This window comes from Schistocerca nitens, chromosome 11 (genome assembly GCF_023898315.1).
Source record: "Schistocerca nitens isolate TAMUIC-IGC-003100 chromosome 11, iqSchNite1.1, whole genome shotgun sequence".
In the NCBI taxonomy this organism is placed as follows: Eukaryota; Metazoa; Arthropoda; class Insecta; order Orthoptera; family Acrididae; genus Schistocerca; species Schistocerca nitens.
Genome location: NC_064624.1, coordinates 102,288,604 through 102,576,961, shown reverse-complemented (window position 1 = coordinate 102,576,961; position 288,358 = coordinate 102,288,604). Strand labels below are relative to the sequence as shown.

Genomic DNA, 288,358 nt, shown 5'->3' with positions numbered 1-288,358 from the left:
CAACCCACCCTTCATTTTGCACGACAAAGCACGGTGTATACAGTGCAGGCTATGGCAGCTCCGTTCGGTCGATGGGACCATCCACCGTGTACCATCCACCGTACTCCACAGACTTAAGTCCTCGTAACTTTGATTTGATTCCGAAGATGAAGGAACCACATCATGGCATTCGCTTCAGAACTGTTCCAGAGATTCGACAGGCAGTAGACCGCTCCATTTGCACCATCAACAGAACGGGCTCTGCTAACGGTATCCTACTCCTTCCACATTGCTGGCAATGGGTTCTACACAGTGCTGGTGACTACATGTGCAAACATGTAACTCTTCTGTATCGGTTGCGAATAAATATTTGCCGCTATTTAAGTTCCAACCCTTGTACAAGCCACCCATCCTTCCACAATAGGTGAGTGGTTGTGTTTCCTTTATTTTATATGTATATTGTTCCATCCAGGAATTTTACATTTATATGTGAATATGTTACGGAATGTTCTGGGAGAATGTAAATAATTTGGGACTAAAGGTGACAACTCATCAAATACTAAAGTCGTAGACATGCAGTTAAACAAGACTGGAAACTGCTAGCTTTTGAACAAATCATTTGAGCAAGAGTGCTCAGTGATGTAGGTACAACAACAATGTGCCAGGATAGGGGGGGGGGGAGAAATTTTGTTGTATTATACTTCTTTACTTACACAATAATAGTGCAATGCTAATTTTTAAATAGCAGTAATACCAGAGAAGGAAAGTTGCTACTCACCATATAGCAGAGATGCCAAGTCGCGATAGGCACAACAAAAAGATTCGCACGATTATAGCTTTTGGCCATTAAGGACTTTGTCAGCAATAGACACACACACGTGCAAACGCTACTTGCCCACTCACCTGCAGCCTCAGAGAAAACACCCCCCCCCCCCCCCCCCCCCCCTTGAGGTTTTTCTGTATCCGCCACTAACCACTATCAAACTGGAGTCTTAAGTTTTGGAAACAGATGGCACCAAGTTGGGACTGTATGGAGGATATTGATGACAATGAAACTGAGACATCAGATTGTACATTACACACTACCTTGATACACACTACAATTTGGAGCCCCCTTCTAACTTGCATCAGCAAAGCGGGAAAGTCGACCGAGTAATACTGTGTGACTTGCCTTAACACGTAATGTGTTCTATAAGTCTGAGTAATGCACTACAACTCTCAAAAAACCCTGGGATCGGTCAACCTCTCAATCATATGGAATGGAGAAAATGCGAATAGTTTAGGAAAAAAGACCATAAATAATATAACCAATTTGTTGTACCTACACTTTCTAAACATATTGAAATTTAGTTTTAGTACTGTGTTAATCCAAAATAAAAAAGAAACCTTCTTTTCATTCTAATTTGTAATGTATACTTACTACTTACTCCTTGGCGGTACAGCCCATGTAGGGCGTCGGCCTCTCTGATGATCACAGCCCAATCCTGACAATTTTCTGCTAGTTTCCTCCATCTCCCGACTCCAATCTTTCTCAAATCATTTTCCACATTCTCCAGCCACCGTTTCCGGCATATCCCTTTACTCCTTTTGCCGCACGGATTTCCTGTGTGAATCTTTTTGACAGCTCGATCCTCCGACAGTCGCTCTGCGTGGCCCAGGACATCTCAATCTGTTACAATTAATTTCAGTCACCAAGTCTGGATTTCCATACAGCTCTTCCAATTCCTTGTTTCTCCATTACCCCGCCTCATACACGGCTCCAAAAATATTTCTTAATATTGTCCTCTCCCATTTTCTCAAGAGCTCATCTTCTGCTACAGTCATTGTCCATGTTTCTGAGCCATACATTACCACCGGTCTTATGACTGTTCACCTTCGATTTTCTGCTCAAGCTATGTGACTAAAGGATCTCGATCAGGGCCCAGTAAGCTCCATTTCCTGCAGCAGTCCTAGGTTTTATTTCTTTTATTCTGCGATCCTCTTAACAAGCACTCCCAGGTATTGGAACTTCTCACATCTCTCATAATTGCCTCTGTTCAACTTAAATAATTTCTCTTTAACAACAGCATTTTTCCTGTAAGCAAAGAGATACTGTGTTTTTGTTTTGTTTACTCTAAGTCCCAACTGTTCTGCCTCCTTTTCCAGTCTGGCAAATCTTCTTCCATTTGTTTCAAACTTCTAGACAGCATACACACATCATCGGCATAAGCTAGATTTTGGTGCATACGGTTAAACAGATTGCCACCTCGGTTATCATTCTCCACCCTTCGCCTCACTCTCTCCAACACTATGTTGAAGTGTGGTGCAGATAATACATCACCCTGTCTTAACCCTCGGTTGACCTCAAATTCTTTAGAAGGTTTTCCTTCTACTGTTACCCGACATTTTGTGCTGGTTAGGGTCATTAGTACCAGTCTGATAAGCTTACTTGCGAATTCCATCTCCATTAAGGTGTCATAGCTTTTTCCTTTTAACACTATCATAGGCCTGTTTAAAGCCTACAAAAAGCTGGTGTACATCCGCATTATATTCATAACACTTTTCCATTATTTGCCTTATAATGGAGATCTGATCAGTTGTTGATCTACCCCGTAGAAAACCACACTGGTAGTCCCCAAGTATTTCTTCTGTAATTGGTACAAGTATCATAGCAATGACTTTGGCTAATACTTTGTACACCACACTGACTAAAGCAATAATGTGATAATTTTCACAGTTTGCTTTGTCCTTTTTATGAATCAGGCATACAATGGCCATCTTCCACTGGTCTGGCATCTTTTCCTTTTCCCATATTTCCACTATCACCTGATGTACCAATGTTGTTGGATGTTCACCTTCACCCTTGATCATCTCTGCTGAAATGTTGTCATTTTACCTAGAGCCTTATTATTCCTTAGGCTTTTAATTGCCTTCCTAACTTCCTCTATTGTTGGTATAGGTACAGGTCTTTCATCCTGACTTACATTCTGCCACGGTTGGTTACCCTCTGTTTCATTTTCTTCCAGAACTTTTTTTTCTGCAGTAACATTCAGCAGCTTACTGAAATATTTGGCCCATCAGTCTAGAACCTGTTCTTCTCTTCCTATAAAATTTCCTTCTTTATCTCTGCAGAATACTGTACAGTTCATAAACTGTCTTGTAGGAGTTTCTGACTTCTTGATCGGTATACTCTTCTTCTGTCTCCATAATCTACCTCCTCTCTAATTCTCATTTCTGTATTCTGAAAATCCTATCTGCCTCTTTCCTTTTCTTCACGAATTCTTCTGTATTAGATCTTGTTGTCCAGTTTATCATTTTCTTCCTTGCCTCATTTCTCTCTTCCGCTGCTAAACAATCTTCATTGTACCGTCCTGTCCTTTTCACCCTTTCTTCTAAACCTAAAACTTCTTCTGCAGTTTCTTGTAGAGCCTCTTTAATAATACTCCACTTTCCCTTCTATGCTTTCCAGAGCTTGGCTTTGTTTAGCCTCACATTTCTTCTGCAGTTCTGTTTCATACTTTTCGGATATTACCTTCTCTTTCAATTTTGAAACACTGTATCTTTGCGTAGCTTTTCTCTTCCCTCTGGATCTGTAGATGGCTATGCATTGTCTGTATTTCACTCTTACCATATAATGATCCAAATTGCAATCAGCGCCCCCCCCCCCCCCCAAACGAACTTTTGAGAGGACTCTGGCCCAGTCAGGCCCTATGGAGTTGGCGCCTGTGCTAATACTACGCCTGATTCTTCCTTTATCGACCTCATCGATGTTATGTCCTTGGTCGCCATGTCTCTTGCTTTAGCAGTCCATAGGAGTTGCCTGCTATCCGGTCTTCTTTCCAGCTCTTCATACACCTCTTCCATTGCCTCAGCCTTTCATTTTGCCACTGGTCTTTTTGCATTCTGTTTTGCAGTCCTGTAGGCTTCCCTGTCCTCCTGTCTTCTTGTTAAGTCCCATTTTTTGCATCTTTCTACACTTCTGTCGCTTTCTGAACCTCCTCATTCCACCACCATGCCACCTTATCTTCTGGTGGTTCCTTTCCTGTGGTTACACCAAGAACATCTTTTTCAGCTCTTGTAATTTCATTGCTATTATAACTCCACCACTCCTGTACATCCTCTGGTAATTTCACTTCTCTTAATACTGCTTCCTTGAATTTTTCTCGCAACACCTCTTCTTTCAGTTTCCACTACTTTATTCTTTGTTCTCCTCACTTTATACATTTATATCTTTTCCCACTACCACAATCGGCCACTATGAGTTTGTGTTGTGCAGCCACACTTTCACAATGAGGAAACAATAAATAATTTAAATCTTTCTAACAAGGAAACTGAAATAAATATTAATATTGGTGATAGTTGTTTTCGCCACTCTATATGACTTATGATGTTATTCACACTGATGGAACTGATTTTCCTGCATATGATAGCAAATAAAAAAATTAAAATAATTGATAATTATGTTTCAAAATTGTTTGGTTATTGGTAATAAAGGAAATTGTTTAATTTCTACTCTTTCGAATGAATTAAATATGGAAGGACATATTCTTAACAAAGGAAAAATTAAAACTAAACAAAATGAAATACGTTATCCATTAGAATTTTTTGGCGGATTTTTTGAAGATCATAAAGAAATTATGTTTGAAGGTGATTTAACTGTGATTTATACTTGGAGTGCGAGAAAACATCAAGAAGATCCTATTCTTCATTGGACTATTAATAATTGTACACTTTCAAAAGAAAGTAAAATTGTTGCTAAAAGTGTGGAAATTTGGGTGCCTGTTGTTAAATATGAACAAGAATATTCTCTTCAATTGGAACAAGAAAGACTTAAACATCCAAAAATTCCAAGTTCTTTCTTCGAACTTCAAATGATTGAATTTGCTGGTTTACAGGGAAAAAGAAATTTTGAACTAGATATTACAAATTATTATAATTCTACAGAATTGGACGTGCCTCACTTTATTTTCGTTGTTTTCCAAACTAATCAAAAGAATAATCAGTTACTTGACTCTTCTTTATTCGATCATGTTAAGTAATGAAATATCTGATTTAAAAATGGAATGTAAGTTTTTCCACAACAATTGTGGAATATTGATCCACCAAATAACTTCTTAAAAGCTTATGATTCTTTTAGAGATTTTAAAAGAATAACTCAATTAAATAATGATGTAAATGTTAAGTCCATTCACTTTTAATCAAAATTATCCAATCTATGTAATTAATATGATTAGGAGAGAATATTCCATATGATACAGTTGCTTACGTTATTAGGTGTGGTAAAAAGAATTTAACTTAAGACTCCTAACACATAATGCTTATTGAAAATTTTTAATTAAGTAAATGAATCAAAAATTTGAAAAAATTAAAGATCTTTTAACTTCTGGTTTTCATTTCCTTTTGAAATATTTTCGTTAAACTAGAGAAGACAAAAACTGAAAAACTAAATTTTTCAAATATTTAAATGTTTTAAGAGAGAATGGTAGCACCGAAAATCAATTAACTGAACTTGACAATTATAGTAATGGTTGTTAAGAAGTGTTCACTAAATTATCAGAACTTAAAAAAATAAATATTATGTAATTTCAAAAGCTCAACTTTTACCAACTAAATTTCGAGATAAAATTTTATTACTTTTAAATGAAAAATATAGAATTACTCTTCCAGATTGTTATACTAAAATCTTGGAAACGGTAATGATAAATTAGGAAAACTTGTAATTTTACGTTTTGTTTATTGAGGTAAGAAAGCACATAAAGATCGTCCAATTCATTTTGTTGAGTTTGAATAAATTTTAAAAATTTTGATTTTTCTTTTATTAATATTTCGTTTGCCATAATTTTCTAAGTTTTTTAAATAGTTCAACTTTGTTTGTCATTTTTGTTTCTATTGTATTTAGGTAGAATTTAATTTTTTTGAGTGGGGAAATGAAATTTTTTGGTTTGCGGGAATTGGGAAATTATATATTCGGTCGGCATCCTGGAAATTTGACTCTCAAATGCTCATTGCGCTCAAATCGTCATAGACATACTACTGTACTTCATTATAGATAACTGCATGGCCTGCAAAAGGTCTGAGATTACTGTTAATCAGGGGTGTGCCTAGGGGTTGGCAGGAGTGGCCCCCGCCAGGGGCGCAAGAGCGAGGGGGGCGCAAATTCCAAAGGCCGCCGAATGACGTGACAGAGCGCCGCGCTGCCCTCTGAAAAAATAACGCTCCGCCGCAGCCAGTCTGGCACGAGAAATTGTGGAAAAATTTACTACAGAACAGAGAAGAGATAGTAAAGGAAGACGCTTTGATAACGAGAATCCTCTTCGCTTTACTGGGAGGCACTTTCCTCATGTCACTCCAAGTGACCAGCCCAAGAAATGTGGACTATGGCGTAGATGTGCAGTCTGCTCGAAACAGAATGTGCACCGCAGCCGGTATTATCTTTTTAGATAAACTTTTGAACAATACTACTACTACTACTACTAATAATAATAATAATTTATTCTTGATTTTTTGGCAATGCTCAGCTAATATATATTACCCAATCTGAATCTCTTTACTTCATGAACTTTTATATCAGAGCACGAGAGCACATAACATTGCAAACCAGTTTTGGCATCTTCATCCTCCTGCGAATGCATAAAGTGTGATTGTGGTCAGATCCAGTTGACATATTTAATTGGGCAAGTAAGCGTATACTCTATATTCACGGTAAGTAAATATTATTTACTTGTTATATTAGCTTATGGCAACAGTTGCAAAATATTACCTTCACAAAATACCCAGAAAATCATATTAGACCTATTTAATAACAATTATCACATACACTAATAAACAAGTTTCGTTGTTAATATTACTGGTCTTATTAATTTTGCTATGGTAATTTCCATATCAAATCTTTTTACCTTATTCTTTTATCTCCGCTGAGTCGACAGTTTATTAGCAGATTCGAGGTTTTGAAGGAACTTAGATCCTTTTGGCTTAATTGTATTCTCGCCAGGTCAGAGCAATTATGACTTGTCCAAACATTTGGGGGTGAGGATTTTGAAGCACGAGGCCTTACGAGAGCGACATAGAACAAGTCATGCTAAACGCACCGTGTACACTTTCGGCATTACCTGGTTATCATACTGAGCAATACTTTAGCTGTTAAAAGTTATTGGCAGTGACGTCTCGCCTACCTCCCCATCCTGGTCGGCTTTCCCAATCAGGGTTCAAAATCACTACCCACCTTCGTACTGGTAGGAGTTTGTGTTAGCTGGCGAGCGGAAGTAACCCAGACTGGGCACAAACACCCGTGTTGTCTGTCGCTAATTCGCAGAAGGACCTCGGTGCCGACACTAATCCTGTCGACCGTGAGGCTGACTGCCCCCCTCGGAGACTCGCTGAAACTGTGTTCACAGTTACACGGGCCTGCAAAACTCAACAGTTACCAGTTCATCTGTGGCTGTGTAGCAAGAGGAAGTGCCCGGTCGTACATCAAGGAAGGTGAGTCATGTGTTCTGTAATAGCGATGTTTCCTGTGCTCGTGCTCATGGTTCATAAGCAGCTACGATTCATTCATCTTTGGATGAAACTCTTGTTTTTTCAGGCAGTTAAACATTTTCCCCCATTTTTCTCGCAGTAGAATCGCATTATTTATGATTTGACACTTCTTACGTATATCTGCTTAATTTATGGACTGGTTCTTTTTTTAGCAGTCAATGTTTTGATTTGAAATTAGTAGCAGTTGGTAAAACTACACTATAACAATATGTTCATATCAAAATCTGTGGAACGTCATGCATATGTCACTATAAGTTTCAATCGACATAGGTGTTACCAAAAGCGTCCTTAGGGAAGATACTAAAATTATCAGCCTTGTTGTTAACAAGTACATAAAAAGCCAGAGCTTAATTTTTGGTTATTCAAAATAATATGAACTCATTCATCTACAATGCCAGTCATACAATTTTTCTTTCTCACAACTACATTTCATTTACTAAAATTAATAAATATGAACAAACTGGTGTTTGATAATTGTAGCACCTTTATTGTTTATTTCAGTAACATTTGATATGCTATCTAAGGAGATTTGGCTGTTTGCCATATTGTTTATAACAGACGTACAAGTTAAAATTACACACAATATTTAAAAGAATTGGAGATGAAATCAGTTGTTTTATCCTAAATGTCATCATGTTCGATAAATATCAAAGTGACGCTAATTTCATTATAATCTCAGATGAATGTTTTTGATAAAAGCAAGCGGTGTTGAAGAAGCAACTTTAATGTACGTGCCAAGTAGAAGCGAGGTATTGATAGTATCTCTGAATTTTTTCCACTGTACTACTATCTGCTGTTTTGACACATGAGGCACGATGTGTCCCTTCGTGCATTGCACTGAGACACTCCGGGTTAATGAAATCCAGCAAAATTTTGTTGCATTTCTCAAAGCGTTTGTATGGGATACAGAATACAGAACGACAACAATAACTTTCTTTTAAAACGGAAATAAAGCCGGACGTGTGAAAAATGCTAGACGTTTATTTCTCTTTCTTACAGTTTTCCTTTTTTTTTTCTGCAGACATCGATGATCCCTTCACAATTTGTTATATACGTAAAGCTGGTATTATCAGGCGTGAACCAAAGTTTCTGGTCCATTCCCATAGGCAACAATGAATCATCCAGATCTAACTCTAAATTCTCTAGCTCTTACATCGTTAGTATTATTTACTCAAAGCAACACCGTGTGCGCAGTTTGGTTTCCGTGGCAATAAAATTTGTTTGAATTCAAAGAGATATTAAAAAGTCACGCATTTATTGTCACCGTTATTTCTAATATACTTCTACATTGTTTTGCTGCTTTGTTTTTTTGTTCCTTCATATTTGACATTCAGACCAAATCAAAGAGTCGATGGATAAGCTGTCTCTATAGCTTATTCCTATTCTCTTCAGAATTTCGAACATCTTACACCATTTTACACTGTCGAATGCTTTTTCTAGGCCGACAAATCCTATGAAAGTGTCTTGATTTTTCTTCGTTCTTGCATCCATTATCAGTCGCAGTGTCGTGACTGCCTCTCTGGTGCCTTTACCTTCCTTAAAGCCAAACTGATCGTCACCTGACAGATCCTCAATTTTCTTTTCCATTCTTATACAGCGTGCTACAAAAAGGTACGGCCAAACTTTCAGGAAACATTCCTCGCACACAAAGAAAGAAAATATGTTATGTGGACATGTGTCCAGAAACGCTTACTTTCCATGTTAGAGCTAATTTTATTAATTCCCTTCAAATCACATTAATCGTGGAGTGGGAACACACAGCAACAGAACGTACCAGCGTGACTTCAAACACTTTGTTACAGGAAATGTTCAAAATGTCCTCAGTTAGCGAGGACACGTGCATCCACCCTCTGTCGCATGGAATCCCTGATGCGGCCCTGGAGAATGGCGTATTGTATCACAGCCGTCCACAATACGAGCACGAAGAGTCTCTACATTTGGTACCGGGGTTGCATAGACGAGAGCTTTCGAATGCCCCCATAAATGAAAGTCAAGAGGGTTGAGGTCAGGAGAGCGTGGAGGCCATGGAATTGGTCCGCCTCTACCAATCCGTCGGTCACCGTATCTGTTGTTGAGAAGCGTACGAACACTTCGACTGAAATGTGCAGGAGCTCCATCGTGCGTGAACCACATGTTGTGTCGTACTTGTAAAGGCACATGTTCTAGCAGCACAGGTAGGGTATCCCGTGTGAAATCATGATAACGTGCTCCATTGAGCGTAGGTGGAAGAAACTAAAATGAGCTCTAACATGGAAATTAAGCGTTTCTGGACACATGTCCACATAACATCTTTTCTTTATTTGTGTGTGAGGAATGTTTCCTGAAAGTCTGGCTGTACCTTTTTGTAACACCCTGTATATATTATTCTCGACTGTATCTTCGATGCATGAGATGTTAATCTGATTGTTCGGTAGTTCTCACATCTGTCTGCCTTTGCTGTCTTCGGAATTGTGTGCATGATAGTTTTACAAAAGTCTGATGGTACGCCGCCAGTCTCATAGATTCTACTCACATAGTAGAACAGTCGTTTGGTTGCTACTTCTCCAAACGACTTCAGAATTTCCAATGGAATATTACCTATCCTCTCAGCATTATTTTATTTCAAGTCCTCCAAAGCCCTCTTAAATTCTGCCTCTAATACTGGATCCCCTATGTCTTCCATGTCAACACTCGTCTCTTCTTCTAGCACTCCATCTGACACGTCTTCCCCCTAGTAGAGTACTTCAATGTATTCTTCCCATCTATCCGCCCTCTCCTTTGCGCTCAGCAGTGGAATTCCCACTGCACTCTTAATGTTACCACCGTTTTTTTAACCCGGCAGTGCACGCGCCTGGAAACGGGACGCACTGAAGTCAAACATGTAGCTGTTCTTTCAGACCCTTACAGATTACATTGATTTTTAACTACCATCAGACGGCTCTTATTGTTATTTTTAATATGTGCCGACAAGATGGCTTCTTTTAACCAATTTTCAGACATTGTATTAATGTGAAGATTACTCTGTGGTCTGACAGACCAGCTTACTGCTTGGTTAATTCCCCCGAATGTTGTTTTCACTTTTCTATATGCTGAGTCAGTCTTACCGACGATCATTTCATTTTCAATTTCTTCACATTTTTCCTGCAGCCATTTTGCCTTAGCTTCCCTGCATTTCCTATTTATTTCATTCGTAAGTGACGTGTATTTCTGTATTCCTGAATTTCCCTGAACATTTTAATACATCCTTCTTTCATCGATCAGATGAAGTATTTCCTCTGTTGCCCATGGGTTCTTTGTATTTACCTTCCTTGTTCCTATGTTTATCATCCCAACATCTGTGATTGCTGTTTTTAGAGATGTCCACTCTTCTTCACTTGAACTTCCTACTCTGGTATTCACGACTGCAGTATCCATAGCCTTCGTGATCTTCAAACGCGTCTCATCGTTCCTCAGAGCTTTGGTATCCCATTTAATTCCCGACTGGTTCTTTCGGACGGTTCTTTTAAACGTAAGCCTGTTCTTCATCATTACTAAATTGTGATCTGAGTCTATATCAGCTCCTGGGTATGCTCTACAATCTAATATCTGATTTGCGGCTATCTTTTGCATGCACACACATTTGCACAGATATCTGTGCAGACAAATCATAACGTGTGGATCGGCCTTTCCTTGTAAGTGCCAGCACACTAAATAAATGATTTCGTAATTTCTTTTAGGTAACTTCCATTGTGTCTCAGCAGCTGAAATTTGGCATGTCGGTTTAAGTGACGTCAACTACAAGTGGCAGAAATCAAGGCAAGTTTCGACATGAGAAGTCTGATTATCTCGTCTAGATTCGGCCTGACCTGGGGAGTGTACTTGAGCCAATTGGTGGTACTTGAGCCCAGAGGGTTCTTTTGTGTGTGGCCCATCATAAATTATTCATGTGTTATTGTTATTATCATGTATATAGGTTCATTTAATTTTCATTTATATTTCATTCCAGGTTAAAACATTTCCTTTCATACAACAAAGAGATGGGACCTAGAAAACTATCTGCAAGTGCATTTAAAAAACTAAGAAAAGAAAAGGAAAGAACTGCAGTTCTCCTTTCAGGATACTTGAAAAATTGGCTAAAATCCAACAAGGAGTTGGACAGACGTAACACTGCAACAGATCAAGATGAGAGTAATGCCGATTTTGAAGCTGACGATACGGAAACACATCCACATAAAAATGATGACAACCAACCACAACCATCAAGTTCCCATCACATAGCCCCACCAGTTTCAGAAAACAACTGTGAAGAGTACGAATCTTCCACACACAGTTCTTTAGATGAGGAAGGATCAGCAGTTGATTGTCATGATTTACCTCTACTAGAAGAAGACAGTTCACCAGAAATAGGTAAAATAGTTTTTAATGATCCAAAAAAATGGCCTAGCTACCCACTGATCCCGTGTTGGATGGAGATAGACGTTTCGATGGCAAGTGGTTTTACAAAAAGCTCACAAATGGTTACTTTATAGTCAGTCGGAAGATTCTCTATTTTGTTTTCCCTCTCTCCTCTTTGGGAACGATTATCGTGGAAAGTCATCTTAATTTTCAGATTTTAATAAAGGGTTCAATGACTGGAAACACTTAAACCCTGTTGTTTACAATCACGAAAACGCGTCCAGCCACAGGTTCTGTTGCATGCAGTGGAAAGATCTGCAAAACCGACTAAAACAAAAGAAAACTGGAGATGATGAAATTCAAGACAGTATTCAGAAGGAGGTATAGGAGTGGAGGAACATACTGAAAGTAGTCATAGATGTAACTATATTTTGTGCTAAGAATAATCTACCACTTCAAGGAATGGCAAAGAAAGAAATCATTGGCGAGCCAAGTAGTGGAGCTTTTTTAAGCACATTAGAACTAATAAGTCACTATCATCCTAAACCAGCAGAACATATGGCATACGTTAAATCAAATAAAATGGCACTCAGTTACTTTTCCCCTAAAGTCCAAAATGAGCTCATAACTTTAATTGGAAGTAATGTGAGGCAGAAAATCTTGAATCAAATAAAAAATGGAAAATACTTTTGTATCATCTTTGACCGCACAGACAGTGCTCATATTGAGCAAATGAGCCAAGTTATTAGATTTGTTGGCGTGCCAGTGTCAAGTTAAAGAAAGTTTCATTGACTTTATCAACACCAATGAAAAAAACAGGTGAAGGCATTTCAGTGGACATTCCTAAAAAGCTTAAAGAAGATGGGCGAAGTATTGATAATTACAGAGGTCAGGATTATGATAATGGCAGCAATATGGCTGGAAAATATATCGGTGTGAAAGCTTAGATCCTCAAACAAAATGATCGTGCTCGGTTTGTACCATGTGCTGCACATAGTTTAAACCTTGTCTGATCGCATGCTGCCGCTGTTTCGCTTCTAATGACTACTTTTTTTTGGAGCATTTCAAAAGATATTTACTTTCTTCAGTGGAACTACAGGGAGGTGGCATTACGTTGAAGGGTAATTATGACACTAGGTGGTCAACCAAACGAAGAGCAGTCACCGCTTTAAAAAGAAGACTGAACGAACAGTATGCAAGTCTGGAGGAAATGGCTCATATTAACCAAGACAAATGGAACCTGGAAACGTCGGTGGGGGCTGAAGGACTTATCAAGCAAATCGACTTCAAATTCCTATGTCTTTTGCATCTGTGGGAAAGGATTCTATTCTCGATTGATAAAATCAGCAAGTCACTTCAGAAAGAGACTTGCAGTCGACAAGGCTAGCAAAATGATAAACGGATTGTCAAAGACGATTCAGGAAATCGGCCGGCCGGAGTGGCCGAGCGGTTCTAAGCGCTACAGTCTGAAACCGCGCGACCGCTACGGTCGCAGGTTTGAATCCTGCCTCGGGCATCGATGTGTGTGATGTCCTTAGGTTAGTTAGGTTTAAGTAGTTCTAAGTCCTAGGGGACTGATGACCTCAGACGTTAAGTCCCATAGTGCTAAGAGCCATTTGAACCATTCAGGAAATCTGAGGAAGGTATTGGTCCAGCAATCGACTATCCAACAAAGCAAGCGCAAGAAATTGGTATCGATGATAATTTTGCTGAAAAAAGGCGGAAGATCATAAGCCAACGTCTTTCAGATTCAAACAAACAAATGCATGATGACTATCTCGGCTCAAAACAGGAGTTTCAGAAGGAAATAAATTTGGTTTACGATCAAGTCCTGACAGATCTCACTAAGAGGTATGAGGCAATGGCTTCAATATCTTCAGAATTTTACTTTCTAATGGGAGAAGCTCTAAAAAAGAGCCAGTTGATGTTCTTCTTAAACATGCTGCAGATTTTGGGATTAAATATTCACCTGATATAGATGTAGTTGAGCTGTCACAAGAATTGGAAATTTTTCGAATGCAAGCTAAAGAACGCATTAACGATATTACAATGTTGAAAAAGCAACACCACTTGACATTCTTAAAAAGATTCAAGAGCTTTCTTTAGAAGACATATATCCGAATATCTAAATAGCTCTTAGAATTTACTTAACACTTCCTATTACGGTGGCCTCTTGTGAGCGAAGCTCCAGTAAAATAAAGCTCATCTAGAATTATTTAAGATTATCCATGGGACAGGAACGTTTGTCAAATTTAACCATTTTATCGATTGAACATGAAGAGGTAGCGAAACTTAACTTAGAGGAATTAATTGATAATTTTGCGAAAATCAAAGCCAGGAAAGTAGCATTGAAGTAGATTAACTGAGCGTAATAATAGTGTTAAGTTAAATTTGATATAGGTAGTCCTAGCAACTCAATGTATTTTGAAATAGACTTTGTAAAATATAACGAGTTTTTGTATTTAAATGTGTGTTTCTATTTCTTAAGCTTTCATAACACCTTTGATTCTGGGCTGTAAATTAGTTTCGTTCTGTCTTAAATTTCTGTACATTAACAATATTGCATATATATATTTGCCAAGAAACACCTTCACATTTTCTTTGGACAAGGGAAAATATCAATCTCTCTGTATTGACAAGGGGGTGCATTCTTTGCTTCCTGGGGGTTCTTTAGTGGGCGCCATTTTAAATTATTGCCAGGGGCGCCACATACCTAAGGTACACCACTGCTGTTAATATTGTATGCTAGGTCACTAATATACGACATAATCAGCCAGTGTCCCGACACACTAGCTTGGGGCACACCTGAATTTACTTCTACATCTCACAATGAATCTCCATCCAAGGTAACATACCGCCTCCTCCCTACCAAAATTTCCTCAATCCAGTCGCAAATACCACCTCATACCCCATATGATCGCTCTTTTGACAATAAGCGTGGGTGTGGTATTGAGTCAAATGCTTTTTAGGAAGCAAGGAATACTGCATCTACCAGACTGCCTTCATCCAAAGCATTCAGTATGTCATGTGAGAAAAATGCAACTTGGGTTTCACATGATCGATGTTTTCGGAATCCATGCTGGCTGGCATTGAGGAGGTAATTATGTTCAAGATACCTCATTACGTTTGAGCTCAGAATATGTTCTAAGAGTCTGCAACAAATCGATGTCAACAATATTGGAAGGTGGTTTTGTATATCATTCATCTTTTCAATGGTACGATGATTAGCTTGTCGCAATTCTCTTGGCTTTTCCTTTGTAAGGGAACATTTGAAAATGTAGTTAAGCATTTTAGCTTTTGCGTTGCTATACTCCATTTCAGTTCCCGTCACATTCACTTTGGTGCCACTAATAGCCCTTTACATAGGACCAGACTTTCTTTGGGCTGTAATCCCTAATTTAATGTGCAATATATTGAATCGTGTATAGTGACTGGGGGAGGAAATTCACACATCATTCTTTCTCTTCGTTCGAATGATTTGCAACTTCGGCACAAGGCGGGATAAAAGTGTGTCCCGAGTCCATTCACCTCGGATTCTGGACAGTACTTCTAATTCTGAGACAAACCCATCGAAAACTGGATTGATGGTAAGAAACATAAAAAAAAAAAAAAACTGCTACTTATGACAGTTTCGGATCTGTCACGTATTACTTACACAACTGTGCGAAAGTAACCTGTTAAAAAAAAAAAAAAAAAAAAAAGAAGGAGAAGAAGAAGTTAATGTCTCCTCTTAACCAACATTCAGTCCTTGCCATTTAATTTCTGTAACGTTTCATGCAAAACAACATTTTGTATGCACATTGTACCTAGTGTTCGGAGCTGAGATTATTTATGATATTGCAGAAACAGCTATAAAATACCGAGAAATTACGAAATCGTCGACAGGACTACTATTCCTATTACATATTTTATTGGCTTATTTCAGTTGCTAGTTTCTTGTAATTATAGAGTAAAAGCAAATAAACAAATGAGAGATTAGATTAGATTAGATTAGATTAATACTAGTTCCATGGATCATGAATACGATATTTCGTAATGATGTGGAACGAGTCGAATTTTCCAATACATGACATAATTAGGTTAATTTAACAACATACTTAAGTTAATATAACAACTTTATTTTATTGTGTTTTTTTGTTTTTCTTTATTTTTTTATTTTTATTTTTTTTATTTTATTTTTTTTTTAATTTTTTTTCCTTAATTTATATCTAAAAATTCCTCTATGGAGTAGAAGGAGTTGTCATTCAGAAATTCTTTTAATTTCTTCTTAAATACTTGTTGGTTATCTGTCAGACTTTTGATACTATTTGGTAAGTGACCAAAGACTTTAGTGCCAGTATAATTCACCCCTTTCTGTGCCAAAGTTAGATTTAATCTTGAATAGTGAAGATCATCCTTTCTCCTAGTATTGTAGTTATGCACACTGCTATTACTTTTGAATTGGGTTTGGTTGTTAATAACAAATTTCATAAGAGAGTATATATACTGAGAAGCTACTGTGAATATCCCTAGATCCTTAAATAAATGTCTGCAGGATGATCTTGGGTGGACTCCAGCTATTATTCTGATTACACGCTTTTGTGCAATAAATACTTTATTCCTCAGTGATGAATTACCCCAAAATATGATGCCATATGAAAGCAATGAGTGAAAATAGGCGTAGTAAGCTAATTTACTAAGATGTTGATCACCAAAATTTGCAATGACCCTTATTGCATAAGTAGCTGAACTCAAACGTTTCAGCAGATCATCAACGTGTTTCTTCCAATTTAATCTCTCATCAATGGACACACCTAAAAATTTGCAATATTCTACCTTAGCTATATGTTTCTGATTAAGGTCTATATTTATTAATGGCGTCATTCACTGTACGGAACTGTATGTACTGTGTCTTATCAAAATTCAGTGAGAGTCCGTTTACAAGGAACCACTTAGTAATTTTCTGAAAGACAGTATTGACAATTTCATCAGTTAATTCTTGTTTGTCAGGTGTGATTACAATACTTGTATCATCAGCAAAGAGAACTAACTTTGCCTCTTCATGAATATAGAAAGGCAAGTCATTAATATATAATAAGAACAACAAAGGACCCAAGACTGACCCTTGTGGAACCCCATTCTTGATAGTTCCCCAGTTTGAGGAATGTGCTGATCTTTGCATGTTACGAGAACTACTTATTTCAACTTTCTGCACTCTTCCAGTTAGGTACGAATTAAACCATTTGTGCACTGTCCCACTCATGCCACAATACTTGAGCTTGTCTAGCAGAATTTCATGATTTACACTATCAAAAGCCTTTGAGAGATCACAAAAAATCCCAATGGGTGGTGTTCGGTTATTCAGATCATTCAAAATTTGACTGGTGAAAGCATATATGGCATTTTCTGTTGAAAAACCTTTCTGGAAACCAAACTGACGTTTTGTTAGTACTTCATTTTTACAGATATGTGAAGCTACTCTTGAATACATTACTTTCTCAAAAATTTTGGATAAAGCTGTTAGAAGGGAGATTGGACGGTAATTGTTGACATCAGATCTATCCCCCTTTTTATGCAAAGGTATAACAATAGCATATTTCAGTCTATCAGGGAAAATGCCCTGTTCCAGAGAGCTATTACACAGGTGGCTGAGAATCTTACTTATCTGTTGAGAACAAGCTTTTAGTATTTTGCTGGAAATGCCATCAATTCCATGTGAGTTTTTGCTTTTAAGCAAGTTTATTATTTTCCTAATTTCAGAGGGAGAAGTGGGTGAGATTTCAATTGTATCAAATTGCATAGGTATGGCCTCTTCCATTAACAGCCTAGCATCTTCTAATGAACACCTGGATCCTACTATATCCACAACATTTAGAAAATGATTATTAAAAATATTTTCAACTTCTGACTTTTTGTTCGTAAAGTTTTCATTCAATTTGATGGTAATACTGTCTTCCTCTGCTCTTGGTTGACCTGTTTCTCTTTTAATAATATTCCAAATTGTTTTAATTTTATTATCAGAGTTGCTGATTTCAGACATGATACACATACTCCTGGATTTTTTAATAACTTTTCTTAATATAACACAGTAGTTTTTATAATTTTTGATAGTTTCTGGGTCACTACTCTTTCTTGCTGTCAGATACATTTCCCTTTTCCGGTTACAAGATATTTTTATACCCTTAGTAAGCCATGGTATGTTACAAGGTTTCTTACGAGTATATTTAACTATTTTCTTGGGGAAGCAGTTTTCAAATGCATTTACAAAAATGTCATGAAATAAATTATATTTTAAATTGGCATCAGGATCACGGTACACCTCATCCCAGTCTAACTGCTGTAGGCTTTCCCTGAAATTTGCAATTGTTAAATCGTTGACTGGACGTACTACTTTGGAGGACTGTTTAGTATTGCTGAATGGAGCTATGTCATATATTGTAACTAGCTGTGCACCATGATCAGAAAGACCATTCTCAACAGGCTGAGCATTTATCTGGTTAAACTTATCTTGGTCTATAAAGAAGTTATCTATCAGTGAGCTGCTATCCTTTACCACCCGAGTAGGAAAATCAATAACGGGTGTCAAATTGAAAGAACCGAGTAATACTTCAAGGTCATTTTTCCTATTACCCTCTTTCAGAGAATCTACATTGAAGTCCCCACAAATAATAATTTGCTTCCCCCTGTCTGACAGATAGCACAACAAGGAGTCCAAATTTTTCAGAAATAGATGAAAATTTCCTGATGGGGACCTATATACAGTTACAATTATAAATGTGCCTCTATTTAATTTAAGCTCACAGGCACATGCTTCTATATGTTTCTCTACACAAAACTTTTTTGTTTCTATACTTTTTGCACAATGATAACTTTTGACATATATGGCAACTCCTCCTTTCTCCATATTTTCTCTCATTACATGTGCAGAGAGCTTATATCCACTTACATTTACCTTATCCATATCAGTAACAATGTGATGCCCAGACAGGCATAGTATATCTATTTCATTCTCAGCTTCTAAATCTTCTAAACAAACCAGAAGCTCATCTACTTTATTCTTTAAACTCCCAATATTTTGATGAAATATACTTACATTATTTTTAATTATACTTTTATGAGAACCTTTCCTTATTCTAGCATTTGCTGTACTCTCCTGTCTGAGTTTCTCATTGTGCTTATGCCTAGTTCCTATACCAGTGGTCACACGGTGTTCAGAGAGGCAGATTATGTCAACTGGGTTGGGTGACTTTAATTCATCAATGCAATTACCTAGGACTGAGATACAACTTGGTGGAGATAAAATTTCTGGTGATTGGTGAAAATTTATAATTGATAGCTGTGATTGGTGATCCAATGTGCTAGAATTGTGCTGTTTAATTTCTTTCCTAGACTGAAGATTTGTTTCAATCCTGACCTCTCGTAGAACTTGACATCTTTCTGTCTTACCTATCCTAAAAAAGGTGCTGCTCCAACACCTGTAACCACTGGTATTTTACCATTCATGGCAGTGCCTCCCCCCCTCAAATTTCCTGCTATTACCCCAGCCAGTTTCCCCTTCCCTTTCCTGTTGAGATGTAGGCCGTGCCTGGTATAGTCCCACCTACTGAGATAATCAACAGGAACCACACCAATATGAGCCCCCGCACCCGACCCAAGCAGCCGTTCCAACTCCAAATTAACTCTCCCAACAGAAGAGTTCAAATGAGGCCGGTCATGGCGTCTCAGGACAGATACAAATTCAACATTGGTGTGTCTCGATGCCGACGCAATCTTTACCAGGTCACACTCTATACTGTACCCAGGATCTCTGTCGATGCTGTTCCCTGGCCCTCCCACAATAACCACGGTGTCTTCCCTGGTAAATCCTTTACAGAGTGAACCTAAATCCTCTGTCACCTGATCCAGACTAGCACTTGGTTTGAAAAAATTTGTGACCTGGTATTCTGGTCCTAATTCCTCCTGCAGAAGTTGGCCTACACCTCTGGCACGAGAACTGCCTAACAACAAAACTTTCTTCCTTTTCGATGACTTTCCTACATTATTTTTCAATTTCCTATTGAAAGTTTGTTGTGTCCTGTCTACACCTACCTCTGCTTGAGGCTCATCAGTTTCTAACTGAAGCAACAGGTCAAACTTATTTTTGACATTCACCACAAAACTGTCAGACTTAGTTCTAGGCCTGTTCCTTCTGCTACCTGTTGCCACTTCCCACCTCTCTTTGCCCTTCTCCCTCCTTAACCTGTCCAGATCTTCCCTAGCCTGATCTAGCTCAGCCTGAAGGGCAGCAATTTTCCCCTCCTGTTCCACTATCTTCCTATCTCTGCTGCAAATCCTACATAACCACTGATGAGCCTGATCCACTTTCCCAACACCCACGCCACTGCAATCCCCCCAGCATGCTTCTGGAATTGTACACTATAATCTGTTCATCATAAGAATAAACCTAATGTGAACATTACGCCATGTATTCTTCCACGTTTGCTTTAATCTCATTGGATTTCGTTTCACGGGGAGCGGAAGCTAAGCTGTGACCGGTACAGTCAAGTGAGATCATAAGGATACGTTTCACGCTGTGTTGCACGCACACAGACTAAGCGATAATGCGGGACAACAGCTTTACTGGCGCATTAACCTTTTGACAGCAATGGCCAGCCAGCGGTCCAACTAACCTGCAATGATATGAGCAGCTGCAGTTCAGATGTAAAGAGAGACGAGCAAACAAACAATATAGCTTCGAATGTCATTTAATTTTTAAAGAGAATGAAAAGATATTCGGAGAAACTCCAGCACTAGCGCGCGCTTTTTAGTTGACCAGACGGAAAGCATAAAATGCACCCGTTCTCACCTGACATTGTATTCTAATTAAAAACGAGAGTAATGAAAATTTCTAACTTAAACATAGCGTAATTTTTCTGAGCGAGCTGTGTATGATGCAAAAGCATAGTGCAGGGATTTCCCTGTATTGCTGAATACTGAAGCCACTGAAGATATTAATTACAGTCAGTCGTCTGATAATCCCTTAGCTCCTTCCTTATCCGAATCCGAGAAATACATTCCAGTTCTGGAAGTGTCACCTGCTACGTTCATAACAAGCCTATCAATAACAGAATCCACGAAGACAAACAGGTGCCTCATTTTGTCCTCTTCTTTTATGACGAGCTGTTCTGTATCCCGCCAGCGTTCGCCAGTGACGTGTGAAAAAACTCCGTGCGTTAGTTCCAGTACGTCTGACAGCTTAACAGTCTTGTTACTTCTCGGGCCAAATCCCGCAACTTGGCTCCAGATCAGTTCTGTTGGGTTCATATTGTACTGGTACAGCAAATGTAAAAAATGCAGCATTTGTATGGTGTGCTCGATGCTGTGAAAATGATTGTTTTTCATGTTTCTACGATACTTATCTACCTCTGTGGCATAAAACGATGGAAATAGTGAAAATAAAGAGGATTTGGGTTTCCATTTTTGCCTTAAAAAATTAAGTTGTTATGTTTTCTTAATTTAAGCAACTGTTATGAACAAACTTTCATAAAACATCCATAATTAATAATGTGAGTTGGAAATGAAAACAGGAATTTCACGTCCAATATGTAATTAGAAACCATAAGAAGTGCATTATTCGTAAAAAGTGATGGCGAGTTTTATAATTACGAGATTTTATTCGTAAAAAGTGATGGTGAGTTTTATAATTACGAGATTTAGGAGTTTAAAATTGAACGAGAAAAGACAGGATACTGGAGAGATTTGAACCAACGGGTCATTAACTGTAGCCGGTATAAGCTCCGTTACGCTACAGACTGTTTTTTAAATCTCATTTTGTTCGATATTTTTCGTTGCAATTCCTATGTCACCCGTTCAAGTTCACTGTTAATCCTTTCAATCAGTTTTTATTACAGACGCAGCTAACCCTCTGACCGAACACGCTGAGCTACCGTGCCGGCTCGACTGAGCTACACACGATTCAAGTTAACAGTCGCTGTAAATTTATGAAAAAACATTAAGAACATCCTATTTCTCAGCACTTTTTAACCGTGTTCCACACGCGTGTTTCACTGCGGAACAGGAAGCAGCCTCAACCATTTTCATACTGCGCGTTAACAGCGCGACAATCAGAGCACAACAATGCAGAGGCTGTGGCTGTACACGATGTTTGAAATGAAAACTACGTGGCTAAAGCGTGATTAAGAATAACGTTGACGGCTGTTAATGCATTTGAATATCTTTTAACCCTTCACTGCGTTGCTTTGCATATGTGCAAAGCAAAATTTCAACTCTCTTTTCGCCGTTGTTCGTGAAGTTTAACGCTTGAAACTGCTTTGCTGATGTGCTATGTTGTATTATGACGGTAACTGATAAGATTCTGACACTAGAATGCGCTACTGAGTGTATGACGCGACAATGTGTGTTGCTGTGAGTAGCATTGTAAGTCAGGCTGACACTGCTCTCTTTCGGCGGTGATTGTTAGTAGTTGAATGGAAGAACACGGGAATGCAAAAAATTGTAGTGCTTCTACAACCTTTGGAGAGTATTCTGCTCCGTTCATCTTGTATTTCTGCTAATAAATATGCGAGTAGTATAGAAATCAATTTCGTTTGCATATGTGCACTAGTACGTAATAATACTTCTATCCACAAACGAACGATGAGAAAGTAGTGTTTCCTTCTTTCTGCTTTTTTCTAGTTTATCGTGATAGTTCCAGTGCTATAATGGAGTCATTCTCGTATTTCGACAATGGACGACGCAAAGTGATGACGTATGAAGAATTCATGGCCCTAGAATGCCCTTCTGGCAGTGAAGATGAGTTAGATTTTGACGATTCAGATGAAGACCCGACAATAAACGTAAATTATCTGAATCTGCAGATAGTGATAGCGAGCCTGAGGCTACTGTAGTTAATACACATAATTCAAATAATTATTGCTGTTGATATACTATCCGGGATGTGAGGTCGTGGTCCAAGAACTTTTCTGCTCCTTACGTTTCGTCCAGGACTGCGCTGGACTTCCTCAGAGGCGCTGCTCCGCTGAGTCTTGCCGACTGAAAAGTCCTCACTGCCACAGTCAGTGCTAGAGTTGTCCACGCCATATCAGTTTTTTAAATATTTTTTTAATGATGAATTAATGGCAAAAATTGTTGATGAAACTAATCTTTACAGCACACAAAAAAAACAAACAAACCATTTAATTGCAATGTTCATGACATTCATAAACTTATAGGCATATGTATTATTAGTTCTTTGGCTCCATCTACTGCTGTTCATGATCTCTGGAATGATGTTATTGGTGTTGAGGTAGTAAAACAGACAATGTCTCAGAGATACTTTGAGAGTCTGATGGCCACTTTGCATTTCAGTGAGAATACAAAGCGGCCAGACCCTGAGAGTCAAGATCATGACAAATTGTACAAAATCAGACCTATAATTGATCAAGTGAATGAAAAATGTCTTTTAATTCCAATGAGTCAGCGTTTGTCAGTTGATGAACAAATCTGCACAATTAAAGCAAGGCACATCATGAAGGTTTATATGAAAGACAAACCACATAAATGGGGGTATAAATTATTTGTTTTGTGTGGGGATATGGGGTTTGCACACAAAATTGAAATCTACAGTGGGCAAGAAAATAATCCCAAATTCAGGTTAGATAATGAAACAGATATTGGAGTATCTGGAAACGTTGTGATTCGCCTCATAAGGGAAGTTCCAAGGTATCAGAATTACAAGATCTACTTTGACAGATATTATACCTCTATGGATGTAGTTGTATATCTTTTCAAACTTGGGATCCAGAGTGTAGGAACAACATAAAGGAATAGGATACCAAATTGCAAATTTCAAAGTGAAAAGGAACTGAAAAAAGAAGTATGTGGCTATTCTGAGGAATACATCACTATTGTTGACAATGTGGACATTTCCTCTGTTTTTTATAAAGATAATAATATTGTCTGTTTCCTGTTTACATTTGTTGGTGAGCTTCCAACATCTGGAGTGACAAGATTTGACAGAAAGAAGAGAGAGCACAGAATGGAGAAGTATCCAGCTGTTGTTTCTGTTTACAACTCACATATGGGAAATGTAGGTTTGTTGGATAGCAACACTGGAAGATGCCATATAAAGATTAAATCCAAACGCTGGTATTTACGTATGTTTTTTTCAGCTGATTGATATAATTGTAATAAATTCGTGGATTCTGAAGGGTACTAATGGAAAAAACAGCAGGAAACATGCCAATGAATCAGAAGAAATTTAGAACTGATTTGGCTCAAACTCTTTGTCAGATTGGTCCTGAAGCATAAAAACGAGGTAGACCAGCTAGCACAGGTCAAATAGAGATAAACAGGATGAGATATAAGGGATCATCAAATGGTTCAAATGGCTCTGAGCACTATGGGACTCAATTGCTGTGGTCATAAGTCCCCTAGAACTTAGAACTACTTAAACCTAACTAACCTAAGGACAGCACACAACACCCAGCCATCACGAGGCAGAGAAAATCCCTGACCCCGCCGGGAATCGAACCCGGGCGTGGGAAGCGAGAACGCTACCGCACGACCACGAGATGCGGGCTAAGGGATCATCATTACCTCCAAAGGAAGTAAGGTTAGATCCTTATGATCACTGGCCAGTGTGGAATAAGAAGAGAACAACATGCAAACGCCCTAAGTGCAGAGGCTATACCTTTATCATGTGTGAAAAGTGCAAAGTGAATTTATGTTTAAATAAAGACAAAAACTGCTTTCTTGCATTCCATAGTGTTTAAGACATGTGTCTTTCATTAATTTTCGAATATGTCATTAATTCTTTCATATATGTTGTTAATTTGACATGAAACAAAATATTTTTTACAGTTAATAACCTTTTTGTGTGAAAACCTTCACATGGTTTTGCATATGTGTAAAGTGTCACTTATGAGTATATATGATAAGTTTCCCACATTTTTGCAAAATGCAAACTGAATAAAAATAATTTTTTTCTGAATTAAAACGTCTTATTTTTTTCAACGTTTTTCCTGACATCCTTGAAAAATTTGAAATACAAAAAAAATAAAATAAAATAAAATAAAATAAAATAAAATTTAACTTCTAAAAAAAAAAAGTGTGTAATGAAGGGTTAAGTTTCATGTAACGTAACTTAGTAATGATATACAGTATGTAATACTTAAGTAGGACCTACTTCCAAGGGCGTAACATCACCTGTGTACATGTTGACCAATCACCGCGTTTATGTATGCTTACATCAGGTTTATTCTTATGATGAACGGGTTATAGAAACTGAAATGTTAATCTATTTCGTTAGTTCGGTTACAGATAACTTTTTTTCAACTAAATATCGATACATCTCTAATGTAGCCTGAACATTACACAACAATTCTCATCACAAACTTGTGTAAGTGAAAATACTGCAGGTCTTTGCTATGAGATGATACAATCGTCGGTGAATCATAACTCACAACTTGCGTTAACACACGAAAGTTGTATTTGCTGCACACAGTCGACTTTCACTTGTGAGCTGCCAGTTCGCTCTCCGTGGTTTTCATCAGCCACATTTTTCTTCTTGCTGCAACATCCCTTCAAAACGATGCCAATAAACTTTCCCGCTCTCCTGGAGTGGAAAACTACAGCCGAAAACACGGCACTGCTTCACTACTCACCTCTTAATTTGCGAAAATACATAAAACTTCCTATTTTCAAACAAGCAACAGTATTGTATATGACCAGGGTGGCTGAAAATATCTAACTCGCTTTCAGCCAATGACAAACTGCAGACGGCGTAAGAGGATCGCCATATTTTGCATGGCAGCGTGTCGAGCTGACATCTGTCGACAACGCCAAGCAACAGTGCTGCACACATGAGCGGTTTATTTGTTTCGCAATAAGAAGTTTAACTGGAAAACACTGGAAGGAGAAAATGTGTCCTTTGCTACGTTGGTTATTTACTTCTAGTTTGTAAACAAAATTTGCCACCCGCACATGTCTATTGACTGAGAAGTCAATACTTTATACTCGGCAACATTCTTGATAAATTGTTCTATATCAAAACACCGTTACACGCTAGGCAATAAGCAAATAAGCGCCCCTGCAAAGAAAAGAATTTTTGTAGTGGTGTGAAGTTATTCGCGCCGCATAATTCGTAAAGATCATAATATCAGCTTCGGTAAACGTGTATGACATTCATAGGAAAGTATCTTTCGTGATTATGTTTATCTTCATTTCCCGTTGGTATGAAGGTAATGTTCTCACTATGAAGTCAATTCACGTCGTTACAAACGTCATGCCTCTAATTCATTATTTTCTTCCCAGCTGCATTTAAAGTCCACCAGCATTATATCGTTGCTAAAAGTCAACAAAACTACTAATTGCAGTATTTGTAAACTTCCCCTTTCGAACAAACCAGACACTTAGTTTCTGAAGCCCAAACGAGTTTACTTCTTTCCCTGCCCATCTAATCATCATCTTCAGTTACCGTAGACATAGAAACTCATACTTAGCTTCTACAAATCTTATCAGTTATTTGCTTGTGCATTTTTTTTAGTCTTGTAACAGAACTTCAACCATAGTCTCAGACGTACCGGTAATATCTTAGGTTGTTACCTCAATTACCACCGTTTTTGTGCACCAGCCGCGAACAGCACCATACCGTCAAAAGGCATAATTATTGGAAGTCGGGATTGAGTTCGCGCTAACCTGGTGAATGAAAAAAAAAAAAATAATAATAAAAAGGGAGCTGTTTCACATAGAATTATTTGACATGTTGCGTCTCAACCAATGAAACTCGCTATGGTATCAGCTAATGGCTTAAAATGTGAACTGCTGCTTAAAGCACGAACTCCTCTTTTCGTACGAAACGATTCAGGGTCAGTCTTTCCTCGCTCCAGTAATGTCATTCTGTCTGACCGTACCGTTCAGCATCCCAAAGCAACAAATAGAACTTTGAAATGATCACAGAATATCTATCAGTGAATAAGCTTACAGTGAATAAGGACAAGACTGTAGTAATAAAATTCTTGCTACATTTTAATAATACTCATACTCAATCACTTTCTACAGTTGAAACATCTGACAAACATAAGTTTTTAGGCATATTGATTGATGAACATCTCACTTGGAATAGAGCATATCGGCTCCATCTGTAAAAAGGTTTCTAGTAATATTTACTTACTAAATTTCTTGCAAATATAATAGCTCCCCTTGTCCTTAAACAAGTGTATTATGGGTTAATACACTCACATCTGCAATATGGGATCGAGGTCTGAGGTGGGGCACCCACTGTCCATATGGATCGCATTTTCAGGCTTCAAAAGAGAGCAGTTAGGATAATTGCCAATATAAGCAAACGCCAGTCCTGTAGGGACTATTTCAAAAATTATAAATTACTGACTGTGTACTCATTGTATGTATTTAAGACCATAATGTTCGTAAAAGAGAACGAGGAAAATAGTGTAAAGAACAGTGACACCCATAATTTCAATACTCGAGCCAAAAGTGACTATCATAGGATACGGACTAACAAGAAAGCTACAGACCACAGTCCATATGTAACTGGGAGACTAGTCTATAATAAGTTGCCAAAAAATATAAAGCAACTCCAAGGCAATCTTTTCAAGGGCAAATTGAAAAATTTGTTAATAGAAAGATGTTTATACTCATTAAAAGAATTCTGAGCTGCAGTACTGTTAGTTTATTCTTCCACATACTGCAGTATATTAGTGGTGGTATTGTTATAATTGGCTAATTGATGTATACAATCGTTATATGTATGGAGTGATATTGAATGCGCTAATGTGTCTATAACATTATTGCATGGAATGATATACAATGTGCTACTTGATGTATAAATTCATTCTTGGAATGACATGATATTGATATAATTGAAAAAAAATGACGAGTCCAAGACTGTGAAGTTAACATGGACAAATAAACATTATTATTATTATTAAGTCCCAGGGCAGCAGAAGACTGCAGGTCGTGTAAAGGCGGGGAATCTGCTCAAGGCCGGCTCCACGTGGTGCAGGAGACTGAGTCCAGAGAGCAGCAGCTGTCGTCAGATGCGTGCAGCCGGCATCACGTAGTACGGACTCAAACCGACAGGGAGCGGGCGCGAGCTATTCATCATAAAGCACTGAATAAACAAAAAATCCACTTGTTTATTGTGATTTCTACCACAGTCTAACATAACAGTCGCGACACTTCGTCTCGATTTTGTTGCCTACAACGCCAGCAGCGCCCCAAGCGGCCGGTAGGTTGAACTGTGAGTTCGGCGCGATCGTGAAAGCGAATAGTGATTATTTTGATTTATACAATGGTTTTTACCATAGGGAACGTTTGTAGCGCAATAAATTGCAGCAACAACAGGAAGAAGACACCACAGCTGTCTTTTTTTAGGTTTCCTAAACATCCTGTGAGGTATATACCATCATGTTACTAAACTGTAACGTCAGGATTCACTTGCAAACTATATGTGTATAAATGATGAATGTTTCGTTTTAGGAGAAGAAAATGGCTAGTTAATAGCAGACGAGAAGACCTTATGAAGAAAGACCCAGTTTGCCTGTATAATAATATTAGGTTTTGTCCACTACATTTCGAACAAAATCAGTTCATGAACGCAGACAATAACAAACTCGTGTGGAATGCAGTACCCACACTGTTTGACATTCCCAATAAGCCACCTCAACTGACGATGAAGAGGAAACTGACACAAAGATTCGACAGTCAATCTAAAATTGTAAAACAGTCCTATGACACAGAAGCAGCCAGTTCAACTCTTCATGTATCAGTGCCAGATTCGTGTGAATTATCAACACAGACCTGCTTTGGCGATGAAGTGGTTAGATTAAGTGCAGCTGTTCGTGTCTTACAAAGCGTGTGAAGTGTCAGAATGTGCAGATCGAACGAAACTATTACGGGACAAGGAAAGTGCCTACAGATTGTTTGAAAATTATTCAAATATTTGGTTTTTCATCAAATGTAAAGTAATCAGCTCATTATAATGTTTTCAGCATATTTCTCCCACTATTTGGCAGTTGCTTGTCCCACTTAGAATAATATAAAAATGAAGGTCATACGTGTGGCAACAGGCGACAATGACACACACAGTAGGCCTACAGAACGATAAACGAGCTGTCGATCGCTTTTGCATGTAGAGGTACAAGTCTGTGTTTCTTACATGTAAGTCTGTGTATTTATATTCTTTTGATATCAACGTGGTAAGCTGCAATTCTGTCCACCGTCACAAGTGTTTCTTCACGAATGTGTTGTAGCTAGCCACTTTATTCATGGTTTTTGTCTATACTTGCGCTTATTTTAGAATCATTTTTAGAAACATATATGCCTTCTGATACTATACAAACTCTTGGATGCAAGAAAATAATCCGAATAATTCGGAAATTACGTAGGAAATGGATGCAAACAAACATTGTGCTTACGACGCGTCTGACGTTCACCTTACCTGCAGCTTGGAGAGCGCTAGTGTCGCTCCATCTGTCAAACGGCAACAACTTTTACGAGCAGTGAGTGTCGCGACTGTTATGTTACACTGTGATTTCTACTCCCCTCAAAGTGGGAGCGCTGACAGCAGATGAAAACCGCTCCTCAGCCAAAAGTTACATAGACTGTATTTAAAAGCTAGTTAAAACATATAAAAGGAATGACAACAGACGATTTTGTAATAAAAAGAATGCATTGGTGGACAATATTTATGATTTTTACATAAAAGCGAGTGTCAATAAAAGATGTTTTTGTAAAATACGCATAGATGGAAAATATTGATGGCCTTTAAAACTCGTTTGACGATTTTGTGTTAGAGTTATAACATAGTCACTGCTGAAAGTTTGGACAACATGGTTATGGAGTAACACGCGATTAGTATAGATTAACTTAGTATTAAGAAAACAGTCGTAATCGCGTTTTTTATTTATTTAGTGCCGACCGGTTTCAACCATCGCAGGGGCCATCTTCAGGGCGCACATATTGTGAAATTACAATGTATATCTTGTTTGTTGTTGTGGTCTTCAGTCCAGAGACTGGTTTGATGCAGCTGTCCATGCTACTCTATCCTGTGCAAGCTTCTTCATCTCCCAGTACTTACTGCAACCTACATCCTTCTGAATCTGCTTAGTGTATTCAGCTCTTGGTCTCCCTCTACGATTTGTACCCTCCACACTGCCCTCCAATGCTAAATATGTTATCCCCTGATGCCTCAGAACATGTCCTACCAACCGGTCTCTTCTTCTTGTCAAATTTTGCCACAAACACCTCTTCTCCCCAATTTTATTAAATACCTCCTCATTAGTTATGTGATCTACCGATCTAATCTTCAGCATTCTTCTGTAGCACCACATTTCGAAAGCTTCTATTCTCTTCTTGTCTAAACTATTTATTGTCCACGTTTCACTTCCATACATGGCTACACTCCATACAAATACTTTCAGAACAGATTTCCTGCCACTTACATCTATACTCGATGTTAACAAATTTCTCTTCTTCAGAAACCGTTTCCTTGCCATTGCTAGTCTACATTTTATACCCTCTCTACTTCGACGATCATCAGTTATTTTGCTCCCCAAATAGCAAAACTCATTTACCACTTTAAGCGTCTCATTTCCTAATCTAATTCCCTCAGCATCACCTGACTTCATTCGACTACATTCCATTATCAAATGGTTCAAATGGCTCTGAGCACTATGGGACATAACTGCTGAGGTCATCAGTCCCATAGAACTTAGAACTACTTAAACCGAACTAACCTAAGGACATCACACACATCCAAGCCCAAGGCAGGATTCGAACCTGCGACCGGAACGGTTGCGCGGCTCCAGACTGTAGCGCCTAGAACCGCTCGGCCACTCTGGCCTAACATTTCATTATCCTCGTTTTGCTTTTGTTGATGTTCATCTTATATCCTTCTTTCAAGACACTGTCCATTCCATTTAGCTGTTCTTCCAGGTCCTTTGCTGTCTTTGACAGAATTACACTGTCATCGGCAAACCTCAAAGTTTCTAGTTCCTCGCCATGGATTTTAATTCCTTCTCCAAATTTTTCTTTTGTTTCCTTTACTGCTTGCTGAATATACAGATTGAATAACATCACAACAACCTGGTCTCACAAACTTGCCATCCACTGCTTCCCTTTCATGCCCTTTGACTCTTATAACAGCTATCTAGTTTCTGTACAAATTGTAAATAGCCTTTCGCTCCCTCTATTTTACCCCTGCCACCTTCAGAATTTGAAAGAGAGTGTTCCAGTCAACATTGTCAAAAGCTTTCTCTGCGTCTACATATGATAGAAACGTAGGTTTGCCTTTCCTTAATCTATTTTCTAAGATAAGCCGTAGGGTGAGTATTGCCTTACGTGTTCCAACATTTCTATGGAATCCAAACTGACCTTCTCCGAGGTCAGCTTCTACCAGTTTTTCCATTCACTGATAAAGAATTCGTGTTAGTATTTTGCAGCTGTGGCTTATTAAAATGATAGTTTGGTAATTTTCACATCTGTCAACATCTGCTTTCTTTGGGATTAAAATTATTATATTCTTCTTGAAGTCTGAGAGTATTTCGCCTTCTCATACATCTTGCTCACCAGATGGTAGAGTTTTGTCAGCACTGGCTCTCCCAAGGCTGTCAGTAGTTCTAATGGAATGTTGTCCACTCCCAGGGTCTTGTTTCGACTTATCTTTCGGCGCTCTGTCAAACTCTTCATGCAGTATCATATCCCCCCTTTCATCTTCATCTACATCCTCTTCCATTTCCATAATATTGTCCTCAAGAACATCCCCCTTGTATAGACCCTATATACACTCCTTCCACCTTTCTGCTTTCCCTCTTTGCTTACAACTGGGTTTCCATCTGAGCTCTTGATATACATGCAAGTGGTTCTCTTTTCTCCAAAGATCTCTTTAATTTTCCTGTAGGTAATATCTATCTTACCCCTAGCGATATACGCCTCTACATCCTTACATTTGTACTCTAGCCATCCCTGCTTAGCCATTTTGCACTTCCTGTCGATCTCATTTTTGAAACGTTTGTATTCCTTTTTGCCTGCTTCATTTACTGTATTTCTTAGACTTGAGTAATGAGAACTATCTTAAAAGAGTGGATTGCATAAATATGCGATCCGAGAAGAGGATTTTTTCAAATATTCAATATATGAGTAACATATCTGATAAAGTGAATAGACTTTTTGGACACTCAGACATCACAATAGCCTTCTCCTCAAACACCCTTGGCAATAGTTTAAGACATAGTATAGAATATTCCAAAAGTGGGATACTCACCAAATCGGGAGTCGACAAATTGACATGTCAGGATTGCAAGAAATTTTTATATCGGGCAGACAGGCAGAAACTTTAAGACAAGGTTTAAAGAACATACTTTAGGATTATCACACTGTAAATCAGTTTTTGGACAGCACATAGGTACAGAAAAATACGCTGAAATAAATATTGATGAAGATTTAAAGATACTACAAGTAGTCCAAAAAGGGCCGATGATGGATATTTTAGAAAATTTGGAAATCTTCATACATCATAAAGAGGAACCAACAGCTCTACTGAATGAGCAAGTGGAGTTTTACAATGGGACATTTTTCGAGCTTTTCAAAAGTATTATTTGCATATGAAGATGATACTTTTCCTTTCTTGAAACTTTGATTTTAAATTTTAAAAAAGCCTCTTATATATACGACAATTAACAATATGTATTCCTTTGTAACTGACGTCCATAAGTTTTCTAGTTACTTGACATCTAACTATGACCTTAAGACATTTACTTTAAGTTTTACATAATTTTACGATAATCTTATGTGACATGTAGCACGACGGTGCTCTAATGATGATATCCTTACCATAAAACAGTAGTGGATGTAGCTGATATTTCTATCAGCATAATGTACAGTTTGACAACTACATAACTACTTAGAAAATATTTTCTTTTACGTAGCTAACAGCAATACGACAACCGACATCTGCCAACATAAAAATCAATACATCGTCACTCACTAAATATCGTTTATACAATCATACTAAATATAAAGGAAAAATGTTCGTATTTTTGGCGGATGTCTCTAAACACAGTATAGGCGGCCAGTATCTTCGGACTATGACGATGGATTCCCTCCAAAGTGTGTATCGATCCTATAATTGCCTAGGCGACGGACAGCAGCGTGGCAAAGTGGCAGCCATATTGCGCCGCTGCCATGACAACAGCGTCCATAGGGCCTGGACTAGGCAACAGGTAACATCGTAGCAGAGAGGGCAACCATGTTGGCCCGCTACCATGGCAACGGCGTCCATAGTACCTGGACTAGAGGGCTCTGTATATATGATTACAAATAGGCACACTTAAACTTGTTACGTAGAAATAGGATATAAATAAGCACAAAGTAAATACAATTGTTGTTATTGTGGTCTTCAGTCCTGAGACTGGTCTGATGCAGCTCTCCATGCTACTCTATCCTCTGCAAGCTTCTTCATCTCCCAGTACCTACTGCAACCTACATCCTTCTGAATCTGCTTAGTGTATTCATCTCTTGGTCTCCCCCTACGATTTTTACCCTCCACGCTGCCCTCCAATACTAAATTGGTGATCCCTTCATGCCTCAAAACATGTCCTACCAACCGATCCCTTCTTCTGGTCAAGTTGTGCCACAAACTCCTCTTCTCCCCAATCCTATTCAGTACCTCCTCATTAGTTATGTGATCTACCCATCTAATCTTCAGCATTCTTCTGTAGCACCACATTTAGAAAGCTTCTATTCTCTTCTTGTCCAAACTATTTACCGTCCGTGTTTCACTTCCATACATGGCTACACTCCATACAAATACTTTCAGAAATGACTTCCTGACACTTAAATCTATACTCGATATTAACAAATTTCTCTTCTTCAGAAACGCTTTCCTTGCCATTTCCAGTCTACATTTTATATCCTCTCTACTTCGACCATCATCAGTTATTTTGCTCCCCAAATAGCAAAACTCCTTTACTACTTTAAGTGTCTCATTTCCTAATCTAATACCCTCAACATCACCCGACTTAATTCGACTACATTCCATTATCCTCGTTTTGCTTTTGTTGATGTTCATCTTGTATCCTCCCTTCAAGACACCATCCATTCCGTTCAACTGCTCTTCCAAATCGTTTGCTGTCTCTGACAGAATTACAATGTCATCGGCAAACCTCAAAGTTTTTATTTTTTCCCCATGGATTTTAATACCTACTCCGAATTTTTCTTTTGTTTCCTTTACTGCTTGCTCAATATACAGATTGAATAATACAGACAGGAAATTGTTATCCTTCTCCCATAGTATATTACGAATGAAGATAAGGTAACTTACTAATGTTGTTTTATAAGTTTGAAAAGTTTTTCTCATACTTTTTTATGTTTATTTATCTAACAGTGTTAAAATGAACATGTTTCTTTACACTGTAATCTTAACACAAATTGTATTTACACTTCATTTCTAAGCCTAGATGTCTTACACTCACGTACTCATAGCTTCCTATATAAACCCAGACATAAGGTAAATTCCTTTCTCTATCTCCTGTACACTGCTGATATGCCCAAACCTCCCCCGCCTGTTCATCTCCCCCAATTTGCTGATGACACCACCTTCCTAGCCCTGTATCCTATCATTCAATGGTCCCAACATACCCTCCAAACCCACCTCGACCAATTCACCGCTCGGTGCAACCAATGGTTCCTCCGTGTCAATCCCTCTGAGACCCAGGCGATCATGATAGGCCGCACCACCCACTCCTTCCGCCTCCATGATTTCTACCTCACCATTTATGGCCATCCTATCCACCTCACCCCTACCCTCAAATACCTTGGCCTCACACTCGACCGCCACCTCACGTGGACTCCCCATCTCCTTACCATCCAAGACAAAGCACACAACCGCCTCCGCCTCCTGAAACTCCTGTCCGGCTGGATGTGGGGTCTGCATCCTTCCACCATCCTTCACACCTACAAATCCTTGATCTGCCCCATCCTCTGTTATGCCAGCATTACTCGGATTTCCGCCCCTCCCAGGTTCTATAAATCCCTCCAAATCCTCGAACGCCATGCACGCTGCCTCACCTTCTGCATCCGCCTTCCATCCCCCATGTGCATCCACTGACCTCATCCCCTTCCCCCACCTTTTCCTTGAACACGTCTGCACACTATATAGTGTCCACCACCTTGATCCCTCTCACCCCCTGGTGTCTCCCTTCCTCTTCACCCCCAGCCTGTTGCTGCACCTTTACCTTTGTGATCTCCATACCCTCCGCCTCCTTTCCCACCGTAACTTCCACCATCTACCTCTCCCAGATGATGAGCTTCGCCCTGACACCTACCCTTCCTACCAACTCTAACCCCATCTTCCTGCCTCCTCCTCAGGGCTCCCTCTCCTCCCTCTCCCTTCTCCTGAGCGGCTTTCCCCTCCTATTCCCCCTCCCTCTATTGTGCCCTCCTTTCAGTGTCTTTGCTCTCCCTCCTACCTTGTCTTCCCTCTTCATCTCCTGCCCCACCAGCCTCCTGTCTCTTTGTGTACCTGCTAGACGCCCCTACTCTCGTCATCCTGCCGCCTCCCCTGCTGCCCCTTGCTCTCCCCTCCTTTTCCATCCTCTCCGGCCTCTTCCTCGGCAGGTCCCATCTGGCTGTTTTATTCTTCATTGTGTGCACTCCAAGTGGGTTTTTAAGTGTGTTGTTCTGGAGTGTTTTTAATACTGTGGCCAACTTTTAACCTGTGCATGTGCCTTCAGTGTCTTCTTTGTGCTTTAAGAATCACCAACTGTGTTTTTTAACTTTATGAAGACTTTTTTAATTGTCCACCCATGAATGTCTCCATATCAGTGTATTATTACCTCCCTTATCTCCCCTTACTCTGTTTTATGTTCCCCATTTTTATCGTCTGATATGTACCATTTTATTCTTGTATTAGTTGTCATTTCACTCGGATGAAGAGCGGCAGAATGTGCTGCTCACAGCACTCCCATGACCATATGGGGCAGGGGAATGAAATCACAATAAAGGGAAAAAAGGTAAATTTCTTACCGTCTCCTGCCTCACCTTGGTAGATGTGACACCACCAGCAGTCGACCAGTGGGTAAAACATTATATTTACGTAATCCACTCTTTTAAGATAGTTATGATTAGTCTTCTCTAAAATATATACTGTAATTTCTCAGTCTGTTCGCCCTGAAGACGGCCCCTGCGATGGGCTGAAACTGATCAGCACTAAATAAATAAGAAACGCGATTAAGACAGTTTTCTTAATACTAAACTGCTGAAAGTGGTGTAATGGTGATGCTAGGTGACAAATGAAACCAATTGTCATGATGAAAGTGTGATGATGAGTATGACTTCGCGTCCTGTCGAATTGCAGGTAGTGTTAGAAATCAGCAGGGTGGATGTAGGAGAAGGAGAAAATAGGAGGACGGCATGGGGTGGAGCGTTGTGATTAGGTCTGGAAAGGGGGTATATCTCGGGATGGATTTCGTAGTTGAGGAGTGGGAGTTGGTTAAAATTCCGGCGGGAGAGGATGGATATAGCATGGCGGTGCATGTATGGTGGAAATGGATGTAGAACTGGAAAGTCGCACAGGCCACACCACTATTCAAGAAAGCCAGCAAGAGTAATCCGCTAAACGACAGGCCCATATCATTAACGTCGATACGTAGCAGAATTTGGAACATATATTGTATCTGAACATTATGAATTACCTCAAAGAGCCAATCTATTGGCCCACAGTCAACACAGATTTAGAAAACATCGTTTTTGCGAAACACAACTAGCTGCTTACTCAAACGAAATCCTGAGTGCAATTGACGACGGATTTTGAATTGTTTCCGTATTTCTAGAATTCCAGAAGGCTTTTGACGGCTTGTAGTCAAATTGCGTGCTTTTGGAATACCGTCTCATTTATGTAACTGGATTCGTGATTTTCTACCAGATAGGTCACTGTTTGTAGTAACTGTTGGAAAGTCATCGAGTAAAGCAGAAGTGATTTCTGGCGTTCCCTAAGGTAGTGTTGTAGGCCCTTTGCCGTTACATATTTATTTAAGCAATTTAGGAGGCAGTCTGAGCAGCTGCCTTAGGTCGTTTGCAGATGATGCTGTCGTTTATTGACTAGTAAAGTCATCAGAAGATCAAAAAAAAAAAAAATTGCTGTTGTTGTGGTCTTCAGTCCAGAGACTGGTTTGATGCAGCTCTCCATGCTACTCTATTCTGTGCAAGCTTCTTCATCTCCCAGTACCTACTGCAACCTACATCCTTCTGAATCTGTTTAGTGTATTCATCTCTTGGTCTCCCTCTACGATTTTTACGCTCCACGCTTCCCTCCAATACTAAACTGGTGATCTCTTGATGCCTCAGAATATGTCCTACCAACCGATCCCTTCTTCTAGTCAAGTTTTGCCACAAATTTCTCTTCTCCCCAATTCTACTCGATACCTCCTCATTAATTATGTGATCTACCACTCAAATCTTCAACATTCTTCTGTAGCACCACATTTCGAAAGCTTCTATTCTCTTCTTGTCTAAACTATTTATCGTCCACGTTTCACTTCCATACATGGCTATACTCCACACAAATACTTTCAGAAACCACTTCCTGAGACTTAAATCTATACTCGATGTTAACAGATTTCTCTTCTTCAGAAACGCTTTCCTTGCCATAGCTAGTCTACATTTTATATCCTCTCTACTTCGACCATCATCAGTTATTTTGCTCCCCAAATAGCAAAACTTATCTACTACTTTGTCTCATTTCCTAATATAATTCCCGCAGTCTCTCCTGATTTAATTCGACTACATTCCATTATCCTCGTTTTGCTTTTGTTGATGTTCATCTTATATCCTCCTTTCAGGACACTGTCCAACTGTTCAAGACACTGTTCAACTGCTCTTCCAGGTCCTTTGCTGTCTCTGACAGAATTACAATGTCATCGGCGAACCTCAAAGTTTTTATTTCCTCTCCATGGATTTTAATTCGTACTCCGAATTTTTCTTTTGTTTCCTTTACTGCTTGCTCAATATACAGATTGAATAACATTGGGGATAGGCTACAACCCTGTCTCACTCCCTTCGCAACCACTGCTTCCCTTTCATGTCTCTCGATTCTTATAACTGCGTTCTGGTTTCTGTACAAATTGTAAATATCCTTTCACTCCCTGTATTTTACCCCTGCCACCTTTAGAATTTGAAAGAGAGTATTCCAGTCAACTTTGTCAAAAGCTTTCTCTAAGTTTACAAATGCTAGAAACGTAGGTTTGCCTTTACTTAATCTATTTTCTAAGATAAGTCGTAGGGTGAATATTGCTTCACGTGTTCTGACATTTCTACGGAATCCAAACTGATCTTCCCCGAGGTCGGCTTCTACCAGTTTTTCCATTCGTCTGTAAAGAATTCGTGTTAGTATTTTGCAGCCGGCCGGGGTGGCCGAGCGGTTCTAGGCGCTACAGTCTGGAACCGCGCGACCGCTACGGTCGCAGGTTCGAATCCTGCCTCGGGCATGGATGTGAGTGATGTCCTTAGGTTAGTTAGGTTTAAGTAGTTCTAGGGGACTGATGACCTCCAGATGTTAAGTCCCATAGTGCTCAGAGCCATTTGAACCATTTTTGTCTTGCATAGAAGTCCTCTGGTATGTTGTTTTTCTTCTCATGCAGATCTTGCAGAAGCTGTTTGAAATCGGAACTAGCAGGGAGCATGAGTTCGCATCTTAGATCCTCTATCAGGAAGGTCTCCCTGATAAGCCCGTACACTAACCTCGATCTTGATTTCTGAGGCTCTCATGAAATTCCCTTGAGGTACCTACCCTTTACTCGCTCCATTTCTTCCAGCTGTTTATATGAGAGGTATAAGTCAGAAGAGGTAGTATCTTTAGCCTAAACAGGTCCATAGCTGTGCTGATCGATAGCTGTGTGATGTTTCTGATTGCATTCATGCCACTAGCGGCCTCCACTGCTCTAGATCTTACGAGGGGCATTTGAAAAGTCCGTGCAAAAATAAAAACTTCTTACCTGTTTGGAGGTAAACCTTTTTTATTTCTCGAAATAGTCTCCTTTTAGACATATACACTAAGTCCAACGCTGTTCTAGTTTGTTGATCCCTTCCGAATAACAGGAACTGTCCAAGTCTGCAAAATAGCTATTAGTTGCTGAAATCACCTCCTCGTTTAAATAAAATCTTTGTCCCGCCAGCCATTTCTTGAAATTGGGGAACAAGTAGTAGTCCGAGGGAGCCAAGTCTGGAGATTAGGAGGGGGGGGGATGTGAAACGAGTTGGAATCCTATTTCCACTAATCTTGCGACCACAGCTGGTGAGGTGTGTGCTGGTGCATTGTTGTGATGGAAAACGACTTTTTTGCGGTCCAATCGCCGGCGTTTTTCTTGAAGCTCGGTTTTCAAACGGTCCAATAACGATGAATAATATGCACCTGTAATAGTTTTACCCTTTTCCAGATAGTCGATGAGGATTACCCCTAGTGAATCCCAAAAGACAGTCGCCATAACCTTTCCGGCCGAAGGAATGGTCTTCGCCTTTTTTGGTGCAGATTCTCCCTTGGTAACCCATTGTTTAGATTGTTGTTTGGTCTCAGGAGTATAGTAATGTATCCATGTTTCATCCACAGTGACCAAACGACGCTTAAAGTCCTGCAGATTCTTCCTGAGCAGCTGCAAACCATCCTTGCAACGCTTCACACGATTCCGTTTTTAGTCAAGCGTGAGCAGTCGTGGAAACCATCTTGCGGATAGCTTTCTCATGTCCAAATGTTTATGCAAAATATTATGTACCCGTTCATTCGAGATGCCCACAGAACTAGCAATCTCACGCACCTTAACTCTTCTGTCATCCATCAACATATCATGGCTTTGATCAATGATTTCTGGAGTCGTAACCTCCACAGGGCGTCCAGAACGTTCAGCATCATTTGTGCCCATACGGCCACTCCCAAAATTTTGAAACCACTTATAAACTGTTCTCATGGAAGGCGCAGAGTCACCGCAATGTTTATCAAGCTCCTCTTTAGTCTCCTGAGGCGTTTTGCCTTTCATAAAGTAATGTTTAATCACCACAAGAAATTCTTTTTCGTCCATTTTTTGACAATCACTCGACTTTCTTGATTCACACAAATGCCAAACACAAAGAAATGGACCAATGTGGCTGAAACTTGGTGTGCATTCTTTCCAAAGATGCTATTAACTAAACATGACCTCCATACCCACCGGTGGTGCCATCTCTTGGACTTTGCATGGACCTTTCAAACACCCCTCCTATATGTAGTCTGAAACTTTTTCCAGTTGTTTGGATTGTGATGACGAGATATTTGAAATTGTTAACCCTCTTGAGTGGTTTCCCATTGCATTTGACGTTCTCTGCTTCAGTGAGTCTTCCTCCTTTCGTGAACACTACCAATTCCATCTTCTCTTTGTTTGTCTTGTAGTCGTTTCGCTCCACCCATTCGGTTAGTGTGTTTAGCACTGCTTGTAGTTTGTCGCTGCGATGGCCATGTCATCAGCATATATGTACGTGGTTTTACTGCCATTCCTTTCATGACATTGTGCGTTAAACGGGATATGACTGAGTGGATCGCCTTGGAGGTTGCTGTTCGTCTGTGGCAGCCAGTCAGATATGCCTGTTCCATCATCCTGTATGTGGTTTTCTGCCAGTATATTCGATATCAGGGTCGTTGTACTCGTTCTTCCAATTAGTTCCACCAGTTTGTCAATTCAAACCTTCCTGTTGACCAGGTCGAAGCCTTTTGAGTAGTCGACAAAAACCACATATAGTCCTTTGGGTCTTCCTATCGTCTGTTTCATTTGTTCCAGCAGGTTTTCTGCTGCCAAGGTTATAGACAGTCCCTTCCTAAAACCGAACTGCTCCTCTGGTAGAAGAGGTTCGAGCTTCTCTGCCAGCCTTTTGGCGAGGATTCCCGTTAGGAGTTTCAGTGGCATGGATTCCAACGCTATTCCTCTGTACGCATTTGGGTTTTCTGTGTCTCCTTTTCCCTTATGCAGGGTGTACGTAAAGTCCTGGAATACTTTCAGTTATTTATTGCACAAGGATGTACATTGTATTTTGAAGAGAAACTTTTTACAAACATTCGATATGCAAACCACAAGTGACTTCGCATATGTCAGTACAATAATCGAATTCTTGCCATACCCGTCCCAGCATGGCATCGTAGACTGTGGCAGTCACTTCCCGTATTCTCTCCTGGAGCTCTGCTACATCACGTGGTAGAGGCGGTACATACACCAGATCTATAATGTGTTCCCGCAGAAAAGAGTCACACGGAGTGAGATCTGGTGATGGGGGAGGCCATTTCATGAAACAGCTGTCCCCTTCTCTAGCACGGGCGATCCATCGATGTGGCAGCTCCGTGTTCAGGCAGCCACGGACTTATGAAAATGGGGTGGAGCCCCGTCCTGCTGAAAGATGAACGGAGAGTCTGATTGCATTTGAGGCATCAGCTATTGCCGCAACATGTCCGAGTAGGAATATCCGGTGACAGTACACTCGGTAAAGTAGAATGGCCGGCACAGTTTTCGACGTGACAAGGCAAAAAAAACATTTACCTTTGGGGAATCACGCTCAAATTCAATGCATTCGTGTGGATGCTTTGCACCCCAGATTGGACAATTATGCTTGTTCACTTTGCCATTAGTGTGAAAAGTGGCTTCATCGCTACAACTTAGGCGATCGACAATGCCATCCCCATCCTCATTCAATTGTTGCAACTGCGAACAAAACTCAAAACGCTTTCTTTGTCGTCATCATTGAGCTTCTGCTCTAGCTCCAATTTGAATGGTTTCATAGACAGCTTCTGTCGCAGCGCTTTCCACACTGTCATTGGAGCCATTTCGAGTTCACAGGATGCACGACGCACCGATTTCTTTGTACTCGTTACGAATGTCTCTCGTAATTTTGTGGATAACATTGGAAGTTCACTGGGGCTTTTTGCGGATGATGCTGTAGTATATCGAGAGGTTGTATCAATGGAAAATTGTACTGAAATGCAGGAGTATCTGCAACGAATTGACGCATGGTGCAAGGATTGGCAATTGAATCTCAATGTAGACAAGTGTAATGTGCTGCAAATACATAGAAACAAAGATCCTTTATCATTTAGCTACAATATAGCAGGTCAGCAAGTGGAAGCAGTTAATTCCATAAATTATTTGGGAGTAGGCATTAGGAGTGATTTAAAATGGAATGACCATATAAAATTAATCGTCGGTAAAGTAGAAGCCAGACTGAGGTAAGGAAATGCAGTCCGAAAACGAAGGAAGTAGGTTACAGTACACTTGCTTGCCCACTCCTTGAATACTGCTCACCGGTGTGGGATCCGTACCAGATAGAAGAGAAAGAGAAGATCCAACAGAGAACAGCGCGCTTTGTGACAGGATCATTTAGTAATCGCGAAAGCGTTACGGAGATGAAAGATAAATTCCAGTGGAAGACTGCAAGAGAGACGCTCAGTAGCTCGGTACGGGCTTTTATTGAAGTTTCGAGAACGTACATTCACTGAGGAGTCGAACAGTATATTGCTCCCTCCTACGTATATCTCGCGAAGAGTCCATGAGGATAAAATCAGAGAGATTAGAGCCCACACAGAGGCATATCGACAATCTTTCTTTCCACGAACAATATGAGGCTGAAATAGAAGGGAGAACCGATAGAGGTACTCAAGGTACCCTCCGCCACACACCGTCAGGTGGCTTGCGGAGTATGGATGTAGGTGTAGATGTATGCGCTCCACATTCACTTCACTCACACTAGGACATCCGCTTCTCTTTGCCGGGCACAAGCAACCCGTCCTAACGAATTTGTTATGCCAGTCGTAAATGGCCTTGTTGGTGGCATCTTACTGTACTTGGTTCTAAACATACGCTAAACAGCTGTAGCACACTTGTTTTTCTCAACTCCAACACACAGAAAGCTCTCTTCGCACCTGAACTCTCCGTGTTTGCGACTAGTGCTGACTATCGGCAAAATACGAAATTTCGATGTGGCGGTATACACGAAAAAAACTTTTAGGGTTTCTCTTCCAAATGACATTTGTATGATATCTGTACAATGTTCGGTTCTTGTGTGGTAAATAATGGAAAGTGTTCCCGGACTTTATGTACACCTTGCATAGTAGTTTGATTGTAGACTTTCTCCATTCGCCCGGCATGCCTCCAAGTTCTATATATTTATATAAAAGGGAGGTCCATATCAGCAGGTATTCTTGTGCTCTCTAATTTAAGTTTTGGTTTCTTATTCTATGTCCCCCTTATTTTCTGTATCACTCTCGCAATTTCATCTGTGGTGAGGATATCTTAAGCCTGTGGTGTTCTAGATGTCTTGATCGTGGCTCTTGTTTCTCTTGAACACATTACTTTTCTTATGTGGTCTTTCCACGTTACCATGGGGATGTTGGGCTGTATTTTCTGCCTTTTCGATCTCAGGGCTCGGTATGGGTCTTTTTCTGCCTCCCCTACTATTTTCTTTTGCTCTTGTCACAGGAGTTGCTTTTTCTTCGTTCTTATTAGGTCCTTGTATTTCTTCCGTTCTCGTTGGTATTCTGCGCCGGTTGCGCTTGTCATTTGTCCTCTTTCATGTAGTGTTTTCAGCGTCAGTTTTCTTTGCTCATAGCATTCTCTGTCGAACCATCGCCTCGCTCTCCTATTTGTGTCTTGTATGGTGGCCCTATTTATTATATTTGATTTCAGACATGTGGCAGCCTCATCGATATTTCCTGCTTGTATTGCTCTTTCAACCTTATCTTTTTCTGTCGTAACAAACTAAGGGAAATCAGATATCGCACAGAAAGATATAGGTGTCTGTTTTCTCCATGCGCTGTTTGGGATTGGAATAATAAGACAACAAACAATAAAACCTGTTATACACTCCTGGAAATGGAAAAAAGAACACATTGACACCGGTGTGTCAGACCCACCATACTTGCTCCGGACACTGCGAGAGGGCTGTACAAGCAATGATCACACGCACGGCACAGCGGACACACCAGGACCCGCGGTGTTGGCCGTCGAATGGCGCTAGCTGCGCAGCATTTGTGCACCGCCGCCGTCAGTGTCAGCCAGTTTGCCGTGGCATACGGAGCTCCATCGCAGTCTTTAACACAGGTAGCATGCCGCGACAGCGTGGACGTGAACCGTATGTGCAGTTGACGGACTTGGAGCGAGGGCGTATAGTGGGCATGCGGGAGGCCGGGTGGACGTACCGCCGAATTGCTCAACACGTGGGGCGTGAGGTCTCCACAGTACATCGATGTTGTCGCCAGTGGTCGGCGGAAGGTGCACGTGCCCGTCGACCTGGGACCGGACCGCAGCGACGCACGGATGCACGCCAAGACCGTAGGATCCTACGCAGTGCCGTAGGGGACCGCTCCGCCACTTCCCAGCAAATTAGGGACACTGTTGCTCCTGGGGTATCGGCGAGGACCATTCGCAACCGTCTCCATGAAGCTGGGCTACGGTCCCGCACACCGTTAGGCCGTCTTCCGCTCACGCCCCAACATCGTGCAGCCCGCCTCCAGTGGTGTCGCGACAGGCGTGAATGGAGGGACGAATGGAGACGTGTCATCTTCAGCGATGAGAGTCGCTTCTGCCTCGGTGCCAATGATGGTCGTATGCGTGTTTGGCGCCGTGCAGGTGAGCGCCACAATCAGGACTGCATACGACCGAGGCACACAGGGCCAACACCCGGCATCATGGTGTGGGGAGCGATCTCCTACACTGGCCGTACACCGCTGGTGGTCGTCGAGGGGACACTGAATAGTGCACGGTACATCCAAACCGTCATCGAACCCATCGTTCTACCATTCCTAGACCGGCAAGGGAACTTGCTGTTCCAACAGGACAATGCACGTCCGCATGTATCCCGTGCCACCCAACGTGCTCTAGAAGGTGTAAGTCAACTACCCTGGCCAGCAAGATCTCCGGATCTGTCCCCCATTGAGCATGTTTGGGACTGGATGAAGCGTCGTCTCACGCGGTCTGCACGTCCAGCACGAACGCTGGTCCAACTGAGGCGCCAGGTGGAAATGGCATGGCAAGCCGTTCCACAGGACTACATCCAGCATCTCTACGATCGTCTCCATGGGAGAATAGCAGCCTGCATTGCTGCGAAAGGTGGGTATACACTGTACTAGTGCCGACATTGTGCATGCTCTGTTGCCTGTGTCTATGTGCCTGTGGTTCTGTCAGTGTGATCATGTGATGTATCTGACCCCAGGAATGTGTCAATAAAGTTTCCCCTTCCTGGGACAATGAATTCACGGTGTTCTTATTTCAATTTCCAGGAGTGTATCTAAGAGTGTTGTGGTACTATAACAGGCGATTAAGAAGAAGAAGAAGACATATGGTTTATGCATAATGCAGATGCAGACGAAATGAGTTCGGAACATTCTACATAAATCACTCGTGCTATCAATTCTGTAGAATTGTTTAATGTTTGAATTCCATACAAAAAGGTGCTGGGAAGAGAGAAATGATAGTAGAATATAAATACACTCACCTGAGACTATACAGTTCTTCACTTAAGCATGCTATAATATTAAGTAGTGTAGTTTCCGATACATTAGTTACATGGAATGAAACGCTGTTAATACTGCAATGCAGGAAATATATTTGCAACACGTGGACATATATTCACCCTGAAAGTTTTCTGTCCCACATACTGTGGTGAGAAACTTTAAGAATACTACTTTTACACCAAAGGACAAATCGAGCAGTAACTCAAGACCAGCCCGCCCAGTTAGCCGAGTGGTCTAATGCACGGCTTTCCGGAGTGGGAAGGAGCGCCTGGTCCTCGGCACGAATCCACCTGGCGGACTTGTGTCCAGCTCCAGAGAGTCGGCCAGTCTGTGGATGGTTTTTAGGCGGTTTTCCATCTGCCCCGGCGAATGCAGGCTGGTTCCCCTTATTCCGCCTCAGCTACACTATGTCGGCGATTGCTGCGCAAAAAAGTTCTCCACGTACGCGTACACCACCGTTACTCTACCACACAAACATAGGGGCTACACTCGTCTGGTGTGAGACGTTCCCTGGGAGGCCCACTGGGGGCCGAACCACACAATAACCCTGGGTTCGGTGTGGGGCGGCGGAGGGGTGAAGTGGACTGCGGTAGTCATCGTGGGGTTGCAGACCACTGCAGCTGCAGCGGGGACGGAGCCTCTCCGTCGTTTACAACTCAAGAACAGGTCGCACCAGCATCCCATACGCGATATCCTTTACTGATGAACCACTCTTTCCTAAAATTCTCCCGACAAACTGAAGTAGACCATTCGCCTTCCCTGCCACAGTTCTCACATGCTCATTCCATTTCATGTCGCTTTGCAACGTTACACTCAGATATTTCAACGACTTGACTGTATCAAGCTGGACACTAGTAATACAGTATCCGAACACTACAGGTTTGTTCTTTCTACTCATCCGGATTAACTTACATTTTCCACATTTAGGGCTAGCTGTCATTCTACATCTCCATCTACATCCATACTCCGCAAGCAACCTGACGGTGTGTGGCGGAGGGTACCTTGAGTACCTCTATCGGTTCTCCCTTCTATTCCAGTCTCGTATTGTTCGTGGAAAGAAGGATTGTCGGTATGCCTCTGTGTGGGCTCTAATCTCTCTGATTTTATCCTCACGGTCTCTTCGCGAGATATACGTAGGAGGGAGCAATATACTGCTCGACTCTTCAGTGAAGGTATTTTCTCGAAACTTCAACAAAAGCCCGTACCGAGCTACTGAGCGTCTCTCCTGCAGAGTCTTCCACTGGAGTTTATCTGTCATCTCCGTAACGCTTTCGCGATTACTCAATGATCCTGTAACGAAGCGCGCTGCTCGCCATTGGATCTTCTCTATCTCTTCGATCAAACCTATCTGGAACAGATCCCACACTGCGGAGCAGTATTCAAGCAGTGGGCAAACAAGCGTACTGTAACCTACTTCCTTCGTTTTCGGATTGCATTTCCTTAGGATTCTTCCAATGAATCTCAGTCTCACATCTGCTTTACCGACGATGAACTTTATATGATCATTCCGTTTTAAATCACTCCTAATGTGTACTCCCACATAATGAAATTAACTGCTTTCAGTTGCTGACCTGCTATATTGTAGCTAAATGATACGGGATCTTTCTTTCTATGTATTCGCAGCGCATTACACTTGCCTACATTGAGATTCAATTGCCATTCCCTGCACCGTGCGTCAATTCGCTGCAGATCCTCCTGCATTTCGGTACAATTTTCCATTGTTACAACCTCTCGATATACTACAGCATCATCCGCAAAAAGCCTCAGTGAACTTCCAATGTTATCCACAAGGTCATTTACATATATTGTGAATAGCAACGGTCGCACGACACTCCCCTGCAGCACACCTGAAATCACTCTTACTTCGGAAGACTTCTCTCCGTTGAGAATGACGAGCTGCGTTCTTTTATCTAGGAACTCTTCAATCCAATCACACAATTGGTCTGATAGTCCATATGCTCTTACTTTGTTCATTAAACGACTGTGGGGAACTGTATCGAACGCCTTGCGGAAGTCGAGAAACACGGCATCTACCTGGGAACCCGTGTCTATGGCCCTCTGAGTCTCGTGGATGAATAGTGCAAGCTGGGTTTCACGCAATCGTCTTTTTCGAAACCCGTGCTGATTCCTACAGAGTAGATTTCTAGTCTCCAGAAAAGTCATTGTACTCGAACATAATACGTGTTCCAAAATTCTACAACTGATCGACGTTAGGGATATAGGCCTATAGTTCTGCACAACAATTGGAAACTTTGCCTAAGTCGTCTCGTATCTTCCAACGGTCACTCATCTTCGACACCTTACCGTACACCACAGCATCATCAGCAAACAACTACAGACTGCTGCCCACCCTGTCCGCCAAATCATTTATGTATACAGAGAACAACAGCGGTCCCATCACACTTCCCTGGGGCACTCCTGACGATACCCTGGTCTCTGATGAACACTCGCCAAGATACTGGGCTGTCATTAAGAAGTCTTCGAACCAGTCACATATCTGTGAACTTATTCCATATGCTCGTACCTTCGTTAACAGCTTACAGTGGGGTACTCTTGTCAAATGCTTTCCGGAAATCTAGAAATATGGAATCTGCCTGTTGACCTTCACCTATAGTTCACAGTATACAGGGTGTAAATTTTAAGTTGACAAACCGGAGCCGGCCGGAGTGGCCGTGCGGTTCTAGGCGCTACAGTCTGGAGCCGAGAGACCGCTGCGGTCGCAGGTTAGAATCCTGCCTCGGGCATGGATGTGTGTGATGTCCTTTGTTTAGTTAGGTTCAATTAGTTCTAAGTTCTAGGCGACTGATGACCCCAGAAGTTAAGTCGCATAGTGCTCAGAGCCATTTGAGCAAACCAGAATAACTCGAAAAATAAGCTTCACACGAGAAAATGTGTACAATCCAAAGTTGATTACTTTCGAGGGTGACATCTGCTGGTGCTAAGATTATCAGAATCAGATTCTACATAAAAAACTACGTACATTTTGTCTTCAACAATTGTTTTGATTCTTGGTAGTTGGCGCTGTAATTCAAGAAAATCCATGTTCTCATTTTTGCGTGGAAAGTGTTTACAGATAAATAAAAAATGAGTTCACTCGTTATTAAGTAGTATGTTTGGTTAGTTAGTTAGCTATTCAGATGATATACAGGGTGGTCCCGAATTCATGGTACAAACTTTAATGGTAGGTGCAGGACATTGTAACAAGGATATATTGTATAGGAATGTATAGTCCCAGGTGACGCGGTGAGGCGTAAACAGGGGAAATAACGGCCGAAAGGAAAACGAAAGATTTTATTGAAATCGTTGTTGACAAGTGTCATGTTTACAGTAAGTGTTCAAAATTGCGTCCACCATGAGCGATACATGCTTGACAGCGTCGGTGCAGCGATTGGCGTACACGTTCAAAGATGCCTGGTATTTCACGCACACCTGCAGCAGCTACAGATATGCGAGCAACGCGATCCTCATCTGAGTCAACTGGAGTCTCATAAACAAGGCTCTTAAGATGTCCCCATAAAAAGTAATCGAGGCAAGAGAAATCAGGAGATCGGGGTGGCCAAGGGACTGGTCCACCACGCCCAATCCATCTAGCACCAAACGTGGCATTCAGGTAATTCCGTACAGCAGTGCTGAAGTGTGCTGGCGCTCCATCGTGCTGAAACCACATGCGGTTACGAATGGCGAGCGGAACATCTTGCAGCAGTTCTGGTAACACTTCTTGCAGAAAAATAAGATAGCTTTCGCCACAGAGTCGCGTGGGTAGTAAGTATGGCCCAATCAAAAAGTCGTTCACAATACCAGCCCACACATTAATACCGAAACGTTGTTGATACGCATGTGGACGCGTTGCATGTGGATTATCTGTTGCCCACACATGGGAATTGTGCGCATTAAAGACACCCTCGCGTGAAAATGTCGCTTCATCTGTAAATAGCACATGACCTACGAAATCCGGCTGCAACGCACATTGCTGCAACAACCACTGGCAGAAGTTCACGCGAAGAGGATAATCTGCCGGATTCAATGCTTGTACTTTTTGAAAATGGAAGGGGTGTAAGCGATTTTCATTTAACACTCTGCATACAGTCTGATGACTCACATGTACGTCACGCGCAACAGTTCTTGTGCTTGACTCGGGTCTATCGGCGTTCTTCCAGTCTTGGAGTGCGTACAGCTCTTAATCGACCAGCGTCATGTCTGTTGACGTCGAACGTACCTGTTTCACACAGTTGACGATGTAACCGTTGAAAAAGTCTATGATCCGGCATTCGTCGATTAGGATACTCCGCGCGATACATTCGTAACGCAGCTCTGGCGTTACCATTTGCACGGCCGTACATGTAATGCATGTCTGCTTTTTCTGCATACGTAAAGTCACCCATCGTCTACGGCAGCACAATTGTGAATGGCGCTTGTCCCTACTGCGATACATCATGTTCATCTACTGCCCTCTACCGGCAGTGACACCAACCGATCACTCCATTTCTCGTTCCCCTGTTTACGCCTCACCGCGTCACCTGCGACTATACATTCCTATACAATAAATCCTTGTTACAATGTCCTGTACCTACCATTAAAGTTTGTACCATGAATTCGGGACCACCCTGTATTTGATAATTAAAAGTTGTGTGGCCTCATGACCACGAAACAAACAAAACTTATCCAAATCTGCGGAAAAATTAATATTTGGGTCAACATTTGTAAAACTCTAATTGCTCTCTCTCAAACCCCACCCTATGGGCAGAGAGGGAGAGTTTCAGTTTCAGCGAATCAAAATTTTTGAATTCAAGAAGTATTTTTTATTTATCCGTAACTATTTTCCACGCAAAAATGAGAACATGGATTTGTTTGAATTACAGCGCTAACTACCAAGAATCGAAACAAATGTTTAAGACAAAATGTACGTAGTTTTCATGTAGAATCTGATGCTGCAATAAAAAAATGGGTGTTCCCATTTGAAATTTTAAATTTGCCTCCCGCAGCATCCCCCCCCCCCCCCCCCAGGGGCTGGGGTCGCGGAATGATTTTAGCACCAGCAGATGTCCCCCTCGAAAATAATCAACTTTGGATTCTACACATTTTTTTGTGTGAAGCTTTTTTTATTTTCGAGTAATTCCGGTTTGTCAACTTAACATTTACACCCTGTATATCATGTGAGAAAAGGGCAAGCTGTTCCGTACGAGCGATGCTTTCCACAACCACGCTGATTCGTGGACATAAGCTTCTTAGCCTCAAAAAAGTTTGTTATATTTGAACTGTGCATTTGTTCAAGGATTCAGCAGCAAACAGAAGTTAGTTATATTGGTCTACAGTTTTGCGCGTACGTTCTTTTACCTGTCATATACTGGAGTCACCTTCGCTTTTTCCCAGTCGCTTGAGGCTTTGTGATGGGCGAGAGATTCACGACAAATGCGAGCTAGGTAAGAGGCCAATGTTGTAGAGAACTTACTGTAAAACCGAACTGGGATTTCATCCTGAACAGGTGATTTATTAGTTTTCAGATTTTTAAGTTGCTTTTCTACGCCAGGTATGCTTTCCTATGTCAAAAAATGGCTCTGAGCACTATGGGACTCAACTTCTGAGGTCATTAGTCCCCTAGAACTTAGAACTAGTTAAACCTAACTAACCTAAGGACATCACAAACATCCATGCCCGAGGCAGGATTCGAACCTGCGACCGTAGCGGTCTTGCGGTTCCAGACTGCAGCGCCTTTCCTATGTCGTTCAACGGTCAAGGGACGGTATGTTTGTACGGTTCACCTGGGTGAACGATGTCTTGAATGTGAAATTTAAAACTTAGGCTTTCGTTTTGCTTTCTTCAACTGCCACAGCGGGCTGGTCAACAAGGGACTGAGTGGAAGCCTTAAGCCCTCTTAGGGTTTATACGTGCGACCAGATTCTTCTCGGATTCTCTGGCAGATCTTTTGCTATGGTCTGGAAATGGAAATGAGCGTTTGGCGACATTGGCCGGGAGGTCCCTCGCAGGGCAGATCCTATTACATTCGATGCCACATTGGGTGATCTGCGCGCCAGATGGGGATAAAATGATGATGAAGACAACACAACACGCAGTGCCTGAGCGGAGAAATCTCCAACCCAGCCGGGAATTGAACCTGGGCCCGCAGGACGGCAATCCGTCACGCTGACCACGCTCGTGGCGGACGTCGCAAGACATCCGTTTCAGTTCGTTGTTGATGCATTAACTCAGTTTTTTTATTACAGAGGGCAGCTAACCCTCTCACAGAACACGCTAGGTTACCGTGCCAGCCGAGCACTCAGCCATCGGGGCTGACTTTTGCTCAGGTGTAACGGCGCTAGTTGTCTGCTTCGCGCATGTTATGAAGGATATAGTCTGTCTATGTTACTATGGATCGTTATTCCCAACGACTGTCTTCACTGAGCACACGTCGACCGACTCTCGACAAAATCCTTTTTTGTTTTGTATTGCACTGCTCTACTAAAGGAGTAGCACCATTCCTCGAATACAGAATAACAATTTATTATTCTTCATGAACATATACCTATAGAGAAAAGCAGGACTGACTAATCTCGTTCTCACACTCACCAGAAACAACTGACATTCCCGTTGACATTCTTATCAGCTCTACGCTCCGATCTTCCTTGGATGCTGTGCAAGGGTAACATTATGTAAATGATTTGTCCAATATGGTGCCTTGTAAGTCCATACTATATGCAGACGACACCACCTTTCTTACAGTAGATAGGGCCTTGGACATACTCAAGCACAAAAGTGCAGAACAACTCAGAATATTCAGTGTATGGTTCGGAGCAAATGAATTACAAATTAACCACTCTAAAACTGTAAACATCCTATTCAGCCTATGTAACAATGACAACTGTAGTTCCTCAGTTAAGCTTCTTGGCATTCATCTGGACCCAAAATTAACCTGAGGAACTCACACCAATTATGTATGCAAAAACTTATCCCGAGTCACCTATCTGCTAACTAAGCCCAAGACTTGTGTGACGGACGAGCTACTGCTAAATGCCTTTTTTCATAGCCACCTCACGTATGCAGTGCTGTTATGGGGCAACGCCTCTGGGGCAAAAAGAATTTTTCTTTGGCAGAAAAAGGCCATTAGGTGTATTGCTGGAGTGAGAAACCATGTATCATGTAGAGACTATTTCAAAGAGTTAAAAATACTGACACTTACACCACTGTTTATTTACATTTGCTTAGTCACATAAAGGAAAACCAAGAAAGCTATAAACTACCATGACACACGCCAAAGGCAGGTGATGGACATCCCAGTTACTAGCCTTAAAAAAACCCAAAACAGTTACACATACACAGGGATACAATTATTTAACATGCTACCACCTACAGCACACAGTGTATCACTGAATGTCTTCAAAAATATTACAGAAAGGTGGCTTGGACAAAAAGAATAAAAATGATCTAATCTATCAAAACTGCTGTATGACATGACCACAATATTACATGAGCACTTCTGAAAATGTTGTTGTATCATGCGGTTGTGCTTTATTAACATAATGTATTTTTACTCAATAGTTAAGTGCTGTATGACATGACCACCCTATTACATAAATTCTTCTGTAAATGTTATTGTACCATGCTGTTGTGCTCCATTTACATAATGCATTTTCCCTAATGGTTAACATGCATTAAGCCTGTCTTATTTATATTTGTTAAAATGTTTTTCTTAGTATGTGTATTGTGTTACACATACAGTATCTCCTTTTGTCATTCTGCACGATCCATTTATGTTTAATGCCTACTAAACATGTGCAGTATAAAACATATTTACTCATTCAGAAAGTTAAAAATGTATGACTTATTTTGTAATTATATAATGTATGTAAAATGACGACATCAATTACATGAAAAATGCTTAAAGATAGATCAATAATCAATTGCGATTGATTAAATCAATCAATCGCACCACTTCCCGCAATGTGATGTCATTTCGACAACACACGCAATATCGACGACTGCATGATCAGCTATCGACTTTCGTTTGCTCTCGATATGGGTCTCACAAAACTTCATGCGTGTGTACCAGAAATTCATAATTTTATTTTTACAGAAAGTTAAGAACATAGCATTCCATGCACTACTCCTACATACTAGAACTATGCAGAGTGAATAACCAGATTCCTGTTCTACTCTTATAACACATATAAATAGATAGCTATTATTTTATGATCATCCAAGGCTGATCATATAAATAAATAAATATTAAATGAGAAATAAATAAATATGGGTGGGCTTATGTGGATAATACTAATAACTGAGCTACACAACAGCTGTGATCTACAGCTGGGGAAGCATCGCCCTTTTTTCGAAAGAAAATGCCAACTATCCTCTTAATCATACTATGTTAAACTTATTCCGAGTAAGCGTAAATAGTTCATAGGCTTCAGTGAAGAATGGTAGGTGGGAGACAATGTTGTCGCTCTGAAGCATTAATAGGTCTGTGAACCCAAAATTTTTACTAAAAGGCGGAAACGTGTTCTGACACTGCTGTTGTGTTTACAGAAAGAGGAATTCCCAACAAAAACAGAGTTGAACAATATTTCCTGCTACTGATGTAATGTGTCTGAGCGAGATTGGAACACTAGTGTTTTATCAAAACGTTTTGCAACACGAAAATTCGATGTTTTGTCTAAAACAGAAAAAGCTGTTCCAACAAATAGTACACGTAACTGGTGTGGCTCTCCAATTTCGTTAAGTCTGTTATGGCACAATGTACTACCTGAAATGAACAGTCCTTTCCACTACTACTGCAGATAAGAAAGACTATTTTTGCACGAATCATCATTTTCAGGTACCTGATCAAAATAAAATAAAATAAAATAAAAACTGGCGGAACTCACTAAATACTGAAGTCAAATGCATATTACTACAAGTTAATAGCATTCTCTAAGAAAACAGAAATAGTCTCACCTGTCTGTCATATGCTCCAGTTTCTCACATACAAGATTGAAAAGACGAAGTACGATTCCTTTGATAAGCGAAATCAGGATATAAATTCGGAATTGGCATCGTCTCACATTCTTCTGCTTGCTCGTTCTCATTCTGGTGAACAGTTCATGCAAAATTTCGCCATCGGTGTCTGCATCTGTCCCTATTCTACCATTATGAAAACTTATAGCCCAAATGAAGGAGGCAAAAAGGAATACAAACGTCTCAAAAATGAGATCGACAGGAAGTGCAAAATGGCTAAGCAGGGATGGCTAGAGGACAAATGTAAGGATGTAGAGGCTTATCTAACTAGGGGTAAGATAGATACTGCCTACAGGAAAATTAAAGAGACCTTTGGAGAAAAGAGAACCACTTGTATGAATAACAAGAGCTCAGATGGAAAACCAGTTCTAAGCAAAGATGGGAAAGCAGAAAGGTGGAAGGAGTATATAGAGGGTCTATACAAGGGTGATGTACTTGAGGACAATATTATGGAAATGGAAGAGGATGTAGATGAAGATGAAATGGGAGATACGATACTATGTGAAGAGTTTGACAGAGCACTGAAAGACCTGAGTCGAAACAAGGGCCCCGGAGTAGACAACATTCCATTGGAACTACTGATGGCCTTGGGAGAGCCAGTCCTGACAAAACTCTACCATCTGGTGAGCAAGATGTATGAAACAGGCGAAATACCCTCAGACTTCAAGAAGAATATAATTCCAATCCCAAAGAAAGCAGGTGTTGACAGATGTGAAAATTACCGAACAATCAGTTTAATAAGCCACAGCTGCAAAATACTAACACGAATTCTTTACAGACGAATGGAAAAACTAGTAGAAGCCGACCTCGGGGAAGATCAGTTTGGATTCCGTAGAAATACTGGAACACGTGAGGCAATACTGACCTTACGACTTATCTTAGAAGAAAGATTAAGGAAAGGCAAACCTACATTTCTAGCATTTGTAGACTTAGAGAAAGCTTTTGACAATGTTGACTGGAATACTCTCTTTCAAATTCTAAAGGTGGCATGGGTAAAATACAGGGAGCGAAAGGCTATTTACAATTTGTACAGAAACCAGATGGCAGTTTTAAGAGTCGAGGGGTATGAAAGGGAAGCACTGGTTGGGAAGGGAGTGAGACAGGGTTGTAGCCTATCCCCGATGTTATTCAATCTGTATATTGAGCGAGCAATAAAGGAAACAAAAGAAAAGTTCGGAGTAAGTACTAAAATCCATGGAGAAGAAATAAAAACTTTGAGGTTCGCCGATGACACTGTAATTCTGTCAGAGACAGCAAAGGACTTGGAAGAGCAGTTGAACGGAATGGATGGTGTCTTGAAGGGATGATATAAGATGAACATCAACAAAAGCAAAACGAGGATAATGGAATGTAGTCGAATTAAGTCGGGTGATGTTGAGGGGATTAGATTAGGAAATGAGACACTTAAAGTAGTAAAGGAGTTTTGCTATTTTGGGAGCAAAATAACTGATGATGGTCGAAGTAGAGAGGATACAAAATGTAGACTGGCAATGGCAAGGAAAGCGTTTCTGAAGAAGAGAAATTTGTTTACATCGAGTATAGATTTAAGTGTCAGGAAGTCTTTTCTGAAAGTGTTCGTATGGAGTGTACCCATGTGTGGAAGAGAAACGTAGACAATAAATAGTCTGGGAACACTTTCAATTATTTATTACACAAGAACCGAACATTGTACAGCCATCATACATATGTAATTTTGAAGAGAAAACCTGAAAAGTTTTTTTCGTGTATACCGCCACAGCCTAGTTTGGTAATTTGCCGATAGTCAGCGCTAGCCGCAAACGTGGCGAGTTCAGGTGCGGAGAGAGCTTTCTGTGTGTTGGAGTTCGACAAAAACAAGTGTGCTACAGCTGTTCAACGTATGTTTAGAACCAAGTACCGTAAGAAGCCACCAACAAGGAAGGCCATTTACGACTGGTACAACAGATTCGTTAGGACAGATTGCTTGTGCCCAGCAAAGAGAAGTGGACGTCCCAGAGAGAGTGAAGTGAATGTGGAGCGTGTACGGGAGACATTCATAAGGTTCCAAAGAAATTGGTGCATCGTGCATCCTGTGAACTCGAAATGGCTCCAATGACTGTGGAAAGTCCTGCAACAGAAGCTGTCTACGAAACCACTCAAATTGGAGCTAGTGCAGTAGCTCAATGACGACGACAAAGACAAGCGTTTTGAGTTTTGTTCGCAGTTGCAACAATTGAATGAGGATGGGGATGGCATTGTCGATCGCTTAATTTGTAGCGACGAAGCCACTTTTCACACTAATGGGAAAGTGCACAAGCATAATTGTCCAATCTGGGGTACAAAGCATCCACACGAATGCAATGAATTTGAGCATGATTCCCCAAAGGTAAATGTTTTTTGTGCCTCACCATATCGAAAACGATGCAGGCCATTCTTCTTCGCCGAGAGCACTATCACTAGATATTCATACTTGGACATGTTGCAGCAATGGCTGATGTCTCAAATGCAATCGGACTCTCCATTTATCTTTCAGTAGGATCGCCCCCCCCCCCCCCCATTTTCATAATAAAGTTTGTGCGTACCTGAACACGGAGCAGCCGCATCCATGGACCGGCCGTGCTACAGAAGGGGACAGCTGTTTCATGAAATGGCCTTCCCCATCACCAAATCTCACTCTGAGTGACTTTTTTCTGTGGAGACACATTAAAGATCTGCTGTATGTACCGCCTCTACCACGTGATGTAGGTGAGTTCCGGGAGAGAATACAGAAGCAACTGCCACAGTCTACGATGTCATGCTGGGACGGGATGGCAAGAATTCGATTACTGTATTGACATCTGCAGGTCACTCATGGTTCGCATATCGAATGTTTGTCAAAAAAGCTTTCAGAGTTTCTCTTCCAAATTCATTATGTATGACATCTGTGCAATGTTTAGTTCATGTGGAATAAATAATGTGTTCCCAGACTTACTGTACATAGTTTACCTTGTTTCAGTCAGTAATATATGCTTTTATGTCAGTTCATTAAAATAAATAAAATACTGCCAATATAAACCACGTTAATTACTTGCAGTCATATTGACCCCAGCGGTACTCAGTAAACAAAAAAACTCTGGTAGTAAGAGGGTTAAGCGTAAAATATGCTTGTTTTAGTTCTTGCAGTGTGCCCTTTCAACGTAACAAAGCATTGACAATTTGTCACAAACACGTTATCATTCTTATTAAATGTCACTTAAGGGGGGACGTTGATGAAAAACACACACGATTTCAAAAATGCATCAAATTCACAGTTTTCGAGATATGGCAATGAAATTTTGTTCCACACTTTACATGAAAGTAGCTCATTTACGTATAAAATCCTTTGATTATATATATTCAACATTTTTTAATGAAATTTGAAGTTTTATTTTCAAAAAATAATGTATGTTCCTTTTTCTCAGAAAGTATTCTTGTAATTTCTCTGTTTCATCTCTTTATATGTTGTAAGCTTCTCTCATGGGGTTTTTGGAGTAGGTCAAATAGGAGAATTTTCATAATTTTTTAAATTATAATTCCACAAGTACAATTATAAATTCATGCCAATTCCAAGCACTTTCCTCCCTATCTCAGCTTGCAATCAAAATTTCAAAATTTGCTATTGAGACAAAGTTTATTAGGTTTACAGAAATATGTGTACAAAATTTCATAATTCTAGCGTTCATAGAATCTGAGGAAAAGGTACATAAACTTTAAGAAACAAACTTTTCAGGGAAAGCAATTTAAAAGTTCAACCTAACTTTTTCCTTATGACATGTCTTCAGAAGGCACCACATTTGTACTCTGGGTCGTCTTTCTCTTCAAGGCTTCTTTTCTGGTTTCTTGTTATCTGTCTTCTTTCCTTTACAAGATCTTCAACTGACTTTTCAGCTGCAGAAACGCGCTGTAAATCTATTTTTCTCAGGATGTCTTGAGTAAAATTTCCTATCTTGAAGCCCATTCTTTTTAATAGCTTCATCCTCTCGACGTTCATAAGTTGCAATTCTGACAACTGTAGCATATGTGTTTTTAGGGCATCGTTTCCATATGAGTTAATTTAGAGACTTCATTTGGATTTTGCGTTTTGCCATGAACACACTTTTTGATAAGTGCGGGATCGGTCAAAAATTCTGTAAGTGGGCTTGACAAGATCCAGGATACAAATTGGAAGCATGTCCTGAATGTAGGGGTTGTTATCCCTCTGAGCTTGGCGTCGCAGGGAGGTTGCGTCACGCTTTTAATTAATTTTCAGGCATTGAAACTTTGGGAACTTATTGTCCATGAGTTGTACTAACAAATAAGAAATAAATCGAAAGTTGACATTTTTGGTCAGTTTCATCAACGTCCCACCCTTAATAACTCATCAACGATATAAGCCTACAAGATGGAAGATGGTAACCAAGGCAGAAGACTAACATCGCATGATTAAGAGTTAGCATAATGGCTAATGGTGTGTTTCTGGAAAAGTTTGCATCCTGTCACATGCAAATAGTTTTTTCTTCATGTTAACGTTGTTAACACGTTCTGGGGCTTTCTTGTGAATGTAATACAAGTTTGTTCTGCAATTTTCGATGTTACTTATATACTTAGCGATTTCTGGGTGGGTGGTTAGGCAGGAACCTAAGAGCATAGCTGAAATTGCAGCGAGTGAATGGAGTAGCAACAACATTCGTATTCTTTCATGTCACAAAGTCGACAGCTATGCGGTCGTCAATGACGTCACATTTTCGGAAAGTAGTGTGAAACGAGTTTTAGGTACCTGCTCTGCACAGTGTGGGGTCTCTTTGCTGGTACTAGCCATGATGTCACCGGCAGCCATGCTGCTCTAGGCGCAGTATATAACTCAAAAGGAATACGAGAATACAACAACCGCAGACTACGAAAATGAAACAATTCTAGAAATTAAATAAAGATAATTATCACCACAAAAAGAAACACTCTTAACACTCAAATCGATCTTCCTGTTCATTTATTTGAAGCTACACAACATGGATATAAAATTAGCATGTGTAAGGGGCACTTTGTACCCTTACATCCCTAGAGTTAATTTTGTGTTAACCAAAGCAGGTGGTTATTTATTGTTTAATGAGATAATGGAATAGAGAGATGCCGTAAAATGGGGTAAACTAACACAGTAGGGTAACATGAGCCATTTTGACATCAATTGTGTTAATCGCACGCTATAGTTGCACTGGTGGTCTAGCAATACTGTTTATGTTATGAGGGTGTGGTCAGAGAAGTACTGGTTTATTTTTAAACAAAGAGTTGTTGTATTTGTTGAAGGTGAATTTGAACTTATTTTTTAATGTCAGATGTTTAAATTGCTGTTAAAATATGCCTCAATAAACTTTGATTGTCCTGAAATACCTTCATTATTGGGTCAGTATCAGGTCCGGTCCAGATCTATGGGCGGGGAAACCCGGGGTATCAGACCCGTGCGGCAATTTCAGGGGGCTCCAAATTCATATTTTCGAAGGAAAAAAATCTTGTTTTACAAAGTGTCTATCTCCAGCGCACGTTGCCTTATCGATTATTCATAAGATTTTGACATGTATGTCAGTTGCATCATTATAAGTTCATTTCTGAACGAATTGTAAGTTGATTTTTGAGTGTGTGCATAGTGTACGTGATGTCTCTTCAAGGGAACCCCATCACATCTAGAAATAAAAAACGTTCCCATGGACAAAAGGGGACGGGCTATAAGAGCTGAGCCGAATAAACCCCAATGGGTGAATGCCAATTGCTGTTCGTTTATGTGGTTGAATTGGTGAACGAATGATCAGCATTGTTGTAATTATAAGTGGAATCCATAGATTCAGATTACCAGTGTGGAAATAAACGGTTTACAGCAGTAACATGTACGAAACAACCAGTCGTACAGTCCCCGATCAGCAGCTGCTTTAAGTTCTATTCTAGGAACAGCGCAGAAAACGCATCGTACTCACGTGTAATAACGTCTAGCCAGAGAATAAACGTGGTATAACTGAACCTGTGATTCTTGCAGGGTTAGTGCAGGTAACTGGAGAATACGTTTTGACAATGGCAGGAATAACTACAGAATTGGCGATGACAAGATTGTTAGTTTGGACGAGGAAGGAGAAGAAACGGGGTCACCACACAGGTTAAATGGAAGAATGTTATGATTCCAAACTCATATAAAAATTTTATATTACTACTTTTCGATCTAATGCTTGAAAAACTGGAGCATATGAGTGAAATGTGAAACTATTTCCTAACATAAAACTTTTTGCTTGTAGTACGCCTAATAGGTGTGAATCATGTTCTGTTGTATAATTTATGTAAATGAGGTAGATAAAAATGACCATTTGTGCCAAAACAGTCTCGCTTCTTTGGCGAGTGTTACAATTGCTGCAATATTAGAAAGGCCTATTTCATTTTGTAGACGTAATCAAAATAGACGTAATCAAATCGAGAAATCACACTACTCTTAGGTACTATTCATTTTAATAGCTTTTTCAGTATTACACAACGACATTTTGATTTTTCGTGTACGGTAGCAAAATGTTTGGCCAACTTTGAAGTGATAGATCGTTTCCCAGAAAGGAAAGCATGCCGTGTAAAGCTGTAGCAAGGTTAGAGACAAGAAAATGCTGAGGCCTAAGGATTAAATATATGTGTACTGTCTTGCTCGTCTCTTATCTTTACTGGTTTTCCGTTTCCTGGTTTAATTTTATGTCACACAAAAGCGAAAGTTATTAGCGAATAGACAATAAAGAGTGAAAATTTTCTAGAACTCTTATTCCCCAGGGTCATAAATAATCCTACCAAGCATTCATTGCGAATCTATTTTAAGGGGGATACGATTTCCAACTGGCTGACTGGGATCAAGAGAGATACAACAGGACATTTCAATTTCCACTGCCTTGAATATAGACTTGATGGCTTCCATTACAAAATATACACGTTTGTATTTCACAGAGCGAAATACAGTGATGTGTGATAGAATAATGTTTTCTGAAGAGGCATAGTACTTTGACACATTTAAGACCGAATAACATGTCTTATATTTCCTCGAGCATATATGTTTTATATACATCAAACTCTTCAGAAACATATGCGCTACAAAATGAACATATTTTGAAAAATCGTGTTTCCCCAGTTCGGTAATATAGTAGCTCTGGGACTGGTCAGTATCAATACTTTCGTAACATCACCTCAAATATTGATGTCACACTGGCACCCTTGAAAGCTCAGTGCTGACAACACAAGTGACGCTGCTTACGGAAATTCTTTGAAGGAGCAATGATGGGGTAACATGGGACAGTGTCCTGTGTTACTCCCCTTGTTATTTCAGTATCCTATATCACCTCACTTGTTATTTGTAAGCGCTATTTCAACATATAGATAGCATTTTTTCTATTTTAGGAGAATCAGATATACCTAGAGATCCCAAAAGGAGGCCAGGGTCGCGTAAATATAGTGATTTTACACATAAGCAACTACATAAACCAATTGATGAAGTGGAAAATGAAAGTGTACCTCTAAGAACCTCCCCCCATGAACCATGGACCTTGCCGTTGGTGGGGAGGCTTGCGTGCCTCATCGATACAGATGGCCATACCGTAGGTGCAACCACAACGGAGGGGTATCTGGTGAGAGGCCAGACAAATGTGTGGTTCCGGAAGAGGGGCAGCAGCCTTTTCAGTAGTTGCAGGGGCAACAGTCTGGATGAGTGACTGATCTGACCTTGTAACATTAACCAAAATGGCCTTGCTGTTGTGGTACTGTGAACGGCTGAAAGCAAGGGAAACTACAGCCGTAATTTTTCCCGAGGGCATGCAGCTTTACTGTATGATTAAATGATGATGGCGTCCTCTTGGGTAAAATATTCCGGAGGTAAAATAGTCCCCCATTTGGATCTCCGGGCGGGGACTACTCAGGAGGACGTCGTTATCAGGAGAAAGAAAACTGGCGTTCTACGGATCGGAGCGTGGAATGTCAGATCCATTAATCGGGCAGGTAGGTCAGAAAATATAAAAAGGGAATTGGATAGGTTTAAGTTAGATATAGTGGGAATTGTGAAGTTCGGTGGCAGGAGGAACAAGACTTTTGGTCAGGTGAATACAGGGTTATAAATACAAAATCAAATAGGGGTAATGCAGGAGTAAGTTTAATAACGAATAGGAAAATAGGAATGAGGGTAAGCTACAACAAACAGCATAGTGAACACATTGTGGCCAAGATAGACACGAAGCCCACGCCTACCACAGTAGTACAAGTTTATATGCCAACGAGCTCTGCAGATGACGAAGAACTTGATGAAATGTATGATGAGATAAAAGAAATTATTCAGGTAGTGAAGGGAGACGAAAATTTAATAGTCATGGGTGACTGGAATTCAAGAGTAGGAAAAGAGAGAGAAGGAAACATAGTGGGTGAATATGGATTGGGGCTAAGAAATGAAAGAGGAAGCCGCCTGGTAGAATTTTGCGCAGAGCATAACTTAATCATAGCTAACAGTTGGTTTAAGAATCATGAAAGAAGGTTGTATACATGCAAGAAGCCTGGAGATACCGAAAGGTATCAGATAGATTATATAATGGTAAGACAGAGATTTAGGAACCAAGTTTTAAATTGTAAGACATTTCCAGGGGCAGATGCGGACTCTGACCACAATCTATTGGTTATTAACTGTAGACTAAAACTGAAAAAACTGCAAAAAGGTGGGAAATTAAGGAGATGGGACCTAGATAAACTGAAAGAACCAGAGGTTGTACAGAGTTTCAGGGAGAGCATAAGGGAACAATTGACAGGAATGGGGGAAAGAAATACAGTAGAAGAAGAATGGGTAGCTCTGAGGGATGAAGTAGTGAAGGCAGCAGAGGATCAAGTAGGTAAAAAGACGGGGGCTAGTAGAAATCCTTGGGTAACAGAAGAAATATTGAATTTAATTGATGAAAGGAGAAAATATAAAAATGCAGTAAATGAAGCAGGCAAAAAGGAATACAAACGTCTCAAAAATGAGATCGACAGGAAGTGCAAAATGGCTAAGCAGGGATGGCTAGAGGACAAATGTAAGGGTGTAGAGACTTATCTCACTAGGGGTAAGATAGATACTGCCTACAGGAAAATTAAAGACACCTTTGGAGAAAAGAGAACCACTTGTATGAATAACAAGAGCTTAGCTGGAAACCCAGTTATAAGAAGGGAAAGCAGAAAGGTGGAAGGAGTATATAGAGGGCCTATACAAGGGCGACGTACTTGAGGACAATCAATATTATGGAAATGGAAGATGATGTAGATGAAGATGAATTGGGAGATACACTACTGTGTGAAGAGTTTGATAGAGCACTGAAAGACCTGAGTCGACACAAGGCCCCGGGAGTGGACAACATTCCATTCGAACTACTGATGGCCTTGGGAGAGCCAGTCCTGACAAAACTCTACTATCTGGTGAGCAAGATGTACGAGACAGGCGAAATACCCTCAGACTTCAAGAAGAATATAATAATTCCAATCCCAAAGAAATCAGGTGTTGACAGATGTGAAAATTACCGAACTATCAGTTTAATAAGTCACAGCTGCAAAATACTAACGCGAATTCTTTACAGACGAATGGAAAAACTGGTAGAAGCTGACCTTGGGGAAGATCAGTTTGGATTCCGTAGAAATGTGGGAACACGTGAGGCAATACTGACCCTACGAGTTATCTTAGACGAAAGATTAAGAAAAGGCAAACCTACATTTCTAGCATTTGTAGACTTAGAGAAAGCTTTTGACAACGTTAACTGGAATACTCTCTTTCAAATTCTGGAGGTGGCAGGGGTAAAATACAAGGAGCGAAAGGCTATTTACAATTTGTACAGAAACCAGATGGCAGTTATAAGAGTCGAGGGGCATGAGAGGGAAGCAGTGGTTGGGAAGGGAGTGAGGCAGGGTTGTAGCCTCTCCCTGATGCTATTGAATCTGTATATTGAGCAAGCAGTAAAGGAAACAAAAGAAAAGTTCGGAGTAGTTATTAAAATCCATGGAGAAGAAATAAAAACTTTCAGGTTCGCTGATGACATTGTAATTCTGTCAGAGACAGCAAAGGGCTTGGAAGAGCAGTTGAATGGAATGGACAGTGTGTTGAAAGGGGGGTATAAGATGATCAATAAAAGCAAAATGAAGATAATGGAATGTAGTCGAATTAAGTCGGGTGATGCTGAGGGAATTAGATTAGGAAATAAGACACTTAAAGTAGTAAAGCAGTTCTGCTATTTGGTGAGCAAAATAACTGATGATGGTCGAAGCAGACAGGATATAAAATGTAGACTGGCAATGGCAAGGAAAGCGTTTCTGAAGAAGAGAAATTTGTTAACATCGAATATAGATTTAAGTGTCAGTAAGTCATTTCTGAAAGTATTTGTATGGAGCGTAGCCATGTATGGAAGTGAAACATGGACGATAACTAGTTTGGGCAAGAAGCGGATAGAAGCTTTCGAAATGTGGTGCTACAGAAGAATGCTGAAGATTAGATGGGTAGGTCATATAACTAATGAGGAGGTATTGAATAAGATTGGGGAGAAGAGAAGTTTGTGGCACAACTTAACTAGAAGAAGGGATCAGTTGGTAGGACATTTTCTGAGGCATCAAGGGATCACCAATTTAGTATTGGAGGGCAGCGAGGAGGGTAAAAATCATAGAGGGAGACCAAGAGATGAATACACTTAGCAGATTCAGAAGGATGTAGGTTGCAGTAGGTACTGGGAGATGAAGAAGCTTTCACAAGATAGAGTGGCGTGGAGAACTGCATCAAACCAGTCTCAGGACTGAGGACCACAACAACAACAACCTCTAAGAAGAGCTGTGTAATTATACAGGGTCACCAGAGTCACTTTAGAACGCCATACACATGCTGTAAGGACTGGAAAAGTAGGATTAGTGTGTCCTCGAGTCTTGTATAATTTCTGGAGGAGACTGGGCCTTCCATACGATACGATTAGACATTCGTGTAGTTGTGAAATCCTTCCTTGACCACAAAGGAATTACTGAGAAGAGATTCAATGACTGCTTCACAGCCTATGCCATCTGGATCCTTCCAACCAACACCAGCTTATCTGAATTGCGCAGATGGGAACCCTCCCTACAACAGATCCTACATTCCTGTAAGCCTCCTGGCCTCAACCTCATTAATCATAGTCCTTTATCAAGTACTTTATCCACCTATCCCTTTCCCTGTTCCCATTGCAGCACTACACAGCCCTCTATTCCACCAACGCACCCACAGTCTTTTTACTTCTTTCATTCCCCCCGCACCTGCACTCTGTCTGATCTCCCGACTGCACCTAGCTGTCTTTCCCTCTGCCTTTCTCGTCTCTTTATGTTACCACAAGCAGCACTTTACTATCGCCCACCTCTACTGTGTTATCCCTCGCCTTCCATATCCCAGCATCCTTCTTACCCCACCACCCACACAGCTTCTCCCATCATGTGCTCCTGCTCACAGTCAGAATTTGCCAGCCAGAGACTGTGGTGATGTGTGTGCAAGTTGTGTTGCGTGAGTGTAAGTTGTCTAATTTGATAAAAGCCTGTTTGGTTGAAAGCTATGTTTGACTGTGTGTAAGTAACTCAGCATCTCTACTACATGGTGAGTAGCAACTATCAATATTATAATATTGTCATTATTCCATCCTAGATTTTACATTGTTTAATATCTATTTAACTTATGTTTTTAGTTGTATGAGGATAAAAATAGCCAATATTCCTAGCTTTCCTTTGAACTGAGGGAGTAACAGTCTCGTATTTATCACGATTTTCTGAATTTTGTAGTTGTGACTCCTTTTCTGTCCTTAATCCATTTCATCATCACATATTTCTCCAGAGACTGATTTACAATCAGTTTATACTTTGCATATAATTCCATTATGTCCACATACTGGAACTAAATGTTGTTGTGGCCTTCAGTCCAGAGACTGGTTTGATGCAGCTCTCCATGCTACTCGATCCTGTGCAAGATTCTTCATCTCCCAGTACCTACTGCAACCTACATCCTTCTGAATCTGCTTAGTGTATTCATCTCTTGGTCTCCCTCTACGATTTTTACCCTCCACGCTGCCCTCCATTACTAAATAGGTGATCCCTTGATGCCTCAGAACATGTCCTACCAACCGATCCCTTCTTCTAGTCAAGTTGTGCCACAAACTTCTCTTCTCCCCAATCCTATTCAGTACCTCCTCATTAGTTATGTGATCTACCCATCTAATCTTCAGCATTCTTCTGTAGCACCACATTTCGAACGCTTCTATTCTCTACTTGTCCAAACTAGTTATCGTCCATGTTCCACTTCCATACATGGCTACACTGCATACAAATACTTTCAGAAACGACTTCAGACATTTAAATCTATACTCGATGTTAACAAATTTTTCTTCAGAAACGCGTTCCATGCCAATGCCAGTCTATATTTTATATCCTCTCTACCTTGACCATCATCAGTTATTTTGCTCCCCAAGTAGCAAAACTCATTTAATGCTTTACGTGTCTCATTTCGTAATCTAATTCACTCAGCATCTCCGAGTTTAATTCGACTACATTCCTCGTTTTGCTTTTGTTGGATGTTCATCTTATATCCTCCTTTCAAGACATTTTCCATTCCGTTCAACTGCATTTCCAGGTCCTTTGCTGTCTCTGACAGAATTACATCATCATCGGCAAACTTTAAAGTTTTTATTCCTCCTGGAACCAAATAATGTCCTTTAATTTTCTAAGCAAGAAGTGAACAACTGCTTATTTGCTCTTTTCAGTATAAAAACCCTACAACTTTTCTTGATGGATTAATTAATGCAAGTAACCATTGTCACTATGACATTATAATTACTAATCCCTGTATCTACACTGACACTTGATAAGGTCGGGGCTGTAGCTACAATAGGCTCAAAAGATTTCTAATATAACAATAGAGGACTCAAATTAGAAGCTGAAATGGATCCTATATAGTAGATTTGCACTAAAAGACTTGGTTTGTGCTACAACTACATACATCATTATAAAAATTCCCACAAAAAATCAAAATATCTTGCATTACTAATATTTTATTGTTGTCACATGTGAACACAGTATATCACTTTAATATAACAACATCTTTAACTAGGGTAGACAATGACTATCATTTACCTAGGTTACTTACGTCGAACTCTCCGTTGGCCTGGAAGTTTCGCTGTGGGTAATTTCTGAAAAAACCTTTTTTGCTATGTTTTCATTCTATGCATGTCATTCAGGAGTTTGATGTTATCCAACAGAATTTTTTAAGAATCAATACGTTAAGTACCATGAAAATGAGTCTTAGTTATAATTGTTTCGTTAACAGTTTTCACGCTAAACCTATTCTTTTCATCATTCCATATAGCATTTGTGATAGGAAACACTCTTTCTGCAGCATCATAAGTGAAATGTACTTCGCATTTTTCAGCTCCTCACAGATTCGATGCATTTACTATTATAGATTCACACTTTGTTCTGGAACAGGTAAATTTCGTACCGAAGAGCAGTACTGATGATGCAGTAATGCAGCCCATCAGCTGAAGGAATTGTTATGTTGATTACATGGAAAGCTAGCAAACTTTACTCAGCAGCAAGACGCTTTTCTTCATAATTTGTAAGGGCATTGTTCTCACCTTTTGTAACGAAACACACAATACTTTACTACAAAGCATTTTTTGGAACAGATAGCTTGTATTTTTTCTTCATATTAAAGTGACGCCAAACAGCAGACTCACTCCACAGTCGATTGTAGAACACAACGTGCGAGATAATTTCCCTCTTTGATGATCTAATTTCAGAAACGGAAACTCAGTTTTACTTTCTTTAGTAAATTCACATTTTTTTTTTGCATTTCTATGAGAACTTTCCAATAAATGACAAGTAAGGTAATCTGTGGCTCTAACAGTCTAAAACCATGCTTTTAAATGCGTCAACTTGAAGCAATACGCAAAGTACAAAGAAAAAAACTCACTGACATTAAACTTCGAAAAGACTCACTATATGCAATTCAGAACCTGTAAGAGGTTTCCACCAAGCATATGCATAAAGTTCGAAGAAGAGCTGACAAAAGAGGTTGACAGTCTTAAATTCCTGGGATTACAACTTGATAATAAATTCAGTTGGGAGGAGCACACCACAGAACTGCAGAAACGCCTTAACAAATCTGTATTTGCAATTCGAGTGTTAGCAGACACAGGCGACATAAAAATGAAAAAGCTTGCATACTTTCATTCCATAATGTCATGTGGTATAATATATTTGGGTAACTCTTCACGTCAAACAAAAGTTTTCAGAGTCCAAAAGCGTGTAATGCGTATTATTTGTGGAGTAAATTCACGGACGTCCTGTAGAAACCTCTTCAAAGAACTGGGTATACTAACTACTGCCTCTCAGTATATTTACTCCTTAATGAAATTCGTCCTAAATAATATATCTCTTTTTCCAACAAACAGCTCAGTTCATACATACAATACCAGGAACAAAAATGATCTGCACAAGGACTTAAAAGCACTTACTTTAGTTCAAAAAGGGGTCCACTACTCAGGAACACTCATCTTCAATTATTTGCCAGTAAACATAAAAAATTTAGTTACAAATAAAGATCAGTTTAAAAGAAGCCTGAAAGACTTACTAGTTGCCAACTCCTTCTACTCCATTGACGAATTTTTAAATAGAAACAAATGATGTATTGTATATACTCATACTATTAATATTGTTATTTCTGCTTAAAAGACGTGTTCCACATCCACGAGGATCTCCTCAGCACAGATCTATGGAACGAAAAACTAATCTAATCTAATAATCTCATCTAAAAAGCGGAAGTAACGAACTGCTCGCTATGTGAAAGCATTTTATATAGGACCAACGAAAGAACTTCAAAAATAGCATCCTCCCTAGTTTGGTTTAATCAGAGTACTTTCTTTATTCTTTAGGTATTAGTAAATTTATTCTCCATTTCATTATGCTACACATAGCTTCTGCCGTTTTTTTATCGAAGTTCGAGACTTTATTGTGAAAACCTTACAAAAAATGTACGATTAAAAGTATTGGCCGTCGCTGGCCACACTTTCTCGTAGCTTTACGGCAGCATACGAATCCTGCAGTGTATAAACTGGGCATCTTTTGAGAGGTCAAGTCCTGAATCTGACCCAGCATATCGAGGATGGGTTTGAGAGGAAAGAGATCACGGGAGTGGCATTCGTAGACCTTTCACCTGCATACGATACTGTAAAGCATCGGAGGCTCCTTAGGAAAGTATATAATGTGACAAGAGATTACCATTTAACATCACTGATAGCTACTTTCCTGCATAATAGGAGATTTTTCGTCTGTCTCCAGAGCAAGAAGCGCAGGTGGAGAAATCAGAGGAATGGCCTACTTCAGGGAAGCGTCCTCGCCCCAGTTCTGTATAATATATGTACAAATGACCAACCTGTGCCAAACATCACGCGCCAATTTATGCATGCCGATGACGCTACAGTTGCAGCCCAAGGTAACAATTTTATGGATGTAGAGGAGAAATTAAGCAGTACCTTGGAAGCTCTCTCCCAGTATTATGAGGCAAACCACCTAAGGCCGAACCCTTCCGAGACGCAGGTCTGTGCATTCCATTTAAAAAACAGGGAGGCAAATCGTGAATTAAATGTAATATGGAGAGGTGAACGTCTCGAGCATTGTAAAACGCCCAAATATCTTGGTGTCATATTGGATCGCACACTGACCTATAAACATCATTGTAATGCCACAAGGGAAAAAGTCTCAACTAGAAACATCATCAGGAAACTAACCGGCGGATCCTGGGGTGCAAACCCAAAAGTCCTGAGAACTTCAGCCCTTGCACTCAGTGTGTCAGCCGTGGAATACGCCGCTCCAGTACGGTGTGCATCAACACACGCGAAAAAAGTTGATGTCGCAGTGAATGAAATGGCACGGATTGTTACCGGATGCTTAAGGCCAACCCCAGTGCACAAGATGTACTTAATCGTGGGGATCGCACCGCCCAACATACGACGTGACATCGCTGCCGAAGCCGAAAAAACCGAGCAAGAAAAGGACATGCGTCACCCTTTATATGGACACCAGCCTGCCGACTGACGGCTTTGTTCCTGTCACGTACCCGAGCCCTGGAAGCGTCGGCTGCAGAGAATCGTTTGAAAAGGTGGGAAATCGACCTGAGAAACCCCCATGCGCAAGACAAACCTGCAGCATCGGGGTTTCTCTGTCTGTGTGGTTCCGTCCAGGATCCTCGACACCTGCTTATCTGTCCATATTTAGACCAGCCCTGCACAATGAATGACTTATGGGAGGCAAATGACAAGGCCATATTGGCTGCTGATTTTTGGAAGACTGAAGTTTAGTTCCGGATATGGAAAGTAAGTAAGTAAGTTTTAAGAGGAGCCGTGAATCGGTCCAATTTTGCACTTGTTCATATGACCGTACGTGCTAGTCAGCTAGGTCGTGTATCATCGATCGAGAAAGGTGGCAGTTAGAGGGAGAAATATCCTGAGAATGCAGCAGGTGGGGCACACTTTCCCATTTCAACGTTTCCAAGTATGTTTTGACAGGATTTTCGACTTGGGGTTGTGCACTGTCTTTCTGCAAAATCATCTTTTCATGTCTATCGCTGTATTGTGGCCGTTTGTCTTTCAGTGATCGGCTCAAACACATCAATTGCTTTCGATAACGGTCTCCTGTGATTGTTCCCGTCGCTTGCAGTACCATCGAAAGCTTTCTCTCTTTCACAACCGTGCCGGTCTTCAACGTCAAAATCACCGTTCTTGAAGCATGGAAACCATTTTCTGCAAAGTTCTGTCACTAACAGGCGTCTCATCGCAGGTCTTAACCAGATTTTTATGAGCCTCAGCCGCAGATGACGAGAATTGGGCTCATAAGTTGACATATTACACATTACAGTCATCTAGATACAATCAAAAATCGACGAATATTTTCTCAAATGCCTAAGATTACTGTGTGACACGACCTACGACTTGCACCACTACTCTCCGCTAATGGCATCTACTGCAAAATGGCAGAAGCAAAGTTGTAGACCTAATATTTCAAAATATACGAAACACTTGATGAAAAATGGGGCAATATACATCCTATACACTATCTGATCAAAAGTATCCGGACACACCCAAAAACATATGATTTTCATATTAGGTGCATTGTGCTGCCACCTACTGCCAGGTACACCGTATCAGCGACCTCAGTCGTCATTAGACTTCGAACGTAGTCAGGTGATTGGGTGTCACTTCTATCATATGTCTGTAGGCGAGATTTCCACACTCCTAAACATCCCTAGGGCCACTGTTTCTGATCTGATAGTCAAGTGGAAACGTGAAGGGACACATACAGCACAAAAGCGTACAGGTCGAACTCGTCTGTTGACTGACAGAGACTGTCGACAGTTGAAGAGGGTCATAATGTGTAATTGGCAGACATCTATCCAGACCATCACACAGGAATTCTAAACTGTATCAGAATTCACTGCAAGTACTACGCCAGTTAGGTGGGAGGCGAGAAAACTTGGATTTCATGGTCGAGCAGCTGCTCATAAGCCACACATCACGCCGGTAAATGCCAAACAATGGCTTGCTTGATGTAAGGAGCGTAAACATTGGAAAAACGTTGTGTGGAGTGACGAATCACAGTATATAATGTGATGATCCGATGGTAGGTGTGGGTATGGCGAATTCCCGGTAAACGTCATCTGCCAGCGTGTGTAATACAAACAGTAAAATTCGGAGGGGGTGGTGTTATGCTGTGGGCGTGTTGTTTTAAAAGGCACTATGACAGCACAGGCCTACATCGATGTTTTTAAGCCCCTTCTTGCTTCCCGCTGTAGACGAGTAGTTCGGGGATGACGACTGCACCTTTCAACACGATGGAGCCCCTGTTCATAATGCACGTCCTGTGCCGTAGTGGTTACACGACAATAACATCCCTGTAATAGACTGGCCTACACAGAGTACTGACCCGAATCCTACAGAACACATTTGGGATGTTAACGCTGACTTCGTGCCAGGCCTCACCGACCAACATCGACACCTCTCCTCAGTGCAGCACTCTGTGAAGACTGGGCTGCCACTCCCCAAGAAACCTTCCAGCACCTGATTGAACGTATGCCTGCGGAAGTGGAAGCTATAATCAAGGCTATGGGTGGGCCGACACCATATTGAATCACAGCATTACCAATGGAAGGCACCACAAGTACTGAAGTTAGCAAAATATAAAATTACGACATAATTCTTTTGATTAATTAATTATACAAACACTGTAGTGGCCACTGGGTCCTGTTGTTTTCATCATGGTCTGTATGACTTGTACCTGAAGAGAATCGAGTGAAAAATTTCAACCGTATGGAGTCAAGTTGTGAGCAGCAGTCTCCCTGGACCTGATTATCTTGCACCAATTTGAGAATTTACATACAATGGAAGAATAATAATTATATTTTTCTTTAAGATGTCTCGACTCCATCCCTTGCACATGATGATGTTTTTAATACAGGTTACTTGCTACTAACTTTTTAAAAATACTTACATTTTTCATTATGTAAGTGTTGAGGCAGGAATGTTAGAACTAGAATGAAAGTTACCAGAAATTATCACAGCACATATGACATGACAAATAACTTTATTGAGATATTCAGTTTTTATTAAAACAGTGAACCAAACCCAAAAATTTCATATAAAAATTAATTATACAAACAAACTTTCAGCACATTACAGGCACAGAACGCCCCACAATACAGACATCAAGCAAATTTATATTAGGAAATTGAACTATTTATTTTAACGCTTATTTGGGTACGCATTCTTAAATTTGTGGCACGGAAATCCACGTGAGCACCAAGGTGAGTGCTACACCAAAAATGGAAGCCACTTTCTGTGCAGCATTCGTGCCATCGTCTGCTCCTAATTGCTTTATTTTATCATAAAACTCTGCCTGCTCCTGGTTTTGATTCTCACTGTCTCCCTCTTCGTCATCACCAGTAAATGAAGCAGAATATTTCTCTTCACTGTGTTGTACAGCCTCTATCCTCCTCTTAACGGTAGGCCACAGGATCAGTTTACTGGTACTGACCGTGGGCTGTGAGCTCGGTTGTCCTGCAGCTGTAGGCACTGAGGTGCCTCTTTGTGTATCAACTGAAGACACTGTGATCTCTTTTTGTGGATGAGTTGTGGAAACTGAACTACTTTTTCGTGTATCGACTGTGAAAAGCGTGGTCTTTCTAGCTGTATCAACTGTGGGAAGTGCGGTCTCTTTTCGTATATGGACTGTGGGAAGTGCGGTCTCTCTTCGTGTATCGACTGTGGGAAGTGCGGTCTCTCTTCGTGTGTCGACTGTGGAAAATGCAGTCTCTCTTCGTGTGTCGACTGTGGGAAGTGCAGTCTCTTTTCGTGTGTCGACTGTGGGAAGTGCAGTCTCTTTTCGTGTGTCGACTGTGGGAAGTGCAGTCTCTTTTCGTGTGTCGACTGTGGGAAGTGCAGTCTCTTTTCGTGTGTCGACTGTGGGAAGTGCAGTCTCTTTTCGTGTGTCGACTGTGGGAAGTGCAGTCTCTTTTCGTGTGTCGACTGTGGGAAGTGCAGTCTCTTTTCGTGTGTCGACTGTGTGAAGTGCAGTCTCTTTTCTCGTGTCGACTGTGGGAAGTGTGGTCTCTTTTTGTGTATCAACTGTGGAAAGTGTGGTTTCTTTTCCCACTTCAACTGTCCCCACGGAAATTCCACTGTCTGTACGATCCGAAACATCTGCACCGTTTGCCGATCCACTGTAGCTATCGGTACGGTTTCCTGCAGTACGGCTATCATCCTTCCCCACCAGTTCAGTACTGACAAAGTCAACATCTCTTCCGTGCTGTATTCCAGCACCAGGGGTCGTCAGAAAGTCATTTTTAACTTCACGCACCTGAAATGGGAGTAACAACACAAAATTAATATTAGTTCATTTATCGTGTTCCACAGATCTCGTCAAGAAGGAGTTCTTTCAGAGACGTGGAATGTGTCACGGCGTACAGTATCTAAATACGAGCAAATCTTAGAAAACATCTGTATATTGCATTAACAGCAAACAGTCACTTTACTGCTTGAAGCTATTTGTGTGTATGGCAGTCAAGTTTGAGTAAATTAGGGAGAAACCTGCTACTAAAAAGATCTGCTGCTTCTTCACAGGTCTCACTGAAAAGCTACTGGGCTGGTTTTTTAACAGACAAACAGCGCAGGCCCGAATGTCAGACACTACACTTCCAAGTTGTGTGACATCTCCAATCTCCATTCCAATTAGCCATTCACCTGCCAACCCCTCATTCGAGCTGTGGCATCTGTATGTCAGACTGTGTATCTGCTGCCTGTCGAAAAAAATTTTGGAGGAGCTACAGATTAATGTAAAATTCTGAGTGAACTTGGAGGGATTGCCACAGAGCCTTATTCTTGATTAAAATAGGAGTAAATGATATCCCTTTCACACTCCAGTTTTTGAATGGTCTAAGTGGTTCAAAGAGGGTCGAGAAGAGATTGAAGATGAGTCACTTTTATGGTCACCTTCCAACAGCGACAATGGCTGAAAACATTGAAAAAAATTGTAAATATAATCCAAAAGACTGTCACTTGAGTATTTGTGTGGTTGCTGATATAGTAATATTTGTCAAAAAAGCAGTACATCAGATTTTACATGAACATTTTCACATCAGGAGAGTTGGTTCAAACAAAGTGCTCAAGTACCTGACACTTGTAAAGTCGTTTCAGCAAAGCATGAGATCCCTGTGTTCAGACACTTGAAACATGATGTGTAATTTTTTGGTGTGACTTCACCACATGTTATGTGTTGTCCAGTGTGCACTCAGTCTTCAAGCTACATTGCTTGAAAAAAAATGTGTTTTGAGCAAATACTGCATGAAATATACTATCATCACAGATCTAGCAGCTGGAGAGTGTATTCATTTACAAAATAATGATATATTTTAGAGAAGATTCTTCTTTGGTCAAGAAAGTTTGTACACTCTTTTGCTTTGTAAACTCTTTGGAATACTGTGGGTACCACAGAATGTAAGGAGTAGTGGGTATGCCTCTGATGGAATCAGATGTGTTTTTGATTGTGCCGCTAATAATGTAGTTTGTGGTGTGATAGAAGGGAAAATTGTAAAGTTGGTGTGATTTAGAAGAATGGGATAAAATAAAAATATATTCGTAGCAACAGGCAAATCTTCTTCAGTTATTCAGCTATCAGGAACCCACTAAGGGAAAATTTCAGCCGCAAGAATGTAACCCTAGACACTAGACTTGGGGCCAACAATGAGATAATGAAGCTAAGTAAAAAGTTTTTTTTTGTATATCTTACACCACTCGAAGCTTTCGAAAATAATGGGGAGACTAAGAGAATTTTAATAGTGATGTGTAGGAGGGTAGCATTACAAGTATGGGCATCAGACGTGATCTATTGACTGATAACAAAGTTTTGTCTGTTGCAGAAGAAGAGAGGACAATTATTTGTGTATTTTTACATAAAAATGTAAATGAACTTCAAACACGCAACAAAAGAAGATCCGAGATCTGCCCATGAAAGTCGGATCAACAGTGACAAGAATTTCATATGATATCAACAATGATGGACTGGATGAATTGAAAGAGGACTTGACAACTACGACGAAGGATATCAGAAAAGATAAGTAAAAATCATTTGTGAAATTATTATTATTATTATTATTTTGGTGGGCTTGTGTGATTGCTAGGAAAATGAATAGAGATGAGGGTAGTAGTGATGTAGATGTGAAAACTGTATAACACAGCCAAGACATGTTTAAACCAAGTGAAAGTGTAGTCAGCAAGAAACAGTTAAAACTGATATTTTGCAGTTGATTTTAGCAAAATGAAGAGGAAATGAAAACAGAACAGTCTGAAAACAATAGTAAAATGGACAGGGTACAACACCAAATACACTAAGTTAGTAATCAAGTTTCGGAGGTAAAAAATGGGCTGTCAGATGGATTAAAAAGGGTGAATGAAAAAGTCAATGTCTTAGGAAGTAAATTTATTGTTTTGGGAAATGAGTTAGTTGCACAATCTTCACAACAGGAGAAGAATGTTAATGATGTCAGAGTTCAACAGAAGTTTGTAGAATAAAAAATGGAATAGAACTTTAGTATGACTACGAAGTCTTTCACGACGGAGTCCTTGCATAAAAAGTTCTCGCTTTACTTGCCGCATCAAATTTGGATAAAATCCCGAGCTTTCGATGACTACCTCCGTCACCTTTGTCAGGGGTAAAACTGACATTCCAATCTGTCAGTTTTACCCCTGACAAAGATGACAGAGGCAATCATCAAAATTTTGATATTGCAGTAGGCTAACTCAAGTAAATGTTTTAAATCAGAAAATTTCAGTAGTTCAGGAAAACTGTCTTCATAAGAATCTTTATTCAAACAATGATATTACGTGGTCCAACATTCCAATCAAAAGTTTTCCATCAGACAATTTACATCCAGTGGATTTTTAGCACCAATGAGAGAGAGTTTTGTGTCAGACATGAGTGACAATAAAAAAAAAAAAATTAAATTCGTTAAACGATCTCCTGGATGCGGAGCTCTGTTGTGGGTAAATCTAAACTGAAGTCAGTGGAAAACATATCAAAGTTTCAAAAAAGTTTTTTAAATAAATTTTGATCGGAAGCAGATAAGGCAGAATTAAAAGTGAATTTCTGAATGGCCCAAATTATAGGAATAGGACCGGTATACTGAAAGAGTTTTGTAAGAATCAGCTTAAGAAATTAGCACATCCTGACAGGCCATTGGATGAAATGACATTGATTGGTACACTAAAAAGGAGATTACTAGAGATTGCAGTGGGATTTAGTACACAGACCTGATGATTGCCTTGAGCAATTTTTACAATATGTTGACAGTCTGGATAGGGCAGTAGAAAGAAGCATGTGCCATAACAACTGAAATGACACAGATCAAAATGGTAATAACTACAGAAATAGAGATAATGGTAATTTCTATCAGGGCCAAAATGGTAATCAAGGCAGAAATTTTGAGCATCACCAGAACAGAAACAATGGGGATAACTATGAGCAATTTAACAGGAGAAACAATCATAGAGGCAACTATTCGGGAAACAACAGTCCACCTCAATGAAGGTCCACAGTTTTGGGACGAGGAAACACAACAAGTACACGACCCCCAAGTTACACTTACATTTAGACAATAATAATAATATTAATTATGTGGCACAGGTATCTGAAGTTGAACAGAAGGAACATCAGATTTCTCATTTATGTTTTGATCAAAAGTTCTGGAATACTATGGGGTCATTCCATGTCAATTCAACCCATTTGAGAAAATGTTCCAGCTGATAGTCTCAGATTTGGCTGAAATTTAGCACACCAATGCTACCAAGTGTGGAGCACTCATGTACATAATTTTAAGTTCCCTTGCCAATTAGTTCCAGTATTGTGGCTTGTGCAAGAAGGTGGCGTGACCCGGAAATTGCAACCCGCATCTGGAAATCTATCTTCAGACCCAACTTCAGGTCTTAATAACTTTTGGAACTATTCCGCACAGTCCAGTGAAATTTTTACAATCCAGTAACATCCACGTAGAGAACACACTCCATGAATCAAAACACCAACAAAATACTTCTGAGGGAAAATAAAAAATTCCAAAATGTGATTTAAAAAATGTAATACGTTAAAAGATACATATTGTAGGTGCCCTCCACGCCAAATGTAATTCACTCAAAAAGGGTATAATTTTTTTGTGGTAAGCTTAATGTGGCCTAAACACACACAGAGGTCATCTTGCCCATATCAGTCACACAAACAGAGTTACATGCACACAGAAATACAAAAATTTGAAAAATTACCTGAAAAACATGGATTTTCTAAGTGTGCTAGCACAAAAGGGACAAGTGATATCCAAGCCAAATTTCAAACACTGCATAAGTAGACCATAATATAATATGTGGCAAAATTTCAACTTGTTATTGCAACGCATTTGTATACAATAAAAGTTGGCAGAGATGTATTTGGTTACGTTTCTTTTAACACGATTTAGCAAGTAATAATGATGATGCAGACAGCTTGTTTCGGATAAAGCTTCAGTAATTGTTGGGAACCATTAGGCAACAGAAAGTTAGACAATGGTAGTTTTCAGGGACAGGATGCGTCATTGTTAGGCAGGAACAACAAAGGAAACAAGCAACAATTACAGGTTACTCATGTTTTTAAGATTCTAGTTCAGACTAGTCAGTACTGTTGTGGAAAGTCAGTATGGAGGCAGAAGAGTGTACTAGTGGTGCTTTTGTTCAGACAAGTTGCAGTATTGGTAGAGCACAAGCATCTGAATGTCATAAAACAACATATGGGACAAAATGTGGCATTCGCTTTGTACTGTATGATCTGGATGAATCGGACCAAGATTTGTTGCTATGGAGATCCGGGATACACCCTGTGGGTGCAAGACGTACAGTTCCAGGAAACTTTAGTGTTTGTTATCATCATATGAAAGTGTTTCTGGATAAGTATTCTTTCTTACAAAGAAGTTGTACTGACCAATTTTGGATTCATAAGAAGACAGTGAAGTGTAGCCGCAGAGAAATTGATATAAAATCAGTATTGAAAGTGAATCAGTGCGTGGGACTTAACACGAAACCAGGATAAAAGTTATGTTCCAGGTGTGTTACACTGCTAAAAAATGAAGAATATCCTGATAATTTACACGACAGTGACGAAGAGTATCAGCCACCTACAACCAGAGCGGATGAGCAATTAAAAACTTCAGAGACTGCTCTTGGTTTATCTCCCATGAAGACACACAAAGTTGGGAAAAAGAGACAGGTCCAGCTATAGTAGAAGAAAACTACAAGAAGCTCAAACGGAATTAAAACACAAAATAGCTGACACACTACTGGTGGAAGAGGAAGAACTATTTGCTTCAAAGGAACAGAAATCATGCCAGAAATGCTGTGATTTGGACAAAATTGTGCATGATTTGAAAGAAAAATGTGCCATATCCACACGCCAGAAGAAAGTAGCTGTTCTTACCCTTGGACCTTCCAGATGGTCTATTGACTACAATGCAAAGGAATTCAATGTTTCTACATATATGGTAAAGCAAGCTAGGAAAATAAAAGCAACCCAAGGAGCCAAGGAGTGCTTCCACAGCTTCAGCAGGCTCAGGGTAAGCAACTGAGTTCAGAAATAAAGGTGCTAGTGTTGGAGTTTTATGAAAATAATGACTACATCCGAATAATGCCTGGAAAAAAAAAAAAAGACTATGTAACGGTGAAAATGGGAAATGTACGTGTACAGATGCAAAAAAGACTGTTGCTATGCAAAATATCAGAACTATATGTAGAATTCAAGGAAAAGTATCCCAATAACAGAGTAGGTTTATCATTTTTTTTCAATCTTCGGCCAATATGGGTTGTGCCTGTAAGTGCAAGGGGCACACGCAATGTTTGTGTATGTGAGACCCATCAAAATGCTATGCTGATGTTTGCTGCTATAAAGGATTCTGGTCTGGATTACAACGGTGCAATGAAGCTGCTAGTGTGTGACATCAGTTCCTACCAGTGCATGATACACAGGTGTGAAAAGTGTCCTGGTAAGGCAAATCTTGCAGAACACGTGAATAACAAACTGTATGGTGAACTCCTTATGGATGACAATGAACTTGTTTCTTATAAACAATCGACACACGTGGATCGCACAAGTCTTGAAACAAAGCAAAGTACAGTGGAAGATTTTGTTGAAATGTGTTGTCAAAGAAACGGACAAACTGACCCCCACACAGCTTCACAGAAACAGCACAATCAGCTTATCTCCAGTTTTGTAAGGATAATTTGAAACAAGATGAAATTATAGTAATACTAGACTTTTCTGAAAATTATGCATTTATAGTTCAAGATGCCATCCAAGAATATCATTGGGACAACAGTCAAGCAACTCTCCAGCCATTTGCGATTTACTATAGAGGTGAATCAGGTGATGTGTCTGTCATGAACCTGTGCGTTTTTAGTGACTGTTTAATTCACGATGCCATTGCAGTTCTTGCCCACATTCGCACTGTCACGGCATATGTGAAAAACAAGCCACCTCACATACATTTTGCGAAATACTTCAGTGATGGGGCAGCTAGTCAGTACAAAAACTGTAAAAATCTCAAAAATTTATGCACGCCTTACCACGATCTTCAGATTCACGCAGAATGGAATTTTTTCAAAAGTCATGGTAAAAATGTATGTGATGGTATTGGTGCTACCATAAAGTGCATGGCATCACGAGCTAGTCTGCAGCACCCTACAGAAGGTCACAGTCTAACATCTCTTCAATTATTTACCTGGGCACAGAAAAATTTCTCTGGCATACAACCATTCTATGTTTCGAAAGATGAGGTGAAATCAGTCGATGAGTTGCTAAAAAGCAAACTAGAACACGTTAAAACTGTTACGGGCACAAGGAGCCATCATCATTTCTCTCCAGCGGACTCTGACAATGTGCAGATGAGCAGACTGTCCGGTTAGAACTATAGGTTCATGCACAACATGTGTCTTCACAGTGTGTCTGACTCAGGATTCAGAAGCAAAAGCAGCAACATACAACCAGGTTGCTATGTTATTGCTGTTTATGATGACAAATGGTACTTAGGACGTGTAGCAGAGTGCTGTGAAGCAGAAGGTGATGTATTTGTGAACTTTGTGGCACCAGCAAGATCATTTCATTGGCCACGTTTGGCAGACAGGTGTTGGATTCCTTTTGAACATATTCTTATGACAGTTCCAGTTCCTACCAGTGTCAGGAAGACAGTAAAATTAGCCACTCAATGTACAGAATACAGTAGCTAAAGTGTGGGAGAACTTCTGTTCGAAGCAGAATCGACTGGTTTTTAGCAGTTAAGCTGCAGTAAACATTAATGATAGGTTATGTTAATCTGTCTATATGTTGTTGCTTAGTGATTAAACAGTTGTGGGAGAGGATAAGAAGAGGCAGAACAGTTTAGGATATGTTTTTACAAAATTGTGTTGTGGAACAATGGCCACATCACCAAATACATCTGTCAACTTCCATTGTACACATATGTCTTGCAATAACATGCTGAAATTTTGAAATATAAATCATTATGGTCTACTTATGCAGTGTGTGAAATTTGGTTTGGATACCACTTGTCTCTTTTGTGCTACCACACTTCGAAAATCCATCTTTTTCAGGTAATTTTTCAAATTTTTGTATTTTCGTGTGCATGTAACTCAGTTTTTGTGACTGATATGGGCATGACGCATTCTGTGTGTGTTTAGGCCACATTAAGCTTACCACAAAAAATTATACCCTTTTTGAGTGAATTATATTTGGCATAGAGGGCACCTACAACATGTACCTTTTAACTATTACATTTTTTAAATCACATTTTGGAATTTTTTATTTTCCCTCAGAAATATGTTTTTGGTGTTTTGATTCATGGAGTGTGTGTTCTCTAAATGGATGTTATTGGGTTGTAAAAATTTCACTGGACTGTGTGGAATAGTTCCAAAGTTATTAAGACCTGAAGTTGGGTCTGAAGATAGATTGCCAGATGCGGGTTACAATTTCCGGGTCACTCCACCTTCTTTCACAAGTCATAATTCTGGAACTAATTGACAGGGGAAACTAATACTTTGTACACGAGTGTTCCACACATGGTAGAATTAGTGTACTGAATTTCAGTCAAATCTGAGACTATGAGCTGGAGTCCCTGGTTGAACTGACATGGAACGACCCTATGTTTACTTATATTGATGTGAGAGTAATGAGAATTTTGATGTAGTGTGTATTAATGATTTCTTCTCTTGGTCAGGAAACAGTGTTATTGATCTATGTAAAACAGGTGATGGCAGTATTGAATCTGAATTTGGTGGTATTTTTGATGAAGATGTGGATGAGAATTGTGAAATGACTGAGGTTGGTAAGTCTGAGACAGGTAGCTTACTGCAAATGAATGTAGGTGAGGTGTGTGAGTTTGATGGAGATGAGACTTGTGTTGTTAATGATGTTATTGATGAGCTGATTTTGGAAGAATATGATGATAATAATGACAATGAGTATCAGTTTTTGTGGAGTTAAGAATAATGAAGTTTCAGAGTTATTTGTCAATACAGGTAAGGTAAGTGACGTATGTGAAGATGTTAGTGAGAGTCATGGATAACCAGTCCAGTCAAAGCAGTTTTTCATTAATGTCATTCAGAGTAATGATTCAAACAGTAGAGGTAAGTTACCTGTAAGCCTAGAGAATAAAGTTGAAATTTTTTTGAAATTTTGTTTGGGACCAGGTTGATAGAAAAATGTGCATTCTGGAATAAGTTAGATGTGGTTAGTCACAATTTGTATCCAAATTGGTGGAATGAACTGAAAGACGAACTAAGTACAAAAAGTAATTTTGACAGTAATATATTTTGTGTTCCTTCTGTAACAACCAAACTAACCAAAACGGCCTTGCTGTGCTGGTACTGCGAACGGCTGAAAGCAAGGGGAAACTACAGCCGTAATTTTTCCTGAGGGCATGCAGCTTTACTGTATCATTAAATGATGGCGTCCTCTTGGGTAAAATATTCCGGAGGTAAAATAGTCCCCCATTTGGATCTCCGGGCGGGGACTACTCAAAAGGATGTCATTATCAGGAGAAAGAAAACTGGAGTTCAACACATCGGAGCGTGGAATGTCAGATCCCTTAATTGGGCAGGTAGGTTAGAAAATTTAAAAAGGGAAATGGATAGGTTAAAGTTACATATAGTGGGAATTAGTGAAGTTCGGTGGCAGGAGGAACAAGAATTTTGGTCAGGGGAATGCAGGGTTATAAATACAAAATCAAATAGGAGTAATGCAGGAGAAGGTTTAATAATAAATAAAAAAATCGTGCGGGTAAGCTACTACAAACAGCATAATAAACGCATTATTGTGGCCAAGATAGACACGAACCCCACGCCTACTACAGTAGTACAAATTTATGCCAACTAGGTCTGGAGATGACGAAGAGATTGATGAAATGTATGATGAGATAAAAGAAATTATTCAGATAGTGAAGAAAGACGAAAATTTAATAGTCATGGGTGACTGGAATTCTGTAGTAGGAAAAAGGAGAGAAGGAAATGTAGTAGGTGAATATGGATTGGGGGTAAGAAATGAAAGAGGAAGCAACCTGGTAGAATTTTGCACAGATCATAACTTAATCATAGCTAACACTTGGTTCAAGAATCATAAAAGAAGGTTGTATACATGGAAGAAGCCTGGAGATACTGACAGGTTTCAGATAGATTATATAATGGTAAGACAGAGATTTAGGAACCAGGTGTTAAATTGTAAGACATTTCCAGGGGCAGATGTGGACTCTGACCACCATCTATTGGTTATGAACTGTAGATTAAAACTGAAGAAACTGCAAAAAGGTGGGAATTTAAGGAGATGGGACCTGGATAAACTGACTAAACCAGGGGTTGTACAGAATTTCAGGGAGAGTGTAAGGGAACAAATGGCAGGAATGGGGGAAAGAAATACAGAAGAAGAAGAAGAATGGGTAGCTTTGAGGGATGAAGTAGTGAAGGCAGCAGAGAATCAAGTAGGTGAAAAGACAAGGGTTAGTAGAAATCCTTGGGTAACAGGAGAAATACTGAATTTAATTGATGAAAGGAGAAAATATAAAAATGCAGTAAATGAAGCAGGTGAAAAGGAATACAATTGTCTCAAAAATGAAATCGACAGGAAGTGCAAAATGGCTAAGCAGGGATGGCTAGAGGACAAATGTAAGGATGTAGAGGCTTATCTCACTAGGGGTAAGATAGATACTGCCTACAGGAAAATTAAAGAGACCTTTGGAGAAAAGAGAACCACTTGTATGAATATCAAGGGCTCAGAAAGAAACCCAGTTCTAAGCAAAGAAGGGAAAGCAAAAAGGTGGAAGGAGTACATAGCGGTCTATAAAAGGGCGATGTACTTGAGGACAATATTATATAAATGGAAGAGGATGTAGATGAAGATGAAATGGGAGACATGATACTGTGTGAAGAGTCTGACAGAGCACTGAAAATATGATATTGCGGAAGAGTTTGAAAGTGCGTATAAAGATATGAAGATAGTAACTGTTCTCGAAAGAACAGATATCATTGATGACTGTGCAGCTTCTTTGGAATAAATGATAAATAACTGGGGACAGCTGAAAACGTGTGCCCCGACCGGGACTTGAACCTGGGATCCCCTGCTTACATGGGAGGAGTTTGTCTGTGCAAATGCACAGATGTTGCCCAAACTCTTATGGGAATCATCACCTCAGTGTGCAGAAGTAATGTATGGATGGGCAAATACCTATTAGGTACATTACGTATGTAGATTGTGGACAGTTGAGAATGTGGGTCTCACGGGAAATGTGCAAGGGATAAGTCCCTGCAGTTGTGCTATTCATCTGTGTCCTCGGTGGTTCAGATGGATAGAGCGTCTGCCACGTAAGCAGGAGATTCCAGGTTCGAGTCCTGGTCGGGGCTGTCCCCATCGAGGTATATCAACAACACCTGTTGGCAGCTGAGGGGTTTCAATTATCTATCATGCACTGAAAGACCTAAGTCGAAACAAGGCCTTGGGAGTAGACAATGTTCCATTAGTACTACTGATAGCCTTGGAGAGCCAGCACTGACAAAACTTTACCATCTGGTGAGCAAGATGTACGAGACAGGCGAAATACCCTCAGACTTCAAGAAGAATATAATAATTCAAATTCCAAAGAAAGCAGGTGTTGACAGATGTGAAAATTACCAAACTATCAGTTTAATAAGTGACGGCTGCAAAATACTAACACGAATTCTTTACAGGCGATGGCGGAAGCTGACCTCGGAGAAGATCAATTTGGACTGTGTAGAAACATTGGAACACATGAGGCAATACTGCCCCTACGTATTATGTTAGAAGATAGATCAAGGAAAGGCAAATCTATGTTTCTAGCATTTGTAGACTTAGAGGAAGCTTTCGACAATGTTGACTGGAATACTCTCTTTCGTTCTGAAGGTGGCAGGCTTAAAATACAGAGATCGAAAGGCTATTTTCAATTTGTACAGAAACCAGATGGAGTCGAGGGACGTGAAAGGGAAGCAGTGGTTGGGAAGGGAGTGAGACAGGGTTGTAGCCTTTCCCAGATGTTATTCAATCTGTATATTGAGCAAGCAGTAAAGGAAACAAAAAAAACTTGGAATAGGTATTAAAATCCATGGAGAAGAAATTAAAATTTGAGGTTCGCCAATGACACTGTAATTCTGTCAGAGGCAGCAAAGGACTTGGAAGAGCAGCTGAACAGAATGGACAGTGTATTGAAAGGAGGATATAAGATGAGCATCAACAAAAGCAAAACGAGGATAATGGAATGTAGTCGAATTAAGTCGGGTGACGCTGAGGGAATTAGATTAGGAAATGAGACACTTAAAGTAGTAAAGGAGTTTTGCTGTTTGGGGAGCAAAATAACTGATGATGGTCGAAGTAGAGAGGATATAAAATGTAGACTGGCAATGGCAAGGAAAGCGTTTCTGAAGAAGAGAAATTTGTTAACATTTGAGTACTGATTTAAGTGCCAGGAAGTAGTTTCTGACAGTATTTGTATGGAGTGTAGCCATGTATGCAAGTGAAACATGGACGATAAATAGTTTGGACAAGAAGCAGCTTTCGAAATGTGGTGCTACAGAAGAATGCTGAAGATTAGATGGGTAGATCACATAACTAATGAGGGGGTATTGAATAGAATTGGGGAGAAGATGAGTTTGTGTCACAACCTGACTAGAAGAAGGGATCGGTTGGTAGGACATGTTCTGAGACATCGAGGGATCACCAATTCAGTATTGGAGGGTAGCGTGGAGGGTAAGAATCGTAGAGGGAGACCAAGAGATGAATACACTAAGCAGATTAAGAAGGATGTAAGTTGCAGTAGTTACTTGGAGATGAAGAAGCTTGCACAGGATAGAGTAGCATGGAGAGCTGCATTAAACCAGTCACCACAACAACAAAAACAATAACATATTGACTGAGTTCAAAATCTATGATAGATTATACAGATGAGTACTGTAATAGATATTTTCTTTAGAATTTGATACATATATGCCATGGGACTAAATGCATAATCTTTTTACAGTTTTGAAATGGGACAATAATCATAAGTTGTGCTGTAAAAATTAGGAACAGTATATCTGTATATCTGTGTGTAACACCTTATTAGTCCATTCTTTTCATTGCTTTTAACTCTGTTTATTAATGTTTCATATGTGAACACTTTTTAATTTCACCTGACATAAATCTCATATAATTGGCTGTAAAATGACTAAGGAGAATATAGCTCATGTGTTTTGAAGGAGGTATTGAACAGCATATTTAGTACACAAAACAATGTCTCAGGATCTGATGTGAATGCTAGACAGGAAGTTACCTATCCGTAGGAGCTTCTGGCGAGAACTCTAGGGAGGAAGCGGATGTCGGTGGGTCCATTCCACATATTGCTGTATAACTGTAAACTGATGGACCAGTCAACTTGCAAGAGATTGTGGGTGCTGGGTAACTTAATAGAGCATCTGTTGACTGGATCTGTCTCTGACTGATATTTGTGAATTGTTAGACAAGTTTCCTGAAGACAAGAGTTATTCAGCATAAATGCATGTAGGGGAACTGACTTTCCAATACATTATGTAACTCTTAAATCAGTGCGTATTTTTTTTATCATTTGTAAATGAATCTTCTAGGCTTTTATGTACATAGGATAGTTTGTATGGACAATTAGCAAATAGTGTGGAAGGCATTTACTAGTGTAGACAACATAACAAGATGTATACATGTCTGCTTTCATACACTGATTTTGGTCCTTTAGCTACTGGACTTTGTGATCATTCAAAGCTAATTATGTCTCTGTTTACCTGTATTTATCCTGGATATTGCAATATTGTATCTGATTAGAACTTGAGCTGTAGACAGATTCGTGCTTAACTCAGTTTTGGGTACCCCTAGTCATCATGACTATGTGTATGTGTACTCAAGGAGAGGATACAACCATTGATTGAGGCTAGACACTTCTTACATTTACTCTTTGGTTATAATTGAACTTCTTGAGATGATTATGAGCTTTATTCATTTTGTTGTGTCAAAACATTTTTTGCTGGTTTGTACCCGGTGTGGTTTGAATTCATGGGTTGATCCCTACATCATAAACTTAGGCCCTAATATTTTTCCATTATTTTGTTCTTTCATGAGTCAATATATTCTTGAATATAAATGATATGTCAAATTGTAACGTGCCGGGACATGTCCTCGTATTAGTGCCTCTTACTAGTTCACGTCACAACCGGATGTACCGGTATTGAAATATTTCCTCGCCAAGCAGATAGTGCGCAGTGTTCTCGACCTACCTTGCTTTGCTTATTCAACATTGTCTTCAAGGTAGCTGCGTCCGTCTCACCTAAATCACACTGAAATTAAGAAGCCAGGATTCTAGATTAAGTTTTCCAAAATAAAAAGTCAAGACCGTATGCACTGTTGAACATTTGCCAACCACAGTGCGATTTATTTGTTATCACTCGCACACACAATATTCTTGTGACCAGGCCTCTTACACTTAATTGTCACATTAGGTAGGTCAAAAACTTCCAGTCTTTAACAAAGTTCACAATTACAATTACCAACTTGCCGCACTTTTGCTCCGAGAGAATCTGACCGAGAACTAACTTAGAACTGCACAAGCTCGGACCTTATATAGACGAGCGCTTGAATATTTGACTATTTCTGTTAATATATTATAGTTTATAATTTCCCAGGGTTAAAATGATCCTTTCTAACTGGTTTTGAAGTTAACTATTGGGTTTTATTATTTTAATAACATGAGTGAGCTGTATCAATTTAAATACGCGGAACTAACTTATGCATCCGCCATGGGAATTCCCGACTTATAACCACGGCACCCCTTTTGAACAAAAATTTTTGCATGTTCAAATTTACTTAATTCTTAATTAATGCACTTACAAAGCTGAGACTGGAGTTATTTTACGTAGAAAAATAAAGGTAGCAAAAGTATCGAAACAGATCTCGGAATTATTTGGTAGTTTGGTCACAATTGGCATTGAAAGTCATACAGGCTACAGATTTTAAGTCTTAATATCTATTTAACTAATAGACTTTAGGTTAATTTAAACCCTTTGCTGGAATTAGTAAAATTTAGGCTTCCTTTTGGATGCAGTCTTATTTCTGAATTTGATCTATTAGCTCACTCGAATTTTACTTAATACGTATTGCACAATATACGTCATTGTCCGTAACTGTTAATAGTATGTATTTCCAATAAAACTGATTAGCTCATTACTTTCAGAATAGACATTAGAATGTAGTGAAATAGTAGATTTTGCTAACGGAATTTTATTTAAACTATTTCTGAATTCTGTACTATGAGGCTGAAGGCCACAGAATCTGTAGTTGGAATCTGAGTAGTGAAAATGAAAAAAAAAAAAATAAAAGTCCATTGCTTAACTAAGTTACTGAAGGAGTGTAAAACCAAAACAGGATAGCAGTGGGCAACCCTGCTTTGTTACAAAATGAAATAGCATCTCAAACATTTGTGTTTTGCACCAGTGCACATGCACAGCGCGCAGTGTTTCTGCTGCAATCCACTAGACAGCGGTAGTAGCGAAGATGGTGACTAGTGAACAGAAAGCATTTTGTGTTTTACAGTTTGCAAAGACCGAATCTGTAGTTACTGTGCAACGTGCGTTCCGGTTGAAGTTCGGTTGTGATCCTCCAAATGATAACAATATTCGTAGATGGCACCATCAATTTGAAAATACCGGTTGCCTTTGTAAAGGGAAGAACACAGGACGACCAAGAGTTAGTAAAGAGACTGTTGGTGTACAACTACGTCCTTACCGTTTACAGTTATTACAGGCTCTAAAGCCGGAAGACCGTGGATTATGTGCCAACTTCGCAAACGGAATGTTGTTTCGTGACGAAGATTTTCTGGATCATGTCTTCAGTGATGAATTGACCTTTCACCTTAGTGGACATGTTAACATTCACAATGTGCGCATCTGGGGCTCAGAAAATCCTCACGAGGTGGTACAAATGCAACGAGATTCCCCTAAGGTGACTGTTTTTCGTGCCGTATCCCGGCGGAAAGTTTATGGGCCTTTCTTTTTGGGTGAACCTACTGTAACTGGCACTTCTTACCTTGATACACTAGAGCTATGGCTCTTCCCTCAGTTGGAAGAAGATGAGCCAGAGAACTTCATTTTCCAGCAAGATGGTGCGCCACCCCACTGGCATAGCGAAGTACGCGATTGGTCAAACTTCACTGTCCTCGAGATAGGCCGCAAGGGGCCCAATGACAGTGCTCGATTTACACGGCCTCCACGTTCACCCGACCTAACGCCATGCGTTTTTTTACTCTGGGGTTTCATCGAGGATCGTGTGTACGTGCCTCCGCTACCAGCAGACCTCCCTGAATTAAGAAACCGCATTGAAGCAGTTGTTGCTACTTGTCAACGTTTGGGAAGAACTCGGCTATAGACTTGATGTGTGCTGTGTGACAAATGGTGCTCACATTGAACATTTATAAGGTTGTTGGTAAAACTGTTTGAGTTGCCCTTTCATATGACATATAATTATAACTGTAAGTTTAATATAATAAATATTATAAAGCGTTAAAACCTCAAAATTCATTTATAAACAACCTGTAGTATGATTTTGCATTAAGTGAAGGCGCATAAGTTAAAATTGTGAATACTGAAAGCAAGCTGCCAATCTTTGCGCCCATTTGAAATCTTATCGAGACCTGTGCAGATTTTTTCAGTAAGTAATTCACTGTAGGTTTGTACGAACTGACTGAATGCAATTGTTCCATTCACTGAGATTGGAGTCATAGAATAGTATGATTTTGCATTAAGTGAAGTGCACAAGTTAAAATTGTGAATACTGAAAGCAAGCTGCCGATCTTTGTACCCATTTGAAATCTTATCGAGACCTGTGCAGATTTTTTCAGTAATTCACTGTTCATAAATGTGTCATTTGTCTGTCAGATTATTAATCCTTTGCACTCCGTAAGGCAGACACAGGGCGGCTCCGCGCGCTCTTATTTAAATCGCCGATGCCCGGGCAGCAGTGCACCGCAGAGATTTGCGCGGATCTCTTTGTGGAAACAATGTGGCCGCTGGCCAACAATTGGTGTATACGTGAAAACAAAATGTGTGCTTTCATTTATATATTTACGTAAGCTTTTACAGTACAAAACTTTCCATTGTGTGGTATTTTTTGAAACACTCTTCAGGGTGGAGAGCTGGGTTTCGTGAGCATGTTTCGCAGTAATACACAGTTTCACGCCTGCCACCTTTCTTTTTTCTGTCTGAGCACACTGCACAGTCCTTATGCTTGTTCCCAGGAAACTTGTTGATAATGTGCAACTTTCCATTCGAGCGTTCCTCGTCATCAGAAGTTGAACGACGTCCTCCTCCTTTCTTCGGCAACTAATCCTCTTATAACACTTTTACGGAATGCTTTGTGAGACGGTATTGTCAAGCTGTTTTTCTCACAGTGGTTCTTGTATAGTAAATAGCTGTTTACAAGTCCTACCTCCAACAGCCAGAAGTATAGTTTTCGCCACCACTTGAGACTTTTCATTAGAAAACCGTAACTGGAAATAAAATGGTCAGATCGATCGACTCCACCCGTCTTTGAAGTATAATCAATAATCACATTTGGTCTCTTTATTTCTTCCCTTTCCTTTCTGTTTCTCCTTTCTACAAGTGACACTGAGTTATTGGCTTTTGTAGAAAGCAGGAGAACTGTTCGTTTATCTTGCCGTGCCAGAACCACCATTTTGTTGCTGCGGAGGCATTTTATTTCGTGCGTCCTTAGACGCAGAGCTCCTTTCTCGATTGCAGCTGGAAGGTTTTTTGCGATCGGCCTGAATCGTTCCTGTGAGATGCGTGTTCTGTTTCAACAGCTCATCAGCTAATGCAACACTTGTATGAAAACGGTCAGTGCACAAATGATACCCTGATTGCCCTATAGTATTTCTGATATTAGCCAGCAGCTGACGAACTATTCTCTCAGAAAAATTCAAGTGTGGACAAATCAATGACTCAGTTGTTACAGCGCCAAAATAGGGTATCAAACTGCAGATATAACCGTTTGATGAATCCGAAATTACATGAAGTCTGAGTCCCCATTTTGTTGGTTTTTGAGGATTCTACATTTTGAATAATACACGACCCTTGAACGATACCGTAGATTCGTCAGCAGCTAAATACTGATACGGTTGATAAATTTTGAGAAACGTGCCAGACAAGTAATTCAGTACATTTGTCACTTTACTCTGATGTGACTGAACCCGACTGTTGACACGTGTAGCACTCGTCAGATTAGAAACATGAAGCGCCCAGAAAATTTGCATAAATTGTCGGCGACCAAAACAGTCTGGAAAGAAGTTGGATGATTGTAATCATTCTCTTGAAAAAAAGTCCTGCAAGTTCTTACACTTTTATAATGCCATTTTCAGTAGCACACCATAGAAGCGTTTCATTTCTTCCGTGGTAACATCTCTCCAGTACCACCGTGCGGAATGTTGTGGAAGTGGTGTCACTTTACTTTTGATGTAGCATACCTATTCGTTTCATCTGCTATTTGTTCAAATAGGTTATGTGTAAAAATTAATTGAAAGAATCCGACGGGCGATGATCGAACAGAACTACTTTCTGTTATAAAACCACACTTTGACTCGTCAAAAGGAAAATCTGTGAAGTCAGTGTCAGTGTCACTCCACATTCACCAGGAATCCTCTGCCGAATCACTAGAAACGTGCACACTGTCACTGTTTTCTTCGTCATTGTTACTCGAATTGTTTTGAAATGAATCACTATCGTAATCAAAATCATTTTCACTCTCGTTTTCACTTAGAGATTGCTCTAAAAGATCTAAAAATCTCTTCCTCAGAAAGGACTGTACGTGAAGAACTAGCCATTTCGAGTGTGTGGACTTGAGCGTAACAATTACAATCTTTGGCTTAACACAGCTGCTACTATTCGACACCGAGTTAACACTAGTTCTCCTAGATGGCAGCACACTGCAGCAATAATGCCTAGTAGACTCAAAATACGTCTGAGAGCTTCGAAAATTCGTGTCGAATGAGGCTCGACACCGGAGCGGAAAACAAATTTCGCGATGTCGAGTGGCACTCGACATTGGAGTGGAAAGGGTTAATACTCGTATACAAGACAAGCAGCGAGGGTCCTAACATAGTTCTATTGGGCTTGCCTGAAATTACTACTACATCTGTCTAGAGCCTAATTATCATTTCTATAAAGTTACCAAAGTCTAGATTATTTACATAATGCAGAAATTTACAACTGTCGGTTATGCGTTACCTGTCTGGGAATGTGTTCGTATGCAACTGTTCCCGGAGCAAGTCCATCAGGGCCACCGAACTGCCTATCTTCAGGCACCTCTGTAGTCGTGGTATTTTCATTTGCAGCTCGATGTTGAATTCCGTCACCACGTTCGTCTGCCCGATTTTGCTCGTCATCTTCGACATCCTGGGTAAAAAATAAAATGCTTTGCTACTGCACTCATCATTCTCGTGCTATTTGTGGGAAACAAAATGGTTCAAATGGCTCTGAGCACTATGGGACTCAACTGCTGAGGTCATTAGTCCCCTAGAACTTAGAACTAGTTAAACCTAACTAACCTAAGGACATCACAAACAACCATGCCCGAGGCAGGATTCGAACCTGCGACCGTAGCGGTCTTGCGGTTCCAGACTGCAGCGCCGTTAACCGCACGGCCACCTCGGCCGGCTTGTGGGAAACAGATCACAGAACAGAGGTATTAATGTTGAAATTAGTCACTGAGAAATAGATGGAAATGAATTTAATAAAATATATAATATACACTGATGAGGTAAGACATTATGCCCACCTCCATAAAAAAGTGTCCGTCCACCTCTGGAATGCATGTACAGCTGCCATTCTGCACAACACACAAATGTGGCACCAAATTAATGCGCACACTCCTGTAAATTACAGAGCAGAGCTGCAGACTGACAGCATCCCAGATGTGTTCTCTCGGTTTCAGATCATCACCTCTACATCTATACTCTGCAAACCACTATGAGGTGGGTGGCAGAGGGTATGTCCCATTGCACCAGTTATTTGGGTTTCTTCCTGTTCCATTCACGTACGGAGTGCATGAAGAGTGATTGTTTGAATGCCTCTGTGCATGCAGCAATTATTCCAATTTTATCCTCACGATCCCTATGTGAGAGATACGTAGGGGGTTGTTGTATATTCCTGTACTCATCATTTAAAGCCGGTTCTCGGAACTTTGTTAACGGACTTTCCTGGGATAGTTTACGTCTATCTCCAAGAGTCTCCCAGTTCAGTTCCTTCAGTAGCTCTGCGACACTCTGCCGTGGATCAATCAAACCTGCTGACTAATCGTGCTGCCCTTCTTTGTATACAATTAATATCCCTTGTTAATCTTATCTGGTAAAGGGTCCCACACACTTCAGCATTCTAGAACCGGCCACATGAGTGATTTGTAAGCAATCTCCTTTGTAGACTGATTGCACTTCCCCAGTATTCTACCATACAAAGTGTTACATCTAGGTATTTGTGTGAGTTGGCCAATTCCACAGTTACTCATTGATATTATAGTCATAGGATACTCCATTTTTTTCATTTTGTGAAGTGCACTATTTATGAACACTTAAAAGCAAGTTACCAATCTCTGCACCACACTGAAATCTCATCGAGATGTGACTGAATATTAATGCAACTTCTTTCAGCCAGTAGTTCATTATAGATAACTGCATCATCTGCAAAAAGCCTGATTTTACTATTAATATTGACTGCATTCCCAGGGGCACACCCGAAGTTACTTCTACATCTGACAATGCTTCTCCATCCAAAATAACGTGTGTCCTCCCTACCAGAAAGTCCTCCATGCAGTCACAAATTTCACTCCATACCCCATATGGCCAAACTTTTGACAATAAGTGTAGATGAGATAGTGAGTCAAAAGCTTTTTGGAAATCAGGAAATACTGCATCTACCTGGTTGCCTCGATCCACAGCTTTCAGTATGTCACGTGAGAAAAGTGCAAGTTGGGTTTCACTTGAACAATGTTTCCAAAATCCAGGCTGGTTGGCAATAAGGACTGTTCAAGATACCCCATTATGTCTGAGCTCAGTATACATTCTACAGTTCTACAACAAATCGATGTCAAGGATGTTGTTGTTGTTGTGGTCTTCAGTCCTGAGACTGGTTTGATGCAGCTCTCCATGCTAATCTATCCCGTGCAAGCTCCTTCATCTCCCAGTACCTATTGCAACCTACGTCCTTCTGAATCTGCTTAGTGTATTCATCTCTTGGTCTCCCTCTACAATTTTTACCCTCCATGCTGCGCTCCAATACTAAATTGGTGATCCCTTGATGTCTCAGAACATGTCCTACCAACCGATCCCTTCTTCTAGTCAAGTTGTGCCACAAACTCCTCTTCTTCCCAATTCTATTCAATACCTCCTCATGAGTTATATGATCTACCCATCTAATCTTCAGCATTCTTCCGTAGCACCGCATTTCGAAAGCTTCTATTCTCTTCTTGTCCAAATTGTTAATCGACCACGTTTCACTTCCATACATGGCTACACTCCATACAAATACTTTCAGAAAGGACTTCCTCACACTTAAATCTATACTCGATGTTAACAAATTTCTCTTCTTCAGAAACGCTTTCCTTGCCATTGCCAGTCTACATTTTATATCCTCTCTACTTCGACCATCATCAGTTATTTTGCTCCACAAATAGCGAAACTCCTTTACTACTTTAAGTGTCTCATATCCTAATCTAATTCCCTCAGCATCACCCGACTTAATTCGACTACATTCCATTATCCTCGTTTTGCTTTTGTTGATGTTCATCTTATATCCTCCTTTCAAGACACTGTCCATTCCGTTCAACTGCTCTTCCAAGTCCTTTGCTGTCTCTGACAGAATTACAATGTCATCGGTGAACCTCAAAGTTTTTATTTCTTCTCCATGGATTTTAATTCCTACTCCAAAATTTTCTTTAGTTTCCTTTATTGCTTGCTCAATATACAGATTGAATAAAATCGGGGAGAGGCTACAACCCTGTCTCACTCCGTTCCCAACCACTGCTTCCCTTTCCTGCTCCTCCACTCTTATAACTGCCGTCTGATTTCTGTACAAACTGTAAATAGCCTTCCACTCCCTGTATTTTCCGCCTGCCACCTTCTGAATTTTTAAGAGAGTATTCCAATCAACATTGTCAAAAGCTCTCTCTCAAGTCCACAAACACTAGAAACGTAGGTTTGCGTTTCCTTAATCCACCTTCTAACAAGGGAACCTCCCCATCGCACCCCCCTCAGATTTAGTTATAAGTTGGCACAGGGATAGGCCTTGAAAAACTGAACACAGATAAATCGAGAAAACAGGAAGAAGTTGTGTGGAACTATGAAAAAAATAAGCAAAATATACAAACTGAGTAGTCCATGCGCAAGGTAGGCAACATCAAGGAGAGTGTTGGCTTACGAGCGCCGTGGTTAGCGTGAGCAGCTGTGAAACGACAGGTCCTTGGTTCAAATCTTCTCTCGGGTGAAAATTTTAATTTTTTATTTTCAGATAATTATCAAAGTTCAGGCACTCACACATAATCAACTTCGCTCTCCAAAATTCCAGGACATGTTCAGATTTGCTTGGATATATACAGAATTTGACGGTCTACGCACGGAAACATTTGAAAACGTAAAAAACATATGTTTTGACAGAGCACAGTGAAAACTGTGCGACTCTGAAACTGTTGCATTCATTTGATGCAGTTTATGTGACAAACTCTTATGTTTTCATCACTTTTTTTGGAGTGATTATCACATCCACAAGAAAACCTAAATCGGGCAAGGTAGAAGAATCTTTTTACCCATTCGCCAAGTGTGCAAGTTAGGTGGGTCGACAACATATTCCTGTCATGTGACGCACATGCCGTCACCAGTGTCGTAAAGAATATATCAGACGTGTTTTCCTGTGGAGGAATCGGTTGACCTATGACCTTGTGAACAAATGTTTTCGGTTCCTATTGGAGAGGCACGTCCTTTCGTCTACTAATCGCACGGTTTTGCGGTGCGGTCGCAAAACACAGACACTAAACTTATTACAGTGAACAGAGACGTCAATGAATGAACGGACAGATCATAACTTTGCGAAAATAAAGAAAGTAAAATTTTCACTCGAGGGAGGACTCGAACCAAGGACCTTTCGTTCCGCAGTTGCTCACTCTAACCACGAGACCATGGCGCTCATCGGCTAACATTCTCCTTTATGTTGCCTACCTTGCACATGGACTACTCAGTTTGTATATTTTGCTTATTTTTTCATAGTTCCACACAACTTCTTCCTGTTTTCTCGATTGATCTGTGTTCAGTTTTTCAAGGCCTATCCATTGAGTCAATTTATAACTAAATCTGAGGGGGGTGCGATGGGGAGGTTCCCTTGTAAGATAATTTGTAGGGTCAGTATTGCCTCACGTGTTCCAATATTTCTACGGAATCCAAACTGATCTTCCCCGAGGTCCGCTTCTACCAGTTTTTCCATTCGTCTGTAAGAATTTGTGTTAGTACTTTGCAGCTGTGACTTATTAAACTGATAGTTCGGTAATTTTCACATCTGTCAATGACTGCTTTCTTTGGGATTGGAATTATTATATTCTTCTTGAAGTCTGAGGGTATTTCACCTGTCTCATACATCTTGCTCAGCAGATGGTAGAGTTTTGTCAGGACTGGCTCTCCCAAGGCTGTCAGTAGTTCTAATGGAATGTTGTGTACACCGGGGGGCCTTGTTTCGACATGTCAAGGATATGGGACAGTATTTTTGTAGATCACGTCTACTATCCCTCTTGTAGACAGCTGTGACCTGTGCCTTTTCCCAAGAACTGGGTACCGTTTTTTGTTCGATGGGTCTACACTTATAGTAAGAAGAGGGGCTAACTCAGTCACTAATTCAGTATAGAATCTGACAGCGATTCTATCTGGGCCTGGAGCTTTGTTCAATTTTGACGATTTCAGCTGTTTCTCAACACCACTGACGCTAATACTTAATCCTCTTCAGATTGTTAAAGAAGCACCTGGCCAGTTGTCGTTTTAGAACTGACTGTGACATCTGGGAGGCTGTTGTTAAGATACTCCAAGACACACAAGCTGATTTCATTAATGCTAGTTTGACAGACTGACTTACCAGGGGAACAAATGCTTACAAACTTATTCTGACTACCTGGAAATGTAACTGCACCTGCATACATACTCTGCAAGCCAGCATATGGTGCACGGTGGAGAGTCCTCTGTATCATTGCCGGTTGTTCCCTTTCCTGTTCCCCGGGGACTGAGTGTGTGTGTGTTGTCCTCATTGTTTCATCACGATCCTCATCATTCATGACAGTGGCTAGACTGGACTGTGAAAAAAATTGGACTGCGAAAAAACTGGGTCTTTGTATGGGTGACGATAACCGAGCAGTTGAGCACCCCACAAACCAAACATCGTTATGATGATGACGACGTAAACTGAGTTAGTGTAGGAAGTGAAATGGCAGTAGTTAGAAAGATAGCTGTGTAAAAGAAGAAGATTCTCCCTTTCCTGTTCACCTGCAAATGAGGCGAGAGAAAAACGATACTCTATAAACTTCTGTATGAGCCCTGACTTCCTTTATTCTGTCTCTGTTTTCATTAAGAGAGATGGATTTTGGTGGCTGTATGATTTTTCTGCAGTCTGTCACAAATGCCCGTTCTCTAAACTTTCTCAACAGTATCTTGTTACAAGAATGTATTCTTCCCTCCAGGAATGTGCACTCGAGTTCACGGAACATTTCCGTTAAAACTTGTGTACTGAGCAAACCTACAGGTAAGTAGAATGAGATTTTCACTCTGCAGCAGAGTGTGCACTGATAAGAAACTTCCTGGCAGATTAAAACTGTGTGGCAGGCCGAGACTTGAACTCGGGACCTTTGCCCCTTGTGGGCAAGTGCTCTACCGACTGAGCTACCCGAGCACGACTCACGCCCCGTCCTCACAGCTTTATTTCTGCCAGTACCTCGTCTCCTACCTTGTGAGGATGGGGCATGAGTCGTGCTTGGGTAGCTCAGTGGTAGAGCACTTGCCCGCGAAAGGCAAAGGTCCCGAGTTCAAGTCTCGGTCCGGCACACAGTTTTAATCTGCCAGGAAGTTTCATATCAGCGCACACTCCGCTGCAGAGTGAAAATCTCATTCTGGAAACATCCCCCAGGCTGTGGCTAAGCCATGTCTCCGCTATATCCTTTCTTTCAGGAGTGCTAGTTCTGCAAGGTTCGCAGGAGAGCTTCTGTAAAGTTTGGAAGGTAGGAGACGACTTCTTCCAATAGACCAAAGTCAACCATTCGCCTTCCCTATAACCAAAATTACTCTCATTCCATTTTGTATTGCTTCGCAGCATTATGCCTAGATATTTAACAGACATGGCTGTGTCAAGCAGCAACCCATTAATAATACAGCTGGACACCACAGTAAAGTTTTTTTAATTCCTCTTCATTAACATCATTTTTTCCCCACATTTAAAACAAGCTGCCATTCATCACATCAAACAGAAATTCTGTCTTAAATTTTCCTCTATGCTACTACAGTCACTCAGAGGTGACACTTTTCTGCACACTACAGCGCCATCAGCAAACGGCAGCAAATAGCTGTTCAACCTGTCTGACAGATCATTTACAGATAAAGAGAAGAAGAACGGTCCTGTCACACTTCCTGGGACACCCACGATGAACCCTCTACTTCTGACGAACGTTCCCTGTCGAGGACAACATACCGGGTTCTATTACTTTGAAAGTCGTCAAACCACTCACGTATCTGAGAAACTATTCTGTACGCTCAGGCCTCCGTTAACAGCTGCAGTGTGGCATCGTATTACGAGCTTTCCTAGGACTACAGAATCCACCTATCACACTTATACCACTGTTCACAGGATGTGCTGTGAGGGAAGGGCAAGTTGAGTTTTACGTGAGTGATGCTTTCTAAATCTGTGTCGATTTGTGGGTATGTCACCCTCAAGGAAATTTACTATATTCAAACTTAGAGAGCAGTCGAGGATTCTGCACCGATGTGTCAGTGCCTTAGTAACTTTATTTCTCTCTTCACTTTTCTGAATAAACCCTTTCTCACAGCAGAATTCTACTCTTACTTTTTGAACCAGCACTAATGGCAGACTGCATGAGCCAACCAAGCTACGTACGTGTGGTAGAACAACGGTGCATTTCAAATATAACAACGGGACATTACGGATTAATTCTTTTCTATTTACTACATACTTATGGTCTTTGTAGCATATTCTCAATGTAGTTTGATCTGTTTTCTGTGCAAACAGTAAAGGAAACCGAGGACAATTTCTAGGGAAATAAAAATTTCTAAGTTCGTCGATGTCATTGTAATTCTGTCACAGACGTGTAAGGACTCTGAAAAGCAACTGAAGGAATACAGTGTCCCAAAAACAATAGTAGTGAAATTTAGTTGAATTAAATCGTGTAACTTCGAGGAATGAGATTAGGAAATGAGACACAAAGCAATAAATGAGTTTTGGTATGTGGGCAGCAGAATAAACAATAATGGTCAAATTAGAGAGGATATACAAGACGCTATCCAAAATTTTCAAGACTGGTGCTGCCATCTGTTGAAAACCTTACATTTGGACTAATGGTCACCACCATCCTCGAAGTAGTTCCCATCTGCAAATACACACCGGTCCCAGCACTTCTGCCACTGGTCAAACGTTTTCTGGAAGTCACGTTCTTTGAGGGTGTTTATCACCGCCAGCGATGCTTCTCGAATCCTCTCTGGAGTGTCGAACCGAGGGCCTTTCGATTCGAGTTTCAGTTTTGGGAATAGCGCAAAGTCGCAAGGGTCAAATCTGGCGAGTACGGTGGGTGGGGTACAACTGCCATGTCATATTTTACCAAAAAGGTCCTGGTGAGCAAAAACGTGTGACAGGGCGCATCGTCGTGATGCAGCAGCCAGTTCCCTCGATGTCGAAGTTTGGGCCACGGCCACCACACGTTTCCACGGAGCCGTTGCAAAACGTTACAGTAGTACACAGAATTCACTGTTTGGTTGGGTGGGACGAATTCTTTGTGCACAATCCCTCGGTATCAAAGAAAACGATGATCGTGCTCTTAACTTTGCTCTTCATCTGTCTCGATTTTTTGGGTCTCGGAGAGCCCGGGCTTTTCCACTGGGTCAACTGTTACTTTGTCTCTGGGTCATAACTGTAAATCCAGCTCTCATCGCCAATGATAACCCGTGACAAGAAGGTCGGACCATCGGATGCACTCTGCCAAAAGTCCGTGCACACTTCAACACGCTGTGCCTTCTGATCGGCAGTCGAGATCCTCGGCACAAATTTTGCGGCGACACGATCCGTGCCCAAGTTGTGAGTCAACTTTCATTAACGAGTCCCATAACCGATACTCACTTCATCTGCAAGGTCTCGAACGGTTAATGTCGATCCGCACGAACCGATTGTTGAAGTTTGGCAACGATGTCTGGCGTTGTACGGCTAACGGGCCATCCAATGTGAGCACCATTTTCAACATCTGTACGGCTGGCCCTGAACCGAGCTTGCCATTCAAACACACGCGTACCGCTCATGCTCTGCCCCAAACACTTGTTGAATCATTTTCCTGAGATTCACACAGAGTTTGATACACATACGCTGTTCTGTTCGCGGATCCACCGTAAAATCGCCACACGCCAAACACAGAGTGTTATGGAAATTACTGTGGACACGCGACACGTCCTCCCAGCTGAATGCCACTTCGCACACTGACTCGTCAGATATGCAGCTCTCGCCACCTGGCGGTGCAAAGATCTACTACTACTTTCCAGATGGCAGCACCAGTCCTGAGTATTTTGGATTCCACCCTGTAAAATATAGGCAGGCTATACCAAGAAAATCATTTCTGTAAAAGGGGAATTTGTTAACATCCAATATAAATTTAAGTGTTAGGAAGTGTAGCCTTGTATGAAGTGAAATGTTGATGATAAGCAACTGAGACAGGAAGAGAATAGAATCTTTTGAAAAGTGATGCTACAGAAGAATGCTGAAGATCAGATGGGTAGGTCAAGTAAATACTGAGGAGGTACTGAATAAACTTCGGGAGACGAGAAATTTGTGCTGAAATTTGACTAAAAGAAGGAAGTGGTTGATAGGAAACATTCTGAGGGATCAAGAGCTCACAAATTTAGTATTGAAGAGCAGGGAGGAAAATTGTAGGAGACCAAGACATGAATACACTAAGCAGATTCAGAAGGCTGTAGGTTGCAGTAGGTACTGGGAGATGAAGAACCTTGCACAGGATAGAGTAGCATGGAGAGCTGCATCAAACCAGTCTCCAGACTGAAGACTAATAACGAGGGCATGCATAAAATTTTATTTAAATTTCTGTCTTTCCCCAAAGTCCTTCAGACGACACGGGATTTGAATTTCAGTGCCTGGATATACGTCTTCGGGCAGAGAATGGCACAATTTCCAAAAAAAACTAAAAAAATTGCCTTTGTAGATTACCCAATTTCCAAGCACTCTCGAGTACAAAGCGTTTCTTGGCTTATTAACATGTTCACCAATAGGTAAATCTGTAACATAATAGGATTGCAGTTGTAAAATCAGTTTTTCAAATGTTGCCAGCAGCCTACCTTATTTTTTATTTCTTTAAAATTCCACATTTATTAAGAAATACAAATTTCACTTAAAAAATACTGAACCATAATTTCTCAATAAAAACAAAATCTCAATTTTTAATCACTATTTGCATTAAATTGGCACTAATCATGCTACTGTATTACAATTTGGTATTAAATGTACATGCACACACACACACAATCACCACCATAACCGACAATGATACAAAGTGATGTGATGTGAAATGAATACACTGAAATCCAAAACAGCAGTAGGCAATGCAAATGAATGACGTGTGTAGGATTCCGGGAATGTGCAGGTCACCTGTAAAGTAGTATTGTTCTGAGAAGATCACCGAGAGCCAGCAGCACTGTTGCCGGCTTTCGACTGCTAAGTGCAAAACAGCTGAACATGAAAACAACAGTCTCCTATAATGGTACAGACATGTCTCACTATAGAAATGTTTACAAACTGGCACGTGAAGCCGGTGCACCCCTGCAAAAGTCAGTGACCTTCTTACATAGGCTCGGCTTTACAGTGTGGCCTTCTCTCAGAGTAGTGCTCTGGCAATTGGGGTTCTATCGAGTACGAACACAAAAAAGACATCTTCGCAGATCAGTATAGCACGAACCTAATTATTACAGCAACAGAAATCTAGGATGGAAAGAATTCAAAAAGGAGAACATGCTACCAACCATTGATAGATTTAAAGTTTGTGGATGACATTAAGTCTGTCAGAGAACTCCTGAAGATCATTTGAATAGAATAAGTGGTGCCTCAAAAGCAGGCTATGTTGTTGTTGTTGTGGTCTTCAGTCCTGAGACTGGTTTGATGCAGCTCTCCATGCTACTCTATCCTGTGCAAGCTTCATCTCCCAGTACCTACTGCAGCCTACATCCTTCTGAATCTCCTTAGTGTATTCATCTCTTGGTCTCCCTCTACGATTTATACCCTCCACGCTGCCCTCCAATACCAAATTGGTGATTCCTCTATGTCTCACAACATGTCCTACCAACCGATCCCTTCTTCTAGTCAAGTTGTGCCACAAACTTCTCTTCTCCCCAATCCTATTCAATACCTCCTCATTAGTTATGTGATCTACCCATCTAATCTTCAGCATTCTTCTGTAGCACCACATTTCGAAAGCTTCTATTCTCTTCTTGTTTAAACTATTTATCGTCCACATTTCACTTCCATGCGTGGCTACACTCCATACAAATACTTTCAGAAACGACTTCCTGACACTTAAATCTATACTCAATGTTAGCAAATTTCTCGTCTTCAGAAACGCTTTCCTTGCCATTGCCAGTCTACATTTTATATCCTCCAAGCAGGCTATAAGAACTTCAATAAAAGTAAATCAAGTGTAATAGAAGATATTGAATTAAATTAGGCACTTCTGAGGGAATTACATTATGGAATTCAATGCAAAAAGTAGTAGACAAGTTTTGCTACGTGGGCAGAATAATAGCTGAGAGTCTAAAGTTGATAGGACATTAAATGGAGTTTGGCAATAGTAGGAACACATGTCCTGAAAAAGAGAAATATAACATCAAATAAAAAATGCGTATTAATGAGACTTTTCTGAGAGTACTTGTCTGGAGTGATATGCACATGATTATCACTACGTAGGAGAAGAAAATAGCGGCTTTCAAAATGTGGCGATACAGAAGTATGCTGAAGATTTGAGGGGGTGGTAGTAGTAATAGTAGTGGTGGTAGTGTTGTTGTTGTTGCCTTCAGTAAGAAGACTTGTCTGGTGCAGAGCTCTGCTCTGAGCCAGCCTCTTGATCTTTCCATAACTACTGCAACCTGCTTACTGTATCGAAGCCTAGGTCTCATCCCTACCTCCCCCCCCCCCCCCCTATCATCATCATCATTTAAGACTGATTATGCCTTTCAGTGTTCAGTCTGGAGCATAGTCTCCCTTATAAAATTCCTCCATGATCACCTATTCAGTGCTAACATTCGTGCCTCTTCTGATGTTAAGCCCATTACTTCAAAATCATTCTTAACCGAATCCAGGTACCTTCTCCTTGGTCTGCCCCGACTCCTCCTACCCTCTACTGCTGAACCCATGAGTCTCTTTGGTAACCTTGCTTCTCCCATGGATGTAACATGACCCCACCATCTAAGCCTGCTCGCCCTGACTGCTACAGCTATAGAGTTCATTCTCAGTTTTTCTTTGATTTCCTCATTGTGGACACCCTCCTGCCATTGTTCCCATCTACTAGTACCTGCAATCATCCTAGCTACTTTCATATCCGTAACCTCAACCTTATTGATAAGGCAACCTGAATCCACCCAGCTTTCGCTCCCATACAACAAAGATGGTCGAAAGATTGAACGGTGCACAGATAACTTAGTCTCGGTACTGACTTCCTCCTTGCAGAAGAGAGTAGATCGTAGCTGAGCGCTCACTGCATTAGCTTTGCTACAAGACCTTTAGTTGCTTGCAGAAGTTTGCCTCCTATTCCATAATCTCGTAGAACAGACAATAACTTCCTCCTAGGAACCCGGTCATATGCCTTTTCTAGTTCTATAAAGCATAGATACTATTCCCTGTTCCAATCCCCCCCCCCCCACCCAAAAAAATCCTTCTTTAACAAAGTGGCAATTCCTTGATGACAGGATGTGTTCTACCAACTGAGCTCTGGTTTTAGTCAAATTCTACCATAAATCTCTCTTCCTCCCAATTCAGTTGAATAGCTCCTTATTATAATCCATTTAAAATTACTTTATAGTTGACATTTATCACTTGGCACTGCAATGTTGCCACACCAGCTACTGTTCAGTTAAAGGTGATACGCAAACAAGGCAGTTCACGTCACAAGTGCTGAAATGCTGTTTGTATAATACGGAGCTGTATCGCTGGGACCACAGTTAACACTGACAGGTACTGTGAGACTCTGAAAACACTCAAACGGGCAATTCAGAACCGGAGAAGAGGAATGTTGAGCAAGGGCGTACACATTCTCCGTGACAATGCTCGCCCACACATTGCTCGGCAAACCGTCGCTCTCCTACAGCAATTTCAGTGGAAGATGATCACCCACCCACCCCATAGTCCTTACTTGGTGCCCAGTGACTATCACCTGTTCCCTAGGTTAAAAGAACATTTGGCCAGAAAGTGATTCAGCTCCGACAACGAGGTGAAAGGAGAGGTTCGTAACTTTCTGAACAGCGTGGTGGCGAGCTGGTATGACATGGGCGTCTACAAAAATGCATCGACAGAAATGGTGATTATGTCAGAAAATAGCTAAATGTTCAAGCTGTAAACTGATGTAAACCATTGTAGAAATAAACAGGTCTATATACTTATAAAAAATAGGAGACCTTACTTTTGGGATTACCCTCATAATAATCAGAGTCATTTTCATAAAGATTTAAAAATAAGAAAAAAAATTATCACTTGGCAGAATTCTAATCTACAACCTTCTGCATCTTAAACAGTGACTTAACCACTGCACTACAGAAGACCTCCAAACTGTATTCTTAAATAGATGTATTTGTTCTCAGTTTTTCATGTAGATAACCTGAAGATGCCTAAATAAGGTGAAACGCGTAATTGAAAATTAAAAAGACTAAAATTGCAGCCAAGACTGTTTTTAACCAATACTGTTAAGCACTGGTTTGCTGTATGCTACATATGGATTGGAAGAATTTCTATGGTAAATGCGAAATAAAATGGTCAGACCCTAGGATTCAGGATCCAAACACAGCAAGAAAAAATGCCAGGCGAGAATTTAGAAGTAAACTGACCATTTTTTGTGGCAGTTTGTCAACGGCAAACAGTTCGGACGTGATGTCGAGCACTCTGATTGGAGGAAGACACCTCTGACATGTTAAGTATCAACTAAAAGTAGTTTTAATCAGACTGTAGTAAACTGACCTTTAGAGGCAACCTATTTGATCATATAGTCAAGATGTACTGTAAAGCTCTGCTCCCCTCAGTTCCATTCGGTACCTTCGACTCGGGTTTGTTGGGAGAATTTTGGGATCGTGGGGTCGACATAAGGGAGACTGCGTATACAAAACGTTAGTGTGACCCATTCTCGAGCACCCCTCAGGTGTTTGGGGTCTCCACCTGGTCGGATTAAAGGAAGATATCGAAGCAATTCGGAGGTGCTCTGCTACATCTGTTACCCGTAGGTTCAATTGCCGTGCAAGTGTTACAGAGATGCTCTGTGAACTCAAATGGGAATCCCTGGCAGAAAGACGACATTCTTTCTGCGAAACACTATTGAGAAAATTTAGAGAACCAACATCTGAAGACAACTGCAAAATGATTCTACTGCCGTCTCTGTACATTTTGCGTAAAGACCACAAAAACGAGAGAACTTCGGGCTTGTACAGAGGCATATAGATAGTCATTTTCCCTTCACTCGGTTTGTGAATGGAACAGGAAAGGAAATGAAAAAAATGGTTCAAATGGCTCTGAGCACTATGAGACTCAACATCTGAGGTCATCAGTCCCCTAGAACTTAGAACTACTTAAACATAACTAACCTAAGGACATCACACACATCCATGCCGGAGGCAGGATTCGAACCTGTGATCGTAGCGGTCGTGCGGTTCCAGACTAAAGCACCTAGAACCGCTCGGCCACAGCGGCCGGCAAAGGAAATGACTAGTAGTGCTATTAGACCCTCCACCGTGCACCGTAAGTGGCTGCAGCACATGTATATAGATATAGATGCACCTCTTCATTAGATAAATTGAAAGAATAGGTAACTAATGAAGAGAAGAGACACCAAAATGAATTGTGAAGTAAAGAGCTTTACAGTGCAGCTTCACTACATGAAGAAACAGGTTGATAGGACAGGTCAAGGAACAGTTAACTGGATAAATGAAAAAGAGTATGGGGTAAAAATCTTAGGTGACAATTACTGAACTATATGGAAAAAAACATAAATTAGTTACAAACTGTGGCATGCCCGGACAGGGTGTATACGTGGACGAGGAAAAAAAAATTCCCGGATTTTCCCCAGATTTCCCAGGTGAAAATTCACTTTCTCCTGGATGAAAATACACTTTTTCTGTGTTAAGTAACAGTATACGTTTCCACGGAACTGTAAAACTTATCAACCCTTTCAATGGTTGTGGTTTTTGTACACCGGTGAAGAATTTCCCGGCATTTTAGAAAACGAAACTCAGGGGAAAAAAAACACGTATTAGAAAGATGTCTGATGTGCAGCTACATGAACAGGGGTGTAAGCCAGTCGTAGCTCACGTCAAGCGATCTCGCCAGCCGATGACAGCGGATATTTAGAGCATAGGACACGTGATGTAGTCAGCCAATAACAACGTAACTGTTAAGTAGCGTGAACACACAAATAGAAAAGGTAATGGTTTAAATTAATATACATAGTGTTGCTACAAGAGAAGAAAAGCTTTGACGTATAATATTGGTCTCTAAGATTAATAAGCTGCAAGAGAACCTAAGCTTTCATACACAATGCTGATATTTTTTGCGCATGTTACACTTTATACATCTCACAAATGTGCCAGTAAAATTTTAAACAATGGTCTTCTGGACTCGAAATTATTCTAAATGGTCATTCTCAAAGAGATGATTTTAGAATGAGAGTCAAACGCTCTGTGATTTAAGAGAGCCATCGTACATTTGAGCACTGAGTTCAACTTGCGGAAAAGGAAGTTTACTTTGAAAGTAACGCTTTTCAAACAACCATTCAGAATGTTTTTCTGTGGCCTGTTAGAAATAGGTTCGCTTTAGCAGTTGCCAGAGAGCACCAGGTAAAATGCGTGACCGCGCTTGCACAGCTACAATGACACACGACGCCTGTACGTTTGTACGTGTAAAACATTAAAAGATCTTACGTTATGCCACAAAAGAAACAAGACATTAGAGGATACTCCAAGAGCAGGGGAGTTTTGTGAAACATACTAAAATGCATTACCTCATGTTTGGTTCTTTATTATGGCATAATGCCATACATGCTAGAAGATGAAAACGTGCACTTGAAATGCAGCGAACAGTTGAAACTAGCCAATAGTGTGGAATTAAACACACTGCCTCAGCAGAAAAGATTAATAAAAGTCAAATTTCTTCAACAAAGCGACAAAAATAGCTTCTTTGTTCTGCAAGGTGATTAATGCTTGACTGCCAGAAAGGTGGAAGTAAAATAAAATCTGAAACTAATAACATATTTTAGCCTTCTGTAATTATGCTAATGTATTTTAATTCACTTGATAGCTCCCTGCCACAGAAATCCGTTTTGTTTTCATTTGACATGAGGGCAATAAACGAAGATGAAGTAAAATCACTAAACGTAAACAAGTGTCATGTGGAGACTACCCACCTCCCCACTACAACTCAGACTGCTCTGTGCATCAGGTCCAGATCTATGATATTCCCGAACCGGGGAAATATTAGATAGTGGTGCTTCCCCTCCCTCGAGTGTTTGAGGTAGGACACCAAAAATGTAAAAAATCGACTTTTCAAAAATGTCTTCGTTTCGTAGCGCACATCTCTCTGAAGAGTCTGATGCATAAAACATATAGGTTCTGCCTCTCCTGCTACCAGTCCCCCCCCCCCCCCCCCCCCCCGTTTTATAAAAACCCTTGCAATTCATACTGGATGGAATTATTTGTAACCGGCAGAACAAGAACTCTGCAGCCAATTTCCAGTCTTTAGCTAGTAACAGCTGTTTTGTGTTCCGTAAAATTAAATATAGGATACATAAAACCAGTAAAGACAAGTAAGACAGTACACATTTCTTCAATCCTTAAGTCCTAGAATTATTTTCTCTTTTATCTTGGCACTGCTTTATATTGCGTATTTTTCTTTCTGGGAAAGAATCTATTACCTTATCAAAGTTCATCAACGTTTTGCTACACGAAAAAATAAAAATGTCATTGTTTAATACTAGAAAAGCTGTTAATACAAATAGTACCCACGACTGGTATGATTTCTCAATCGGATTACCTATATTTTGTCATTGGCTACTAGATAAAACGAAATAGGCCTGCTTAATATTGCTGCAATTGTTACACATACCAAATAAACGACTGTTTTGGCACAAATGGCCATTTTTATAACACGACAGAATATAATTCACGAAATACCATTATCAAATGCCTATTGGACCTACTACAAGCCAAACGTTTTACGTTAGGAAGAAACAGTTTCACATTTTATTCATACTCTCTAGCTTCAGAAGCATGAGATCGAAAAGTGGTAGTACGAAATTTGTATACAAATTTGGAATCATCACATTCTTCCATAGTTTGTGTGAGTCCCCGTTTCTTCGCCTTCCTCATTCTAACAATCTTGTCATAATTAATTCTACAACTATTCCTTCTGGTGTCAAAACCTATTCCCTCGGTTAACTTCACTAACCCTGCCACAATAACCGGTTTAGTTGTTGTTGTTGTTGTTGTGGTCTTCAGTCCTGAGACTGGTTTGATGCAGCTCTCCATGCTACTCTATCCTGTGCAAGCTTCTTCATCTCCCAGTACCTACTGCAACCTACATCCTTCTGAATCTGCTTAGTGTATTCATCTCTTGGTCTCCCTCTACGATTTTTACCCTCCACACTACCCTACAATGCTAAATTTGTGATCCCTTGATGCCTCAAAACATGTCCTACCAACCGATCCCTTCTTCTAGTCAAGTTGTGCCACAAACTTCTCTTCTCCCCAATCCAATTCAATACCTCCTCATTAGTTACGTGATCTACCCACCTTATCTTCAGCATTCTTCTGTAGCACCACATTTCGAAAGCTTCTATTCTCTTCTTGTCCAAACTAGTTATCGTCCATGTTTCACTTCCATACATGGCTACACTCCATACAAATACTTTCAGAAACGACTTCCTGACACTTAAATCTATACTCGATGTTAACAAATTTCTCTTCTTCAGAAACGATTTCCTTGCCATTGCCAGTCTACATTTTATATCCTCTCTACTTCGACCATCATCAGTTATTCTGCTCCCCAAATAGCAAAACTCCTTTACTACTTTAAGTGTCTCATTTCCTAATCTAATTCCCTCAGCATCACCCGATTTAATTTGACTACATTCCATTATCCTCGTTTTGCTTTTGTTGATGTTCATCTTATATCCTCCTTTCAAGACACTGTCCATTCCGTTCAACTGCTCTTCCAAGTCTTTTGCTGTATCTGACAGAATTACAATGTCATCGGCGAACCTCAAAGTTTTTACTTCTTCTCCATGAATTATAATGCCTATCCGAATTTTTCTTTTGTTTCCTTTACTGCTTGCTCAATATACAGATTGAATAACATCGGGGAGAGGCTACAACCGTGTCTCACTCCTTTCCCAACCACTGCTTCCCTTTCATGCCCCTCGACTCTTATAACTGCCATCTGGTTTCTGTACAATTTGTAAATAGCCTTTCGCTCCCTGTATTTTACCCCTTTCACCTTCAGAATTTGAAAGAGAGTATTCCAGTTAACATTGTCAAAAGCTTTCTATAAGTCTACAAATGCTAGAAACGTAGGTTTGCCTTTTCTTAATCTTTCTTCTAAGATAAGTTGTAAGGTTAGCATTGCCTCACGTGTTCCAACATTTCTATGGAATCCAAACTGATCTTCCCCGAGGTCCGCTTCTACCAGTTTAGTTATCCCGCATTTATTCTCCGGCTAGGCTTTATTACATGTTCGTACAACGTGTTTTCCGCACTACTCCCAGAACAGAACTTTAGTGGCTGGCTAACCAGGGCCCGTATAACTGGCCCTTCCCAGTGTAGCGGTCTGGTCAAAAATTTTCTGTCAAAATTTCATCTTCTCGGATAAACGGAGAAGATAATACGTAATCTTTGCTACCTGTTGTTCCTGTTAGTCGTTTATTTCCACTCTGATAGTCTAAATCTATGTCACTAGTAACACTGATCATTTGCAGACCCAGTCAACCACATAAACAACGATTGGCATTCACAAGTACGGCTTTATTCTGCTCAGCTCGTACAGCCCCATCCCCTTTTGTCTGCAGAAAAGTTTATTTCTAGATGTGATGGGGATTCCCCTGGCATAGACGTCACGTACACTATGCGTGTATTAAAAAATCAACATACGATTCCTTCAGAAATCAACTTAGAATTTGTACAAATATATTCAAAAACCAACAGGGATGCGTTTCAAAATTATATGAATAATCGATAGACCAACGTGCGCTGGATACTAGGCACTTTATGGAACAAGGTCTTTTTCCTCCCTGAAATTGCTGCCCAGTTTGTCCCCACCCCCTACTTCCGGGCCTGTTGCACATATGTGAATCTGGAAGCTTAGGCATACCAGTACAATTTTTGCGGATAGCATCTGGCTGCTTGCCGCTTTTGCTTATACTGCCACATTTCTGTAGCCAGAAGCGGGAGGTGACTCAACTGCGCGTGCCCACGAGCTCGCTCGCAACCACTCAAACGAATCTGATATAAACAGCTGTGACGTCACGCTCATTGGAGGCAATTTGTTGTTAGGAAGCATTGCATAGTCTTTCTAAAGCCTTTGACAGATTTTGCTTCGGCAGATGCTTGTATGAGCACTGCGTTTTGCTGTTGTATATGGTGCATTTCCTTTGCAACTTAAGGTTTATTTTCTTCTTTTTTGTCTCGTTCATGTTTTGCTGCTGCATTATTATTCTGCAGTAGCGAGATACAGTAATATCCTTTGTTGGAGAATTGGTTCTTACTAGTCGAAGTTAAAAAAAAAATAACTGTAGACTAAGACAATGAAAAATTCCTGGAATTCTATAAAATTCCCAGGTTTTTCCCAGTTTTCTCCCGGCCGAAAAAATTCTCGGGGTTTTCCCGGATCTCCCGGTTGTTACGGGTCGTATACACCCTGCCACACTTTATTCGACATGTAAATGCCACTACAGATATTCAGATTTAGTTACGACTCGTTCGATACGTCTGCACCGCTGGCGATGTGGCGCAGATGAATAGTGAAATTCTGCACGACCCACTGAAGTGTCGGAACATCAGTGCTGTCTGGACATCCTGGATGGCTGTTTTCATTTCAGCAGTGTTTTGGGGGTTATTACCGTATCTCTTGTCTTTAATATAGCCCCACAGAAAGAAGCCAAATCTTTTCAGTTATGGAGAATATGACGGCCAACTGAGGCCCACGCCAGTGACCTCTGGGTACTCCGGAGCCAGAATGCGGTCCCCGAGAATGTTCCTCCGGGACATCAAACACTCTCCTGCTTCAATGGGTTCGAGTTCCGTCTCGCACAAACTGCATCTTCTCCAAAAAAGCTCACTTTGGATAATGGAAATGAAATCTGTTATATCCACAGATTAACACCCATGTGCAAACAAAAATTTTTTTTGGTGGAGCAACGTCACCGCTTAATTTTACAAAAAGATAAACTTTCTTCGATAACAAAAGGCTTCTTCTCCTACTAAAATTTTATAACGAGCCAAAGAATATGCCACCTTATTGATTTGAAATATTAGCAACTGAACTGAATTTACATTCCTCAGTCGGGTTTTCTCTCGACGCTTTCGGGCGGATGCCGAGGAAGTAGACGGGCGCAGAGTCCGGAGTCGATGGCCGGCGTAGTGAAGACGCGCAACCTGGCCGTTCCGGCTGCGTCGAAGTATCTTCCGGGCGGCAGTCCGCGGCAGGTCAGAAGACGCCCGTTTCCCTTTCTTCCGGCTATTTAACATGGCGGCTCCAGTCTTCCTCCGCTGATCCCGGAGAGACGACTGGCGGCTGTCGGCAATCCCTGACTGGTGGTAGTGATATCGCAGTGTGACCATCCGCGCCAGAAAAAGGCTCGTGCTCGTGCGTAGTTTGCGGCCGATCGAATGTTTGGCGGGAACACCTCTAGTGCGACTGGTGGAACATGCCGGCACTAAATTGCAGGCGCCGATTAACTCTGCCGCGGTAGCCGACGGTTGTGTTTGTGTGGCTGTGCGCGCCACAGCAAAATCACCTTCCAAAACCTTCACATATAGTGTGGTAGTCTCCATGCCATCGAGGAATATTGCACCGAATATTCTGTGACTGGACATTGCACACCACACAGTCACGCGTTGAGACTTCTTGAATGTGAAATGTGGATTCTCATTCCCCCAAATGCGCCAATTTTTTTACTGACAAACCCATCCAAATGACAATGGCCGACAACAACAAGACCCGTGCATACGGACGTACTTATTCCCATCATGGCCTGCAGCCCACCGTGCAGTCTGAACATCCATACACAAAGTGTTTAGAAGTTATGATGATTTTATTTCAAATAGTTCAATAATTCTCACCCTGTAGGTAACTCCAGGGAGGGGGAAAGGGTGGGGGTGGGGGAGCGCGGGGGGGGTGGGGAGGGAGGGAGAAAGAAAGAGAGAGAGAGAGAGAGAGAGAGAGAGAGAGAGAGAACTGCACATGGGGAATAGCATTGAGAGATGTTTAAATTCAATCTCCCAGTCTTCAGAATGATGATTACAACAATACAATAACAACTAATTTTTAATTGTAATACCACTCTCTTTTTCTACTGATGTCAGCAGTCATACATACCTTATTCAGCGGTTTGAGCGGTGCGAATTCGTCGTAAGTGATCGGAGGTCCCCAAATCAGCTTCTTCTTGTACAAGTCTATCCGCCGAGCGACATTCCCACCTGGCATAAAAGCCCTCAGTAACTTAAAGTACCAGTAGAACGACCTGCGTGGGGGGCCACTCACTGTGTGAGGGTAAGATTCATTTACCGACGTCAGGAATGACACGGGCGGGGTCAACTCGGATGGCGCGATCCCGACACTGGCCGGCCAGTTTGCGAGGTCTGCGAGCAGTGTGTTCCACACTGCACTCTCGTCGTGCTCGCCGGAACGTTTCAGTCGATTTTTGGCCGAAGATGACGCCACTCCGAAGAAGGTACCCTCCGGTTGCCTCCGGTTTTCAGACGGAGACGAGTGTCCCCTCTCTTTCGTTTCACCCGTCCGCGAGGGAGAACCGAATGTAGGGTAAGCGTGTCGGACATCCCCGGGAAGACCCTCCCTCGCAAATACGTTTCCCCTAATTTGAGTGTCGGCTTCACCGGAGCGAGTTTCTCTGTCCGTCAGAGTCCTCCGTGGCCGGCTGCCGTCCGGTCCGTCACGGAATCCGGACGGAGTGACGTGCGGGACGTCGCTCTTCGGCCGTAAGCTCTTGTCGTGCACCGATCTTCTGGAAATGCCACTCTTCGGTACACCATTTGTGGGAGTGTGTGACGGATCGAGCTTCACACTTTTCCCGTGGTCTTCCGCACTGTAGGAGGACGGATGTAAATGAGAATAAGACATTACCTGAGCTGACCATTTTTGTCTGTAAGCGTCAGGGAAACCCAAGCTTTCGGAATCGGGCGTCGCCTGTTTCGTTCCACGGTGCCCGTATTCTTCGGCAAAACGTTCTCTAGTCAAAGGGTCATATTTACGGTGCGGTTGTTTCAACAGTGTTTTGCCTAGCATTTTCGGATTTTTCAACGGATTTTTTGGAATTCGCATAGCGTTCTGCTTCAGCCAGTCCCACTGTGAAGGAGTCAGGGGTAGAGTGTTAGGGGCTGCCGGCCGACCGTTTGCAGATGTCCGGGGTGGCTCGGTGGAAAGATGCTGCAGTGGTGCGACCGAGCTACTCGCACTGTCGTGCGGGCCGTCAGTGTGTGGCGGATTCCCCAAAATTTCATTGTCCGTCTCCTGAATAGGAGTCTCACCGTCTGATGTAAGTACATTTTGAGGTTTAAAGCTTTCAGCTGTGATCTGACCGGACGTCTCGATACTGTCCGGCGATTTCGTACCGGTCGATTTCATCTGACTGGACAGTATACTGTTTGGCGAGTCGACACTAGACTTTGCTAACTCGTTACCTGCTGACGAATGCAGTTTTGCTACTGTTTCAATTGATCTGTTTATGTAGCCTGGGAGAGGTAAATTTGAGCTGTCCACCACATAAGAAAAGTTTAAGAGGGCCCCATTTTCAGAGATGACCTTTTCCAGTCGATCGAGATCTACCGTCTCGTTGTTGCCCGACAGGTGTGGCACAGAATTTGTGGCATTTGTGAGGTACCAACCGTCAGCTAACGATGTCAGCAAAACTGTGATATTCGATACACTATCGACAGGCTCCTGCGGAATTACCGAGGCCGGGTCTTCGGTGGAAAGCTGTGTGGGACTGTCGGCGAGAGAAACTCGGTTGTCAGCTGGAGGTGTGTCACGGTTATCAGAATGTGACTCTTTCACAAAATTCGGCAGGCTCTGTTCTCGCGAGGTGTCGTCGGCCGTGTCGCGACTGCCCACCTCGGGTGACACGGACGGAACGGGACGTGATACTCCGGTGGGAGTCACACCGGCTGCAGCCGAAAATGTCGCATTCGAGTGGGACCCGCCATCTCCCGCAGGTACTTCTAGGAGGTCGGGCTCACGAGCTGCCCCACTGACAGAAGCAGACTGTGCATTTCCGGGGTAATCCTGTCGATCGGTCAGTGGCACGTCAGCAGAGGAAATAGGCTGTTCGACTGCTCGACTAGAATTCTGTATTTCTCGTGCATCTCCGTCACCGGAGTGAAGAGCGTTTGGCGCGGTAGAGCTCTGAGAGGTACGGTCGCCAGTCGCAGGTACCGCTCGACCGAAGTCTGCCTCTTCGATCGGTAAATGGCCGTGTACGTGTACAGGTGGTGGATGTGCGAGCACCGGGCACTTCTCGCCCTCTTCTTCGGCACGATTCGTCTTCTGGTGTTTCTGCTCCGGAGCGACATCGACTGCACTCACTTCTAACTTCGGGTCTCCCAGCTCTGCCTGAGGTCCAGAATACGGAGCCAAGCCCGGTACTGTCCTCTCGAGCCACTCCCTGAAACAGAAGGAACCGTCGAATGTTAGTGCAAAAGATATTGCTCGAGATGAGAGCACGAAATGAACGGTGACTACATGTACATCCACAGAGCAATGCAGAAGGTACTTCCTGTGATACCATGTATATATACCTAAAAGGATGTGACTTACCAAACGAAAGCGCTGGCAGGTCAATAAACACACAAACAAACACAAACATACACACAAAATTCAAGCTTTCGCAACAAACTGTTGTCTCATCAGGAAAGAGGGAAGGAGAGGGAAAGACGAAAGGATGTGGGTTTTAAGGGCGAGGGTAAGGAGTCATTCCAATCCCGGGAGCGGAAAGACTTACCTTGGGGGAAAGAAGGACGGGTATACACTCGCACACACACACATATCCATCCACACATATACAGACACAAGCAGACATATTTAAAGACAAAGAGTTTGGGCAGAGATGTCAGTCGGGGCGGAAGTGCAGAGGCAAAGATGTTGTTGAATGACAGGTGAGGTATGAGTGGCGGCAACTTGAAATTAGCGGAGATTGAGGCGTGGTGGGTAACGGGAAGAGAGGATATATTGAAGAGCAAGTTACTATCTCCGGAGTTCGGATAGGTTGGTATTAGTGGGAAGTATCCAGATAACCCGGACGGTGTAACACTGTGCCAAGATGTGCTGGCCGTGCACCGAGGCATGTTTAGCCACAGGGTGATCCTCATTACCGACAAACACTGTCTGCTTGTGTCCATTCATGCGAATGGACAGTTTGTTGCTGGTCATTCCCACATAGAAAGCTTCACAGTGTAGGCAGGTCAGTTGGTAAATCACGTGGGTGCTTTCACACGTGGCTCTGCCTTTGATCGTGTACACCTTCCGGGTTACAGGACTGGAGTAGGTGGTGGTGGGAGGGTGCATGGGACAGGTTTTACACCGGGGGCGGTTACAAGGATAGGAGCCAGAGAGTAGGGAAGGTGGTTTGGGGATTTCATAGGGATGAACTAATGGGTTATTTTTCCCACGTGGAATGTTTCCCTCTATTATATTAACATGTATATATACCTACACATATCCATTTATATATGAAGAATTGGAACAACAGCTGCTCGTGCATCTCCGGGAGCACTGTAACTATTCTGACCACATACTTGTGGTCTCTACAGAGATGAAATGTGCAGAGCTGTAGCAAATTCCTAGATCCCTCACTTAACATTAATTCTTGAAACTTTTTAAGTGGCCTTTCACAGAATGTTTGTCATCTGTCTTCAAATCTGAGGATCACTCAAACCTGTCACTAAAACTGATGCTCTTCCTTGTAGAAGTTGCATAACACCCTTTAGTCATACCGTCAAACGGGGTGATTTCGGACGGTTTTGTCGTTATCTTGATTGTAACTTTCGTATATATTGTTAGATTAAATAGATTTCTATGGAAGTGGTAGGATATATGTGTAACAAATAAAATATCCCAGAACCAGAAAGTGTATGTGTAGGTATATTTATCTGAGGCAGTTAAATAAAGTGTCTGAAGTCACCCTATGGATTAGGGTGATTTCGGACACATGTGTTTTTTAAATCTCTGTCCGAAGTTACAGTATATAGAGGGTGACTTCGGGCAGTTACTGCCTTTTTTAAAATTCTACATGCTTTTTATTTGATTTTGGTGACATTTTTCGCGTTGATCATGTTGCTAGGTGGGAGATTTTCCAGCTTTGCCTTGATATTGGAGAAAAACATCTTAACAGCCTCTTTGTTCACTTCTGCACGAGCTCGTTTAATATTTTCGCTTAAGTGAACGGAAAGATCTTCCGACTGTTGTTTGAGGAATAAATGCACCCATTCTTCTCCTGGCAAATTATTACGAAATTTCTTCTCTTTTCGGCCAGATTTATCAAGGTAGCCTTTAACTAAATATCTTCTAATATCCAATTTAGTGAAGAGAAATCCCCAATGTGCAGCCCTCAAGATACCTTGCTTCAACATTTCTTCTTCTTCTTTATTTCGCACTGGCTGTCCTCCCCCTTTTTTTTTTTATGTGCTTCCTGCACTTTATTTTGTAGGGTTGATTTAGGTATACTATACAAATCATGAGCTTTTCTGTACGATAATTTACCACTCTGAATATCACAAACAGCTTTCTCTAAAAGTTCTGGGTCATAATTACACCGTACTGCAGCACATCTCCTACTCTTATACGTTCTTGGCATTGTCCACAATCACCCCATACAGTACACAGTTTCACAAAAACTGTCGTTATTTTATAACCTTGCACGAGAAACTCGACAAACTTGTACAGAAGTTGTCTCAATGCTGTTAGCTACGGAGCGCGTCGACAATTATGGCTACAATAACTTCCCACTCGACACAACAATAGAAAGTTTCCACTTTACAATAATGCATGGATTTTTAACAATGAGACTGTTCATCAATCATTCACCTAGGGAAACAATTGACGCAAAATAAAAGTTGTGGAAAGTGATAAATGCAATCTCACACTTAAAATAACTGGCGCACAGATGTTAAAATAAGTAACTCTTTGTTTCTATGCAGTGGCAAAGAGCAAATAAGCCATACTGTCCGAATTCACCCCAGCGTCTGAAATCACCCCGTTTGACGGTACAAGGGACATTTCATAAGCAATGCACGCTAATTTATTTTTACTCACATGTTTAATTTTTTATTTATTTTTTTAAATGTCTCTTTACAGTCCATCGGTATAGTCTCCCTGCTTCTCTATGAGTGAATCCCAATGTATCAGAAACTCTTATCATTGCATCCAGGACACCGTTTCTATTTGTCTATTGTATGGCTAAAAAATAACGGTAGTAGTAGAAAGCTTATCCAGAGAAAGATAACAATGTCCATGCATAGGTTTTTTTCAACTTCAGGAACAAGTTGAAATCTGGTGGAATCATGTCCAGGCTGTAGGGAGGATGTGGCAAGACTTCCCAACCATATTACTGCAGTTTTGGGGCTACAGCATTGCCAATATGCGGGTGAGCACTATCATGGAGAATGAGTGGTCCAGCCTCTAGCAACTGATGTCGGTTTTGTACATTTATCTGCACAATTTTTGCATGAAATTACAATAATACACTGCTGTGATATTTGTTTCACACGGGACTCTATCGGTCAATGATGATTCCTTTGTGATCATAAGCAAAAATCATTTGTTTGAGCTTCGATTGAGTGCATCGAAATTTTTTTGGATGTGGAGAAACCGAAACTCTCCACTCATTTGACTGTGATTTCAACTCTGGTTCAAAGTCTCTAATCCGTGTTTCATCAGTAGTGACAATGCAATACAAGAATCCTTCGCCTTCACTGTCAAATCATCGTTTGAGCAAGGTGGCCGTGTCCAGGTATTTCTGCTTCTCTTCAGCAGTCAAACTGTGTGAGACGCATCTCGCGGGAATTTCTCTCCTCTTTGAATCATTTGTCAGAGTACGAAAAACTGGTGCTGGGGGAATTCCTGTGGCTTCAGAGAGTTCCACACAAGTTGCACTCTGCAGTCTTCTTCAAGAGTCTTCTGACACAAGTTTCTCATCTGTTGACATTTTTGGCCTTACGGGTCTCGGATTACCGCTTATGCTCGTACTACCACCACAAAAACAATTAACTTGATGTGAAACTGTACTAAGGCCCACTGTAAACTCACCGCAAACTTCAGTCAATTCACTGTGGATTTCCAACGGGTTTTTGCCTTGTAAAGTTTCGATCTTGCTGTACGACCTCTGGTGTTCAACAGTCACAGTACCTGTGACCCTTGCAGGGTCCATTTCTACCTCTTGGCAATTTTATGTTGGGGGCACACTGCGAAAAAACAAGAACATTTGCTTCTTCCTCAAGCTCCCAAGTACAAATTAAATCACCTTGATTGCTGTTGCATCAAGCAGTCCACAGTAATACCAACTGTGTGCATTATTTATGAAATGTCCCTCGTACCTGTCACAACTCCAACACTCTCGAGCAATATTCTACTAGGTGACGAATGAAAGATTTGTAAGCAGTCTCCTTTGTAGATTGTCTGCAAGTTAACAAATACAATCAGTCTAGTTCAGAAATGGTGTTTATTTTGCAGTAACGGAAAGACCATCCCCAGACCAGTATGTAACTACAGGGGTGACACGTGGAGCTGATATACGGGCCATTGTATAAGGGGCATTCAAAAAGAAATGAGTCAGAGTTTGGAATGTGCAAACCAATGACAGGAGGGTAATATCGTGGCGTGTGTAACAAGGTACGGTTCCGACCAGAGTGTGGAAGTTCACAGCCCGTCAATAGAGGGCACGCGTGCCGTCACATGACTATACAGAGCTTGCAGCAGCACCCATCAATCGTCCAACGCTGCCAGTCGCATTGCAAACAGTGACACGGAGGTGTCAAAAGAAGAGTAAAGAGGTGCTGTTCGTTTTCTGACAGCAAAAGGAGTAAGAGGAACAGACATTCATCCATGAAAGCCACAAGTGTACGGTGAACACTGCATGTCCCTTGGAAGGGTCAAGGCGTGGCACAAGGGACAGATGTTGTTAGCCGATGATGCACGGTCTGGAGCACCACACTGCATTACTGACAACATAGTGAAATGGGAGGTTCTCGACCACTCTCCATACAGTCCGGACCTCTCTGTGTGATTATGCCATTTTTGGTCCCCTTAAAAAGGCTCTGAGGGGCAAACGATTCACCTCGGATGACATCCAGCTGTACGTGAGGAGTTAGTTAACATCGCAGCCCCGCCTTGTGTCACACTGGGACAAGTGTCTCAACAGCCAGGGTCAATACTTCTAACATATAGGTACTGGTTTCTGTAATTATGACTCTGGCTCATTTCTTTTTGAACGCCCCTTATATGAGCAAAGTGGCAACTGACTTGCACAAGTGACAAGTTGAAGATGACAGGTTCCTCTTGGCTCATACAGGGTGGTCCACTGATAGTGACCGAGCCAAATATCTCACGAAATAAGCATCAAACGAAAAAAACTACAAAGAATGAAACTCATCTAGCTTGAAGGGGGAAACCAGATGGTGCTATGGTTGGCCCACTAGATGGCGCTGCCATAGGTCAAACAGATAACAACTGTTTTGTTTTTTTGTTTTTTTTTTTTATAAATAGGAACACCCATTTTTTATTACATATTATGTTTTAGCTGGACCACTTTTTTCGCTTGTGATAGATGGACCGTAATAGTCACAAATATATAAGTACGTGGTATCACGTAACATTCCGCCAGCGCGGGCGGTATTTGCTTCGTGATACATTACCCGTGTATTTTAAGTGTGTTTACCAATCGAGGAAAAGGTCAATATCCTGTTGATGTATGGCTATTGTGATCAAAATGCCCAACGGGAATGTGCTATGTATGCCGCACGGTATCCTGGACGACTTCATCCACGTGTCTGGACCATTCGCCAGATAGTTATGTTATTTAAGGAAACAGGAAGTGTTCAGGCACATGTGAAACATCAACCACGACCTGCAACAAATGATGATGCCCTAGTATATGTTTCAGCTGCTGTTGCGGCTAATCTGCACATCAGTAGCAGACAAATTGTGTGAGTATCGGGAATCTCAAAAACGTCGGTGATGAGAATGCTACATCAACATCGATTGCACCCGTACCATATTTCTATGCACCAGGAATTGCATGGCGACGACTTTGAACCTCGTGTACAGTTCTGCCACTGGGCACAAGAGAAATTACGGGATGATGACAGATTTTTTGCAAGCGTTCTATATAGCGACGAAGCGTCATTCACCAACAGCGGTAACGTAAACTGGCATAATATTCACTATTGAGCAATGGAAAATCCACGATGGCAGCAACAAGTGGAACATCAGCGACCTTGGAGGGTTAATGTATGGTGCGGCAGGGAATATAATTGGCCCCCATTTTATCGATGGCAATCTAAATGGTGCAATGTATGCTGATTTCCTACGCAATGTTCTACTGATGTTACTACAAGATGTTTCGCTGCACAACAGAATAGCAATGTACTTCCAACATGATGGATGTCCGCCACATAGCTCGCGTGCGGTTGATGCGGTATTGAATAGCATATTTCATGACAGGTGGATTGGTCGTCAAAGCACCTGGCCTGCACGTTCACCAGATCAGACATCCCCGGATTTCTTTCTGTGGGGAAAGTTGAAGGATATTTGCTATCGTGATCCACCGACACGCCATGGTCAATGCATGTGGGAACATTTCGGAAGGCAAACTACTCGCTGTTGAGAGGAATGTCATTACACGTATTGCCAAATGCACTGAGGTTGATGCACATCATTTTGAGCATTTATTGCATTAATGGACCACACTGTAACAGTGTGCATTCTCAGAAATGATAAGTTCACAAAGGTACATGTATCACATTGGAACAACCGAAATAAAATGTTCAAATGTACCTTCGTTCTGTATTTTAATTTAAAAAACCTACCTGTTACCAACTGTTCATCTAAAATTGTGAGCCATATGTTTGTGACTATTACAGCGTCATCTATCACAAAGCGAAAAAAGTGGTCCAACTGAAACATTCATATTTCTTTATGTACTACACAAATATGTATTAAAAAAATGGAGGTTCCTATTAAAAAAAAATGCAGTTGATATCTATAGCAGCACCATCTAGCGGGCGAACCATAGCGCCATCTGGTTTCCCCCTTCAAGCTAGACAAGTTTCGTTCTTTGTAGTTTTTTGTTTGACGCTTATTTTGTGAGATATTTGGCCTGACACGATCAAGGGACCACCCTGTATAATGGCACCCCATCTCAGCTTCACTTGTGACCTACGGAGTTACATACTAGTAGTCTGGACACAGTCCTTCTGCGACTGAAAAATGAACGCCATTTGTGAACTAGACTGTCTGGGTTTGTGAAATTATCATAAAAGTTTGCTGTTGTTCCACTATGACATCAAGAATTATTTTATCATATTTCCTCAGAATCCTGGCAATCAACTGAAATCTGCCACCTGCATTACCTACTGACTGAGCCTACACGATTGTTCAATGACGTATCACCAAAAATTTGATCTCTCAAGTTTTCTCAGCACGCTCAATTAACCGCTGAGCTTCCAGGGATTTTGCCGAGTTGTTGTTTCCGTTCTTTTCTCAATACTTCGATGGCTGACCTGGCTGTCTTCTTCGTGTGCTGTGAGTCCTGACAAATGTGGCCAGAGTCCAGGTAGTGAGCACACGTAATAAGGAAACTCGCAGGGCTCGAAAAATTCAGCTCGGTCAGTTGTAGAAATATCGTGCATAAAATGGAAACAGTAACTTGGCAGAACTCTCGGAAGCACACTGTTAATCACCACATTTTGTTACAGCCAGGTATTTGTTCGAGATGCCCAACCCTGACAGCGACTTGCTGAGGTTGGAGTCGTAGGATACTGTTATTTTGCATTCTGTAAAGTGCACAATTTTGCAAGAAGGAAAAATTTGTAAATCTGTGGTAAGGACTATGGGACCAAACTGCTGAGGGCATCAGTCCCTAGGCTTACACGCTACTTAATCTATCTTAAACTAACTTACCCAAAGGACAACAGACACACCCACACCCGAGAGAGGACTCGAAACCTCCAACGGGGGAGCTGCGCGAATTGTGATGAGGCGCTTCAGACCGCTCGGCTGCACAAAAGCTCCGCAGATGTCAACACCAGCACAACTGTTGCTGAGTGGACACGTGAGTTTAAATTTGGTCAGAATCCGTCAAATTCCAGGGGATATTTTAATAACAAAATTTATCCCAGTCTTTGCATATAAGCTTACTTGGCAAACAAGCAAAACAGTCTAGCACTCACAAAGACAATATTGTCCTATGGTCCTATGCAAGTGACATTGACACCAGGAAAGTTGTTTATCACAGCTATTTTAAGATATGGAAAAATCTTTTGGGGGAATGCATGTAGTGTAGATAGGACGCTATTACTTTAAAAAAATTATTGCTAGAAATATGTGTAATATTAAGCCTGGAGAGTCATGCTGATATTTATTCACAGATCTACAAATTTTACCTATTCCATTTATTTGCATTCATGAACTGTATGTCTTTATACATACTAATCCAAAATTATTTATAGAAAACCATTTTCAACGTTTGTCTGGCAAAGAAACAAAGATAATTTCATGTTGCCATTTTGTAGACTAAAACTCTACCCCAGACTCCTCAATACATGGCTACAAAAATTTACAATAAATTAAAAATATAAAACTTTCACAGCATCAAACTAGGTTTACTGATGATAAGATTACGCACCATCCTGGTGCAAAATGTTATTATTCACTTACGGAATTTTTAAATGGTAATATAGATTTCTTTGTAGAGTAATGAAACAATTTGTAATGATTTTTGTAAATTATGATTGTTTTTGTTCTTTGTTTGACACATTGCCTGTATCTCTGCTACATTATCTATACTGGGAAGTCTCAGTACTTTAAATCAATTATTTATTTATGTACAACATGAGACAATAAAATTCTGACGCTGATGGTGATCCACACAATTGTCAGCCACGATGTGCCACTACATAAGAAATTATTGCCGAAGTGCACAAAATGGTGACAATCACCAGCTGATAGTGCAATAAATTGCTGAAGCTGTACGGATGTCATCTGAATGGGCATATCACATTTAAGAGTGTCACTGGATATGAAAAAGTTATCTCTGCTAGACGAGTGCTGCAAGTCTTAATGCGGAACCAGAAACACATCAGAATACAACAGTCCAAACAATGTTACACCCATCTTCAGACCAACTGATAACATTTTTTGTGCTGTTTTGTGACCACATATGGAGCTTGAAACTGCTACTATACCCCAAAGGCAAAACAACAGCCAAAGCAATGGAAGCCTGCCAATTCATCACCATCAAAAGAAGCAAACGCAATACGACCAGCAAAAAAAGTCATGTCACCAGTTTCCTGGGATGCGAAACAGATTCTGCTGATAAATTATCTTCCGACTGGTCAACAGTATGTTCTAAACTCTACAGCTAAAGATACAGGGAGAAGTCAATATTTGACAAGGTAGAAAGTCATCTTTCATCAAGAAAAGGCTCATCCACACGCAAGTGTTGTTGCTGAGACAAAAATACATGAACCAAATACAAATTGATGAAGGTTTCTCGGGTCTCCAGCCGGGTGGTAGCGTTGATATCTCGCGATGTTTCGGGAAGTGTCATACTACCCATCTTCTGGCGAAGTGTCGAGATTCACGGAGAGCAGGCTATTTATATGCGCGGTCACCCCCCTCCTCGGGTGGCTGTGTCCCACAAGGGGTTTGAGCAGTGTCGCTAGGTATTTAGCAAGTTCGTAACTGTGAGAGTTGATGTCTTGTGGGACACTGCAGCCACCATGTGAGAAACTCAGCCGAATTTGTAAAAATACTCAGGGACATGCGACTACAAAGGGAGGACCTACTCGTGAGCTTCGACGTGACGTCGCTTTTCACGAAAGTGCCTGCTCAAGACTCCTTGGCACTTTTAACCCAACATTTTGAACCACAGTCAGCCTCTTGGAACACGCACTAACAACCACCTACTTTCAGTGCAACGGGGAATTCTTCGAACAGATCGACGGTGTGTCGATGGGCTCCCCATTGGCTCCTGCGATTGAAAACCTCTATATGGAACATTTCGAGGAGGTAGCCCTTCAAACTGCCAGACAGAAACCGAAGCACTTCTTCCGCTATGTCGACGACACTTTTGTCGTGTGGGGACATGGCAAACAGGCACTAGATGAGTTTCTTGAACACGTCAACAGCATCCATCCGAACATCAAATTTACAATGGAAATGGAAGAAAATGGATGCCTCCCCATCCTTGATATTTTAATTCAGAGGAAGTCAGATGGATCACTAGGCCATGTAGTACATAGGAAGAAGACACACACACAGATCTATACCTTCACACAATAAGCTGCCACTATCCAGCACAAACACAAACAGTACTGACCACCCTGGTACATAGGGCGCGCGCCGTCTGCGACAAAGACAGCCTACCATCCGAGCTGCAACACCTGAGGGAAGTCTTCCAACAAAATGGCTACAGTAAAACGCAGATTAACAGGGCGCTTAAAAGGAAAAAGGAAGCAGTCAGAACCCCAGAAGAAAATAATGAAGGAGAAGAAGAAGATAAACGACTCGCTTTCCTTCCATACGTGAGTCCGCTCTCGGCCAAAATTGCACGACTTCTGGGAAAATACAAGATCAAAACCATTCTCCGACCACCACCGAAGACGAGGGAGCTCCTAGGTTCTGCCAAAGACGCGCTGAATCTTAACACACCAGGAGTATACAGTATACCGTGCGAATGCGGAAAGTGATACATTGGGCAAACACAGCGTTGCATATCTAAACGCTGCAAAGAACATATCAGATGTGTGTGACTAGGCCACACAGAAAAATCAGCCATAGCAGAACAGAGCATCGATGAAGAACACACCTTCAACTTTCAAAACACGAAGGTACTGTGCTGAGCATCTGGCTTTTGGGAAAGCGTTATCAAAGAAGCCATAGAAATAAGGATTCACGAGAATCTGGTCAACAGAGATGAGGGATACCAACTCAGCGCAGCACGGAACCCTGCAATAGCGGCAATCTGTCAGGAGCGCACCCGTCACCGTCCTCCACCACGGACGCAGACAGAATGCTTACACCGAGAACTGAACGCGGCCGCCGGGGGCGACCGCCACTCCCACCACCGTGTGCACGTCGCTGGTCCACCGCAGCCACTCTTGGTCTAGTGGAGGGGGGTGACTGTGTATATAAATAGCCCGCTCTCTGCGAATCTCGACACTTCGCCAGAAGATGGGTAGTACGACAGTTCCCGAAACGACGCGAGACATCAATGCTACCACCCGGCTGGAGACCCGAGAAACCTTCATCAATAGTTTACGCCGGGAAAGCCTACAGTCACACAAATACAAATTGTTGTCACACCTGCCTTATTCACCAGACTTGACTCCATCAGACCTACAAGGTGGAATCCAAAATTTACGGGACTGGTGCTGCCATCTCGGAAGTAGTAGTAGTAGATCTTTGCACTGCCAGGTGGCAAGAGCTGCATATGTGATGAGTCAGTGTGCGGAGTGGCATTCAGCTGGGAGGACATCCTGTGTGTCCACAGTGATTTCCGAAATACTCTGTGTAAGGTGTGTGGTGATTTTACGATGGATCCACAAACGCTGGTACAATAGCTCCCTACTTAGCAATCATATACAACCGCTCGCTCACCGATAGATCTGTACCTGCAGATTGGAAAATTGCGCAGGTCGCACCAGTGTTTAAGAAGGGTAGTAGGAGTAATCCATCGAACTACAGACCTATATCACTGACGTCGGTTTGCAGTAGGGTTTTGGAGCATATACTCTATTCAAACATTATGAATCACCTCTAAGGGATCGATCTATTGATACGTAATCAGCACGGTTTCAGAAAACATCGTTCTTGTGCAATGCAGCTAGAACTTTATTTGCACGAAGTAATGGCCGCTATCGACACGGGATCTCAAGTTGATTCCGTATTTCTAGATTTCCAGAAAACTTTTTGACATTGTTCCTCACAAGCAACTTCTAATCAAGCTGCGGGCCTATGGGGTATCGTCTCAGTTGTGCAACTGGATTCGTGATTTCCTGTCAGGAAGGTCGCAGTTCGTAGTAATAGACGGCAAATCGTCGAGTAAAACTGAAGTGATATCAGGTGTTCCCCAGGGAAGCGTCCTGGGACCTCTGCTGTTCCTGATCTATATAAATGACCTGGGTGACAATCTGAGCAGTTCTCTTAGGTTGTTCGCAGATGATGCTGTAATTTACCGTCTAGTAAGGTCAGCCGAAGACCAGTAACAGCTGCAAAGCGATTTAGAAAAGATTGCTGTACGGTGTGGCAGGTGGCAGTTGACGCTAAATAACGAAAAGTGTGAGGTGATCCACACGAGTTCCAAAAGAAATCCGTCGGAATTCGATTACTCGATAAATAGTACAATTCTCGAGGCTGTCAATTCAACTAAGTACCTGGGTGTAAAAATTACGAATAACTTCAGTTGGAAAGACCACATAGATAATATTGTGGGGAAGGCGAGCCAAAGGCTGCGTTTCATTGGCAGGACACTTAGAAGATGCAACAAGTCCACTAAAGAGACAGCTTACACTACACTCGTTCATCCTCTGTTAGAATATTGCTGCGCAGTGTGGGATCCTTACCAGGTGGGACTGACGGAGGACATCGAAAGGGTGCAAAAAAGGGCAACTCGTTTTGTATTATCACATAATAGGGGAGAGAGTGTGGCAGATATGATACGCGAGTTGGGTTGGAAGTCATTAAAGCAAAGACGTTTTTCGTCGCGGCGACATCTATTTACGAAATTTCAGTCACCAACTTTCTCTTCCGAATGCGAAAATATTTTGTTGAGCCCAACCTACGTACGTAGGAATGATCATCAAAATAAAATAAGAGAAATAAGAGCTTAAACAGAAAGGTTTAGGTGTTCGTTTTTCCCGCGCGCTGTTCGGGAGTGGAATGGTAGGGAGATAGTATGATTGTGGTTCGATGAACCCTCTGCCAAGCACTTAAATGTGAATTGCAGAGTAATCATGTAGATGTAGATGTAGAACAGCGCGTGTGTACCAAATTCTGTGTGAATCTCGGGAAAAGCACTACAGAGACCCTTGCAATGGTTCTACAAGTGTTTGGGGGGACAGAGCATGAGCCATACGCGTGTGTCCCAGTGGAAGAGCCTGGGGTCTCCAAGACCCAAAAAAACAAGACAGGTGAAGAACAAAAGTTTTCTTTGATACCGAGGGAATTGTGCACAAAGAATTTGTCCCACCCAACCAGTGAATTCCACACACTACTGTGATGTTTTGCGACGCCTCCGTGAAAATGTGCGGCGACGACGGCCCGAGCTTTGGCGTCAAGAGAACTGGCTGCCGCATCTCGACAACGTGCCCTGTCACACGTCCTTGCTCACCAGGACCTTTTTGACAAAAAACAACACGGCGGTTGTACCCCACCCACCATACTCGCCAGATTTGGCACCTTGTAACTTCGCACTATTCCCAAAACCGAAACTCGAGTTGAAAGGCTGTCGGGTCAACACTCTAGAGAGGATTCGAGAAGCGTCGCTGGTGGTGATAAATGCCCTCAAAGAACAGGACTTCCAGATAATGTTTGACCAGTGGCAGAAGCGCTGCAAGTGGTGTGTACGTACGGATGGGTGATGCTGACCATTAGTCTAAAGGTAAGGTCTTCAACACATGGCAGCACCAGTCCCGAAAATTTTGGATACCACCTCTTGTATCTCTTCCCTGAGCACAAAATTTTCCTCTGTGGATGGAGATTCTCTTCAGACAAAGAACACACAGCTGAAGTTGACTGGTAGTTTGCAGGCCTGGAGGAAATCTAATTTTCAAGATGGGATCAAGGCATTGGGATGTCACTGAACAAAGTGTATTATTGTACAGGATGGCTGCAATTAACAATAAAATTTCAGTGAGGTAAGTCATTTATTTATATTCATTTCTAGAATCTTTCAAACCACCCTCGTATTTGAAGCAAGTTGCCAATTTCTGCACCCTTTGAATTGTATCAACATCTAGTTGAATATCTGCACAGATTTTTCCAGATGTTCTTCATTACAGATAACTGTATCATCTGTAAAGAAGTCTGAAGACACTGATAACACTGACATTGATTGCCAGATCATTAATAAACAACACGAACAGCAAGGATGCCAAAACACTGGTGGAAGTGGACATGCCAATAGCGAGAACCTCCCACAAGGCAGATGACCTAGCTGTGCACAGATTCTTCACAATGTGCAGTGTATTCACAATCCGATTTTGGCTGACAGACACATAACATTGAACCAACTGTCAGTCTGAGTGGGAGAAGGAGAAGTGAGTGTGTGCAGACTATTCAGATACTGAAGCTGAAGAAAGGTCGCACCAGGTGGGCTCCGAGAATGTTGACGGACGTCCACAAGGAAACGTGGAACACAGTGTGCAGTGAACACTCGGAACAGTACGAGAATTCTGGAGGGGACTTCCTCGCAAGAACTGCGATGGATGATGGAACCCGCAAATCGCGGAGGCTTTCCAGCAGTCGTTCTTCCCGCGAACCGTACGCGACTGGAACAGAAAAGGGAGGTAATGACAGTGGCACGTAAAGTGCCCTCCGCTTGTGGAATATAAATGTAGATGTAGATGTGGAACTGGAGAATAAAGGCAGTCAACAGAAGTTCACTGTGCAAACTTGCCAAAAAAGAAGAAATTCAAAATTTCAAATTTCCTCTTGAGCAGGAAAAGTTTTGGGTACTGTATTCCCCCCTCCCGCCAGAAGGATTCCTGCTTGACACATGGAACCACTACCAGACTGGTGCCTATGTAGCGACCATTAAAACACTTCACACTCGAATGCGTCATGTACGACATCGGTAAAAACACAATATATTGCTGTTGCACAATAGTGCCTGGCCACATGTCCCTGAGAAAATCAGCACCGACAGCTTGGGTAGACAACTGCCCACCCTGCATCCCTGATCTCACACCCTGTGGTTGCCACATCTTTGGTAAAGTAAATGAATCCTTTCACAGAACGAGATTTGAAGACAATGACTCTCTTGTGAAGGCTGCTAAACAGTGGCTCAAACTTGCCAGTCCCGACTTCCACTGCACACAGCCCTCAGTTGCACTGTTGCATAATGCAGTTGAAAGGGACAGAGATGGAAAAATGATATTTTGTTTCTCAAGAACACATTATTAACAGACACTGAGGCATGGGCTCTGTGTGACTGAAACTTCTAGGTTGGGGAGTATTAATTAATAATACTCTATTGTCAGTCACAAATTTTATTATCTAATTGCCGTCCAACGCGTTTCTCAGCTAACAGTGACAGAAGGACAGAGTAGTTAGACTTAATGAGATAAATATATATCTCAGGTGAGATTGACAAGATAAAACTACAGAAATGAGAGAAGTAAAGTTCAGTAAAATATTACCTTTGTTGTATCACATGACTATTGTCCTCTGTATCGGTGAAAACTTCCACATTTGACCTATATTTGGAAACTATTTATTATAGTACTACATGACTCAAAAGGTGCACATGTACCATATTTACCCAATTATAAGATGAGGCTTGTTCTCAAATTCGTCATTCGAAAAGTACAGGATGGTCTTATATTTGCAGACTAAACTATTGCTGCAAAGTGCAATTTTCCTACATTGTTTAATAGATTAATATAGATGTTGACTTACATTTACAGATGAAGCTTTGGCTGCTGTGGTTTTGGACAAATTTAGTTTGAATGATCCCAAAGGGTGGGTTATATCAAACAACACTTGCATTTGAATAGGCTTGAGATTCCTTGATACCCTGAAGCACTCCATACCATATTGACCTTGCTCAATCACATGACATTTGACTTGCAGCACTAATGAAAGGGATACGCGTGAAATATGAACTAGCCACTACAATACTCAAATGCTCTGCTTAACAACTGACGGTTTTGTGAAACAAAGGAGGACATGACCTTAAATTCTATCAACTACACTACTGGCCATTAAAATTGCTACACCAAGAAGAAATGCAGATAATAAACGGGTATTCATTGGACAAATATACTAGAACTGACATGTGATTGCATTTTCACGCAATTTGGTTGCATAGATCCTGAGAAATCAGTACCCAGAACAACCACCTCTGGCCGTAATAACGTCCTTGATACGCCTGGGCATTGAGTCAAACAGACATTGGATGGCATGTACAGGTACAGCTGCCCATGCAGCTCCATCACGATACCACAGTTCATCAAGAGTAGTGACTGGCGTATTGTGACGAGCCAGTTGTTCGGCCACCATTGACCAGACGTTTCCAATTGGTGAGAGATCTGGAGAATGTGCTGGCCAGGGCAGCAGTCGAACATTTTCTTTATCCAGAAAGGCCCGTACAGGACCTGCAACATGCGGTCGTGCATTATCCTGCTGAAATGTAGGGTTTCGCAGGGATCGAATGAAGGGTAGAACCACGGGTCGTAACACATCTGAAATTTAGCGTCCACTGTTCAAAGTGCCGTCAATACAAACAAGTGGTGACCGAGACGTGTAACCGATGGGCAACCCTTACCATCACACCAGGTGATACACCAGTATGGCAATGACGAATACACACTTTCAATGTGCATTTACCACAATGTCCACAAACACAGATGTGACCATTGTGATGCTCTAAGCAGAACCTGGATTCATCCGAAAAAATGATGTTTTGCCACTCGTGCACCCAGGTTCGTCGTTGAGTACACCATCGCAGGCGCTCTGGTCTGTGATGCAGCATCAAAGGTAACCGGAGCCATGGTCTCCGATCTGATAGTCCATGCTGCTGCAAACGTCGTCAAACTGTTCGTGCAGGTGGTTGTTGTCTTGCAAACGTCCCCATATGTTGACTCAGGGATAGAGACGTGCCTGCACAATCTGTTACAGCCATGCAGATAAGATGCCTGTCATCTTGACTGCTGGTGATACGAGGCCGTTGGGATCCAGCACGGCATTCCGTATTACCCTCCTGCACCCACGGATTCCATATTCTGTTAACAGTCATTGCATATCGACCGACGCGAGCAGCAATGTCGCGATACGATAAACCTTTATCAAAGTCAGAAGCGTGATGGTATGCATTTCTCCTCCTTACACGAGGCATCACTACAACGTTTCACCAGGCAATGCCGGTCAACTGCTGTTTGTGTATGAGAAATCGGCTGGATACTGTCCTCATCTCAGCACGTTGTAGGTGTTGCCACCAGTGCCAACGTTGTGTGAATGCTCTGAAAAGCTAATCATTTGCATATGACAGCATCTTCTTCCTGTCGGTTAAATTTCGCGTCTGTAGCACTTCATCTTCATGGTGTAGCAATTTTAATGGCCAGTAGTGTAACAAACTTTTGTTGCATTCCAATTAAAAGTTATGGATAGCATAGTGAATGCATTATTGTAGCCAAGATTGACACGAAGTCTATGGCTACAACAGTAGTACAAGTTTATACGCCAACTAGCTCCGCAGATGAAGAGATGTAATAAATGTATGATGTGATAAAATAAATTATTCAAATAGTTAATGAAGGAGAAAATTTAATAGTCATGGGCAACTGTAATTTGATAGTAGGAAAAGCAAGAGATGGAGAAATAGTAGGTGAATATGGACTGGAGTAAGGAATGAGAGAGAAAGCCGTCTGGCAGAATTTTGCACAGAGCATAACTTAATCATCTATAACACTTGGTTTAAGAATCATGAAAGAAGGTTGTATACATGGAAGAGACCTTGAGACACCAGAAGGTTTCAGATTAATTATATAATGGTAAGACAGAGATTTAGAAACCAGATTTTAAATTGTAAGACATTTCCAAGAGTAGATGTGGACTCTGACAACAATCTATTGGTTATGAACTGTAGATTAAAACTGAAGAAACTGCAAAAAGACAGGAATTTAAGGACATGGGACCTGGATAAACTGAAAGAACCAGAGGTTGTAGAAAGTTTCCCAGGGAGCATTAGGGAGCAACTGACAAGAACAGGGGACAGGAATACAGTAGAAAAAGAACGGGTAACTTTGAGAGATGAAATAGTAAAGGCAGCAGGGGATCAACTAGGTAAAAAGACAACGGCTAGTAGAAACACGAGAAACATTGAATTTAATCGATGAAAGGAGAAAATACGAAAATACAGTAAATGAAGCACGTGAAAAGGAATACAAACATCTCAAAAATGAGATTGACAGGAAGTGCAAAATGGCTAAGCTGGAATGGCTAGAGGACAAATGCAAGGATGTAGAAGCATACATGCTGCCTACAGAAAAATTAAAGAGACCTTTTGAGAAAAGAGAACAACGTGTATATCATGAGCTCAGATGGCAAACCAGTTCTAAGCAAAGAAGGGAAAGCTGAAAGGTGGAAGGAGTATATAGAGGGTCTGTACAAGGGTGATGCACGAGGGCAATATTATGAAAATGGAAGAAGACATAGATGAAGATGAGATGGAAGATTTGATACTGCATAAAGAATTTGACAGACCACTGAAAGACCTAAATAGAAACAAGGCTGTGGTAGTAGAAGACATTCTGTTTAACCTACTGATAGCCTTGGGAGAACTAGCCATGGCCAAACTCTTCCATCTGGTGAGCAAGATGTGTGAGACAGGAGAAATACCCTCAGACTTCAAGAAGAATACCAAAATTCCAATCCCAAAGTAAGCAGTGTCAACAGATGTGGAAATTACTGAACTATCAGTTTAATAAGTCATGGCTGCAAAATACTAACATGAATTCTTTACAGACGAATGGAAAAACTGGTAGAGGCCGACCTCAGGACAGAGCAGTTTGGATTACATAAAAATGTTGGAACATGCAAGACAGTACTGACCCTATGACTTATCTTAGAAGCTAGGTTAATGAAAGGCAAACCTACACTTATAGCACTCTGTAGCCTTTGAGAAAGCTTTTGACAATGTTGGCTGGAATACTCTCTTTCAGATTGTGAAGGTTGCAGGGATAAGGCACAGTGACTGAAACACTATTTACAATTTGTACAGAAACCAGATGGCAGTTATAAGAGTCAAGGGGTATGAAAGGGAAGCAGTGGTTGGGAAGAGAGTGAGACAGGGTTGTAGCCTCTCCCCAATGCTATTCAATCTGTATATTGAGCAAGCAGTAAAGGAAACAAAAGAAAAATTCGAAGTAGGTATTTAAATCCATGGAGAAGAAATAACAACTTTGAGGTTCGCCGATGACATTGTAATTCTGTCAGAGACAGCAAAGGACTCGGAAGAGCAGTTGAACAGAATGGACAGTATCTTGAAAGAAGGGTAGAAGATGAACATCAACAAAAGTAAAATGAGGATAATGGAATGTAGTCGAATTAAGTTGGGTGATGCTGAGGGAATTAGATTAGGAAATGAGACAGTTAAAATAGTAAAGGAGTTTTGCTATCTGGTGAGCAAAATAACTGATGATGGTTGAAGTAGAGAGGATATAAAATGTAGAATGGCAATGGCAAGGAAAGTGTTTCTGAAGGAGAAAAATTTGTTAACACTGAGTATAGATTTAAATGTCAGGAAGTCATTTCTGAAAGTATTTGTATGGTGTGTAGCCATGCATGGAAGTGAAACGTGGACGATAAATAGTTTGGACAAGAAGAGAATAGAAGCTTTCGAAATGTGGTGCTACAGAAGAATGCTGAAGATTAGATGGGTAGATCACATAACTAATGATGAGGTATTGAACAGAATTGGGGAGAAGAGGAGTTGGTGGCACAACTTGACTAGAAGAATGGATCGGTTGGTCGGACATGTTCTGAGACATCAACGTATCACCAATTTAGTATTGGAGGGCAACATGGAGGGTAAAAATCGTAGAGGGAGGCCAAGAGATGAATACACTAAGCAGATTGAGAAGGATGTAGGTTGCAGTAGTTACTGGGGAAGAAGCTTGCACAGGATGGAGTGGTGTGGAGAGCTGCATCAAACCAGTCTCTGGACTGAAGACCACAACAACAACAGTGAAGCCACTTAACAAAAGCAAGTCTTCTGGTCAAGACGGTATGCCAGTTAGGTTCCTTTCTGAGTATGCTGTTGCATTCCTCAATACTTAACAATCATATACAACTGTTTGCTCGACGAAAGATCCGTGCCCAAAGACTGGAAAGTTGCACAGGTCTCACCAATATTCAAGGAAGGTAGTAGGAGTTATTCACTAAATTACAGGCCTATTTCCTTAACGTCAATACGCAGCAGGATTTTGGAACATATACTGTGTTTGAACGTTATGAATTACCTCCAAGTGAACGTTGTATTGATACACAGTCAACACAGATTTAGAAAACGTTGTTTTTGTGAAACACAACAAGCCCTTTACTCACACAAAATGCTGAGTGCTACTGACAAGCAATTCCAAATTGATTCCATATTTCTAGATTTCCAGAAGGCTTTTGACACTGTACCACACAAGCAGCTTGTAGTGAAATTGTGTGCTTGTTAAATATCATCTCAGTTATGTGACTCGATTCGTTGATTTCCTGTCAGAGAGGTCACAGTTTGTAGTAACTCACGGAAAGTCTTGGAGTAAAGCCGAAGTGATTTCTGGAATTCCCCAAGGTAGTCTTACAGGCCCTTTGTTGTTCCTTATCTATATAAATGATTTAGTAGACAATCTGAGCAGCCATCTTAGGTCGTTTGCAGATGATGCTGTCGTTTATCGACTAGTAAAGTTATCATAAGATCAAAACAAATTGAAAAATGATTTAGAAAAGATATCAAAGATATCTGTATGGCGCAAAAAGTGGCAATGACCCTAAATAACAAAAAGTGTGAGGTCATCCACATGAGTGCTACAAGGAACCCGTTAAACTTCGGTTACACGATAAATCAGTCGAACCTAAAGGCCATAAATTCAACTAAATACCTAAGCATTACAATTACAAACAACTTAAACTGGAAGGAACATATAGAAAATGTTGTGGGAAGGCTAACCAAAGACTGTGTTTTATCACCAACTTTCTCCTTCAAATATGAAAATATTTTGTTGGCCCCAACCTACATAGGAACAAATGATCATCTTAATAAAATAAGAAAAATCAGAGCTCACTCGGAAAGATATAGGTGTTTGTTTTTTCCGTGTGCTGTATGAGATTGGAATATTAGAGAACTATTGTAAAGGTCGTTCGATGAACCCTCTTCCAGGCACTCAAATGTGATTTTTCAGAGTATCCATATAGGTGTATATGTACATGAAAGATTGCACAGAGAGGGGGGGGGGGGGGGTTTCAGAACTAGACTCGGAATGAAAAAAAAAAAAAGAAAAAGAAAAAAGAAAAAAAGAAAGTCAGGAAAGGTAACAGATCACATCAGTAACCCTTTACATACCTGTAGTAGCTGAGTAAGAGGAACTTGCTGTACTTCTGAGGGGCCGAACAGTCCTCCTGTTTGCAAATGCCTCGGATGCGAAACTTGGAGCTGTTGTGCCGACACAGCAGAGGTTCTCCACTGTTCACCACACAGGATTCCTGGATGGCACACATTAAATTAGGACACAAAATAGTAGTTCACAGATCAGACAAAATGTATAGTGAAACTCAGACAAAAAGTGTATGCTCTCTATTGCTATGACACTGTATTAATAATAGTGATAATATATCAGTTGCCATCATGAAAGACACACTAACAAATACAAAATTAAATTTTTATGCGAAACCTACAAATATTTTGAGATCAAAACTGATGTATGACAAGGATATGGATTGTCCCCTCTGTTGTTCAGTTGTAATCAGGGAATGGAGAAATACAGACATTAAACCTACAACACGTTATCTGCTCCAAATGCTCTAAATGGCATATTTATTGAAGTGTATTTAGCTTTTTGCATTATAACTTGAAGTATGCCATTTTGAGGTAATGGTGAATTGTTACCACATTCTAAGACTTTGACTTTCTTGTGAAAGTAACTTATGTTTCCACCTGATTAGGAATTGAAGAATGCAATGAATATTTGGCTGCATATTTCTGAGTGTGTGGTTAGGCAGGAACATTATAGGACAGCTTAAATCACTGCAGAGGAAATGTGCAACAATATCATTCATATGAGACACTGAGAACCATAAGGACCCCAAGCATGGAAACAAAGTTTTGAGAAAAATAGATGTTTGTGAAAATCTAATTTGGAGACAAATCACCAGACTCATAGGTCTGAATTGCTTCTTTTTCTTTTAACCAAGTCTAAACATTCTAGACTTCTTATGAAAAAATAATGCACCTACTTTATGTTATGAGATATTAATTAACATTCTGGATTATATTTATTATTAATGTTGATTCACAAAATCTCCATTTATAGGCAGCTCTGAAGTTTGTAATTAACTATAATCAGAACATGAATAACATTTACTAAATGCAACACACACACACACACAAACACACACACACACACACACACACACAATTATGACCTATTCCAACACTTCATAGTCCCTGTTTTCATAATTTTCTTAAGCACAGTTTGTAGTTTGAGGTTCTGTTAAAACTGCCAATGCACCTCCAATTATGAAATATTATCCTATGTATATGATGTAGACACTAAATTAGTTTGTCAATCCTAGATAACAACTGAGGAGTGCAGAACAGCAAAATTATGCTTTGTGCCCATATGGAAATAAATTTCCAAGAAATCAGCAAGACATATTTTCACGACTATTCCCATATACAGTGTGGGGTTACAAATACAGATACAGCTTGTTCGCCATTGGATTAACAGATGTGAACAGCATGCATACATGCTACAATATCAAAATTGACAGCAGTGCGGTTTCGGGCCCTATGCTTCTCAGCACTTTATATGATTCCGTATCACAAATATTGGGTTGTTTATATACGAGTACGTGGCAACATGCAAGTGCAGGAAAATAAGAGAACAGCTCAGATTATTGCAACTGAAATGTGCAGCAATAAATTCATATTCTTCACTGCCACAAATATTTCATTGTTTATTACAGAATAAATGGCAATTTCCAAGTGTGTGTTTAGGCAGGAGAGTACAGCCTAAACTGCTGTGAGTGACACAAACTGCAATGATATTTACAATTACTTGCTTGACACTAATGTATGTCTGTTCCTTTCCGAAACGTTGCTGTAAGTGAGGGTATGGTTATACAGGAACTTAAGAGGTCTGCTTTAATTGCTGGAAGTGAAACTAGTACTAATGGCATGTATATTATTTGTTGTCACAAATTTTTACCTATCTGAGAAGAGGAGGGGAGTGCATGCTTACCAGATATGCAAGGTGAGCTGCTTCTTGCATCACTTATAATTTGGAGCAGATGTGTGTTACAGATTTAACATCTTGTGTGGAAGAAAGGAACAGGAGAAGGAATTTAAAAAATCATAATTGGGAGAAAAGAGGGCAATCTGAGAATTGGCTGACTGTCTTTTACAGACAATCATGCCAGCTTAGCTGAATCGATTCCAGATCCAATTATACAGACAAATCTCCCACAACAGACAGTTTCAAAAGCAAGCCTATGTATATCTTCTAAAAAAAACAGAATATATGACAGAGACAAAGGAGGCATCAAAATACATTGAAACTGAATATGAAAGATTAAAAAAAAAGGCTACAAAATTTGGACAAAGAAGCTGACTTAGCAAGGGCAAGGTAGTGGCTTTACAGTTAACAAAAAAATGGTAATATAAGAATTTTTTTCCATAAATCCTGAAGTCCAGCATTACTATACTATCATTGCACTGGAATGTCATTAGAGCTCACAATGTGTTTTGTTTAATACAGCCCAACAATTAGGCAAAACAGAAATGAAAGAAAGATAAACAGTCAGGAAACCTCAGAACCAAAACGTGACAACAGGAAAAGGCAATTAAGAAGTTGTAAAGAAGTTTATGAAAGATTAGAACAAATGTTAGACTCAATGAGGAAAGGAAGGGTTGTACTCTGTGGACACCTAAAAAGGCTACACAGAAAAGAATAACAAAAAGGAATTTTAACTTCTTTGACAAAAACTGAAAGATTATCAAGTTAAAGCAGATCTGAGGGAAATGGAATTTGTAGAAAATGGGGAAAAGAGAAAAGTTCATAGCAAAAGCAAAAAGTTTCACAATCTTCCAGAAGAAGACAAAGAAAAGAAAGGCGTAATATGGACAGAAGAAAGAAGCGAACAACATAGGCAAAATAATTAAAAACTTCTGGAAATAAGAAAAGGAGAAAAGAGAAAACAGACATGTTATTTTATGTGGTCCACAGTAGGTCGAACTGATACAAAAATGCAGCTATTGTGTATTTGCTCTTTCAGGATACACTTCTGACAAGGAACTACTGGATGTATAATGTGAAAAAGCAAAGGGAGACAATATCACACATTACACATCAATGTAAAACCTCGGTATCTGCATAATGCTCGAAAAGGCATGATGATGTCACCAGAATAATCCACTACGAGTTGGAATGTCAGTATCAGTTAATAAAAGACTTTCCTATAGATACGATCCTCTCTCACTGTCGTAGAAAATGTTAAATTCAAAATTTTCTGGAACCACAGCACAATTACTGATAGAACAGTCCACTGTAATAGCGATGACCTAACAGTGCTCAAATTAAACAATGGAAAATCCAAGATGGAATGTAACAATATCGGAGAAGGAAAGTTGCTACTCACCATATAGCGGAGATGCTGAGTCGTGATAGGCACGGTAAAAAGATTCACATAATCATAGCTTTCGGCCATTATGGCCTTTGTCAGCAGACTGCACTGTAGTTCCTTCTCTAGATTGTCACACAGATGATAAAATGGTAGATATCGAAATAGACGACAGAGGGATAGAGAAACAATTAAAATCGCTCAAAAGAGGAAAGGCCGCTGGACCTGATGGGATACCAGATCGATTTTACACAGAGTACGCGAAGGAACTTGCCCCCCTTCTTGCAGCGGTATACCGTAGGTCTCTAGAAGAGCGTAGCGTTCCAAAGGATTGGAAAAGGGCACAGGTCATCCCCGTTTTCAAGAAGGGACGTCGAAGAGATGTGCAGAACTATAGACCTATATCTCTAATGTCTATCAGTTGTAGAATTTTGGAACACATATTATGTTCGAGTATAATGACTTTTCTGGAGACTAGAAATCTACTCTGTAGGAATCAGCACGGGTTTCGAAAAAGAAGATTGTGTGAAACCCAGCTCACGCTATTCGTCCACGAGACTCAGAGGGCCATAGACATGGGTTCACAGGTAGATGCCGTGTTTCTTGACTTCCACAAGGCGTTCGATACAGTTCCCCCCAGTCATTTAATGAACAAAGTAAGAGCATATGGACTATCAGACCAATTGTGTGATTGGATTGAAGAGTTCCTGGATAACAGAACGCAGCACGTCATTCTCAATGGAGAGAAGTCTTCCGAAGTGAGAGTGATTTCAGGTGTGCCGCAGGGGGGTGTCGTGCGACCGTTGCTATTCACAATATATGTAAATGACCTTGTGGATAACATTGGAAGTTCACTGAGGCTTTTTGCGGATGATGCTGTGGTATATCGAGAGGTTGTAACAATGGAAAATTGTACTGAAATGCAGGAGGATCTGCAGCAAATTGACGCACGGTGCAGGGAATGGCAATTGAATCTGAATGTAGACAAGTGTAACGTGCTGCGAATACATAGAAAGAAAGATCCCTTATCATTTAGCTACAATATAGCAGGTCAGCAACTGCAAGCAGTTAATGCCATAAATTACCTGGGAGTACGCATTAGGAGTGATTTAAAATGGAATGATCATATAAAGTTGATCGTTGGTAAAGCAGATGCCAGACTGAGATTCATTGGAAGAATCCTAAGGAAATGCAATCCGAAAACAAAGGAAGTAGGTTACAGTACACTTGTTCGCCCACTGCTCGAATACTGCTCCGCAGTGTGGGATCTGTTCCAGATAGGTTTGATCGAAGAGATAGAGAAGATCCAATGGGGAGCAGCGCGCTTCGTTACAGGATCATTTAGTAATCGCGAAAGCGTTACGGAGATGACAGATAAACTCCAGTGGAAGACTCTGCAGGAGAGACGCTCAGTAGCTCGGTACGGGCTTTTGTTGAAGTTTCAAGAACATACCTTCACCGAGGAGTCCAGCAGTATATTGCTCCCTCCTACGTATATCTCGCGAAGAGACCGTGAGGATAACATCAGAGAGATTAGAGCCCACACAGATTCATACGGACAATCCTCCTTTCCACGAACAATACGAGGCTGGAATAGAAGGGAGAACTGATAGAGGTACTCGAGGTACCCTCCGCCACACACCATCAGGTGGCTTGCGGAGTATGGATGTAGATGTAGATGTAGATGCAGTAGACACACATACACACATGCACGAACACACTCATGCAAACGCGACTTGCACACACGCCTACAGTCTCAGAGAGCTGAAACTACACTGCGAGCAGCAGCACCAGTGCACGATGGGAGTGCCGACTGGGTGGAGGTAAGGAGGAGGCTGGGGCGGGGAGGGGGAGGGGTGGGAGTGGCGGACAGTGAAGTGTTGCAGTTCAGACGGAGGCCAGGAGAGAAGGTGCGGAGAGGGGAAGGCGTAAGTAGCGGAAAGGAGACAAATATAAAGAAATTAAAAGACTGGGTGTGGCGGTGAAATGACGGCTGTGTAGTGCTGGAATGGGAACAGAGAGGGGGCCGGATGGGTAAGGACAGTGACTAACGAAGTTTTAGGCCAAGAGGGTTACGGGAATGTAAGATGTATTGCAGGGAAAGTTCCCACCTGCGCAATTCAGAAAAGCTGGTGTTGGTTGGGGGAAGGATCCGTATGGCACAGGCTGTGAGGGAGTCATCGAGATGAGGGGTATCACGTTTCGCCGCGTGTTCAGCAACAGGGTGGTCCACTTGTTTTTTGGCTACAGTTTGTCGGTGGCCTTTCGTGCACACAGACAGCTTGTCGGTTGTCGTGCCTACGTAGAATGCGGCACAGTGGTTGCAGCTTAGCTTTTTAAATCACATGACTGGCTTCACAGGTAGCCCTGCCTTTGATGGGATAGGTGATGTTAGTGATGGGACTGGAGTAGGTGGTTGTAGGAGGATGTATGGGACAGGTCTTCCAACTAGGTCTATTACAGGGGTACGAGCCACGAGGCAAGGGATTGGGAGCAGGGGTCGTGTAAGGATGGACGAGTATATTGTGTAGGTTCGGTGGACGGCGGAATACCACCCCCACTCAGTCACCACTCCCATCGTGCACTGGTGCAGTGTAGTTTCAGATCTCTGAGACTGCAGACATGTGTGCAGGTTGCATTTGCGTGTGTTCGTGCGTGTGTGTATGTGTATCTACTGCTGACAAATGCCTTAATGGCCAAAAGCTATGATCGTGTGAATCTTTTTATTGTGCGTATCGCAACTCAGCATCACTGCTATATGGTGAGTAGCAACTTTCCTTCTCTGGTATTGAACAGTGCTCAACATACACATCACCTCACATCTGTAATTTTCAAAGTACCTGTGATGAGAAGATGGCCAGAGACCTGGCATGTAAGGTGAAAGCCATGTGGAAACACAAGTCAGTACACTTCATCCTGGTGGTAATATTTTGGGGAAACCAGCCACTGGATAGAAAAGTGCTATATATACAGGAGAGAGCCATAAGAATCGTGAGTGGACTCCAACTTAGAACCACACGCAGAAATAATGGAACTTGAAATCTTCACATCCACTGCAATCTTGCCAGGTAAAATAAATGCATAAATAAATAAATAAATATATTCTCCCTGGTGTGTTTCAGGAGGGAAAAAGCCCCTTTTTAAACCTAATGTGGAAGAAAAGATGATATCTACTATGAGCACGCAAACCTGGGTGTGGTACAGAAGGGGGACCATTTCACTGGCTGTAAGATTTTTAATGCCATCTGTTCACAAATTAAGTGTTTAGTGGATGATGACCAGTTGTTTAAAAAAAAATCTTAAGGCAGCTGTTATTGCAAAAGGTCATGCTACACTGCAGAAGTGTTCCCTAATGACAGTGTTTAGTACCTGTGTACCTGTGATGTTCAAATACATTCCCAGATCCTTATTTGTATGCATGTTTATTTATTATCATAAACATATTTAAATACTTGTACTTTTCTGTGATACAACCAAAGTTGTAGATACCATAATATCAAACAGATTAGTCCTATTTATATAATATCATCAAATATAACTACAACAGACTTCTAGAACTGACATATTCTATATCCTGCTGTAAGGGGGGGCCCAAGAGTATATGTCTAACATACAATGACACGAAGATAGAAGAAGTGGACAGTGTTAAATTCTTGGGATTACAGCTTGATAATAAATTCAACTGGGAGGAACACACCACAGAACTGCTGAAGTGTCTTAACAAATCTCTGTTTGCAATGCGAATTTTGTCAGACATAGGGGATATAAAAATGAAAAAGATCGTATACTATGCTTACTTTCATTCCATAATGTCACATGGGATTATTTTTTGGGGTAATTCATCAAGCCAAGCTAAAGTTTTCTGGGCACAAATACGTGCTGTAAGAGTTACATGTGGTGTGAACTCAAGAACATCCTGCAGAAGCCTGTTCAGGGAACTAGGGATACTAACTACTGCTTCCCACTATATTTATTCCTTAACTAAATTTGTCATTAAAATATATCACTTTTTCAAACCAACAGCTCAATTCATGGAATCAATACTAGAAATACGAATAATCTTCACAAGGATTTAAAGTCACTTAGTCTTGTACAAAAAGGTGTGCATTATTCAGGAACACACATTTCCAATAACTTGCCAGCAGCCATAAAAAGCTTAACAACCAATGAAATTCAGTTTAAGAGAAGCCTAAAGGATTTATTGGTGGCCAACTCCTTCTACTCCATTGATGAATTTCTTAGTAAAACCAACTGATTTGTATATAAGTACAACATAACTTCTGCACAATTTCAGTGCAGTAATGTGTTCATTGAAAATGTGTGTGTGTGTGTGTGTGTGTGTGTGTGTGTAAGTATAATCTAACTTCTGCACCATTTCAGTGCAGTAATGTGTTCATTGTAAATAAGTATTACAGTAGTTGTATTACATGTTTATTACCTTATAAATAAATAAAAAACTTTTTTATTTTAAAATCAGTGCATTAGTATTTGTAAAATGACTCTTAGTGTTCATTAAAAAATGACGATCATTCCACTTGGGGCCTGTGGAATGGTACATTAGCTTATTTGTTTTAGTTGTAAATATTTGTCATGTATTGTTGTTTTTCTGACATGTTCCACATCCTGGAGGACCTCCTCACTACAGATCAATTGGAATGAAAGTAAATGTAATCTAATCTAATCTAATAGCCTTTCAAATTCTTGGAGAACACTGTTAATTTAATGGTAAGTTGTTATTTAAATTATCATCATATTACTATCATACAAAAATGAGAGAGCCAATAAGAATAATAATAACAAAAACAAATCTCCTGGAAGAAATAGCCAGCAGAACTTAAGAATTTCTGCAGAAACAACAAAATATGGAACGAACATTAAGGATGCTCTAAAATTCCTGAAAACAGATATTGTCCAAATAGAGAGGGTAAAAAAAATTCAAATATCTTGAGATAATCCATCTCACTGGAAAAATCTGCAATAAAGGAAAGACTACATAAAATGGGGAGAGCAGACATTTACAATTAAAAGTGCCTACCCAAAAATGCAAAAATAAGGCATTACAACACAGTAGTAAAGCCACAATGCCTATATGCAAGTGAATACCTGGCATTGAACTATAATTGACACAAATTAGAAGTACTAGAAAGGCAAATTATAAGGAAAATATGAGGACTTTAAAACACAGCAGAAGGCTGGAAATTATGAAGTTATGCTGAAATATACCAAAATAAAGAAAATATTTTGAATGTAATGAGAAAAAACAAGACTCATCTTTTTTGGACATTTATTTCAAATGCAAGACAGTAGATTAACTAAAACATTTTCAAATATTTGTGGGAAAGAATTCCAATGAAGTAAAAAAAGGATTTAGAATGAAACAATGTAAAAACAAGAGCTGTAAACAACAGAGATGCCTTAAAGTATTGAAAATGGAAGGATTTCAAGGCAGGGTAGCTAAAAAGAAGGGTTCAAAATAGTCTGACAGAAAGAAGAAACACAGTGAACAGATGAAAGCATACTGAAAGAAAAGAACAAAGAACTGAAATTGGAACATGGTCCTCAGATGACGTATTTGCAGTAAATAATAATAATAATATAATAATAATAATAATAATAGAAAGGAAAATGACAGCATGATGACACAGACACTAAAATAGAGGAGCTTTACATATCTTAAACCATGATAATTGCTGCCAGGTCCCAAATAATAATACTAATAATACTAATAATAATAATAACAACAGAAAAACACGAATGGAAAATTCTCAGAAAATCATTAGACCAAAATGTGAAAATGGAATTTGCATTAACTGTCAGATATATATTAGTCACCTATATAGATTGGACAACAACAGGATCACTTAGAAAATTCTAAACTTAGCTTTATTTATGGAAAAGTACAATGAATGTTTTATAGAAACTAATGAAGACCTAAAAGAAATTAGCATTCATGAAGACTTTAAGAATAAAATGAAATTTAGAACCCTAATTTACAGACACAAAATTGTTGAGAAACATTCCAAACAAATTCAGGTTACACAGAAGAATCTAAACGGAAATGCAGTAACCAGGTAGATATGATACAGGGAGAGAAGGAATTATATGCTCTGTATAAAGCAACTACCGAGAAATTAATGCTGCTGAACTTGTGATAAAATGTATTTTCCAACATACAGTTTGACTATCTCCTCCCAATTGTTCTGAGGGAGACTGGCTAATACCAATGTGGATTTCTCCCTGGGAAATCTTTACACATAAAAAATCTGTAAAATGGTCATCTCTGTCTGTCTATCTCTCAACATGCTGAACTCTAAAACTATTACACAAATTTTAATGGGGTTTTTGCAGGTAACTGGAGCATACCTTTGGGCACCATACAGGCTTTAGTTCATCAAAATTGGATTACAAAGGATGGATATCATGATTTAAAATTTTACTTAAACTTTCTTGTCTGTCTGAACATACTAGTCTCTAAAACTACTGGATGGGGTTTTTAAGGAGTTTTCACTGGTAACTTCAGCATAGTTATGGGGATTGTATAGGCTATATTTCATCAAAATCAGAATTAAGGGAAAGAAAAAGATAGTATATATTATAAAAATGTATGTATATATGTAGCATGTTATGTTCTATATCTCTTCCGAAACCACTGCATCAATTTCAACCACATGTGGTACAAGTATTACTTACTGTCCGAAAACAACCACTGCGGCGGGAAGCACCACCTAACTATCAAAGGGTAAGGTTGGAGGTGAAAAAAATGTGTAGGCCACGATGCAGGAATACACAGATTTTGTTCAACCAGCATTAGAGAATGAGGTCACTTAGTGACTTGCAACAAACTTTACACATCATTTCAAATCCTTTATGTAACTTTTTCTCAATGACACCCCCTTCACTTTCACATCAGGCACATTTTAATTTATCATTTTTTTATTACTAACTGCATTCACAACACATTTTGCAGACAGTGTTCACATTTACACCTGAATGTACCTGCAAAATAACATCATTGTATGACACGTAGCTCAGGATATATGGCATCACAAACACAGATGTATGAAGAACTGCCACATAGTGCAAGACATTTAAATTTATTATTACTAATCTGCTGAACAATTTTGTTGAAATTTGGTAAGGAGATATTATGAAGCCTGAGGAAGAACATAGAATACTTTAGAAAGTACACAATACAAAATACTAATTTACTTGAAGAATATTCCGTGAATTAGGGAATATATTTAATCCTTGAAAAAGTTATTAATTCTTTGACTTTTGAACTTTATATTTGTGAAGAAGCTTTTCTTTGTTGGCATGTGCTACGTGATGCGATTGAAAGTGCAGGGTATTTCAAAATGAATATACGAGTTTCAAGACTTTGTTGCATTTGTTACATTCAACTTACAATTACAAATAATACATCAAATTAAAGAGCCACTCAAAACAGTTTTTCCTACGAGTGTTCGATGTGAGCACAATTCATCACACATCGAATTGATAGGCGAGTTCTTCCCAAACTTTGATCAGTGTGTCTGGAGTAATTGTTGTGACAACGCTGTTTTTAAAGTCGAGTAGTTCAATTGGTAGTGGAGGCACATACACATGATTCTTTATAAATGCCCAAAGGTAAAAATCTCATGGCGTCAGAGAGTGTCTGAATGTGGAGGTCACGAAAAGGTCTCTATATCTGGCCCCTTGCGCCAATCCAGTGGTGGGGTACAACATCGTTTAACCACTCAGGTACTGAGTTACATCAGTGAGGCGGTGCACCATCTTGCTGAAAAATGAAGTTCTGTGGTCGAGCTTCTTCCTGCTGACAAAGAGTCATAGTTCTAGCACATCAAGATAAGAAACACCACTTTGCTTCACCGAAAAAGAAATGCCGGTAAACTTTCCGCCATGATATGACAAAAAACATTCAATTTAGGGGTCTCTCTTGCGAATGTTCCATCTAGTTGGGATATGCTGACCCCCAGATGTGCACATTACGAGTGTTTACATTTCCACTTAGGTCAAATGTCGATTAGTCACCGAAGACGACACTACCCAGAAAATCTTCGTTGTCATACAGTAACATTTTGATTGCAAAATTGGCATGTAAACTGGAGTCTGTAGGTTTTAGAGCTTTGATGGAAACCCTGTTCTAAGCAAAGAAGGGAAAGCAGAAAGGTTGAAGGAGTATATAGAGGGTCTATACAAGGGCGATGTAATTGAGGACAATATTATGGAAATGGAAGAGGATGTAGATGAAGATGAAATGGGAGATATGATACTGTGTGAAGAGTTTGACAGAGCACTGAAAGACCTAAAACGAAACAAGCCCTCAGGAGTAGACAACATTCCATTAGAACTACTGACGGCCTTGGGAGAGCCAGTCCTGACAAAACTCTACCATCTGATGAGCAAGATGTATGAGACAGGCGAAATACCGTCAGACTTCATGAAGAATATAATAATTCCAATTCCAAAGAAAGCAGGCGTTGACAGATGTGAAAATTACCGAACTATCAGTTTAATAAGTCACAGCTGCAAAATACTAACGCGAATTCTTTACAGACGAATGAAAAAACTGATAGAAGCCAACCTCGGGGAAGATCAGTTCCGATTCCGTAGAAATGTTGGGACACGTGAGGCAATACTGACCCTACGACTTATCATGAAAGAAAGATTAAGGAAAGGCAAACCTACATTTCGAGCATTTGTAGACTTAGAGAAAGCTTTTGACAATGTTGACCGGAATACTTTCTTTCAAATTCTAAAGGTGGCAGCGGTAAAATACAGGGAGCGAAAGGCTATTTACAATTTGTACAGAAACCAGATGGCAGTTATAAGAGTCGAGGGGTATGAAAGGGAAGCAGTGGTTGGGAAGGGAGTGAGACAGGGTTTTAGCCTCTCCCCGATGTTATTCAATCTGTATATTGAGCGAGCAATAAAGGAAACAAAAGAAAAGTTCGGAGTAGGTATTAAAATCCATGGAGAAGAAATAAAAACTTTGAGGTTTGCCGATGACATTGTAATTCTGTCAGAGACAGCAAAGGACTTGGAAGAGCAGTTGAACGGAATGGACAGTGTCTTGAAAGGAGGATATAAGATGAACATCAACAAAAGCAAAACGAGGATAATGGAATGTAGTCAAATTAAATCGGGTGATGCTGAGGGGATTAGACTAGGAAATGAGACACTTAAAGTAGTAAAGGAGTTTTGCTATTTAGGGAGTAAAATAACTGATGATGGTCGAAGTAGAGTGGATATAAAATGTAGACTGGCAATGGCAAGGAAAGCATTTCTGAAGAAGAGGAATTTGTTAACATCGAGTATAGATTTAAGTGTCAGGAAGTGATTTCTGAAAGTATTTGTATAGAGTGTAGCCATGTATGGAAGTGAAATGTGGACGATAAATAGTTTAGACAAGAAGAGAATAGAAGCTTTCGAAATGTGGTGCTACAGAAGAATGCTGAAGATTAGATGGGTAGATCACATAACTAATGAGGAAGTACTGAATAGAATTGGGGAGAAGAGAAGTTTGTGGCACAACTTGACTAGAAGAAGGGATCGGTTGGTAGGACACGTTCTGAGACATCGAGGGATCACCAATTTAGTATTGGAGGGCAGCGTGGAGGGTAAAAATTGTAGAGGGAGACCGAGAGATGAATACACTAAGCAGATTCAGAAGGATGTAGGCTGCAGTAGGTACTGGGAGATGAAGGAGCTTGCACAGGATAGAGTAGCATGGAGACCTGCTTCAAACCAGTCTCAGGACTGAAGACTACAACAACAACAACAATTTACTACAGACTGTATTCAAGACAAATTTTGTAGACAATGTTCACACATAGTACTGAATATACGTGCAAAGTTATATCATTATATGGCACATAGTTCAGCAGATATCACGTCACAAACAAAAGGTGCTGAAAAACTACCACATAACTTTTAAATTTATTACTTCTTTGATATTAACTCTACTCACAACACACTTAGCCAGCAGTATCCACATATCCCGCTGAATGTACCTACAAAATTATATGATTGTATAGCACAAGGGAAAGGCAGGGGGGGGGGGGGGGGCAGAGAAAATGAAGAGGAGCAGAGAAAGAGAGAGGAGCAGATGGACAGAGAAGGGAGTGGAGGAGGTAGAGAGAGTGAAGGGGAGAAGGAAATGGGTGGGGATGGGACCGTGGTGGTGTGTGTGTGTGTGTGTGTGTGTGTGTGTGTGTGTGACGAGATGGACAGAGAGGGAGGGGGGTAAGGAGAAGATCGACTAACAGAATTGAAATAAGTAGCGGGTGATCAAAAAGTCAGTATAAATTTGAAAACTGAATAAATCACGGAATAATGTAGATAGAGAGGTACAAATTGTCACACATGCTTGGAATGACACGGGGTTTAATTAGAACCAAAAAATTACAAATGTTCACAAAATGTCCAACAGATGGCGCTTCATCTGATCAGAATAGCAATAATTAGCTTAACAAAGTAAGACAAAACAAAGATGTTCTTTACAGGAAATGCTCAATATGTCCACCATCATTCCTCAACAATAGCTGTAGTCAAGGAATAATGTTGTGAACAGCACTGTAAAGCATGTCTGGAGTTAGGGTGAGGCATTGGCGTCGGATGTTGTCTTTCGGCATCCCTAGAGATGTCGGTCAATCACGATACACTTGCGACTTCAGGTAACCCCGAAGCCAATAATCGCACGGACTGAGGTCTGGGGACCTGGAGGCCAAGCATGACCGAAAGTGACGGCTGAGCACACGATCATCACCAAACGACATGCGCAAGAGATCTTTCACGTGTCTAGCAATACTTTTTATTTTCTTTTTTTGGTTCTAATAAAACCCCATGTCATTCCAAGCATGTGTGTCAATTTTTACCTCTCTATCTACATTATTCCATGGATTATTAAGTTTTGAAATTTATATGACTTTTCGATCACCCAGTACATAAACTGGGTAACATGGAGTACTCAGCTAGTCAGCATTAAGAACAGATCCTCACCCTATACGAAAATTTTAGAAAAAAGAAATGAACTCAGAAATGTGCACGTAAACTTTCCTTGACTACAAACCAGCTTATGACAGCACAAAGAGCAACTGTACTATACCTACACCAGGGAAATGTTGCAATGAAAAATGCCTTTCTTTTAATGATGTCCAGCCCAAATCCTGTATCATTTCAGCGACACTCTCCCATATTTCATGATAATACAAAATGTGCTGCCTTCTTTGAATTTTTTTGATGTACTCCATCAGTCCTATCAGGTAAGGATCCTACACCACACAGTCCACTATATATACAATACAGGGTAAGGTGACGAGACCCACTAGCACAGTTCCTTTTTAATGTTGCCTCGAAGAAGGTCACAAAGGACACAAACATACCAAGCAGGGGAACTATATTTTATAAATCAGTTCAGACACTCGCTTGTGTCGAAGACAGCCATTTATTCGCAAGGTAATGGAGACATTTGTCACACTTGATCAGGCGATCTGGAATATTGGATTAAATATCAACTGGCAGCAAGCAAAATATACAGCTGCTGGGAAAGCACACACGGCAAATGTGCCAGCCTCAGAAACATTCTGAGACAGGCGTGCAGTTTAAATATCTGAGACCAAAATCATCCACTCATACAACATCTCTCATGGAAGTAAACAGAGATTAATAGCATCCAATATAGCCTATTTAGCATTAACAACTATTTTCCTTAAGGCTCTTAACTTGTGTCACCGAATTAACAATTTATGAAACACTCGTAAGACTGGTGCCACATTTGATTATTAATATCACATGATACTGGAATGCGAGACATCTTTGAGAGAAAGGTGCTCTGAAGAATCACCGGTCTCACCTGTCAGATGAAGACGGGAGAGGAGATACAACCCTGAGCTGTACTCCACATAAAAGGATCTATTTACTAGAAGAATAGTGAAATCAGTCAGACTGAGATGGGTGCGCATCTGGCACGGATAGGTGATATGTAAGTAATTATACAGGGTGTTACAAAAAGGTATGGCCAAACATTCAGGAAACATTCCTCACACGCAAATAAAGAAAAGATGTTATGTGGACATATGTCCAGAAACGCTACTTTGCATGTTAGAGCTCATTTTAGTTTCGTCAGTACGTACTGTACTTCCTCAATTCACCGCCAGTTGCCCCAATTGATGGAAGGTAATGTTGACGTCAGTGCTTGTGTTGACATGCGACTCATTGCTCTACAGTACTAGCATCCAGCACATCAGTACGTAGCATCAACAGGTTAGTGTTCATCATGAACGTGGTTTTGCAGTCAGTGCAATGTTTACAAATGCGGAGTTGCCAGATGCCCATCTGATGTACGGATTAGCACAGGGCAATAGCCGTGGCACGGTACGTTTGTATCGAGACAGATTTCCAGAACGAAGGTGTCCTGACAAGAAGACGTTTGAAGCAATCGATCGGCGTCTTAGGTAGCACGGAACATTCCAGCCTATGACTCGCGACTGGGGAAGACCTAGAACGACGAGGACACCTGACCTAGTAGATAGTGTCGGAAGTTCCATGCGGCTTTTCGCCGATGATGCTGTAGTATACAGAGAAGTTGCAGCGTTAGAAAATTGTAGCGAAATGCAGGAAGATCTGCAGTGGATAGGCACTTGGTGCAGGGAGTGGCAACTGCCCCTTAACATAGACAAATGTAATGTATTGCGAATACATAGAAAGAAGGATCCTTTATGGTATGATTATATGATAGCAGAACAAACACTGGTAGCAGTTACTTCTGTAAAATATCTGGGAGTATGCGTGCAGAACGATTTGAAGTGGAATGATCATATAAAATTAATTGTTGGTAAGGCGGGTACCAGGTTGAGATTCATTGGGAGAGTGCTTAGAAAATGTAGTCCATCAACAAAGGAGGTGGCTTACAAAATACTCGTTCGACCTATACTTGAGTATTGCTCATCAGTGTGGGATCCGTACCAGATTGGGTTGACGGAGGAGATAGAGAAGATCCAAAGAAGAGCGGCGCGTTTCGTCACAGGGTTATTTGGTAACCGTGATAGCGTTACGGAGATAGTTAATAAACTCAAGTGGCAGACTCTGCAAGAGAGGCGCTCTGCATCGCGGTGTAGCTTGTTGTCCAGGTTTCGAGAGGGTGCGTTTCTGGATGAGGTATCGAATATATTGCTTCCTCCTACTTATACCTCCCGAGGAGATCACGAATGTAAAATTAGAGAGATTTGAGCGCGCACGGAGGCTTTCCGGCAGTCGTTCTTTCCGCGAACCGTACGCGACTGGAACAGAAAAGGGAGGTAGTGACAGTGGCACGTAAAGTGCCCTCCGCCACACACCGTTGGGTGGCTTGCAGAGTATAAATGTAGATGTAGATGTAGATGAACAGATGAGGCAATTCTTCGTGCAGCTGACGATAACCCTAATGTCAGCGTCACAGAAGTTGCTGCTGTACAAGGTAACGTTGACCATGTCACTGTATGGAGAGTGCTACGGGAGAACCAGTTGCTTCCGTACCGTGTACAGCGTGTGCAGGCACTATCAGCAGCTGATTGGCCTCCACGGGTTCACTTCTGCGAACGGGTCATCCGACAATGTGTCAATCCTCATTTCAGTGCAAATGTTCTCTTTACAGATGAGGCTTCATTCCGACGTGATCAAATTGTAAATTTTCACAATCGACACGTGTGGGCTGACGAGAATCCGCACGCAATTGTGCAATCATGTAATCGAAACAGATTTTCTGTGAACATCTGCGCAGACATCTTCATTGGGCCCCTTGTTCTTCCACCTAATCTCAATGGAGCATGTTATCATGATTTCATACGGGATACTCTACCTGTGCTGCTAGAACATGTGCCTTTACAAGTACGACACAACATGTGGTTCATGCACAATGGAGCTCCTGCACATTTCAGTCGAAGTGTTCGTACATTTCTCAACAACAGATTCGGTGACCAATGGATTGGTAGAGGCGGACCAATTCCGTGGCCTCCATGCTCTCCTGACCTCAACCCTCTTGTCTTTCATTTATGGGGGCATTTGAAAGCTCTCGTCTACGCAACCCCAGTACCAAATGTAGAGACTGTTCGTAGTCGTATTGTGGACAGCTGTGATACAATACGCCATTCTCCAGGGCTGCATCAGCGCATCAGGGATTCCGTGCGACGGAGGGTGGATGCACGTATCCTCGCTAACGGACATTTTGAACATTTCCTGTAACAAAGTGTTTGAAGTCACGCTGGTACGTTCTGTTGCTGTGTGTTTCCATTCCACAATTAATGTGATTTGAAGAGAAGTAATAAAATGAGCTATAACATGGAAAGTAAGTGTTTCTGGACACATGTCCACATAACATATTTTCTTTCTTAGTGTGTGAGGAATGTTTCCTGAAAGTTTGGCCGTACCTTTTTGTAACACCCTGTATAGCCTATTCAGCATTAACAACTATTTTCCTTGAGGTTCTTAACTTGTGTCACCAAATTAACGATTTATGAAACACTCATAAGACCGGTGGCACATTTGATTATTAATATCACATGATACTGGAATGCGAGATGTCTTTGAGAGAAAGGTGCTCTGAAGATACACCGGTCTCACCTGTCAGATGAAGACGGGAGAGGAGATAGAACCGTGAGCTGTACTCCACATAAAAGGATCTATTTACTAGAAGAATAGTGAAATCAGTCAGACTGAGATGGGTGGGCATCTGGCACGGATAGGTGATATGTAAGTAATTATATATTAGATCAAAGAGGATGGCGTCAACTGAGAACCAGATCAGTGGCCGGAGTTGTCGAGGGCATGCAGAGGACGGAAAGCTGAAGCAACAGATTGCAGTAAACTGCCAGGGAATTGTTGGGGAGGCCAATGTTCACAATGAATTGTGGAGCAACAGAAAAAGAAGAATAATTCACAAACAAAAATTTGCTGAGAAGCAGTCCAAATGACTTTCAGGTTACAAAAAAGAACGTAAAACAAAATGTAGGAAATGAACAGAGAGATATTGGGAAGAAAATAAAGAAAATTAATGTGCTACGTAAGTTCAAGAGTTGGGCACTACATACGAGGTTTGTCCGGAAAATACATATAAAAGTTGAATAATGTCTTTATGTTACAAATTGCAGTCACTGCCAGGTGGGACTACTGCTGTAATCGATCCCATCGACGCTTAGTTCGAGTCAGAGCACTCTGCGTGAAGGTGGGAGTGTGCGGCAGCTTGTCGACACTTACCCTTTTTCACCTGCCGTCGGCACGGAGCTCTCTCTGATCGAGGAACAGCGCGTCAACATCGAGTTTCTTGCAAAGCTAGGCGAGAATGGCCGTGAGATTTTTGAGTGTTTGAAACAGGTTTACAGAGACAATTCTCTGAAGGAACCGACTGTGAACAAGTGGTTAAAAAGGTTCTGAGATGGCCGAGAAGAACCGAACGGTGACCCTCGCACGGCACGCCCGTCGACATCGAGTTCCAGTGCAAATGTTGAACGAATTCGGGCTCGTGTTCTTAAAGATTGACAGTCAGAATGATTGCTGATGAGCTGTCAATCCCCAAAACAATCGTTCACGAAATCGTGACTCAAAAACTTGAAATGAAGAAATTGTGTGCGAAAATCGACCGAAGCTCTTGCCACAAGAACAGAAAGTGAAGAGGAAGAGGGTGGAGTGCTGTGAGGATTGGTTGGAAGCAGAGGAACGAGGGGAGTTTCTCGACCGAGTCATCACCGGAGACAAGTCCCGGTTTTACGAATTCAACGTGGAGCTCAAATCTCAAAGCGAGGAATGGAAACTGGCAGGAGAACCGAGAACAAAAAAGTCGCGAAAATCGTTGTCCAATGTGAAGACGATGTTGATTGTTTTCTTTGATTCTAGGGGCATTGTTCACAAGGAATTTGTCCCTACCGGCCAGAGAGTGAACGGAAATTTTTACGTTGAAGTTCTGACACGTATCAGAGCTCGTGTGGCCCGAGTTCGACCGGAGCTGGCAAAAGGCGGCAGGTGGATCCTCCATCACGACAACGCGCCCGCTCACACTTCGCTCGTTGTGCGTGAGATTTTGGCCCGAAGCTCAATCACCGTGACAGACCACCCGCCTTATTCACCTGATTTAGCCCCGTGTGACTTCTTCACATTCCCAAAACGCAAAATGGTGCTTCGGGGGCGGCACTTGGGAGATGTGGGAGCCATCGAGGCGGGAACGACACGGCTACTGAACAACATCACAACTGAAGACTTTCAACAATGTTATCAACAGCGGAAACGGCGTTGGCAGAAGTGTATCGCGTCTCAGGGTGAGTACTTTGAAGGAGACCATATTGTAATACCTGAATAATTGGAAAATAAAGTTATTATTCTACTTTTACCGTATTTACTCGAATCTAAGCCGCACTTTTTTTCTGGTTTTTGTAATCCAAAAAACCGCCTGCGGCTTAGAATCGAGTGCAAAGCAAGCGGAAGTTCTGAAAAATGTTGGTAGGTGCCGCCACAACTAACTTCTGCCGTCGAATATATGTAGCGCTACACAAGCATGCTTTGTGGGCACAAAGATAAATACTGGCGCCAAAACCTCTGCTGCATCAGTAAATAAATTAAAAAAAAAGGTAGAAGACGAGCTTTTTTTTTCTCCGCCCCGAGTTTCGACCACTGCATTTTCATACATTATTCAACGAAGTAAATACAAATTCCGTATTGTTCATCTTCGAATGTAGCAGAATTTCAATGTACTACGAAAATCCGACTGGGAAGACTGTTAGGGATGTTTGTCAATATGGCCAACTCTACGTTCAGAGTTTTTTCCTACCTGTGAGAAGAGATGGTTGCTAATAGGAACCTGATGAAATGTGAATCACATGCAGTATTCTCTTCACCATAAGAATAATACGAATATAAACATTTTGCCATGTATTCTTTCGTGTTTGCTGCTATCTCATTTAAATCCTGTCTGCCTAATAAACTACGAAACTAGAGTGAGACAACAGCAAACGCGGAAGAATATACGTATCGTGTCATGTTTATATTCGTATTATTCTTATGCCTAATAGTGATACAGTCAGAAATGAAGCAGGGCAACTGACTAGATTTTAAATGTAAGAGGACTAATTTCTGTGCAGAATTTGATGTACTAAAGAAGCGGCCGCAAAGATTTTCAAACGGAGAAAAATTTTCGCTAAACTCTCGTTCAGAACATGTTCTATCATACGCAGTCTATTATTTGGTTCTTGTTGATCATTATCAAAGAAAGCAGCAGTGTAAGTAACAACAAATAGCAGTCTCTTGCCATTGTTTCGCTAATGAAATGATTCCTCTTTTTTTTAAGCGGCGGTAGCGCGCACAAAAGCAAGTCAGGCCGCAAGCGGCGACAGGCCGTAAACACGCACTATCAAAATGCGACAAACAATGCATTACACAGTACAGTAATGCATTTTCAGCTTAAAGTGACAAACACCTATAACAAAGAAAACGGCACTTATCAGATCAAAGCAAAATAAGCAATCGATTCAAACCAGACGAAGCACGTGAAAAAGGAAGGGTACCCGTATAAATACGGACGGAGCGCCTGACGCGTAGCAATGGCTACCTGGTAAAGCTTAACTGCTAACCTTACGACTCGAACCAAACTACTGTAGCTGTATCGTCTTTCATTCGACCTAAATTGTGTCTCGTATTACAATGGACCAACTTTGTTTCGATTTGGAGGTGCGGCCTAAAACTTTTCTCTCCCCTTGAATTTCGAGTCTCAAATTTCAGGTGCGGCTTAGATTCGGGAAATTTTTTTTTCCTTTATTTCGAGTCTCATTTTTCAGGTGCGGCTTAGATTCGAGTGCGGCTTAGATTCGAGTAAATACGGTATACGTATTTTCCGGACAGACCTCGTATAACTAAATGTAACAAAAAAACCTTTGAAAATCTTTTAAACTGTGAATGCCTCCCATTAGGGCTCATCTTTGAACAATAACCTACACAACACCGTGACCCTCTACCACCAAACAGACAAGATTTAATAACTGCAGAACTTTGGCTGTACGCAAATGATTCTGTAAGCAATCAACAGGAATTATTTAAAACAACAGAGGAAATTCTGAAAAGATGGAATCAGCTACAGATCCAGCCATTACATAAAAATGTTTATAACAGTGATGTAAACTATTATATAGATGCTTTTCAGCTTGCTCTAGTCACCTACAAAATTATCACTAGTGTTACTAACCAGAGCAGAGGAACAGCAGAGCTCAGAAAACCGGGAAAAACAGGTCATGCACAAAGCACATTCTAAATCTGCTATCAGTAATAAAACATTTTTTAAAAATATCCAAAAACTTTGTAATTACTTTTGCTGGCTGGCTTTTTTTCAGTGTATATCTCAACTGATACGGCAACACTTTAAAATTCTTAAGAAATCAGATCTAGACAATAACACTACCACTTCAATTAAGAGAATGTTAACAAAGGCTTATTTTAAAGCTACATTCAGAGACGAAAAAAATTAAAATTAAAATAGGGGTCAAGGAAGGAGAAGGCCTTTCAACATGGCTTTTCAGCTTTGTTTCATAAGAAACTGGAAGAAATCATTCCAGAAAGGCTGAATCAATGGAAGAATTACACTAGGATACATGAGAGAGAATCTACACTGCCTGACAAATAAAGTCTAGTCTATGACAATGACAACAATGAAAGAGAGAGAGAGAGAGAGAGAGAGAGAGAGAGAGAGAGAATGACACTGAAAAAGAGACACCCACAGTGGGAAGAAATGAATGAGATAATAGCAGTAAGAATAACAAGAGGCGCACAGACAGTGAGAGGAGACAAGTGTATGCGAGAAAGGAGACAGTGACAGAGAGACACAAGATGATAATGAGAATGAGCTGAATGAGTGAGTGAGAGTGGGCAAGTGGGAGAGGATGGGTACGAGTGACTTACAGCGATGGGCTGGTAGTGGGTGTGGGCAAGTTAATAGTTAGGGGAGCTTGTGAGAGAGAGAGGTAAGTTGCATGTTAAAAAGAGTATGAATACCAGAATGAGGAGAGCTTCTGTAAAGTTTGGAAGGTAGGAGATGAGGTACTAGCAGAAGTAAAGCTGTGAGGACGGGGTGTGAGTCGTGCTTGGGTAGCTCAGTCGGTAGAGCACTTGCCCGCGAAAGCCAAAGGTCCCGAGTTCGAGTCTCGGTCCGAAACACAGTTTTAATCTGCCAGGAAGTTTCAAGTTTCAGTATGAATACGTTTGCGTGCCAAAATTTTTGTGAGAAATTTTGAAGGTGCTGAGGAAAGTATAATGAGGCAGCTGGTAGCCCACTTTTCAGCCAGAGCCTTTTAAATAAACACAAACATATTCACATTTATTCTGACCTGATAAGAGCATTTTTCTGTTAGTTTCACTATTATTATTCCATAGAGAGTGAATACATTGCCTTATGTTAACAACATAGCACATAAAAGAACTTACATTGCAAGATGAATTATGGATGTTATGCCATCTAGATGTACGTATAATATACAATCTCATAGCATAATAAAATAATATATAAACGTAATGGCAACAGGAACACTTGATAATGGAACATATACCAAAACAAGTTTTTCGTGAACTTTTCTACTCAATTAGAAACAAATAATTTGCAGCTAATTTTGTCAAAATCATAAAAACTAAAACAATGGTAACTCCAGGTTGGAATAGTAACAGTGTAAGGGAAAGATAGATTGCTACTTACTGTAAACACGACAAGTTGCAAACAGGCACAACTGAAAGACACTTACACATTAGTTTTCGGCCACAGCCTTCATCAGAAAAAGGAAGAGAAACACACACTCGACCGTGCTCTTCATCAGAAAATTTATTACACAAGCAAGCATACCTCATGCACACATGACCGCCATCTCTGGTAGCTCGAGCCAGGGTTCATTCTCGCCCGAGCTGGTAGAGATGGCGGTCATGTGCGCATGAGGTATGCTTGCTTGTGTGAATGAAAGCACTTTTTCCGATGAAGACTGTGGCTGAAAGCTAAAGTGTTAGTGTCTTTTATACGTGCCTATCTGCAACTTAACATGTCATCCATACAGAAAGTAGCAATCTATCTTGTAGTGCCCCCAGAATTTTACAAGAGTCTGGAGACACTCGTGTTCCAGCCGTTTCGAACACGCGTTATTTTAAAGCAGGGCATAAGGATGAGCACGGGATAGTCCACCCATTTATTGTTTGTGCAGGTGAAACGGGAAGGGAGAAAATTCGTCGGCACTGCAAGTGGTGAGCGCGACCTGCCAAGAATAAATACTTACGGCCCGGAAGCTCCGGGGACGGCTGCGAGGAGTAATGTAGCTTTGTATTGTTGAAAAACAAATGGAGTGACTCAAGATAGTGGCTGTTTAGTACACGTTGAACTGCTGTTGAGAGTACGTGGACTGAACGTGGATAGTCAGCCACGATAAAAACTTATGTATTAATTGTGTTCAAAAATGTGTAATTAACTGGTCTTGGGTGCCCGATATTGTGTGGGCTTACGTCGTAAAGTTTAGTTGTTTTTTTGTACAAAGTGGAAATAAGTAAGTTCTGGTGCATTGAATGATATTCCAAGAGAAGGGTATTTTTTAAATAAGAAGGGGAGAGAGAGCGAGAGAGTGAAAATTTCCCCTTCCTAGCAGTGAAATCTTCAGAGAAGTGTCTGGTGCTAGCAGAAGGCATCGGCACTGCAAGAAAGCAGAACCAGCATTCTTCAACAAGTAAGTCCACGAAAACGCTTAAGCTGTATAGAGAGAGCTTAACATTACACCGGACCACCACAGTCTTCTCATTACACTGTTAAAAAATAAAGTAACATACGTAACTGACAGTGATGAACTAGCAGTGAAGCTGTAACAAAAAATGTAGCCTTAGGCACTGATAGTGTTGTGACATTGGCACGATTGAACTTGTACATACGTCATATCAGAAAAACTGCAGGTTCCCGGACCTATGTTTACTAGGAATACGTGCTTGTATCATTGTACTCTACTCATTCTTTTCATCTGTACCTATAATAGTCAACAAAGTATAGTGTATACACAAACAATGTAGAGAAAAAGCAGCTTGGTAATAAGCTTAGAGCAAGCCATCAAATCGGCCACAGCAGAGCGCTGTTCAGAAACTGGCCACGCCATGGGATATGACCAAACGAAGATACTCTGACAATCCTCTTCTTTTTGGGACTGTGCAGTAAAAGAAGCCATAGAAATCTGTCTCGACCAGAAATTAGGACAGTGGGGGCAATGTGCCGAGGTGGGACACGAACCCAGAAATAGTGTGACAGCAACTCGGCCCCATCTCCTCTTCCTCTACTGAGATTGCCGTAATGGTGAGTGAGATGAGAGTTACCCATATAAAGGGAAGCACCAATGGACTGACTGATCAGCCAACAGCACTCACCTGAACAGGGCAGAAAGCCTTTTCGAAGAAAATTTGTGGAGAATTAACACAATTATCAATTACAGTACATAACACAAAACTAAATGCAAATGGTGTATGGGAATAAAAATTTAAAGTCACCTCTCAGTGCATATCAAATCAGCCAAATGTCCAAGCAAAATTCAACACAAACTGACAGCTTCTGTTTTGATGACGAATTTATGGAACTCATTTTAATTTTCTGAAAATCTCAAATTTTTCTCAATACAGTACAGTGTCAATTATCCAAATGTTGATCAATTCAATGGCCGCTTAAGCAAACTGTTACTTACTCGCAGGTGCCTACATCGACCCCCCCCCCCCCCCCGCACCCCCACCACCCCACAAATGTCGAGTTGCTGACAGCAACAGTTTGTGGTGGTTTGTTACAATCACTTTGTCAACTTTGCTGCATAAAGTAAACTTGTAGCAACCCCACCGACATTGTGGCTTAACCACCCTTCTCTCTCTCTCTCTCATCCTTGTAACCATTGATGCCACTTCCTTATACACAAATATTCCGCACGTCCAGGGCCTCTCTGCGATGGAGCACTTTCTTTCACGCCAATCACCTGCCACCCTACCTAAAACATCTTTCCTCATTACCTTAGCCAGCTTCATCCTGACCCACAACTTCTTCAATTTTGAAGGCCAGACATACCAACAATTAAAGGGAACAGCCATGGGTACCAGGATGGCCCTCTCATACGCCAACCTATTCATGGATCACTTAGAGGAAGCCTTCTTGGTTACCCAGGCCTGCCAACCCAAAGTTTGGTACATCTTCATGATCTGGACTCACAGTGAAGAAGAACTCCAGAATTTCCTCTCCAACCTCAATTCCTTTGGTTCCATCAGATTCACCTGGTCCTACTCTAAATCCCACGCCACTTTCGTTGACGTTGACCTCCACCTGTCCAATGGCCAGCTTCACACGTCCGTCCACATCAAACCCACCAACAAGCAACAGTACCTCCATTATGACAGCTGCCACCCATTCCACATCAAACGGTCCCTCTTCCCTACAGCCTAGGTCTTCGTGGCAAATGAATCTGCTCCAGTCCGCAATCCCTGAACCATTATACCAACAACCTGAAAACAGCTTTCGCATCCCGCAACTACCCTCCTGACCTGGTACAGAAGCAAATAACCAGAGCCACTTCCTCATCCCCTCGAACCCAGAACCTCCCACAGAAGAACCACAAAAGTGCCCCACTTGTGACAGGATACTTTCCGGGACTGGACCAGACTTTGAATGTGGCTCTCCAGCAGGGATACGACTTCCTCAAATCCTGCCCCGAAATGAGATCCATCCTTCACGAAATCCTCCCCACTCCACCAAGAGTGTCTTTCTGCCGTCCACCTAACCTTCGTAACCTCTTAGTTCATCCCCATGAAATCCCCAAACCACCTTCCCTACCCTCTGTCTCCTACCCTTGTAACCGCCCCCGGTGTAAAACCTGTCCCGTGCACCCTCTCACCACCACCTACTCCAGTCCTGTAACCCGGAAGGTGTACACAATCAAAGGCAGAGCCACATGTGAAAGCACCCACGTGATTTACCAACTGACCTGCCTACACTGTGAAGCTTTCTATGTGGGAATGACCAGCAACAAACTGTCCATTCGCATGAACGGACACAGGCAGACAGTGTTTGTCGGTAATGAGGATCACCCTGTGGCTAAACATGCGTCTGTGCACGGCCAGCACATCTCGGCACAGTGTTACACCGTCCGGGTTATCTGGATACTTCCCACTAACACCAACCTGCCAGAACTCCGGAGATGGAAACTTGCCCTTCAGTATATCCTCGTTATCCACCAGGCCTCAACCTCCGCTAATTTCAAGTTGCCGCTGCTCATACCTCACCTGTCTTTCAACAACATCTTTGCCTCTGTACTTCCTCCTCGACTGACATCTCTGCCCAAACTCTTTGCCTTTACAAATGTCTGCTTGTGTCTGTATATGTGTGGATGGATATGTGTGTGTGTGTGCGAGTGTATACCTGTCCTTTTTTCCCCCTAAGGTAAGTCTTTCCGCTCCTGGGATTGGAATGACTCCTTACCCTCTCCCTTAAATCCCACATCCTTTCGTCTTTCCCTCTCCTTCCCTCTTTCCCAATGAAGCAACCGTTGGTTGCAAAAGCTTGAATTTTGTGTGTGTGTGTGTGTGTGTGTGTGTTTATTTGTGTGTCTATCAACATACCAACGCTTTCGTCTGGTAAGTTACATCACCTTCGTTTTTAGATATATTTTTCCCACGAGGAATGTTTCCCTCTATTATATATATATACTTAATTCTACTGATGGATCAACAAATCAATAAGCTCACAACAAACACTAATCTAGATAATGCTGTTTACAATTAGTTTACACTAAAAAGATCACAAGAACCTGTCTGTCATCCCATTACATGTGAAAAGGCAATTCAATTTAATGAAAGCACTGGCTGCGTAAAACACAAACTCAAGACACAGCATTTGTGAGCTTCCAATACTATAAGATAAACTGTCTGACCATTGTTCAGCAGTTGATTCTCTCAAAACCAAACTCAAGGGTGACAATTACACTCTCCAAAACAATCCACTGGAAACTGTCCTCAATTGGGAAACTTTGCCAAGAAAAAGTCTTGTTTCATATTGTGAATCTGCAACACCTGGTCCTAAAATAACCAAGGATGGTATTAGTGCTATGGCTTCTGCTAATACTACTAATAGCCACTGATAGTCATGCTCATCATTGGTATGAGGAAGAAACTGTGTTGTTTAAAACACATTAACATGTCTGCAATACCTACTGTTTACACCTCACAAAAGAGCATCTGGACAGAAAAACATTATTTTCATGGAATGGTTTATGGAAGCTTTTCTAGTCTCTGTAGAAGCTCATCAGTTAAAGAATGGCAAATAGGAGAAAACATTACTACTCCTTAACAATAAACCAACTCATCCATCATGTGATAATCTTAAACAAACAGAATGAGTTACTTAGAAGTTATGTTTCTTCCATCTAACATGACCTCCTTATTGCAGCCCAGACTTTTCAATGGTATTTAAGAAAAAAAAATTGTTGCTTATGTTATCATTAGAAAGAGAAGAGGACAGAGAAGAAAATTGTAAAAATATTGATTTGAAAGATGCACCCTGTATGATTTGAGGAGCATGGGAAAATATACAGGAAACGATTTTGAAAAAAAGCCTCGAACAAAATTCTGGGCAGGGTGGAAAGTTCTCGAAATCTAATTGAAAGTCATGAACAGAATGGTATGACCAAAATGTTCAATATTCAAAAAAATGTGATGAAAAATACATTCAAGAATGCAAGTGTGTCACCAATGAAGATACAGGGCACCAAATCATGCACGATAGCAAAATTGTAAACCTTGTCACTGATAAAGCTGACATCACTGGCATCTCATCAACAAGTGGTCCAGAAAATGCAGATGAAATACGCTACTGGCCATTAAAATTGCTACACCATGAAGATGATGTGCCACAGAAGCAAAATTTAACAGACAGGAAGAAGATGCTGTGATATGCAAATCATTAGTTTTTCAGAGCATTCACACAAGGTTGGCATCGGTTGCGACACCTACAACGTGCTGACATGAGGAAAGTTTCAAACCGATTTCTCATACACAAACAGCTGTTCACCGGCGTTGCCTGGTGAAACGTTGTTGTCGTGCCTCGTGTAAGGAGGAGAAATGCGTACCATCACGTTTCCGACTCTGATAAAGGTCAGATTGTAGCCTATCACGATTGCGGTTTATCGTATCGCGGCATTGCTGCTCGCGTCGGTCGAGATGCAATGACTGTTTGCAGAATATGGAATCGGTGGGTTCAGGAGGGTAATACGGAACACTGTGCTGGATCCCAACGGCCTCGTATCACTAGCAGTCGAGATGACAGGCATCTTATCCGCACGGCTGTAATGGATCGTGCAGCCACGTCTCGATCCCTGAGTCAACAGATGGGGACATTTGCGAGACAACAACCATCTGCACGAACAGTTCGACGATGTTTGCAGCAGCACGGACTATCAGTAAGGAGACTGTGGCTGCGGTTACCCTTGACGCTGCATCACGGACAGGAGAGCTTGCAATGGTGTACTTGACGACGAACCTGGGTGCACCAATGGCAAAACGTCATTTTTTTTGGACGAATCCAGGTTCTGTTTACAGCATCACGATGGTCGCGTCCGTATTGGGCGACAACGCGGTGAACGCACATTGGAAGCGTGTATTCGTCATCACCATACTGGCGTATCACCCGGCGTGATGGTATGGGGTGCCATTGGTTACATGTCTCGGTCACATCTTGTTTGCATTGACAGCACTTTGAACAGTGGACGTTACATTTCAAATGTGTTACGACCTGTGGCTGTACCCTTCATTTCATCCCTGTGAAACCCTACGTGTCAGCAGGATAATGCACGACCCTGTACGAGCCTTTCTGGATACAGAAAATATCCGACTGCTGCCCTGGCCAGCACATTTTCCAGATCTCTCACCAATTGAAAATGTCTGATCAATGGTGGCCGAGCAACAGGCTCATCACAATACGCCAGTCACTACTTTTGATGAACCGTGGTATTGTGTTGAAGCTGTACATGCCATCCAAGTTCTGTCTGACTCAATGCCCAAGCGTATTGAGGCCATTATTACGGCCAGAGGTGGTTGTTCTGGGTACTGATTGCTCAGGATCTATGCACCCAAATTACATGAAAATGTAATCACATGTTATATCGTCCACTTCTGAAACATTTACATATTTAGATACTGCCTTGTAAGATGAAAGTGACTATGTCAGATAAATTTCCTCAAAACAAGAAGTGAGATTTAGCTGCTCATTAGCAGGTAGGCCTGCTCAGACACAGTAAAATTAAGGATTTTTTAAGCATTAATTCTATACATATTACTGTACATCAGGATATGTCAAACAATGGAAAATTCAGGATGGAATGTAACACTGTTATGAAAAGGAAAGTTGCCTTTCACCATAAAGCACAGATGCTGAGTTGCAGATAGGCACAACAGAAGGACTAACTTATTATGAAAGCCCATTAGCAGCTAATAGAGTATAGTAAAACAGAGTAAGTATATTCATGTCGTAGTTCGATGTAGCAGTCAGATGGTCATCCAGTAACAGTAAAAAAGGTATTCCTGTCTCCTCTCTACCTCTTTTGTTATTGATAACATTCCCTTTTACAACAAACTATGTAACCTTTTCTCAGGATTTCTATCTCTTGCTTAATACTAACAAATGAAATCTTCCCTTTGAAATTTATTCTCTTTCTCTATCTTCAGGTACAAATTTAATTGCTGCTTATTAAAAGTGATTTTCTGATTATTTCGACGAAACATAGAATGTGTTGTCGTCGTGGCCCTCAGTCGTTATCTGCAATAACCCAAAACTGTTCCTTACCTTTTTTACTGTTACTGGCCAGCCACTAGCTATGATTTACAAGAGATTATAAACGGATGTACAGAGACATCAGCTAACTATTATAATAAGAGGAATTAATTTTTTTGAGAAACTCAAGACTACTGAAGGTATGTTTGCGCATTGCTAGTTGTAAGATTATTGTAAAAAGTAAGTCCCATTTGAACGTTTGTAAAATCACAAACAAGCCTTCGGCCAATGAGGCCTCTGTCAAAAATAGGCGACAGACACACACTCGTGCAAACCAAACTCACACACACAGGACTGCAGTCTCTGGCAGCTGAAGCATAACTACGAGCAGCGGCAGTAGTGCAGTCCACGATGGGGGAGGCAACTGGGTGGGGTAAGGAGGGGCTGGGCCAGGGAGGGAGAGCAATGGTAGGGTAGGGGTGGGGGATAGTGGAGTGATGCTGGGGATTGCGCAGTGTCGACGTGGAGAGAGAATAGGGCAGCTAGGTGCGGTCGGGAGGTTAGACGAAGGGCAGCAGAGAGGAGGGGGTGGGGGGCTAGTGGAAAATGAGAGACGCAAAGAGACTGGGTGCATCGGTGGAATGAGGGCTGTGTGGTGATGGAATGGAAACAGGGAAGGGGCTAGATGGGTGATGACAATGACTGACGAAGGGTTTACTCGTAACTCAGTACCACCCGGGACTGGAGCAACTGAATTACATTCTCCGCCAGGGTTTCGACTACCTCTCGCCGTGCCCTGAAATGAAAAATGCCTTGCCCACTATCCTTCCCACACCTCCCACAGTGGTATTCCGCCGTTCACCGAACCTACACAATATACTCGTCGATCCCTACAAAACTCCTGCTCCCAGCCCCTTACCTCATGGCTCATATCATAGACCTAGATGCAAGACATGTGCCATACGTCCTGCCACCTACTTCATCTACATCTACATCCATACTCCGCAAGCCACCTGACGGTGTGTGGCGGAGGGTACCTTGAGTACCTCTATCAATTCTCCCTTCTATTCCAGTCTCGTATTGTTCGTGGAAAGAAGGATTGTCGGTATGCTTCTGTGTGGGCTCTAATCTCTCTGATTTTATCCTCACAGTCTCTTCGCGAGATATACGTAGGAGGGAGCTATATACTGCTCAACTCTTCGGTGAAGGTATGTTCTCGAAACTTCAACAAAAGCCCGTACCGAGCTACTGAGTGTCTCTCCTGCAGAGTCTTCCACCGGAGTTTATCTGTCATCTCCGTAATGCTTTCGCAATTACTAAATGATCCTGTAACGAAGCGTGCTGCTCTCCGTTGGATCTTCTCTATCTCTTCTATCGACCCTATCTGGTACGGATCCCACACCGGTGAGCAGTATTCGAGCAGCGGGCGAACAAGCGTACTGTAACCTACTTCCTTTGTTTTTGGATTGCATTTCCTTAGGATTCTTCCAATGAATGTCAGTCGGGCATCTGCTTTACCGACGATCAACTTTATATGATCATTCCATTTCGAATCACTCCTAATGCGTACTCCCAGTTAATTTATGGAATTAACTGCTTTCAGTTGCCGACCTGCTATACTGTAGCTAAATGATAAAGGATCTCTCTTTCTATGTATTCGCAGCACATTACACTTGTCTACATTGAGATTCAATTGCCATTCCCTGCACCGTGCGTCAATTCCCTGCAGATCCTCCTGCATTTCGGTACAATTTTCCATTGTTACAACCTCTCGATATTCTACAGCATCATCCGCAAAAAGCCTCAGTGAACTTCCGATGTCATCCACAAGGTGATTTATGTATATTGTGAATAGCAACGGTCCTACGACACTCCCCTGCGGCACACCTGAAATCACTCTTACTTCGGAAGACTTCTCTCCGTTGAGAATGACGAGCTGCGTTCTGTTATCTAGGAACTCTTCAATCCAATCACACAATTGGTCTGATAGTCCATATGCTCTTACTTTGTTCATCAAACGATTGTGGGGAACTGTATCGAACACCTTGCCGAAGTCGAGAAACACGGCATCTAACTGTGATCCCGTGTCTATGGCCCTCTGAGTCTCGTGGACGAACAGTGCGAGATGGGTTTCACACGACCGTCTTTTTCGAAACCCGTGCTGATTCCTACAGAGTAGATTTCTAGTCTCCAGAAAAGTCATTATACTCGAACATAATACGTGTTCCAAAATTCTACAACTTATCGACATTAGAGATATAGGTCTATAGTTCTGCACATCTGTTCGACGTCCATTCTTGACAACAGGGATGACCTGTGCCCTTTTCCAATCCTTTGGAACGCTACGCTCTTCTAGAGACCTACGGTACACCGCTGCAAGAAGGGGGGCAAGTTCCTTCGCGTACTCAGTGTAAAATCGAACTGGTATCCCATCAGGTCCAGCGGCCTTTCCTCCTACTTCAGTCTGGTCATAAATATCACCTATTCCATCAAAGGCAGGGCTACCTGTGAAACCAGCCATGCAATATACAACCTAACCTGAAACCACTCTACTGCATTCTATGTGGGCATGACAACCAACAAGCTGTCTGTTCGGACGAATGGCCACTGACAAATTGTGGCCTTTTCTGAACTGCGCAGGTGGGAACTCTACCTGCTGTATATCAAATATTCCCGTAACCCTCCTGGCCTCAACCTTCATTTGTCATTGTCCCCACCCATTCAGCCCCTTCCCTGTTCCCATTCCAGCACTACAATGCCCTCATTCCACCAACGCACTCAGTCTTTTTATTTATCTCCTTTTTCTATTTTCTACTAGCCCCCCCCCCCCTTTTCTCCCCTGCCCTCGGTCTAACATCCAGACTGCACCTATACCCAGGCCGCTGAAACGTATCACTCCAAGGTCACTCACCAAATGCTATAGAGTTGGTAGTATAACTAACAATAAAGTGAGGAACGGGATGTGCCACGTCTTCTGAACCAGCACCGAACAAAAGCCGGTTCCAGCGTCGGCGCTACCACGTTGCCAGCTTCCGTGTAAACATTGTACGGTAGTGCGCGAACACCTGCTGTTGTGTTGTGTTACCGCCTCGACTACAGTTTTTTTTGCAAAACAATGTCACCAAAATGAAGTCGTTCACTGAGCGACAGTCCATTGTGCCGTGGAGTGCCATTAAATAGCCAGGCTGTGGAATTGCTACAGAGGACGCGTGAGTTTTACGAGCAAGAAAAAGAATTTGTTTCTGTTCATGAGCACATGTCGATTCTTGCCGATAAAGTTTTAGAGCGTACCTCGATAACTGTAGGACTCTGTGAAAGAACAGTTATGAGGAAAGGGGTGCTACTTCAAGACTTACAAGACAGTGAAGTAAACAGTGTAGAGGAAAGCCCCTGTGGAAGAAACAGTGTGTTTTTAAGTACTCCGGGCAAGAAAAAAAAGCAGCCTCGTCCTCTTACAGATATTGATTCTTTCCAATCCGATGCAATTCGTCGGCACATACACGGATACTATAAAGGGAAAGAATACCCCACAATAGCGAAGTTGCTAATTTCTTTACAGGAAAGTGAACTTTTCTCAGGGTGGAAAACGTCACTTAAGATGATATTAAAAAGCAGGGCTTCCATTTTAAAAAGTTAGATGGAGGAAAACTGTTACAAGAAAAAGCTCGTGTTGTTGCAGCTCGTACCATTTTGTTACACAAAATTGTAGGAAAGGACATACACTCAGTCATACGGTTAGACGAAACCTGGGTCAACGCTGGAGAATCAGTTGAGAAATGCTGGACAGATGATATCGTGAACAGCAGTGGTCATCAGCCAACAGGAAGAGGATCCCGTTTAATTGTGGCCCACGCAGGATCTTCAAACGGCTTTGTGCCTGAAGAACTTCTAGTTCTTTGATCGAAAAAAACCCGGTGACTATCATGAGGATATGGACCACTCACGGTTTCTACAGTGGTTTAAAAATTTGTTGCTCCAGTTTAGTGTTCCGACAGTTTTCGTGATGGACAATGCACCGTACCATTCTGTGATTTTAGATAAAACTCCCACCACTAGTGACCGTAAAGAAACTATGGTGCAGTGGTTGCAGGTGAGAGACGTTGCTGCGGACATGTCCATGACAAAGCTGCTGTTATACTCGTGAAACAAAATAAGCCTGTGACACCTAAATACGTCATAGATGAAATTGCAAGTGAATAGGGTCACTTGGTAATTAGGCTACTGCCTTATCACTGCCATTTTAATCCAACTGAATTGGTTTGGAGTGAAGTCAAGGTGTACATTAGAAATAACAACAAGACTTGTACTATAACAGAAGTGGAAAGACTGCTACGTGAAGGTATTGCTGCTGTAGATGCTACCTCATGGAGGAAAAAAGTGGACCACGTTGCTAAACTGATAAGAGAAGCACAGACTATAGATGGCATTATAAATGAAAACAAAAAAATTAATGATTTCTCTTAATGATGATGACGATGACGACGAAGACAACAATTTAGGCGCCGATTCCGATGACAGTGAAGGAGAACTGGATGGAATTGTGCCATTGACATCGTAAATTGGTGAGTGTAAATGTATACGGAATTAATTCTTTTTCTCTTTGCAATCAGGTAGGCTATGCATGTTTTGCTTTATTTCTTTCTATGAGTGTGGATACAGTGCTATTTGGTATGCTTAGATTTACATTATTATATGACGTTTTACATGCAGCTATTACTGTCACAATTTGGAATGACTTTTCATAGATATTGTCACTAACTTCAGGTATTTTTATTTCCCGGTTTCATATACTATCAAATGCTTAGTCTCTGTTGTCATTCTTTCCACTATGAGATTTTCACTCTGCAGCAGAGTGTGCACTGATGTGAAACTTCCTGGCAGATTAAAACTGTGTGCTGGAACGAGACTCGAACTCAGGACCTTTGCCTTTCGCGGGCAAGTGCTCTACCAACTGAGCTACCCAAGCACGACTCACTCCCCGTCCTCACAGCTTTACTTCCGCCAGTACCTCGCCTCCTACCTTCCAAACTTAACAGAAGCTCTCCTGCGAACACTATGCTGCAGAGTGAAAATCTCATTCTGGAAATATCCCCCAGGTTATGGCTAAGCCATGTCTCCATAGTATCCTTTCTTTCAGGAGTGCTAGTTCTGCTAGCAATGTGGATAGCAATGTCATCAGCAAATACTATCATTCATATCCTTTTACCCTGCATTGAAATCCCACTTTCCTACGTTTCTATTATTTCCATTATTGCTTCTTTGATGCTATGCATGTGTCAATATCTGCATGTTTATACTACACCTGATAAAGAACTTAAGTCTGACAGCTGATAATATCTACAGTCTTCTTTCATGTGCCTGTCAAGAAACTTAACAGCTCCTCTACGTGGTAAGTAGCTGTTTACCCATTTTAGTTGTTATTCCATCTTAGTGAGTGTGTGTTGTACTGGCATTTATTATATAAATGACTCTACTGATCTGATCACAACAAAACCAAAAAATGAAATCAAATACATATTAATTTTCCACAAGCAATAATTCAAGAGAGTGAGATACAAGGTTTCAGTCTTATTTAAAGCTCTGTTGACATAACAGTATTTGATACCGCAGATGCAACCACAACAGAGGGGTATGTTGAGAGGCCAGACAAATGTGTGGTTCCTGAAGAGGGGCAGCAGCCTTTTCAGTAGTTGCAGGGGCAACAGTCTGGATGATTGACTGATCTGGCCTTGTAACACTAACCAAAACGGCCTTGCTGTGCTGGTACTGTGAACGGCTGAAAGCAAGGGGAAACTACGGCCGTAATTTTTCCCGAGGGCATGCAGCTTTACTGTATGGTCAACTGATAACGGCGTCCTCTTGGGTAAAATATTCCGGAGGTAAAATAGTCCCCCATTCGGATCTCTGGGCGGGGACTACTCAGGAGGACGTCGTTACTAGGAAAGAAAACTGGCGTTCTACAGATCAGTGCGTGGAATGTCCCTTAATCGAGCAGGTAGGTTAGAAAATTTAAAAAGTGAAATGGATAGGTTAAAGTTAGATATACTAGGAATTAGTGAAGTTCGCCGTCAGGCGGAACAAGACTTTTGGTCAGGCGAATACAGGGTTATAAATACAAAATCAAATAGGGGTAATGCGGGAGTAGGTTTAATAATGAACAAAAAAATAGGAGTGCAGGTAAGCTACTACAAACACCATAGTGAACGCATTACTGTGGCCACGATAGACATGAAGCCCACACCTACCACAGTAGTACAAGTTTTTATGCAAACTAGCTCAGCAGATGATGAAGAAATGTATGATGAAATAAAATAAATTATTCAGATAGTGAAGGGAGACGAAAAGTTAATAGTCATGGGTGACTGGAATTCAACAGTAGGAAAAGGAAGAGAAGGAAACATAGTAGGTGAATATGGATTGGGGCTAAGAAATGAAAGAGGAAGCGGCCTAATAGAATTTTGCACAGAGCACAACTTAATCATAGCTAACACTTGGCTCAAGAAACATAAAAGAAGGATGTGTACATGGAAGAAGCCTGGTTTCAGATAGATTATATAATGGTAAGACAGAGATTTAGGAACCAGGTCTTACATTGTAAGACATTTCCAGGGGCAGATGTGGTCTCTGACCACAATCTATTGGTTATGAACTGTAGATTAAAACTGAAGAAACTCCAAAAACGTGGGAATTTAAGGAGATGGGACCAAGATAGACTGAAAGAACCAGAGGTTGTACAGAGTTTCAGGGAGAGCATAAGGGAACAATTGACAGGAATGGGGGAAAGAAATACAGAAGAAGAAGAATGGGTAGCTCTGAGGGATGAAGTAGTGAAGGCAGCAGAGGATCAAGTAGGTAAAAAGACGAGGGCTAGTAGAAATCCTTGGGTGGCAGAAGAAATACTGAATTTAATTGATGAAAGGAGAAAATATAAACATGCAGTAAATGAAGCAGGCAAAAAGGAATACAAACGTCTCAAAAATGAGATCGACTGGAAGTGCAAAATGGTTGAGCAGGGATGGCTAGAGGACAAATGTAAGGATGTAGAGGCTTATCTCACTAGGGGTAAGATAGATACTGCCTACAGGAAAACTAAAGAGACTTTTGGAGAAAAGAGAACCACTTGTATGAATATCAAGAGCTCAGATGGAAACCCACTTCTAAGCAAAGAAGGGAAAGCAGAAAGGTGGAAGGAGTATATAGAGCGTCTATACAAGGGCAGTGTACTTGAGGACAATATTATGGAAATGGAAGAGGATGTAGCAGGAGATGAAATGGGAGATATGATACTGCATGAAAAGTTTGACAGAGCACTAAAAGACCTGAGTCCAAACACGGCCCCGGGAGTAGACAACATTCCATTAGAACTACTGACGGCCTTGGGAGAGCCAGTCCTGACAAAACTCTACCATCTGGTGAGCAAGATGTATGAGACAGGCGAAATACCCTCAGACTTCAAGAAGAATATAATAATTCCAATCCCAAAGAAATGAGGTGTTGACAGATGTGAAAATTACCGAACTATCAGTTTAATAAGTCACGGCTGCAAAATACTAATGCGAATTCTTTACAGACGAATGGAAAAACTGATAGAAACCGACCTTGGGGAAGATCAGTTTGGATTCCGTAGAAATGTTGGAACACGTGAGGCAATACTGACCCTACGACTTATTTTAGAAGCTAGGTTAAGGAAAGGCAAACCTACATTCCTAGCATTTGAAGACTTAGAGAAAGCTTTTGACAATGTTGACTGGAATACTCTCTTTCAAATTCTGAAGGTGGCAGGGGTAAAATACAGGGAGCGAAAGGCTATTTACAATTTGTACAGAAACCAGATGGTAGTTATAAGAGTCAAGGGGCACGAAAGGGAAGCAGCGGTTGGGAAGGGAGTGAGACTGGGTCCCCAATGTTATTTAATCTGTATATTGAGCAAGCAGTAAAAGAAACAAAAGAAAAATTTGGTGTAGGTATTAAAGTCCGTGGAAAAGAAATAAAAACTTTGAGGTTCGCCGATGACATTGCAATTCTGTCAGAGACAGCAAAGGACTTGGAAGAGCAGTTGAACGGAATGGTTAGTGTCTTGAAAGGAGGATATAAGATGAACAACAACAAAAGCAAAACGAGGATAATGGAATGTAGTCGAATTAAATCCGTTGATGCCGAGGGAATTAGATTAGGAAATGAGACACTTAAAGTAGTAAAGGAGTTTTGCTATTTGGGGAGCAAAATAACTGACGATGGTCGAAGTAGAGAGGATATAAAATGTAGACTGGCAATGGCAAGGAAAGCGTTTCTGAAGAAGAGAAATTTGTTAACAATGAGTATAGATTTAAGTGTCAGGAAGTTTTCTGAAAGTATTTGTATGGAGTGTAGCCATGTATGGAAGTGAAGCATGGACGATAAATAGTTTAGACAAGAAGAGAATAGAAGCTTTCAAAATGTGGTGCTAAGAAGAATACTGAAGATTAGATGGGTAGATCACATAACTAATGATGAGGTATTGAACAGAATTGGGGAGAAGAGGAGTTGGTGGCACAACTTGACTAGAAGAATGGATCGGTTGGTCGGACATGTTCTGAGACATCAACGTATCACCAATTTAGTATTGGAGGGCAACATGGAGGGTAAAAATCGTAGAGGGAGACCGAGAGATGAATGCACTAAGCAGATTCAGAAGGATGTAGGCTGCAGTAGGTACTGGGAGATGAAGAAGCTTGCACAGGATAGAGTAGCATGGAGAGCTGCATCAAACCAGTCTCAGGACTGAAGACCACAACAACAACAAGAAGTAATTTCTGGTATTTCCTAATAATTTGGTTTGAAATTATTCCTGGAGTTTCTTGTGTACATTTCTAATCTCAGTGATAATTTAAGTGCCTTCTTGTACATTTCATTCAACTAAAACTTACTACTTCTGTTAAAATGGATCATAGTTATTCTGCCTCAGCATAGATTACGTACTTCATAAAACTGTATCTGCTGCTGTAAAATTGCACTGTTTCCTATTCTTTCACTGACCACCCATTATTAGTTCATTATATTGACATATCACAGGCATTCGCATGTGCACGATTTAAGTGATAAGTGAAAATGAAATGAAATTAATATCTACGTCTGGTGGAAAAAGATGCTGTCGAGTTGTTGCCGTAACCTCACCTGCTGCTCTGCAGTTGCACCACAGACGTAGTTCTGCACGCTGTCATCGTGGGAGCCACAATCTTGCGGTGTCCCCATCTGAATCTCCATCGTATGCAGAATATTGCACTTGTCACCCTCAGGAGTCACGTGACCAAATCCCATCACACTGCACTGTTCGTCAGATTCACTGGCCACCCTGGAAGAATGTTTGTTAGTCAGTTCCATTACACACACGTTTCCAACCACAGCTTGCACAGGTATCACTGCAGATGATGTTTGTCATCTGGGGAATAAGCCTGCTGATAATACAAAGTATACTGGTATACGAGGTGTGGCTAGAAAAAAACCGGACTAGTACTGGTGAAACAATAAAACGAATGTAATAAGGCTGAAAGTCGCGTGGCCTGTCACGTGACTCTCGCTCCGCCTACTGCTCGAGTTTCATCTGCCTCCTGCACTCGGTCTGCCCGTGGCGTCTGTTTTAAGTAGTTGACGTTTTGTCTGTGCGTCGGAAAATGTTGAGTGTACAGAAAGAACAGCGTGTTAACATCAAATTTTGTTTCAAACTAGGAAAATCTGCAAGTGAAACGTTTGTAATGTTACAACAAGTGTACGGCGATGATTGTTTATCGCGAACACAAGTGTTTGAGTGGTTTAAACGATTTAAAGATGGCCGCGAAGACACCAGTGATGACACTCGCTCTGGCAGACCATTGTCAGCAAAAACTGATGCAAACATTGAAAAAATCGGTAAACTTGTTCGACAAGATCGCCGTTTAACAATCAGAGCAGTGTCTGAGTTAACAGGAGTTGACAAGGAAAGTGTTAGGCAGATTCTTCGTGAAAGTTTCAACATGAACAAAGTGTGTTCAAAAATGGTTCCAAAGTGTCTCACAATTGAACAGAAGGAACGCCGAAGAATGATTTGTTCTGACATCCTGGAAAACATTGAAAGTGATCCCACCTTCTTACAAAATGTTATTACTTGCGACGAATCGTGGTTTTTTACATACGATCCCGAAACTAAACACCAATCGATGCATTGGAAAACTCCTGGTTCTCCACGACAAAAAAAAGCACGAATGTCAAAATCGAAATTCAAGGCAATGATGATTGTTTTTTTTGACATCAAAGGGATTGTGCACATTGATTGGGTACCAGAGGGACAAACAGTGAATCAGCATTACTACATTAGCATCCTGGCTACCCTACGTGAGCGAGTACGGAGAAAACGGAACGATTTGTGGAGAAAAAAGTCACGGATCCTTCACCGAGACAATGCCCCAGCTCACAGTGCGTTGTCAGTGAAGACGTTTTTGGCAAAACACAACATTCCCATCTTAGATCATCCACCCTACTCACCTGATTTGGCCCCCTGTGACTTTTTTTCTTTTCCCTAAAGTCAAGTCAGCTTTGAAAGGAACTAGATTTGAGACTGTTGAAGCAGTAAAAGAAAAAGCGACGGAAGTAATGTATGGACTTACCGAAAATGATCTGCAGCATTGCTATGAACAGTGGAAAATTCGTATGGAGCAGTGTAGAGACCGAGGAGGAGAGTACATTGAAGGAGATAACGTGAAATTGTAAATAATTGTAAATAAATGTTTTTTCCAGCATCAGTCCAGTTTTTTTCTAGCCGCACCTCGTACACCGATGGGAAAAAAGGTGCAACATCGAGATGGAATTGTGCGACATAAACGAAAGTTAGTAGGTGTATATCTACATCGGAAAGATGTGTATTCAAATTTCGTGCCATTCACATAGAAGTGGCACGATTAGTGCCACTATGTGGATGCACATCAGGTTTTTTTTTATAAACACGCTGTAATGGTGGAGTGGCGTCAAGCGAGAGCTAATCGGAGGACAGTGTGGATGTCTGTTGTGTTTTCAGATAAAAGCTGGTTCTGTCTCGGTGTCTTTGATGGATCTGTGTTGGTTAGGAGCAGGTCAGTTCAATCGAACTGTCGGTAGGGAAGCAGCCTACGCACGCCATATAAAATTCGTATGCTTTCCACTGTGTGCCAGCCTAGCCCGCTGTAACTAGCTATGACATCACGAATGTTGTGCAATACTTTAAAAATAAAGTAAATAATCTGAAAAGTTAATAGCATGCCAGGAGTGATGCTAAAATAATAATGTGTTAAGTTTCAGTTTGGTATAAACAGTTTTCGAAATTTGGGCGTTTTACGTAAAAATCATCGGCGCAACAGGAAGGAGCTAGAAACTTCAAAATTTATATTCGGATTCAGCTTGCTGGATCTCACAAAGTAATATTTTGGTTGAAATTCATGATTTTCGGTTTTTGTGTCCTAAAAGCTCGGAAGCAAGATAGATTAACTAAGTGATTAGATAAAGCTAGGATGTTTAGATTTAGGTATAATGGAGATACGCTATAACAACAAAGATGTGACAAGTTTCCAAAAAGTAGCTATAAAACTATAGCTGTAGCGTCTCTCCAAAGGGCAAGTTCAGAGCTCGTCTATTGTGTGCAGTGCAACTAAAAGAATTCTCTCGCCAAAAGTATTTAGCCTAGCCACATCAGAATATTATTACAGATACTTCACTGTATGCTGATTGCACAATTAAATTGCGAGCTTCTTTGGCCTTCAGCGAATGAAGCAATTAATTATTTAGTAAATTGAAGTGGTTTTCTGCTAGCCCAGCGGGTAGTCTAAAAGGCAAATGTTGTCGGCTGCGCCTTTGGTGGTCCGCACCACGGCTATATAAATAAGAGCGTGCGAGCTAGAGTAAGGCCCCAGTTCTCTTCTAGATTCGTATCAGCGTGCACTCCGTGTCGGAAGCCGCGTCGCGTTTGTGCAGTTGCCAGGAACAGCCTCGGATGCCGTATTACGGAACTCGATATGCACTTAACAGTGAGTTCGCACTGGGGTAAAGTGTTAATTATGGAACGACTCCAGTGATTTAGTCTCAGTTTGCGTATGTCATATTTTCACGTGTCGCCGCAGGACAGACTTTCTACCATTACTCGCATGGCGTTTGATGAGTACATCAAATTTTGGCAAGCATTCACTTTGAACATTTACATCAATAATGGTTACTGACAGTTTCGTTATCTGGGGATAATAGGATCCGCACAATAGACTCTGAACAGCTCTGATAGTACAATAGCTGATATGGGTAATCATTTGTCTGGAATTTTACGCTTTATCATTTTCAGAATATAGTGAAAATTGTTATAGTAAACTGCATTTTCTATGGATCCCAGACATCATCCTAAATCCTCAGAGTAACGAACTCCAATAATCAATAACTTTTATTCTCCATCAGAGTGGGAACAGTGAACTCTTAATTACAGGCATCATGTTTTTGCTAATCACTTTCTGGTTGCCGAAATTGTAGTTAGAGAGCCTGTGTTGAGAACGGCAACAAATAATAGAAATAATAATGTAATTTACCACACGCCGCCCCACATGTCTGTATGCTATACACACTGAACCTACACCTGGATTTATGGTCGGGGGAGCAACCTTTTTTTTCTTTTTTTTTCCAGCAGGAACACTCTCATGTTTATCTCATGCACCCTGACTGCAAATCTGTACATCAATCGACCTGTTGTGCTGCCTTCCATGAACACCAACCCAGGGGCTGTTTTCCAACAGGATAACGCTCACCCATATACCACTATTCTAAACCAACGTGCCCTATAGAGAGCCGACATGTTGCCTTGACCTGCTCAATGACCAGACCTGTCTCCATTCCAGCACATATGGGGCACCATTGGATAACTCGAGCACCATCCGCAAACAGCGTTAAATGTCCCTGTACTGACTGGCCAGTAGTGACAGGCATGGAACACCGTCCCACAAACTGACATCCGGCACCTGTACACACATTGCATGCACGTCTCCATCCTTGCATTCAATATTCTGGCAGTTACACTAGTTAATAATGTAGCTGCATTTCACATTCGCAATGGCTTATCTCGCCCTTGCATTAACCTGTCATCCTGCAATGTTAATTGCTTAAATATGTTACCTAGACAAATGTACACCCATAATTTCCTTGTGCTACTTTTCTCAAAACTTCATTACTCTAGATCAATTATTATATGGTGTTACAACTTTTTTTTTTTCTGTGGGTGTACAATACACACAGAATGGAACCTCATAGAAAGCACTCTGGCTTGTAATCGGGCAAAGAAACGTGACTATAGAAGTGGATTATAGATAGATGCAATGAGCACAAATATGGTTTCAATGTCTTTCACAATTTATCCCTCAGATAAAAGGATCTGTGTTAGCATATCACACAAAACTCAGGTATGAGGTACATCCAGAAAATAATACAACAAATGTTAAAAATCGAAAACTGAATATTTTTTGTGAAACTTACACAGTGCCAAAATATGTTATTATTTCTCCACATAATTGCCACTGAGATCAATGCACTTTTGAAGCGCAGCAGCTTCTGTATTCCCTCATCATATATTGTCCACTCTGAAATATTTTATCCCGGCTAAGACACAAGTTGAAAATATGGTCACTATTTTTTATTTACTTAAATTTGCCATATTTCGTGACAGTACCTTTTCCGTTAAGACATTTGCAAGGCGATATTAGTCTTGGCTTCAGTTGTCTAGGTATGATTCCACAATGCATCTTTGTCGGCTGCAGAAAAGACGTGGTTCAACGTGTTTGCCTCATTTTGGTGTTTCAAATACCATTTCTTCAAATGTAGTTTCTTTTTTTATGGTTAATACAAAAAAAATAGTAACATAATTCAAAATTATTTATGACGGCGACCTACACAGTGTTCTTCCGTCAACACACACCAAGAGTTAGCTGCCGACTGACTATAGTCAAAGACGACTCCAGCGTCAAAGACATTTTACACAACACACAAGCTTCCACTTGTAATCAGTCTCTTTGCTATTCTTCGATACATTTACTAATAGTAATCAATATGCTTTCACTCTCAAAAACATAAGTAAATTAACATATAATAAGGCAAATTACAATGAATTCTGACAAAAAGTATAAAAAAAACATTTACAATTTGGTATCGACAAATACAGTAAAAAAAATAACATCTCCCAGATCCATTACAACTCCACCTCCCGAAGCCATTCTGTCAGAGTCTCCGTGACCTCCTTATTGTTTAAAAAGTGCTGTCCATCTGAGAACTTCTTCAGTTTAATGAAAAGATGCTAATCAGAGGGTACCGAGTCAAGGGAGTAGTGCGGGTGAGTTACAATGTCTCATCCAAACAACACAGACAAAGAAGATTACACAGTAGGTTTCTCATTCACACATCACATTGTTTGTGGGAAGATAATGTTATGCCTCATGTAAGAACATGACATGCAGACTTTTGTGGTTAAAAATACAGTTTTTTCCCAGGTACAAATACACTGTACTGTCAATATACTCTACCTCAGAGCTGTAAAACTTATCAATCCTTTGAATGCTGAAGGTTTTACACACTGGCATAGTACTTCTCAGCACTCTAGGTAACGAAACCCATCAAAAAGACCTTTGATGCACGTCAACATTCACACTGCATATTTTTGTATTACAAAAGTATAAACAAAGTTCCACCAGATGCTGCACCATCCTTTGAATCGTGAAGGTTTTACACACTGGCATAGAACTTCTCAGCACTCTAGGTAACGAAACCCATCAAAAAGATCTTTGATGCACGACAACATTCACACTGCATATTTTTGTATCACAAAAGTATAAACAAAGTTCCACCAGATGCTGCACCGCAGCTTCCAAAGCACTGAAATCTAGCTAGCGATGCATTTTTGTCAGCCAGTCACAGCTCATGTCATACGGTCTTGCCAGCCAATGACGTGGATATTCAGAGCATGCGACACGTGATGTAGTCAGCCAATTGCAACATCACTGTTATGTACTGCGAACACGAAAATAGGACAACTTAGAGGTTTAAATTAATATACATACAATATAGCTACAAGAAAAGCTAAGCTTTCACCTATAATATCAATTGCCAAAAACTTGTTTTTTCCGAGGGTGTGGTTACTCAGGACGCTACAAGCACAGTTTAAATTGCAGCAGCTGAAATTTCTGACAAAAGCGATTATAAATTTCTCTGTTGTGCACCAAACATTTAGTAGGATACCTGTCCGAATACATGTTCCTTCGAGCACTTCGACCTTTCCATATAAAAGCCATTTATATGTGAAATTGCTCAAGAACTCACCTCATACTTATTTTGATGAATGATTATACTTTTTACCATCACTATTCAATAATTTGTAATCTATGAAAGAACTAAAATAAATATGAAAGACTAACCTTTGAAGCTCAGTCTTTTTTAGTGTGTGTTATCCTTTAAGATATATCAAATCAGTTAAATTTTAAATAGCAACATAACTGGCTGTCTTCTGGGCCCAATATTCTTCTAAGTGGCTGGTCCCCAGTGTTAAACTTTGAATGACGGTGTGATGCCCCACATTCTCACACGTAACAATTCATCTTGCATAAAAGGAAATTTACTTTGAAAGCAATGCTTCTGCCAACCTACCATTTGCAATATTTTCCCACGATCTGTTAGAAATGTAAATAATTTTGATATCACACTCTTCGAAAGCAGTTTGTCATTACGAAGTATTGCATAGTCTCTGACATTTTGCTATCGGCAGACGCTTGTGCAAGCACTGTGTTTTGTTCCTGTAAATGGCACATTTTCTTTGCAGCTGAAGTTTTGTTTCGTGTTATTCTCTTGTTTCTATTTTTTTGCAGTACTATTCTGCAATAACGGGCTAAAGTAAAATTCTTTGTTGGAGTATCAGTTCATACTAGTCAAAATTGCAAAAATTTGACTGAGAAGTAAAACTATGAACAATTTCCAGATTTCTAAAAAAATACCGGATTTTTTCTGGATATCCAGTTGTCCCAGGCATATACACCTTATGAAGGTGAATGTGTACCAGCAAAATTCAGAATCCAACAGCAACAGAAATGTGTCCTAGCAAGACTGGTGTATCATTTAGAGATATTGCTGCTCATGTGAACCACAATCTGATGACCGACATGTGAATATGCAATTGTTGGGTTCAGGAGGGGCATTCTCAGTGTCGTGCTAGATTTCAGGACAGTCGTGCTCGACACTACGCCAAACCCCAGTGGCCCCGTGCTACTGACAACACAGCCGTACCCCGGGCAGACAAAAGTCGTGGGATACCTCGTAATACCACGTCAAACCTTTTTTTGCCTAGCACAGTGGAGGAACTCGATGTGACACGGATTTGAGGAGATGTCGGAAGTCTTCTGCAGAAATACTGCACCTATATCCCTCCGTGATCATAAAAGTGTTGCCGGTGCAGTATTTCCCATAAATATTCAGTGGGATTAATGTCAGGCAATCTGGATGGCTAAACCGTTCATTTGAACTGTCCAGAATGTTCTTAAAAATCAATCGTGAACAACTGTGGCCTGGTGACGTAGTGCATTATCAACCACAAAAAATTTCCATTGTCGGTTGGAAAATGTGACTCCATAAATGGCGACAAATTGTCTCGATGAAGGCCAACACCCAAAGCATCCAGTACATTCCACATAAACATGGCCGAGTCGTAAAGGAAGAGCTCGCACAGTGCCTTGTTGACAAATTAGATACATAGCTTTGTCGGGTCTGCACATCACCAGCTCTTATCAATCGAAATCGGGTCTCATCTGACCGAGCCACGGTTTTCCAGTTGTCTACGGTGCTACCGATATGTACACAAGCCCAGGAGAGGCACTGCAGGCAATGTGTCGTTAGCAAAGGCACTCGCATCGGTTGTCTGCTGCCGTAGCCCATTAACACCAAATTTCGCACAACTGTCCCAATGGATACATTCGGTGCTTTTTTTCTAAAAACAAGTTTGAGGGTACTCCGACACGGGATATAATGCAGTGAAAATGACAGTGTGTAAACTTTTAGATGGCAGACCTCTCCCTAGTCCCGAATCGGTAAACGTTGGGAGGTTTTGGTAGGCACTCAGTTTCGACTGCTGCCGACATTACCTAGCTGACTGTGTTGTACGAGGTAGCCATTGTCGTCTGCTTCGTTATTGTTTTGTGCTGTACTGTTCTGCGTGTTTTTATTGTGCAGTTGTGCTAAACATTATCAAAATGAGTGAAGAGGCAGTTGCCGGCCCATCTCGGGAGTCGCCAACAACCCCTACCGGTAGGCCTACAGTTAGAAGGAAACCAGTATTACGTAGCGATGCTCGCAAAATACAAACAAACATACATACATTCATTTTTATATATATAGATTTTTAATGTGCATGACGATTTCAGTTTCGTTTACGAACAACATTTAAAGCGAGTTTTACTTCCAAGCCTTTCGTCTGCTTTCGTGTAAGCATGACGCACAATTTGTAGTGCCAGCACTGCAACTGGTAGGCGTGCCTTGTCCCCCCCCCCCCCCCCCAATGCCTCCTCTCACCTCGCCAGCCAATGCTTGCTTCCTCCTCTCCCCGCACTCCCCTCACAACTCTACCGTCTTACAGTTAACACACTGTAGCTGTAGTTATAACTGAAGCATGGGATACCACCCGTCTGCTTTTAGCCCGGACGTCATCAACATGACGAACTGAAAAAAAAAAAGTATCGGACTCTTCAGTTGACTTTAGAGCACAAATGAATCAGGCGATACAAAGAAACACACAAACATACAAGAGAATGTGGTATCAAACACATCAGTTTACATCAGCTCAAATGAAGCATGCGATTTGAGCGCACGCATATCAGTTTAGCACTACCATCGCCCACTATTTGTGGGCGAAGGCACTACACGCTTGTCAAACTGGCTGCCAGCGATTCAGTTGTCGAGAACAGTTGCCGCAGCTTCGAAATGCTCGAAACAGTCAATGACATCGATTTTCCTACCAAATCTGCACTGGTATCATTCGTATTGCAATTACCGACACGAAAAAATGAAATAAAAAAATTTACGTCTGTGAAATAAGGCACTCTCCAAAGTTTTCAACATCGTAAAAAAATTACTCTGTCGACGAAAAAGTTTAGGGGTGCGCATCCCCCAGCGTTCCCCCAGGAAAACAGCACTGGATACATTAGTCGTATGTCAAACATTGATTTTTTCAGTTATTTCATGCAGTGTTGCTCGCTTCTTACCACTGACAACTCTACACAAATGCCACTGCTCTCAGTCGCTAAGTGAAGGCTGTCGGCCACTGTGTTGTGAGAAGTAATGCCTGAAATTTGGTATTCTCGGCACACTCCTGACACTGTGGCTCTCAGAATATTGACTTCCCTTATGATATCTGAGATTAGGAAATGAGACACTTAAAGTAGTAAAGGAGTTTTGCTATTTGGGGAGCAAAATAACTGATGATGGTCGAAGTAGAGAGGATATAAAATGTAGACTGGCAATGGCAAGGAAAGCGTTTCTGAAGAAGAGAAATTTGTTAACATTGAGTATAGATTTAAGTGTCAGGAAGTCGTTTCTGAAAGTATTTGTATGGAGTGTAGCCATGTATGGAAGTGAAACATGGACGATAACTAGTTTGGACAAGAAGAGAATAGAAGCTTTCGAAATGTGGTGCTACAGAAGAATGCTGAGTATTAGATGGGTAGATCACATAACTAAGGCCGGTATTATACTATCAAATTCCTTTGTCAAAAATCTTTGTCAAAGATATTTGATGGTGTAATTGGAACTTTGTCAAATGTCGTCCAATATTTGATCAAATCTGCAGCGTTCTGTCGTCTGTAGTGTTAGTACAAACATTGCCGGTAAATACAACTGGTGTGTGCCAACAACTAGAAAATTAATAGAGATGTATGAAGCTGACGAGGCGCTTTACAAAGTTAGGCACCCTGAATACAAAAATAGATTAAGAAGATTGGAGACCTGACCTGACCTAACCTAACGTAACATAACCCTCTCCTGTAGCAAGGAATCGGAGTGTTACAGTGAGACTGTCTTCTGAAGATGTAGCAGTTCTTAAGTTAATATTGTGCTTTGTGATATGGGGATACACTTCACTGAGCACATACAGAAATATATGCTCATCCATTCTTAAGTAATTGATGTACAACTTGACGTCTTCCGCTGTAAGCTCACGTAACAAGTTTTGTTGAATGCTTTTATCGTGTCGTCGTAAAACCCACGGCTTCACCCAGATTATATTAGTTTTTAGTGCCATAGATCCGTGCTGAGGAGATCCTCGTGGATGTGGAACATGTCAATTTTTTTAAGCTGAAATAACAATACTAATAGTATGAATAAATACATCATTTCTTTCTATTAAAAATTTCGTCAATGGAGTAGGAGTTGGCCACTAGTAAGTCTTTCAAGCTCCTTTTAAACTGATCTTTATTTGTAACTAAATTTTTTATGTTTGCTGGCAAACTATTGAAGATGAGTGTTCCTGAGTAGTGGACCCCTTTTTGAACTAAAGCAAGTGCTTTTAAGTCCTTATTCCTGGTATTGTATGTATGAACTGAGTTGTTTGTTGGAAAAAGAGATATATCATTTAGTACAAATTTCATTAAGGAGTAAATATACTGAGAGGCAGTAGTTAGTATGCCCAGTTCTTTGAAGAGGATTCTGCAGGACGTCTATGTATTTACTCCACAAATAATACGTATTACACGCTTTTGGACTCTGAAAACTTTTGTTTGACTTGAAGAGTTACCCCAAAATATTATACCATATGACATTATGGAATGAAAGTAGGCAAAGTATGTAAGCTTTTTCATTTTTATGTTGCCTATGTCTGCTAACACTCGAATTGCAAATACAGATTTGTTAAGGCGTTTCTGCAGTTCTGTGGTGTGCTCCTCCCAACTGAATTTATTATCAAGTTGTAATCCCAGGAATTTAACACTGTCAAACTCGTATGTATGGTTCCTTTTTTTCCCCCACTTCTTTTCCGCATGTGCACACAATGCAATTCCGGTACGTGCAACTGCTGCGGTTAATAACAAGTTGTTGTCAGCCATCTTGAACAAATATATTTGACGGAATATTTGATCAAATCTTTGACAAAGAAATTTGATAGTGTAATACCGGCCTAATGGGGAGGTATTGAATAGGATTGGGGAGAAGAGGAGTTTGTGGCACAACTTGACTAGAAGAAGGGATCGGTTGGTAGGACATGTTCTGAAGGATCAAAGGATCACCGATTTAGTACTGGAGGGCAGCGTGGAGGGTAAAAAACGTAGAGGGAAACCGAGAGATGAATACACTAAGCAGATTCAGAAGGATGTAGGCTGCAGTAAGTACGTGGAGATGAAGAAGCTTGCACAGGATAGAGCAGCATGGAGAGCTGCATCAAACCAGTCTCAGGACTGAAGACGACAACAACAACATACCTGAAACTGAACGTCCCATGCGTCTAGCTCCAACTGTCATTCCACATTCAAAGTCTGTTAATTTCCATCATCTGGCCATCATCACATCAAAAACTTTTTCATATGAATCACATGACTACAAATGACAGCTCCGCTAATGCACTGCTCTTTTATACCTCGGGTATGTCATACTACTACCATCTCTAAATGTGCACATCGTTATCCCGTCACTTTTGTCACTTTGGTAACAGTCTAACATACCAGTCACGACACTCAGTCTCGACACAGCGATAGTGCCATTCTGAGCGGTCAGCAGGCGGTACTTCTGAATATGATATCGGATGACTGTGAGTGCCACCATTTATATTAATTTGTAACATACTTTTTACAATAAGAGGTGTATGTAGTGCCACAAAAATTGACAATGACTAAAAAAAAATAGCACCACATTTGTCATTATTGAGTTTCCTAAGGACCCTGGATGGTACAAAATGGGACAGTACAGTTTATTTACGACTGTTTTATAAAATACAGACATTTACTGAATAATGATGTTTTTCTTTCATAACAAGGAATTGCTAGTAAACACCAGATCACCTGGCCTTTAGCAGAAAGACGTCATGTATCTAATCAACAAAGCAGAATTTTGTTCACTACACTTCACGTAAATCAGTGAATGTGGACCATAGGAAACCTATATGGAATGTAATACCTACATTTTTTAAACTGCCAAATAAGCCACCATAACTGCAGTATAAGGGAAAACCATGTTGTTGTTGTTGTGGTCTTCAGCTCAGAGACTGGTTTGATGCAGCTCTCCACGCTGCTCTATCCTGTGCAAACTTCTTCATCTCCCAGTACCTACATCCTTCTGAATCTGCTTAGTGTATTCATCTCTTGGTCTCCCTCTATGATTTTTACCCTCCATGCTGCCCTCCAATGCTAAATTTGTGATCCCTTGATGCCTCAGAATGCGTCCTACCAGCCGATCCATGCTTCTAGTCAGGTTGTGCCACAAATTCCTCTTCTCCCCAATTCTATTCAGTACCTCCTCGTAAGTTACGTGATCTACCAATCTAATCTTCAGCATTCTTCTGTAGCGCCACGTTTCGAAAGCTTCTATTCCTTTCTTGTCTGAACTATCCTCCTTTGAAGATGCTGTCCATTCCGTTCAACTGCTCTTCCACGTCCTTTGCTGTCTCTGACAGAATTACAATGCCATCGGCAAACCTCAAAGTTTTTATTTCTTCTCCGTGGGTCTTAATTCCTACTCTAAATTTTTCTTTTGTTTCCTTTACAGTTTGCTCAATATACAGACTGAATAACATCAGGGATAGGTTACAACCCTGTCTCACTCCCTTCCCAACCACTGCTTCCCTTTCATGTCCTAGACTCTTATGGCCGCCATCTGGTTTCTGTAAAATTGTAAGAAGCCTTTCATTCCCTCCATTTGACCATTGCCACCTTCAGAATTTGAGAGTATCCCAGTCATCATTGTCAAAAGCATTCCTTAAGCCCTCAAATGCTAGAAACATAAGTTTGCCTTTCCTTAATCTATCTTATAAGATAAGTCGTAGTTCAGTATTGCCTCACATATTCCATTTCTACGGAATCCAAAATGATCTTCCCCTAGGTCAGCTTCCACCAGTTTTTCCCTTTGTCTGTAAAGACCTCGTGTCAGTATTTGGCAACTGTGACTTATTAAACTGATAGTTTGGTAATTTTCACACCTGCCAGCACCTGCTTTCTTTGGAGCTTGTCAGGGCTGGCTCTCCCAAGGGTATCAGTAGTTCTAATGGAATGTTGTCTATTCCTGGGACCTTTTTTTGACATAGGTCTTTCAGTACTCTGTCAAATTCTTCATGAAGTATCATATCTCCCATTTCATCTACACCTATGTCCTCTTCCACTTCCATAATACTGCCCTCGAGTACATCACCCTTTTACAGACCCTCTATATAATCCTTCCACCTTTTTGCTTTCCTTGCTTTGCTTAGACCTGGTTTTCTATCTGAGCTCTTGATATTCATACAAGTATTCTCTTTTCTCCAAAGGCCTCTTTAATTTTCCTGTAGGCAGTATCTATCTTACCCCTAGTGAGATAAGCCTCTACATCCTTACATTTGTCCTCTAGCCATCCCTGGTTAGCCATGTTGCACTTCCTCATTTTTGAGATGTTTGTATTCCTTTTTGCCTGCTTCATTTACTGCATTTTTATATTTTCTCCTTTCATCAATTAAATTCAATATCTCTTCTGTTACCCAAGGATTTCTACTAGTCCTCATCTTTTTACCTACTTGATTCTCTGCTGCCTTCATCATTTCATCTCTCAAAGCTACCCATTCTTCTTCTCCTGCACTTCTTTCCCCTGTTCTTGTCAAAAGTTCCCTAATGGTCTCTCTGAAACTGTCTACATCATCTGATTCTTTCAGTTTTTACAGATTCCATCTCCTTAAATTTCCACATTTTTGCTGTTTCTTCAGTTTTAATCTACAGTTCATAACCAATAGATTGTGGTCAGAGTCCACATCTGCCCCTGGTAATGCCTTACAATTTAAAACCTGGTTCCTACATCTCTGTCTTACCATAATATAATCTATCTGAAACCTTCCAGTGTCTCCAGGCCTCTTTCATGTATACAATCTTCTTTCACAATTCTTAAACCAAGTGTTACCTATGATTAAGTTACGCTGTGTGCAAAATTTTACCAAGTGGCTTCCTCTTTCATTCCTTACCCCCATTCCATATTCACCTACTACTTTTCCTTCTCTTCCTTTTCCTACTATTGAATTTGCATCTCCCATGACTATTAAATTTTTGTCTCCCTTCACTATCTGAATAATTTATTTTATCTCACCATACATTTCTTCAATCTCTTCGTCATCTGCGGAGTTAGTTTGCATATAAACTTGTACTACAGTTGTAAGTGTGGGCTTCGTGTCTATCTTGGCTACAATAATGCATTCGCTATGCTGTTCATAGTACACTCCTGGAAATGGAAAAAAGAACACATTGACACCGGTGTGTCAGACCCACCATACATGCTCCGGACACTGCGAGAGGGCTGTACAAGCAATGATCACACGCACGGCACAGCGGACACACCAGGAACCGCGGTGTTGGCCGTCGAATGGCGCTAGCTGCGCAGCATTTGTGCACTGCCGCCGTCAGTGTCAGCCAGTTTGCCGTGGCATACGGAGCTCCATCGCAGTCTTTAACACTGGTAGCATGCCGCGACAGCGTGGACGTGAACCGTATGTGCAGTTGACGGACTTTGAGCGAGGGCGTATAGTGGGCATGCGGGAGGCCGGGTGGACGTACCGCTGAATTGCTCAACACGTGGGGCGTGAGGTCTCCACAGTACATCGATGTTGTCGCCAGTGGTTGGCGGAAGGTGCACGTGCCCGTCGACCTGGGACCGGACCGCAGCGACGCACGGATGCACGCCAAGACCGTAGGATCCTACGCAGTGCAGTAGGGGACCGCACCGCCACTTCCCAGCAAATTAGGGACACTGTTGCTCCTGGGGTATCGGCGAGGACCATTCGCAACCGTCTCCAGGAAGCTGGGCTACGGTCCCGCACACCGTTAGGCCGTCTTCCGCTCACGCCCCAACATCGTGCAGCCCGCCTCCAGTGGTGTCGCGACAGGCGTGAATGGAGGGACGAATGGAGACGTGTCGTCTTCAGCGATGAGAGTCGCTTCTGCCTTGGTGCCAATGATGGTCGTATGCGTGTTTGGCGCCGTGCAGGTGAGCGCCACAATCAGGACTGCATACGACCGAGGCACACAGGGCCAACACCCGGCATCATGGTGTGGGGAGCGATCTCCTACACTGGCCGTACACCACTGGTGATCGTCGAGGGGACACTGAATAGTGCACGGTACATCCAAACCGTCATCGAACCCATCGTTCTACCATTCCTAGACCGGCAAGGGAACTTGCTGTTCCAACAGGACAATGCACGTCCGCATGTATCCCGTGCCACCCAACGTGCTCTAGAAGGTGTAAGTCAACTACCCTGGCCAGCAAGATCTCCGGATCTGTCCCCCATTGAGCATGTTTGGGACTGGATGAAGCGTCGTCTCACGCGGTCTGCACGTCCAGCACGAACGCTGGTCCAACTGAGGCGCCAGGTGGAAATGGCATGGCAAGCCGTTCCACAGGACTACATCCAGCATCTCTACGATCGTCTCCATGGGAGAATAGCAGCCTGCATTGCTGCGAAAGGTGGATATACACTGTACTAGTGCCGACATTGTGCATGCTCTGTTGCCTGTGTCTATGTGCCTGTGGTTCTGTCAGTGTGATCATGTGATGTATCTGACCCCAGGAATGTGTCAATCAAGTTTCCCCTTCCTGGGACAATGAATTCACGGTGTTCTTATTTCAATTTCCAGGAGTGTAGCTTACCCGCACTCCTATTTTTGTTATTCATTATTAAACCTGCTCCTGCATTACACCTATTTGATTTTGTATTTATAATCCTGTATACACTGACCAGAAGTCTTGTTCCTCCTGCCACCGAGATAACTGTAATTTTATCTTTGGACGAGATAACGTGAGATCACGTCACCCGCACTGTTCGATACACCTTGATATGTCTACACCCACAACAGTACTCTATAAGCCACCTTGCAGTGTGTGGTGGAGAGTGCCCTATGCACCGCCTTGCCCCCCCCCCCCTCCCCCACCCACATCCTGTTTCAGCTGCAAATAGTTCACGGGAAGATTGATTGCTGTGTGCGCTCGAATCTCTCTAATTTATTTTATGTTTCCTGTCTTTTCACATAATGTATTTGTCGACTCTTCTGGGAATACACGCTCTCGGAATATTAACAGTAAACCAAACTGTGATGCTGAATGTCTCTCCTGCAGCATCTGCCACTGCAACTGACCATCTCTGTGACACTTTCGAGCTCATGAACAGTGCCTGTAACAAAATGTTCTGCTGTTCTCTGGATCTTCGACATTTCCTCAATCAATCCTATCTCGTGCAGATCTCATACTGGTGAGCAATATGCAAGTACTGGTCAAATGAGGTTTTTGTACGCTACCTGCTTCATTGATGGACTGTATTTCCAGAAAATTCTTTCAGTGAATCTCTGTCTGGCATCTACCTTTCCTGTAATTAGTTTTATGCGGTTGTTATACTTCAAATCACTCCATACGCATACTCCCTGAGATGGGATGGCAATTTTTGAAATATATGCTATAAAATTGTTGTAACTTCTGAACAGTTTGCATTACGACATTCAAACTGCGCTGGCCACGGGGCACGATACGAGTTAGTATGCGCTGTATAGTTTGGTTTAGCGAAGAAGCCCACTTTCATTCGAACGTGTTCGTTAATAAGCACAACCGGTGCATTTGGGGGACTGAGAATCTGCATTTCATGATCGAGAAGTCTCTTCACCCTCAACGGTGCCTGTGTGGTGCGCGATGTCCAGTCACAGAATAACTGGTGCGATATTCCTTGATGGCACAGTGACTACCAAACGGTACATGAAGGTTTTGGAAGATGATTTCATCCCCACTATACAAAGTGACCCCGATTTTGACAAGATGTGGTTTGTGCAAGAGAGAGTGTTTGATGTACTTTGGAGACTGCATTCTGGCTCTGGGATACCCAGAGACCACTGGAACGGGCCTCGATTGGCCGCCACATTCTCCGGATCTGAACACATGCGACTCCTTTTTGTGGGACTATATTAAAGGTAAGGTGTACAGCAATAACCCCAAAACCACTGCCGAGCTGAAAACAGCCATTCAGGTCATTGACAGAATCAATGTTCTGACACTTCAGCGGGTTGTGCAGAATTTCGCTATTCGTCTATGCCACATCGTTGCCAATGGTGGGAGGCATATCGAACACGTCATAACCTAAGTCCGAATACCTGTAGTGACATTTACATGTTGTATAAAGTATGTGCATGCTGTAGTTCGTAATTAATTTAATTTTTTTTCATATAGTTTAATAATTGTCCCCCTGTATTTTAAAGAAGTAACTGCCTCCACTGATTGTTCTGCTATAATGTAATTGTACAATAATGTGTCTGTCTGTCTACTTATACACAGTATGTTACATTTGTACAACTAGCCTTGGTCCTTTGCAGGTCTTCATACAGTTTGGTACGACTTTTTAGCAATGCTGTTTCTTTGTTTACAGTAGCCTCATGTAGGGGAGAGTGGGGCACATTGAACCATAAAAAATATTTCCCCGTGTTACTCATCCAATAATTTTATTACAGAGTAGTGATCTGCAGATGTTACAGTTTAATCCTTCAAGTATCAAATGGCCTTATATGATTGTATTGTCATTAATTGCTTTTTAGCTACACGCCTTTGAAGAAAATTTGGTAAATGGTTCATTGTGCCCCACATGTGGGGAACAATGAACCACTTTAAACAGGTTCATTGAAAGAACCTATTTAGCATACAAAGTAAGTGTAAATGTACTTTAAACATAATGTTTACATATATTCCACGTGTGAATCATATAATTAAATCTGTAGGCACACAATCATGCAGTGTGCAATTTGCAAGGGGGGATGGGGGGGATTCCCCCCCCCCCCCCTGCATCATACCATCCCCTCCTCTGGTTTTAGTTTATGCATCCCAACCTGGGATGTGTATTTCCCACACACTGGAGTAAAACTTTACATATAATTTAAATTTGTGGAGCTGAATACTGAAAGTTTTTAATAAGTCTTACTATTAATATGTTTCAGTTTTCTATCATCAGAATAAGTACAGCTTTTCACAAACGTGCCTGTACTTTTTGAATTCCCCTCGCATACCTGTATGTAGATGATTTTGTAAATAAGCTTTACCTATAATGTACTTTTAAAGATATAACAAGGGATGGCTTTTCTGATAGTGCATACACGTGAATAGTGAGTTTCGGCATTAACACCTATTTATAAATAGCTGTTTAACCACGGTCCAAGCTAGTAACATATATAATTATACTAACCCCCTGAGACATCCCCCCTCTGGTAAAAGCACAAATCGTACCGTGCAGTCATGTAAATTATTTTGGAATTACCAAACGTCAATGGACTCGAAGCTGATTCCAGATTTTAAATATGATTTTTGTCTCTATCTCACACCATCAGTAGCAGGTCATAGGAGCATGTAAAGTATGTTGCTAGCTGGAACAAAATCTCCATCCTTTACGTGAGGAAAATAAAACTTCCCTCCCATTTTTTCACTTGTTCTCAAAAATGATACCTGATATTCTCCTGCGTCATCCTTCGGTTTCAAAATCTTCCCCACATAGTAAACCGGTGTTTTGTTTTCCAATTCAAATTTGGTCAAAAGAAAATCATCTGTTTCTGGTAATTTGTCCAAGTCTTCAAAGTTGTACTCAGATTCACCAGACACATCCACAAGCCTTAAATACCTACACATATACTTTTACCCTTGATAAGGAAATAAAGTACAGAGTTGGTGAAGAGTTCTTCGCCAGATCATGATGAGTATGTCACTCGTCGAAACGTCGCAGTTTGAAGACACCGCCACCCGGCCGGAAGCCCGAGAACTCTTCGCCAACTGTATACGCTGGGAAAGCATACATTCACAAAGTACAGAGTGCTCGTATTGCACAATTAAAAGAGTCCTGGGGCACAATGGACCACCCTGGGGCACAATGGACCACGGCTCATTTTGCCCCGGGAGAGCTCGGTTCAATGTGGCCCAACAGTACATATTTCAAACAAAGCTCATGTGAGGTTATGTATGAACATTGTTAATATTTGAAAATCTATATAATTAAAATACAGTATTGATACTGTTACAATGACTTACTTTCTCTAAAATTTGGTGACAAAGTATTGAACACAATTCAAAAATTACTTCACTGTCGCAAAACTAACATATCACCAGTACAACACTAATGGTGGGAACTAGATCCTGCAGAAAACAAATGGCAGTCGGTAGAGCAGTACTGACAACATATGGCCAGATGAAAAAATAATTTACCACGTTACACTGAAATTATGCTACCTGATTCATTGTGCCCCGTGGTTCAGAGTGCCCCACTCTCCCCTATGAAAAGCCTCAAAGAACTTCTGATAATGTGTACTATGTGATTTACGTACAAGATCATTCTTATTAATGTTTAAAAAGCCCCAAAGCGAAGTGGATGACACTGAGCCAAGTTATTTAAAATAAGACTCGTGGGGCCGCAAATGTCGGGAAATACCCCAAAAGCAGATGACAAATGTTGCAGAGTGACAACCGTATGATGTACCTCGCTGTACGTGGAGTGATCGGGCTTGTTGATCCTACCCTCACTGTTAGGTGGCAGTGCTAACCAACGCTCCAGTAGACAATAATATTATCTTGGAACTTTTCCATTTGGTCCGTGTTTGCATAGAAAAACAGTAATATCAGAAATTGAGTCTGCCTTGATGCGAAACACCTTGTTATTCGTTTATTGCTTTATTATTCCAAACTAGTTTTAATATCACCATCATCAGTGTTTTTTTTATCTAAAACATGCAGAAAATGGCATGGTTGTACAAATATGGTAAAAAATTATTACATTTTTACAAACAGCGCCAATAATTGCTTAAAACATGCTGTAACATACAATAAACAAGGTAGTATGAAAGTATCAATAGAAAACTATATTTCAAAAGACGAATTGTAAAAATGTAATAATGTTTTACTGTGTTTGTACACAACCATGCCATTCTCTGCATGTTTTAGATTAAAAAACCCCACTGATGATGGTGATGTTTGTCGCCGAAACTAGTTTGGGATAATAAAGCAATAAACGAATAACAAGGTGTTTTGCATCAAGGCGGACTCAATTTCTGATATTACTGCTCCAGTAAGCAACTCTGTTCTCAAACACCTTGTATCAATGTGGTCTGAGGTAGAAGTGGCAATGTTATTGTTCTCACTGTAACCAAGTAGAAGCAGTCCTTATTGTGTGTTTTTTTCCTTTTGTCTCTTCTTTTCTTGTATAAAGACTTTATGCAATAAAGAAGAGGTAGGCTATTTACTGGTAAAAAATGCGATTTGAAAGCTTATATTTATTTACTGCTCACACAGTATGGTTAGGTTTGATTGTCCTGTACTTTACAATTAACCAGTCAAGACAGCAAGCCTGGCAAGCAAAATAATGAATATTTCGTCAATGTAAATACACGATTGTCTAAAGCAATGCAAAGAAATACTGCCTGCCAGTTGCAAGACTCGAACCTTAGTACCGTGCACTAAAATCGTGTGTAGGGTTCAAGCGTGTAGGCCCGGGGCCACACCGACGTGAATATTTTGACTCGGGTCGGGACTGTCAGATGTGACAGACAATAGGCTCCACTGCTGCATGTGTGGCAAGGTAGGTCACCTGGTGATGGCACACTTTCAACATTCGTCATCCACTTTTGGGGTTATTTCCCGACATTTGCAGCCCCGTGTGCCTTATATTAAATTACTTGTCTCAGCATCATGTACTTCGCTTCAGAGTTTTTTAAACATTAATAAGAATCGCTGTGTATATTGTGAAATTTAATGGACTTACAACAGTCCCTTCGGATACACCTGGAGTGTTTTACGTCTGAAGACACCGCTAGAAACTCTTCTATCCAATCACACTTTTGGTCCGATATTCCGTACGCTTACATTTTGTTCATTTGAGAACAATGCAGAACTGTACCTGATGGCTTTTGAAAGCCATAGAACAGTAACTACTGCTTTTCAGTCCTCACGGGTTAACAGAGAGAGCTGTATTTCACACAACCACCGTTCTTGGACCCTGCGTCGATTACTACAGTCGAGCTCCTTGGCGTCCAGAAAAGTCATAAAAGGTGAGTGTAAAGTGTCTACCAAAATTCTACGGCTGACCGATGTCAGAAATACGGGCCTGTAGTTTGTGCATCAGTTTGACGACCCTTCTCGGAAATGGGAATGACCCGTGCTTTTTTCCAATTGTCGGGAACACTTTGTTCCACCAAAGACCTATGGTACACTTCTGCTAGAACAAGGTGTTTGTTTGCTGCTGTAGCAACCTCATTCTCCAGATCTCTCACCCACTGAAAACCTCTCGTCTAATTTTGCAGAGAGACTGGGCTGTCAGCACTCGCCACGCAGTACGACTGCTGCACAGAATTACACACCCTTACCTGTCATGCGAACTCTGTCCGCCTCTATACCCAGCCAGGTATGTGCGCTGTTATCACCAGATGGCAGCTCTGTGATCAAAATTTCACACCCTGTACACCCTAAAACTGCCTCCAAGTTTTTAACACAGTATTCTTCCTACCAAACAATACGTGTATGATAAGTTAAATTTCGCTACTTGCTATGTTCCCAGTTGCTGTATTTCTGATGGTCAGCTGTGTACCAATACATGTATTAAATACCAACATTCAGAAAAAAAGAAATTTTCGAAACATGTTTTGGACAGCTTTTTTTTTTTTTTTTAATTTTATTTACACCTCAAGTTCCGTAGGATCAAATTGAGGAGCAAACCTCCAAGGTCATGGAATGTGTCAGTAGATGAAATTACAACAAAAAAGTAATAACAGATAAAAATAAAATGTTTACGAACCTGAAAAAAGTCAAGCCACAAGTTTAAGTAAACGTAATCCACAATTCGACAAGAATCAGCTTCATTTTTCAAGGAACTCCTTGACAGAATAGAAGGAATGACCCTTGAGGAAACGACGTCGTGCAAGACAGACAATACATAAGACAATAGAAGATGTAGAAATGACAACATCTGCCGCTGGCAAGAAGAAGAACTCAATTAAATCTGTTGCTGCACACGCTCTGCTAGATGGACCCGCTGTATTTTGTGGATGCAGACTTAACTTCATAATTGATTTGAATGACACATTTTCACTTGGTAATGGCTGGTTAACGGTAGCCATTGTACGAGGTGGTACAGGTGTATCAAATGTCTCTGGACTGGAAAGCTTCGTCGACAGAGACATCATAGCCTATAAAACATATCACGTCACTGAAAACGCAAATAAAGACTTTGGCAAATCATCATATATGTCACCCTCTCCCTTCTTCCTTGCACGACGTCGTTGTCTTCTGTAACGCATCTTGGCAGCGTTCAATGCAGTTGCCTGTGCGACAGCAGCAGCGCGAACGAGCCGCTGCGCGGCAATCGCTCGCTTACGTTAAGAGCGCGTCAGCCCGCGCTCTGTAGAAACTCGTCCCCACGGTTATCTGCTCCATGTTAAACCGCTGTACAAACTCCGCGGCACGGCCATAGTAATTTTAAGGGCCGTGCGCTCGCTGCCAAGATAACGTCGCGCCGCCTCATCGGCGGGTTCAAAGGTCAACTGCTCGGAGAGCTGCCGCAACTTGCTGTTGCTAATTCTATGCGCTGCAGGGGGGGCCCAGCCCCCCCTGACCCCCCCGCCAAAAAGAAACACACAACCTAACCTAGGTTACAGGGCTACGCTACAGATCACTTTATTTGTGGAAATACAGTGTACAATCTCCAACGAATTTAACATACTCACCAACTCCTTTTCCTTTACACCAAATAAATACACTTTCATTTACATTAATCTTACGTCTATTACGAGTAGAAAGGAAGAAGGGCGAGGGTGACATATATGATGATTTGCCAAAGTCTTTATTTGCGTTTTCAGTGACGTGATATGTTTTATAGGCTATGATGTCTCTGTCGACGAAGCTTTACAGTCCAGAGACGTTTGATACACCTGTACCACCTCGTACAATGGCTACCGTTAACCAGCCATTACCATGTGAAAATGTGTCATTCAAATAGATTTGTTGAATATTACTGGCACTTTTGGTACCGTTCCAGCGCCAGGTACGAGTAAGAAGGTATCGAACCTCAAGAAGATTGCGAGTATATCTATATTGTCAGGTCCTAAATATTTTTTAGGTCTGAAATTGAATTTCTCTATTGCAAAATCATCCGAATCAAGTAGTATAGGTAATGGTTGGATTACTTTTGCTGCTGTTGTTTGTCATGATGCTTCTAGGACTGGATTGGAAAGTTTTACATCTCGTGAATTTTTGGCATTTCGTACTGTACATTTGTCCGAAATTATTGTCGTGCAAGACAGACAATATATAAGACAATAGAAGATGTAGAAATGACAACATCTGCCGCTGACAAGAAGAAGAACTCAATTAAATCTGTTGCTGCACACGCTCTGCTAGATGGACCCGCTGTATTTTGTGGATGCAGACTTAACTTCAGCATTGATTTGAATGACACATTTTCACATGGTAATGGCTGGTTAACGGTAGCCATTGTACGAGGTGGTACAGGTGTATCAAACGTCTCTGGACTGGAAAGCTTCGTCGACAGAGACATCATAGCCTATAACCTAGGTTAGGTTGTGTGTTTTTTTTTGGCGGGGGGGTCAGGGGGGGCGCAGCCCCCCCCCTGCAGCGCATAGAGTTAGCAACAGCAAGTTGCGGCAGCTCTCCGAGCAGTTGACCTTTGAACCCGCCGATGAGGCGGCGCGACGTTATCTTGGCAGCAAGCACACGGCCCTTAAAATTACTAGGGCTGTGCCGCGGAGTTTGTACAGCGGTTTAACATGGAGCAGATAACCGTGGGGACGAGTTTCTGCAGAGCGCGGGCTGACACGATCTTACGTAAGCGAGCGATTGCCGCGCAGCAGCTCGTTCGCGCTGCTGCTGTCGCACAGGCAACTGCATTGAACGCTGCCAAGATGCGTTACAGAAGACAACGACGTCGTGCAAGACAGACAATATATAAGACAATAGAAGATGTAGAAATGACAACATCTGCCGCTGACAAGAAGAAGAACTCAATTAAATCTGTTGCTGCACACGCTCTGCTAGATGGACCCGCTGTATTTTGTGGACGCAGACTTAACTTCAGCATTGATTTGAATGACACATTTGCACATGGTAATGGCTGGTTAATGGTAGCCATTGTACGAGGTGGTACAGGTGTATCAAACGCCTCTGGACTGGAAAGCTTCGTCGACAGAGACATCACAGCCTATAAAACATATCACGTCACTGAAAACGCAAATAAAGACTTTGGCTAATCATCATATATGTCACCCTCTCCCTTCTTCCTTTCTACTCGTAATACAGCGAGGTACATCATATGGTTGTCACTCTGCAACATTTGTCATCTGCTTTTGGGGTATTTCCCGACATTTGCGGCCCCACCAGTCTTATTTTAAATAACTTGGCTCAGTGTCATCCACTTCGCTTTGGGGCTTTTTAAACATTAATAAGAATGATCTTGTACGTAAATCACATAGTACACATTATCAGAAGTTCTTTGAGGCTTTTCATAGGGGAGAGTGGGGCACTCTGAACCACGGGGCACAATGAATCAGGTAGCATAATTTCAGTATAACGTGGTAAATTATTTTTTCATCTGGCCATATGTTGTCAGTACTGCTCTACCGACTGCCATTTGTTTTCTGCAGGATCTAGTTCCCACCATTAGTGTTGTACTGGTGATATGTTAGTTTTGCGACAGTGAAGTAATTTTTGAATTGTGTTTGCTATCTATCTGAACACCTAGAAATTAGAGTTACCCGTAATACTAGAGGGCATATCATTTATGTAAATAAGTAACAGGAGTGGCCCCAACACTGATCCCTGGGGCACCCCCACTTGACTGTACCCAACTCAGATCCCACATCACAGACATTCTCAACACTGTGAATAATGAAATTTTGCTGTCTGTTGCTAAAGTTAAGACTTGAACCAATTGTGAGCTACTCCACATATTCTGTAATGGTCAAACTTCTGGAGCAATACTTTCTGATCAACACAATCAAACGCCTTAGTTAAACCAAAAAACATGTCTAGCGTTAGAAACTTTTTGTTTAACCCTTCCAGTACCTCACAGTGAAAAGAGTGGGATTGTTACAAATAAACAGTTTCTGCATCAGTCACTTCTTTATTTTGTCTTTATGACTGTGCACACTATCGTCTTCAGATGGAGAATTGTTTATTTACATGGCTTATGTCGGTGATGAGTGCAGACCAATGGCAGCGTAGGATAGTTTGCATCTTTTGGTAATGAAAAAATTTATTATTTAGAAAAAGCACTTTACAGGTTAAAAAACATAAATTTCTGACAGTGAATTGAAATTACAGGCACGGTAGAGTCATTAAAAGTCTGCATATGTTGCCAGATGTATGTCCTCTCCACTGCACATTACATTTACACTGTCACTTCAAAGATGTTGTACATGTTACAGATATGTTTCTTTACATTAGATATATAGATAAAAGATTAAATGAAATGGTTCAAATGGCTCTGAGCACTATGGGACTTCACATCTGAGATCATCAGCCCCCTAGAACTTAGAACTACTTAAACCTAACTAGCCTAAGGACATCACTCACATCCACGCCCGAGGCCGGATTCGAACCTCCGACCGTAGCGGTCACGCGGTTCCAGACTGAAGCGCCTAGAACCGCTGGGCCACTCCGGCCGGCAAGATTAAGGGTGATTTCTACATAAATATGTTTTTCTTTGTTTAAAAAAATATGAATGGCCTGCACCAGAAAATAACTGAACTGTGCACACGTCAATATTCTGGCGCAGTCCATTCATATTTGTTCAAAAAAGAAAAACATACGAGGTGCATTCAAGTTCTAAGGCCTCCGATTTTTTTTCTCTGGACTGGAAAGAGATAGATACATGCGCATTGTTTTAAAATGAGGCCGCGTTCATTGTCAATACGTCCCAGAGATGGCAGCACCATATGGCAGATGGAATTTTACCGCCAGCGGCGAGAATGAGAACTGTTTTAAATACTTAAAATGGCGACGTTTTCCTTACTTGAACAGCATGCAATCATTCGTTTCCTGAATTTGCGTGGTGTGAAACCAATTGAAATTCATCGACAGTTGAAGGAGACATGTGGTGACAGAGTTACGGATGTGTCGAAAGTGCGTTCGTGGGTGCGACAGTTTAATGAAGGCAGAACATCGTGTGACAACAAATCGAAACAACCTCGGGCTCGCACAAGCCGGTCTGACGACACGATTGAGAAAGTGGAGAGAATTGTTTCGGGGGATCGCCGAATGACTGTTGAACAGATCGCCTCCAGAGTTGGCATTTCTGTGGGTTCTGTGCACACAATCCTGCACGACGACCTGAAAATCCGAAAAGTGTCATCCAGGTGGGTGCCACGAATGCTGACAGACGACCACACGGCTGCCCGTGTGGCACGTTGCCAATCAATGTTGACGCGCAATGACAGCATGAATGGGACTTTCTTTTCGTCGGTTGTGACAATGGATGAGACGTGGATGCCATTTTTCAATCCAGAAACAAAGCGCCAGTCAGCTCAATGGAAGCACACAGATTCACCGCCACCAAAAAAATTTCGGGTAACCGCCAGTGCTGAAAAAATGATGGTGTCCACGTTCTGGGACAGCGAGGGCGTAATCCTTACCCATTGCATTCCAAAGGGCACTACGGTAAACAGGTGCATCCTACGAAAATGTTTTGAAGAACAAATTCCTTCCTGCACTGCAACAAAAACGTCCGGGAAGGGCTGTGCGTGTGCTGTTTCACCGAGACAACGCACCTGCACATCGAGCTAACGTTACGCAACAGTTTCTTCGTGATAACAACTTTGAAGTGATTCCTCATGCTCCCTACTCACCTGACCTGGCTCCTAGTGACTTTTGGCTTTTTCCAACAATGAAAGACACTCTCCGTGGCCGCACATTCACCAGCCGTGCTGCTATTGCCTCAGCGATTTTCCAGTGGTCAAAACAGACTCCTAAAGAAGCCTTCGCCGCTGCCACGGAATCACGGTGTCAGCGTTGTGGAAAATGTGTACGTCTGCAGGGCGATTACGTCGAGAAGTAACGCCAGTTTCATCAATTTCGGGTGAGTAGTTAATTAGAAAAAAAATCGGAGGCCTTAGAACTTGAATGCACCTCGTACTTGTGTAGAAACCATTTAATCTTTTATCTCTGCAGCCAATGTAAACAAACATATCTGCAACATCTACAGCACCTCTGAAGTGACAGTGTCAAAGTAACGTGTAGTGAGGAGGAAGTACATCTGGCAACAGTATGCAGACTAAACAACTCTACTGTGCCTGTAAGTACAGTTCACTATCAGAAACTAATGTTTTTTAATCTCTAAAGTGCCTATTCTAAATAAACAACATTTATCTTTAGCAAAACATCTACACTGCCCCTGGTCTGCTACTGTGAAAAAACACCTGTACTCTTCGCCAACACCAGCGTGTAAATAAAACAATCCTCCACCTGAAGATGACTGTGTGAACTGTCGGAACATGTACGGGAAAAGTAAACGAGTAACACACAGAAAATGTTTTATTTGTACACGGTTATTACAAATGATTGAAGCGATTTCACAGCTCTACAATAACTTTATTATTTGAGATATTTTCACAATGCTTTGCACACACATACAAAAACTCAAAAAGTTTTTTTAGGCATTCACAAATGTTCGATATGTGCCCCTTTAGTGATTCGGCAGACATCGAGCCGATATTCGAGTTCCTCCCACACTTGGTGCAGAACGTTCCCATCAATGAGTTCGAAAGCATCGTTGACGCGAGCTCGCAGTTCTGGCACGTTTCTTGGTAGAGGAGGTTTAAACACTGAATCTTTCATATAACCCCACAGAAAGAAATCGCACGGGGTTAAGTCGGGAGAGCGTGGAGGCCGTGACACGAATTGCTGATCGTGATCTCCACCACGACCGATCCATCGGTTTTCCAATCTCCTGTTTAAGAAATGCCGAACATCGTGATGGAAGTGCGGTGGAGCACCACCCTGTTGAAAGATGAAGTCGGCGCTGTCGGTCTCCAGTTGTGGCATGAGCCAATTTTCCAGCATGTCCAGATACACGTGTCCTGTTTTTCGCAGAAGAAAAAGGGGCCGTAAACTTTAAACCGTGAGATTGCCCAAAACACGTTAACTTTTGGTGAATAGCGAATTTGCTGCAAGAATGCGTGAGGATTCTCTACCGCCCAGATTCGCACGTTGTGTCTGTTCACTTCACCATTAAGAAAAAATGTTGCTTCATCACTGAAAACAAGTTTCGCACTGAACGCATCCTCTTCCGTGAGCTGTTGCAACCGCGCCGAAAATTCAAAGCATTTGACTTTGTCATCGGGTGTCAGGGCTTGTAGAAATTGTAAACGGTAAGGCTTCTGCTATAGCCTTTTCCGTAAGATTTTCCAAACCGTCGGCTGTGGTACGTTTAGCTCCCTGCTTGCTTTAATCGTCGACTTCCGCGGGCTACGCGTGAAACTTGCCCGCACCCGTTCAACCGTTTCTTCGCTCACTGCAGGCCGACCCGTCGATTTCCCCTTACAGAGGCATCCAGAAGCTTTAAACTGCACATACCACCGCCGAATGGAGTTAGCAGTTGGTGGATCTTTGTTCAACTTCGTCCTGAAGTGTCATTGCACTGTTATGACTGACTGATGTGAGTGCATTTCAAGCACGACATACGCTTTCTCGGCTCCTGTCGCCATTTTGTCTCACTGCGCTCATGAGCGCTCTGGCGGCAGAAACCTGAAGTGCGGCTTCAGCCAAACAAAACTTTATGAGTATTTCTACGTATCTGTAGTGTGTCGTGACCATATGTCAATGAATGGAGCTACAGTGAATTTATGAAATCGCTTCAATCATTTGTAATAGCCCTGTATTTATCAACAGTTGCAGCCCTCAGAATGGCAACCATCACGGAGGAAATATTCACATGCCGTGGGCTTACTCACCCGTCATTCTCGAGGTTCACACCGGGCACAAAGACATCTTGGCTGAAGTTCCACTGGCAGTGGTGGAAGCAGACCATGAGGTCGTGCACGTGCTGCAGCTCCTTGTCGAACTTGACGCACCGGTCGATGTGAGCCACCTGCACTGGCGGCTCGTTCTGCCCGTGGCTCTCCACCACCACAAATGCTGCAACACCGAGACCGGCACATTGAAATTCATTTACACGCCTTGCTGTACAATTTTCACACGGTCCGTTTGCTTCAATGCTGTTGCCCCTGTGAAATACCTATCACCATTCGACAGCTTCAACACCACAGTAGATATGTTCAGCATCTTGGCTGCACCTGTGTGTGACACTAAATCTTTCTCCATCTCCTCCTGCATTTCAGCTGTACAAATTTGGAACAAACTACCCTGACACAGTGCCCCACTGAAGGCTGTTAACAAAGGTACAAGAATATGGAATAAGTTCACAGATATGCAAGTGGCTTGACGACCTCTTAAACAACAGACTTGTGTTGCCTCGACAGCAAGGATATCATTAGGAGTGCCCCAGCAAGCATGACAGGACTGCTGTTGTTTTCTACACTACTGGCCATTAAAATTGCTACACCACAAAGATGACTTGCTACAGATGTGAAATTTAACCAACAGGAAGATGATGCTGTGATATGCAAATGATTAGCTTTTCAGAGCATTCACACAAGATTGGCGCCAGTGGCGACACCTACAACGTGCTGACACAAGGAAAGCTTCCAACCGATTTCTCATACACAAACAGCAGTTGACCGGCGTTGCCTGGTGAAATGTTGTTGTGATGCACTGTGTAAGGAGGAGAAATGTGTACCGTCACGTTTCCGACTTTGATAAAGATCGGATTGTAACCTATCACGCTTGCGGTTTATTGTATCGCGACACTGCTGCTCGCGTCGGTCGAGATCCAATGACTGTTACCAGAATATGGAATCGGTGGGTTCAGGAGGGTAATACGGAACGCCGTGCTGGATCCCGACGGCCTCGTATCACTAGCAGTTGAGATGACAGGCATCTCATCCGCACGGCTGTAACGGATCGTGCAGCCACGTCTCGATCCCTGAGTCAACAGATGGGGACGTTTGCAAGACGACAACCATCTGCACCAACAGTTCGACGACGTTTGCAGCAGCACGGACTATCAGCTCGGAGACCGTTTCTGCGCTTACCCTCGACGCTGCATCACAGACAGGAGCGCCTGCGATGGTGTACTCGATGACGAACCTGGGTGCAAAACAGTTTTTCGGATGAATCCAGGTTGTGTTTACAGCATCACGATGGTCGCATCCGTGTTTGGCGACATCACGGTGAACGCACATTGGAAGCGTGCATTCATCATCGCCACGCTGGTGTATCACCCGGCGCGATGGTATGGGGTGCCATTGGTTACACGTCTCTGTCACCTCTTGTTCGCACTGACGGCACTTTGAACAGTGCATGTTACATCTGAGATGTGTGACATCCCTTGGTTCTCCCTTCATTCGATCCCTGCGAAACCCTATATTTCAGCAGGATAATGCACGATCGCATGTTGCAGGTCCTGTACGGGCCTTTCTGGGTACAGAAAATGTTCGACTGCTGCCCTGGCCAGCACATTCTTTAGATCTCTCACCAATTGAAAATGTCTGGTCAACGGTGGCCGAGCAACTGGCTCGTCACAATACGCCAGTCACTACTCTTGACGAACTGTGGTATCGTGTTGAAGCTGCATGGGCAGCTGTACCTGTACACGCCATCCGAGCTCTGTTTGACTCAATGCCCAGGCGTATCAGGGCCATTATTACGGCCAGAGGTGGTTGTTCTGGGTACTGATTTCTCGGGATCTATGCACCCAAATTGCGTGAAAATGTAATCACATGTCAGTTCTAGTGTAATATATTTGTCCAATGAATACCCGGTTATCATCTGCATTTCTTCTTGGTGTAGCAATTTTAATGGCCAGTAGTGTATATACATAAATGATTTGGCAGACGGGGTGGCCAGCAGTCTATGGTTGTTTGCTGATGATGCCATGGTGTGTGGTAAGATGTCAAAGTTGAGTGACTATGAAGATACAAGGCGACTTAAGACAAAATTTCCAGTTGGTTTGATGAATGGCAGATAGCCAAAAATGTGGAAAAAATGTAAGTTAATACAGATGAGTAGGAAGATCAAACCTGTAATGTTTGAATACAGTATTACTAGCATCCTGCTTGATACAGTCAAATCATTTAAATATCTGGGTGGAATGTTGCAATACGAAATAAGGGGAACGTGCATTAAGAACTGCGGTAACGAAGATGAATGGTCAACTTTGGTTTATTGAGAGAATTTTAGGAAGGAGTGGTTCACCTGTAAAGGAGACCGCATACAGGACACTGGTGCAACCTATTGTTGAGTACTGCTAGAGAGTTCGGTATCTGTATCAGGTCGGATTGGAGGAAGACACTGAAGCAATTTAGAGGTGGGCTGCTAGATTTGCTACCGGTAGGTTCCAACAGTACACGAGTGTTACAGAAGTGCTTCGGGAAATCAAATGGGAATCCCTGGAGGGAATGCAATGTTCTTTTCAAGAACAACTACTGAGAAAATTTAGAGAACTGACATTCGAAGCTGACTGCCGAACGATTCTACTGCTGCCAACATATATTGCGTATAAGGACCGTGAAGATAAAATGTGAGAAATTAGGACTCATATAGAGGCTTATAGACAGTCATTTTTCCCTCACTCTATTTTTGAGTGGAACAGGAAAGGAAATGACAAGTACTGACATGGGGTTCTCTCTGCAACACGCTGTATGGTGGCTAGTGAAGTATCTGTGTAGCTGTAGATGTAACCTGAGTCTCATCTAAACACCAGAGGAGAATAAAGCTTTGTTTGCTATCAACATATCTTCATTCTCACCATCTCCCAAATGTGAAATGAAAAAACACCTGCAGGCGTATTTTTTCCTCTTAATTTTGTAATGCAATCTGTTTCGGTATCCATTACACAACCTTCAGGGCCCTTGACCACTGTAAACTGGGAGGAACGTAATCTCGTGTGCAGTCATCACAAGAGCCAATGTTAACTAACCCATGTCTGTCTATCTCTGGTTAACACTATGCCTTCACTGAGCTGTCAGTCGAAGAAAGAAGGCGTAGTGTTGGGTAAACCAGATATCTACAGGCACCTGTCATTTAATATTGGCTCCTGTTATGACTGGACATAAGATTACATCCCCCCCCCCCCCCACCTATTTAGAGCGATCAAGGGGTCTGAAGATGGTGTAATGGAACACCAGAACCTGTTGTGTAAGTTAATTAAAAAAATAAAATAAAATAAAAAAATAAGGCTGCTCGTGTTTTAAGTTTTCACATCATACTGGATGGCTGAAGTTCTTATAACGATCTATTACAGGCTTCGACATACAAAGATTACGGGCAGTCCAAGTGAAGTGATTCAATGAAAATTAAGTTGGTTGCTTGACCACTTCTAAATTTTTTGGTTTTTTATATGTGATTACTGTATAATTGAGAAATGAAACACAGTTTTCAAAAGATTTTACCTTGCTCAGTTACTGAATGGCGGCCATTTTTATTTGTAAGCTCATGGTAGATTTCAATTTGGAGACATTAGCATTAATCTTAATATCTCTACACTGGGTTAAGTTACAACATTGCAGTTGACATGACTAAAGAAAAGTCTCCTCTACAAGATTGTTTATTACCCAAAATACCCTAAATTCACAAATAACCAGTAGAAATGACCTCCCAAGTTTGGTACTGAAAATTTAGAAAATCCACTTTTTAGACCCAAAAAATTAACAACCAAGGAATGATTTAACAGAGTATAATTTTTTCTATAGTTAGATATCATAAACTACTAGCCTTATATAGAGCAAGAATTCTGACAAATGTTTCCTTAATTTTTTATAAATTTTTGAAATTTGATAATCTTTATTTTTTGTAAAACTTGGGTCTAGTTATCTTTGGTGGGACTGAATATAAAAATTTGATTTTTGCACATTTTGTATACCTATATGATATCACAGTACTGTAAAAATTTCATCATTTATATTTAACTGTGAACAAAGATATGAATTTTTGAAAATGAGGAAATAATTCACATTACACTACAACTGATCTTATGGCTGTTGCCTAAGTAATGTATGATATTGGCTACATGTAATCAATTGTTACTGAAGTTCAGGTACTGAATTAAATGCAAAAACTCGAAAAATTACTGAACTAAACATTTCTATTATCTTGAAAATTTTAAAATAAATATTTTTAATAAACATACTTTCGAGATACGGTACTTCCTAATCATAGTAGTGATTGTTAAGACCACTTATTTCTTCGGACAGCTTTAGTGATATAGAATAAGACCTCCGAGTTGTTGTGGTATGTTCAGGCACTGAAAGCTTCATCATTTGGATTTGCAGCTCCTTGTGTTTACCGTGTTTGTAGTTAAAATTGTTGGATATAAAGTCTGCCAGTTATGCAAAACATCGTTTTTTCCAAATTCCCAAATATCTTTCAGCACCTCTGTGCCTCCATCAGAGGGTTTCCGTTTTATTCAGTCTTCACACTCGGTTTGCATGGTTTTTCAGGGCCACTTGTGTATTATTTATTTATTAACAGGTAGCTTGTCATGTTTATGTGTGGAAAGTCCTTTTTTCTCAGCATCATGGTGAGGTGTTGTGAAGCGCACATAAACAGAACATGTATTTTCACAAAAGCACATTGCACTTCACCAAAACACACTATAGTAGCGGTTGTTGGTGAAGTGCAATGTGCTTTTGTGAAAATACATGTTCTGTTTACGTGTGCTTCACAACACCTCACCATGATGCTGAGAAAAAAGAACTTGCCACACAAAAACATGACAAGCTACCTGTGATAAATAATACTCAAGTGGTCCTGAAGAACCATGCAAACCAAGTGTAAAGATTGAATAAAACGGAAACCCACTGAAGATGGCAAAGAGGTGCTGAAACCGTTAGGGAACTTGGAAAAAATGGTGTCTTGCAAAACTGGTGGACCTTACATCCAACAACTGAAAGCTTCCTTAATACATTTTTCATTGGTATGCAAACTTTGTCACGTGTAGATGGAATCCCAACTGTTTTCCTTCTATCCAACAGTGAACCAATATTTCTGTAACAGTCTGCACTAGCCATTCTTTCTTCATCCTTGTGTAGTTTCCTTCCTTTCATCTTATTTCCTAAGCTTCCACAGTAATTTTTTTTTTTCTACCTCTTTTCTTCACATTTACGTTAGATGTCATAACTCACATTTGATAACATAATGTAGAAACTGCTGAGCACAACGTTAATAGAACTGACATTTCTTAAATTTCACATATTCCATAAACAGGGTGGTACAAAATAATACTGACAAACTTTGAGAGGTTGTAGAGTTTGTCTCGAGGAACAAATTGGAGGCAGAAACCTGTGTCTAGAAATGCCATCTAATGATTTTACACTCTGTTGAAGTTATACACAATGGCACCTGCTACAAGGCCACATCTTCGGCAACAAATGGTACTACATAGGCTGACAGACTGTAGGCAGAATACCTCGAAATACACTCCTGGAAATGGAAAAAAGAACACATTGACACCGGTGTGTCAGACCCACCATACTTGCTCCGGACACTGCGAGAGGGCTGTACAAGCAATGATCACACGCACGGCACAGCGGACACACCAGGAACCGCGGTGTTGGCCGTCGAATGGCGCTAGCTGCGCAGCATTTGTGCACCGCCGCCGTCAGTGTCAGCCAGTTTGCCGTGGCATACGGAGCTCCATCGCAGTCTTTAACACTGGTAGCATGCCGCGACAGCGTGGACGTGAACCGTTTGTGCAGTTGACGGACTTTGAGCGAGGGCGTATAGTGGGCATGCGGGAGGCCGGGTGGACGTACCGCCGAATTGCTCAACACGTGGGGCGTGAGGTCTCCACAGTACATCGATGTTGTCGCCATTGGTCGGCGGAAGGTGCACGTGCCCGTCGACCTGGGACCGGACCGCAGCGACGCACGGATGCACGCCAAGACCGTAGGATCCTACGCAGTGCCGTAGGGGACCGCACCGCCACTTCCCAGCAAATTAGGGACACTGTTGCTCCTGGGGTATCGGCGAGGACCATTCGCAACCGTCTCCATGAAGCTGGGCTACGGTCCCGCACACCGTTAGGCCGTCTTCCGCTCACGCCCCAACATCGTGCAGCCCGCCTCCAGTGGTGTCGCGACAGGCGTGAATGGAGGGACCAATGGAGACGTGTCGTCTTCAGCGATGAGAGTCGCTTCTGCCTTGGTGCCAATGATGGTCGTATGCGTGTTTGGCGCCGTGCAGGTGAGTGCCACAATCAGGACTGCATACGACCGAGGCACACAGGGCCAACACCCGGCATCATGGTGTGGGGAGCGATCTCCTACACTGGCCGTACACCACTGGTGATCGTCGAGGGGACACTGAATAGTGCACGGTACATCCAAACCGTCATCGAACCCATCGTTCTACCATTCCTAGACCGGCAATGGAACTTGCTGTTCCAACAGGACAATGCACGTCCGCATGTATCCCGTGCCACCCAACGTGCTCTAGAAGGTGTAAGTCAACTACCCTGGCCAGCAAGATCTCCGGATCTGTCCCCCATTGAGCATGTTTGGGACTGGATGAAGCGTCGTCTCACGCGGTCTGCACGTCCAGCACGAACGCTGGTCCAACTGAGGCGCCAGGTGGAAATGGCATGGCAAGCCGTTCCACAGGACTACATCCAGCATCTCTACGATCGTCTCCATGGGAGAATAGCAGCCTGCATTGCTGCGAAAGGTGGATATACACTGTACTAGTGCCGACATTGTGCATGCTCTGTTGCCTGTGTCTATGTGCCTGTGGTTCTGTCAGTGTGATCATGTGATGTATCTGACCCCAGGAATGTGTCAATAAAGTTTCCCCTTCCTGGGACAATGAATTCACGGTGTTCTTATTTCAATTTCCAGGAGTGTATTATTTGTTATTCAGTGATCATTACTGATTGCTATGACTGTCAGTGACAGAGATAGATCTAAGTAGTGCATAACCAGGCCTCTTCTCTTACAAATGTGACGTTCCGTTGCCTCGATGGATGACGTTTTTGGCCACAGGTTGCCATTCAGTATTCAATGCGTCCCTGTCCTCTTGGGCGGATATGACATGTTGGTGAAGCATATCACAGTAATGCTGGCCAGTCACACTGCACATCTTTGGTGCTTGAGTGCCAACCTGTTTAACCCTTAAAGCGCTCTGGACGTGTTAACGTGTGCCTTTGTACCTGTCCCCGTGTGCTCTGAACGTGTTTACACGCACCACCAGTCCTTCTACCTGGTACTCTGAACGTGTCTACACGTACGCACGTTCATAGTACAAGGTAGAAGGACTGGTGGTGTGTGTAAACACGTTCAGAGCACAGAGGGACAGGTACAAAGGTGCGGGCGTTAACACGTCCAGAGCAGTTAAAGGGTTAAAAAGAATGGGCCAATGATGAAAGTAGCCGTGAAGCCACACCTTATGGTGACACATTCACCACACAGAGGAACTTCACACACAGTGACTGGAGGTGAAGGTTCCCACACTCGGAAATTCTGTGTTTTCACCTCACACATCAGAGAAAAATGAGCTTCCTCTGTCCATAGGATGGCCCACGGCCAGCCTTCATCAACTTCAATCCTCGTGAGAAAGTGAAGAGCGAAATTGACACGTCATTGTGTGTCCCGTGATGCAAGCTGCTGTACAATACAGACCTCATACCGATACCATTTGAGAACGGTTCGAAGCACCTTCCGTACAGTGGACCACGGGATGTTCAACTGTCGTGACACAGCAGGTGCACTGCCTGACGATCAGAAATTGCGTACAGCATTGTCTGCTGTAGCAACAGTGATTTCATCAACAAGATGTGCCGCAACCGGCCATCGGCCTCTTCCCCGAACGGTGCCCAGTTCTCCAGCTGATCTGAATTTCTTCATCACGCTCTGCACAGCAGTTGGAGAAAGATGATCCTTCCGTAATCCATTCAGCTGGTGATATTCTCAAAGTGCAGCTGCAGCATTACTGTTATTTTGAGGGTAGAGCTTTACTAATAATGCCCTGCACTTTTTTTCCAAGTTCACGTTTACACATCAATAAGTGAACTGCGACTGGTCAGGTGTGTGAGACTACGAATCACAATGACTGATCACGGCACCTCAGTTGGAACTGAACAGTGGCACTGTGGCGCAAAGAAATCGTGCACCCCATACTCTGGACATTAATGCTACCAAGTCTGGTACTCACACGGTAATTAGTTTCTGTGTTAAACAGGGAAAGTTTGATTATAACCACCCAGTACAACACGAACAGAAAGGGTCCCAATACACTTCACTGGAGCAGTATGTGTCTTACCACATCAAAGAATATGGTGTCCGCCCCCGGTAGCTGAGTGGTCAGTGCGACAAACTGTCAATCCTAAGGGCCCCGGGTTCGATTCCAGGTTGGGTCGGAGATTTTCTCCGCTCAGGGACTGGGTGTCGTGTTGTGCTAATCGTCATCATTTCATCCCCATTGATGTGCAAGTTGCCGAAGTGGCGTCAAATCGAAAGACTTGCACCAGGCGAGCGATCTACCCGATGGGAGGCTCTCGTCACATGCCATTATTATTATTAAAGAATATGGTAACAGGGACTATGAAGGAGCTGAACATGTACAAAGAGTTGTAAAACTTGAAAGGAAGCTCTTTAAAGAGGAAGAAGGAGAGGAACAAAAATCAAATGAGTCTGCCATTTGGATGAGCTACAAAAGAGCACTGCTTTTAATAAAGCCTTTCACCCATTTCACAAATGCTGATTTAATAAAAGAATATTTGGTAGTTACAAGTGTACATTTATGTCAACTTACAGTAGAAAGGCTTTGCGGGGTGCTGTTACTGGACGTGATAATCTTGTGTCCCATATACATTATTTCAGACAATGTTCAGAGGCACCCTGAAAATATCTGTAAAGAGTCTGTTACATATTCCTTAGCAGTCTATGAAAGTGCAGGTATTCCAGGCAGACAGCAAGATGTGACATTCTCATAAGTGTGGAAGAAAGTGTGCAAAGTGTAAGTCTCTCATGGAATTTATTAGTTTGTGTGTCTTCAGAGTGAGTGCCAGGATTCTTAGCGCAACTGAACAGAAAAAAGAAAAAACTTCCACTATCCAAAATGATAGGGAATATAAAGACAGTCTAGATTTCTCACAGCATTTCACTTAGGATCGAATTCCTCATTTAGACAAACGTCCACACGGCCCTCCACCCTATTCCAAGTGACGGAGAGGGTACGATACTCGCTCTTCGCGAGCCGGCACTCACTGTCTGCTCACAGAGCAGCGCTGCTGTAGACTAACAAATATACATATGCACACATAAAATTCAACTATGGTAAATCCAGGACATAATGTAATAATATTGAGAAAGATAATTGCTACTCACCGTACAGAGGAAATGCTGAGTCGCAGATAGGCACAAGGAAAAGACTGTCTAGAAATGATCTTTCAGCCAACAAGGTCTTCTTCAGGGATAGAAGACACAAACACATGTACACAAAGACACACACGCACTCACACTCGTGCAAATACAACTCAGACCCACATGACTGCAGTCTCTGGTTACTCAGCACTCGGTCACTTGGTTCGATAAATTTATTAAAAGTGCGTAACTATGTTTAATTCTGGCAGTGTATTAATTCTGTAAATATTAGCAGTTCCAGTTTACTGTAATGTATTCATATCTTGACAATCTCTTGACAAATGATCAGGGAAATTAGTATTATATTCAAATGTTCTATGTTTTTATGTTATTCCTTCTGACATGTTCCACACACACGAGAATCATTTCATTTTTGAGTCTGTGGAAAGAAAACTGAATCTAATCTAATCTAATCTAATCTTTGCTGGCAGCACAGGATCATAGACTTCCCCACGCAATGTACAGATTCATTGTTGCTGCAGGTATCTGCAACCGAGATCAACATATCACTGACATTTCGACCTCCGTGTAGGTGAGCCTCCCTCGGAATGCATTTCCGGCCTATGTCCGAATAATCTTTGTTGCTCCTGACCCTTTCAGTAATCATTTCCCATAGTTTGTTCCATTTAGTAAAATCACACTATACAGGGTGGGCCACAAGTCAGCTGTCCGCAGCTCGTGGTCTAGGGGGTAGCGTTGCTGCCTCTGGATCACGGGGTCCCGTTGCTAGTGCTATGAAAATTGGTATTTGGTTTCTCAATCATAAACAAACAAATATGTGTTTGAGCATTTCCTGGAATAACAGTGAAACAGATGGTGAATTTTTTTGTTTACAAATCATTATTAAAGAACTACTGAAGTGTTTTTAAAGCTGCAGCTATGAAAATTGATATTTGAGTTCTTGGTTACAAATTAAAAAGTAACTGTTTCAAGTGTTTTTGGAAATTCAACCCCTAAGGGGATGTAATAGAGGATTAAGTGTTTTATAAAAATTACTTCATTATGAAAGTATTTTTAAAGTTAAATCAACAAAAATTTGAATTTGGATTCTTGGTTAGAAACAAAAATATCATGTTTCAGTATTTTTGTAAATTCAACATCTAAGGGCATGAAATAGAGCCTGACTGATTCAACGATTCCTCATCGCTAAGCCCAAACTGCTGACAATAGAAACTTGAAATGGAACACGCTGTTGACCCTATACATTGTTTAGCAAGGGATTGTTCAAAATTCAATTCCAAATGGGGTGAAGTAGGAGAGGAAAGGCAATTTTGAAGCTATAACTAGAAAACCTGGTATTTGGTCTCTCAATCTAAAAAATAAATAAATAAATACACATGCTTCATTATTTTTGGAAATTCAACCACTAAGTGTATAAAATAGTGGGTGAAAATTTATTTTCAAAATCAATCATTGTTGAAGTACTAACAACGCATTTCTTAAGCTACAACTATGAATACTGGAATTTGACTTCCCAGTTCAACTCTCAGGAGTGTTAAACGGGACGAAATTTTTACAAAAATATTTTCTTTTATTAAAACATATTTGAAGTTAAATCTATGAGAATTGGCATTTGACTTCTCGTTTAGGAATAAAGATATATGTGTTAGGTGATGGAAGTTTCTATGGAAATCGATCATTGAAATGTGGGGCGGGGGGGGGGGGGGGGGGGGGGGGGGGCACCAAGGGAGACCATACAATCCATATGAACAAAGCAGCGGACCCTAAGCTAGTGATAAAAAAATGAAAATACAAATTATCAACACAGAAATACATGTAGAACTCAGTGAACTGCAAAAAATGCAGAAAGTGGTTTCCATGTTCTTCTACAGTCCGATCCATAAACGATAGTGGTTCGTGCAGATTGAGACCGGGATGGGGACTGAATTGTCACAAGTGCCATGTGACGGTTGCAGTATGCGCATACACGTGCTCTGCGCTTGATGAAAGTGTGTATCTCACAAATTATGTGCCTCCCTCGCTCGTATAGAATTTGTCAATCACCACCATCGTGAGCTGTGACGATTAGCAACAAATGCAATAAAAATTCACTAAATAACCACTACGATCAGATATAATGCTCGCATCGCATACAACATTCTGAGCAGAACACTCATCTGTTTTCAGGGTACGCATGATGTAGGTGTGCAGAATGAGCATAAACTCGGTCGCCATCATTTGTGACCCTAACTGTGGTCAAAAATTGCATCTTTTGAGCATTGATATATAAATTTTGTTACAAATCTTGTGGAACTGTATGTCTTCAAATTATGATTGAATTTGTTCCTTCAAATGCTAAATGTCATAAATCTCGATGGAATGAACAGCGTTTTTTAGTGTACCCCTGACTGAAAAATTCACAGGTGTGATACCTGGGGATTGTGGAAGCCATTCAGTAGTATCACATCAGCAATCCATTTGTCAAAGTTTTCATTTAGAAAGTCTCCCACAATAACCCTATAATGTAAAGGTGCTCTGACTAATTGTCACATCAATTATTCCAAATGTTCAAAAAGTGGCCTATTTTCCAGTTCTCACAACACTTTTTGTAGCTTATATAGTTGATTTACAGAACTGAGAGTACTATTAAAAAATAAGGTCTGATTAGTCCACACCTGAAAATCCCTGCCCACATGCTCACACCAGCAGGCTATAACTGTGTCTTCATTGCCAAGAAGGGATAAGTAAAATCCCAGTAGACACAATTTTTCCTGTTTGCTCTGCCATTTATCTTAAAAGTAAATTCGTTGCTCCAAAGAAGGCTTCTGTATAACTCGGGATCAGATTCTTGTCCAAAATTCCGTACACCTGTCCAGATCGTATTCAATCGGGGCCTCAAAGTAAAGTGGGCTCTTACTCACTATTCTGTGCTCCTCAGATGCTTTTCTTTCATATTCAGTTGGTGACTGCACAAAACGTGCATGACAACATTAAGATTCTCTTCTCCAGTAACAGATTTCAGCCTATCCCGAATGAGGAAGATCTGCTACCAACCTAGTCTTTTTGAATATTCAATTAATTTGTGACATCTTGACAAACCTGAGGTTGGATGTTTGGTAAACACTCCACAAATACATCAGAAACATCACTGTAATTATGACCATGTTTCGGCCACATTTACAAAAGAAATACATGCTGTCTATAGTGAACTTTCTATTCACTGTTTTTGAGATAACAGCAGCAAACAATATAACCTCAAACTGCTAATGACAAGTGATTTATGGTCTACCCCATCTATAAAGGCCCATTATTGCTTGATAGTGAGGACTGCCAAACAATCACTGGAAACACGTCACATCCATTATAAAGGGTGTTTTAAAAAGAATATACGTATTACAAAGTATTATTTTGTCCAAACTATCTATCGCTGCATCTCGACTGGGCTATTGGAGAAACGAATGCATAGTGTAGTTTATATTAATAGCTGCTAGATGTAAGTTGTCTTCTGTTTTGCTTGGTAACTGTCATGTGTTTAAAATGGCCACTCCACAGCAGAAATCATTTTGTGTTCTCGAGTTTGTGAAGTCCAATTTTGTGATTACAGTCCAAAGGCATTTCAGGTTGAAGTACCGAATTGATCTCCCGAATGGGTCGAACATTCACAGATGGTATCGACAGTTTCTCGATACAGGATGTGTATGTAAAGGAAATAGACCTGGTTGCCCTCGTGTTCCTGAAGGAAATGTTGCACGAATTCAAACTGCTTTCCAACATAGTCCTTCAAAATCACTCGTCATGCCTGTCGGTAGTTACAACTGCCTATAACAACAATTTGGCGTGTTTTGAGATGTCGGTTGGTTATGAAGCTGTACAACTTACAGATGTTACAAGCTCTGCATTGTGATGACATACACAAAAGTGTAGCATTTTGTAACGATGTTCTTGATGCTATTGACAATGACAACACTTTCGCACAATGCATCGTGTTCAGTGATGAAGCGACTTTCCATGTCAGTGATCAGGTAAACAAACACAATGTTCAAAGTTGGGGCCTACAGAACCCACATGCAGCCATTAAACATGTACGGAATTCGCTGAAAGTCAATGCGTTTTGTGCGATATCCCGATCATCTGTTTACGGCCCATTCTTCTTTGGTGGAAACACTGTTAACGGTCAGCAGTATCTCGCTGTGTTACAAAACTGGTCGTTTCTGAAGCTACACGAAGACAACTTCATTTTTCAAGAAGACGGTCACCCCCTCACTGGAGTCGCCGAGTACGTGAATGTCTGAATGAAACTGTACCGAACTGTTGGATTGCTCGTCAAGGAGTTGGCGACTTAGCATGTCTCAGATGGGCTCCCCAGTCACCAGATTTGATACCCTCTGTCTTCTTCCTGTGGAGTTTCGTTAAAGACAACATTTATGTACCACCACTCCCACAGAACCTGGAAGAGATGAAGAGTCGGATCCGTACTGCCATAACATCAGAGACGAAGGACATGCTTGCCCAAGTATGGGAGGAATTTGAGTATCGATGTGATATTGTTCGTGTCAGTAATGGAGGACATATTGAACATCTGTAATCTGAACTTGAGAGGTTCATAAATATGTGAGTAAAGTTTCATATTTGTATGTCTTAAAGTTTAATAAATATACGAGGTTTGTCCGGAAAATACATATAAAAGTTGAATAATGTCTTTATGTTACAAATTGCAGTCACTGCCAGGTGGGACTACTGCAGTAATCAATCCCATCAACGCTCAGTTCGAGTCAGAGCACTCTGCGTGAAGGTGGGAGTGTGCGGCAGCTTGTTGACAGTTACCCTTTTTCACCTGCTGTCGGCATGGAGCTCTCTCCGATTGAGGAACAGCGCGTAAACATAAAGTTTCTTGCAAAGCTAGGCAAGAATGACCGTGAGATTTTTGAGTGTTTGAAACAGGTTTACGGAGACAATTCTCTGAAGGAACCGACCGTGAACAAGTGGTTAAAAAGGTTCCGGGATGGCCGAGAAGAAGTGAACGGTGACCCTCGCCCAGGACGCCCGTCGACATCGAGTTCCGGTGCAAATGTTGAACGAATTCGGGCTTTTGTTCTTAAAGACCGTAGATTGACAGTCAGAATGATTGCTGACGAGCTATCGATCCCCAAAACAATTGTTCACGAAATCCTGACTCAAAAACTTGAAATGAAGAAATTGTGTGCGAAAATCGTACCAAATTGGATTGGTTGGAAGCAGAGGAACGAGGGGACTTTCTCAACCGAGTCATCACCGGAGACGAGTCCTGGTTTTACGAATTAGATGTGGAGTTCAAATCTCAAAGCGAGGAATGGAAACTGGAAGGAGAACCGAGAACAAAAAAGTCGCGAGTAGTCGAGGTCCAATGTGAAGACAATGTTGATTGTTTTCTTTGATTCTAGGGGCATTGTTCACAGGGAATTTGTCCCTCCCGGCCAGAGAGTGAACGGAAATTTTTACGTTGAAGTTCTGACACGTCTCAGAGCTCGTGTGGCCCGAGTTCGACCGGAGCTGGCAAAAGGCGGCAGGTGGATCCTCCATCACGACAATGCGCCCACTCACACATCGCTCGTTGTGCGCGAGCTTTCGGCCCGAAGCTCAATCACCGTGACAGACCACCCGCCTTATTCACCCGATTTAGCCCCATGTGACTTCTCCATCTTCCCGAAATGCAGAATGGTGCTTCGGGTGCGGCACTTGGGAGATGTGGAAGCCATCGAGGCAGAAACGACACGGCAACTGAACAACATCACAACTGAAGACTTTCAGCAATGTCATCAGCAGTGGAAAGGCGTTGGCAGAAGTGTATCGTGTCTCAGGGCGACTATTTTGAAGGAGACCATATTGTAATACCTGAATAATTGTAAAATAAAGTTATTATTCAACTTTTATATGTATTTCCCGGACAAACCTCGTATGCATTTGAAATATGTATATTCTTTTTGAAACACCCTGTATTTCTGAGCATCCTCAGAAAGTGTACCTCACTCACATTAGGAAGAAACGGGCAAAACCTCGTTTAACCGAACAAATGCTACCTTCACTTCTGACTATGCCCCTCTACTCCAGTGGAAACGTAGCCTACCCACAAACCCTACAAAGCTCTCGTTCGTAAACCCACTTACAACAGACGCGACCAGACAAATCGTGTGACTACTGTCCACTGTGTTTACACCAATGGCTCCTCGGTGCACAAGTTACCCAGCACTTCGCAACAGAGATTAGGTACCTGCAGTCTCATTACAACTGAAACATAAGGTCCCACTTATCTAGTACTGTATCTGTTTCCATTCATAAAACAGAAACATTCACAAACTCCTCGACTATCGTTGCCATCTGCCTCTGGAACAAGCTAATCTGCGCTCAGCACACAATTAAACATCCTGTTGCTTTTAAGAAGAAGCTGAAAATTAACATGTCTGGGCACTTTTCCCTATCAAAAACATTAAAGGAAATGCTTCCATCTCCTCCCAATTTGACTTATTGCTCTTTTCATTATTCAATCACTTATCTGACTTTATCCCCTATCTACAAGAGGTTAGACAAAAATACGGAAGCACACACTGGAACACAAATGGAGATGTTAGCCGAGCCTGCATATTGCACTGTTGTATCTGACCACAAACGGCAGTAGCTGTAGTGTTTGGTGTTTCAAGAGGCAACGCACTGAAAATTTATACCACATACGACGAAACTGGAAAAACATCATCTGCTAAGTCACGATGTGGACAAAACTGCACATCGTGTGGTCGTGACAGACAGTCATCGAAGAGGATATTAGATGATGTGACTTACCAAACGAAAGCGCTCGCAGGTCGATAGACACACAAACAAACACAAACATACACACAAAATTCGAGCTTTCGCAACCAACGGTTGCTTCATCAGGAAAGAGGGAAGGAGAGGGAAAGACGAAAGGATGTGGGTTTTAAGGGAGAGGGTAAGGAGTCATTCCAATCCCGGGAGCGGAAAGACTTACCTTAGGGGGAAAAAAGTACAGGTATACACTCGCACACACACACATATCCATCCACACATACCATCCGGATGGATATGTGTGTGTGTGCGAGTGTATACCTGTCCTTTTTCCCCCCTAAGGTAAGTCTCGCCGCAGCGCGTAGTGTGAAGCAGTCGCCCTCTGTTTCTGGCGGTGGTGCCGCTGTGGCGATCACAGCTTTGGTGTCTCCCTCTGGTGGGAAAGCGGAAAGGTTGCCTGTTCACGTGCATTTAAGGGGCACTATGAGCTCGCCAGTCGGTCAGTCTGGGTCAGTCTCTCATTCCCAGCTAGTCTGTCTCTCGTCCGCATTTGTTAGGCAGTTGGTATCAACCTTTAAAGCCAGCAAAATGAGTCTTTCCACTCCGCCAGTAAGAGAACTTAGCGAGTGGTCATCCGGTCGGGGCTTAGTCCCTGCATCTGAGTCTGCGCGTTAGGCTGCCTGTCTGCTCGAGTTTGCTCAGGCAACGGTCATTTGCGGTCGGATTGATCGGTCGGTCGGTCGCGCACTGAGACACGAGATGACTTGTACGTCTTGAGCGTCGGCGCACGTGAGGTTGCCACGTGAGTCCAGTGGGCCGCGGCCTATAGCGAGGGGTAGTGACTTCGCGGTCGACACGAGAGCAACAGGAGTCAACCCACGACGTCGGTCTGGCCGCTGCGAGCTGCGACGCCGTGAGATGGGAGATCGGCACGCCTTCATGCGTCCATTGAAGCGGCTGGCAGCGGACGGTTCGGGATAGCAATTTGGGGGTGCTGCGCAAGGTCTTCTCGAGAAATTGCAGTTTATTAGAAGTTAAGTGATCGTTGATATCTTGTCTGATTTACTCTTGTGAGGTCACTAGCCATTTGCTTTGGAGTCATCCCACCATTCTTCTCCGTTTGCCCACCTGCGGGAAGATGGTTGTTTATAAATTGGGTGGTCCGTTTTTCCCTTGTGGAGCAGAGGCGGGTTAGAGCAACCTGCGGTTCGGGTTGTTCGGTAATCTCCCTATCAATCTACCATACGTTAGTAGCTGCCTCTGTCGTGTTTGTCAGATTTGGTGTGTTAACAAATTTATTGCTTGGAGTGCAACGACCTAATACTGAAATATGTTTTGATCTTTGGAAACTTTGATATTATTGCCTATGGTCTTGAGAGGCGGTATCTGTGTACTATAGAGCATCTTAACTATTGTTTGGCCAACCTTGTAGAATTTTATATAAGACTGCATTTCATGGGCTTTTATTTAAATGATCATTTTAGTATACGAAGTTGCCACCCTTTCACCGTAAGACTTTTCTTAAAAGTTAAAATCAAGTTGCACCTTCGGTGGCAAGGTTTATATTTTAATTGCCAGTGTTTTGTACCATTTCCATCCCTCCTATGGGGGTGTATAGTTTGTGTGCTTGTGTAAATTGTTAAAACTCTTATTTTAAAGTTATCTGGTGTGTTGCAGATTTGCACCAGCGTAGTCTTTCAGAGGCTGTTGTGAGCGGTCGTAACTACGGCCATGTCAAAAGGGAGCGGCAAGGTTCTCTGCCCAAAAGCTCACACAGTCAAAACTTGTTTGTCTCTGCCTCTGAATAAATTGTAACTCTGATATTTAGAGAAAGCTGTCTGATTATAATTTTAAATCTGTTACTTTTAAAAAATGCTTTTAGGCCCTATTAAAGTGAATAAAATTCCCAGGAATTTGGTTATGATTTCATCAGTTACTCCCTGGCAACTATTTCCATGTTTACATAGTGTGATTAAATGTGTTAATGTTCTTGATGAATCGCTAGTAAATAAAATAAATTCTTAAGAATATTCTTTGAAAATAAATCACGGTTCATACTAGATGTAACTTATACTTACAGTAATGAATATAAATGCAAAATATGTAAAATGTGTGGTTAGATGTAAGAGAGGCTGTGATGGCCCTAATCTACCCACATGAAATAACTCAATAAATATTGGGTTGGTGAATGACTTTGTAGCATTTTTCCAGAAGTTTAATAAACAAAACAGATACACATGTCACAGACTTTAGTCATCAATAATATAGTCTCCTTCGCTATGTACGACAGTCTGCTAACACTGGGGTAACTTTTTGATTCTGCAACTCAAAGTGCTTTTTAGGTGAAAAACTCGTTATGCCACCGTAAGATTCAAATGGCTCTGAGCACTATGGGACTTAACATCTATGGTCATCAGTCCCCTAGAACTTAGAACTACTTAAACCTAACTAACCTAAGGACATCACATAACACCCAGTCATCACGAGGCAGAGAAAATCCCTGACCCCATCGGGAATTGAACCCGGGAATCCGGGCGTGGGAAGCGAGAACGCTACCGCACGACCACGAGCTGTGGACGCCAGCGTAAGAGCGCATTTTCATCTGCAAAGAAGTTCCTCGAAGGTTGTTCGACAGAGAGCTGAAAAGATGAAAATCTGAGATCAGGTGAATAAGGTGGGTGTGGAATGACTTTCCAACCCAAATTCTGTATAGTGTCTTCTGTAGTTTAGCAGAATGTGGGTGGGCGTTAGTGTGGATCAGCATCACTTCACACAGTCTCCCTGGTCACTGTTCTGGGATTTCATCTGCAAGACGTCTCAGCTGTCGATAATAAATGTCAGCAGTGATGATTACACCTCGGGGAAGCAAACTGCAGTACACCACTACGTCGCTGTTCCACCAGGTGCATAGAATTATCTTTCGTGGAGGCACACAGGTCTTTGTCTACATCTACATCTACATTCATACTCCGCAAGCCACCCAACGGTGTGTGGCGGAGGGCACTTTACGTGCCACTGTCATTACCTCCCTTTCCTGTTCCAGTCGCGTATGGTTTGCGGGAAGAACGACTGCCTGAAAGCCCCCGTGCGCGCTCTAATCTCTCTAATTTTACATTAGTGATCTCCTCGGGAGGTATAAGTAGGGGGAAGCAATATACTCGATACCTCATCCAGAAACGCACCCTCTCGAAACCTGGACAGCAAGCTACACCGCGATGCAGAGCGCCTCTCTTGCAAAGTCTGCCACTTGAGTTTATTAAACATCTCCGTAACGCTATCACGGTTACCAAATAACCCTGTGACGAAAGGCGCCGCTCTTCTTTGGATCTTCTCTATCTCCTCCGTCAACCCGATCTGGTACGGATCCCACACTGATGAGCAATACTCAAGTATAGGTGGAACGAGTGTTTTGTAAGCCACCTCCTTTGTTGATGGACTACATTTTCTAAGCACTCTCCCAATGAATCTCAACCTGGTACCCGCCTTACCAACAATTAATTTTATACGATCATTCCACTTCAAACCGTTCCGCACGCATACACCCAGATATTTTACAGAAGTAACTGCTACCAGTGTTTGTTCCGCTATCATATAATCATACAATAAAGGATCCTTCTTTCTATGTATTCGCAATACATTACATTTGTCTATGTTAAGGGACAGTTGCCACTCCCTGCACCAAGTGCCTATCCGCTGCAGATCTTCCTGCATTTCACTACAATTTTCTAATGCTGCAACTTCTCTGTATACTACAGCATCATCCGCGAAAAGCGCATGGAACTTCCGACACTATCTACTAGGTCATTTATATATATTGTGAAAAGCAATGGTCCCATAACACTCCCCTGTGGCACGCCAGAGGTTACTTTAACGTCTGTAGACGTCTCTCCATTGATAACAACATGCTGTGTTCTGTTTGCTCTCTTCAATCCAGCCACACAGCTGGTCTGATATTCCGTAGGCTCTTACTTTGTTTATCAGGCGACAGTGCGGAACTGTATCGAACGCCTTCTGGAAGTCAAGAAAAATAGCATCTACCTGGGAACCTGTATCTAATATTTTCTGGGTCTCATGAACAAATAACGTGAGTTGGGTCTCACACAATCGCTGTTTCCGGAATCCATGTTGATTCCTACATAGTAGATTCTGGGTTTCCAAAAACGACATGATACTCGAGCAAAAAACATGTTCTAAAATTCTACAACAGATGTCTGGGGAGTTGCAGTTTCCTTTCTTTTCCTAGTGTTAGCAACACCATTTCTAGTCATCAATAACACTACAGGATAGGAATGGTCAGTGTTGTTCAAAAGGAAATTCACGTCAAGCGAGCTGAGATGCACATATGACCACCCACTGATTTTTGTGCGTTTGGCTTAGAGTGTGAAGTACCCGTACAAACAATTTTTGAACCTTCCCCACTCCGTGCAAATGTTGCATGATAGTGGAATGATCACTGTTCTTCACATTTGCCAGTTCTCGCATACACTGGCATAGCTCATTGTGGATAACATATTTAAACAATCTTCATCAAACCTCAAAAGTCTTGCTGAAGGTAGAGAGTCACTAATGTCAAAAACGATCCTCCTCAAAATGCAAAAACCATTTTCTTGCCGTGCTCTATGAAATATCATTATCCCCATACATAGTGCAAAGTTTCTGCCTGCCTTTGCTGCTGTTACCTCCCCACTGAACTCAACAAGAATAAAATGTCAGAAAAGTTCTGATTTCTACCCTTGTGACTCCACTTTCTAGGTTCCACAGCCCCACTCACTATCTCCAAATGACAAAATGACAATATGAAAACTCAAACAGCAACAATGAACCACAAATAAAAAATGGCAATTGATAAATAAAACCGTATCAACTGGAATACTAACATGCTAAACAAAACCCTTATGAGCTTATACACTAACCTATACATCACTTAACAACTGCTAAGGAACAGAGACATTGTTGGACAGTAATAATCACAGGCAATAACGGATGACGTGAACCACAGCAGATATGTAACAGACGTGGACTGGCATATTTTTAGTGAAACATGGTGCAGATTTCCCAACATGGACAAGCAGGGTAACAGTAACACTCACGTTTGACACAGGTCAGGCTCCCAACATAAAGGTGTGGGCCCTTCTTTGTTAGTAATTAATGAAAATAAATTTGAGGCACAAAGGAATTAAATATATACTAAGATGGTGCCCCGACCGGGACTCGAACCCGGGATCTCCTGCTGACATGGTAGATGCTCTATCCATCTGAGCCACCGAGGACACAGAGGATAGTGCGACTGCAGGGATGTATCTCTGGCACGCCTCCCGCGAAACCCACATTCTCAATGTACTGTCCCGCACTACATTCGTAGTGCCCCCGCCCATTATACTCATTACTCACGGCGTGTTGCCGATTCCCGTAAGAGTTCGGGCACTGTTTGTGCATTTGCACAGAAGAAGAATATGGTCAAGTGGCCAGCGAGCCTTAACTATATATATACTAAGATGACGTATGTCAGTGCCTGTAAGCAGGTAAGGGTGTTCATTTCATTGTAATTTCATTCTAACAAGTTGCATGGTCACCGATGGTATCTGTTCTTTCGGACATGTCCGAAAAAAAAAAAAAAAGAAACAGGTACCATCTTAGTATATATATAGTTAAGGCTCACCGGCGACTTGACCATATTCTTCTTCTGTGTGAATGCACAAACAGTGCCCGAACTCTTACGGGAATCGGCAACGCGCAACGAGTAATGAGTATAATGGGCGGGGTCACCACAAATGTGCGGGACAATACGTTGACAATGTGGGTTTCGCGGGAGGTGTGCCAGAGATACATCCCTGCAGTCGCACTATCCTCTGTGTCCTCGGTGGCTCAGATGGACAGAGCATCTGCCATGTCAGCAGGAGATCCCGGGTTCGAGTCCCGGTCGGGGCACACATTTTCATCTGTCCCCGTTGACGTATGTCAATGCCTGTAACCAGCTAAGGGTGTTCATTTCATTGTAATTTCAAAGGAATTAAAGATGTTAGCTCCCAGTGGGCACAGATTTATACCAATGGGAAAAATTGAAAATTTATACCAGAGCAGGTTTCGAACTCAGATCTCTCACTTACTAGGTAGACACACTTATCACAATGCTGTCTGGACCAGTGGTCATAGCAACTGCAGGGAAATTCTGAACTAATCCACACACTACTTACGCTTAACTCCATTTTTCAAACGTTCGTGTACAAAGGAAAATTCGAGAGAATTGCCCCAATTTGATCCTCATACTACTGGAAAGATAAATGAAATAATTAATAGTGTTGAGACACAGTTGAAATTGTTTAAACCGAATAAAGCTCCAGGCCCCGAAACAATCCTTATTAGATTTTATACTGAATTTGTGGCCTCTATAGCTGACTGGTCATTGCGATGGAATGCCTTGCACAGGAGCCCGGGTTCGATTACTGGCTGGGTTGGAGATTTTCTCCACTCAGGAACAGGCTGTTGTGTTGTCTTCATCATCATCATCATCATCATATCATCCCCATCAACACACAAGTCACCGAAGTGTTGTCAACTCAAAAACTTGCACCAGGCGACAGATCCACCCGATGGGAGGCCCTAGCCACACGACATTTCATTTCACTTCGTGGCTGAGTTAGTCCCTATTCTATCAATCATCTATCATCAATCCCTTGAACAAAAAAGTATACCCAGTACTTGGGAAAAAGCACAGGTCACACTTGCCAACAAGAATGATAGCAGAAGTGATCCACAAAACTCCCGTCCAATATCCTTGACACTGAATCGTTGCAGAATCTTACAACATATTCTGAGCTCAAATATAATAATGTATCTTGAACAGAAAGACCTCCTCAGTGCCAAACAGCACACACATTCTGAAAACATCGATCGTGTGAAACCCAACTTGCACTTTTTTCACATGACGTACTGAAAGCTTTGATCGAGGCACCCAGATATTTGGAGTATTTCTTGATTTCCAAAAAGCATTTGACTCAGTGACACACCTACACTTGCTGTCAAATCATATAGGGTATCGAGTAAAATTTTTGACTGGATTGAGGACTTTTGGTAGGGAGGATACAGCGTGTTATATCGGATAAAGAGTCATCGTCAGATGTACAAGTAACCTTGGGTGTGTCCCTGGGAAATGTGTTGGGACCCTTGCTGTTCATGTTGTATATTAATGACCTTGCAGACAATATTAATAGTAACCTCAGACTTTTTGCAGATGATGCAGATTTTTTTTATGATGAAGTACTGTCTGAAAGAAGCTGTGTAAATATTCAGTCATATCTTGATAAGATTTTAAAGTGGTGCAAAGATTGGCAACTTGCTTCAAATGTTCAGAAATGTAAAATTGTGCACTTCACACACACACACACACACACATATATATATATATATATATATATATATATATATATATATATATATATATATATAAAACAAAGATGCTGTGACTTACCAAACGAAGTGCTGGCAGGTCGATAGACACACAAACTAACACACAAAATTCAAGCTTTCGCAACAAACTGTTGCCTCATCAGGAAAGAGGGAAGGAGAGGGAAAGACGAAAGGATGTGGGTTTTAAGGGAGAGGGTAAGGAGTCATTCCAATCCCGGGAGCGGAAAGACTTACCTTAGGGGGAAAAAAGGACAGGTATACACTCGCACACACACAGATATGCATCCACACATATAAAGACACAAGCAGACATATTTAAAGACAAAGAGTTTGGGCAAAGATGTCAGTCGAGGCGGAAGTGAAGAGGCAAAGATGATGTTGAATGACAGGTGAGGTATGAGTGGCGGCAACTTGAAATTAGCGGAGATTGAGGCCTGGTGGGTAACGGGAAGAGAGGATATATTGAAGAGCAAGTTCCCATCTCCGGAGTTCGGATAGGTTGGTGTTGGTGGGAAGTATCCAGATAACCCGGACGGTGTAACACTGTGCCAAGATGTGCTGGCCGTGCACCAAGGCATGTTTAGCCACAGGGTGATCCTCATTACCAACAAACACTGTCTGCCTGTGTCCATTCATGCGAATGGACAGTTTGTTGCTGGTCATTCCCACATAGAATGCATCACAGAGTAGGCAGGTCAGTTGGTAAATCACGTGGGTGCTTTCACATGTGGCTCTGCCTTTGATCGTGTACACTTTCCGGGTTACAGGACTGGAGTAGGTGGTGGTGGGAGGGTGCATGGGACAGGTTTTACACCGGGGGCGGTTACAAGGATAGGAGCCAGAGGGTAGGGAAGGTGGTTTGGGGATTTCATTCGGATGAACTAACAGGTTACAAAGGTTAGGTGGACAGCGGAAAGACACTCTTGGTGGAGTGGGGAGGATTTCATGAAGGATGGATCTCATTTCAGGGCAGGATTTGAGGAAGTCGTATCCCTGCTGGAGAGCCACATTCAGAGTCTGGTCCAGCCCCGGAAAGTATCCTGCCACAAATGGGGCACTTTTGTGGTTCTTCTGTGGGGGATTCTGGGTTCGAGGGGTTGAGGAAGTGGCTCTGGTTATTTGCTTCTCTACCAGGTCGGGAGGGTAGTTGCGAGATGCGAAAGCTGTTGTCAGGTTGTTGGTGTAATGGTTCAGGGATTCCGGACTGGAGCAGATTCGTTTGCCACGAAGACCTAGGCTGTAGGGAAGGGACCGTTTGCTGTGGAATGGGTGGCAGCTGTCATAATGCAGGTACTGTTGCTTGTTGGTGGGTTTGATGTGGACGGACGTGTGAAGCTGGCCATTGGACAGGTGGAGGTCAACGTCAAGGAAAGTGGCATGGGATTTGGAGTAGGACCAGGTGAATCTGATGGAACCAAAGGAGTTGAGGTTGGAGAGGAAATTCTGAAGTTCTTCTTCACTGTGAGTCCAGATCATGAAGATGTCATCAATAAATCTGTACCAAACTTTGGGTTGGCAGACCTGGGTAACCAAGAAGGCTTCCTCTAAGCGACCCATGAATAGGTTGGCGTACGAGGGGGCCATCCTGGTACCCGTGGCTGTTCCCTTTAATTGTTGGTATGTCTGGCCTTCAAAAGTGAAGAAGTTGTGGGTCAGGATGAAGCTGGCTAAGGTGATGAGGAAAGAGGTTTTAGGTAGGGTGGAAGGTGATCGGCGTGAAAGGAAGTGGCTCCATCGCAGTGAGGCCCTGGACGTGCGGAATATTTGTGTATAAGGAAGTGGCATCAATGGTTACAACGATGGTTTCCGGGGGTAACAGATTGGGTAAGGATTTCAGGCGTTCGAGAAAGTGGTTGGTGTCTTTGATGAAGGATGGGAGACTGCATGTAATGGGTTGAAGGTGTTGATCTACGTAGGCAGAGATCCGTTCTGTGGGGGCTTGGTAACCAGCTACAATGGGGCGGCCAGGATGATTGGGTTTGTGGATTTTAGGAAGAAGGTAGAAGGTAGGGGTGCGGGGTGTCGGTGGGGTCAGGAGGTTGATAGAGTCAGGTGAAAGGTTTTGCAGGGGGCCTAAGGTTCTGAGGATTCCTTGAAGCTCCGCCTGGACATCGGGAATGGGGTTACCTTGGCAAACTTTGTATGTGGTGTTGTCTGAAAGCTGACGCAGTCCCTCAGCCACATACTCCCGACGATCAAGTACCACGGTCGTGGAACCCTTGTCAGCCGAAAGAATGACGATGGATCGGTCAGCCTTCAGATCACGGATAGCCTGGGCTTCAGCAGTGGTGATGTTGGGAGTAGGATCAAGGTTTTTTAAGAAGGATTGAGATGCAAGGCTGGAAGTCAGAAATTCCTGGAAGGTTTGGAGAGGGTGATTTTGAGGAAGAGGAGGTGGGTCCCGTTGCGACGGAGGACGGAACTGTTCCAGGCAGGGTTCAATTTGGATGGTGTCTTGGGGAGTTGGATCATTAGGAGTAGGATTAGGATCATTTTTCTTCATGGCAAAGTGATATTTCCAGCAGAAAGTACGAGTGTAGGACAGTAAATCTTTGACGAGGGCTGTTTGGTTGAATCTGGGAGTGGGGCTGAAGGTGAGGCCTTTGGATAGGTCAGAGGTTTCAGATTGGGAGAGAGGTTTGGAGGAAAGGTTAACTACTGAATTAGGGTGTTGTGGTTCCAGGTTGTGTTGATTGGAATTTTGAGGTTTTGGAGGGAGTGGAGCTGGAAGTGGGAGATTGAGTAGATGGGAGAGACTGGGTTTGTGTGCAATGAGCGGAGGTTGAGGTTTGCTGGAAAGGTTGCGAAGGGTGAGTGAGTTGCCTTTCCGGAGGTGGGAAACCAGGAGATTGGATAGTTTTTTGAGGTGGAGGGTGGCATGCTGTTCTAATTTACGGTTGGCCTGTAGGAGGATGCTCTGAACAGCCGGTGTGGATGTGGGAGAGGAAAGATTAAGGACTTTTATTAAGGATAGGAGTTGACGGGTGTGTTCATTGGCTGAGTTGATGTGTAGGTGAAGGATTAGGTGGGTGAGGGCAATGGATTGTTCAGTTTGGAACTGGTATAGGGACTGATGGAAAGAAGGGTTGCAGCCAGAGATGGAAACTTTAAGCGTGAGGCCTTTGGGGGTAATGCCAAATGTCAGACAAGCCTGAGAAAATAGAATACGGGAGCGTAATCTGGCTAGGGCGAAGGCATGTTTGCGGAGGGAATGTAAATAAAACTGAATGGGGTCGTTGTGGGGGTGTTGTGAGGGTGACATGGTATTAGAAGGTGGAAAGTGTAACATGAGATGAAAAAAAAAATATATATATCTAAAAACAAAGATGATGTGACTTACCAAATGAAAGTGCTGCAGGTCGACAGACACACAAACGAACACAAACATACACACAAAATTCAAGCTTTCGCAACAAACTGTTGCCTTATCAGGAAAGAGGGAAGGAGAGGGAAAGACGAAAGGATGTGGGTTTTAAGGGAGAAGGTAAGGAGTCATTCCAATCCCGGGAGCGGAAAGACTTACCTTAGGGGGAAAAAAGGACGGGTATACACTCGCACACACACACATATCCATCCACACATATACAGACACAAGCAGACATCTCACAAGCAGACATTATATATATATATATATATATATATATATATATATATATATATATATATATATATATATATATATATATGGAAACATTCCACGCAGGAAAAATATATCTAAAAACAAAGATGATGTGACTTACCATACGAAAGTGCTGGCAGGTCGATAGATACACAAACAAACACAATCATACACTCAAAATTCTAGCTTTCGCAACCAACGGTTGCTTCGTCAGGAAAGAGGGAGGGAGAGGGAAAGACGAAAGGATGTGGGTTTTAAGAGAGAGGGTAACGAGTCATTCCAATCCCAGGAGCGGAAAGACTTACCTTAGGGGGAAAAAAGGACAGGTATACACTCGCACACACACCCATATCCATGTGTACTTAGTATTTTTTTTCCCTTTTTTTTAATGCCAAAACATTCCCTACTTTCTGAATAGCCCTTGTAGATGTAGATGAAGAAGTAGCAGATCCACAGTCGAGACAGTTGACAATGGCTGGGAGAGCGGTGCACCGACCCTACACCCACTGATACGGCACCCAACGATGCCTCCGGCAGAGGGGGGCACAATGGTCGGTCAGTTTCAATTTGCAAATCGTGGGCAGAATACTTTGCTATACCAGACTAACTTATGCTTACTGCACTGAATACAAATGCAAAATGGACCTAATCTTGCCATATTACATAACTCAATACACTGCTTGACAGTTGCTATGCGACAGAGACATTGAGGACAGGAATAATCACAGGCAATAATAGATTACATGAAGCATGGTACATATGTAACAGAGGTGGACTGGTATATTTATAATGAAAAATAGTACAGATTTCCCAACATGGAAAAGCAAGCTGACAGACATAAATAACATTCACGTTTCACACAGGTCAGACTCCGGACATTCCAAGAAATCTGGAACACAGAAACCATCTTTATCAAGTTGCCCAAGAAAGGAGATCTGACACAAAGTGCAACAACTGGTGTGGCATCACACTTTTGTCAATACCCAGTAAAGTATTTTCACGGTTTGTTTTGATAGTGCCCATGGATAGTAAGCTCTGAAAAGAACAGGCCGGTTTCAGAGAAAGCAGATCGTGCACAGACCAAATCAACACCTTGAGGACAATTATTGAGCAATCCGTGCAATACTGGTCTTCTTTGTATCTGGCTTTTGTCGAATTTGAAAAAGCCTTTGATAAGGTGCAGCATGAAGCCATCCGGAAAACAATGCAGAGTTACAGAGTTCCTCCAAAGATCATCAGTATTGTGAAGATGATGTACAGACAATATACTTGTCAGGTGAAACGTGATGCAAATCTGTCAGAACCATTCATTTTAAATTCTGGAGTAAGGCAGGGTTGTTTGCTTTCACCACTGCTGTTCTTGCTGATATCAGACAGTGGCACGAAGAAGGTAACCCGAGAGAAAAGGAGAAGTATACAGTGGACTTTATATGCTCACCTGGAGGACCTGGACTTTGCGGACGAAATCTGCCTTCTGTCCCACACTTTCAGGGATATGAGTGAGAAGCCTAAGGAATTGGAAACAGAAGCTCAGAGAGTCGGATTAAAAATAAACACGGCTAAGACTAAAGAGCTTAGGATGAGCAGTAAGAACAAGAACGCAATAGCCGTGAAAGAAGAGGAGATTGAGCAAGTGGAGAGCTTTTATCCGGGAAGTATTGTTTCCAAAAATGGAGCGAGGACAGAAGACGTCGAAAATAGGATCAAAAAGGGAAAAGGGGCCTTTGCCCAGATGCGATCAGTTTGGACATCCCGTGAAATATTGTTGAAGGTATACCGTATTTACTTGAATCTAAGCCGCACTTTTTTCCGGTTTTTGTAATCCAAAAAACCGCCTGCGGCTTAGAATCGAGTGCAAAGTAAGTGGAAGTTCTGAAAAATGTTGGAAGGTGCCGCCACAACTAACTTCTGCCGTCGAATATATGTAGCGCTACACAGGCATGCTTTGCAGGCACAAAGATAAATACTGGCGCCAAAACCTCTGCGTCAGTAAATAAATTAAAAAAAAAAAGGTGGAAGACGAGCTTTTTTCTCCGCCCCGAGTTTCGCCCACTGCATTTTCATACATTATCCAACGAAGTAAATACAAATTCCGTATTGTTCATCTTCGAATGTAGCAGCATTTCAATGTACTACGAAAATCCGACTGGCAAGACTGTTTGGAATGTTTGTAAATATGGCCAACTCTACGTTCTGAATTTTTTCCTACCTGTGAGAAGAGATGGTTGCTAACAGGAACTTTTATGAATTGTGAATCACATGCAGTATTCTCTTCACCATAAGAACTGCCTAATAAACTACGAAACTAGAGTGAGACAACAGCAAACGCGGAAGAATATACATATCGTGTCATGTTTATATTTGTATTATTCTTATGCCTAATAGTGACACAGTCAGAAATGAAGCACGGTAATTTACAAGATTTTTAAATCTAAGATGACTCTAGTTTCTGTGCAGAATGTAATGTACTAAAGAGGCGCCTGCAAAGATTTTTCAAACGGAGAAAAATTTTTGCTAAACTCTCGTTCAGAACATCTTCTATCGTACGCAGTCTATTATTTGGTTCCTGTTGATCATTATCAAAGAAAGCTGCAATGTAAGTAACAAAAAATAGCAGTCTCTTGCCGTTGTTTTGCTTATGAGACAATTCCTCTCTTTTTTTTAATAGTAAGCGGCGGCAGTGCGCACAAAAGCAAACCATGCCGCGAGCGGCGACAGGCTGTAAACACTCATTATCAGAATGCGACAAACAATGCAAGACACAGTACAGTAATGCATTTTCAGCTTAGAGTGACGTAAACACCTATAACAAAGAGAACAGCACTTATCAGATCAAAGAAAAATAAGCAATCAATTCAAACCAGACAAAGCACGTGAAAAAGGAAGGGTACCCGTATAAATACGGAAGGAGCGCCTGACGCATAGCAATGGCTACCTGGTAAAGCTTAACTGCTAAGCTTATGACTGGAACCAAACTACTCTAACTGTATCGTCATTCATTCAGCCTAAATTGTGTCTCATATTACAATGGACCAACTTTGTTTCGATTTGGAGGTGCGGCCTAAAACTTTTCTCTCCCATTGAATTTCGAGTCTCAAATTTCAGGTGTGGCTTAGATTCTGGAAAAATTTTTTTTTCCTTGATTTCGAGTCTCATTTTTTAGGTGCGGCTTAGATTCAAGCAAATATGGTAGCTTAAAATTTTTGACTCGAATACAGCACAGATTAAAACGAGAGTACAAACCTTCATCAATAAATGTTTGAGGACTATCCTGGGAGTACCCTGGCCAAATGCTATCTCAAACCGAGAACTATGGCAACACACCCAACAACGAAAAGCTGAGATAACCGTGAAAGAAAGGAAATGGAGATGAATTAGACACACCCTGAGAAGAGGCCCGCAACATATTCTAAGTCAGGCTTTAGAACGGAACCCACAAGGAGCGAGGAAGAGAGGCAAACCGAGGTCGACCTGGCGCGAAGCTGAGGTGGCAGCTATTGGCCACTCCTGGAGTAACATCGAGAAGATGGCAACAGACAGAGTCAGATGGAGAGCTCTTATACGTGCCCTATGCTCCACATCAGAGTAAAAGGAATTAAGTAAGTAAGTAGTAATAACAGATGACATGAAGCTTGGTACAAACGTAATAGATGTGGACTGGTATATTTATAACGAAAAATGGTACAGATTTCCCAATGTGAAAAAGCAAGATAACAGACATAAATGATGCTCACATTTCACACAGGTCAGACTCCTGACATAAAAGGTGATATTGGACTCTCACGTGGAGAGTTCCCTTGGGGAAGGATTGATTTTTTGAAACCGCCTACATGGTGAGGTAGGCAAGGGCCGAAGTACCACACCCTGTGGCTGTCCATCCCAGCGGGGCCCCCGTTTGCGAGTAATCGACAAAAAAAGATTTGAGACACAAAGGAATTAAAGATGTTAGCTGCCAGTGGACACTGATTTCTATCAATGGAGAAAGTTGAAAATTTGTGTCGGAGCAGGATTCGAACCCGGGTATCCCGCTTACTAGGTAGATGTACTGACCGTTACGCCTGCTGAGTGCAGTGCTAATCTCGACTGCACGGACTACCCTAGCACGTCTCCCATCAGACCCAAATTCTCAACTTATCTGGACATTACTTATGAGGTGCTCTCGCCCATCATGTGTCTGGATGGTGTAGTGGTCAGCACATCTGCCTAGTAAGCACAAATTTTCAACTTTCCCCACTGACATAAATCGATGCCTACTGGCAGTTAATGTCTTTAATTCCTTTGTCTTTATTCATAATGGCTGCAGAATTGAAACGATGTCACATATACAGAAAAAAAATTTGTAATTACATGTTTGATGCTTTACAGCTTATAAATAGGAGCTTTGCACTGACTAATGGCATAGTGTAATGGTTAAGGTAGTTTCCTCATATGCAGGAGGTACTGGGCACAAATCTCTTGAGGTGCTTCGAAATTTTTTCATCTGTATCGAAATAGTTTCGATCATTTGTTTTATTCAATTAATTGGTTTAAATAACAATATTATGAAAAGGATAGTTGCTACTCACCATACAGCAGTGATGTTAAGTCGCAGATAGACACATCAAAAAGACGGTCAGAAAATGAGCTTTTGGCCACCGAAGCCTTCATTGGAGACAAAACACACACACACACACACACACACACACACACACAAATGCAACTCACACACACATGACCACAATCTTCTCTGAGGCAGTGTGGTCTCAGCAGCCAGAACTGCAGACATGTGTGTCTGAGTTGCACTTGTGTGTGTGTATGTGTGCGTGTGTGTGTGTGTTTTATCTCCAACAAAAGCTCATTTTCTGACTGTCTTTTTGAAGTGTCTCTGCTATATTGTGAGTAGCAACTATCCATTTCATTTCATAATATTGTTACATTTGGTTTAAATATATTTTTTTCTATTTTAGTCATCATTTTAGTATTATGATTTGCTCTCATATTGTCTGCCTTTCATGCTCTTCCCATTTGGAACTGACATGCATGTGAATTTAATTATTTTTATTTATCTGTCATAATATTTAAGCCTTTGATAATGCCAATCTATTGTGTAAGAACAAAAGTTGAAATAATCAATTTATATTGACTTTGTAGTAGTTCCAAATATTCATTACAATACATACATTTTGTTTGGATGGTGATCTTCATACAAACATTCACAAGATAAATTCTTGTCGCACTATGCACAAAATAATGCAAATGAAGGTTTAAACGAAACAATGTACTATAAGTGAAATGAAAGAAGTAAATTGAAATTCAGGTAAAATGAGGAACAGAAATAACAAACACAATAACAAGGACAAAAATAAAAGATGATGAAATGGAGGAAAATAAACTGAAGTTAGTGCATAATAATAATAATTCATATCATACTAACAAATTTCCAAATGAAAGAAGAATGAAAGGAAGGAAAGAAGTGAGCAAGTCATAAGTTAGTATGATCATTAAAATAACACAAGGATTAGAAATTTAAAAAATCATTCAAATCAATTAATTGTATAAAAATAATAACAATCATTACAATAAAGGTTAAAAATAAAAAAAATTATAAAGCACCTGTAAAAATCGAACACAAAACTTTCTGTTTTTGCATAGATTGGTCTGTTTTGATGACAACTTATGATTATTTTGAATTGATAATTTGCTACAACTACTAAATATTTGGAGAACAGCATTTCTGCAATCATTGCCTGTACACATTCAACTTTATTCTTTACCAGTTTCAGTTTTTGCAACCACAATCATCAATGGAAGACTGAACAAAACAGAAAAACATGTAGCATACACAAATGAGGAGAATGAAAAATATAAAAACTGTACTCATGTATAACAAAATCACACACAGTATCTACAAAGCATAACATGGGATGGATCAAAAATGCATAATGCTTGTACAAGACACATGAGTATACAAAATACACAACAATGTCTCACAGTCGTATGTAAAATAGACATAATTTAGCCAGTGTCTTATATCACACAGACAAGCTGCATAAGGATTAATGGCAGTTGCCATACAATTTCATTGGTATGATTCTGTTTGTATAATTAGGTGACAGAATTGATGTAACTGGGTGCAACTTGTACAACTGATACAATTTTATACAATTCGGTATACATCTGCATACAGTTTCATTGGTATGTTGGTCTGTACGATTAGCTGGAATGTAAATGATACAGATTTAACTTATATCAGTCATACCAAATGTTTATGTCATACATAGCCTGAGGTCGAAGTTATGTGTCATCTGTAGCCCGAGGTCAGTTTTATGCCACCTGCAGCCGAAGGTCTAAGTTTTGTTACATTTGTATTTTATTAAGTTTTGTTACATTCCTATTTTATTACTGACTTGTAATACAGGTTCATATCTTATATAATTCCCTGATATGATCTCACTGTCCGCAGCATTTGATTTTGTGGTACAAAAACTTTTTTATTCAATTACTCTGTTGCATAGTGGTTCAGTTATGGATTTAATGGCATCCTGATGGTAAAAATTACAGCCATTATGTATTACATTTGTTGCTTGCACCTTGTTGGTTAGCAGAATAATACTTGTTATTATATCTTAAATATGGCATTACATCATTGCCTTACTTGGATGACAAGCTGACTGCCTGCAACTACTATCTACAATTGTCTTTTATGTAATGCTACTATTTTATAAAAATGTGTATTTAACAAGACATGATTTTTATCATTTAAAAGTTATTTGTTTGCCATGTTTCATGACACAGCTTCATCTACACTTGTTCTCTTTAGGCTATACTCAGCAGGAATTGATGGTTTACTGAACAGAATCCTAAAACTCTGTATCCAAAATATAATTGACCACCTTACTCACTTATGCAACTGTTCCCTAGAGTCAAGCATCTTTCCAGATCAACTAAATACATCAAAAAGTCATCCCTATTTTCAAAGCTGGTGACAAAGATGAAGTAATAAACTATCGTCCCATTACATTAACAGCCTGTTTCTCAAAAGTAATAGAAAAAATTATGTGTAGTAAGTTGTTAAAGTTGATAAACAAAAATAGTGTGCTATCTAATACTCAACATGGCTTTAGAAGCTAGAAATCAACGGAGACAGCAATCTATGAATGCGTATCTACTGTATTAAAAACAATAGATGAAAAACAACAAACAATAGCTATATTTTTGGACCTAACCAAAGCCTTTGATATGGTAAACCACAAAACCCTATTGAAGAAGCTAGAGCACTATGGAATTAGGGGGTTGGCAAATGATTGGATTCGTTCATTTCTCAACGACCGTAAAAAAAAGTATCCATCAGACATATAGATGTAAAGCACGAATAATCACAGAATATGTATCATCAGAAAGCCCATTCACTTACGGGGTACCGCAAGGGTCGGTAATGGGAACCCCACTTTTCTTGTTATGTATCAATGATTTGGATATACATATTGACTCCCACAAAGTAATACTGTTTGCTGACGACACAACAATACTGGTAAAAGCAGCAAAAAATGAAGATGTACAAGAAGGAGTAAACACAGTTACAAAACATCTAAGTAATTGGACAGCAGAAAATCAGTTGATAATAAACTACAACAAAACAGTAGCCTTAAGTTCCCATAACCACCAAAACACCACATTGATATATCCAGAAATAAAAATCAATCAACACCCTATTGCAAATGATGAGGCTACAAAATTTCTCGGCATCTGGATACAGAGAGACTTAAAATGGGACAAACACATAGAACAAATTAATGCCAAGCTGAGCACGGGCTGCTATCTTCTTACGGTTCTCAAACGATGCATAAATGAACAGGCACTATTTATGTGCCTATTATGTGTACTTCAATGCCCATTTCAAGTATGGACTCATATTCTGGGGAAATTCCCCAGCAGCTCAAGGGACCTTCAGAATACAAAAAAGAGGCATTAGGATCATGACAGGGAGTGGTGCTCGACAGTCCTGCAAACCAATATTTAAAGCACTGAATATACTACCTCTACCGTGTATGTTTATTGCTGAGACACTAATGTACGTAAAAAAGTATATGACTGGAAATGATGATAATACTTTAAAAAACAAAGATATACATGATTATAATACTTAAATAAAATATAACTTGCATGTACCCCCAGCCAGTACCAGTTTGTATCAGAAAGGTACATGCTATCTGGGTATTAAACTCTATAATAGACTATCAAATAGTATAAAATGCTTACAAAATATTAGTGCTTTTCAAAGCTCTGTCAGAGAATACCTACAGTACCACTGTTTCTACTCAGTAAAGGAATACTTGGACCAGAATAACTGTTAAGAACTAAAGCTACTGTAATTTGTAACATTGTATCATTGTAAGAACTACAACTATTGAAATTGGTAGCATGTTGAAGAATGATTATTTAAATATGTATCATTTTGAACTTAGTAATAAGTCCAATATCATCCTGTACACTGTACTACATATGATAAAAGGACTCAATAAATAAATAAAAAAATGATTCCTCATTCCCGGGAAATATAAGTAGACCGCCGCTACCGAAGTGAACTATGAACCGATCGTTCCTTGGAATTCGTTCCTCGGTCCTCTCGTTCATCTTGGTGAACCGTTTCTTTGCACCCGTTCGTTCGCGAACTACCCGTCTCTAGTCGAGTGCTACCACACAGTCACGTATTAGCGACCTCGGCTGCAGAGGAGCGTAGTTAAAAGTAAAAATGCAAACAATACAATGTCCTTCACTGGGGACATGTTGAAAATGTGTGCCCCGACCGGGACTTGAACCCGGGATCTCCTGCTTACATGGCAGACGCTCTATCCACCTGAGGCACCGAAGGCACAGAGGATAGTGCGTCTGCAGGGACTTATCCATTGCACGCTCCCTGTGAGATCCACATTCCCAACATGTCCACACCACTACATTCGTAGTGCGCCTAAGATGTTTGCCCATCATACTCATTACTCGTGGCAGATTAATCTACCAAGTCCCGTACGAGTTCGGGCATAGCGTGTGCGTTCACACAAGAAGGTCAATGGCCCGGAAGCCATATTTTAACTATATATGACGGTAGTATCTGTTCCCGAAAGAACAGTTACTGTGGATGACCATGCAGCTTTGCTAGAAATGCAATGATAATTAAATGGACACCCTAGCTGCAAACAGGCGTTGATGTACTTCATTGGGGACATGCTGAAAATGTGTGCCCCGACCGGGGCTCGAAACCGGGATCTCCTGCTTACACGGCAGACACTCTATCCATCTGAGCCACCAAGGGCACAGAGAATAGTGCGCCTGCATGGACTTATCCCTTGCACGCTCCCCGTGAGACACACATTCCCGACACGTCCACACTACTACATTCGTAGTGTGCCTAATAGATAGTTAATATAGTTAAAATACGGCTTCCCGGCCACTGACCTTCTTGTGCAAACGCACACGCTATGCCCGAACTTGTACGGGACTTGGTAGATTAATCTGCCACAAGTAATGAGTATGATGGGCAAACATCTATTAGGCGCACTACGAACGTAGTGGTGTGGACGTGCTGGGAATGTGCGTCTCACGGGGAGCGTGCAAGGGATGAGTTCCTGCAGGTGCACTATTCTCTGTGCCCTCAGTGGCTCAAGATGGATAGGGCGTCTGCCGTGTAAGCAGGAGATCCCGGGTTCGAGTCCCGGTCAGGGCACACATTTTCAACATGTCCCCAGTGAAGTATATCAACGCCTGTTTGCAGCTAGGGTGTCTATTTAATTATCATTTCATTTCTAGCAAAGCTGCACGGTCATCCACGGTATGTGTTCTTTTGGGAACAGATACTACCGTCATATATAATACAATGTCGCTTGCTATTACAATCACTCTCACCCATTTTTGGTCCCTTTCACCTACCAAACACACGCAGTCCCGGTTTGGAACATATGTTGTGTTTGAACATTCCAAATTAATCTCAAAGAGAATTGTCTACTGACACACAGTCGACACAGATTTGGAAAATATTGTTCTTGTGAAACGTAACTAGATCTTTTCTAACATAAAGTGGTGAGTGCTACCGACAAGGGATTTCAAATTGATTCCGTATTTCTAGATTTCCAGAAGGCTTCTGACACTGTACCTCCGAGTGGTTTGTAATCAAATTGCTCGCATACGGAATATCGTCTCAGTTATGTGACTGGATTCACGATTTCCTGAGAGGTCACAGTTCGTAGTAACTGATGGAATGTCATCGAGTAAAACAGAAGAGATTTCTGGTGGTCCCCGAGGAAGTGTTAAAGGCCCTCTGCTGTTCCTTATCTATATAAATGATGTAAGAGACTGAGTAGCCGTCTTAGGTTGTTTGCACATGTGATGTCATTTGTCATCTAGTAGAGTCATCAGAAGATCAAACAAATTGCAAAACCATTTAGAAAAGATACGGTGCAAACATAGGCAACTGACCCTAAGTAATGAAAAGTCTGAGGTCACCCACAAGAGTGATAAAAAGAATCCATTAAACTTCTGTTATGTGATAAATCAGACTCATCTAAAGGCTGTAAATTCAACTAAATACCTAGGAGCTACAATTACGAACAATTTAAATTGGAAAGAACTCACAGAAAATGTTGTGGGGAAGGCGAACCCAAGACTGTGTTTTATTGGCAGAACACTGAGAAAATGCAACCGATCTATTAAAGAGACTGCCTACACTTCGCTTTTCCATCCTCCTATGGAGTACTGCTGTGCAGTTTGGGATCCTTACCAGGTAGGATTAATGGAGTACACTGAGAAAGTGAAAGGAAAGGCAGCACATTTTGTATCAAGAAATAGGGGAGAATGTCACAGACATGATAAAAGATATTTAAAAATAATAATAATAATAATAATAAAAGTGTTTCTCATTGCAGTCTGATCCTCTCGCTCAATTTCATTCACCAGTTTTCAACTTTCTCCTCCAAATGTGAAAATATTTTGTTGCTGCAGATCCACATAGGAAGAAACAATCACCATAATAAAATAAGGGAAATTGGAGCTCGCACAGAAAGGTAAACAAGAGTGGAGTACTAGAGGATTATTGTGAATGTGGTTCGATGAACCCTCTGCCAGGCACATAAGTGTGATTTGCAAAGTACCCTTGCAGATATAGACTGTAAAATATTCAACTTCGCCAATGTTAAAATGTGGTAGTAAAACCCTAACTGACCTGAAGAAGAAACAACAGGCAGGGTGAGCTAGCTACCCTGATACGAACAACTTAAATTGGAGAGAAATCATAGAAAATGTTGTTGGGAAGGCGAAAGTACTTGCCCCCCTTCTAACAGCCGTGTACCGCAAGTCTCTAGAGGAACGGTAGGTTCCAAACAATTGGAAAAGAGCACAGGTAGTCCCAGTCTTCAAGAAGGGTCGTCGAGTAGAAGCGCAAAACTATAGACCTATATCTCTGACGTCGATCTGTTGTAGAATTTTAGAACATGTATTTTTCTCGAGTATCATGTCGTTTTTGGAAACCCAGAATCTACTCTGTAGGAATCAACATGGATTCCGGAAACAGCGATTGTGTGAGACCCAACTCGCTTTATTTGTTCGTGTGGCCCAGAAAATATTAGATACAGGCTCCCAGGTAGGTGCCATTTTCCTTGACTTCCGGAAGGCGTTCGATACAGTTCTGCACTGTCACCTGATAAAGTAAGAGCCTACGGAATATCAGACCAGCTGTGTGGCAGGATTGAAGAGTTTTTAGCAAACAGAACACAGCATGTTGTTATCAATGGAGAGACCTCTACAGACGTTAAAGTAACCTCTGGCGTGCCACAGGGGAGTGTTATGGGACCATTGTTTTTCACAATATATATAAATGACCTAGTAGATAGTGTCGGAAGTTCCATGCGGCTTTTCGCGGTTGATGCTGTAGTATACAGAGAAGTTACAGCATTAGAAAATTGTAGCGAAATGCAGGGAGATCTGCAGCGGATAAGCACTTGGTGCAGGGAGTGGCAACTGACCCTTAACATAGACAAATGTAATGTATTGCGAATACATAGAAAGAAGGATCCTTTATTGTATGATTATATGATAGGGGAACAAACACTGGCAGCAGTTACTTCTGTAAAATATCTGAGAGTATGCGTGCGGAACGATTTGAAGTGGAATGATCATATAAAATTAATTGTTGGTAAGGCGGGTGCCAGGTTGAGATTCATTGGGAGAGTCCTTAGAAAATGTAGTCCATCAACAAAGGAGGTGGCTTACAAAACACTCGTTCAACCTATACTTGAGTACTGCTCATCAGTGTGGGATCCGTACCAGGTTGGATTGACAGCAGAGGAGATAGAGAAGATCCAAAGAAGAGCGGCGCGTTTCGTCACAGGGTTATTTGGTAAGTGTGATAGCGTTACGCAGATTTTTAGCAAACTCGAGTGGCAGACTCTGCAAGAGAGGCGCTCTGCATCGCGGTGTAGCTTGCTGTCCAGGTTTCGAGAGGGTGCATTTCTAGATGAGATATCGAATATTTTGCTTCCCCCTACTTACACCTCCCAAGGAGATCACGACTGTAAAATTAGAGAGACTCGAGCGTGCACGGAGGCTTTCCGGCAGTCGTTCTTCCCGCGGACCGTACGCGACTGGAATAGGAAAGGGAGGTAATGACAGTGGTATGTAAAGTGCCCTCAGCCACACACCTTTGGGTGGCTTTTGGAGTATAAATGTAGATGTAGATAGTTCTGGGAGTGCATCAGCCATCTCACAAAACCTATAGTCATTTCACATTCGTCTGACAGTCTCATAAAACACAGGGCAGATCAGTTGTTAAACTAACCTCTCCCCTCCTCTGTTTAATATATGCCATTTTGAAATCTGGCTTACAGGATAAAATTGTAGATGTAGGTGTACTTTGTGCTCACCCTCCAGTGGCTCGTCATCATCGAGGCATGTCGCACTCGTGAGGTCCGCTTCTGCAGTTAAGGTGACGCCGGCGCAGATTGTTTTGCGATTGAAAACAAACCGTGGAACCCACACGTCTGCAGCTTTTTCGCCACCGATCATTCGAATTATTGCATTGTCCTGAAACAGAGAGAGAAGCAGTGCCATACAGCTAACAGCAAATGGCTACATCATTACTGTATGAGGGCAGTTCAATAATCTGTCGCAGTAGCGCAAAAACAAATTATTTACTTTTCAGTGTGGTTGCCTTTTAGGAATGCATGAGGTGTGACTGGAAAGTTTTAAGAATGGGCTTGTAATTGTACAATGGTGGTACTTACATGCTACATTGATGCGTCTCTTTCAGAATAGACCCCTTCTGTCAGAACACATCGACTCCAATGGTGTGTCCACTTTTGGAAACATCCCTGGAAATTTTTTTCCTGAAGTGTGTTAAGGACGCTCTCCGTATTTGCCCGGCTGTCACCAATCGAGTCAAATCGCTTCTCTTTCAGTGAAAATTTCAGTTTAGGAAACAGGCAGAAGTCCACAGGGGCGAAACCAGATAAATACGGTGGTTATGGAAGCACAGGAATTTTGAATTTGGTCAAAAATTCAACGATGGAGAAGGCACGGTGTAGCACCCAACTCCTGTCTTTCCACAAAGCAGGCCTTTTCTTCTGCACCTTTTCGCGCAAACGCTCAAGGACACATTGGTAGTATTCCTAGTTAATTGATTGTCCTCCAGTCCATGATGCACAATACTGTAGAATCGAAAAAAATCACCAACGTCGTCTTCACCTTCGACCGACTTTGCCGTGCTTTTTTCGCCGTGGTGAACCTGGGGTCTTTCACTGTGATGATTTGCACATTGGTTTCAGGATCATATCCATATACCCACATTTCATCACATGTAATTACCCTATTTAACAAATCTGGGACATTTTTAGTCTGATTAATCAATTCCTGGCACACTTCAAGTTGGTATTGTCCCAGGTCACTCGACAACACTTTTGGAATGCATTTTGCGGACACTCGACACGTGTTCAGATCTTCAGTTAAAATTGACTGAACTGAATAGAAACTTAAAATTAAGTTCATCAACCATCTCCCTAATTGTAAGTCTACGATCAGAGTGCGTTAAGTCGTGATCTTCCACAACATTTTCATTCGTTTTTGAGGAGGAAGGACGGCCGGACCGTGGTTCATCTTCAAACGATTTGCAGCCATTTTTAAATTTGTTGAACCAGACAAAAACAAAATTTCACACAAACTCATTGCTCCGTTTTTACGTCCACTGTCACGCAGACAGAATCCAGCAACGAGCCCTAACAGACCCACACTCAACCAGCTGCCACAACGAACTGAATAAAGGAAACGTAGTTTCCTGTCAGGGGGTGCTCAAGGACAAGGCAACAACTCACTCCCCACCCTCCTGCCCGTCAAACCAGTAAGCAGTAGCGGATCCATTCTTGAAACTTTCCAATCACACGTTGTACATTTCTTTCAATGCCCAGGGCATTTTTGACCCATCCAAAAAATAGGAATTAGTCATCCTCTCTAAAATATGCCTCTCACCTCGATGACGATTTCTTCATTCACACACAATTATTTACCTGTGAGCCATTTCCTCACATTTGGCAACAAGAAGAAATTGCTGGGTGCCAGTTTGTCAGACAGAGAGGATGTGGCAGCACTTCTTGCAGTTTTTTTAAATTTTATTTATTTATTTGGTCCTGTTGATTACATATTATACAACCAACGTACAAGTGATACGGGACAAGTCAATTGATATAATACAGTAGTGCATGAACATTTATACATCACATTGCAAAGACATTTGTTTATTTACCAAAAACAATTACTTGCATGCAGTATTAAAGCCTGCATTATACCAGAAACAGTTTAAGTGACTGTTCAGAATAGTAGAATAAGTGATAGTGCATATTTTTATGCTACTGACATATATAAGCACATAAATTTGCTTCATGGTCACGGATTGGATTGAATACAAATTTTAACTGCATTCCTTAAGAAGGGGTTTAAGTGAATGCTCAAGAGTGTGGATACATGCGAGTTCACATTTTCTTATAATGATATAGATAAAGTTACATTTTATCACAACAACTTCAGTTAAACTACAAATAACAGCACACACTTTATCTTTAAGGGTGTGCTTTTCTTAGGCAGTTTCCCCCACTCTCATACCTTATAACTCTAAGTATTCATTCATTTTATAGAAAGTTTGTTCAATGAGGCATAACTTTAGTTTCCTTTTGAAAACCTGTACATTATTTATTTCCTTTTTTATATTGATAGGGAGCTTATTGAAGAACTTAATACCTGACTCAGTAACTCCCCTATGTACTTTAGTGAGAGTTGCAGAGCCTTGGCGAAAATTATTCACCTGTCTTGCGTCGTGGTTGAGGATGTCACAGTTCCCTGTTGTTGGCTACAAATAACATCAGTGAGTATATATACTGACTTGTGATGGTAAGTATCCTGACAGATTTGAAGAGACCTCTGCAAGATGCCCCATTAGGGACCCCACATATTAGTCTCACTGCTTGTTTTTGTATTCTGAAGACTTTTTCAACACCTGCAGCATTTCCCCAGAAGATTATGCCATAGGAGAGAACAGAATGGAAATACACAAAATATGGCAACAACATTATTTCTCTGTCCACTAACTGATGGAGGACTCTTAGTGCAAAGCACGATGAGCTAAGTTTCTTGACCAGCTGATCAATTTGTTCTTTCCATCTTAGGTGACTGTCTATCTGACTACCTAGGAATTTTGTATGTGTGGTTTCATTAATTTTGTGAGTGTTAACATGTATTTCAGGAACAATTTTTTTTTTTTTGTCAGAAGCTGTATCATATTGGTTTTTGAAAGATTTAAGGTTAGGCTATTCGCAGTGAACCATTTGTGTACTTGAGTAGCGGCTGCCACGGCTGTATCCTGCATTGTGGAGTTGGGTCCTTGTACAAGGATACTTGTATCGTCGGGAAACGTTACTATTTTTGCTCTGTTATTTATTGTGGTTGGTAGATTATTAATGTTTTTTGTACTGACTACTTGAAATGTATCAACATCAGCCAGATTATAACATAGTGTACAGTACAAGGACAACATTATGGAAAGGATAGTTGGTACGCACCATGTAGCAGAGATACTGAGTCACAGATAGGCCCCCAGTATGCTTTCACCCAAACAGGCCTCCGTCAGAATTAGGCACTGTACACACACATTCACGCAAATGCAGCTCACACACACACGACCACGGACTCCAGCTGTCGAGGCCAGATTGTGAGTGACGGTGCACGACGAGAGAAGCAGTCGGGGTAAGGAGGAGGCTGGGGTGGGGAGGGGATGGCAAGAAAAAAGGAATAAAAGTGAGATAGTGTTAATACTTCAATCCTTCTTTACCTCCTCTGCATTACTGCAGATGACGTGTCACTGAGCACATTTGTACTGTGCATGCAGTACACGTGAGGTGCCTAGTTGTTTCCACTGCCCTGTGTGGAATACATAAGCTCTTGTACACTTCACTAACCTGCTGTCTTCACGATGATGATGTCCCCGGCGCAGAAAACAGCACGCAGGTCGTGGATTCTTTTCCTTGAGGCTGAAAGTAACTTCGCAAGGAACTGCTGCTACGAATGAACTATAACTCGTTTGGGATGCCACTCATGTTTTTATTGATATAGACACGAGAAACTATTCTTGATCACAACGTATTGAACATATCCTTCCACAGTCATTATATCTGGCTAAAATAACATGAAATACATCCTGTCACAGACAACATGTCTATCTACTGGAACCGTCAGAGCTGGAGAATAAAATTACACGAATCAAATACTACTATTACAGACAACATGTCTGTACCTGGCGACTGTCGGAACTGTAGTAAATAAAATTGCGTGAAACAAATACTGCTATAACAGACGACATGTCTGTCTACTGGAACGGTCAGAACTGGAGAGCCGGACTGCCCGAGCCACTCTGCGCGCGAAGCCGGCAAGGCGTGACCCGAATGCCACCGAAGTGCATCGGCAGTAATATCGTCAGTCTTTTGTTTTAGAAATACTTTGATTTTAATAATTTTGAAATGACTGATTGATAGATGGCTGTTGAGATATGTTTCCTTTTGTATGAAGGAGAAATATATATATATTTCCCTTTTAATCGTACAATTTTGTATCAGTTATCTTTTGTCATAAATCTCAATATTCAAATTACAATTCTTCAAACAATGCTCAGGCTAATTGGCACGAAGACAATCTCGGAAGCCTTTTTTTCTAACAACCACCAGAGAGAGTACTACAAACAATAATTATGCGCTCATGGCATTGCTATTGTATGAAACTACTTTGCGCATGGATTCTGCGAGTATGAAGATAGAAAATTAGTAAACGTCATCCAAGGGTAGAATTGAATCAGAATAATTCATCGAATATAAAGAGATATTACAAGGTTTAATTAATAATAGCAACTAAAGTTTAATGTTTTGGCGCCCTACCGCCAAACACAGCAGCCAATAACAGAGCAGCAGCATCATGCTGGCGGTCTTTCTCACGGGAATGGTACCGAATCTAACATCTGTCACCAGTAACTCATCCCACATTGCGTCATCTTTATGCTTCTTGCATCCCCACTGCCCTGGGAATAGCATCCTGGAGCCTAATATGATGGCTGAATAAGCCAGAGATATTACAAGGGATAGCAGGGTAGTTGTGAGGAGTGGGTAGCACAGCTAGGTGCAAGCCAGGAGGTTACACGGAGGACGGGGGGTGGGGGGTGGGGGGGGGAAGTAAAAAGGGTGTTGGTTCGGTGGTGGAATAATAGAACGCTGTGTTGTGCTGGAATGGAATTAGGGAGTGGGATGGATGGGTAAAGGACTCTTGGTCTCCCTCTACGATTTTTACCCCCCACCCCACTTGCCTCCAGTACTAAACTGATGATCCCTTCATGTCTCAGAATGTGTCCAACCAACTGATCCCTTCTTCTAGTCAGGTTGTGCCACAAATCTCTTTTCTCTTCACCACATCATTAGCTACCTGATCTACCCGTCTCATCTTCAGCATTCTTCTGTAGCACCACATTTCAAAAGACTCTTGTCTAAACTGTTTACTGTCCATGTTTCACTTCCACACATGGCTACACTCCATACAACTAATTTTAGAAAAGACTTCCTCACACTTAAATCTATACTCTATGTTAACAAATTTCTCTTCTTCAGAAACACTTTTCGTGATATTGTCAGTCTACATTTTATACCCTTTCTAGTTTGGCCTTCATCAGTTATTTTGCTGCCAAAGTAGCAAAACTCGTCTACCACTTTAAGTGTCTCATTTCCTAATCTGATTCCCTCAGCATCACCTGATTTAATTTGACTACAACTGAACCCAGTTTAATTCTCATACTACCAGAGAGATGAGTCACAGATATCTACATCTACATCCATACTCCGCAAGCTACCTGATGGTGTGTGGCGGAGGGTACCTTGAGTACCTCTATCGGTTCTCCCTTCTATTCCAGTCTCGTATTGTTTGTGGAAAGAAGGATTGTCGGTATGCCTCTGTGAGGGCTCTAATCTCTCTGATTTTATCCTCACGGTCTCTTCGCGAGGCATACATAGGAGGGAGCAATATACTGCTCGACTACTCGGTGTGTGTGTGTGTGTTTGTGTGTGTGTGTGTGTGTGTGTGTGTGTTTGTGTGTGTGTGTGTGTGTGTGTGTGTGTGTGTGTGTGGGTGTGTGTTGGGGCTTATGGGCGCTCAACGTCGAGGTCATCAGCGCCCTCGACTCCTCGGTGAAGGCATGTTCTCGAAACTTCAACAAAAGCCCGTACCGAGCTACTGAGCGTCTCTCCTGCAAAGTCTTCCACTGGAGTTTATTTATCATCTCCGTAACGCTTTCGCGATTACTAAATGATCCTGTAACGAAGCGAGCTGCTCTCCGTTGGATCTTCTCTATCTCTTTTATCGACCCTATCTGGTATGGATCCCACACCAGTGAGCAGTATTCAAGCAGTGGGCGAACAAGTGTACTGTAACCTACTTCCTTTGTTTTCGGATTGCATTTCCTTAGGATTCTTCCAATGAATCTCAGTCTGGCATCTGCTTTACCGACGATCAACTTTATACAGTCATTCCATTTTAAATCAATCCTAATGCATACTCCCAGATAATTTGTGGAATTAACTGCTTCCAGTTGCTGACCTGCTATATTGTAGCTAAATTATAAGGGAACTATCTTTCTATGTATTCACAGCACATTACACTTGTCTACATTGAGATTCAATTGCCATTCCCTGCACCATGTGTCAATTCGCTGCAGATCCTCCTGCATTTCAGTACAATTTTCCATTGTTACAACCTCTCGATATACCACAGCATCATCTGCAAAAAGCCTCAGTGAACGTCCGATGTCATCCACAAGGTCATTTATGTATATTGTGAATATTAGTGCCAGTGATGTTGAAAAACAGGATGTGATGGAATTCTTGTCAGGTTCTGTACAGAATCTGCAGCTGAGTTAGCTCCCATTTTAAGAATAATATACAACAGATTCGTCCGGTTGGTGGGAAGGGGGGTGGGGGGGGGCAGAGGGGGAACAACAGTGCTCAGAGTTTGGTAGAAACCACAGGTAACATCTGCCTACAAGAAGGGTGAAAGTAATGATCCACAAAACAGCTGTCCAATAAAATTGACATCCACGTCAACATTTACATCTGCACCTATACTCTGCAAACCACTGTGAAGTGCATAGCATTGTATTACTTACTGGGGCTTTTCCCATTCCATTCACATATGAAGTGTGGAAAGAATAGCAGTGTGCACAGAAGCATTCAATCTAATCTCACAATGCTTACGAGAGTGATAAGTAAGCGCTTGTAGTATATTCCTACGTAACTGTCATTTCAAACTGGTTCTTGAAACAGTGTAAGTAGGTTTTTCCCAGGGTAGTTTCCACCTATCTTCAAGAGTCTGCTAGTTCAGTTTTCATTTTCTCTGCGACGACTCTCTCCTGTCGGTCAAAAACCTTGCGACCATTTGTGCTGCCCTTCTTTGTATACATTCAATATCCCCTGTTAGCCCTATTTGGTATGGGTCCCACATACTTTATCAATGTTCCAGGATGGTCACATGAGTGACTTGTAACCAATCACACTGTAGACTGATTACACTTCCCCAGGGTATTACACTTCCCCAGGGTTCTACCTGCCTTACACACAACTACGCCTAAGTGACTGTTCCATTTCATGCCTCTGCAAACTATTACAATCAGATATTTGTATGATTTTACAAATTCCAATTGTGGGCCATTGATACAGTAGTTTTTTATTTTATTTTGATAAGTGCACAGTTTTGCATTTACAAACATTTAAACAAAGTTGCTAATCGGTGTAAAACTCCGAAATCTTATCAAGATCTGACTATACTTCAAAGTACATAGCTGCATCACCTGCAAAAAGTCTGAGGTAACTATTAATATTGTTTGCAAGGTCATTACCATACACCACTAAGAGCACGTGACCCAACACACTGCCGCCTCATCTGAGGCGCCTCACTATGGTTTATTTATTTATTCATCCATAAACAAATTTCTTTGTATGGATGTCGTCATTATACATACATATGTACATTATTTTGTCACATAAGATAATGAAATACAAGCTATATATAATAAATTCACACACACACACACACACACACACACACACACACACACACATATATATATATATATACCTGTCCTTTTTTCCCCCTAAGGTAAGTCTTTCCGCTCCCGGGATTGGAATGACTCCTTATCCTCTCCCTTAAAACCCACATCCTTTCGTCTTTCCCTCTCCTTCCCCTCTTTCCTGATGAGGCAACAGTTTGTTGCGAAAGCTTGAATTTTGTGTGTATATTTGTGTTTGTTTGTGTGTCTATCGACCTGCCAGCGCTTTTGTTTGGTAAGTCTCATCATCTTTCTTTTTAGATATATATATATATATATATATATATATATATATATAAAACAAAGATGATGAGACTTACCAAACAAAAGTGCTGGCAGGTCGATAGACACACATACAAACACAAACATACACACAAAATTCTAGCTTACGCAACCAACGGCTGCTTCGTCAGGAAAGAGGGAAGGAGAGGGAAAGACGAAAGGATGTGGGTTTTAAGGGAGAGGGTAAGGAGTCATTCCAATCCCGGGAGCGGAAAGACTTACCTTAGGGGGAAAAAAGGACGGGTATACACTCGCACGCACACACACACACATATCCATCCACACATATACAGACACAAGCAGACATATACAGAGGCAAAGAGTTTTGCCCAAACTCTTTGCCTCTGTATATGTCTGCTTGTGTCTGTATATGTGTGGATGGATATGTGTGTGTGTGTGTGTGTGCGCGCGAGTGTATACCTGTCCTTTTTTCCCCCTGAGGTAAGTCTTTCCGCTCCCGGGATTGGAATGACTCCTTACCCTCTCCCTTAAAACCCACATCCTTTCGTCTTTCCCTCTCCTTCCCTCTTTCCTGATGAAGCAACTGTTTGTTGCGAAAGCTTGAATTTTGTGTGTATGTTTGTTTGTGTGTCTATCGACCTGCCACCACTTTTGTTTGGTAAGTCTCAAAATCTTTGTTTTTACACACACAATTTATCATTGAATTACATGATGCAGAAGAACCTGCTTCAATCAAAAGAAATAGATCACAAGACTCCTCTAATACTTGTATGGGTAAATTACAATCTAGAATGTCCACTTTAAAAGTGATTAACCTGATTATTTATTTATGCCAATCTTATGCTGCATAAATTCTCTAATTGAGTAAAAACTATTTTTTAATAAAAATTCTTTAAGGAATGCTTCAAATTTACAGAATTCCTTTATGTTTTTGATTTCTTTTGGCAATTTATTGTATATCTTGACACCTTGGTAAAACATAGTGGTTTGGGTTTTAGATTTATTCACTCTGTTTAGGAACAAGCAATTACTGTTTCTGGTTTGGTGATCACGTATGCAGCTGTTTGCTAAATATTGCTCAATATTTTTGTGAATAAAAACTGTAGTTTGCAAGATATATTCACTTAGGATTGTCAGAATACCCCATTTTTTAAATAGCTCACTGCAGTGTGCTCTTTTGTGACTCTTGCTCATTATTCTGATAGCTCGTTTTTGCAATCTGAACACATATTTCACATTTTGGGCATTTGCACCCCAGAATGTTATGCCGAAACTTATTATAGAATGTATGTGTGCAAAGTATGTCATTCTCTTGCATGAACTATTACACACAGTGACTAATATTCATAAGACATAGCATGCTGTGCTGATTTTTTTTCCCAAGCATCCTAATATGTTCATCCCATTTTAATTATTGATCAACATACCTCCCCCCATGAACCATGGACCTTGCCATTGGTGGGGAGGCTACAGATAGCCGTACTGTAGGTGCAACCACAACGGGGGGTATCTGTTGAGAGGCCAGACAAACGTGTGGTTCCTGAAGAGGGGCAGCAGCCTTTTCAGTAGTTGCAAGGGCAACAGTCTGGATGATTGACTGATCTGGCCTTGTAACAATAACCAAAATGGCCTTGCTGTGCTGGTACTGCGAACGGCTGAAAGCAAGGGGAAACTACGGCCGTAATTTTTCCCGAGGGCATGCAGCTTTACTGTATGATTAAATGATGATGGCGTCCTCTTGGGTAAAATATTCCGGAGGTAAAATAGTCCCCCATTCGGATCTCCGGGCGGGGACTACTCAAGAGGATGTCGTTATCAGGAGAAAGAAAACTGGTGTTCTACGGATCGGAGCGGGGAATGTCAGATCACTTAATCGGGCAGGTAGGTTAGAAAATTTAAAAAGGGAAATGGATAGGTTAAAGTTAGATATAGTTGGAATTAGTGAAGTTCGGTGGCAGGAGGAACAAGACTTCTGATCAGGTGACTACAGGGTTATAAACACAAAATCAAATAGGGGTAATGCAGGAGTCGGTTTAATAATGAATAGGAAAATAGGAATGTGGGTAAGCTACTACAAACAGCATAGTGAACGCATTATTGTGGCCGAGATAGATACTAAGCCCACACCTACTACAGTAGTACAAGTTTATGTGCCATGATTTAATAGTCATGGGTGACTGGAATTCGGTAGTAGGAAAAGGGAGAGAAGGAAACGTAGTAGGTGAATATGGATTGGGGCTAAGAAATGAAAGAGGAAGCCGCCTGGTAGAATTTTGCACAGAGCACAACTTAATCATAGCTAACACTTGGTTTAAGAATCATGAAGGAAGGTTGTATACATGGAAGAACCCTGAAGATACTAAAAGGTATCAGATAGATTATATAATGGTAAGACAGAGATTTAGGAACCAGGTTTTAAATTGTAAGACATTTCCAGGGGCAGATGTGGACTCTGACCACAATCTATTGGTTATGAACTGGAGATTAAAACTTAAGTAACTGCAAAAAGGTGGGAACTTGAGGAGATGGGACCTGGATAAACTGAAAGAACCAGAGGTTGTACAGAGTTTCAGGGAGAGCATAAGGGAACAATTGACAGGAATGGGGGAAAGAAATACAGTAGAAGAAGAATGGGTAGCTTTGAGGGATGAAGTAGTGGAGGCAGCAGAGGATCAAGTAGGTAAAAAGACGAGGGCTAGTAGAAATCCTTGGGTAACAGAAGAAATATTGAATTTAATTGATGAAAGGAGAAAATATAAAAATGTAGTAAATGAAGCAGGCAAAAAGGAATACAAACGTCTCAAAAATGAGATCGACAGGAAGTGCAAAATGGCTAAGCAGGGATGGCTAGAGGACAAATGTAAGGATGTAGAGGCTTATCTCGCTAGGGGTAAGATAGATAGTGCCTACAGGAAAATTAGAGAGACCTTTGGAGAAAAGAGAACCACTTGTACGAACATAAAGAGCTCAGATGGAAACCCAGTTCTAAGCAAAGAAGGGAAAGCAGAAAGGTGGAAGGAGTATATAGAGCGTCTATACAAGGGCGATGTACTTGAGGACAATATTATGGAAATGGAAGAGGATGTAGATGAAGATGAAATGGGAGATCCGATACTGCGTGAAGAGTTTGACAGAGCACTGAAAGACCTGAGTCGAAACAAGGCCCCCGGAGTAGACAACATTCCATTGGAACTACTGACGGCCTTGGGAGAGCCAGTCCTGACAAAACTCTACCATCTGGTGAGCAAGATGTATGAAACAGGCGAAATACCCTCAGACTTCAAGAAGTATATAATAATTCCAATCCCAAAGAAAGCAGGTGTTGACAGATGTGACAATTACCGAACAGTCAGTTTAATAAGCCACAGCTGCAAAATACTAACACGAATTCTTTACAGACGAATGAAAAAACTAGTAGAAGCCAACCTCGGGGAAAATAAGTTTGGATTCCGTAGAAATACTGGAACACGTGAGGCAATACTGACCTTACGACTTATCTTAGAAGAAAGATTAAGGAAAGGCAAACCTACACTTCTAGCACTTGTAGACTTAGAGAAAGCTTTTGACAATGTTGACTGGAATACTCTCTTTCAAATTCTGAAGGTGGCAGGGGTAAAATACAGGGAGCAAAAGGCTATTTACAATTTGTAAAGAAACCAGATTGCAGTTATAAGGGTCGAGGGACATAAAGGGAAGCAGTGGTTGGGAAGGGAGTAAGACAGGGTTGTAGCCTCTCCCCGATGTTATTCGATCTGTATATTGAGCAAGCAGTAAAGGAAACAAAAGAAAAATTCGGAGTAGGTATTAAAATCCATGGAGAAGAAATAAAAACTTTGAGGTTCGCCGATAACATTGTAATTCTGTCAGAGGCAGCAAAGGACTTGGAAGAGCAGTTGAACGGAATGGATAGCATCTTGTAAGGAGGATATAAGATGAACATCAACAAAAGCAAAACGAGGATAATGGAATGTAGTCGAATTAAGTTGGGTGATGCTGAGGGAATTAGATTAGGAAATGAGATACTTAAAGCAGTAAAAGAGTTTTGCTATTTGGGGAGCAAAATAACTGATGATGGTCGAAGTAGAGAGGATATAAAATGTAGACTGGCAATGGCAAGGAAAGCATTTCTGAAGAAGAGAAATATGTTAACATCGAGTATAGATTTAAGTGTCAGGAAGTCATTTCTGAAAGTATTTTTATGGAGTGTAGCCATGTATGGAAGTGAAACATGGACGATAAATAGTTTGGACAAGAAGAGAATAGAAGTTTTCGAAATGTGGTGCAACAGAAGAATGCTGAAGATTAGATGGGTAGATCACATAACTAATGAGGAAGTATTGAATAGGATTTGGGAGAAGAGAAGTTTGTGGCACAACTTGACATGTTCTGAGGCATCAAGGGATCACCAATTTAGCATTGGAGGGCAGCGTGGAGGGTAAAAATCGTAGAGGGAGACCGAGAGATGAATACACTAAGCAGATTCAGAAGGATGTAAGTTGCAGTAGGTACTGGGAGATGAAGAAGCTTGCACAGGATAGAGTAGCATGGAGAGCTGCATTAAACCAGTCTCAGGACTAAAGACCACAACAATAACAACATACATACCCAAAAATTTTGTGCTGGCTACACACTCTGTGGTCTATGATTTCATTTTAAACTTTAAGTTTTGTCATATTTGGTTTATTCTTTATATAGAAGTTTATGTTATTAGTCTTTTTCACGCAGCTTCCCCCGTCGGAGGTTCGAGTCCTCCGTTGGGCACTCGTGTGTGTGTCGTCCTTAGCATAAGTTAGTTTAAGTTAGATTGAGTAGTGTGTAAGCCTAGGGACTGATGACCTCAGCAGTTTGGTCACCCAAAAATACATCAACATCTGTCAGCAACTCTCCATCCGAGATAATATGCTGTGTTCTCCCTCCTACCAAAATATCCTCAATCCACTCAGAAATTTTGCTAGGTACCCCATACGATTGTATTTTTGGCAAGTGTGTGGATGGAACCAAGTCAAATGCTTTTCGCAAATTGAGGATTACAGCAGATACCTGACTACCTTCATCCATCGTTTTCAGGATGTCATGTGAGAGAAGTTTATGTTGCAGAATCTAAGAAGATACCAGTAACTCGTGAACACTGTCCACAAAGTCTGCTGCAAATACAGTTAGCACTACAACAGTAATAAATTAAAATGTGTGCCTGATGATGCAATTCCACTGAACGAACAGTGAAAATGTTGAAACTGATAAACTATCTTCCTTAAAATTATTGTAAAGTTTGTTACAAGTTGCTAATTGCTCTGATCCTCAAAAACTGGACGAATACACTCTAGCTAATCAGCATTCGAGATATGTACACAGTTTCGAACATCGTGTCTGTCTTACTGCTTTAAATATATCGAAAATGAAATTTTTGTGCCTGTGGAAGCCATTAGATCGGCAACCTGCGACTGGGTCAGTGGTTTCGTAACACAGATTCTGAGCTCGAGCCTAATGGTGTCCCTCAAACAGAATGACCTTATCCGTGCCAATCGGTACAGAATCTGAAAAAAATCAACAATGCAAACCCGACGTGAGGTGTATCAAACAGAATGACCTCCATGCCAACCAGCACATATTCCAAAAGCATCAGACATGCAAATCTCAGCTTGCACTTTTCTAACACAATATGCTGAAAGCCACATATCGAGGCATTCAGATAGATGCAGCATTCTTCCAAAAAGCATTTGATTCAGCACCACATCACTCTTTATTGAGAAAAGTACGGCTGAAGTTACACGGGAAATCTGTGACAGTATCAGATATTTCTTGATAGGACGACACAGCGTGGTACCTCAGATGTAGAGTCACTGAAAGAAATGGAAATCACTTCTGGTTTGTCCGCAGGGAATTGTGTTGGGACCCTTGCTGATAACTTTATATTTTAATGAGCTGCCAGAGAACATTAGCAGTAACGTCAGACAGTTTGCAGATGATTCAGTATTCACATATTTGAAAAAAGCTGCAGAGCTACGAAGTGTGTTTTTTAAGTAAATGCCATTTTGAAATTAAAAAAAGACGTGCTAAGATATCTCAATAATTTTATTTTTACATGAAAGCCTGTACCTTAATCTACTTTTCTACATAATTTCCGTCAATATTGAGGCACCTGTCATAATGTTGTACCAGTTTTTGAATACCCTCCTCATAGAAGTCTGCCGCCTGACTTGTTAACCACTGCATCACCACTGTTTTGACTTTGTCATCATCTCGAAGACGCTGACCGCCCAGGGGTTTCTTCGAGTGCAGGAACAGATGGTAGTCACTGGGCGCAAGATTGAGGCTCTGTGGAGGATGAAAAGATGTGATGAGATCTTTGGTCTGATTCGCCACATGCAGACAGGCATTGTCTTGCAGCAAAACGATGCCCTTGCTCAACTTGCCACGTCTTTTGTTCTGAATTGATGGTGCAGATTGTGAAATGTCTTACAGCAAACTGCTGCATTGATTGTCTCATTATGGGGCAGAAATTCCACAAGCAGTACTCCTTTTCTGTCCCAAAAAACTATGCACATGATTTTCTGGGCAGAAATTGTTTGCTTAAACTTCACTTTTCTGGGTGAATGTGTATGCTGCCATTCCATGGACTGTTGCTTTGATTCTGGTGTGACGTACGCCACCCATGTTTCATCTTGAAGAAACACCTGGGCAGTCAGCATCTTCAAGACGATGATGAAGTCAAAACAATGGTGATGCAGTGGTTAACAAGTCTATGAGGAGGGTATTCAAAAACTGGTACAACGTTATGACAAGTGCCTCAATATTGACGGAAATTATGTAGAAAAGTAGATTAAGGTACAGGCTTTCATGTAAAAATAAAATCATTGAGATATTTTAGCATGTCTTTTTTTAATTTCAAAACAGTACTTACTTAAAAAAAAAACACGCCTTGTGCCAAGATTCCGAAATGGTGCAAAAATTGGTATCTTGCTTTAAACTTACAGAAATGTAAGAGAGTACACTTCACAAACACAGAAAACTAGTATCTTATGTCCGCAATAGAGTGATTCATTGTGAAACTGAGACTGAGACATTTTTAAATTTCATTTTTAATTAAATTTATGTCACAGAGTTCTCAGTCTACATAAGTCAAATTTTAGTGTCATGGAAAAATTAGCAAAGTTACAAAATTATTTGAGGAAATATAGTTGAACAAAGTTGGCACTTTTGTAGATAAGGATGGAGGAGAAAGGCTCGCTTTCTCTTCTTGTAGCTATTTAAATTTAAGTTGCAGTCTTTGCTTTTGTTTCAAGAGCATAACTTCAGTTTTTAAAGAAAGGTAAGGTATTTACAAATACAGCTATGCATTTAGTGTCCCATCCATGATGAAAAACATAAATAAGTTTACTCTATAACTCAGCAATTTGTACTCAGAAAGTGGAAAAAACAATGTCGGCAATGCATATGCGGCCGCTTCATGAAAAATCGCAGGAAGATGCCAGCAAATACGAGCACAAAACCCGTAAAGAAAAAGAGAGAGAACAGGTTAGAGAATGATAGGAAAACGTATGAAGAAAGCTGGAAGAGGATGAATGTGGAAGCTTAAACTAAAATCTGTACTGACTGAAGATGAGAGCCGTGTTTCCCAGATATGATCGTATAAATGTCTTCAGTCCCTCAGAAAAGCTGTTTCTCAGCATAACAGGGTGCTTCCTTCAGCCCCTCAAAAAGATCACTAGTCATAAAAAAAAGCTAGACTGGGAAAGCCTGCCGAAAAACGTAGCAAGCAGATTTTCTTAGGAGACAAGAAAACTTCATATTGTGAACTTACAGGTAATGGTTCAAGTCTTATCTCTCTGATAGACAACAGAAAGTACAAATATGTCATGAAGGCAAAGAGTATCTTTCAGATTAAAAAAAAACCCTAGCTATGGAGTGCCCCAGGGTTCCGTATAAGGCCCTTTGTAGTTCTTGGTGTACATAAATGATTTGCCAAACTGTCTGACATACGCAGAAATGGTGATGTTCGCTGATGACACTTAGCATTTTTATAAAAGGATACACTGAGGATTATCTACAGCAGAGTGTCTCCAGGACAATAAATGAGACAGGAAAATGGTTCAGTGATAATGCTTTGATCATAAATAAGGATAAAACGGTATTGATGAATTTCAGTAATATTAAAAGTAAAGCTAGAAGAAGAGTAAAAGCTGAGTTAGGGAACTATGTTATTGCACGAGTTCCATACACAAAATTCCTCGGTATATGCGTGGATGAGCACTTGAGATGGGAAAAGCATCTAGAAGTTTTGAGTAAAAAATTAAGTAAATGCTGCTATGTGCTAAGAATGCTTCGGGAATGCTGCAACACTGAATCATTGCTGTGTGCCTATTATGCTTAACATGAACAGTTTGCTTAGATACGGTGTGATCTTCTGGGGAAACACAGGTACGGCAAAACAAGCTTTCAAACTTAAAAAAAGGGCTATTGGAATAATGAAAGGGTTTCCCTGCAGAGTGTCATGCAGGGAAATATTTAAAGAATTTAAAATAATGACTCTTCCTAGCTTATACATATATGAATGTGTATGCTTTGTGAAAACTCACCAGGAATTTTCAACATTAAATAATCAGGTTCATAACCATGAAATAAGGAACAGGGAAGATTTTCACACCCACAAAGGAGCACTCTACCAAAAAAGTGTAAATTACCAGCCCAAAATACTTTTTAGTGCATTGCCTTCTACAATAAAGAAAATTAAAGAATTTCATAAATTCAAGGTAGATCTTAAACAATTTTACTAACGCATGGTTTTTATAGCATTGAAGAATATCTGAATATGGAAGAGTAATATTATTTATATATACTGAAATAAAACATTTGTATTTATTATCCAAGTTTTTGAAATAAATTAAAGATAAGAAACTATATTGTAAGTGACTACATCCATACAATGTATATTCTTAACGGATGAATAAAGAGATTGAATTGAATTGAATAATCTGCTCAAAATACAAAACTTTTTCACAAGTGATAAAATCAGCAGGCAGTTACTGTATATGAAAAATGTCAGGTATGCTGTAGACCCAGCAACTGGGAAAAAGAGTTAGCCTGCAGAAACATTACACGAATGTAACAGTAAAGGAATCAACAACATCCAGATATTGAAATCAAGTGACGAGCAATCATATTTCAAAGACCCTCAGACACATAAGCTCGAAGAATGCACTCGGCACGACCAGCTGTCGAGAGGATCGTGCCGTGAACATTTATTCTGCTGGAGTTTCAAACTGCAACAAATATATCAGCCAAATACAGATATGCTGCAATCGCATACAGGGCTCTAGAAGAGAACTGAGAAATTCAGATTATGTGTCTGAGATCTGTAGGGGAATCAGTGAAGGTGTTCAGAATTTATGAAAATGATGAGTTTGAACAACTTCTTGCTAGTCTCCCAAATCCAGACAGCAAACGTGTTAGAAACACTTGGTATTATGAATTTTTGTCACCCAGCACCGCCTCGGACTGGAACAACTGATCCACATTCTTCGCCTGGGCTCTGATGACCTATCACCGTGCCCTGAAATGAGGGACATCCTGCTCGAGATCCTTCCCACCCCTCCTAAAGTGGTATTTCATCGGCCACCCGACCTCCACAACATCTTAGTCCAACCCTATGCCATTCCCAATCTCTTTCCAGAAGGATCATATTCCTGCGAAAGACCCAGGTGCAAGACCTGACCAATCCATCCACCAGGCATTTCCTATTCCAGTCCTGTCACAGGTTTATCCTATCCCATCAGGGGCCAGGCTATCCGTGAAAAACAGTGTCATTTATCAGGTCTGCTGCAACCACTACACAGCTTTTTATACTGGTACGACTACCGATCAGCAGTCCACCAGGGTGAAACCAGTGCGAGGTGGCGCAGTGGTTAGCACACTGGACTCACATTCGGGAAGACGACGGTCGAGCCCACGTCTGGCAATCCCGATTTAGGTTTCCCACGATTTCCCTAAATCACTTCAGGCCGGTGACGAGATGGTCCCCTTGAAAGGGCTGACTCCAACCGAGCAGCTCGGCAACTGTTGTGGCTGAGCACCTGAAGGATAATTTGGAAAATATTTCGAGTAAATTTCCCCACCATGTTATAGTTCTGGGTGGAGATTTTAATTTGCCGGATATAGACTGGGAGACTCAAACGTTCATAACGGGTGGCAGGGACAAAGAATCCAATGAAATTTTTTTAAATGCTTTATCTGAAAACTACCTTGAGCAGTTAAACAGAGAACCGACTCGTAGCGATAACATATTAGACCTTCTGGTAACAAACAGACCCGAACTATTTGAAACAGTTAACGCAGAACAGGGAATCGGCGATCATAAAGCGGTTACTGCATCGATGATTTCAGCCGTAAATAGAAATATTAAAAAAGGTAGGAAGATTTTTCTGTTTAGCGAAAGTGACAAAAATCAGATTACAGAGTACCTGACGGCTCAACACAAAAGTTTTGTCTCAAGTACAGATAGTGTTGAGGATCAGTGGACAAAGTTCAAAAACCATCGTACAATATGCGTTAGATGAGTATGTGCCAAGCAAGATCGTAAGAGATGGAAAAGAGCCACCGTGGTACAACAACCGAGTTAGAAGACTGCTGCGGAAGGAAAGGGAACTTCACAGCAAACATAAACATAGCAAAAGCCTTGCAGACAAACAAAAATTATGCAAAGGGAAATGTAGTGTGAGGAGGGCTATGTGAGAGGCGTTCAGTGAACTCAAAAGTAAAGTTCTATGTACTGACTTGGCAGAAAATCCTAAGAAATTTTGGTCTTATGTCAAAGCGGTAGGTGGATCAAAACAAAATGTCCAGACACTCTGTGACCAAAATGGTACTGAAACAGAGGATGACAGACTACAGGCCGAAATACTAAATGTCTTTTTCCAAAGCTGTTTCACAGAGGAAGACTGCACTGTAGTTCCTTCTCTAGATTGTCGCACAGATGACAAAATGGTAGATATCGAAATAGACGACAGAGGGATAGAGAAACAATTGAAATTGCTCAAAAGAGGAAAGGCCGCTGGACCTGATGGGATAACAGTTCAATTTTACACAGAGTACGCGAAGGAACTTGCCCCCTTCTTGCAGTGGTGTACCGTAGGTCTCTAGAGGGCATAGCGTTCCAAAGGATTGGAAAAGGGCACCGGTCATCCCCGTTTTCAAGAAGGGACGTTGAACAGATGTGCAGAACTATAGACCTATATCTCTAACGTCATTCAGTTGTAGAATTTTGGAACACATATTATGTTCGAGTATAATGACTTTTCTGGAGACTAGAAATCTACTCTGTAGGAATCAGCATCGGTTTAGAAAAAGACGGTCTTGTGAAACCCAGCTCTTGCTATTCGTCCACGAGACTCAGAGGGCCGTAGACACGGGTTCACAGGTAGATGTCGTGTTTCTTGACTTCCACAAGGCGTTTGATACAGTTCCCCACAGTCGTTTAATGAACAAAGTAAGAGCATATGGGCTATCAGACCAATTGTGTGATTGGATTGAAGGGTTCCTAGATAACAGAATGCAGCATGTCATTCTCAATGGAGAGAAGTCTTCTGAAGTAAGAGTGATTTCAGGTGTGCCGCAGGGGAGTGTCATGGGACCGTTGCTATTCACAATATACATAAATGACCTTGTGGATGACATCGGAAGTTCACTGAGGCTTTTTGCAGATGATGCTGTGGTGTATCGAGAGGTTGTAACAATGGAAAATTGTGCTGAAATGCAGGAGGATCTGCAGCGAATTGACGCATGCAGGGAATGGCAATTGAATCTCAATGTAGACAAGTGTAATGTGCTGCAAATACATAGAAAGATAGATCCCTTATCACTTAGCTACAAAATAGCAGGTCAGCAACTGGAAGCAGTTAATTCCATAAATTATCCGGGAGTACGCATTAGGAGCGATTTAAAATGGAATGATCATATAAAGTTGATCGTCGGTAAAGCAGATGCCAGACTGAGATTCATTGGAAGAATCCTAAGGAAATGCAATCCGAAAACAAAGGAAGTAGGTTACAGTATGCTTGTTCGCCCACTGCTCGAATACTGCTCAGCAGTGTGGGATCCGTACCAGATAGGGTCGATAGAAGAGATAGAGAAGATCCGACGGAGAGCAGCGCACTTTGTTACAGGATCATTTAGTAATCGCGAAAGCGTTACAGAGATGATAGATAAACTGCAGTGGAAGACTCTGCAGGAGAGACGCTCAGTAGCTCGGTACGGGCTTTTGTTGAAGTTTCGAGAACATACCTCCCCCGAGGAGTCGAGCAGTATATTGCTCCCTCCTACGTATATCTCGCGAAGAGACCGTGAGGATAAAATCAGAGAGATTAGAGCCCACACAGAGGCATACCCACAATATTTCTTTCCACAAACCATACGAGACTGGAATAGAAGGGAGAACCGGTAGAGGTACTCAAAGTACCCTCCACCACACACCGTCGGGTGGCTTGTGGAGTATGGATGTAGATGTAGATGTAGAACTGGCAGTCATGTACGCACGAGGTGTGCTCGCTTGTGTGTACGAATGGTGTGTGGCCGAAAGCTTTATGTAGATGTCTTTAATTGTGCCCGGTTCCAACTTAAAAAGTCTTCTCGATGGTAAGTAGCGATCTGTCTTTTCCTAAATTGTCAGCATTAAAGTCTGATGTTAGTTCCGCCACAGTTCGCAGTCTGTCCTGTTTTACCAGTCTGCCCAGCCTACGACTTCTGACACCTGTAATAAGGGACGGGCACCCGACCCCGCGACGTTGGGACACAGTTTCACCTCAGTTTCACCACGTGTCGAAGACACTCGCCACGGCACTCCTCGAACACCCGACAAGTTGTGCAGTTTCCGAAATGCTTGTGCCGAGCCTCTCTGCCCTCACAACTGCCCTCGGTCGAATTCAGATTGCGTGCCTTCCCCATTCTACACACGACAGCTCACTCACTGACACTACATCCGCTGTATGTGTGTCTGGCTAGCAGTGAATCCTCGCCAGGCGACGCCGCTATCACGAGTACGGATTCGTACCGATATTAGGTCGGTGGTTATAATGTTCTGGCTGATCAGTGCATTAACTATACACTGGAACAGTTCCAATTACAGATGTGTATGTGAGCAGCCATAGTACTGTATTAAAATCTTACTAAAGGATAAGTAGTAAACACACCGTCTACAGTGTACCTTATTTGGAAATGATAATTAAATGGACACCCTAGCTGCAACCAGGCGTTGATGTACTTCATTGGGGACATGCTGAAAATGTGTGCCCCGACCGGGACTTGAAACCGGGATCTCCTGCTTACGCGGCAGACACTCTATCCGTCTGAGCCACCGAGGGCACAGAGAATAGTGCGCCTGCAGGGACTTATCCCTTGCACGCTCCCCGTGAGACACACATTCCCGACACGTCCACACTACTACATTCGTAGTGTGCCTAATAGATAGTTAATATAGTTAAAATACAGCTTCCCGGCCACTGACCTTCTTGTGCGAACGCACACGCTATGCCCGAACTCGTACGGGACTTGGTAGATTAATCTGCCACGAGTAATGAGTATGATGGGCAAACATCTATTAGGCGCACTACGAACGTAGTGGTGTGGACATGTTGGGAATGTGCGTCTCACGGGGAGCGTGCAAGGGATGAGTTCCTGCAGGTGCACTATTCTCTGTGCCCTCAGTGGCTCAAGATGGATAGGGCATCTGCCGTGTAAGCAGGAGATCCCGGGTTCGAGTCCCGGTCGGGGCACACATTTTCAACATGTCCCCAGTGAAGTATATCAACGCCTGTTTGCAGCTAGGGTGTCTATTTAATTGTCATTTCATTTCTAGCAAAGCTGCACGGTCATCCACGGTATGTGTTCTTTTGGGAACAGATACTACCGTCATATATAATACAATGTCGCTTGCTATTACAATCACTCTCTCCCATTTTTGGTCCCTTTCACCTACCAAACACACGCAGTCCCGGTTTGGAACATATGTTGTGTTTGAACATTCCAAATTAATCTCAAAGAGAATTGTCTACTGACACACAGTCGACACAGATTTGGAAAATATTGTTCTTGTGAAACGTAACTAGATCTTTTCTAACATAAAGTGGTGAGTGCTACTGACAAGGGATTTCAAATTGATTCCGTATTTCTAGATTTCCAGAAGGCTTCTGACACTGTACCTCCGAGTGGTTTGCAATCAAATTGCTCGCATATGGAATATCGTCTCAGTTATGTGACTCGATTCGTGATTTCCTGAGAGGTCACAGTTCGTAGTAACTGATGGAATGTCATCGAGTAAAACAGAAGAGATTTCTGGCGGTCCCCGAGGAAGTGTTAAAGGCCCTCTGCTGTTCCTTATCTATATAAATGATGTAAGAGACTGAGTAGCCGTCTTAGGTTGTTTGCACATGTGATGTCATTTGTCATCTAGTAGAGTCATCAGAAGATCAAACAAATTGCAAAACCATTTAGAAAAGATACGGTGCAAACATAGGCAACTGACCCTAAGTAATGAAAAGTCTGAGGTCACCCACAAGAGTGATAAAAAGAATCCATTAAACTTCTGTTATGTGATAAATCAGTCTCATGTAAAGGCTGTAAATTCAACTAAATACCTAGGAGCTACAATTACGAACAACTTAAATTGGAAAGAACTCATAGAAAATGTTGTGGGGAAGGCGAACCCAAGACTGTGTTTTATTGGCAGAACACTGAGAAAATGCAACCGATCTATTAAAGAGACTGCCTACACTTCACTTGTCCATCCTCCTATGGAGTACTGCTGTGCAGTGTGGGATCCTTACCAGGTAGGATTAATGGAGTATACTGAGAAAGTGAAAGGAAAGGCAGCACATTTTGTATCAAGAAATAGGGGAGAGTGTCACAGACATGATAAAAGATATTTAAAAATAATAATAATAATAATAATAATAAAAGTGTTTTTCATTGCAGTCTGATCCTCTCGCTCAATTTCATTCACCAGTTTTCAACTTTCTCCTCCAAATGTGAAAATATTTTGTTGCTGCAGATCCACATAGGAAGAAACAATCACCATAATAAAATAAGGGAAATTGGAGCAGGGGCACTATTCTCTGTGCCCTCAGTGGCTCAAGATGGATAGGGCGTCTGCCATGTAAGCAGGAGATCCCGGGTTCGAGTCCCGGTCGGGGCACACATTTTCGACATGTCCCCAATGAAGTATATCAACGCCTGGTTGCAGCTAGAGTGTCCATTTAATTATAATTTCATTCTAGCAAAGCTGCACGGTCATCCACGGTAACTGTTCTTTCGGGAACAGATACTACCGTCATACATAGTTATTTGGAAATATTGCAATAAAATCGAACAGCCTACAATATATACTACCAGATAAGAGCAGTATATACATACAAGTGAAAGAATGTACACATGGTTATTGAGTGAGTTCTAAAACTTACTAGGCTGTATCAGTCTTAGGAAGGGCACTGTAGTCCTCTGATGTCAGTCACTAAAACAGTTCAGACACTGGTAGATAATGTGTCACTTGCATGGGGTGAGAAATATTCGATCATACAACAAGATAAGATATAGTTAAAGTGGTTAAAGTATTAAATTGTGTGCTATTAAGCAACATAAGAGTAAACTGCATACCTTCTGTAAGCAACACAATGCAAACACAAGCAACTATCTTGTATACTGTAGCTATATACGAGTTGGTGTCTAAAAGTAGTATACAGAGAAGTTGCAGCATTAGAAAATTGCAGTGAAATGCAGGAAGATCTGCAGCGGATAGGCACTCGGTGCAGGGAGTGGCAACTGACCCTTAACATAGACAAATGTAATGTATTGCGAATACATAGAAAGAAAGATCCTTTATTGTACAATTATATGATAGCGGAACAAACACTGGTAGCAGTTACTTCTGTAAAATATCTGGGAGTATGCATACGGAAGGATTTGAAGTGGAATGATCGTATAAAATTAATTGTCGGTAAGGTAAGTGCCAGGTTGACATTCACTGAGAGAGTCCTTAGAAAATGTAGTCCATCAACAAAAAAGGCGGCTTACAAAACACTCATTCGACCTATACTGCAGTATCGCTCATCAGTGTGGGATCCGTACCAGGTCGGGTTGACAGAGGAGATAGAGAAGATCCGAAGAAGAGCGGCGAGTTTCGTCACAGAGTTATTCGGTAAGCGTGATAGTGTTACGGAGATGTTTAGCAAACTCGAGTGGCAGACTCTGCAAGAGAGGCGCTCTGCATCGCGGTGTAGCTCGCTGTCCAGGTTTCGAGAGGGTGCGTTTCTGGATGAGGTATCGAATATATTGCTTCCCCCTACTTATACCTCGCGAGGAGATCAAGAATGTAAAATTAGAGAGATTCGAGGGCGCACAGAGGCTTTCCGGCAGTCGTTCTTCCCGCGAACCGTACGCGACTGGAACAGGAAAGGGAGGTAATGACAGTGGCACGTAAAGTGCCCTCCACCACACACCATCGGGTGGCTTGCGGAGTATAAATGTAGATGTAGATGTTGCCGAGGACAGGTATACAATTTTCTCTATGTTGTCTGATCACTAAAGTGCCCCTCTGTCATTGTGTGCCACGCATATAAGAATCCTATTCCAGATCACATATTAGCTCAATTTGACGAAATGAGTGGACCATCGTAAATAACCACATGTAATCTATTATGTCACAAATAATGACTCTATCCTATATCTAAAACTAGCTTAGTGACCGCTGCTGACCGTATGGCCTGCAAAGATTTTTTGTTTTGTTTTCATTTAATTGAACTTTTATGTTGTTCACAAATTACAACACCTTCTAAGTTTTTCGCACTAATTAAGGCCGTGTAAGTGTGGTCTTTTCTGCATGTACTTCCAACCAAAAAGAGATTCTTGTATCTGGAGTCCAAAGATTTTGTTAATCATGTCTTTTGTGTTCTTGTGGAGATATTTCCATAATAACTTTCATTCTCTAACAAATATTTCTTTATATCCAACCAAGACACAAAATGCCATTTTTTTTTAAATTTAGCTTTAAAATTTTTTTAATGTAACAAAATATTTTTTTAAAAATGTTCATCCCCTATTGTACTCCCTTAGGGGTTGAATTTCCAGAAACACTGAAACATGTATGTTTTTATTTCTAACTGAGAAGTCGAATACCAATTCTCACAGATGTAGTCTTAAGAATCCTTTAGAAATTCTTTAGTAATTATTTATTTTCAAAAAACTTCTACCCACTATTTCACACCCTTAAGTGTTTTTTCCTCTGTTTCACCCCATTAGGAGTGGAATTTCGGAAATTCCTTCTTAAACAATGCCTACAGCATAACAACCACACCCTCTCCAAACTTCAAGTTTCTCTCCTTAGCAGTTTGGGCTGGGCAATGATGAGTCAGTGAATCAGTTTGACTATTTCAACCCCTTAGGGGTTGAATGCCTAAAAACAGTGAAACACGTTTTTTCTTCTCTAATCGAGAAGCCAAACATCAATTTTCAAAAATTTAGCTTTAAAAATGCTTTCTCAATGAAATATTTTCTTGAAATGTTTCACCCCCTATTACATCCCCTTAGGGGATGAATTTCCAAAAACAGTGACATATGTACTTTTCTTTCTAACAAAGAAGCCAAATACAAATTTTCATTGATTTACGTTAAAAAATACGTGCACAATGAAATATTTCTGTAAAGCCTTTCATCTCCCATTTTACCCACATAGGGGCGGAATTTACATAAACAGTGAAATATGCTTTTTTTTTTTAATTCTAACTGAGAAGTCAATTTAAATTTTCATAGATTTTGTTTTAAAAATGATTCCATAATAAAATATCTCCACAAAAAATCTCATCACCTATCTCTTCCACCTAGGGGTTCAACTTCTGAAAACACTGAAACATGTATTTTTTTAAATTTATAACTGAGGGCTCAAATGTAGTAGTACTCTAATACTGATAAATCTTCAAAAAAAGCTTTCTCCCACTGTTTCGCTCTCATATGGTTAATTTTCCAAAAATACTGAAAAATGCATTACATTATTTCTGACCAAGAAACCAAATACCAATTTTTGTGGGTCTAGCTTCAAAATTACCTAAACAGCTACTTGAAAAAAAAACTTCACCCCCTATTTCACCCCTTTCGGGTTGGAATTTCGAAAAATCCCTTCTTAAATGATGCCTACAGTATAAGATCCACACTTTCTCCAAATTTCAAGTTTCTATCCTCAGCAGTTTGGGCTCTGCAATGATGCGTCAAATCAATCTGTCAGGACATCGCCTTTATATAAATGTACATCTGTACTCTGTAAACCACTGTGAAGTGTACAACAGAGGGTACATCCCATGGTACCAATTAGTACGGTTTCTCCTTGTTCCATTCACATATAGAAATATATTGTAGGCTCTTCAGTTTTATCGCAATAATCATTTGCAGTATTCAGGGGCCTGAGGACGGTGAACTGTTAACACTGAAATTAGTTGCACACAAATAAAACCAGTAAATACAGCTGTTGGTGTTACCCTTACTGCATAAGATAAATATCTGACAACTAAGGTGCATTGTTTGCCTTTAGGTCACTCTCCATCGTAGTTATTCTAGCCCGTGAAAAATTCTTATTGATCCAGTGAGCTACGAGGGTCACTCCAAAAGAAATGCACATTATTTTTGTAAAAATACAGTTTCCATTCTGCATGTGTGAAAGTCTTACAGTGTGTAGATACATCCTTCCTGCTTGTTTTCAAACTTAATTCAACCTGTTCCCATGAGTGGCGCCATCACAGCACGTCTTCAAGATGGCTGCTACACTTGACGTTCGTCAGAAGCAACGTGCTGTCATAGAATTCCTGTGCCGTGAAAACGAGACAGTGGGAAACATCCACAAGAGGTTGAAAAAGGTGTACGGAGATGCTTCTGTCGATCGCAGTACAGTTAGTCGGTGGGCGAGCAGGTTATGTGACGAAAGCGGGCACGGCAATATTGAGGATTGTCCTCGCAGCGGCAGGCCTCGTACTGCACACACTCCAGACAATGTGCATGGAGTTAACGAATTGGTGACTGCTGACAGACACATCACAGTGAACGAATTGTCACGCTACGTTGGGATAGGGGAAGGAAGTGTTTGCAGAATACTGAAAGTGTTGGTGTTAAAAAAGGTTTGCACCAGGTGGGTTCCCAGGATGTTGACAGTGGCTCACAAAGAAACAAGAAAAACGGTATGCAGCGAACTTTTGGAACAGTACGACAATGGTGGAGATGAATTTCTTGGAAGAATTGTAACAGGTGATGCAACATCATTTTTCACCAGAGACGAAGAGGCAATCAATGGAGTGGTATCATGCAAATTCAACCAAAAAAAAAAAATCAAAACCACACTTTCTGCTGAAATAGTTATGGCTACGGTGTTGTTCGATTCCGAACGACTATTGCTTGTGGACATTGTGCCAAGTGGAACCACCATAAATTCTGATGTGACGACACTGTAGAAACTTCAAGCTCGACTGATTTGTGTTTGACTACATCGTCAAAAGCAGGATGTTTTGCTGTTGCACGACAATGCACGGCCACATGTCAGTCAAAAAACCAGGGAAGCGATCACAAAACTCGGATGGACAACACTGAAACACCCGCCTTACAGTCCTGACCTGGTTCCATGTGACTATCATCTCTTTGGGAAACTGAAAGACTCTCTTCGTGGAACAAGGCTTGAAGATGACGACTTCCTCGTGCATGCTGCCAAACAGTGGCTCCAACAGGTCAGTCCAGAATTTTACCGTGCGGGTATACAGGCGCCGGTTCCAAGATGGGCGTAAGGCAGTTGAGAGGGATGGAAATTATGTGGAGAAATGAAAATATTGTTCCTGAACGATGTATCTACACACTGTAAAACTTTTAAACATGTAGAATAAAAGACGGATTGAGAAAAAAATAGTGTGCATTTCTTTTGGAGTGACCCTCATAATAGTTCATGTCAAATTTCCATTCAGAATTGCAAAACAACTGTCCCTGTGACATGGTAATCCTGCACCCTGGCAAATGAGAGGCTTATTCGTAAAACGTGGTAACTGACACTTTGGGCAAGAATGCGGTGTGTGATGTAGTATCTTTCATTCAGATTTAACTGCACAAGTAAGTTTTGAAAAGTCCTTACATATCACAGAAGAATACAGCTTGTTCTTTTCTGTTAGCCATAAACTGCTGCATGTACAAATGGCATGTGTGACAAACGGCTATTAGGAGGCTGCTTAACTTTGGAGGAACAATGAACGTAAACAATACTGCGAGCTCAGAACAGCTACTAAACATTGATTATGAGTTTGATGAATGATGAAGATCCAGATTACTGAGAGACAGAAGATGAAAGTGATGACAGCAGAAGTAACAAAGAAAATAACGTAAGAAATGTACACAATGGATGCCGTAACTTAATATGTTATACATGGTATGCAGAGGTGCAAGTCTCAAGGCAACCAAATTGGGTGATGTTCTGCCCTGTTTCCAATACATACCAGTAACTCATCATGCTTATTACAAGGCATTAAAAGTAGCTCAGAAATCCAAAGCAAATGATGCGGACAGCAAATTGAAATTTGAATGCCAGTATTGTTTTCAATATTTTTAATTACATTATATTGTCTAATTAATAAGCAGCCTTAAATTATCATCCACCAATTTTTAATGTCAAATTTTCCTGTGGTGCAAGTGAACGTTTTTCATACCGTGAATAAGATAGTATCTACACACCAGGAAATTGAAATAAGAACACCGTGAATTCATTGTCCCAGGAAGGGGAAACTTTATTGACACATTCCTGGGGTCAGATACATCACATGATCACACTGACAGAACCACAGGCACATAGACACAGGCAACAGAGCATGCACAATGTCGGCACTAGTACAGTGTATATCCACCTTTTGCAGCAATGCAGGCTGCTATTCTCCCATGGAGACGATCGTAGAGATGCTGGATGTAGTCCTGTGGAACGGCTTGCCATGCCATTTCCACCTGGCGCCTCAGTTGGACCAGCGTTCGTGCTGGACGTGCAGACCGCGTGAGATTACGCTTCATCCAGTCCCAAACATGCTCAATGGGGGACAGATCCAGAGATCTTGCTGGCCAGGTTAGTTGACTTACACCTTCTAGAGCACGTTGGGTGGCACGGGATACATGCGGACGTGCATTGTCCTGTTGGAACAGCAAGTTCCCTTGCCGGTCTAGGAATGGTAGAACGATGGGTTCGATGACGGTTTGGATGTACCGTGCACTATTCAGTGTCCCCTCGACGATCACCAGTGGTGTACGGCCAGTGTAGGAGATCGCTTCCCACACCATGATGCCGGGTGTTGGCCCTGTGTGCCTCGGTCGTATGCAGTCCCGATTGTGGCGCTCACCTGCACGGCGCCAAACACGCATACGACCGTCATTGGCACCGAGGCAGAAGCGACTCTCATCGCTGAAGACGACACGTCTCCATTCGTCCCTCCATTCACGCCTGTCGCGACACCACTGGAGGCGGGCTGCACGATGTTGGGGCGTGAGCGGAAGACGGCCTAACGGTGTGCGGGACCGTAGCCCAGCTTCACGGAGACGGTTGCGAATGGTCCTCGCCGATACCCCAGGAGCAACAGTGTCCCTAATTTGCTGGGAAGTGGCGGTGCGGTCCCCTACGGCACTGCGTAGGATCCTACGGTCTCGGCGTGCATCCGTGCGTCGCTGCGGTCCGGTCCCAGGTCGACGGGCACGTGCACCTTCCGCCGACAACTGGCGACAACATCGATGTACTGTGGAGACCTCACGCCCCACGTCTTGAGCAATTCGGTGGTACGTCCACCCGGCCTCCCGCATGCCCACTATACGCCCTCGCTCAAAGTCCGTCAACTGCACATACGGTTCACGTCCACGCTGTCACGGCATGCTACCAGTGTTAAAGACTGCGATGGAGCTCCGTATGCCACGGCAAACTGGCTGACACTGACGGCGGCTGTGCACAAATGCTGCGCAGCTAGCGCCATTCGACGGCCAACACCGCGGTTCCTGGTGTGTCCGCTGTGCCGTGCGTGTGATCATTGCTTGTACAGCCCTCTCGCAGTGTCCGGAGCAAGTATGGTGGGTCTGACACACCGGTGTCAATGTGTTCTTTTTTCCATTTCCAGGAGTGTACTTTCTACGACCTATTCTGAATAACATGATACCTGCTCCGGAAAAGCAGTGCAGCTCACGTAATACTAGGTACAAAAAGCTGATTGAAACGCAAAACTGGGAGCAATGAGATTTTTGAGGAAAGGGGAGAATATCAAAGGGATAGGCTAATGGGAAATGGTGGTGGCATACTTGCCGCAGTAAACAGGAAACTCAAAAGCACTGAGATAGAAACTGAAGCTGCATGTGATATTGTTTCGACAAGACGCAGTATCGGTGGTGGGCATAAAAATGGTAATCAGATCCCTCTACCACCCACCAGCCTAATGCAACAGAAAATATAAGAGAAAACCTCAGTTCACTTGCATTTAAGATCTCCAATCATACTGTAATCATCAGTGAAGACTTTAATCATCTGTCCATCACTTAGGTAAAGTACAGTTTTCTTAGTGAGTGGTGGGTGCGATACGACATCCTGTGAAACATTAATAAATGCTTTCTCAGAAAACTACCTAGAATAGATTGTTCAGAACCCCACTCGTGACGGAAATATATTGGATCTAATCGCAACAAAGAGACCTGACCTCTTTCAGGATGTCCATACGTAATGCAGTGGTGGCAACGATGATTACTTGGTACACAGTACAACTAAAATAAGTAGAAAGAAACATACACCGCACTGCGTAAATTAGATAAAAAAATCAGTAGTCATATCTCAATGAGGAATTTAAAACTTTCAATACAGGGCAGGATCGCGTAGGGGAACTATGGCTCACGTTTAAAAGAATAACTGACCATGCACTGGAGGCATATGTACCCAGTAGTTCTAACAATCGATAATTGTCGGGAACCTCCATAGTATATAGTCACTGTAAAGGAACTTATAAACCAACACAGGTTACTGCATAATAGATGCAAAACAAAGTGGAGGGCTATAGATACATATATGCTGAATGAAACACATTTAGCTGTGGAGAGGGCAATGCTTGAAGTCTTTAATGACGACCACAGCAGGATACTTTTAAATGACCTTGCACAAAACCCAAATAAATTCTGGTCATATGTAAAGGTTGTTAGTGGCACCAAAGTTAACATCCAGTCCCTAGCAAATGAGACAAATTAAAATTGATGGTAGAAAAACAAAAGATGAAATGCTTATTCCATTTTCAAATGTTCCTTTACAAAGGAAAACCAAATGTTCCTTTACAAAGGAATGCCCAGAAGAATTGGCCCAATTTAATGCTCATGCCACTGAAAAGATGAATGAAATAAGTATTAGTGTCAGTGGTGTTGGGAAAAAACTGAAATTGTTAAAATTGAACAGCGCTCCAACGCCTGATGGAATCCCTATAAGTTTCTGCACTGAATTTGCAGCTTCTATCTAAAATGTATTGTAGATCCCTGGAACATTACACCACACCCAGTAGTTGGAACAAAGCACAGGTCACACCCGTCTGCAAGAAGGGTAGTAGAAGCGATCCACAAAACTACCGTACAATATCGTTGACACAGATTTTTTTGCAGAATCTGAGAACATATTCTGAGCTGAAGCATAATAACGTATCTTGATCAGAATGACTTCCTCCATAATAATCCGCGTGGATTACAAAAACATCAATCGTGTAAAACCCAACTCATTTTGTCACATAATATACTGAAAGCTTTGGATCAAGGCAGTCGATACCTGCAGTACTTCTTTATTTCCAAAAAGCATTTGACTCAGTATATCTAAGTTTATTTTCAAAAGTCCAATCAGACGGGGTGTCAAGTGAAATTTGTGACAGGGTGGAGGACCTTTTGTAGGGAGGACGCAGCTTGTTATTTTGTACGGAGAGTCGTTGCCAGGTGTAGTTAAGTAACATCGAGTGTGCCCCAGGGAGGTGTGTTGGGACCCTTACTGTTAATGTCGTACATTAATGACCTGGTGAACAATATTAATAGTAAGCTCAGACTTTTTTCAGGTGACGCAGTTATCTATATTGAAGTACTGTCTGAAAGTAGCTTCATAAACATTAGGTCAGAATGTGATAAGATTTCAAGATTGTGTAAAGAATGGCGACTTGCTTTAGTTATTCAAAAAGTAAAATTGTGCACTTAACAAATCGAAAACATATGTAGTAACCTATGACTGTAATATCAGTGTGTCACAGTTAGAATCAGCCAACTCATACAAATAACTGGGTGTAAGACTTTGTAGGAATATGAAGTGGAACTATCACATAGGCTCAGTCGTCGATAAGGCAGGTGGTAGACTTTAGTTTGTTGGTAGAACACTGGAGAAAATCAATCAGTCTGCGAAAGAGACTGATTACAAATCACTTGTCCTACTCGTTCTAAAATATTGCTCAAGTGTGTGGGACCTGTACCAAATAGGACTAACAATACTGAGCATATACAGAGAAGGGCAGCACGAATGGTCACAGGTTTGTTTGACCTGTGGGAGACTGTCAAAGAAATGAAGAAGAAACGGAAGATAGATGTAAAACACTGAGAAAGTCTATTACCAAACTTCTAGAACCAGCTTTACACGATGACTCTAGCTAGATCCTATAACTCCCTATATATCCCAGATTATCAGATTATGAGTAAAAGTTATGTATTGGACCATCCTACATTTTTCACTATGGCACAGACATAAACATTAGGCTTCGTTACTGGTCAATTGTTTTTACCACAATCAGATTTTCTGCTTTCATGTTCATTGGCTTCACCAACACACAACTAAACTGTCATCTTGCCATCTGACCTAGACCTCGAGTTGCAATACAGATAAGCCTGGTACCACAGCCATCATCATTTATTTTATCATATACATGATATACAAAAAAGGATGAGGTGACTTACCGAACGAAAGTGCTGGCAGGTCGACATTCCCACGTGGAATGTTTCCCTCTATTATATTGACATGATATACAAATTGTCATATGGAAAGAGAGAGAGAGAGAGAGAGAGAGAGAGAGAGAGAGAGAGAGAGAGAGAGAGAGGGGGGGGGGGGGGAGCGCATGATTTATATTTTTAACAATTTAGGGAAACAACATTTTCTTAATCACACTTTGACATTTTCTTAACTAAACTTTGCATATTTTCTCCTCTTTTTACATGCAAAATAAAAAAAATTACAAGGTTTATACAAAAAAAGGGTAATAACATTTTCTTAATTACACTTTATAATTTTGTCTTCTTTTTACATGCAAGTTCAAAAAAAACGTAGGTTTATAGTCTACAAAAAAATCAAAAGATGAGCACAATCTGTTTAGATAGCAAAGAAATTCATCAACATTATAGAAACTTTGACCTAATAGTAGCCTCTTTAATTCTTTCTTAAATATATGTAAGTTTTGTATGTTTTTTATTTCAATCGGTAAAGCACTGAACAATATTTTGGGTAGATACATCACACTTGAATGTATGTTTCTATGGAAATCATGCCTGTTTCTGGTTTGATAGTTGTGTACTTCACTGTTCGGAGAAGATAATTCTTGATTTGACTTGAGGAAACAGACTGATTCATAGATGAATAAACTAGGGGGGTCAAAATTCACTTCTCCTTAAAGAGTCCTCTACATGGATCTCTGTAGGCAACACCCTTCACAATAAGAATAGCTCTCTTTTGGAGCGTAAAACAACTTTTTGTGAAACCTGTATTCCCCCCAAAATATAATATCATATCTCAAATTACTATATCTGTAAGAAGAAATAGGCATAGAGTACTCTCTCAAAACTGCAGGTTTCTTTAAATTTTCTTAATATATAACAATATTTACTTTTTTATTCAATAGTTCAACACATTTTTCCCATCTTAAGTTATTGTCCAGCCATATACCTTAAAATTTTGTAAAAGAAGTTTGTTGTATTAGACATTTCCCAATCTTTACTCTTATGTTATTTTTTACTTTGTTCCTTATGTGCTTAAACTTCATCCAAGTGTTTTTTTTTTTCATTTATGATAAAGTAATTTGCCTTGAACCATCCGGCTGCTTCATTCATTGCCAAAGTTATTTTTTCTTGTAGTTCAGCATCACTAACTCCCTTGATAAAATGGCTCATAAAGTCTGCAAAAAGTACTGATTCTGCTCTTGTTAGATGGTTAGGAAAATCATTAAAAAAAACTGTGAAGAGCAGAGGGCCCAGAACCGTAGAGTACACCACAGTTGACTTTCTGATACATTGAGTAATATTTTGTGCCATTATGTATTATTTCAACACTTCGATATCTGTTGCACAGATACGATTGACATCAGCTGTATGCTTTGCCGTGGACCATAACAATACAGTTTCTCTAGCAAAATACCTTGATAGTAACTTTAAATGTGACTGCCACTCACTTCACTCACGGCAATTTAAGCTATGCTATGTTATTTATGCTGTGTTATTGCTAATCGAAAGTTATAAGGTTCCTCTTTGGTGGATTATGTTGGGGGGCAAAAGCTTGTGGTTGGCTCACGGCATATTGGCTACTAAGCCATGCTTATCATCCCACTCCGTGGTCACCCAGCTTATTGCTTTAACACAGGGACGAAGATGTTGAGACTTAATGCGTGGCAGAAGTGATACGAAAATTGATGGAGAGCCGCAATAAGGGCCACGTACAGCAACTTCGCTCATTTTGTAGAAATAATAATAGGAAGAAGAAAGGCTCAACGCATAAGAAGAAACGCACAAAACCACACACGCGCAACACTATTTTCACGACGGCTACTTTGTTATAAGGGTGTGAATATTGTTACTAAGATTGTAGCTACGGTTGGGAACGAGTTATATTTTGCAACGGCCAGAAGTAACCCGAAGTTCACGCACCTGAAAAGAGCCGACTCTCCATACCAGAAGCAACATTAACAAACGGTTATCAAGTTGTATCTTCCGTCGAAAGAAAACATCACATTCAGCGTTTCTTATTGGCTACAGAACACTATCACCCATTGACCAACGATAACGAACTGGCAACGGCTGCACAAACCGGATGAGCCGCAAACAATGCAAGCGCATTTTAGTCAAAATTGAAAGTAAAACAAAATAGCTGTCTACAGACAACGACTAACAACTTAACCGATATTATTAACCAGCTATAGAAGTTTTATTTATTTTTTTACTTACTTGGGAGCAGCAAAAGTACTGGCTGGAGGGGTAAGTAAATTACCCCTCTCCCCCCCACCCGCAGTCGAGTCTAACTCTAGCCATCAGAGAGCAGAAGTCGGCAAAAATCGGAAGCTTTCGGCCAAACTGCATAATGTTTCAGCATCCGCCGCTGAATTTTGAGACCCTAAAATACTATAGCAGCAGGAACTCCTTTGTTGGACACGACTACTTTCATTTCATTCTACTTCCGCATGCAAGTTACTGTATGCTAAAATATTGATTTTCTTCACATCTTCGTGCGTAATATACGTCTGGGAAAGATGTGGCACCTCTACAATTTTGGCAATTGTCAGCGCTATTTGTTTTTATACTTGATCGTAGTTTCCAGAGTTCTGAAACCTCACGACATAATGAGATAAATTGTAATAAAGCAATGTTTCACTAAACATATGGGGAGAAACGTCAACACAAACTATGTCCGCCATCTTGTTAAACTTCCCGTCAAACAAAACGTCCCGCAAACACGCCATCCAAGATCTATGCTTGACAAACGCGCCCTACAGCACCGTACACGGTCAAATATTTGGCAAGCATAGTTAAGGTTGACAAAATGTTTGATCGTTTACGGTGGCCTTTAGCGATCACGTCTGTTCTGTTGTCCGCGATTATTTACAGAGCCGAACTTCCATGTAAAATAAAGCTTCACGCGTCTGGTTACGTTACAAATGAGTTAATGTATTACGTATTAGTCGTTAAGGATACAAAATCTATATGAATGAAAACGAAAACCCTTACCGTGTTGATTTTATTATTTTCGGATTATTCGTCCATATAATAATGTAAAAGTCAAAACGGTCTCCTAGTTTTTTAATTGTATAAACATTTTTACGGCTTATATGAAACCTACTCACATATTTCTAAACAATTGTCGTACAATGACACACATCAATTTTGTAGGTATCTTTAGTGGTATATGAGGACACTGTCGGCAAAATGGGTAGCCAATAGAGTTAGCACTCAAGGAATAATAAATCAAAACATCATGCATGATTATGAAATTATACCACATCAACAATTAACGTTTAGTAAGCGATCAACTGTTTTCCTGTCATTATTTTGTGGGACTGTAGACAAGATAAAGTTTAGTAAACGTTTGAAATTATGTTTATAGTGTGTCTAAGGTTGCAAGAAAATGTTTGGTAAAGATTGAAATTATGTTTCTAATTTGTACAAAGTTGCTTATTGCTCTCGTTATCAAATACGGGATAGTAACAAAAGTCAGTTTTTCACGCATGTCTATGTTTCTGACGTCATATCTTCTGAACTATGTGTCGTGCCGTTTGGCCACGATAACATGACGATTTCGATAGTGCTGCCAGAAGCGGAGAAAATCGGTACTACTTGGAAGAAATTCATTTGTCTCCGAGTGCTGCCGACGTCAAGCTGCCCCCAGACGCGAAGTATTTCGAAAGACGTATGGCCTAAGCACTTGCTGAGGTCAGATCACAAGGGCAACATAATTTCAGGAACTTCCTGCAAGTACTTATTTCTGCAGTGCAGTTTTCTTAAAATCCAGAGCAGGCGCGACTGTTGTTGGATTATTATTAATGAATAGAAATCGTGACGAAACATAAAAATGGAAAAAAATTGATTTTTTTTTAAAGATTACATACTTGTGTTACCAAGAAACACTATTCGTTTGACTAAAATCAGAGAACTGCACTTAGATTAAATACTTTGAAGATGTATGCAAATTTTGAACATCTCTCGTCTTATATACTGGGTGAGGCAGCTAAGTCATAACACCCGTTGTATCTCCCCAACCGTAATAGATACAAAGATGCCGTTTGGACAGTGAATTGCACGGACAGGATCTACTTGAATACATCACGTTTTATGTTTGTGCTATTTTTTATTACAGAGATATGAGGCCATCTTTGGTTTTTTTTATGGAACCCTATGTTAAATTTTAGCATAACATGATGGGCTTAGAAAGACGGTTTCAAATATGTGTATATCATAATATTTAGGCGAATAGTTTTTGAGACGAGCAAAGAAACAATTTTTAAAGAGAATGAAATAATATTCGGAAAAACTCCAGAACTACCGCGCGCTTTCTAGGTGACCAGACGGTAAACATAAAATGCTCTCTTCCTCACCTGACATAGTATTCCAATTACAAACAAGAGAGATGAAAATTTCTAACTTAAACATAGCGTAATTTTTCTGAGCGAGTTGTGTATGGTGCAAAAGCATACTGCGGGGATTTCACCGTACTGTTGAAAACTGAAGCCACTGAAGGTATTAATTACTGTCAGTCGTCTGGTAATCTCCTAGCTCCTTCCTTATTTCAAATAAACGAGAAAAAAAAAACCTCACGCGAGATTTGAACCAGCGGACCATAAACTGCAGTTGATTATCTGTTAGCTAACGATTTCGCTACAAATCCGTTAACCATTTGTGCCTCATCTGTATACAGTACAGTGCAACGAAAACTTTAAAGCCGATTACCTCTGTAAATTAATGAAAAACATTAAGAACAACCTATTTCTCGGCACTTCATAACCGTGTTCCACACACGTGTTTCACTACGCAACAGGAGGCAGCCTCAGCCATTTTCATACTGCTCGTTAACAACGCGTCAATCAGAGCTAACATTGCAGAGGCTGTAACTGCACACGATTTTTGAAATGAAACCTACGTAGCTAAAGCGTGATTAAGAAAAACCTTGATGGCTGTTAATACATTTGAATATCTTAAAGTTTCATTTAACGTAACTTAGCAATAATACATATCCTATGTATCTAATCGATAAGTAGGACCTATTTCCAAGAGCGTAACAACACCAGTGTACGTGTGCTACAGTTTTTGATCAATCATCGTGTTTGTGTTTGTTTAAATCAGGTTTGTTCTTATGATGAACGGAGTATAGTAAACGTGAGCTCTAAAATGCGTAACTGAAATGGCTATGAGCACTTGTTCAGTGGGAGAGATCATTTCACAGTAGCGAAGATGAAAAAGTGTGAGGATATTGAAGAATGGGATACAACCCGTCGGCTTTGATCAATGACGTCACACGTTACCACACATCTTGCATCGCAAAGATTTAAAAGCATAGACGAATGTTGACAAGCAAACGATTGAAGTACAGAGGCAACAGATCGGGGACTTGTATCATGTACATCCATATTTCGAACGTAATGTGACGAATATAGCTTTTTCTTACAGTAGAAAGCTCTAGTATAAAGCGATATATGTTATATTGGCATGGGACCTATGTTGATATATATACGAATGTTGCGTTTATCAGTTTTCTTCACCTTCGCTGGTTCTAGTGTCAACTGAAAAATAGGATACTAGTATATATATATATATATATATATATATATATATATATATATATATATATATATATGTGCTGTGCTACGGTCGCAGGTTCGAATGATTTCTCGGGCATGGATGATATATATATATATATATATATATATATACAAAGATGATGAGACTTACCAAACAAAAGCGCTGGCAGGTCGATAGACACACAAACATACAGTGTTTGTGTGTGTTCGTTTGCGTTTCTTTGTGTGTCTGTCGACCTGCCAGCGCTTTTGTTTGGTAAGTCTCATCATCTTTGTTTTTAGATATATTTTTCCCACGTGGGATGTTTCCCTCTATTATATATATATATATAAATTGAAGAATACGGTACTAGTACTAGCGAAGGCAATGAAGTACTATTATTTTTTTTCCTTTATTGTATTTCAGTTCCCCCTCGGGGCGGGCTGGCTGCAGCGTATGCGCCGTTCTTCAGCCGAAAGACATAGAACAAACAATATAAGGCATTTAAAAATAACACAAACGAGAAAACATGGTGTACATAGATATAAAAAAGGGGGAACATCATGGAAGACAATAGAAAAGAAAGGGGCGACGGTAAAAGGGAGATAAAAACTGTAAAAAGGTAGCACACACAAAAAAACCAGACACTGGTACAATTAAAAGAACACAAGGCGCAATATGACCGGAGCATAAAAGTATCGATGGATGGTATAGCACATAACAATCACTGACAGTAACAGTAAGTACAAGGCCAGCACACAATTAAATGGTTCAAATGGCTCTGAGCACTATGGGACTTATCATCTGAGGTCATCAGTCCCCTAGAACTTAGAACTACTTAAACCTAACTAACCTAAGGACATCACACACATCCATGCCCGAGGCAGGATTCGAACCTGCAACCGTAGCGGTTGCGCGGTTCCAGACTGATGCGCCTAGAATCGCTCGGCCACAACGACTGGCCAGCACACGATTAAAATCACACCTCTCGACGCACAGGAGAACAGCACTTAACACATGTTGTCAGGCGTTGTCGGTGGATCACGATAGCAAATATCCTTCAACTTTCCCCACAGAAAGAAATCCGGCGACGTCAGATCCGGTGAATGTGCAGGCCACGGTATGGTGCTTCAATGACCAATCCACCTGTCATGAAATATGCTATTCAGTACCGCCTCAACCGCACGCGAGCTATGTGCCGGACATCCATCATGTTGGAAGTACATCGCCATTCTGCCGTGCAGTGAAACATCTTGTAGTAACATCGGTAGAACGTTACGTAGGAAATCAGCATACATTGCACCATTTAGATTGCCATCGATAAAATGGGGGCCAATTATCATTCCTCCCATAATGCCGCACCACACATTAACGCGCCAAAGTCGCTGACGTTCCACTTGTCGCAGCCATCGTTGATTTTCCGTTGCCCAAAAGTGCATATTATGCCGGTTTACGTTACCGCTGATGGTGAATGACCCTTTGTCGCTAAATAGAACGCGTGCAAAAAATCTGTCATCGTCCCGTAATTTCTCTTGTGCTCAGTGGCAGAACTGTACACGACGTTCAAATTCGTCGCCATGCAATTCCTGGTGCATAGAAATACGGTACAGGTGCAATGGATGTCAATGTAGCATTATCAACACCGACGTTTTTTAGATTCCCGATTCTCGCGCAATTTGTCTGCTACTGATGTGCGGATTAGCCGCAACAGCAGCTAGAACACCTACTTGGGCATCACCATTTGTTGCAGGTCGTGGTTGACGTTTCACATGTGGCTCAACACTTCCTGTTTCCTTAAATAACGTAACTATCCGGCGAACGGTCCGAACACTTGGATGATGTCGTCCAGGATACCGTGCGGCATACATAGCACACGCCCGTTGGGCGTTTTGATCACAATAGCCATACATCAACACGATATCGACCTTTTCCGCAATTGGTAAACGGTCCATTTTAACACGGGTAATGTATCACGGAGCAAACACCGTCCGCACTGGCGGAATGTTACGTGATACCACGTACTTATACGTTTGTGACTATTACAGCGCCATCTATCACAAAGCGAAAAAAGTGGTCCATCTAAAACATTCATATTTCTCTATGTACTACACGAATATGTAATAAAAAATGTGGGTTTCTATTTAAAAAAAACGCTGTTGATATCCGTTTGACCTATGGCAGCGCCATCTAGCGGGCCAACCATAGCGCCATCTGGTTTCCCCCTCCAAGCCAGACGAGTTTCGTTCTTTGTAGTTTTTTCGTTTGATGCTTATTTCGTGAGATATTTGGCCCGGTCACTATCAATGGACCACCTTATATGCCCGAGGCAGGATTCGAACCCGCGACCGTAGCAGCAGCGCGGTTCCGGACTGAAGCGCCTAGAACCACTCGGCCACAACGACCGACTTCTTAATAACACATTCATTTATTTCTAGTTACGATAACTACGTTTCGCCACAGAAGGTAACCGATTTATTACCTATGATTCGAAACTAAATAAATATCGATGACTAAAATATGACGTCATTGGTCAAAGCCGACGAGTTTTATATCATTCTTCATTTGACCCTTACCACCTCCTAAAATATGAATAGCAAAGAGCTGCAGTAGAAGAGATTTGTTTTTAGCATCTAAGATGACGAAGTGCTCATAGCTGTTAAGGTATGCATGTTAGAGCTCATGTTTGCTAGACATTTTTGCTTCGAATGATCATTCCTGTAATATATCCGAATATTGACTGTTGCTGCTGGGACTCCCCGTATGTAACAGTAGCAAATCAAAACGGTTATCACAAAAGAACTTCAACTATTTATCGAAATGGGAACGAACCAAGTACCGCAAAACAATGAAAGACTACAGCTGCGGCACAGTCTTAACGTAACAGTCACGCCACTCCGTCTCTTTCTTGTTACCCTCAGCGATTGCAGCGCACCAAGCGGCCAGGAAGTGTTGAGTTCGGTGAGATCTGGTTGGTTGGTTGGTTTTGGGGAAGGAGACCGGACAGCGAGGTCATCGGTCTCATCGGATTACGGAAAGACGGGGAAGGAAGTCGGCCGTGCCCTTTGAAAGGTACCATCCCGGCATTTGCCCGGAGCGATTTAGGGAAATCACGGAAAACGTAAATCAGGATGGCCGGACGCGGGATTGAACCGCCGTCCTCCCGAATGCGAATGTCTAACCTCAGTGAGATCTATTGAATGCCAAAGCGATACGTAATTGTTTATATTGATCTGTAAAATGGTTTTTACAAACGGACGCGTATGTAGCGCTGCACATTGGAACAACAACAAGAAGACACCACATATTTCTTCTTTTGGTTTCCTAACAACCCTAGCAGGTGTGAACGGCTACATTATGGAATAGTTTATTTACGATTTTCTTGTAATCTACAGATATTTACTAGAGAATGTTGTGTTCTTCAAGAACAAAAAAAATCGCTAGTAAACAGCAGGAGACCTGACCGTTTGCAGAAAGGCGTTTTCGGTTGCGGCGGAATCTTCACATGAAATTTCAATCGCTAGCTTTCTCCTCCAAATGCGAAAATATTTTGTTGAAGCCGACCTACGTAGCGAGAAACCATCATTATAAAAAGATAAGGGAAATCAAGAGTTCGCACAAAAGATATAGGTGTTGGTTTTTACCGCACGCAGTTCGGAAGATTGAAATAATAGAGAATTATTGTGAAGGTGGTTGGACGAACCCTCTGCCAAGGCACTTAGTCTGATTTTCAGAGGATCCATGTAGATGCAGTGGCGGATACATACGGGGGCGAACCACCCTTGCGGGGCCGATTCGTTCGTTTCTCTCGGCAGTCGACTCGACTGAATCGAGATATGGAGTAGTTGTACTAAAAATAAAATAATTGTGCTTGCATAAGGCTGATTTCCAAAATAACCCAGTTTTAGTTGTACTTTCCTATGTAGCACGCGCGTCCGCGTTATCGTATTTTATACGTTTTTGTCTGGCACATAAATAGCTAACACACACCTACGAGTAAAGTCGCGACCATTCTAGTAACCTCGATTCGATATCCTGTCCGGCATTTGTTCAAGAAAGTCGCGAATATTCTACTGTTTCCTTGTACAGAGAACCTTCGATACGTAGCGTTATAAATACGGACTATTCGCCGAACAGGATGCTAGTTTACATTCAGAAGCAGAAATATGAATACTGAAGAATGAATAAGTAAAAAGTCCTAGTTGTAGCAAGTGCAAGTGTGAAGGCTAGTCAAGAGTGAGAGTGATCAATTGATTGTGAAGTATTAATAATAGTAATTCGTAGTAATTTCTCAGTAAAAATATTGTTATGAGACTCGTAACAACATTTTTACCAATAACGTAACAGTAGTTTCCCTTACCTAACTCGTAATCTACGGTAATAGTGATTTTCGAGAAAATGCCTAAAAACGCATTTTTATTACAGTAAAAGTAAAGGTAGCTCAAGATATCTATAGCGCCCCATCCTTGAAGTTCTTCTGTATCCGTCACTGTGTAGATGTAGATATATATCTACTCCAAAACGTAAAAGTTTTCTTCACTTCACTTCCAATCAAATCAGTACACGTGGAATATAGGAAACGTGTAAGGAATGCAATACCTACGTTATTTAAAGTAGCAGATAAACTACCACAACTGTAGTTCAAGGAAAAACCCGACTGGAGCCACAATAAAAGAATAAAAGCAATAAAACTGTTTCCCAATACAGATGAAACCAACTCCGTAATTGTTGCTGCGTCTGATTCACAAACAGAATCTTCAACACATTCGATTTTGAAGCAAAAGTAATTAGATTTACAA

General features: G+C 41.4%; 1 protein-coding gene across 1 annotated transcript; it reads right to left on the bottom strand.

The window, feature by feature from the left end:
• Positions 1 to 72,902: 72,902 nt before the first annotated feature.
• On the bottom strand, positions 72,903 to 280,271 carry LOC126213176 (uncharacterized). The gene is made up of 8 exons (XM_049940804.1): positions 280,242 to 280,271; positions 245,026 to 245,185; positions 204,877 to 205,060; positions 175,874 to 176,051; positions 136,691 to 136,830; positions 113,512 to 115,813; positions 92,668 to 92,835; positions 72,903 to 74,191 (listed from the first exon to the last, which is right to left on the bottom strand). The coding sequence occupies exons 2-8, from the start codon at positions 245,165 to 245,167 to the stop codon at positions 73,103 to 73,105; spliced, it is 4,203 nt and encodes a 1,400-aa protein (XP_049796761.1). The 5' UTR covers positions 245,168 to 245,185; positions 280,242 to 280,271; the 3' UTR covers positions 72,903 to 73,102.
• Positions 280,272 to 288,358: the final 8,087 nt, after the last annotated feature.

What these genes read in the sequence shown, in the direction of transcription:
- LOC126213176 (XM_049940804.1), bottom strand. Translation starts at nt 245,167, where the DNA reads ATGATCGGTGGCGAAAAAGCTGCAGACGTGTGGGTTCCACGGTTTGTT. An exon ending in GTGAACCTCGAGAATGACGG is followed by an intron (nt 176,052 to 204,876) that starts GTGAGTAAGCCC and finishes ACATTCTTCCAG; the next exon opens with GGTGGCCAGTGAATCTGACG. An exon ending in CGCTCAAACCGCTGAATAAG is followed by an intron (nt 92,836 to 113,511) that starts GTATGTATGACT and finishes TTTTTTACCCAG; the next exon opens with GATGTCGAAGATGACGAGCA.